This window comes from Lepisosteus oculatus, chromosome 3 (assembly GCF_040954835.1).
Source record: "Lepisosteus oculatus isolate fLepOcu1 chromosome 3, fLepOcu1.hap2, whole genome shotgun sequence".
Classification (NCBI taxonomy): domain Eukaryota; kingdom Metazoa; phylum Chordata; class Actinopteri; order Semionotiformes; family Lepisosteidae; genus Lepisosteus; species Lepisosteus oculatus.
In genome coordinates, this window is record NC_090698.1 from 72,654,257 (window position 1) to 72,942,614 (window position 288,358).

The 288,358-nt window shown below is 42.5% G+C and overlaps 6 protein-coding genes, 2 long non-coding RNA genes, 1 other non-coding gene and 1 pseudogene across 15 annotated transcripts in view; 4 read left to right on the top strand and 6 right to left on the bottom strand.

Moving 5' to 3' along the window:
- The window catches only part of cetn3 (centrin 3), a 6,954-nt gene extending 1,635 nt beyond the window's left edge, over nucleotides 1-5,319 (bottom strand). Inside the window, exons 1-4 of the mRNA XM_069187512.1 lie at nucleotides 5,185-5,319; nucleotides 4,101-4,236; nucleotides 3,428-3,542; nucleotides 2,846-3,037 (exon numbers count right to left, since the gene is read on the bottom strand). Coding sequence (XP_069043613.1) covers nucleotides 2,846-3,037; nucleotides 3,428-3,542; nucleotides 4,101-4,236; nucleotides 5,185-5,201 — 460 coding nt within the window. The 5' untranslated portion in view covers nucleotides 5,202-5,319. The remainder of the gene's footprint in view (nucleotides 1-2,845; nucleotides 3,038-3,427; nucleotides 3,543-4,100; nucleotides 4,237-5,184) is intronic.
- A 1,626-nt stretch (nucleotides 5,320-6,945) lies between these two features.
- On the bottom strand, nucleotides 6,946-7,017 carry trnav-aac (transfer RNA valine (anticodon AAC)). Its single transcript has one exon. It is a non-coding gene; the product is annotated as a tRNA-Val (tRNA).
- A 5,947-nt stretch (nucleotides 7,018-12,964) lies between these two features.
- mblac2 (metallo-beta-lactamase domain containing 2) lies at nucleotides 12,965-17,524 on the bottom strand. Its single transcript, XM_006626550.3, has 2 exons — nucleotides 16,723-17,524; nucleotides 12,965-13,461 (listed from the first exon to the last, which is right to left on the bottom strand). Exons 1-2 carry the CDS (start codon nucleotides 17,162-17,164, stop codon nucleotides 13,076-13,078), a joined length of 828 nt encoding a protein of 275 aa, XP_006626613.1. The 5' UTR covers nucleotides 17,165-17,524; the 3' UTR covers nucleotides 12,965-13,075.
- On the top strand, nucleotides 15,884-27,286 carry polr3g (polymerase (RNA) III (DNA directed) polypeptide G). Of its 2 annotated transcripts, none has more exons than XM_015360932.2 (8): nucleotides 15,884-16,606; nucleotides 21,602-21,728; nucleotides 23,042-23,171; nucleotides 23,675-23,731; nucleotides 24,467-24,523; nucleotides 25,568-25,632; nucleotides 25,726-25,848; nucleotides 26,520-27,286. In XM_015360932.2, the coding sequence occupies exons 2-8, from the start codon at nucleotides 21,609-21,611 to the stop codon at nucleotides 26,604-26,606; spliced, it is 639 nt and encodes a 212-aa protein (XP_015216418.2). In that variant the 5' UTR covers nucleotides 15,884-16,606; nucleotides 21,602-21,608; the 3' UTR covers nucleotides 26,607-27,286. The 2 variants fall into 2 exon arrangements, with proteins under 2 accessions (XP_015216418.2, XP_069043614.1); XM_069187513.1 differs by lacking the exon at nucleotides 15,884-16,606 and adding an exon at nucleotides 17,956-19,624.
- Nucleotides 27,287-28,754: 1,468 nt separating this feature from the next.
- On the bottom strand, nucleotides 28,755-33,508 carry lysmd3 (LysM, putative peptidoglycan-binding, domain containing 3). 3 transcript variants are annotated; one of them, XM_015359995.2, is made up of 3 exons: nucleotides 33,423-33,508; nucleotides 31,452-31,711; nucleotides 28,755-30,039 (listed from the first exon to the last, which is right to left on the bottom strand). In XM_015359995.2, exons 2-3 carry the CDS (start codon nucleotides 31,701-31,703, stop codon nucleotides 29,392-29,394), a joined length of 900 nt encoding a protein of 299 aa, XP_015215481.2. In that variant the 5' UTR covers nucleotides 31,704-31,711; nucleotides 33,423-33,508; the 3' UTR covers nucleotides 28,755-29,391. The 3 variants fall into 3 exon arrangements, with proteins under 3 accessions (XP_015215481.2, XP_006626611.3, XP_015215486.2); XM_006626548.3 differs by lacking the exon at nucleotides 33,423-33,508 and adding an exon at nucleotides 33,131-33,403; XM_015360000.2 differs by lacking the exon at nucleotides 33,423-33,508 and adding an exon at nucleotides 32,532-33,122.
- Nucleotides 33,509-39,440: 5,932 nt separating this feature from the next.
- Nucleotides 39,441-243,090, top strand: adgrv1 (adhesion G protein-coupled receptor V1). 2 transcript variants are annotated; one of them, XM_015360604.2, is made up of 91 exons: nucleotides 39,441-40,016; nucleotides 61,447-61,631; nucleotides 66,046-66,195; nucleotides 69,890-69,985; nucleotides 71,696-71,800; nucleotides 72,674-72,787; nucleotides 73,584-74,149; nucleotides 74,324-74,594; nucleotides 76,558-76,887; nucleotides 79,640-79,816; nucleotides 80,546-80,769; nucleotides 83,101-83,227; nucleotides 83,434-83,619; nucleotides 84,280-84,460; nucleotides 85,044-85,207; nucleotides 85,847-85,970; nucleotides 86,696-86,959; nucleotides 87,735-87,861; nucleotides 88,914-89,131; nucleotides 90,735-91,478; nucleotides 92,356-92,729; nucleotides 93,971-94,147; nucleotides 96,190-96,370; nucleotides 96,810-97,012; nucleotides 97,209-97,338; nucleotides 97,919-97,999; nucleotides 99,661-99,800; nucleotides 100,409-101,018; nucleotides 101,336-101,551; nucleotides 101,863-102,078; nucleotides 103,460-103,704; nucleotides 103,796-103,977; nucleotides 104,677-105,488; nucleotides 106,403-106,612; nucleotides 110,177-110,307; nucleotides 110,580-110,679; nucleotides 111,420-111,599; nucleotides 112,187-112,350; nucleotides 113,157-113,244; nucleotides 114,872-114,895; nucleotides 115,492-115,570; nucleotides 115,879-116,017; nucleotides 116,962-117,103; nucleotides 117,343-117,608; nucleotides 118,156-118,331; nucleotides 118,933-119,057; nucleotides 119,734-119,915; nucleotides 120,663-120,809; nucleotides 121,218-121,298; nucleotides 122,391-122,649; nucleotides 122,763-122,885; nucleotides 123,343-123,565; nucleotides 124,679-124,883; nucleotides 124,968-125,114; nucleotides 125,532-125,787; nucleotides 126,131-126,333; nucleotides 127,006-127,182; nucleotides 128,181-128,363; nucleotides 128,794-128,973; nucleotides 129,631-129,795; nucleotides 130,373-130,493; nucleotides 130,584-130,707; nucleotides 130,795-130,933; nucleotides 131,287-131,472; nucleotides 132,171-132,406; nucleotides 133,006-133,154; nucleotides 133,437-133,638; nucleotides 135,145-135,364; nucleotides 135,747-135,986; nucleotides 136,450-136,599; nucleotides 137,601-138,074; nucleotides 138,605-138,748; nucleotides 140,174-140,345; nucleotides 142,133-142,268; nucleotides 143,021-143,868; nucleotides 144,739-144,856; nucleotides 145,169-145,340; nucleotides 147,395-147,637; nucleotides 152,371-152,778; nucleotides 156,246-156,430; nucleotides 158,567-158,819; nucleotides 159,627-159,766; nucleotides 160,048-160,208; nucleotides 160,673-160,773; nucleotides 199,325-199,441; nucleotides 203,889-204,067; nucleotides 210,960-211,117; nucleotides 227,537-227,658; nucleotides 235,849-236,034; nucleotides 240,298-240,475; nucleotides 242,679-243,090. In XM_015360604.2, the coding sequence occupies exons 2-91, from the start codon at nucleotides 61,449-61,451 to the stop codon at nucleotides 242,795-242,797; spliced, it is 18,654 nt and encodes a 6,217-aa protein (XP_015216090.2). In that variant the 5' UTR covers nucleotides 39,441-40,016; nucleotides 61,447-61,448; the 3' UTR covers nucleotides 242,798-243,090. The 2 variants fall into 2 exon arrangements, with proteins under 2 accessions (XP_015216090.2, XP_015216095.2); XM_015360609.2 differs by lacking the exon at nucleotides 114,872-114,895.
- Nucleotides 183,185-183,285, top strand: LOC138237899 (U6 spliceosomal RNA; annotated as a pseudogene).
- Nucleotides 243,091-262,689: 19,599 nt separating the features above from the next.
- LOC107079040 (uncharacterized) lies at nucleotides 262,690-265,892 on the top strand. Its single transcript, XR_001480024.2, has 3 exons — nucleotides 262,690-262,843; nucleotides 263,662-263,742; nucleotides 265,455-265,892. It is a non-coding gene; the product is annotated as an uncharacterized lncRNA (long non-coding RNA).
- Nucleotides 265,893-268,772: 2,880 nt separating this feature from the next.
- LOC107078990 (uncharacterized) lies at nucleotides 268,773-272,946 on the bottom strand. Of its 3 annotated transcripts, XR_011189120.1 has the most exons (4): nucleotides 271,010-272,946; nucleotides 270,645-270,795; nucleotides 269,648-269,726; nucleotides 268,773-269,386 (listed from the first exon to the last, which is right to left on the bottom strand). It is a non-coding gene; the product is annotated as an uncharacterized lncRNA (long non-coding RNA). The 3 variants fall into 3 exon arrangements; XR_011189119.1 differs by having other exon boundaries at nucleotides 270,645-272,946; XR_011189121.1 differs by having other exon boundaries at nucleotides 269,648-269,772; nucleotides 270,645-272,946.
- A 429-nt stretch (nucleotides 272,947-273,375) lies between these two features.
- On the bottom strand, nucleotides 273,376-285,229 carry LOC102695959 (arrestin domain-containing protein 3). Its single transcript, XM_069187514.1, has 8 exons — nucleotides 284,647-285,229; nucleotides 281,276-281,357; nucleotides 280,321-280,468; nucleotides 279,321-279,423; nucleotides 277,655-277,911; nucleotides 276,854-277,016; nucleotides 276,201-276,355; nucleotides 273,376-275,872 (listed from the first exon to the last, which is right to left on the bottom strand). Exons 1-8 carry the CDS (start codon nucleotides 284,924-284,926, stop codon nucleotides 275,804-275,806), a joined length of 1,257 nt encoding a protein of 418 aa, XP_069043615.1. The 5' UTR covers nucleotides 284,927-285,229; the 3' UTR covers nucleotides 273,376-275,803.
- Nucleotides 285,230-288,358: the final 3,129 nt, after the last annotated feature.

Genomic DNA, 288,358 nt, shown 5'->3' on the forward strand with positions numbered 1-288,358 from the left:
GCCTTAAAGCCCTGCAGTTTGTTTCCACACTTGCTGGAGGACGTAACTGTGCAGTAGTCCATCATCATAACTGGTGAGGATCCACATAAACAGTGGTTAATAATAAGATTACATATAAGGCCATAAAGAGTGATAGAGTTTCAGGCAGTGGGATTTAGGGATATTTATGCATTCCTTAACCCAGTTACTTCTGCCAAGAAACATCTCTGTCTGTTTCATTGACAAATTTTCAAAACACAAGGAAATTGCTAAATCTTATGTGGTTTTTCTGTGTGAAGACTACCAAAATCCAGGATAATCACCACCTCAAACACTTTTATTCTGCACAGTGAAACACAGATCAGAAATAAAACACAGCAAAATATTTAAGCTCAATGATGATTTGATAAGATGCATACCGTTTTGTATAAGTGGTGTGGTGTGTTGTAGTCATACTTACAACTCTCCCTCATTTTTGAAGTGATATTGAGGATCAAAAATATCAGTATCCTAAGGATTCTTCCTTATAAACATAAGGTCTTTTATAGAATTAATTCAAAATGAGTACCACTGCGTTAATATTTATATTGTTTGCAAGCTTAAAAACGAAAAGTGCCTACTTGTCAATTCCTGAGTAATTTCCAATTCCGTAGATTTTTCAATCGCAACAGTAAAGATAGAAGATATCAACAATATTACTGTAGCTCTATGGGAACCTACCTAAAGGATTGCAAACATGTATGTTTTACAGATTCATACAAGTCTTAAGATTGCCTCCCAATTTAAACATAGTACATTAAAACCCCCAAAAAAGTGTTTTGCATGTTTATACGAGCAATAACGTATAATAATGCAATTACACAAACACCTCCAAAATTACTGGCACACTCGACAGAGATGAGCACAAAAGGCTGTATAAAACGAACACAGGTAATGAGCTGTATTATAATTTTCCAACATTGAATAGATTTGACATAATGATTCAATGGAATCAACCAAAACGATAAATTTCCCAAAATATAAGTGCACAATTATTGGCACCCCTGTTCAGTACGGTGTCCGACCGCTGTCTCACGGCGAGTACCTGCAGCACAGGAGGGCTGGCTGAAATCCAGAAGCGGGGCTTTGGGATTCTCCGAGGAGAGCCAAGGAAAATGAGTGCACGAATCAAGCAGGGCTGTCTGGGGTGTGCAGGCAGACCGGCTGCCAGGAGCAGGGCTGCTCTGGTATTCACATGGGCAGACTGCCGGCTTTATCTGCACATAGGCGGAGGTCTGCACTGATGAGGTCGGGCATGGAGCACCGGTGAAGCCATGATGCCGGCAGAGGAATCCTACTCCATTGGGCCCCTGAACAAGGCCCTTAACCCCAACTGCTCCAGGGGCGCTGTACAATAGCTGACCCTGCGCTCTGACCCCAGACTTCTCTCCCTGTCCGTGTGTCTCATGGAGAGCAAGCTGGGGTATGCGAAAATAATTCCTAATACAAGAAATTGTATATGGCCAATAAAGTGATGTTATGTTATGTTATACCGTGGTTAATGATTAAATAATTATTAATCGGACAGACAAGCAGCATGATCTTGTCACAGACTCAGCTGGAGGGAAGGCACTTATGAGAATCGTGGCAGCAATCTGCTTACAGCCTGGGTATAACACCCTCCCTATCCCAAAAAGAACAGCACTGAGCCTTTTTGATAATGGTTTATGAGACATAGGAACATATTTGGAGGGATCGTACTTCATTCCTCCATACAGGATCGTTCCAGATTCTTGATATCCTTCAGAGTATGCTGACGGACCACCCTCTTCAATTCAAACCACGGGTTTTCCCAATGGGTATCAAGTCTAGAGACTGAGATGGCTGCTACAAAATGTTGATTTTGAAGTATCCTTGGAGCTGATGTCTAGCTAGAAGATCCGCTCCAGGAAGACACTGGTTTTTGAGCAAAATGTCCTTGTACCTGGTCGAATTTGTGACCCCAATGACCTTAACAGGGCCACAAGGCCAGCAAAAGATCCATCACCATATTTTACAGTGGGTACAGGTGACAATTATTATTATTGGGACCACAGCCACAGGACAGAGACACTGTTCTGAAGAACCTTCCTTCGAAGAACACAACCCTCTTTGAACGCCACCCCCATGCTGGTGTGCGTGGCTAAACAACTCGATTTTCATCTCATAAGACCACAGCACTCCATCGGACTGGCATGGAGGTGGCGTCCAGTTGTAGATTTGAACACTTGTAACCCAAGTTCTTCAAATATGTGGAGGACCTTGAATTTTTCTTTGCCTCTCAAACCATCCTCCTCACTCTCTTTTAAGTTCTAAAGCAGTTCTACTTATTGTAAATGAATCCTACAGAACACCTACCTGGATATAGAGAAACACTCATAGGGCTACTGACATTGTAAATATGTTCACATTTTCAAAAACAGATCTATTTCAAGCATGACTGCTCCCTACCACCACTTCAAAAAAAATGCACCTCAAGTCATCACTGAGCTTAAATATCTGGCCTCTACATAAAACAAACAAAATCAGTCTCCTGCTGTGGGAAGCTCTGGTCAAGTTGATACAAAAAGATCCTATGTTCTTACAATGATGAGCAAGTAAACCGATCCCGTTTCTAAGAAAAAATATCAAGGTTCAGTGTAAGTCGAAGCTAAAATTATTTTAAGTTTAGAAGAGCTCAAAGCATTTCATTATAAATCTTCAATTGTTTTCAAAATGTTCTTTTTTAAAAAACAAATCTATCCTTCTGACTAGCATTAGTGTTAATATTTACAAAATACAGCCTATTACTACACTGCTTGGAAACAGGTGTGATAATTTAAAATCTTCTACCAAAGATCTGACTTACTTTCCCCATCCCCGTCTTTGTCAAATTCATCAATCATGGCCCGCAACTCCTCATCGGTCATATTCTCCCCAAGTTCTCTGGCCACACGGCGCAGGTTTCTGAGACTGATCTTCCCAGAATCGTCATCGTCAAAAAGCTTGAAGGCCTTCAGAATCTCTTCCTGGGGATCTCGATCCAGCATCCAGTCTGTTACTGAAAATAGTACAAATCTCCACATGTAATAACAAAACAGGTCCAGTATAGGTGTGGACATGTAATACTGGAAACCTACCCAGCCGTTCTCGCTTATACATTTACATTTTAACCCAGAACGTGACAGCATTTTTTTGTCTAAAGCCTTATTCTCTGACTCGCCCAAAACAACTCCCTGGCTTCAAATTTGCATCAGCCAGAAAGGTCTAAGTTGTGGTTCAATCTGAAACTTTGTTCATTTCACAACAGCTCTGTGTTCAACATTCACTTTTATTTTGTAAAAGAAAATTAAAGGATGTATTTAGTGTGTTTAAAGAATTAGAACTTTGTTTTTACAGCCACAATATTAAAGCAAAAAAACATATGGTATTTTAGAGACAGGTTTCTTACCCACTTCATTAAAATCTTCAAATGAAATCTTCCCAGTTCCTTCGCGGTCATAATCTTTGAGTATTTTTAAAACATCTGCTTTCTTCACATCAAAGCCTAAAGCTCTCATTGCAACCTTTAAAAAACAATGGGTGCTGCATTAGTGAGATTACCCTATAGTTGAGGATATCTTAATGATCTAGGGATTAATGCCAGAGGTGCACACCCTTTGCCTGTGTACCATAGATCCATTTAAGCTTCACTCAATTAAAAACAAAGGGGCGTCTAACTAGATATTCCCTTCTTTTTATCCAAAAGCTTTGTTTTTCTGAATGAGGATTAAAATCTATAGGAGCCCTTCAGTACAATTCACTTTTCAATTCAAGTTCTACCTCCATCCAAACATCTAGAAAGAAAAACATTTTCATACTTGTTACCCATGCACAACTGAACTCTGGGAACTTAAAAAAAACTGCATTAGGACAACTCCAAATATATTTCTAGTTTCTCTAGGATGATCATAATGCAAATTCCAGTCTACATCAGAATTTCATTCCAAAGTTGAAGAAACCCCACAACAATTTACAGTTATCATTTCCCTTTAACCAAAGCGAAGCCCCCAACAGTGCAGAAGACCGTTTCCATAAAGCCATGCCCATTTCCCTGTGAACATCTCTCATGGCTCCATACATACCTTCAATTCATGATAATCGATTTCTTTGTCTTTGTCAGTATCAAAGAGATCAAACGCCTCTTTTATTTCTTGTTTCTGCTCCTCTGTCAGCTCTCTCCTCTTCTTTTTTCTGTTTTTGTCAGCTGCAATCTCTGTCCTGAAAGGTGGAATTTGCAAAAAATCGCAGACATCTGGTGAGCCATGTGTTGGAGCTGCAGGAATCTTTAAATCCTGATTGAATTCACCCCATAATTGGGCTCAGAATTCCTTTGCCTGGAAAATCTTATCCATTTTAACGCATCATCGTGATTAGGGATAACAGATAGAAATTTCTCCTTTTCAGATGCAGATGGTTGTATGTGTAATGGCTTTTGTGTTGTTGTGTATAGACTGAAAAACGTTCAGAGTGTTCTATAAAATTAGCCCAGAGGCATAATTCTTATATTACATGTTGTTATACTACGAAACGAGATTCAATCCACCTAAAGACTTGACACCCATTTAAAAATGACAGATGGATGATAGATGATGGCTGTTATCTTTGTTGTTTTCTGTTAAAATGACAGTATACAACTAGGTAAACATATCTTTTGTCAAGTGAAATATAAAAGTAACTGATCGTCAATGTTAATATAGTTTTGTTTATAGTCTTTCAATGCCGAGCCATTCTCATATTTATACAAAAATAAAAAATAATCCATTTGTCGAACAGATTTGCCTGCTTGGGTAACATTAAATATTATACCAAATACAACAATGCACATTATCGTCATCTTTTTTTCCGCCTCATTACATATGGGTGGGTGAGATAATGGATAAATGATAATTTTTTCTCTGTCTTTGTTGACAACATAAAGGCGACCACAAAGTTTTATAAACACTACCGTAACTCCCTGGCAAGAGCCATGAAAATCAGTTTTGCTTTATCTCTACAATCCCTCACCCAAAACGTTTTAAATAACCGAAGACTGCAAAAACTATTCTGTTAATTAAAAACACATCTGACATTTATCTCCTCGAAGCCTTTAAGACATTTCCACTACCCAGCTAAATAAAGGAAGACACACTCAAACACTGAAAAGCTGAAAGGTTAACGTTTACATACCTCAACGACAAACTCATTGTTTATTTTTAAATGTCTCTAAAAGCCGAAATACACTTAAAAAAAAACAGATAACTCTCAACCAACTGTAATCTCTACCGCCAGATGTCGATTTCAATACAATACAAAGACCCAAACAAATCCTTCAACGGTCGCCCACAAACTGATTTGTTATTGGACGGAACTGTTGTGGGGGCGTGTCAAGGAAGACAACTAATATCATGATTGGTCCTTTACTTGTCAATCAAGACGCTTTGCTTGTCTGGTTTGGTTGTAAAGCAACGGTTTTACCCAGGAGCCTTTGGGAGGGACTGAAGTTTGAGTGACTGGAGTAGATGTTTGCTGGCAGTATTTTCTTAAACGTGCTGATTGATTAGTCGAGATTAGCGTCTCAACACGGTGTTTTTATATAAGAAATCTAGCAAGATACTCATAAAATGACACTTGAAATAAATTATGGAAATTAACGTTGTCATTTTTTTGCAATACGTTAGACTAATGAGTAAAACTGCTACAACATTATCACAAGATAATTAAGGTTAATCATGATCTTAATCATGAATTCAAGTTAAAAATTTTTTCTTTATCGTTGCTTTGCAACTTTTGCAAATACATCCACGCACTGCACAAGCAACACACTGCACTGATCATCCTGTATTGCAGTTTTCCCAGGCAGAAATCACCTGATATCTTCTCTGGCAATCATTTGATTTGCTGAGGCTCTCTCAGTTCACTTGTGGCTCTTGAGGTGACTGCAGCCCCCCATACAGAAGCTCAAAATGTTTCCCAGCCGGAGAGAAGCACTCCCTTTAGTAGTTCAAGTAGGGAGCTGCGTCAGCAGGCGCAGGCTGCAAAGGAACAGGTAAAGGTTTATTCCCTGCTGAAAAGAAACGCAACGTCTCGGCTTTCTTCAGGCATGTCTTCTTCCTATCCCCACAAAGCAAAGCCACCAGCCAGCAGCCATATCACCCTGCAACTCACAACTGGCAACCCACTGAAGCTAAGCAGGTGTGAGTTGCAGGGTGATATGGCTGATGGCTTTGCTTTGTGGTGACTCGTTCAATGACAAAGTTAAGTATGGCCAACATCGAAGCTAACCTGGATGGGAGACCTCCTGGGAAAAACTAAGGTTGCTGCTGGAAGAGGTGTTAGTGGGGCCAGCAGGGGGCGCTCACCCTGCGGTCCATGTGGGTCCTAATGCCCCAGTATAGTGATGGGGACACTATACTGTAAACAGGTGCCGTCCTTCGGATGAGACGTAAAACCGAGGTCCTGACATTAAAAATCCCAGGGCATTTCTCGAAAAGAGTAGGGGTGTTACCCCGGTGTCCTGGCCAAATTTCCCATTGGCCCTTACCAATCACGGCCTCCTAATAATCCCCATCTCTGAACTGGCTACATTACTCTGCTCTCCTCCTCACTGATAGCCGGTGTGTGGGGAGCATTCTGGCACACTATGGCTGCCGTAATGTAATGTAATGTTTCTTTATTAGCCCTATACAATTTCTTGCATTAGGAATTCGTCTTTTCGCATACCCCAGCTTTTCTCCAGGGAGACACAGACACAGAGACAGGGAGAGAAGCTTGGGGTCAGAGCGCAGGGTCTGCCATTGTATGGCGCCCCTGGAGCAGTTGGGGTTAAGGGCCTTGCTCAGGGGCCCAACGGAGTAGGATTCCTCTGCCAGCCACTGGATTTGAACCGGCAACCTTCCGGTCACAGGCGCAGATCCTTAGCCACAGAGCCACTGCTCCGCCCTAAGAGGCTGTTTCTGCCCGGTCTCGAACCGGGGACCTTTCGCGTGTTAGGCGAACGTGTGACCACTACACTACGGAAACCCAGGTGGATGCTGCACATTGGTGGTGGTGGAGGGGAGTCCAGTGGTGGTGGAGTGTCCAGAAAAGCGCTATATAAGTTTAAACAATTACTATTATTTCTTAAATTTACATTTCTGATGTACTATAGTTTGTGTAGTGACTTCATGAAGAAGGCAGTTTCTTGCTTCATTCGTTTTAATGTCCCTGTTCTGTGCTTTGGCAATTTCTCCCAAAGCCCTGGCACTACTGACTGAGGAGTCTGCAGAGACACTTCCCAGTCGCTGTAATTGACACGAAGTGATATCCGTTAAATATAACATCAGCGGCTCTCCTGCTGCGGCTTGAAGGCTGGCCTTGACAGACACTACCCTGGCCGCAAAGTGCTTCGCCGGGACAGTGCTTAACTGGGTGGGACAGATCGGAGGAAAATCGGGTTGCTCCTGGAAGTGGTGGTGGTTTGCCAGTAAGGAGCCACTCCTCCCTGAACCAAACAAGAAATTACTGCTCAAGAAGGTTGCACTGTGTTATGCTCCTAGTATGCTACTGTTATTTCATACCCCATTGCCATACTGACAAAAGAGGGTTTGACGTGCCTGGTGTCCTGGCTATATTTCACATCATTTTTTGTTTCTAGATTTCTCCTGTGTAGCTAAACTGGATCTGTCAGCAGACTGTCGCTTCTTCAGCTCGTCTGCCTTGCAACAGGTGCAAAACGAGCTGCCACCCATCAACACCAGGGGGCGCTACACTTCAATGTTTGCCCTCGGCTGCCCGCACGGCTCTCTGGGACTCCTCAACATTACAAGCGCTGTGCAAATCCAAGGTACTTCAACTAGGTACGTACAGTAGGCTTCAAAGGAACAAGCTGTATCAGAAAGAATGAAAGCATACCATTCCTGTTGCTTCTGGTAATTCCTGCTTCTCTGTCACTCTGAATATGAATGAATGCAGTTAACCTTGGTCCCTTTTCTACCCAATGCCCACAATATAATGGGATTATACTTTGGTAGCCACATAAAAAATAACAATGGAGGAACATTTTTCTTATCATCTTTTATTACAGTGGAATAAAAAGCAGTTCATTTCACAAGTTCAAAACATGGGAAATTTCACTCATATCATATGGTATAACCAAGAATCTCCCTATTCCAGAACACGTTTTAGGTTACTGGCTTTCTTTTAATTCACATTTCCCCAAACACATCACACAATTTACAATTCAAGGCCTAATATAATTAACATATTCATATTGTCTCTTCTTGCAATTGAAATGGAAGCACAATGCTTGTTCAGCAGATTATTTTCACAATCAATATTTCATTTAATGTGCAATTTCTATTGGACATAAAACACAATTCTTGTAAAGTTCACATTATCAGATTTCGGAGCATGTTCCATTGCAACATAGTGTTTAAAATACTTTGTCAACATTCAACTCTCTACCACACATTAGCTTCACTGAACTTTCTGCCATGGAAGAGTATGTGTTTTTTTGTATTGAGATTAATAAGTTATTACCTGAATTGAATGTTGGGGAGGTGACAAAGTGTGAACAAAACAAACCTTTATAGACTGCCAATCCTACGATTCAATTGGTTTTATTTTACTTGAATTGGAAATGATGGTCAGTAGTTAGGTAGTGTAGTTGGTAGGTTTTTGCTTTACATGTAGTGTAGGTAACACTTATACGTAAAGCAAAAAAAGAGATATTTCCAGAAGCTATGGCACATGAAATAGGTGATGATGTAATGCCAGCATTATTGTGGTACAAAGAACACAGCCCCGAAATATGTCTACCATTTCCTGATGCCATTTCCTTAAACAATGATCCTCTAACCAGACATTATAGTTGAGAACAGATTCTCATCTACGGGGATGACCTGGCCAAGAGTTTATTCCAATCAGCAAGGACAATCAATCGATAGAAAAATTACAAAAAGGAAAGAAGAGATGAGAACTGGCTAACAAGAGCAAGTGTGAAGACTGAGCAGCCAGTCGCATAGTCCAGGTCTGGAGTACGTGTCTGCATTTTCAGAACTGCCATATTTAGTGCCAAACCAAGTGTCTACTTGTTAAAGCTGGACTGCGAGTGAAGGAAAGGCTGAAACAAAGCCCAACCCAACCCAGGGGCAGAAAATGTCTTGGGTGTTGGGTTTCCTCGTCTCTCTGATGTCTGATAGGTTGTGGCAACACCTGACCACAGGAACCCATCAACGCTTGTACAAATTCCAAGCTTTCCGTGTTTTGTAAGGTTAAGTAATGGAAAATGTTAAATGCAGAGAGAAGGGAACATGGCCAAATGCCACTGAAGCTCAAGTGTGGTAGGAAAACCTCCGATTAAAGATGTAGGAGAAAGCAAAGCCGCTACTTGTCTTTGCAACTATTTGAGTTGCATTGAACTTTCGACCAGTAAAATGCCAATTCAGTATCAAGCCACAATCATGTTAAAATGTTAACATATTCTCAATACAATAACCTAAATAATACAATTTCATTCATTTAATGCCCACTTGCTATACATCTACCTTAACCAACCAGTTTTCAAATTTAAGAGCTTAATTTAAATAAGCATGGTTCTACTTATAACACCTGCTTGGTATCGGGCAATGACAATTAACAAATTACAATTTAAATAGCTGTTTCACATTACACAGAATGTTAAATGTTTGTTTTTAAGACAGGCTTTATAGCTCATAACCTCAGAAATTTTAGAGCACAAAACTAAGCCTGCGACATAAAAATATTTTAAAATACTATATATATATATTCATAAAACCATACAGGAGGCAGCTGTCTTTCAGACAGAGAAAGCATTGGTTTCTTTTAAGCAAGCTACAGTACATCACATTTGAAAGGATACTGTGCAAATTGATTTCTTCAATAAGAGAAACTTTCATTAGCAGACTCAGGCAAAAGTACAACAAAAGATTAGCTGGGAGAAAACCTCCCATTTCTTCCAAAAAGATACTGTAGAACTGGCTTCTGGCACCAGATTCCTCCCCCTCCCCAATTTTCCTGTTTTTTTCCAACATGTCACCTTGTCCTATTTTTGTTCTATTCTCCAATAATTTTCTCTGACCCATGTGTGGGGGAATAGCCCACACAATGAGAAGTTAGCTGTAAAATAGCCATAGTTGAAGGGGAAAATACTTTCCCGTCTTGTTTTTTTTTAAAATGTATATACTGATATTAGTTATGATCATGACATATAGTTTCACACAACACAGACATTGTTTTGTTGCTGGCTGCTCAGAAAGTGGCGGGTGATCATACAGTATGTGCAGAGCTGTGTTAACCGAGTCGTGTAATTGAAGATTACGCTGTTACTCTGCAGAATTCCTTCGTGCTGGGTTTATTCCAGCTGGGCTGCTCAGAGCATAGCATGGTTGAGCACTAAGGGCAAAACTGGGCTTATAGCCGGCCTTTGCTTCTTGTCTAAGCCATGAAAGTGTCACCAATTTACTGCTGCTCGTTCATAGCCCTCAAACTACAAAAAACGTCATCCCTGCTACAGCATGTACATCTGTGTTCCTGGAGACTGGTCAGGTGTGTGAACCAGTGTCCTGATACAAGAGAATGGGCAGGTTGCATGGTTTGAGAATCTGTTCCTCAACCTTGCTCAAGACAAGGTAAGAAGCTGTTAGCCCTTAATCCTCAATCATGTTCTATGAAACAAATACACTGAGTTAAAACCACTGCTGTTGTCATTTCCTGTTAATTATATTACACTGTGAACTGATGAATACTAAAGTCATTTTTTTAAAGTGATATGATGATGTTACTAACACTTGTAATGGTCCTCTTTTGAAAATAATACCCCAAAATAGACTGGACAAAACAACAGATTTGCATTACTTTAAAATCTCTTTTTTTTTCCATTTAGAATCTCAGATTATTTTTGTGATGCATTTGGAAAAGCCCACTGTGGGTTTATGGTGCGTCTGTCCACAATAACGAACCCCACCACCACACACGGGGGAGAGTGAGGAAAATTAGGCGGACTCCCCCACCCCACCCTCCATCCAGCTTTATATGATGTCACATACGACACTACTGCCTACTGGAGAATCAGTGTTGATTGGAGGTCGCCTACAGGACTGCATGTCTGTACGAACCCAGAAGGCCACATAGGTCGCCAAGAGCCAAAAGTGCCCTGGCCAAGTAGCCCCACCCTCCCCTTGGTGGTGCTCAGCAGAGCCAGTAGTGTGCCAAAACTCTGTCGGGCTTGAACCCGTGTTCAAAGAGCAGCACCTGCCCTAGGGCAAGAGCCTTTACCAGCTGAACCTCTCAACTGGCCACAATGCATGTAAGTATATTTAGAAGTCCGCATAAAAACTGGCTTTGGTCAAAGCTCAAGAAAGGTATTTTCGTAACACAAAGATGGTGACTCAGAAAGTTAAATTCAGACGATTGTTGAGAGAAGTGTCAGCACAAAAACAAGGTGGCCAGTAAGAATAAATGTGATTTTGCAACTAATGCTCACAAACATGCATGATCTTTGCATGTTACTGAATTCCAGATCTGAAAAAACAAATATTGCAATGCTCAAACTGTCCTCTGCTGTATAATTAAGTGTGTGACAGTGTTCTTGACACATCTCAGAAGCTAAGTGAGCCTGGGCCAGGTCAGTATGGGCATGCCCTCTAAAAGAAAAACAGCTGCTCTAAGAGATGTTAGAAGACCAGTAGGTGGTGCCGATTCCTCTGGACCTGAATTCTCAAACCGGTTCCTCAGTTTGCGGGGACACCGTGCTATAGGAGATGGTGTTTGAATTAAACAATTAAACTGACGTTCAGACTACACAGTCACTACAGATCCCATAGCTCTGCTTGAGAGAAGGAGTCCTTCCTAAACTCCACGCTGCGTTTACACAACATGTCCTCCTTAAGTCAATTCTCTCATTAGTAAAGTACTGTGGGATTCTTTGGAATGGTTAGAAATACTGTTTTAATGTTTTAAAGTCATCTACTAAAAATCAGTGCCTTCTTATGAGAAGAACTAAAAATTCCCTTTAACTAACCTACATTCAAAAACAAGAGGGGTGAAGCTCTACTTTAAGTGGAAAAAGGGCAAAAGTAAGCTCAGGGGTCAGGTGTCCAAGTGTCCAAGTTTACCCCCATCACAGCACAGGACAGGTTTTCTAGCAATTATGACCACCTGCCTTCTCGCGTCATCCAGGGAAACACAAGTTAAGTTGAAGTTAAACACTCAAAATTTGAAACTCAGCATCAAGATTGCACAGAGATACAAAACAGAAAGAATCTGAAAGAATCATTCTTAACTGAATAAAATTGGGTTGGTAAACCACCCTGAATTGCCACTAAGCCAGTCAAAAGCCTACAAGTGCTTTAAAAAAGTCCTTGTCTTTGCTTATGATACTGTGGTATGAGTGGCAGCATGCTGGAGCAGTGGACTGTGCCCTCACTTCACAGCTCCAAGGATCTGGGTTCAAATCTGGCTTTGTGTGAGTGAACAGTCCACCTGTGGGGCCTGTTGTCGTGTTCTCTGAACACTTTCCTCTCCACCCCAGTAAACATGCTGCCCAGGTAAATTATCATCTCTAAACTGCCCCATGTGTATGAACATGAGCCCAGAGGCACACCAGGGTCCTGTCCAGCGTCACGGAGCTCTGGACACACAGCGGCCACGGAGACCAGATGATGGACGCATCAGTGAGATCATTCCATCTTCCACAACAGCAAACCAGCATCAGCCAAAATAAAAACTTGCTTCTCCATGTCTCACGTGAAGACGAAATTCCCAGCAAATGATATGTGCTCCGCCACTCCTCGTTTCATGCTTTGGAAAGCTACAGAAAAAAATGCAAACGTGCTTCAAGTATGTTTCTTTGTACCTCGAGGCTTAAAGCTATACACTCATCCATGTGCAAACCCAAATCATTGCATTTGCAACACGCACACATTTAAGAATCAAAACTAGTGCAATAATTACCATTTCAAAGTCAAAATTAGTGCAACTGCAGTACTGGGCTAAATTTTACGAACACATTTCATCAATTGAGACAGTTAGCATAAACAAAATACTGTAAACGTATAAAGCAGCCGTTTGCCTTTCCCAGTCAACACCCGTGTCTAGAATTGCAGGCACGGAGAACGAGGCTTGCGACGGACTTCAGGGCACACATGGAAAACCGGTGGCACCCTCCCGCGCTGGCGATGTAGCTGGAGGCGATGCGGTACAGCCGCTCGGCCCCAAAGGTGTTGAAGTGGCCAGGCAGCACCTGCTCCACGTGGCCCCCGTCCGCCAGCTCGACCAGCCGCTCGCAGCTGGAGACGTAGTCGCTGACCCTGCTGTACGGCAGCCAGTCGATCATGGAGCCGTCGTACACCACGTCCCCGCTGAAGAGCATCTTGCGGTCCCTGTCGTGCAGGCAGATGCTGCCTCTGGAGTGGCCGGGCATGTGCAGCACCGACAGCTGCCTGTCGCCCAGGTTAATGACGTCTCCTGAGGAAACAGCAAGAGCACCTTCTTCAAGGAGAACTGCAGTCCCACTTTCTCAGACCTCTAGAACAACTCGGAGCCGTGGTAGCGCAGACGGCAAGGGCGTCTAGCTCCTGACCGGAAGGTCCCGGGTTCAATCCCAGGTAGGGTTAAGCGATGTAGCTTGCCCTAATTCCTTCCAGACGGCTCCCAGCTCCGCTCAACCTGCGAGTACCGGGGTTAATCCTTCCGGGGGAAATCGGTCAGCCGGAGCGTGATGCTGACCACATCACCTCCAGTGTCGGATGGTCAAGAAAAATGGTGGCCCTTGCCCCCCTATCCCCAATGGGCCTTTATGGCCTGTAAAAGGACCTACCTACCTGTAACAAACTAAATCAATCGACAGTACAGAAGAAAACTCACAAATTTCAAAGTAAGCACAAAACCGTGCATTCGGAGTCGCCGTGTTGTGGCAGACCCCTGGGAACTTATTCGAGTCCCCAAGAATTGCAACGTGAACCGGCCCTTCCTGCTCACTAGTTCCTGCCCTGACCAATGCAATGCGATGTACGAGCGAATAAGTACAGGTAGCGCAGCCGACATTTCACCGCAGAATTATTCCAGCGTGATCCCCATGCAGAGCTAACAAGCAGTATTTGTCTGCAAAACTGTCTCGAAGTTGAGACAATATTTCTATCGGATGAAAAGAGCTGTATGCACAAGCCGGCTTATTTACAACGTAATGGGGCCACATCATCTCACCACAAGTTTTGTTGCCTCGTTGTGAATGGCAGGACAGGGCACTGCACATACCTGGAAATTTCATGTATTTTGTGATGTCAATTGGAGGTTTTACCAGTTACTGTGTACATCAATGCTGACCCCGAAATATGAAAATAATGTTACAGTCCCCCTTTAATATTACTGGTGGGCTGTGAAACTTCTCACGGACACGCTGGAAGAAAATCCCTGGGAAAGTTTGAGTCATCTCAGGGAAAATGGAGGCTGCTTAAGGCTAGGAACTACGGATGGTTATTCTATGGATAATCAATATCCCTCAGTTTTCCCTATTAGTGTCAATAAAACATGATGTCACTTTTCCTTTCCATCTAAAGCAGGGATATTTTTTCCACATCTCAGGTTCCACAATCTAGTAGAGCAGCCGTAGGCTCTGTCTGTCTTTCTACAGGAGAAGCTATTCCGAGTGGGTCCCAGCCAAGTCACGTATTTCAGATGTGTTAGTTCATTAAGAGAAAAGACTTTTACAGCAACTGCTGCTTTGAAGATGTGCAATACTGATGTCACGGTATCACAGCTGGGCACTTTCCTCATTCACACTCTCTCATGTTGTGAATATAAGGTACAGGAAGAACAGCTTACTATCCACAGTAAAGGATTTCCATTTTACTAGTTGTTATTTTACCAGCTACTTGCATGCAAACTTAATTTTCACTTCCAGTTCATTTTCTTAAAATCCTAATTACTGCCTTCTTGTCCACTTTGATTTCGTTTTTGAGGATTTTTAAACACTGCATGTGAAATTAATGAATTAATGTATTTCTGAAGACAGTATGTGGGTTGCAAGGTAGTAGACATCTCAGATTGAACCCTGCTGAGAGTATTTTCAAAGTGTCCAAGTCTTTCACTAGTTTTCTGCTTATAATAGAAGGGCAGAATGGTCAAGGCATGAGAGACTGACCTCAAGTCTAACGTCTGAATATGTGTAAAGGTTAGTGCATTCTTTCGTGTATCTCCCAAAAGCTTTATAAAAATGCCACTTCTATACAAACCCATGGTCACATTGCAAACTGTACTGGTTTTGACAATGACTCTCGTCATTTTGTACGTTTCCCGTTGTAAGTGAAATAAACTCATGTAGGCTCCCCATATACCAGAAATAATTTCTGATATATATCAGAAATATCAGCGCTTGCAGATTTGTCTCTTTCAGCAGGAACGTCGGTGTCCTGCAGCTGGGTGTGAGAAGAGCTGTGCCGAATCGTACTGTGCCAACAGTGGGATCACTGAAGTATCAGTGAGAGGACAGAACAAAAGCGCTGCTGTGAAGGTCATGTGCGAAAATATCAGGCCAGAGTCTCCCAGGTCCAGTTACTCTGTTACCGGAACTGGCTGAAATCGATCCACAGCGGCCCGACATCGCCTGTCCCGGTCTGCCCGGACGAGGGACGCCACAGAACTTGCGCAGTCCCGCCGGGACACCCCCCAAAACACCCCACTGCCACGGCGCGATCACCTGTTCACTGCGCAATAACCAGCTCCTGGTTAGGAATAATAAAGGCAGACGTGCAGTTATTCCAGTAGTATCTCCCCGTAACCCCAGAGATATAGTTCTCTCAGAGAGTCTAGGATATTTAATTGGGAACGTGTTTTTTTCTGCACCGCCGTGCTTTGACAAACTTTTGGGCTACAGTGTTGCGCGGAACCAGCAGCAGAGCGAAGAGGCCGTTTCAACCCCCCGAGCGCTGCTAGTTGGAGATACAGTATTATTCCCTCTCTGGTGTCTTCAGGGGGGTGGAAGATTGTGACTATAGTGCAGGCAGTCTGTCATCCTTCTTGTAACGAATCAAGGAGGCGGATGAATCTGTAGAGATGCAGTTCATCGGATTTGGGACCGATTACGCTCCTTAACGCAATTTTCTCATTGCTCGTCTAGAATAGCAGTGTGTGGTACAGGAGTACTTCGACCCGGTACCAATGCTTTTATTTGCTTCATTGGCTATGAGCCCTAAACGTCCAAATCAATCGGAAAGGCACAGATCGCATAAATACACCGAGCGCAAGATTGTGTTCTGGATATCTTTTCCGTTTACAAAAAATACCCCCAAGCAACAACGTTAATGAAATAGTTTATTAGAGATATAACGCCGCACGTCTGTGGAAACCTATGTTTAGTTTTTGATAATACTCAAGCTCGTCTTCTCGATGCGACACCGGAAAAACGAGAGCGCAGCCTGCGCCCTCCCCCACCTTCCTCGCCGTATGGCGTCTTTAAAGCTCACTCCGTCGGGCCGAGAGACGCTGAACGTACCTCCAGCAGGGCGACAGATTAGCCCTGCTAATGCGAGACGGCCTCTGTGTAACTCTGCTGTTAATTAAGCAGATGCCACGGGTATTTTTCGCCACTTGTTGAAAACCGGTGTCCGGAACGGTAAGGCATTAGTTTACCTTATCATAACGCGCAATATGACCACGCACCGCACCGTCGCCGTCCCTTTCACGCACAAGCGGCTCTGGTGCATGCCTATATGTGCTAGAGATATTCACCTTCTTGCAGTACGCGAGTGGGTCGCACAGCCTGCACTCTGAACTCGCTGGCCCGCCAGCCGGGTGTCGGAGCCCGGGCGATCTCGCCGTCCGACAGCCAGGTCACCATCTCAAAGTTATCCCCCGTGGCGAGCGCGTCGGCCTCGGCTCTGTGAACCCCCACCTGGCGAAACTGGTGCAGCCCGCCCGAGTGGTCAAAGTGGACGTGGGTCCCGATCGCCAGCGGGGGGTTCTTCCGGCCGGACTCCTCGCCCAGCAGCCCCTTGGCGCGCAGGTAGTCCGGCAGGCTCCTGAGGCCCAGGCCGGCGTCGATCACCACGTCCTGGTGCGACCCGCGGACCAGCCAGATGTTCGCTCTGTTGCCCGACTCGTAGAACCTCTCCTGGATCCAAAACACGCCGTCGCCCAGGCACTTGTGAGCGTACCACTCCGTCGCAGACATCCCGACACCCGCCTCCCACCCACGCGTAATAAAATAAAGACACCGAGCTGTCAGGGACGTGGAGCCCCGAATCCAGACTCGGTCCGGTCCGGTGAGGAGGCGCAATGCAAACCAGGGTTGGCTTGTGCAGAACAGGAGGAGACCGCGACAGGCGCTCAGCCTGCAGGGAGAAAAAGCAGCTGAGTGGATAAACAAGGTCCGAGGGGCTCGTGATTGGCTCGGACCTGCGACTGCGCCCCTCCGACACGCTCCGGCCACACCCGGCGGCTTAAAGGCGCAGCCCTCTCCTGCTCGGTGCGGACTGCTGTCCCTGAACCAAAACCAGCCGGGATCCCGCCTCCTCGGTGTTGGCTTTGCGGAGGTTTCCTACTTTCAGGACCTCTGAAGCGCCTGACAGACGGGAATATAGTTGCGCTTTTGTTTCTAGTCGGTGTGAACGAGAAGCCCGATAATATCATTCTTTCCAGAAGACATGTAGTAGTAATACACAGCATATAATGGCATATGACCGATAAGGAGAATATATGTCCTGTAGTCAGAGGGCAATGAAAATGAAATGTTAATAAATTGAGTTATAGTGAAGACCCGCTCATTTCCTATCAAAGACCCTGTAAAAGCTGCTGATTGTATTTGAAAGGGAGGTGGGTCGCTCCAGAATACCGAATATAACGTAGAAAAAACAGGCTTCTGAGCTCCACGACACATTGTGAACCTGCTAAAAATATTATTATTATTATTATTATTATTATTATTATTATTATTATTATTATTATTACGGGGCCATGCTTAAAAACAATATTAAATTATGTTGCAGATGCATTGTATGGTTTCGCAATGTTTTAAGGCTATTTTCTTCACGTTCTTTAAACGCGTGGTTTATTATCTGAAGTGTTTATGTCACGCCGGTGTTTTTTTCCCCTTAGTTTCAAGTAGATTTCTAGGTGAAAAATGTTTTACCGTATTAATTATGACTAATTCGTTAGTTTTAGTTCACTAATCTGGGTAGGTTTTCATACAGAGAAGTGTTTATCACCCGTCTCCGAATTAACAAAAGTTAATCTCTTTAAATTCTGCCGAGCAAGGGAAACGCAGTACTAAGGAATCTCTTCACAAGGCACCTGTGGCCTCTCAGCTATGTGTTTCAATACACTGGCAAAATCTGACTTTTTTCATCCTCAGACTGGTAAAGTAACGTGCTAATTGCCCTTACTATGAATACAACTTACCTATGGGGCGTTTACGTGACACCCTGGTATTCACACTCTGTATACTGATTTAGGTCTACCGTTTTATTTCTTTGCCTGACTCCAGCATTGCTTGTCCAGCTTCTGCTACTGTAGCTGCACTGCCATGGTATTACATTTATTTACCTGCCCCGAGAGGCTATACGAAAGGATCCGTTTTAATCTTGAACAGAGAAACGTTCAAAGCAGGAGGCTATTCGACCCACCTAGTATTGAGAACTTGATTCCAGTATTCACAATTCCCCGATGCACTGACAAAGACGGGGACCATTGATCAAAATCAACAGCAAAACACCAGTGCAAATTAAGTGCGTCTATGGGAGGGGGATTTAAATCTAATTACAGGGGGGAATATTTACAGAAAGGGCTGTGGGGTCTGGAATAAGCCGCCCAGTCATGTTGCCAGAGCCGACAACCTGACTTCCTTCGCGAAAAGGGTGGACCTTTGTATCAATTACTTACGAGCAACCGAGCTTGTCATCAGAAAGGCCGAGTCGCCTCCTCCAGGCTGTAACCCGTCTTATTTTCTTACCTGCATGCTCCAGCACGAGTGCTCTCTGCACGTACACTTAAAAAATAAATTAGATGTATAGTTTAGGGCGTCGGGTAAATTATGCATTTGTTCATGATGACGAACGGCTCACTCCCGGGAAAGTCGCGGCAGACTGGAGCCATCCCGGCAGTTAAAGGACTCCGAGTGGCCATACAGTATATCCATCGTGCACCGGCGCACACAGACACTCGAGGACAACTGGGAGACGCAAATTAACCCTATCAGCATGTCCGCGGAAGGTGAGAGGAGGTCAGGTCCCCGGTGCAAACTCCACGCCAGACCAACAGCTGTCAGACAGCAGCGCCAGCTGCGAGAGCACTACCCTACCCTACTCCCTCGTACCAGTTTTTTGTGATCACAAGTAAAGAAAAAAAAAAGTCCGACTTTGATTTTAAATTTAAAAAATCATTTATAATCTTTGTGTGGTGCCGGGTCGCGTTCTCCACTGTAGCGCTTTCATGCTCGTGTTCGGTGAGCTACCACGCTACACTTCGCTGACGGGGCTGGAAATGTCCCAGGATTGTAGGAGCAGGTATCGATCGCTGTTTCAGAAGGCGTGCTGAGCCTGACTGGCAACTGGCTTCTCAGACCTCCTTTGAAAATGAATGAAGAATAACCGCTGCTGGCGAGCGGAAAAGACTAAATATCCCAATAATTACTTTGGTAGGTAGCGCCGCAGATCAGTGTTTTTACTCATTACGGTTAATGTCAGCTTTCATAGTATTTTGAATTAAATGCTTTTAATTTAACTGAACAGTTACGTACATGTTTGACTATTCGTACTGTATACGCCCATATCACAAAAAAAAATCATTGTTCATTAAATGAGAAGATTTCTAAGTCAGCCTCCACTCCACTTTGAAGATCGATTTTCTGGAATTTTCACGAAATGCTTTTGCTGTTATGAATATTATGAAAGGCTATTTTTTTAAGCGTAAATTTGGTTAAATTAACGAGCGCAGTCTGTCACTGCTGATAAACAGTTTAAGGATCTTACACCTGCTAACTGGAATTTAGGCACACCACACCTCTTGTAGCAATCTCTGTACAATCTGAGTTTGCGGCATATCAGTGATCTGAGCAATATTTCTCTTATATTAGTTGTAAACATACTGTATACCGTAGCCTGGACAGTGAAACAAACATTGATCTAATCTTAGAGGACACATTTTCAGCAGAAACAGCTTTCGCAGGTACTAGTTTTCCTTAAGTGCTCATATTAATTGGTTATTCCTAAAATGTGTCTATATTAAAGATCATGGTGGTCTCTATAATATGCTGAATCATGGTGTTATGTGAATTTGTGAGCTTTATGATCAGAGAAGGACCACTTTAAAATGTTACTTTGCATTTAGTTTAGTCAGATTAAAAGTGCTAGTAACTTTTTTGACGTTTTTTATAGACATAACTGTGAAACATAACTGTATGAAATGTAGTAGGAATTAAAGGGTATACAGGTTGTGGTTTATTTGGGTCATATTTTAGGCTTGCTCTGCTATATGAAATGAAAACTTAGATGTTAGCCTGTTGGCCATGGTCTGTTAAAATTTCATGATCGGGTTGGTCAGGACTTGTGGTGAAGTTTCTGTTCCAGGATCACCATGGGCCTCAGCATTCACCTTTAGAGACTTTTTGCAGTGAAACATTAAAGTATAACAAATAATATTGTAGTAAAGGTTTAGACATACAGTATAACATTAAGCATATCACCGTTTTTTTACATTTATCAGAAAAGCAGTGGGTCAAATGGAAAATCAAAATGACAGCTGAATTTGACTTGTTCTACAAGTTTCTGATTGGCTGCTGCATTTTTCTTACTTCCCTGTTACTGAGAAAGGGATCCTACATATCTTTCACATTTCAACCGTCTTTTTACAAATGGATATCGTTGAGGACTAATTCTATAGCTGTGTATCTCCATCGTACACATTTCACTGATTGAAACACTTGGTCTGTCTGGATTCAGCCATGTTGTAGCGATTTGCTTCGTGGCTGCAGCTTCAAGGGTTATTCTTGGTTGAACTGCACAGCCTTCCTTCTAACACAGAATCGTTGGGGTACAACCCAAGACCACACTGGGACACCAATAGCCGTCAGGAGTGACGGGTTTACGTCGGTCTTCCATGGGGCTCAGCTGGTTGAGATGCTTGCCCGTGCGCAGGCTGGGTTCTGTGATCACGGGTTCAAGCCTGGGTCGTGCAATAAGCTGCCTGAAACTTGAATTTCCTAAGCAGCAGCGTTGCGTTGGCCGTGATCAGTGTGGGCTTGTCTCTCAGGGCCCTCTGGTTTGCTGATAGAACTGCGTGCAGAGACGCACCTTTTCTCCGTCCAGCACTGACCCCCCCCTGCAGGGGGTAGTTTGTCTTTCAGAAACCCTGCCGTAACCGCAGGCCTGCAGAACGCCTGCAGTGGGAGGCTGTGTCAGTGTGGTGTTGTCTGCCAGGGAGGCAGGAGAGCTTCCGTCCACGCTGAAAAGCAGAACGAAGCGGCCGAGCCACCCTCAGTGCTCAGTGCTCCTCATCCAGTACAAGGACAGAGTTCGACACTCCGTGGGGGGAGAGGAAAATTGGGCAACTGGGCATGACGCCGGTATGTTCACGGGCGGAGACTCGTCCCAGCTAAGCGGCGCCTCTGTTGCAGGGTGAAGATGGCGGGAAGAGGCCGTGGACGGGGTCTGGCCGCCTTAACTTTCAATATCGAAGCCCTCGGCCTCACCCGAGGGGAAGCGCTACCAGAGACCTCGTTCAGGCCGAAGCCCCTGTTCCCGGTGAGTAGCACGTCCTGGAACCCGGGGCTGCGCTTCTCTCGAAAAACCTCGAGCGGTGAGCAGCATGTGCTTAGAGGAGCAGGTTATCATGGCCATGAACTGTGCTAACACATGCAAAAACCACCAGGCAAGACTGTGTCTGCTCTCCGTCAACACTTAACATGTGCAGTACTGAACACAGGGGGAATTACAAACGAGAGGCCATTTAGGCCATCTAACCTCTGTGGGTGCTAGGAGTGAATTGTTTGAGGATCTCATTCAGCAGTTTCTTGATAGAAGCCAGGATATCAATTTCAACAACATGGCTGGGTAGCGTGTTCCATACTCCTACAACCCTTTGGGTAAAGAGGTGTGTTCTTTTCTCAGATCTAATATCACTTCCCACTTGTGTCCTTAGATTAGTGTTTCGCTGTTGATTCAGAGGAAGCACATTAAGTTGACTCTGTCAGTGCCCTAGGGGATTTTGAATACTTGATTCAGGTCCCTTCTCATCTAATTAGTAATAATTAGTAATTATTATTGACATAAATGAGGAAGTGCAGTGGTCTTAATTCAGATCCATGTGGTACTAATATTGCTAATGAAATCAAATTAGAATTGACCTCTTACCTGTATCTTGTGGGTTATCGTCATATTGCGTGGTGAAGCGCTGTCCAATCAGTATGGAAACATTTTCTTCTACGCAATGTTTATGAAAACTCCAGATTTCATTCTAATGCTGCTGTGTTTAGTTACAGAGAAACTAAAGAAGAGCGAGCCAGTGGCATGCATGCCCAGGCCACGCTAACAGCCATCAAACCGGTCTTGTCACAGTCTCAAATGTAAATGACTTTATGTTCCCCATGGGATACTGGATGCATGTAGAACAGACTGCTGCAGCTCCAGCTTCAAGCCGAAGGGCTGATGATTGCACAGTTTCAACAGAAGCCATCAAGCTCTGTTTTACTTAAGTTCATTTGAGAATATACTCTTCTTCCCTCCGGACTCATGTTTGGAAGATGTCAAGGCTAATTTGGGGCATCCTTCTGCTTCCCTCGGCTTTGCTCCTGAATAATGCTGGGAGGTCATCAAAGCTGTAGGCATAGCTTACTGTGCAGTTTAGAGTGGTGCACCACCTCAGGCATGTGAAGTGTCCGATTACCATCTTGCGCAACAGAAACATCAGTCAGATAAAAGTACGTCAGTGAACATTGGTGTCTCTTCTTGGCACATGTGGTTTTGTGGAAGGGGATGCCGGTGACAAGGTCCGGATTTATTTTTTTTGCCCGTTGTGACCTTGACGGAAAATCCATTGAAACCGTTGCTGGTGACAGGATGTGGACTTCAAGCCAGTGCCCTTGAAAATGGGAGAAGACCAAGATTATATGCTGGCCCTGAAACAGGAGATGAGGGCTGCAGTGAAACTCCTGCCTTACAACATACCTTTGCCAGCTGAAAAGAAAGGTGAGAGAGAGGAGCTTCACTGAACAGAATGCACTTTTCACATCCTTCAGGTTTCTAATGCTTGTGATTGAAGATTTAACAATTGGAATAAAAAAAAATATGGTATATAAGAATCTGGTGCAAAACTTGAGACCTTTATAATAACTGTACTATAGGGAAAGAATGGAATGTACTATTACATTTGCCTTTAGAACAGATGTTCAGTTACTTTTATAGCCTCAAATTACTATACCCCTCCCCATTCACAAAACAAAAATCACATTAAATTGGACGCTAACATGCTTTCTGCACTTACTTAATGAGGTTAATCCATCCTCTTTTGTGGAAATGGGCCAGAGTATAATGAAATAAGGGAAAAGACATACAATGTACAGCGAGGAAGACCATCACAATGGCCCCTCTCTAATGTGTTTTGAAAAGTATTACACTTAACCTGAAGCACTTCCTGCAGTGCATGAAAAGGAGATCGACAAGAAATGCAGCACTGTTTTGTTTCGGTTTAGATGTGGAAAAATACACAAAGGAAAGAAACAGAGAAGGGGACAACACCTGGAAACCAGGTATGTGTGTGGACAAGTGGACTGCTGTGTGGAGCTCTGTCATTTGATTAAGTCTATCAGTCTCTCTGAATCTCAAAGCCAATTTAGCAACAGAGTTGTTGTTATTACAGAAAATGCACATTTTAGTTGAATGAATATTTTTGATGAGCTTTTAAATCTCTTAAACTTTCAAGTTGGTGCAGTTTAGCTGATGCTCAGCTCTTGGGTCAGAGTTTTACATTTCTGTAATCTCCTAAAGCCTACTCTGATCCTGTCATGGTGTTCTGCACTGAGCTGGATTATCTTTCTGGGCAATTTAAAGAGATTTAAAGAGGGAGTGTTTCATAGTTTTTGTTCAGCTGTGACAGGAGGCTGATTCCCATGTGGGTGACATAAGGGGGTTTTTAGAGGTTGATTCTGGGGAATTACCTGGGACGAATCTAATTCCTCTTGAGCGGCATTTGAGACTGTTACTATGATGGTATTTTTAGTTCCAAAAAAGGGAAGATTATGTCTGCTCTGACTTTTAAATTGACCTCTTCCATTAGCTGTTATTTACAGCCCTTTACTGCAACACCTTCCACCTTTTCTGCATTTATTTTCCTTTTATTTATTTTTTTGCTATTTTACAAGCCAGAACAAATCCTGAAGGAAAAAAGCCACTGGAGTGGTCCATTAGGAGGACTAGCAGAAAAACATGAACCTCCTGCATGCGGTTTTAGGTTACTGAAGAGTCTTGCTGGTTTGAATTTGCAGACTGGCGACGCCTTCCGAAAGAACTAATGCCACAGAGGAAGAAGCAAACAAAACCCAGTAAGTAAAGAGGGAGCTGGGAACGACTATTATTTTTTGAAAAGCTAAATTTAGGACAGGAAGTTAGTTTTGCTTTTTTTCCTCACCCCACACGTGAAACCGTCAGCTGCTTTTCAACCATCCAGCTCAAGTTTCTGAAAAGGCAGTGCAGTCAGTGTCATGTCGGCACACAGTGTTAGTTCAAGGTTACGACACTGTTTGGTATACCGCGTTACGGCACAAAGGAGTCTTGACAGCTCACAGGCTCTCTGTTACAGTTCTGTGAAATGCATAACAAATGGCAGATGTGTCCGTACAGTCTTCGCCTATTTTGTGATATAAGACACAGATCCCTGTCTTGTTTGGTCCACGCCTTGGTTTCACTCTTATACTTGTGCTAAACTGGCAACAGAAGGCATAAAACACACCCTGTTAAAATTGTAGTCCTAGCTTGTGGTCAATGGGATCCATCAGTTTAGAGCTCTGCATCCCTGGACCTGCAAATCTTATAGGAACATCAAGTAGTCAGTGAGGAGAGACCTGGAAAAGATGTTGCAATTTCTACTAATTGAAGGAAATAATTGGGTCCAATTAAGTTGGTTCTAGCTCATCTGGAATATAAACCAGAAGTCCAGGAACAGAGCTTCAGTCCTCTAACTGAATGTACTGTATAGTGCCTCGATGTCCTCCTTCCCCACCACAAACTCTCTGGCTCCCGAGTCGCCAGGAGAGTTCGGCCAGTCTAGCCTGTTCACTGTGGACGTCTGATAATAATGGCAATGGGATCCCAGTGAGGTGAACCACACAGAACACACCCTTTCACGGCATTCGTTAAGAAACAATCACGATAAAACACCACATGGGCCAGGATCATAGCAGTGTAGTATTAACATTGCTTGGAGGGAACAAAAATGAAAAACATAATCATCTGTATGAGTTCACCCTCTTGGTATCATGGTGGTGCCTTTTCAATTCCTCAAGTATATAAAGGGATTTTATTGGGATGTCCAGCGCTTAAATTTTAAGTATCTTATGCAGAAACTAATATTTATTTGGTATTCCCAGAGGCTAACAAGAAATCTAAGCCAAAAACAAGTGCAGGAAAAGAAGAAATTTTGAGTAAGTTAGAGGTAAGTGTATCTATCGCACACCACCCCAGAGAGATTTACTTCTTGATCGCAGCTCTGTAGGGTGATTACTCAAGAGAACTATCATTGGTGCAGGACCTGGAGAAGAAAGATGAAGAAAGGAAATCTGACGAAGAAGAGGCAGAGAAGAAGAAAGAAGAGGAAGAAGAAGAGGAAGGTGTACAGGGAGAGGAGTACGATGAGGAAGAGTTGGAGGAGGTAATGAATATGAAGTGAAAGTCATTTTAAATACTTAGAAATTGTGGTGTCGTGTAAAAAACGTGTTTCTGTTTTCTGGGTTAAAGCTTATTCTCTGGAATGTCTCTCTAGATCCCTGGTTTCATTATCAAAATTTAGTGAGAGTGTATGTACTGCTCAATGAATGAATTGGTTATTTCCACTAAAGTCATATCAAGGGAAGACACAAGATGGTGCTAGTTCCCAAGAATTGTAGTTGCTGCCAAGCTTCGGAAACAAACAAAAAATTCATTACATGAAATTTAATGCTAAATTGGCAGAATTTCTGTGTTCTCTTGCACTTTGTGAATGAGCAGCTTACAAACCAAAAACCAGATCTTAAAAATGGCATTTCTTTTTCTGACAGCACTGTATTTTGTGCTCGTTAGAAGTTGTAAACCATTTTTATCTTAGTGAAATAATAGTAAAACTAAATGACTGTATTAATCTTGCATTTGAGAAACGTTTTAAAATCTCACAGATTTAAACCCTGTTTAAAGGCAGAGTGAGCAAAAACAAACTCCGAAAATAGCCATGGTGAATGAGCAGGCTCACACACCTGCACTGAAATCAGTGCAAAATCTAAAAAAAACATTTTGTGTGGGCTCAATAATAATGCCATTGTTCGATGTCTGATTGTGATCTGTGCACAGGAGAATGACTACATCGCCTCCTACTTCGAAGATGGGGATGATTATGGTGCTGGCAGCGATGACAACATGGATGAAGCCACTTACTAACCTGCTCTTAAACTATGTGCCTGTGAAGCATCACACCTGTGTCATGTAAAGGACAGTGTCCTTAAAACTTCATGGGGCAAAGGTTTACATACAATCCTGTCAGATGCACTTTAAATTATAGTTTTGACTATCTACTTTTAGTTACATACAGTATTTATTATTATGGTGCAATAGGGTCCTGCTGTTATAGCTCAGTATTTATATCCAGATTAGTTTGTTTCAATTTTAGACAGGAAATGTGCCTTTAAAATAGAATTTTATAGAACTTAAATCTATTGCATTTAATGGCAATATAAAAACAGCTGACTGTACAATTGCAAGGTACAGTAGGTCACAGGAGTGTCTAAAAATAGGTGTTTTAGGGAGAGTTGGACGAGTCTTCATCTTTATGGCATCTAAAGATGTTCATTCATTACCAATTCAGATGATGTCAATTGTTTGAGGGGAGTAAGCTACATCCAACAGTCTTACGTTGCCTAAAATACATTTGCGCCTCCTGAAAGAACCAGGTTAGAAATAAGAATTCAAGAATAAAAAATGAATTTGTGGTTAAGCTTCATTTATACTTTTGCTTTTCACAAACTTTATGTTGCCTTCAATACTGAAGAGAAAACAATATTTTGCACTGTTCAAGGATATAAGCTTTACTTTCTGAGAAATAAAGTTCTGTGCGCATCTCAGTCTAGTGTTTTATTGCAGCCACAGCTTATTTCATTGAACCAAGTAGCCATTGTTCATATATATATAGTGTATCCAGACACCCTTAACAAACACAATCAAAACAATGAAACGACAGAGATTTCAGAATTTATTCTGCTGCTGCCATTCTAGTTTCTTCATCAGAGAAGACGGGTGAGCCAGTTCCAGAGGCGGTCAGGCACGGCCAGGCTGTGACATAGCCGCCACCATGATTCACAGACGAGGTGATGTTCTTTTGAGCACCTGCAGTTCCTGTCCCCCCAAAAAAAATTCTGCACATTTCAGAATTCAGTCTCCTTACAGTACAGTATGTAGGAGAAAAAAATTCCACATTGTATGTGTTGTGTGGCGTTTTGCCAGTGACCCAAACCGCACAGCCACTGCAATCACCGTGGTGTTCATCAGGAGAAAAGATGTGTAAAGTTTTAGATTGGCATAGTTGATATCTAGATTTAAATAGTTTCTCTAGCAAGCCTTAACTAATTTACTAACTATACCAGAATCCCCTTTCCCACCAAATGTGACTCTCCCTTCCTTAAGATTTAAGATTCAAGACTTCTTTATTTGCCAAATATAACAAGTGTATTGGAATGCTTTTCCCCATGCAGCTGTACCCACTAACATTAGAGAGAGAAAAACAGGCACAAATGGCAAACGGACATGGACAAAAAATTTGCTCTGTCGTATCGTAAAACGGCTGATCCAAGTCCAAAAAAGATGAAAAACAAACACGGAAAGGTAAAAGGGAGAAGTACATAAGTACGAGTTGACCACGAATCGTCGCCATCTCTGCCAGCGCCGATGTTCGCTTTTATGAGGAGAAGAATGTATTGGCGCTTCTGCCATGTCTTACTGAAGCAAGAAATAGTATACGAGTGGTGTACAGTGACAAGTGCAGGGTTGTTTCTGGGGAGAGTCCAAATGCAACATCTTTCAAAAATGTGATCACAACATTTTCATAATTAAACATTGCAAATCGGTCCACACCATGAGACAAAGCAAACACGGGATATTACGATTAAAGAAATACATTTTAGTCATGAGAAGCTTAAGAATGATTTGCTTAAATGTTTCACACAATCCTGTAAACCTGTAACACAAACCATAGTGCCTACAGAAATACAAAGAAGTGTTCAAACTCATTTCTTTCCCAATCCATTTTCTGTGTTTCTAAAACATTACCCTATGTAGTGAAGGATTCAGAAGTGGAACAGTCATCATGGAAAAGGGGGATACTCATTTTTTCTTCCAATTGATATCTAAATTACTTAACTTAACGTGCTGTTTCATAAATCATAAACTATTCAACCACTTGGACTTAAGAAAAAAACAGATTAACTGTGGGAGTTGTTTGATACAGGGTAAGAACAAGAAATGTGTTCTAAATAAAGAATCATGCTTTTTCGTGCTATACAGTGGCATCACTAAGAAACAACACTAAAGCACTGCTGCGTATCCAAAATATATTTATTATTTCTTTCAAATATTAACTTGAAATTTTTCCAAAAAGAGAAGGCACACAAGTATACTGTAGGTGACCTTGTTTTTATCCAATGGACAAGTTTACAGATAACAGGAAAAAAAAACTTAATGTAGGTTTAAAGTAACAATTCTGCATTATAAAAATGCATTATTATTATGCACTTATTGGACTAAAACCACTCTTAACAGAGAGAAGCCTAATAATGCTTCCATTTCCTGGAAAAACTCACAAACCCATGTGTTACGGACCTGAAGAAAAAGTTCAGTTATAATGCATTCTCCTCATTAAAACATGAAAAAAATACTGGTTTACACTTATAAATTACGAGGCATTCACCCAAAACGACTTACAGTACCAAAAATATTCCTTATCATATAATATAGTGGCAGTTTTGCAAAACACTTTAAAGAAAACAAGAAATCTGTAACACAAGGGGAATTTTCTCTCTCATAAAATAGCAGTATCTCTGACCATCGCGCGCTCTTCTTCGCTCTCCATGGTCTTTCCTCGCGGTCCGAAAAACCGCGATGCGCGGTCCTGTCGAGTACTCGAAAGATTGCACAGAATCTCGTGAGCGCGTTCCCCGCTCCAGGCGAGCCGGTCTCACCCGCGGGGGGAAAGGGCCGCGGCCCCCTTCTGCCCCAGTGCCTCTGGCTGGCCCCCTTGCTTCGCTGTCGGGGGCCCGTGCGGCGGGCTCTGAGCCGGCGTGGGGGCCGGGCCGGTGGCGCGCAGGGACTCCGTGGTGGAATGATGGCCGACACCGGCCTTCGCCAGCACCTCGTAGTACAGGAGGTAGAAGACAGGCGTCACGATGCCCACGACCAGCATGATCGCCACCGCCATCCACCACCTCATGCCCCAGTCGGCCCCGTAGTAGGGGTCCTTCCGGCCGGCCGGCTTGCGCCCAGCCTCGCCCGACCGCCGCGGGGACGCGCTCAGCGAGGACACCACCTCGCTCAGGCCGCCCCGCGAGCTGTCCGCCGACTTCACCAGCTGCTCGATGTCCTTGTCCACACCCTGAAGGAAGCTGCCGGCGCTCTCTGCCGCCGCCGATGAGGAGGAGGAGTCGGGCGCGGCCTCGGGGCTGGGGGCCTCCGAGCAGTGCCGTGGTCCAGGGGAGGCCAGCGGGGGCGCCGCCGAGCTGTGGGTCTCAGTCAGGACGCTGAACCGCTTCACGGGGATCCTGACGGACCTCAGGGCGAAAAAGTCCTGCTCGTTCAGGAGATTGTTGGCTCTCTTGAGGTCTGCGACCTGAAACACAGCAGGAATTGCGATCTTGCCGTTTCAATTCAGAATATTGAGGAACGAATTAGCTGAATTACGTCTGAAATCATGACATGCTCAGATCCTGTTCACAGGAACTGAAATCAGCAATAGAACTGCTCATGTTTAAACACGTTTGCAACCGAACACAGGTGGGGACTGGTTGCGTGCTTCGGCAATTTGGTAAAGGCAAGAGCTAATTAAGTTATGCAAATACACTTATCCAACCCACTTTTCAGGGCTTTCATTTCTAATTACTTGAGAGTACTTGAGATTTTTTTTTTTCATTTGGAGGTTGTGTGTTACAATGTGTAAATAAAAGTAAAATAAATTCTGATTTAATGCATCTTGATTTCAGGTTGTTAGGCCATAAAACGTGTTACTTTGGAAAGGGTGTGTAGACTTTCTAAAGGCACTGTATATGCAAACGAATCCATCTAAAGACGTACGGTTCAGGTATCACCTCTGTTCTGGGGAGGCAGCATAGAATTCAGGTAACAGCAGAGGTGTTTTACTGCTTTGTATTATGAAACACATCAGGAAGATACATCTGAAAGTGTATATCTTCTCAAGTATTCCAAAGTACATAACCAACACAGGACACAAACAACTCAGGCAAAAAATACCTCAGCGGGAGTGTTTTTTGCTGCCATTTATTCACTTATTTTTACTTTTCCCTCAAAGAGACACAGCTTCCCTGCTGAGTGTCTACAGCAAGCGCTGACATTAAACACCAATGCACTCAGGAACTGATACATTCTAGATACTGGTAACTGTTTCCTTCTTTAACAAGACCTGAGGTATGACTGCTGCAAAATTGAGATGCAATCAAGCAAAACTGGACTTTAATATAGGTGCCTATTAATGGCTACACCAGAGGTGGCCTAGTGTCTGCTGGATTCCAAGCAACAGTACAGATGCAGAAAAGAGTAGGACCCAGGATAGAACACTGTGTGACTTTCTTAGTACTGGAAGGCATGAAACATATCAATCAGATTTTAGACGCTGTAAGCGGTTTTGTAAATAATTATGAAAGCACACAAGTGGTTTATATCAAGACCAATACTGCAGCTTTTCTCAGAAGGATTGAGTAACCCAGATTCCTGAGCCTTAATTCATCATTCTTATAATAATCATAAATTTATAGACAAACACCCATGTGAGATGGTCAAGAGCCATTATTATGTTGGGAACTTCCAAGGCTGCTGAAAACTCATCCATGTCCAGCATGAAAACCTGTTGCAGAAGACGGGTGCTGTCTAAAGAAACAAAAGAGCTTGTTATTGCTTGCTTGTTATGGTTTGTAACGAGCTTAGAAACACAAGGCACAAAACGGATGTTGGTCCAGTAAATACACATGAACACACAACCCCCGAAAAGGGAAAACTGAGAAGACTCACCGAGCAGAAATACTGCAGAGCGATGGCGTTCAACGTGTCCCCCTCCTGGACGTCCCGGACCAGGTACACGATGTCGTCCATCCTGTCCCGGGACGTGCTCCTCCGCGTCCGCTCCCGGCCTCGGGCCCGCAGCTCGTAGCACTCGCCGTCTTCTTCAGAGACCTCGCTCTCGCCAGCCAGGTTGTTTCCCAACACGTACGCATGTCCACCATTCACAGGCTGGAAACCACACGGCTGGCTCCTTCCCGTCATGCTTCTTGCTGGTATCAGGGAAGAGGGAAAGAGAACGGCTGGTCAAGGACAAAGGCTGGGGACAGCAAGCTGAAGCGCTCCCATGCTTGATTACTGTACAGGTAAATTTATTACCACGGTCAAAAATCTAATTCAGTGTCTTAGAAATTAACTACAGCCTCATATTAAATGGTCAGTATCTCTTGCTTTCTAAGGAGCTGGCAAAACTCAATCCCTGCTCAGAAGAAAGCAGGACATTAACATTAACATCACTTTATTAGCCCTATACAATTTCTTGCATTAGGAATTCATCTTTTCCCATACCCCAGCTTGCGCTTTCCATAAGACACACCGACAGGGAGAGAAGCTGGGGTCAGAATGCAGGGTCAGCCATTTATACGGCGCCCCTGGAGCAGTTGGGGTTAAGGGCCTTGCTCAGGGGCCCAACGGAGTAGGATTCCTCTGCCGGCCACGGGATACGAACCGGCAACCTTCCAGCCACAGGCACAGATCCTTAGCCACAGAGCCACCACATCGTCTTTGCGGACGTCATATTGCGGACAAACACATTAGTGTTCTTATGATCCTCCTGTCAGCCAACAGTAATGATAAGACAGTATGACACTAAAAGGGTGCTCACCCTGGTAGTACAGACAATAAATTCTCCCTTTCATAGATAAGCCAGTGCTCCACTGATTCAGCAGGACTCCCACAGGACCAATCTGAGTGGAGAACCTTGCTCAAGAGTACAACACCAACTCAGCCTAACCACAACTCCGCACTCCCCGGGTATTTTAAGGCCAAGCTCCAATTTTCATCTATTGCTAAAGACCTGAAACCATTCATTACCTAAGCCCGTCTTCTGGCCATCGACACTTGTGCAGACTTGCCTCGCTGATTTCCAGAAGCAAAAACAATTTTCCCATCGTTCAACCAGAAGACGAATGCCCGTCCAAGACCTCAGCCAGCACCAGCCCTACAGACTGGACTGTATTCCCCCCGTGGACTCAGATCGGAACCGGGGTTAAAGCAGGGACACATCTGTGACCGTACAGTGCTCTGAGGCTTAAATGCAGACTCTCACTGAAGTCGAGAAAAATGATAATTGCATCAATGTCGCGGATTACTGTGCTTGTGTACCCCCAGCCTCAACCACCTGCATAATCCTCAGTTAAATAAAGCACATTTGCCTAACCCGCCGAGCCGCGGTTTTGCATATTTTCAGGATTTGAACCTTGGACTTGATCTAATCCAGCTCTCCGTGTCTTCTTACTCAACAATGCAGACCGGTTATACCGTTGCTCTAAGTATTTGGCTAACCTGCGGTAAAGCACATACTTTTTCGGATGTGGCGTTCAATAACGTTTTGAACCCAGAAGTGATGCTCGGTTGAACTTTAGCGAGAAAAAAAAAACTATCCTACAGAAGTGCAAGCAAGAAAACCAAACCTCTGGTCGTCTTCTGTACGACACCGGTGCTCCAAACGCTATATAACGCTTGTAAGGCCATTATGGACTAGCAAAGCCCAGAAAGGACAGCGCTCCCCATCTTTAAAGGGGTCAGAAAACGTTAAACCTCAGAGCAGGCTGGAGTTGACACGCCAGCAAGATCTCCATTCGCCTCCTCACTTCAGCCTTGCTGAGCCTCACAGTAAAGCGCCAAACCACACTTAACAGCCTCCGCCGAAGCACCCTCGCCTCCTGGAAGCACTCAATAAAAGCCGCGTTGTCAAATATTTACCTTATATTCAGAGGCACAGACTTAATTTCACTCCGCCATCCCCCTGCAGTCCTGAACTAGGCGATTGTTTAGCCACGTCACCGGCGCACACGACGCAATGACGCACGTTGGCGTCTGGCGGGCGTGGCTGAGTGGGGAAAGACCATCGATATTCTATCACTAGTGCATAGATCTCCCCACCTGTGCGAAAGCTGCCATTTTGATACGGTCAGCTAATCAGCGTCAGGACGGGAGCTGCCTCAGCATCCGTAGGCTGCGAAGGAACAGGTCAAGGGCCTTTCCATGTTGAAAGGTAAAGAAAAGAAACAACTTTTTGGCTGTGGAGCCTTCTTCAGGTGCGAGGGAGAGATAAACAATGCAAAGGAGAATAAGAGATGGAGTTGGTAAGAATGGTTGGGGAGTGGGGAGGAAAAGGGCATGAAGCGGGTGAGAATGAGTGTCCAAACTCAGGGGGGAGGAGAGGTGATGAGAGGTGAGGACAGACGAGATCTGCAAATGAATAAAGAGGATTTAGGTGGAGATGACCCTGTCAGCAAGAGAAGGGGGGAGGTGCGATTCACGTTTCAGGATAACTTTGTTAAAACGTATACTTTTCTTATGCAATCTATCATCAGCTTTAGCATGGCATTTATACAGTCCAGAAATTGTTTTGAAAATAAGTCTGCCTGGGGAACCCGTCTGCTTATTGCACTAGTAGTAGTGATAATGGTCCCACAAAGCTTTCTGTTTAAAGGTCAAAATTGTTCCTTAGCTTCCCCTTTAATAGGCCACACTGGAACCTACTTAGTCCTCTTAGTCCTGCATTTATATTCCTTTAAAATCGCACTTCAGAAAGGTCGGGAGAGGGGGAGTAATTTCACGGAACAAGGGTTAGACTAATGAAATCAAATGAATAATAAGAGCTGCAAAAACAATTGAAAACAATAGTAATAATTTGTACATTGAAAATGTGTGGTTAACATCTTGTGGGAATTCTGTATGAAATTATGTATGAAGCATCATGCATAAGGAAAAGTTTCTAATGCAACTTTAGTTATACAAAAGTTGCAGTGTTCACTTAGGCATGTGTTATCGTGTATTTTTTAAAGTCCGGATATTACACTTTGTTTAAATGAATAGAAAATAATTGTTTGCCTCAAAAACAAGGGTTCACGATTAAAAATCCTAGTAAAAGTTTCTTTTTCAGCACATACTGCATCTTCATTTCTATGAATCCTACCAAAAGAAAACATACTAGAGAAAAATCTTTCTCACTATTAGATCATATTACAAAATAGCCCACAAAATTCAGTTAATATTTTCACTTCTCAAGGGCAGAACAACTCCTTCTGTCTTTTGTCTGCAGATACAAAGAGGTGCTTTTGCCTTTGACATTAAATGTTTTCTAGTTCCCTACTGCCTCAATTGTGGGTTTCCTAGGCTACTGTGTGTAAGTTATTCACACATGGCATTCTCCACTGGTTACACTAAAAATGTCTCTTCCAGCGTATGTGAAAGCAAACACCTTTTATCCCAGAGACATCCCCTTGGTGGTGCAGGCTGGAGAGACGAAAAGTGCACAGAAATGTGTCCAGCTTTCACAAATCTCAAACCAACAGAAGGCTGCCTTGGAACTACCAATGTAGTAAAACCCAAATTGTGTGCTGAAGGGAAGCAATCACTTCAACTAATGAAGCAAAACAAAGAAGTTGAATTCATTCATTCTAAAACACATGTTAAAAAAACAATGCTTTATTAGGAGTCTGCTGCCATTTAATTAAATAGCTGCAACAAGGGAAGGAAGCTATTTCCATTTTTAGCCTCTAGAGGGGGTGTGAAACACTGGAGTGGATAGGAATTATAGCCTTCCAATCTGCATTCTATGCCACTACAGTTCTCCTCACCTTCTAACAAGTACTTTAATTGATCCCTAATTGCTTAATCAGGCCTGGTGCTGTAGTTAAGAATTTCCTGGGGCAAACATATGCCATTGAATAAAATGCATGTGCCTAGACTGAGTGACATTGGCCTGTAGTGTACTACAGCATTTCAGAAACACAACATACACAACATAGCCTTAATTGTTATTCTTGCAAGAATAACTGATTAACCTGTTGGAGTCAGATGTGTTGACAGGCTAGGATACATGCGTGAAGATGTTAGAGCTCATCTCTTTTTCCTGCTCCGTCTTCAGAACCACCTGATAAAAGTCACGGAGTGATGTGTGCGACAGATGTGTCAGTCTTGAATACATCATATGACTCAAATGGTCAAAAGTCACTGGGAGATTTCACAGCCAGCAGGTACAGAATTCTCCCCTCTTTTTCCCACCTTATCTTACTTTGATTGAGTCGCTGAAGAATGAGCCTTCAGGGCTCAGTGGTCTTCAGAATTTGGTCTCAAACAACCTCTTAGTTACTCAATTAAAACGGAGATCAAATCTCCTGTTTAACTGATCACAGTTGAATTGTATCAGCTCTTTAGAAATCAGTGGTTTAATGACTACAGGTCTGGCACCACACTCTGATTGCTAGTCTAGAAATGCTACTCTAGAGTATTCAGATTAACTCCTGGACTAAAGAAATGTTCAAACACAATATAAGCTTAAAAAATTAAAAATAGTTTTAGGCCAATCACACATTTCCTCCCCTATCTCTGCCTCCTGGATGTAGTTCCTTGATCAAAGTCAGGCCTCCTTTTCTCTTCCTGTTCTCCAGCCCTCTGCTCATGTGTCTCTCCATTCTGTTACAGTACCTCTCCCTATACCTGCGCCCTTCCTCTCCTCCTCTTCCCCCAGACCTTCAATTCCTTTAGCCTATGAGCCTACTTCAAGCCTGGGGATGCTACTCTTTTTTGGACCAGTTCTAGGCCAGAATTGGACACAATATTCCAAGTGTGGCCTTAATGATGCATTGTTACAATTTTAACACAATCTCCACTTGAATTAGTTTTATATATATATATTCTAACATGTTCTCTGCCTTTATTTTTGTGTGTTTGCCATGCATTGTCTATAGACGTTAAAAAATAGACAGTTTCTTTGTCTTTCTATCTCAAAGCAATTGTTTGGCATTTTGTAATCTACAGTACATTATATTACATATTCTGCTCTTGTCAACATTAAATGCCATCTCCCTTGTTGTGGCAGATCGAAGTCATTTTATTCTGGGACAGAGAAATTAGTTCTTTAAGAAACATAATTCTTGGATCATTACGTTAGTAAAACAAGATAACCTGGACAGCTTGCTCTGATTTGTAACCTTATTGTACATACATTCTCTCTGTAAAACATACGTTTAAAACTACTCACATTTAATTCTTAAAAGACAGTGGAGTTAGAACCTAGACATGTTGCACAAATCTAGATTAAAATGTATTTTCCTATGAAATTCAGTTTCTCTAATAACTGATGCTTTTATTAAATCTTGCATTAAGATCTTACATTTTGAAAGTTTACTGGAATTAGTTGAGGGTCAAAGTGTTCTGCTCCAATAACACCTCCCCAAATCCCCTCTTAATTAACTGTTAAGAGCATAAGATCAGGTTTAAGGATTCAATTGAGCCTGTGTTGACTGTGCCTTTTGCCTGTATCTTATGAAAACAAAAGTCTCCACATATCATGTTCTTAAGCATTGGTTAAAAATGTTGTTCTTTACTGCTGTGTCTTTTTATTTTCTTTCCAGATGAGCTCTTAATCATTTTGGTTAATTAATCTCTGCAATTCAACTGCTTGCATTAAAGGGACTTTTTTTAACCTATATCTGAACCCAGTCTTGAATTTCAGAAATACTCATTTGTAAGTGCATTGTGGCAAAGACATTTTGCAAACTCGACTTCATTCTTAATCTCCTCAACTTGCCTGTTAGATGTTTGTTGCCTAATTTCTGTCGAAGCATCTCTGAATAGGTGTCTGATTAATGATGTTTAGACACAGGTGGAAATGACACTTATGCTTGCATCTCCTAATTACTAGTCCCATTCACTTTCTTAAAAACTCACAAAATATACTTAATCAGCTAGTGATCAGTTAGCTTCAGTGATTAAGAGCTCAGTCAAAGCAAAGCCCAGAAGACACAGGAATCTCCCAGGAGCAGGACAGAGGACCACTATTCTAAATGTTCTCACAGTATTTGAATCCACAAACTGTCTTGGCTCTTTGCCAGACATACCCTAACCCTTAGCTCAGATAAAAGCTTTTTTGCTTTTGTTTTTCCTGAATCTACTTACACTTATCTGTCTGTGTCTTGACATCTGCAATGAATGTAATTGAAGACAATGGGCTTACAGTAGATGATAGTCTTTTCCTTTCACGACTTTTCACCACCTTGCTTAAAGTGTCACAATATACTGTACAGGCTTTCCCTGTCTAAGGGTTTCAATATTTCATTGTTTGTTTAGTTCTCATTAAAGCGCTCTTCTGTTGTTGAGCATTCGGGAATACTGGTATTTGGTACTTACTCAGTAATAACTGAATTGATAAGAACCAAGAATTTTCTTCTTCCAAAGTTGTCTTAATGTGTAAGATGTGTCTGGCAGTGATTCATTGCTCTGTCCCAACAATACACTGAAACGGACATGTAACATAGATGTGCTGCTATTTTATCGTGCACAACACTATACTTAAAATATAGATAATTGGTGCTCAGTACAGTACCACAAAGTTACTTCTAGCTCCCTAAAGAATCCTGTCTAGCCTGAGTTCTATATAAATCTCCACTCGTTTCAGTTTCATGCACTCCATACTGGTACTAATGGTTTCTGTGCAGTTGTTTCATAAGAAACCACTGGATTCAAAACAGAAACACTAGTGGTTCCAACTTACTGAGCATTAGAAATTTAAAGTTGCAAATTTGCTTGTCCTGCATCGAATCCCTTATTTTTAGGCTCCTTTGGAGGACATTGTGAAGAGCCACAGTCAGTACAATCCTCAGTCGCTCCATCCAGAGCCTGATAATTAAAAAAGCTGGAAGTTCTGCATAAACCAATAAGGCCCCATTTTTTAAGATGTACTCTTTGGAGCTGGGATATCCAATTCTGGTCCTGCAGTCCTACCGGTCAGCTGCTTCTAAAGACTGGGAACACCTGTAAATTACTGTATGAATGATGAATTAAGCAAGTAACGCATTTAATAAGGAGAACTCTGATCCTAAAAGGCAAAAGGTCACCAAGACTGGAGTATTTAATAACCTCTGAGTTGTTTAATTTAGCAAATCACCTGCTTACCGGATCACCACTGAATTGCCCCACGCCTTTTCGAAATTCATGGTTTAGTGGAGATTTACAAAGCCGGCTGGATTGAGGCTCCACTGCTTGAGAGAAGTCCTGATCCGGGTGGCTCAACTCCTGCCGGGGTTTTGGTCCCGCTTCCGGCGGCGCAATCAACCCCTTAATAGACTGTCGGACTATTTTCAGCGCTCCAACAGGTCTTAGTGTGCTTTCGTAATGTAATGTATTTCCCATAAGTTAAACACAATTTCAAAGTTCTGAGCCGAAAAAAAAACATATATTCCAGTCAAGCAACTTGTTAGTTCAATTTAGTCTTCAATTAATTAATTAATGTCGGCTAGAATGAAAACCAGTAAATGTTGGGATCTCCAGGAATAGACCTGGGAACCTCCTTTAGGGGGGGGGGTACTCTGCTTTAGAGTATAATTTTCTGTGTACTGCATATTTAATGTGGATCAAAAGTAGGGTAACTTTGAAATATGATGTTGTCGCGCGAAAAAACAAACTGAAAGCTACCGGGCAAACAAATTCATAAAAAAAAAAATCATTACACAATGTGAGAGTTGGAGTTGTCGAAAATTGCAGTAGTTGAAGGGAGTCAGACTTTCAAAAGTTGGAAAACAGTTCTCGGATCACTGCTGCTCACGAAAAGCAATGCTTGCTTTACATTAAACACGGACATTAATTAATACGAGCTTTCGAATGCTGCAGGGGCCGTCGTTTGTGCGGTCAGACCATGACGAATACGGGTGGCGCTATTTGCTTTGAACCAACACGTTATGGAAATGAATATATATATTTTTTTTTTATTGTGGTCTACCACAGGTCATTTTTAGAACGCTAATTTTGATCTGCTTTTCCCAAATAAACGGGTAAAGAAAACGGCTCGCTGGGTGGAGCTGTTCGCTCGGCACTGGGCGAATGAGCGGAGCACATCCCGTCTGTGTGCGGCGGAGAGCGCCGGGGGCTAGCGCATACAGTAGTTTTGTTTGGAGAGCATCAGGGCTGTGCAGGAGAACTCCCTCTCTCCGAAGGCATTTTATCATTCACTTGAACTGAACAAAAAGCCTAGGGTCACCGAGGCCAGACCTCGTTCATCCAGACAGAAGAAATACAGTTGCCAGTTATTTTATCCCGGCGTGTCCTGGGTGATGGTTTTTTTTTCCCTCCGTGCGTACAGGGAGATAAGCCGCAGTAGCACATAAGGCACCGGGTCCCGGGAATGCGAGAATTAAGACTGCGCTTCACAAGAGTGTGTTTGTCAACCGGCACAATGTTCTGACAGGAGGCTGCTGCAGTTAAATAATATTTCTGGAAACTGATCCTAGATGGTATCTTCGCGGAGCTCTCTGAATTTGTCGTGGGTTGGTAATCAGAGTTAGGCGTCAGGTAAGTAATTCTTTATAAAACATTATAAGCAGGTGCCCTAAGTGTTGTATTAATACAGAGTCATTATATTCATGTCTTTGCTTTAAAATGTTTTTCTTCTAAAATTTGAAGCTACTTTTTTCCCCCTGCGGATTGCGTTTGTTTAACTCGGGGCGCATGACGCAGATTTCAACGCGTTTTGTCTTCGTGGTTTTTGTTTTCATCAGTCAGTTTGTTTGTTTATGCTATTAAGCTGCCTCTGTTAGAAACTTCTTAAACTTTATCGCGAGTAATTTGGTCTGGACAGAATGGCAACGTTTGTCAACAGTCCTGAAATTCTAATTACGTTTCCAAAGCCGTGTGCCAAGATGCGCCCCCAAAGCGTTTTCAACCGGCGGGATAAGAGCGCCTTTTATTGTGCTGTTTAACAGATGCTCGACAGCTCGCACCGAGGACAGTATTTTCATGGTAAAAAAAAAAAGATTAAAAGCTTTGAGCGAGGGAAATAAAGCCCCTTTCGCAATATGCCAAATTTACCCCAGGAATAATAAATTTGAAAAGCTCAAATATTGATTCAGTGATGTGATTAAATGAATGGCTGAGGTACCCATTGACAAGTGGACAAATGCTTCCATGGTTACTTTTTCGATATTCACTGTGGACACTGCGCTTTGTGCTTCTCCTTTCTCCCATTGAAGCAGCATAACAATCCGTGGGGCATCGCCACACATGGTGCGCGTGAACTGGGACCAGCTTGAAAAGGGCATGCTGACGAGCTGTGCACTGGCTTGTTACCCTTTTAAATCCCACCGATTCACGCACCGGCTAGTTTAAGCTTCGGAAGAGCGGAAAAATGGATAAAATGCCGTCCAGATACTGATGGAAGGAACTTTATGTTCAGGAAAAAAAACAACAACAACCCCAACATAGTTTGCTGGTTTTTCCCCCCTCCACTTTTAAAGGGTTTAAACCGGCGAGTTTTGTAGTGGTTGTTTCTTATTCTTTACTGCCAGGCCATCGTGACTACCAATGAAACAGACACTGCAGTTATTATTAATGTTTGCAAATCTCTCAGAGTAAAAATCTACATCTAATTTGAGGAAAAAAAAACCCTACAGGTTAACAATCATACCCGCTGACGGCAGCAGTCTTTCTGCTCAGTTGTGAAGATTGTGTTATACCGTCTAACCTCTGTAGGAACTACTTTGAGTATTCTCAGCAACAGAATAATGGTTTAAAGCTTTTGTCAATAATAAAGGACCGTGGAATCAGTCTTGTTAGTTATTCGTTGAAAACACATTTTGGAATTACTTTGTGATTTGTCTACTAAAAATGTCTAATAGAATAAGGCCTCGACATTTTTGGCTAAATAAAAAATATATTAGAAGACATCAACATACAGTATGTAGTTTTAAACAAGTATTTATCTATTTTATTGTGGAAAAATTGGGATTTATTGACGGTCTTGATTTAAATACATTTTACAACCTGTTGATCAGGAAAGATTTTTCAGAAGACATTAAAGGATTTCTGAGTATCACAATTTATTTTAAATAATTTAAAAAACGCAGCTCTTACGAAACACCATTTGCTGTTTTAATACTGACAAATTCATATTTTAAATATTGCTTAAGGACATGAGAATGTTCAATATTAAATCTCCGTTTAGCAAATTTATACATTGTGTGCTTTACATATTTAAATTTTGTCTGAAGTTAAATAAATGCAACATTAGTGTGGATTTAAAATATGACTTATTTAATGTTTAATAAAATGCAGCCTTAAATCCATGATAAAGAGTTTTCCTTTGTGGCACAACCAATCTTCATCCTGCTTCATTAAAGACAAAGAAGAAAAAGTGCACCAGACGATCGCATGGTTTGGGTCTTAAGGACACAGACCTATTCTGTGTTCCTGAAGGGTGATTTTCTGATTGATTACAGCTTGATAGAGCAGCAGCAGACTGGGGAAAGCACAACAGAAAAACTTGGAGACGTGTGAGAATAGACAAAGAGAGGGAGCTGAAACATGTTAACATCTGTGGTCCACGAGCTGAGATTCAGCACAAGGAACCGGTAACATTTCAGAGGAAAGAGAAAAGCTCTAAAATTACTGAAGTGCTTTACAAATTTCAGTTTCGAGGAAGAAAAGGATAAACATCTTGTAAATTATCTGATGTCTGTTGCAGTAGAAATTATTCCCCTCTAATTTGATGTGCCAGCTTCAATGAATGTTTCCTTTTGTGCCTTGTTAAGTAGTGTCTGCAAAGTGTGTATACAACAAAATCATGCAGCTGCTGTTTTCACTGATACGTGAAAGACATTGATTTAATTATGTTTAAAGCAGATTGTTAAAATGATGGCTTTTTTTAATTCCCAGCTCTTTTACATGGATTTTAATGTATCACATAGGCTGCCTGCACACTGTTTATTTTTTGCACAGTGTAGCATTTAAAAACTCACAAAATTAAAGTCAGATTTTTGCATTTAATTAGAAACCACCTGGGGGAACCCTTTGGAATTTAGAGAGATATTCCCAGTTTGAGTATTGCCCAGATGAACAGATGATTAGGAACTATTTTTTAAATCCAGACATGTTGTGGTTAGATACTGAAACAAGATGCTTATGGTGTTGTGAGCTGTAGAAGATAGCTGCTGAGATTACTGAAGTACGGTAAATCATAGTTATTTATGTTCCTTGAGGACTGAGCTGATCTGCTGTTGGGTCACAGCTACAAGTATTAAATAATAAAGAAAGTCTTCTCGCTGTTTAGGGTCCGCGTCATGCCTCAGGCCTGCTGAACATGTTGAACGCAGCATGACAGTCCTGTGATTTTATTGCAAACAGGACATTTCTGTGGCTCTGACTTGACATAGTGCTTAACGTTGCTCTGTTCATTATTTTATTCTGGTCCTGAATTACATGAGCCTGTGCCTATTTGATATAAGGTCCGGTGGCTTCCCGTGTTGAAAAAGAAAGGCTGTGCACCCAGAGCATAAAAGTAAATCATTTAAAATCTCCATGTTGTGTCTTGACATGGCAGTGCATGTAAGTTACTGTGCACATTAGTTTTTGTTTTTTTGTGAATTTGGTGTGGAAGTGTGGGAAAAGAGCCATCAATGAAGATCCCCTATTTAGATTAGTTTCGGTCAGAGTTATGTTTCAGTACCTTTGAAAGAATAAATGGACAGGTTCTTCTCACTAGTAGCTCTGCTTGCTCCCCACATCGTGGAAGCTTCTAAGCAACAGTAAATAATAAGGGTAATAATTCAGCACATACCAGTGTATGGGCCCAGGGAGGGTGATCATGACACAGGGGGGCAGGTTTTAAAGGTTACTGCTGAGGCCCTTTCGCAGCTCAGGGGAGACTCTTTCCCCTCTCCTTTCTGTCGCTGGGTGTGATCTGTGTGGGCTACGCAATTAACTCAAAGTTGTGAATTAATGCACTAGAGCTGCAGCTGATGACAAAGATCTAGGGTTTCTTTTTGGCAGCATGAGTTGATGATTTTTTTTTTCTTTGAACATGTTGGAAATGATTATTTTAGGCTTTTTTCAAACAGATGAATTAAGTGGCTGAGCTGACTAACTGGGACAAAGCAGGCTGAAAAGTAAATGGAAAAAACGGGTCTCAGTTGTGAAGCCTTCTTTGTCACTCTGTAACTGTAATTCTGTGTGTTTTACTCTTTATTTTTACTTTTCAGTGTTAATTAAATAATCAGCCAATAAACTATTAACTTGGGGTAAAATGAGCTAAAGAGTCTTTATAATATATATTTCATAGCTCACAGTTGCATACTTACATAAAAGAAACCTGGAAGAACTTAAGAAAATTGATTTAACTGTCAAGGCTGTTGGGAACACATTGTAGTTGGGATTGTGTGTCTTTTCTATACTAATTTGTTGACCCATGAATATTTAACTGAGTGGTGGAACCATGTAAAATTATGGAATAGTCAAGGACTTTACCTTCATTAATATCTCAGGGATATAGCGAATGACAAAATAGAACTGGAATAGAGTAGATGGATTACTTCTAATATTTCTAAAAACCAAAATAAATGTCCTGCATATCTCCTGGGAAAGCACAACCATCTTTGGAAGCAAGATGCCTCTTAAACCGCTTGGACTTGTGCTGTTATCCTCACTTCTTAGCAAGTTTTGGGCCATGCCTGTGTTTAAAGGCATTTAATGCTGTGTTATACTGTACATTTAACAAAACAAAGAACTAAATAAAACAGCAACAAGAAAAGCAGTATTTTATAGCACTATTTTCTCATCACTTCTTGCAGTGCACTAAAAACATCTCTTTAAACAATTGTTGAAGTATATCTGAATTTCTTGTTCTGGCCAAAGAACGCCATTTTTATAAACAAGTTAGAATGTATATTGACCGTGCCTCATGCCTGATAACGCACCAAGCAGTGATAATATCCCTGATAACCCATGCCCTCTTTGCTCATTGCTCTTACCTCATTGCTTTAATAAAATATTAGAGGCAGTCCTGGAGGCCATGAATTAGTCAAGGCATTCCCATTGAAGTCACGAATTCTGACTCGGAGTGAGAGAAACGCTTCTTTACACTGGGCAAAATGATAAAATAATCCCTTCGGAATACAGATCCCCCCCTTTTTCAAACCTGCTGCCACAGAAGTGTGGTAAACATTTTGTTCTGTGTGGGTCAGCCAAAAAAAACCCTGGGTTTCCTAATGATCCAGAACTCTTCTGTATTTTCACGCACATATGTAGAGGTAGGTGGTAGCATCTCCATGCCTTGCAGCACATGCACAGTACCAAATGTGCCTTCTAGAACACTATAAGGAAAAGTCTTCTATAATCTAAACTCTTAATTACATGTGTGTGACCTAAATGGCAGACAGTTTTTTGTCATGCACTGTCAGGTCCTCACTAGACTAGCAATACAGTGATATTTGAAAAACAGTTGCATCAGTGCGTGAGCCACAGAGCAAGAAGCAGAGGTTCATTCCAGGAGAAAGAAAGCATTAGACAACTGTGAAGCCCTTTCATGCATAAGATAGTCATGTTATTTTACTTTCTCAATCCTTTATCATTGTTAATTATATATTTATTTGCAAACTGCAGTTCCAAACTGACATTCTGGAAGAAGAGAAGGCCTCTTTGTTTTACCCACCCTGTTGTCACACAAGTATAAATATGAGAGACTTTCATGTCCTGTGATCACTGCTCAGCAGCTCCACATCATCCCCGTTTCTTTAGAGAGGAGGATGATATTCATATATATAGTCAGGTGTTGTCTCTTTAATAAAGGTAGGTCAAGCCAAAGACATTTCAGATGCATTTACTTGAAATTAGGAAAGTCTGTAACTACTGAAGTGAGCATTTTATATCTGTAGTTGATATAAAGTGCTGCTAACTTACCAAGCAGTATGCAGTTTTCAAAGTTCTGTTTATTCTAATAAATTAGACAATATCCCATTAACAATATTCTAATATTAAACTCTCATTTGCACTATTCTTTATGTTTGTTAATTATCCTTTAGTGGATTATTATGTCATCCACAAAACCTAGATCTGCAAAAATGTTCTCACTTTATTTTTCAAGTTTTATTTGAGAAGTTGTGTGCATATGATTTATTCAGCTTAAAAATAGTATTCTGGCACCATGCTTATTAAAACAATTGCAGGTTGATTTTTTTTAAGTAAGAAAGGAAAAAAGGACAGGTTGAGGTGTTTAAAAACCCAAGAAAAGATATTAGTTTTGGCAAACAAAAATGTAACATTTGGAGAATGCTGCAGTAATTTCAAGATGTTCAGGAAACTCAGGTAATTACTGTTATGGGACTAGTACTGAAGTAATTTTGCAGTTGACCTTCAGCCAGCCCACACCGCCACAGTCCTGATACTTTCTCATGCATTCAGGTGTTAATTAAATATGAAATAAATTCAAAGACAAAATCTTAAAACATGAAAACCCAGCATAACATGCTCTAGTGAGTAGTACATTTTGGGAATTCATCCATTTAACCCTCAGTTCTGTTATTTTGATCAACCAAAGTGATATACGAGCAGCTAATTACTATTTGATCTGGTTTCGCAATGAAGAAAAAGTAGAGTCGGGGACTGCACGTGTTGAGAAAATTGATCTTATTACATAAGGCTTGAGGCAAAGCGATGAGACAAATGAAGTCACCCATTCCTGGCTTGCCTTTAATGTAATGACTGAGCGAAAAAGAGAGGGGTGTGGGGCCAGTTCAGACAAATTGGTACACCAAGGTGAGGGTCATCAAAGTGACGTCAGCTCCGAGCTTCTCCAGTGCTGATTAAAGCCAGAGATTCATTTCTGTTTTTTGAAGCAGTTTCCCTTGAAATGCCAGACCGATTCCCAGGATTAGTCGTGCGGCACTAACCAGCAACATGAGCCGATAAAAACAATCCTGTTTGGAATCTGGAACTCTTAGCACAGAACTTTCTTCTGTTTCAGCTTCTAGTTTTGTACAGTCTTTCCACGAGCTTGCCTTTAAGGTCATTGGCTTTATAAGGGGAATGTATGGTGTAATTGCTCATGAGGATTCTGCCATTGATCGTTTTTTAAAAGACAGAATATGTTTTTGGGGAGTTGGATATTCATGCTTTCATTTTCTAATCTGCTTTTCCAGTACGGGGTCACAGGGGAGCTGGAGTCTATCCCAGGAAGCACAAGGCAAGGCAAGGCAGAATACTCCCTGAATGAGACGACAGTCCATCACAGGGCAGACACACAGACACGCACACTCACGCCAGGGCCAGTTTTACAGAAACCAGTTAATCAACCAGTATGCCTTTGGACTGTGGGAGGAAACTGGTGTACCCAGAGAAAACCCTTGTGAACACAGGGAGAACATGCAGACTCCACACAGACAGCACCCCTGGAACTGAACCTAGGGCCCCAGCGCTGTGAGGCAGCAACGCTGACCACTGTGCCACTGTGGAGTTAGATATTTTCAACATAAAACCAGCTATCAAAGCAAATTAATTTCAAAGAAATAATGCTTACGTTTTTGGGAAATTCCTGTCAATCTAAATAACAAACTAAAAGGCTGCTACCAAGTACTCCTAACCCAGTTTATGCAACAGTCTGGTTTCTGATTTTCTAAACTGACAGCTTCCCTAAATGATGTTGATTACTTAAGGAGCCACTGAATCAGCCACGATCACATGCTCTCCTGTGTACCTAAGTCAGATTTAGAGGTGATAACACTTTAAACATGAATATCGCCATTCATTAATACCTCTTAACCCCTTAACACACCCAAAGCCACAGCCAAAACGTTGTGTTTCTTTTTCTTCTTTTGCAGCCTAGGCATTCTGGCACAGCTACCTACTTGAACTACATACTTTAACATGCCCACCTCTAATTTTAGTGTTGCTCAAAATGATATTTTACTCAATATTCTCAATATTGATATACATATATTCAGAAATAAAATGGAGGGTGTTTTGACCTTTTTTAAAGAGCCCCACAGCTCTGAATTTTGAGCAGCTCATTCCTGTCTTTCTTCTCTCCTAATCTCCAGAACAATGAACTTGACCTTTGACCCATGAGCCCTAATAGCTTCAGTTCACTGCTGGGTGAGAGCCTGTTGTGGCACCACTAGTAGGAGGGCTGTTTTCTTGTACAGCTGTATTGCAATCATTTTAACATTAAATATATATATATGTATAGTTAGGTACAAAGTATTATTTGGTCCATTTAAAGTTAATTAATTTGTAAGGAAAATCTGTTTTGATTCTATAAAAACTCATTTCATTCTCCCTTGGCAAATGAATAGGCACATTTCAGTTCTGCCTGTGAATTTTAATACAATGTCTTTAGTCCAAATGTCATTTATTTTATTTGTGTAAGACCAGCATAAATCTAACAAATTCCATAAAACGGACGTATGACTTTTTATCTCGATTCTTCTCTTCTAAAGTATTGGAAGCACACATGTGATAATGGGAGCTCCAGTATGCGACAGCTGTTCGCATTTGATTTCCAGACCTGTGGTTTCCCTCGCAGTGGACCTGCACAGAGACAGCCTCGTTCTGGCCGGGCAGGGTGAATGTTCTGCTCCTGTCTGGTTGTAAATCTTGGGTTCCTCTTTTGAAGTGGATTGGAAATGTCCGCCCGTGCAGCCTGTTGTGCCCCCCGCGCTTCTCTGTTGTGTGCCGATAGTCTGCGGAGGGAGGAGCGCTGCACGGCTACATGCTAGGGGTCACGGGGGGTGAAAGCCTGCTCACCACGTCTCTGCCTCCCCTCCCCCTGTTAGTCACCCCCGATCGGGGCCCTGGTCAGCGCTGGTGGCGGGCGGGATCTGTGAAAAGTGTTTTTCTTTTTACACTCAGATCACTCATATCACTACTATTAAGATGGGTAGTAGTGTTATTAATATTATTATTTTTTTCTGAAAAAGATTTTGGATTTTACAAAGTCAAATAGCCCTCGTTGTTACTTTCTAGTTCTATAGATTGATTACAGTAATAGGACTTATTGGGCTTAGAATTATCCTTGCTCCCCTAGTAAATTAGAAATGAATGAATTAATTAACACATGTGTATGTGATCACGAGTTTTTCCATAATGTGTTTCAGATTATTTCTACAAGAAATTAATGTTTATCTAACATAGCTTTCCACTGGAATGAAGTCCAGATTTAGAGCCCTCTGTGTAATGCTTTAGCCTAGTTAATTTAAAAGAGTCATTCATTCTACCTTTTCCTTTGACTGGGTACCTTAAACCATGCCATAAGTAATGTTTTAAAAGAGGAAAGGGAAAAAAACCCATAAGTACATACATTAAAATCTCATTAAAATAAACATGTCAAAATGTTCTATTTCAACAATGAAGGTTGTAGGTGACATTTTAAACCATTAAAATAAGTAAAGATTTATTCTATGCTGAAAAGAAAAGAGAAGAAACACAGCTTTTCGGCTGTGGAACCTTCTTGGTAAGGCTCCACAGCTGAAACGTTGTGTTTCTTTTCTGCTCTTTTCAGCAGGAATAAACCTTTACTTGTTCCTTTGCAGCCTACGCCTGCTGACGCAGCTCCCTACTTGAACTATTTAAAGTATTTCACTCAGTGTGTCCACCCGAATCAATGCTGTAGTGCCCGTTTCCTCTAAATCCGCCTCAACATCATCAATCTCTGAGTAAGCTATAAACGTGCTCTTATAAGTGAACTTCATGCACTATTTAATAAGGTACCACTCAGGCATAATAGTAACCAACACGTTGTTTTGTATTCCAGTTAAACCTGGAAAGAAGTGTTTCAGGCTTTACTAGTTCAGGTAGCTGTGTCAGCATGCGTAGGCTGCAGAAGGAACAAGTAATAGGTTTATCCCATGCTGAAAGGAGAAGAAAAGAGACACAATGTTTCAGCTGTGGAGCCTTCTTCAGGCTTTACTATCTGCGATGGGGGGCTGAGGGAAGGACTGCAGTGTCTACTGGCTGAGCACATGTGCAGTTGTTGATGGTACAACGGAGAGCAGTAGTGATGACTGAGGACCAGAACTCGGGAGGCTGCGTGGCTGTTCGGTGTAAATTTGTTAACAAAGCACAATCATCCACAACACTGGAACACAAGACAGGTTGCAAACGAAAGGGGGTTATTCAGACCATCTCGCCATATGGTAGTTAATAGATTAAAAGGTTGTTCCATTACCCCACAACTCTTTGATTAAAGATTAGATTTAAAAACCGTGCCTTGTAGTTCCAGTTTGCATCCTCTGGTCCCAGTTTAACTGTTGATCCTGACAAAGTCCACTGGGTTCAATGGTTCATTGACTTTCACAATGCCTTTGAGGACAGAATCCTTGAATAAGATACCCTCCTAGCCTTCTCTATTCAAGACTGAAACGGTCAGTGTAGGACAGTGCCTTGAGTCCCAGAATGTTTCTGTTTGCTCTACTCTGGACTGATTCCAGAGCAGCAGTGTCTTTTGTGTGATGTGTTGGACCAATATCGTACACAGCATTTTACCTAATAAAATGAAGACAGTATTTGTTCATGTTTTAAGTACTTAATTAAGCAGGGCGTAATGGTTCACACATGAACTCCTTCACACATAAGCTCTGCCTCAGCTCATCACTGGGTGGTATTTCATTCACTTCAAAGCCCCTGATATGCAGTGTATCTCCCAAGCATCTGTGAAATAAATTCAATTTATACGTGATGGGATGTTGAAGACTTCAAATCTTTCTGGGGTAGATTGCCTGAAACCATTATCTTTGCAGCCCTCGGGATATAGCCAATCAGTTCTTCTTGGTTTAATTTGTTTATGAAGTGAAAAGAGTAATGTACAGTGACTGCTGGAAAATAAACCCGTATCTCCTTCCTGTATAACCTGCTGTTGGTTATACTACACTTTCTCCCTGGGGTTAAGAAGAAAAAGGCTATCAAAGTATTTGCCCATTCTGCTATTTATTTAAAAAAGCTTGATACAGTTAGTTGCCTTCTAATCACCTGAAATACACCACTGCACATGACTGTGCTCAGTGCTGTGAGACTTTTGAGTCAGTACTGTACCTTATGAGGGATTTTCTCTGTCCTCAATCCAGCCATCTGTTGTCAGTCTGTCAAGGGCAGCAGATTGGAGAGGCTCAGGCAGAGCGCAACGAATTTTGCACATCTTTCTTTAAAGGCTGTGGGAAAAGACAATGTGTTTGATTTGGATGAGGGACTGGTGTGTGTGTGTGTTTGAGTGTATGTGTGTGTCGGGGTGTTCTGTATAAAAAAAAAAAAACAATGTCAAAACCAAAAAGAATAGAACAAAAAGTGCATTTTAGTCTGTGAATCACAAGATCCTCTTCTCTCCATCAGTTCTTTTGAAAGGCAATTAGCATTTCAGCTAGGCCCAATTGGTTACATGCAATGAAGTAATAAGGTTTATAATTTGCTTCTCTCGGCTTCGTGCTGTTGAAAAACAGCTCTTATATAATCCCTTGAAAGTACCTTTCTTTCCAGTGCAGCCATTGTCGCAACACTTGCTAATCAGCAAGGAAAACGGTCTGCACTTGAGTACTTGGAGCATCTGAAATTCAATGGGCCTTTCTTCCTTTTTTGAAAAACAAAATTGTTGTAGTTTTTTTTCTTATAAGGATGCGTTTGGCACAAGTTGAAAGCTGTGGAGAAGGGCATGGGAACAATGTCTTTGCAAGGTCTGGTTTTAGTTCCAGAATGAATTCTGCGGCAGAAGCAGACTTGATTGACGTTCAGTTGTTGGGGAGGTTAACCAGTTAGTTGAAATCAACATCTCAGATGGAGTGTGTGTGTATGCATACTTTCCAACAAAGTATGCATACATCTGGACTTACAGGCCATGTGCTTTCAGAACAACAATGTTGGGAAAAAAAAGATGTCAATAAAATGGCGAGAAAGCTTGTGAATAACTTGGAGAGAGTGCTTTTTTAAGCTCAGTGTCCAGCACTTTCAGTTATACAGCATTGAGATTGCTGAGGTTGCTCACAGTTCTTGACTGCAGTGTCATCACCTTGTACCTTAATCTTGTCGTCTCTGTGCCGACAAGCAAAGGTAGGCCTGGTCAGTACTGGGATGGGCCGTCCCCTGGGTTGGAGTAAGCTAAACATTTTCTAAATGAAACTTATTTTTTACACTGTCTTTTTCAGTTGCTTACACAAAACATTCACATCATGAAAGGTATCCTATAAATCACCTTGGAGACAGGTTTACATATTAGAGTTATGCAGCTAATGAAATAATTAGACCAACTATGTTACCAAGAATGTAGGTGAATTAACACCCAGAAGAAACTTATAAAGCTTTGGAAACATAATTTAAAGAATATTTAGAGAAATTATTTATGTTTTTTTCTCTTCTTAGTGTACTAGTATCTAGCATATTTTCACCCCTAGATGGTGAACTATCTCTGCTTTATCTAGGTCATAGGTATTGATAGGGAAATTGTCTTGTAAGTGTGGATACAGCCACATTTTTGCTGTTTTCAACAGGGAATAATACATTTGAGAAGGATGTTTGTATTTTGTGATCAAATGTTTTTCTTTTTTAGGCAGAAGTATAAGATATCTTACATTTTTACAGCATTTTTAAAACCTTTTCTAAAATGTGACGTTCTGTCCAATACACGTTCTTAGTTGCTGAATTGCTCCACTTTTCCTCTGGTCTGTAAGAGCATAAGCATACTATATCTGGAACAAATTGCATGTTTTAAGGCATCCAAAGTGATCTTGCTGCAGAAAATCCCAATTATATTTATGTGATATGCATATGTTTATATTTGTCCAAGATAAGCAGATGAAGGTAATTGAGAACAGAAGTCAGAACAAAAGCACCGTTAAACCCCTGAGTTTTAAGTACTTGTTTTAATTAGAAGAAAGTAGCTGTGAGTTCTAAGAAACCAGCATATTTAATGTGTGAAGAAGAAACACTGCGGACACCTTAACCAGACGTGTCAGGGATTATGTACACTCGCTCGAGTTGTACAGCTTTCATAGTAAAAGAAGAGCACGTTGGACTGCCATCACATTCAGGCGTCAATGTTGTATAGAATGATGGAGGAAACAGGTATCTGTCAGTTATCAGTTTGGGGAGGAAAAAAAACAGTGATTGGAAGAATTCTGGTTTCTCCAACTTCAGTGGTTGCTACAGTCGTACCACATGGATGCATTATTTCCAGTACATGTCTGTGACAGTATGCGACAATGTGCCCAACAACTCTCCCTGTAAGTCTGTTGAGCTGTCTGAATTGACACATCAGCCAGGTCCCCTGTTGCTTTCAGTGCACCGGACGCACAGGGCTCTTGTGAGGTCACTTCTATCACCCTTTATAGCCTTTTTCTCATTGCACAGCACACCGGGAGAAAGGTTTGCTGCTTTGTTTCTCAGGAATCAGGGGCTATACCACATGCTTTGTACCCTATTTTGAGCAGTTTACTCTAATGTGAAACACCATTATCTGATATTTTGTTAGGGCAGTGCTGTATGCATACACATCTGCTTTTTTTCTCTGTTATTGCGGACAAGAGTCCTGGCTCCCGTAATGCTTATTTGTCAATGTTTGCTATCTTTGTGTGGGGAAGAAGGACCACAAAGGCCTGGATAATGATGTACTGTGCATGAACAAACACATCCTCGAATGGTTCTTTTTCTAGTATACTGTATATTCTATCCAGTTTCTAAACCTGTCATTACTACAAACCTCTGACCTAACAATCTCTTGCCAAGACATTTAAGAGAAATTAATCTCTGCAGCCTTTGTGTAAAGTTTGGAAATCTGCGTGGATATGTCAAAACACTGAATACATTCGACACAAGTTCTCTGAAGTTCGCGGACAGACCAGAACCAGATTATACACGATTTCCTAAATTATAAATGTGGGCTCAGCCTTTTTCAAAACCAGAAAATGATAGCTGTTTGTAAGAAGATACTAAGCTTCTTTGCATTTACCATTTTATATGATATAATTTTCATTTTAGCCCTTCAAATTTGGCGTAACTAAATTACCGAGTGTATATGGATTCAGTGACCTTCAGTAGCATTGCAGTCTGGTCTTTCTTCTTTATTCAAGGAATTAGTCAGAATCTTGCTGTATTATTAGTATTGAATGACTCCTTAGGCAATGGAAAAGAGTTACCAGACCAGTCGATTAATGACATCTTACAGACAAAATCACCAAAAACCCTGGATAGTGTTTTCCTGATAGATATATAAATGAAGCAGATGAAAGCTGATAATATCAGTGTGCACCTCTGTGTGGCATTGTAGCTTTTTCTTTCCACATTGTATGCATGAGGTGCCCTTTCCTTGTGATCTATCAAGTATAAGTCTCACACTACTGCTTTCAACTTCATTGCGTCTTCTTTGACTGAGGTCCACTGCCAGCAGTGTAGATTTCTGCTCTTATGCTTGGACACGTGATCTGCAGACGTTGGTGCACTTGAACTGCTCACCTTAACTCACCCCCAGACACCACCTTAATACAACAGCAACAGCAACAGCAACAGCAACAGCAACAGCAACAGCAACAGCAACAGCAACAGCAACAGCAACAGCAACATAGTTTTTCACAGCAGGCAAAGTCTTGTAATTTGTTTACTTAGCCCTTAATACCACCGTAACCGATCTTGCTGGTCTGGGCTTTTTTTCTACATTCTACATTGACTCCTTGATTTAAAGACATAAAGTGTATTATTTCCAACAACTTCAGCCACAGAACTTCCAGGCTCTCATCAAATTACTAATTTGATGTAATTATAGTGAAATATTTTCTCAAATCCTTGTCAAGGCTGAGTCTAGGTGGAAAATGTAATATTTATGAAGCAGGGTCTATATTTTAGTTCATTCTAATAGTATTCTTCATTACAACGGGGATGGTTATCAACCTGTCACAATGTAAATTTGAATTGAATTTGTAAGAAAGAGGACACGCTATATGACATAGCACTGTCTCTCACAAAAATGTGATAATGTGTTAGGTGAAGAGAGTTCATTGAAAGCAACATCATTGTCACTTTCTTAATACTACACTTCTCAGTAATTCATTTTTTCTAAATGAAGATAAGGTTTAGATTTCAGTGCTTTCCCCACACTTTACCACTGAAAATGATTTTGATGGTAGTTTGAAAGTTTTTTCTCAGTTACGGCTGAGAACAGTGTAAACAGGGCTGCCGTGTCTCTCTGCAGTATGTCTGTGGGTACAGTAAAGTCAACTGGCATGAGTGTGGCCAACAGTGAAGGCATCACTGTGCGGCAATGATGTATCCCAATTAGAGGAAAGCTGGTCCGCAAAGTGTTAACAGATGATAGCGTGCAAAAATCTCCCTTGAGATGTCGTCTTTAATTATGTATGAGACATTTTATGGTTAGAAGCCCTATCGGCAGAGGACTCTTATTTTTTCTGTTTTATAATCCCCTACTCTACAGTTCTGTTACTACTGAAAAGCTGTCTTCAGACTCACAAAAAAAGTTCAACTCTAATACATTCCAAGTGCTTCAGAGACATTTTTATTTATGTGTAGACATTGATCTTTTGATTGGAAGGTTTCGGTTGCATTAAAAGATCGATAAAGCACCATGACATCGGTTGTTTGTTTCCCTTTGATTCACAATGGGTGACAAAGCTAGCTTAAGGGCATGCTATTCTTGAGAATGGTCTTCTATAAACTGAGGCGTTACTCATTTTATTTACTCCCTATTGGAAGTCCAATGAATCATACCTGCTACGCAGGCACAAACAGCTTCATTAGACTGACTGTGAATCCCTACATTCTGAATAATTGATGCCAAGATTATGAAACTGCCTCATTCCCAGCATAAGTAACTCTAGATCCTCAGAATGACCCACAGTTCATCCAGGTAACACTATACATGCTGTCACATTGGCAGGCGAGGATCAGATACAGCTTGGCAAGTCTCAGTTACTTGGCATTGCACTGCTGTGCAGAAGTCTTGCAGAGTCACGGCTGAGGTGAGAGGGTCAAGGAAGTGGGGAAGTTCGCTTTCGTGACGCCTTCTGTGCGAGAATATAATATTAAAACAGAAACACTTTCAGTCACACTCGCCTCACTGACTCTCTCATTTAAGCTTCTGTAACCCGGTGCTTGAATGCCATTCTCAATACAGTACAATACCCAACTCAGAGGTCTAAGGAACTTTCTTGGTGGGAAGTTGAAGTGGTTTTGCATGGAACAATAATTCCCAGCTGGTGAAAAGAGAAGCCTGAAGTGGGATTTGAAATGACAGCCAAGGGGTATTGTGACTGGAGACTTTGGATTTATCTGGTTGAAGTGTCAGAAGTGCCAGGTACAGAACTGGCCACTGAATCGCCACAGTGTGGGGCTAAACCCCGTGGGGCTGTACAGGTTTAGTAAAGAGGAGAAATCATTGTGACTTCCTAGGAAATATGTGGAAATCATCTGATACCAAAGGATTGCCTCTATTGCCAGCTATCAGTAGTGTATTGAAACGCGACTATTTGTGTTTCAACTATTCAATTCAATTTATTTTTATATAGCGCCTTTCACAACAAGGTTGCCCCGAGGCTCAGGAGAGAAACCAAAAAACCTCCAGGGGTCCAAGGTCAACTGGCTGCCCAACCCCTTTGGGCATGCTAACATTATACAATTAAAAAAAGGACATGGATGAGGGTATTAATCCATCCAGCTGCGGAAACCATGTAGATGTGGGTGTTGTGATCAATCCCAAACATTTTGACATGATGTCCCTCTTTGGGTTTTCACAAGACCATCCCCAGTTACGTTGGATAGAATTAAAGTTCCACAAATACATGAATTATTATTCATTTGCATTTTCATTTATTTTGGAATATAATGTATTTAATTATACTGTACGTCACAATATATTTCTGTAATGTCTGTATTATGTATTTGTAACAAAATTGTATCATTGCTCATGATCGTCTAACAACTAATTAATTATTTTAACCGTGTGACTGGTGCATAAATATCATGCATTGAAAAATCTGCATAAAGGTTTTAAAAATTAATTGTTATTTCTGAAAAGTTCCAATGAACAACAATAATGTCAGTATACATTTTAATTTACACCTAGCTGTATTATGCATGTAGTGTCCTAAGAATACTTCTATTTCAAACTTTTTCAAACTAAAACTTGACTAAACTGCAGAACACAAAATTATTTTTTGTGTGGGAAAAAAATGAAATTTAAGCAAGTAAAAGCAACTTGAATAAACCACTTGAATGAGAGAGATGAAACATTTTGGTGCTTGCTGTACTGGACATTCTGCAAAAGCGTTTTAGTTCCTTAGGAAATGAATTTTCACTTTTGATCATGTTTATATAATCAACCCTTTTAAAAATGGTTTCATTATCTCAAGTTATTTTAAAGTTTATGAGACAAGTTTTTTTTTCCACTAGAACTGTTGTGACAGCTGAATGTTTTGGATCCACTATAGCTTCAGTCACCCACATTAATCCAGTGTTTGGTGAACACACAGCTTTCTTTAATCCTTTCACAGGCATCTGCTCTAGAATTGCCACTGACAGTAATTGTGAGCAGAAGCTTTTTTAACCCCCCTTGGAGAACACCCCCATTTCTAAACAGACAACTGTACGATGTCTATGAGCGTGTTAATGACAAAGATACACAGCCGCTTCTGAGGAGCAATTGATTGATTCATCGTTTAGCTGTTGAATTTGCATTTGGAAAGCAAGAGATAAATGTGTTCCTTCAGCTACCTAATTAATACAACATGTGAAATATGCTATTGTGAACCGAGGTCTGGGTAATGGGTATTGTCCGATGTAGACTGTGATTTTCTTTATTGCTTACATAAATTGGGAAGATGGTGTGGGAGCCATGATAGTCTAAAGAAAGCAGTACCTTCTTCGTAAAAGAGAAGAAATTAATACTGCTTTCAATCACGTGGATTAGTAGTAGTCTAGGATTGCCTTACCCGCATTATGTTAATATTAATTTTAACAGCTTGATGTGTTGGGATCTTTCCAGTCCAGGTTACTGATCAGGATTTTCACTGAGACTTGTTTCTTTGCTGTGTGTTTTAGCTGAAAGACCTGGCTGGAGAAAGCAAAGACCTTTTCAGAAAGGGGCTAAGGTGGCTCTGTAATCTTCTCAACATTAGGCTTTTTGAGTGAAACAGAAGAGATTGTTGTTTGTTAACAGTATTGTTTCCTTCATGCTTGTAATCCTCAGCTTTCCCTCTCTGCGTGAGCCCTTTGGGTCAGTCCAAATCGAAGACGTAGTTTTTAACTATAAAAATGTTCAGAGTTCTAAAGCAATGCAGTTTCTAATTTGAAAGGCAGCTACAGTTTATCTGTGCCACAAAGGTGCTAAGTGAATAAAGGAATTCATAGGGAAAATGCATTATCTACAGAAAGGATCAGGGGTGTGGTATTGCTTTAAAGTTCAAACTTAGCAGGTGTGTCCCTTCAGCAGATGTCTGGAAGAATGTGTCCTTTCCTGCCTGGCCGTGGTGTGCACTCTGTTTTAAATGCAGTTGCCCTGCAGAGCGGAGGCGAACATTATATAATATTGATTAGATATAAGGGAGATGTGCGGTGGAACAGCACTGTCAGTTTGCCTTTATTCACTTTCTGCATTTAAAAACTCCTTGCAGGACGCTGTGCTCCTTCTTGAAGACAGCAACTGGTTCCATCTGTGTGCCAGGCCCTGGGCATGTATAGTGGGAAAAGCTGTACTTTTCATGTGCTGCTGATTAGAAGAAAGAATTCAGTTCAAGCATTGCTTTTTAAGACACTTAGTGTTACATACTTTTTTTTTAGGTTAAATGTCTTCTCAGTTAAGAAGATAAAAAATCCCAGGGTATATACTGCCTTGAGCTTATTTGCTTGCTGGGATTCTCTTCACTAGCTCCCCAATGACGCTCAATTTCATGAAGTGGTTAAGAAATGGATGGATGGAAGTTAAAAACAGAAAACTTGTGGCTACGCTTAGGGTCTTGTAACTACTCTACAAGTATTGTGGACATAGAGCCAGGTATCGAGCATCTAACAACACCTCTGTCAGAACTGTGTTTGATCAACAAATCAGTGCAGATATGAGCTATCTAGGCAAAAGTGTGATTTTTGTGTGGTTTTGGAAAGAAAAAATGTTCACACTGTAAAGTAAGAGACATACAATTCATTTCAAATGCTGTAATTGTGCTTATCCTTTGCTTATCCTTTGCGGCCTTCGCATGCTAATGCAGCTCCCCACCTGAATTAATTCAATGAATGTGTTTGTTCAACAAATTGGTTCCGAATTGAACTGTCTAGGCAAGAGTGTGATTTTTTTTTTGTAGTTTTGGAAAGAATGAATTCTGGTCAATAGAGTGATGGCACAAGATCCAAGATTGATTGAACAAATCAAGATGGAACAGTTTTTTTGCATGTATCACTCTCAGCATCTGAAATTTAAAGAAGTGATCAAATTTAAAATAATTTTGCAGGTGGTAGAAGGAGAGCTTGGTATTGTGTATAATGTGATTGAAAACATTGCAGAAAATGATTTCTCTTAAATTAATCTCCTCTGAGTTATACATGAGAACCTGTAAACATAAACTGTTAGCAACTTCAAACATCATCCAGACACAATTTTGAAAGCATCAGCATTGGTTTTACCTGGGCTAAAAAGACTGTATGTAAAGTAGTGTAAGTCAGCTACATATGCTCAATAAATGAATAACCCTTGATTAACCAGATATTAATATCTGATTGAAGTCAAACAGAAATAGTACAGTGTGTCTCATGATAGGCTTGACTGACAGGCAGCCTTATGCTGCTTGCTTTCTAGTAGAAGAGTCATAGGACAGGATTATGTTTCTTACGTTTTTCACTGCAGGTTTGTTAAAACAAAGTAAGTACCATACTATTTTTATATTACTGTATTTTTATTTTTATTAACATAACTGTGAGTTTTATTATCATGCACACAACTTATTGTTAATCAATTTGATTAAGTTTTCCTTGATAACATTATCAATGGGATATTCATTCTGCACACAAATGCTTTGAGAATCTAAATATTGGACAAAAGGTATTTTGTGCCTGCACCAAAACTATTTTTTAGGTCTCTAATCTATTTAATGAAATCAGGAAGTTCCCATAGACTCTGCTTGAAAAGCAACCCAAGAGTGTACAGCAGAAATAACAGGCTTTATTTTTCCATTGTGTCTCTCTTTCCTCACACAGTCAGCATCTCTTAATCCAGTTTTGATGATTTTCACAAGCTCGCCTCTGGATGCTGGTCAGATTCCTGGTTCCAGGGCAGGTCTCCAATCACTGTGATTTCAGCAGAGATAGGAGCTTTCTGTTTCTTATTTTCTAGTTTTAACTTTTATTGTTGTCTCTTAATTCTAGGAATAATGGTGCCCAAGCATTCAATGCATTCATTGAATATTTAGGTAGGGTGAGATTTGGCTTCTTCTGCTTGGCTTGACCTCCTGGGCAGAGGTCATGGAGACTGGAACCAGAGAGAGGAGTGAACTAGGGGCAGCTGCACAGGTGGGGATGGGTTGGAGGGATGCATGAGGCAGGAAGCGAAAAGAAGAGGAAGCAGAAGATAAGATCACTTTATTGGCCGTATACAATTTCTTGTATTAGGAATTTGTCTTCTCACATACCCCAGCTTGCTCTCCATGAGACACACAGACAGGGAGAGAAGCTGGGGGTCAGAGCGCAGGTCAGCTATTGTACAGCGCCCCTGGAGCAGTTGGGGTTAAGGGCCTTGCTCAGGGGCCCAACGGAGTAGGATTCCTCTGCCGGCCACAGGATTTGAACTGGCAACCTTCCAGCCACAGGCACGCACAGATCCTTAGTCACAGAGCCACTGCACTGTCCTGTGGAATTCACATATGATTTAATCTGTACATAGCGAGAAGAAATGACACCAGGAAAGATTATGATTTACAGCAGCCAAGGCATACTGGCAGCGTTTGTTGAGATGAAGACATGCTGATCACGTTGGTTGTAGAGTTGCACCCACATTAATTTGAGCTTGCAAAACATGCTATTAGTATTCAGACAGCCTATTCCCGAAATGATTGGAAAACAGCATACCCAACTCAAGTGCCGTGAAAGAGATTTCAGTTAGTGTCTGGACCTCAGCTTCTGTTTGCCCGCACAGCTAAACCCATTGTTTGAAAGTTCAGATTTCTAAATGTTCGGTTGATTGTCAGTTTCCTAACCATGGCAGTTGTCAAAACACAAACGAGTGTTACAGAGATTTCGGTCAAGGTGTCATTAATGTTGTTTTTGAAGGTATGCAAGTCTACGCTGCCCCTTTGGAATCATAGTTCAGACATAAATCACAGGGGATGTGGCTACAGCCAGAGTCTCTACAATACAATCTAACAGGAAACACTTGCTGTCGCATGAGGTTGATCGTGGCGCACGTCCTGAGGACTATGTGTCTTATTGTTCTTCCGACCTGAATTCACAGAGCTAATTGTGTATTTAATTAAAGAATTTAAACCTTTTCCCAGTGTAAAGCTTTTGGTAGTTTGAAGAATGGCATGAGATCCTCTCATTAGCAGCAGATTACGATGTGGCAACTCTGTGTTGAAAGCACAAAACACTCCTCTTCCACATATAAAAATTAATCATATTAAAGTTTTAATATGACTGATAAATAGTACGAAGGCAATGACAGGCTTTCTTAAATTGTCTATTTGTTTACTGTACGTGTCTAGGAAGCAAATTAACTAATATGATGGGTTGTAAAAAGATGTTTAAATAGATGCATTGATCATGAAATTAAACTAATGTTTTTTTTCATTCATATAGTATAATAATGTTATGTTACACGGATCCCAGGGCACTGTTCTGAATAGCAGAGGTGACCACGCAGTGTCCTGCATAAATTCCTCTTTGGGCAGGATCGGGTCCCTTCCAATATGCATAGTACTTTAGAATCCATCAGGAAAAAAAATTGGCCTATAAATGAAAAGAATGACTGAATCTCCTCTTTTGGTTGTTTCAGGAATGCCCACTGTCTTGACCCTAGCAGGGCTCCTCATAGCACTTTCCATCCCGTATGCGAGTGGACAGACAGAGCTGAGGTTTCTGGGACAGACGGATTTTGTGGTGAACGAAAGCAGCACAACCGTGGTCCGGCTCATCATCGAGAAGACTGGAGATCCCGTCAACATCACGGCGTTAATCCTGGTAGGACTCAGAGGGGGACTACACACTGGACCCTGAGATTGTGTCTGAACAGGGGAGAACAGGAACAACAGGCTCTGAAAGTGTGTTAAATCATAAACATAAATAAAATTACTTGAAGCTGTGGTCACTATGCTAGGAAGTACTCTCAATGAACTTTATACAGAAACATCTCTCAGCAGCACTACAGACACTTGAAAAATCATACAAATGCTACAATTAAATGCATTCAAAGTAGACTAGCAGTAGAATGATGTCACTATTCATATTACTGCAAATGACTGATTTTTCTTGCCTTTGATGTGGTGCCAACTACGAATTTTAATTCAATTTTAGACTAATGTTGTAGTGGCAGTCCAGTGTAATGTTCTTATTAATATAATCTTGTCCTATTATTTTGACTTTTCTGTCTTCCTGCTGTTTTCTACTTAAACAGATTTACTGTAAATTGTTAGAGACAATTGTTATTTCCTTACGTACTTACAGTATTTCCTTGCCATACTTATTACCTTCAATAATAATAATAATAATAATAATAATTTCTGGACACTCCACTCAAAGCGCTTTACAGGTAATGGGAACTCCCCTCCAACACCACCAATGTGCAGCATCCACCTGGATGATGCGACGGCAGCCATAGTGCGCCAGAACGCTCACCACACATCAGATATCGGTGGGGAGGAGAGCAGAGTAATGAAGCCAATTCATAGATGGGGATTATTAGGAGGCCATGATTGGTGAGGGCCAATGGGAAATTTGGCCAGGACACCGGGATTACACCCCTACTCTTTTCGAGAAACGCCCTGGGATTTTTAATGACCACAGAGAGTCAGGACCTCGGTTTTACGTCTCATCCGAAGGACGGCGCCTGTTTACGGTATAGTGTCCCAGTCACTATACTGGGGCATTAGGACCCACATGAGCCGCAGGGTGAGCGCCCCCTGCTGGCCCCACTAACACCTCTTCCAGCAGCAACCTTAGTTTTTCCCAGGAGGTCTCCCATCCAGATACTGACCAGGCTCACACCTGCTTAGCTTCAGTGGGCTGCCAGCTGGGAGCTGCAGGGTGATATGGCTGCTGGCAATAGTCTCTGGAGAGTGACTGTTTTATGGGGTCCTGCAGCAAAAGAAACTGGTAGAACTGCCTGAGTGTTGAAGATAGTTCTGTGTTGCTTATGGGCCCACCTGGGGTGCCTCATGTCCTTCTTCCCTCTCACCAGTTATAGTTTCCCGCTCCACCTTAGATAACACGCTTGGATTTCCTTGCCAGGGCAGAAGCTCAGTCCTTCATAGGATTCTTGTTTTGGTTTCCAGCTCCTTTGTTCGCTGTAAAAGTGCCTGAAGAGAGCTGTTGTTCTCTTGAATCCTGTGCTGATACTGAGCACGCAGGGTGTTTCTAAACATCTGGCCTTTGAAGATTTCAAAAATGTGGACCTGAATCTGTGAATCTGTCAGCAAGAACAGAATTCCTCTGCCTTGGCTCCTTCCTTCCTTATTTTTGTCAGTGCTTCCCCAGGGCCAGAATCATTCTTCCTTCTCCCCAAATAATGTGAAGCATCGCCCATGTTCTCCCAGATGTTTCTTGACCCGAGAAGCTCGGGTCCAACTCACAGTAGCAGCAGTGGGACGTATAGTATCTGTGGGGGAAAAAAACAAACCCAGACATCTGCTCATCTGCTGCTGTTGGCGCTGGAACCCACATCTGCTCGCAGTTTGGTTTTCTGGAGGGCTCCCAGCGCCCTAGCTGAGCGCTTGATCCTGACGTGCTCCTGCTCCCTCCTCTGAAGTCACGGCAGCGTCTTGTGCGCGGGCTGGATGGGAGCGATAATGGACCTTTTTGCTGTGGGCAGCTGTGGGTGGTAGGAAAGCCGAGAGTCTAATTGTCACCCACATGACTTCATTCCATGTGGCACATGTGACAAACAGCTCCACTGAGCCCTGGGTAAGATAGTAGTTCAGTGAGGGCTTCCAGTGGTTTCTGAGGGTTTGGCTCTGTGAGCCTCTTTACTTATGGGATGAATTATCAAAGCGCCTGTGAAGATTCATATTGCTAACGCTTCTTATTCAGCTGGTGTGCTGTGAGTATTGATGTGTATTCTATGTAAAGTAAAACAATGTATTTTTTTAACATAATATTGAGTTTAACATAATATTGTTCTTGTTCGTAATTAAACACTATACTGCACTCCGTTTTTATAGTATAGACTGTTTTTATCAGATTCAGATCTCCTCTGGAACTGGAGCCTGTCCCAGCAAGCAGTGGGCACAGGGTGGGGTACACCCTGGAAGGGGTGCCTGTCCATCGCAGGACACACACAGACACAAACAAATACCGGGGGACGTTTTCCCAGAAGCCAATAAACCTACCAGTTTGTTATTGGACTGTAATAAGATCAGAGATAAGATCACTTTATTGGCTGTATACAATTTCTTGCATTAGGAATTTGTCTTTTCACATACCCCAGCTTGCTCTCCATGAGACACACAGACAGGGAGAGAAGCTGGGGGTCAGAGCGCAGGGTCAGCCATTTAAACAGCATCCCTAGAGCAGCTGGGGTTAAGGGCCTTGCTCAGGGGCCCAACGGAGTAGGATTCCTCTGCCAGCCACAGGATACGAACCGGCAACCTTCCAGCCACAGGCACCGATCCTTAGCTACCGTGCCACTGCCCCACCCTGAAAGACTCTCAGCATCCCTGGGTGGGTTCGAACCACAAACCTTTCAGTTAACAGCCAAACGCACTAACCGATTGCACCGCAGAGACTCGGAGACTGTGGGAGAAAACTGGAGTGCTGGGAGGAATCCCACATGAACACAGGGAGAACATACAAACTCCAGGAATATATGCACGTCCACAATGGAACCCAGGGTTCCTGTGCTGGAAGGCAGCAATTATACTGTACTGAATTATACTATAATATCACAATAAAGGACAAGCCCTCTTGAGGGCTCTCACTACAAACAAGCCATGGGCGAATTAGGTGACTTCTTTTCTCAAGATTTCATTTTATGGATTTTTTACCTTAGCAATATTCAATTTCCTACAGTTCTGAAATTAACAGACAGAAAAGCAGAAGGTTAAAGCAGAAATGTACCAAAATTTTTGGTATCTTACATCCCTGGACATAAAGATTACAAATGAGAGGAGGTCATTCAGCCTCTCTTGCCCACTTGGTACTTAATAACAAATTGATCCCAGGATCTCATCCAGTTATTTCTTGATCGAAACCAGTGTATAAGCTTTAGCGACTTAGCTAGGCAGCTTGTTCCACACTCCCACAGCCATTTGTGTACACAAGTAAATAAATAATCCTAACACTTACTGTATGTACTGTAGAGCTTTTCTTCACACTCCACTCAAAGCACTTTACAGGTGATGGGGACTAGACCTCCACCAGCACCATTGTGTAGCCCCACCTGGATATTTCATTGAAATTCTATTCAATTCTGTTCCATCTTTAAATTGGCTTCATGACTCTGTTCTCCTCCCTACTGATAGCTGGTGTGTGGGGAGCGTTCTGGTGCACTATGGCTGCCGTCGCATCATCCAGGTGGGGCTGCACACTGGTGGTGGTGGAGGGGATCTCCATTACCTGTAAAACACTTTGAGTGGAGTGTCCAGAAAAGCGCTATATAAGTTTAAGCAATTATTATTATTATTATTATTATTATTATTATTATTATTATTTCAGAAAGCTTTATTCATCCCTGGAGGGCAATTTGAGATTAATTACAATTAAAATAAATACATTTTAGATTAATTAGGAGGGCAATTAATGATGTGATGGCAGCCAAAATGCACTAGTATGTTCACCTTTGTCAGTTATCAGTGGGGAAGAGAGCAGAGTGATGAAGCCAGTTCAGAGATGGGGATTATTAGGAGGCCATGGCTGGTAAAGGCCAGGGAGAAATGTGGCCAGGACTGGGGTAATACCCATTCTCTATTCAGATTTTTAATGAGCACAGAGAATGAGGACCTCAATATTACATCTCATCTGAAGGACCGTGCTTTTTATACAGTGCAGTGTCCCCATCACTATACTGGGGCATTAGGACCGACACAGACCACAGGGTGAGCGCCCCCTGCTGGCCCCACTAACACCTCTTCCCACAGCAACATTGGCTTTCCCAGGAGGTCTCCCATCCAGGTACTGACCAGGCTCATCCTGCTAAGCTTCAGTGGGCTGCCAGCTGTGAGCTGTGAGCTGCAGGGTGATATGGGTGATATGGCTAATGGCCTCCTGAAAGCAGTTCCTCCTGGTCTCAGTTTTAAATGCACCGCTGGTGCCACCTGGTTCATGTTTCACTGTTCATTCTGAACAAAGCGGGCAGTGAAATGTCAAAACGTTAAACTCTGCATCTTTATAGAAAGTGTCACACTCCTAAGCCAGTCTGGTGAAAATGGCATTTCTTCTTCAGCTTGAAGGAGATGATACTGGAGACTTCGAGGCCACCTCAGCTGCAGCTTTCCTGCTGTCCTCGGAAACTAACAGGACCGTATACATCGCAGTGAAGGACGATGAGCTGCCAGAAGCTGATGAGACTTTCGTCTTCTCCCTTAGGCTGCAGGTAAACCCCTGTCTCTAATACCTCCATGTGCTTGTTTATGACAGGATATGGGTAGACTGTATACTAATTCTGAATTTGTTTTCATTCTTGTCTTTTTAGGTGTCATAATTGCACTTTTAGTCCACATTTAATATTATTCCAAAAATTATTTGTTTTAGAATGTGTGAATGATTTCATGGGTTAATGTGTTTTATGAATAGATTAACAGATTGGTGCATTAGTCACACCTATTACCTGTTACAAATGCTTAAATCAAAATGTTTTAAATTTGTTGTACTGTAAATGTTTCACTTGTTCTAAAGGAGACAGAAGTTTACTTCACACAGTTGTAATAAACTGGTTTACAATTTAAAAAAGTAGCCAGGAGAGCACAGATCATTGCTGTGTGATGGTTCTATTCAGTTCTATTTTAAATTTTTGGGGGGATGTTTTAGTTTAGATTTTATATTGGTTTCATTGCATACAGATTTGTCTTAAGTGCACATAAAGGGTCTTTAGCACAGAGATCTTTGTTTCTTTGTGACGTCGTTTCCAGATTTTGTTTCTCAGCTCTGTCTCTGTTTTACAGACACCATGTCTCACAAAGTTCACTGTTGGCCCAATGTTTAAACATGCGCCTAAAAGAGAAGTATAGTCCACACATTTCTAGTTGCTTTTATAACTTTCCATTCATAAAGGTCTTTCAGATCTAGACGCATGGCTCTTTGATGTTCCCTGAAACTTTTCCCTCTGAAGCCTTACTGTTTCTGGAACAGCCAATGCTAAAAGACACCTTTGTAGGCAAGATCATGTAACACCAGCATCAGAAAAGGCTGACTGAACATTAAATTAAACTAAAATAATAAACAGAGACTTATGGAGGTCAAAGCTGTTTCTCAAAAAATGTTTTTCAGAAAGTCCACCACACACTTCTACAGAGAAGGAATAATCAATCATTTCATAATTAAAAATTCCCACCCTTGAAAACATCACATGGTGACAATCTTTTGATCGTCGCAGACATGAAACTGTATTCAAATTTTACTTAAATTACAATTTGCATAATTGTACTATTTCTATTCTGGCTCCAAAATGCTTAAGATGTAACTGCATGATTAATGAAAGAGTTTAATTGATCAACTTTAAAATACTTTAAAAGAAACATTGTGCTGTATATGTATGCTGTATAAGAAAACAATGAGGTTAGCTGTTTAATTGATAAGTTGGGTCGGGACTAAAACCAGAAGACACTCCAGAAAAGGAATTTGCCCCCGTTAGATTAAATAGACAGGAGCTGCCTCATCTCTGAAGCATGGCCTGGGCTTGTCCATTCTTGGGTGTTTCTAGCTGTGTTTTCTTATCCTCCTGTTTTTGTAACACCTTCAGGCTTGACGAGCATACTGACTGCACCAGAATCTACAAGAATAATAGTTGTGCAATGAAATAAGCTGTTTCCTTTCCTTATTTTTTCACGTGTGTTCTTTGGTGTTCAGGTAGGAACGTTTCCAGTATATTCCTCATCGGCATTTTACAGGTTGCAGGCTATAGGCTTTTAACTACGTGCACCAACGAAACCCAAAACTCATGTTTATCCCACTTCCCGAAAAGAGCAGCAACGTTTGGTTGTTGCCTCAGAGCTCGGAGACCTCAGCCTCACAGTCAAAGCAAGCTTTAGAAAACAGGTCTTAGTGGACTGACAGTGAAAGCCCTGTGATGAGCCGTGTGCTGGGGAGCAGCGGAGTCTCTCAGTGGGATGGGATGGGATGCTAGACTCTGTTCCAGAACACAGAGCCACCTCACAGCCTGGTGCAGTGTTGGCCGATTGGCAGGCGGACCCAGGAGAGGCCAAGCTGTGAATAGCTGGGGATGTTTACATCCGGATTGAGAATGCTCGCCGAGTCGCAAGGGGATTGTGAGAGCGTGTGTGTTTTGTGTCTGTGTGCCTGCAAGTACAAGGACCACCGATTGAAAGCAAGCTCTGTTAAAGCTGGGAAAAGCTGTCCCTGAATAGAGGTTGAATGAAGGGGTTTTAAGAAGAAGTATGCTCTCGGATGGACTGCTCCGTGATTGAAATTGTCGGAACATGTTTGACTTATTTCTGATTCTTTGCCGACAGCAGCCAAACATTTAAACAGATGTTGAAAACAAAAATTGATTAAGATAAAAAACACCTTTGACTCTTGAGCAATAAATACCATACTAAACTGTACTGCGATGTGATCTGCTATTATTTTGCTCATGTGGCAATATCTATATTTGCAGTAGCCTGTTACATTTACACTGAACATTCAAAAAGGAGGGGGGAATGATTGGATTGCAAATTTGGATTTTTACTGAATTGAATATTCAGAATGTAAATGTCAATTGGTGTTAAATCATCACAGCAGCACAAAATGGTTTAATCCCGTTTTAAAAAACAAAACAAATAAAAGGACTGAAAATGTATAATTTATTTAACACAATTTATAATTTATTGTTAAATGGGAAGAAATACATTGTCTGCTCTCAGGATTAAGATCCCTTTATTGGCCGTACACAATTTGATGTACTAGGAATTTGTCTTTTCGCATACCCCAACTTGCTCTCCATGAGCCACACAGACAGGGAGAGAAGCTTGGGGTCAGAGCGCAGGGTCAGTCATTTATACAGGACCCTAGGAGCAGTTGGGGTTAAGGGCCTTGCTCAAGGGCCCACCAGGGTAGGATTCCTCTTACCAACCAGCAGCCTTCCAGCCATAGGCGCAGATCCTTAGCCACAGAGCCACCACATCGCCCATTTATGTTTTGCGATTCACACCTGAAATATTTGTTGCAACCATCTATCCATTTTCAGTAACTTCCTCGTAGAGCACAGGGCTCTCCTTTCTTTGCATTTTCTTCATAAAGGTCATTTGCCTTTTTAAGAACCAGTCTAATTCCCATTCCAGGAATGTGTCGTGTTTTAACATATCAGTATCAAAGACAAACTGGTCGTCCTAACAGCGCTGTGAGTGTTTGTGGGAAATCCTCATTGGACTCTTACTCAAGAGCATAACAAAGGCTACAGAAGAGAGGAGGACATTCGACCTGTGGAGCCCGTTTGGTAGTTAGAAGCTAATTGATTCAGGAATCTAATGAAGACTTTTCTTGGGCACATGCCGCTTTGAGTGCAGAGGTACTGTCTGTTCTGTCCCCTCTGGCTCATGTTTCACTGTTGGTTCTAAAGGAGGTCTGCTGGTTTGGCTTTGACCTCAGTGCCTTTGAGGGTTCATATTATTGTGTCCCTCTCAGTCTTCTTTATTCACTTGCTCATGATGCTCTCCAGTGTTTAGACACAAAACCGCCATTTTAATTGCGGTGTCTGGCTGTAAGGGGGCAGTAAAAAGGGACCAGAGTGGAGCTGGCCAGCGTGTCGGGTGTCTCTGCAAACTTTTTGTCGTTTCCCCGTCTCTTGTCGTTGGTGGCTGTAAAAGCTGGACAAGAGGTACTTCGTTTCCAGCCCTCACGGGAGGCGTCTGCTGAGGTGCCTGCAGAGTGTGGAGCTGTGGGCGCTGAGCTTTACTGGCTGCTAGAAATCCCAATGGTGGGCTGATTTGTAGGTCATTAGGAGCTCTCAGGGTGGGTTACAGCCTGGTGGTTGCAGAGGAAACAGAAGTGATGAACGGGTAATAGGAGGCAGCAGAGGTTCAGGTTTAATTCAGCTGCACAAAGCTCCTTTATCGACTGTGTGCTTCCAGAGCGCTGCCCCCGGTGTGAGACTTGGACTCCCCAACACTGCCTCTGTGACCATCCTGTCCAACGACAATGCCTTTGGAATCATTTCCTTCAACACAGTAAGCCATCTCAGCGTGGTTTTTTTATCTCCTCTCTTGTTCATCTTTACTGTGAGGTTGATTTAAAAAAAATAAATAGTTTTCTCTATTTTATTAAGTGCATTGACTGTGTACAATGACTTGATTGAAAATATAAATGAGTGGAAACTTCAAAATGCGTTACAAACTAGCTACTGATGTAATAATATCCATCAAACCTTGTATTGGGGGTCACCAGCACTTTTTTGTGAAGGCAGGACTGATTTCTTCCTACAAAGATATTTTATAGATGATGTGTGATTTTTTAGACCATTTTTTTTTGTAAAAGCTGCAGCCATTTAAATGCCGTAAGGTTTAATCTATTTATAAACAAAGAATTTAAAAAGAGTTATGACAAGAATGCTTACATCAACGTGCAACGGTCTAAATGAAAAATGCCCCAGTACAATTAAAAAGATGTTTATAAATATGTTTGGAATCCTGTACAGAAGTTCTGCAGACACTGCAGCTGAGCACATTGTTATATTTGATAAAGTTTGTGCCAGGAGCATTATGTTGAGTTTTTTTTAATTTACTCCTGTTCTACTCCTAAAGGGTTTCTGTACTGTTCCTATACTGCTGTAATTTGCTTCTTGAATCAGTCTGAATTATATTACTCATTGTGACTCAAGGCTATCACCCTCCAAGGATGAATGCCTGTTGGGATATTATTCTTTCACCAATGTCAATGTCATTTACTTCCTTGTGTTTCAGTCAGGCACTGTTTGTAACCTCTTGTAAGTGTCTTTCACACACAAGTAAAATGGGACTAAACCCAGAGCAAATTTGGCATGGTAGCTCTTACATTTATCAGATCCACTGCAGGGAAGTTAGTTGTTAAAAGATGAAGCATGGAGTAATTTAGGTTGATTGAAGTCTCAGTGTAAGTTTATTATATTTGCCACGAAATCTAGTTTTATTATTCTCATATATTATTTCCCCATATAGTTTAATCAAATGTGTGCTGTTTTTTTTCCTGTGTGCACAAAATTATTTCAATTTCATTTTTCAAGGGTTGCTTGTTTCTTTGTTATTCTAAGCATCCCAACATTTAAAAAAAAGAACTCTACCATAAATGCTGGTAACAGCTTTCAAACAGTCTCCTGTTTGAAATATATTATATATAGTCCCACACATATGTACTGTACCGCTGTGCCACTAGTTCCTTTCTATGAAATGCAACTTGTGTTTTTCTTCTTTATTTTATTCTTGTAACACTAGTGCTACTCTATAGGGTTATTTTAATATTTCCACTGCTGTCGTACTCCACATGTAATTAAACCGCTCACATCGAATTACTGGAAAAGCCTTCTCTGTCGACAATAGCTTTCCTTGTTGTTTAGGGTGACTTTTAGAGTACTTGATTACCTTTCTGTTTCAACAGTGGGGAAAAAAAGGGGGCTTTGATTAAACTCCTTTTCCTGAATTCATGGGCCAAATACCTTTGTGTGGCGCAGCTGAAGGTTTAAAAACAAAAGAAGTACATGGTTGCTATAGGGACCGTAATACCTTCTCAGGACCAGTTTACAGAATGGATTAACTTGTTGGTGGGAGGTGGATGTTTCCATGGAAACAGCTTCTGTCATCTCAGCCCCTGCCCCTGCTCAGGCACGCCACACCCCCCCCACAGCCCACACCAGAGCTCAGATATGTGGAGATTAACCGCAAACCCCCCTCCCCTCTCTCTTGCAGTCTTCTCTAATCCCCGTGAATGAACCCAGAGGTGGGAGGCAGTATGTGCCTCTCAGCCTCATCAGGGAGATGGGGACTTACGGCACAGTGGGTGTGAACTTTGAGGTGAGTAGCGGTGCTTCAGCGGACTCTGCCTGGAGTGAGTGCAGACCGCTTTCTACCAGAGAGGGGAACAGGGGCCGAGACTGAAAGAGCACGTGCTGATTCTCTGGCGTGGAGGACTTAACCTTCTAAGGCATCAACCAGAAGATGTTTTTATCTTTTTTTTTTCCAAAGAGCTCATGCCATCTATTTTAATACTCATGTTTTTTAAAAAAATTCTGATAATAACAGCATGCATTTATATAGGGCTTTTAAATCCCCTAGGTTCCCAAGAGAGCTTGAGATATAGGGGGGGCCCGTGTGTTCGTTCATTTAGTTGTGGCACCTGCTGGGTGATGCACAGCAGCTGCACGACACACCTGACACGCCTGGAGAAGGCTCCCCAGCCGAAACGTGGTGTGCCTTTCCTTTTTCCTTCCAGCAGGGAATACACCTTTACCTGTTCCTTTGCAGCCTACGCACGCAGGATGCAGTCATTTACCTGAAAAAAAAACCTTTAAGGACATGCTAATACGATTTGTGCATTTGAAGGTTTTAATTAATTTATTAGGCAACAACACCACATACTGTACGAAAAAGGAATATTGTCCTGTACTGGCTAGTCATTATGAATTTTCTATAAATGTACTACTGTGGAGGTGTCCTTCATTCATAAACAGTTCCAAAGCGGCTCGGAGTGATCATTTCCTAATAATTTTGTACTTTCTCCCCAAAAAATTTTTCTCTCTTGCTCAGTTTCTTTAGATCCTTGCCAAAGCACCGTGTATAGCTTTAAGATTATTTTAGCACTTAATGGAGAGGGATTTATGATCAAGGATCGAGGGATCCAGGTCATTCCCAAATGTTCCCCTACATCCACTGTGTTTCTCTTGACAGATAAGCGATGGACCAAATGCAGCCAATGAGGATATCAGCCCCGAAAAGGGCAATATCACCTTTCCTCCTGGCACAGCTGTGATGGTATACAGCCTCTTGATACGTGATGACCAGGTACATCTTTTCGAGTTAAGAGCTGAAGTTCAGGGAGAAGGATAGTTTCTAATTTCACACACTTCTGCTCACCTACGTAAATGCACCCATGACTTCCCTTCGCGTGTCTCTCTGGCACCCCTCCTGCTACCCCATCTACACTCCCACAGCAGCTCCCTGGCTCATTCCTTGTAAAAGTGTAATATGGAGGCGGTTTGAGCAGCCTTATCCTTATGGCTAGTGTGCCATTCTCTCAGCTAGGCAAGTCACACCAAGCACTCTGTTGATACTGGAATTCATCAGTCTGTCGCATTTGTTAGATTCTAACCAAACTCCTCAAGTGATTTAGGCATTTTGGGACACATTTGCTGCAATCTTAATAGACACTGGATATTGTCTGTGAAAAACAAAGATGGTTATTAAAGTCTTTTCCACCTAGCTCTGAAGAATAAGCACATTTGCGCTGATAAAGGGAGATTATTTTTTATTTGTTCCACACTCTACCCAGGTGTAAACAATTTACAGCTTATACTTGAAATGCAGACATTTTATTTAAATGTTTTTTGAATGTATCACGGGAAAAAATCAGTTTTCTTTTTTCATATATAGTCATTATCAAGGCCCTGCATATGCAAGTCATTACCCTAATGGGTAATAATTATTTAACCCAACCCATTTACTTATATCCTGTCATGACTGAATTTTGTCTAAGAAACATTTTTAGGCAGAATGTTTATATTTCATGGGTCTGCTTTTCTACTACAAGAATGTGATTGTTTTGGCCTGTATTGCTGAGAAAAGCACCGATGTTTTTCAGATACCGGAAGACGATGAGCTGTTCACTGTGAAACTGACCAGTGTTGAAGGAGGGGCTTTTATTAACCCAAACCGCAGCAGCGTTCAAATCAGAATCAACAGGAATGACAGCCCCATAAAGTTTGCCCAGGCTCTACTGCTGGTGCCTGAGACTGCGGGCGTGGTCACGGTTGTAGTGACCCGAGGAAGGGACGAGGAGGACAAACTCATCGGCTCAGACGCTGCAGAGATCTCCATCGATTATACCATCGTCAGCGGCAACAGTACAGCCAGCGCCACGCTGAGATCCGACTTTGTCGACCTGCAGACCAACAGGACGATCGTGTTCCCCCCTCGGGTGTACGAAGTCCGACTGAGGTTCATGATCATAGACGACGCCGTCCCAGAAATAGCAGAGTCCTTCCAGGTGCTGTTAGTGGAGGACACGCTCAGGGGAGATGGGGTCCTGCTGAACCCCAGCGTTGTTCAGGTCACCATTGAGCCCAACGATAAACCCTATGGAGTGCTTTCAATCAGCAGTGGGCTTGTTGCTCAAACAGTGGTTATTAATGAAGATCTGACTCCCAGGTAGGCAGCTCCTTTTACAGTCGTATGACATTCTGTTTACATGTGAAGCTGTGCTGAAACTAACAATCCAAGACGTTTGCCGTTTCCTTTTTTTTATTTAAAGAGGACTCGCGGCGTCACATCACTCCTTCTCCTCTTTCACCTGTGGTGTCCGTGTGTTTTGCGCGCCGCCAGGTTCGACGGCATTTCCGTCGTGAGGATCGGTGGGACCCACGGCAATGTGTCGGTGGGGTGGGCCATCACGCGGAACAGCACCGACCCGTCCGCCGTGACCGCCGACTTGGCTCCGGCCGCGGGAACCCTGCGCTTCGCTGAGGGCCAGATGGCCGCGGCCCTGCAGGTCAGCATCACGCCCGATGACCTCCCCGAGGAAGCTGAGGCCTACCTCTTCAGACTCCTGCCCGGCACCGTTCAGGGGGGAGCAGAGGTGGATGAGCCAATGGAGGTCAGTAAACCAATACGGTGACGTGAGCAAACTCCTGTGTGCACCACAGCTGAACTAACCACTGTATTATAACAGCATTAACATGGCACTACTGATTATTCCTATTCCTATTCCTATTCCTATTCCAATTCCTCCATGCATTTCTGTCTAACATTTTATAATCACAAACAATCCTAAAGCAAGATTTAGAGGGAGACCCACCTCATCTGCCATTGACATTCCTCCTAGGTAATAAGAACCCGCCTGTAAAGCGAAGTACCGCTCATCTTTTCGAAAGACGCCAAGGGATCTTTAATGAACCAGGATTCAGGGTCTTGGAGAACTGACGGAGAAAGTGTTATTGCCGCTAGTGAGTTACTGGAGCTACGGGCTCCAAGGAGGATGAAGGGCATCTCAGCAGGTTGTTATTCCTCGGTGAGGACCACATGTTCTGTGCAGTGGGCACAGGGAGAACGAGAATCAGGAGTGAGCGTAGGGCTAGTTGGGAAGTGAACTGTTTTAGGTAACATGACTGAATTTAGTGCATATATTAGTGATTTCATTAGTATTTATTTTCTTTAAATCGGTCATTTTTTTCTATCTTGAAACCAGTGTTTCAGTGATGTCTTTGCCTTTACCTGTATTATGACTTTAAGTGCAACAAAGCAGAGGATTTCATAACATTACATTAATATTACGTCTTATTTCAACATGGGCCTTGCAGTATTGCACTGCCTGTATCACCAAGATGAGCTTCTAGCAATTCTGCAAGTCTCTGAACTCCTAAAGTAGTTTCCTCATTTATAAATCCCATTTGTTGTTTTGTTTCATAGTCTATCCTATGTTTTCCTACAAACCCTGAATTTTCTCCTTATGTCCCTGTTTAATCAAGTATACTAGAAACAATGTTGAGAAATATGCGTAAAACGTAATCAGGGTTCTTTGTTAACACAGTATACTGTATATGAATAGTGCCAGTTTTAACACTAATTGAGTGAAGAGTTGGGTCCAACACCGAACAGCATCCTTCTAAATGAAAACAGATCCTCCCTCACAGGGTGGAAGATATTTGTAAAATCAACACTTGCAAGAAGAGCATCTGGGGTGCAGGAGCTGCAGAGGATGTGGACAGGAAGGATACAGATGTGTAGCACTGGCCACAGGATGATAGTACTTGCTATATGCTTTGCTGTTGCCTGGATCGCATTTTGTGTGGTTGTATTAAAAATAATTACATGAAAAGTTTAGTGGTTTACCGAGCAGGCAGTGCTTTTCCACCCCCTCACCGTCTAATTATTCAGTGATGCAACACAGAGCAAAAATGATTTAAGCTCGATGGGAAATGATTATCATCATGGGCCTGGATGTGTGAAACCTGATGGGCTACAGGCATCAGTAGCACTTTTATTGAAACAACACTGTCTTCCCAACGGGAGGTAATGTTGGCAGGATGGGCTGTGCGTCACCACCCATTTTATGCCTTTCATATGTTCTTGTGCTCTGCACATTTCTCCCACTTCTGCAAGTCCCAGAAAACAGTATCTGTCGCATGGTAAATACATTACTATACAGTACAGTATATTGTCAACAACTTTCGTTTTGCAGTATGTGGTGCCCTACATGGTATAGCAGTCAAAGGCACTGTACCTTTCAGGTTGTAATCCTTTCAGTTTGCTGCTGAAGATGTGAAATTCGTTCATTAACATGCAGGGGTCTGAGGAATAAACTACTGATGATAAGCAAGGGGATTTGCTTTTATTTCCCACAGGAAAAAAACAAACAATTTCCTAAAACATAGCGTTTATTACATTAAGGTTAGTTCATACTAAACAATGAGAAATGCCTGGAAAGTTGTCTTTTTATATGTACTGGAGGACTTCTAAGGGAATAGCCTTTAGCAGTAGCAGTGCTTGTGGGCATTGTCCGATGTTGCCTTGTCGCTTGCCTGAGGCGGACCGGCTCAGCTATGCTTCCTGTTGCTCAGGTGGTGTTCTACATTCAAGACAGCGATGATGTCTACGGGCTGGTCACGTTCCACCCCTCCGAGCAGCAGAAGATCCAAAGCCACCCTTCCGGCCGCTTCCTCTCGCTCAGTTTCCTGCGACAGAAGGGCACGCTGGGAGACATTCAGCTGGACTACACCGCCCTGTACATCCCTGCTGGGCCGGTTGACCCAGCCCGGGCCAGAGACGGGGTTCTGAACACAACTAGGAGAAACAGCCTGACTTTCTCCGCAGGCCAGTCCCGAGCCCAGGTCACTCTGCCCATACGGAACGATGCCTTTCTCCAGAACGAAGCCCATTTCGTTGTCCAAGTGAGTTGTTTTTTTTTCTTTGCTCTGTGCTGTCATTAGCAGGCACAAGATCCAAACCTTTCTTGTTAATAACGGTTCGCAGAAATGCAATGTGCTCTGTGTGACACGGTAAACAGGCAGGTTAGCACTATGGCCTCACAGGCCCCTGAGTTCAATTCCAACCTAAGGTACCTGGCTGTGTTAAGGTTCCAGGTTCTCCCCATTTGTATGGGTTTCCTCCTGTTGTTCAGGTTTCTTCCCACCTCACAGAAATATATAAGTTAGATTTGATTGAATACTATGAAGTTTCCAATTTGGAAGGAGGGTATGGGGGAGAGCAAGGGGAATTAGTAATTTGGAGGGTTTGCTCCCAGTACAGTCAGTTCTGACTATAGAGAGACAGGGTTCAGATGGCCTATCCCGTCTGATGTCCTTCTGCGCCTGACAGGTTCTGCTGCTTGCTGGCCTTGTTTGTTGATTGTGCTGAGCAGAGTCCCCAGAGTTGCTTTTGGATGCACACACCCACCCAGCACAGAAACACTGACGTTTTGGTTCAATATTCTTGGTTTATCAAGAGGTTGTGACAAACCTGTCGGTTACAAAAATAATCAGGCGAGTTGGAATTTATGTACTTTGCTGCATACGTACTTTACATCTCTCAGCATGAATTGCTTGGCCTTTGAGAGTATCGGGAAAGTCAGGATTTTTTAAAGATGCAGCCTGAAATAAGAGCCTCCATGCGCCCTGCTGGCGAGCTGCCCCTGCTTTTGTTGAGGTATATAAACAAACAGCCTCTATCAGGCGACACTAACAAAGTAACAGAATATAAAAGCCCTCGTTAAGAACTAATTGGTCCTGCACTGATGTTAGCGGCCTAGAGAGGAATGTTTAAAAGGAGAGGGCTTTAAGAAAGGGAGATCTTTGAAGCGGAGTCATTTTTATGGAGGCCACTTTGTATGATATAAAATGCAAATAAAATGGAGTTAGGGAAAATGTTTTGGAATCAAGCACTAGTGGAGATTACGAAATTAATGTTGTGCTTGTCTAAGCTCATTAAGTTGATTTTAAGCATGTTTCCCTAGCTCGTTCCCCAAGCTCAATGTATTTTTCTTTGGTCAGCTTGCTAGTACTGTATGTGTTCATTAAGACGTTTAATAGGGAATTCATTTTTGAACTTTATATACTCACTAAAGTTAATCCACTAGCCTTTGTAAGATTTTAAACATATGTCTGCAAAGAGAGGAGCTGGCTGTCAGATTTTGCAACAATTACATTCCTGTCAAAAGGAACATAAAGTACTCTTCCCTTGGTCTTACCTTTCTTTAAAGGACAAATCAATCATGTCACCCAGACATTGGAAAGGAATAAAAGCGGAACTTATAACGCTTCCATTCATGCATTTTCCACCCACTTCATCGAGTACAGCGTGGCGGGTTAGCCAGAGCCTATCCCAGCAAGCACTGGGCACAAAGCAGGATACACCCCGGACAGGACGTCAGTCCACCACAGACAGGGCACTAACGTGCTCACGCTCACACCAGGGCCAATTGTACAGAAGCCAGTTAACCTACCAGTACGTCTTTGGACTGTGGGAAGAAACTAGAGCACCCAGAGGAAACCCACACAGACACAGGGCTTGAACCCAGGGTCCTGGTGCTGCAAGATAGCACTACTGCGCCAATGTGATATGATGGATGATTAATGTGAAACTCTATTTAAAAAGTTAAACTTTTTTTAATGATAATAGCTATAGGTGTGAAAATACCATCTCTGGATTTTTCACATTTGTTCTTTTCCCCAGTTCTCTCCTTTCTTTTTTTATGAAATATTTTTCCCTGTAAGTCTGGACCTCCAGAGGGAAAGTGGGCGTCTCTTCCATTTTCTCTCAGCCTGTGTCAGTAGCATTGAAAAGACAGCCCAGCAAATTTGCCTTTTGTACATTTGAATAAGTAACTTCTAAACCCACCTTCAAATAGCTGACTTATATAGAACATTGTCTCAAAATTGAGCCATCTCACTGATGGATTTCTTTAAAATAAATTAAAGCTTTTAAAATAGTTAATAGGCCACAAATTATTAGACTCCATTCATACCCTGGTTTAGGATACAAATGTTACCGTTTAACCTTCCACTACTCTTTTACACTGATGTTTTACACCGACCCTTGCTGATGCCAACTGTTAGACAGTTTAATACATTTCTGTGAAGTCTGATCAATAAAACATTTCTACAATTTTGGCAGAATCTGCCAAAAATCATTTTGGCAGAATTTAACTTTTTCTTTGAGTTTGTTGCAGTAATAAGTGGGTTTCTTTTCATGCTCAGTGTTTGTAGAAGCAAACCAATTGCAGACTGAAATTTACCCTGAGGTTTGATTTGAAATACTCCATCTGGACTCTTAGCTGTCCATCGGCATCAGAGAGCAGAGTCAGACCTGGGAGTGATTCTGGATATAATGGCTGCTTTTCTAAAAGAACCAAAGCTTTCTTTTAGACATGTCATCGATGCTTTGTTGTATTTGTCATCCTGACACTTTTTTAATTTAAAAAAATAGTCTTATTTTAACTTTAAACAATGAAACTGCAAATCAAAGTCCGTCCTGAATGTTGGGAATCTCACTTTTTAGCAGAAAGTGAGCAATTTTTGGTCTGTAATATATCACTCTTTTTTTCTTGCAATGAGCACAATATTCTCATCTCCATGGAAACGCTTGGTATTGCTGCAGTCCTAGATGTGTTTGGGCTTTAGCCACTGTCAAACATTGCTGTTTCAGCTGGACAGTGTGGAGCTGGTCAGTATCGTCCCTCCCATCCCCTCAGTGAGTCCCAGGCTGGGGGGGGACCTCAATATTTCTCTGCTAGTCAGCCCGGACATCGCCAATGGAGAGATTGGTTTCACCAGCAACCAAACCCTGGCTGTGTACGAGCCGGAGAACGTCAACAGGAGTCTGGTAAGGCTTTTCCCCAGGCTCTGACACTTCAGTTTACAGTACGTAAGCTCACCAACCAATTCTTTGTTTGTTAAACTGTATATGTGCAACTTAACTTTTTCCCTTACAATTAAAATATCAAGAGTATCAAAACATAAAAAATATCAAAAAAATATCAAAAACCGTGTATCAGTTGTGAAAAATCACAGTTACTCTGTCCATTTTCTAAGAAGGCCAGATATTTCTCTAGATTTCTGCTCAAGATGAGCTTTGGATGAAGATTTAATGTAGAAGCTGTTTTCCGGATGTGCTGGTTAATACAGAGTAAAGCAGTGTCAACCAGAATCAACCAGACATGAGACGGTAGGTTCATCTGTAACTGCTTGCAGGCTCAGAGCGAGCTCCCTAGACAGAGGTGATCTCCTCTGAGCAGGTCACCAGTGGGCCCAGGACCACACAGTGCCACTCAGCTGCAGATTCCACAGTGACCCATTATTGTTCCTCTGCCACGGGAGAATTCTGCACTGAGTTTATATCAGTAATGTTACGTCTGTAACATGCTCAGTGCCGCCGCGCCCTCTTACACATTACTGGACACTGAAATCCTGCCTTCTAATGAGGATGTAGCTTCCAAATCACACGCTCCAGTGAGGATTTGCATTAGAGCAGCGGTTGTCCACCTGTGGCCCTGAATGGCCCTTATCCGCCACACAGAGCAATGAGTCTTCTTGTCCTGATGTGCTACTGTAGATATCTCTTGCCCTGCGCCGTGATGGGACCGATGGCCAGGCGGTTGTGTTTTGGAGCCTCAAACCCACTGGTCTCAATCAGAGGGACGTGACCCCTGATGACATGGGACCTTTCAGTGGCTCTGTGACATTCCTGTCGGGACAGAGCGATTCCTCCATCAACATCACCATCAAAGCAGACAGCATTCCTGAACTTAACGAGACGGTCATCATTTCGTTAGACAGGTACAAACTGTGCTGTTTCTTAAATTACATTTTTTTTTATGTATTCAAAAGAAATGCTCATCTCATCTCACCTCTGTATGTCCGTTCACTGTTGTGCATACCCTTCATATTATTTGCATTTTTACACTACTTAATATTGATAAAGACTTGTTATGGTTAATAATTTTACTAGTGTGAGCCCGTGGTACAGTACATCCTAGTGTGTTACAGGGGCACAACATGGAGACTTTTAACTGTTGTCAGCCTGTGGGTTTTCAATAGACTACGACTCTGTACTGACTCAGTTGGCTATTAGCCAATATTAGAGGACCGTGCAGCCTTGTAGACTTTCCATCTGTGTTCGCTATGTTGTGAGTGAATGGGGCTCCACTAGGGAGCAGGTTTCTGGATATGGGACAGAATCACCAGCAACCGAAAGCAGTCTGGGGGGAAAACCACAGTTAGGCTAAGCCTCATCCCCTGTACGAATCAAAGTCAGAGGACAGAGATCTGCTTTGTTGTTTAAGTCTCGAACAGTCACAGAGACTTAGTCTCTTTCACTTCTTGTGAAATTTGTACCTTTCACGGGCCGTTAAAACACAGACTTTTTTACCCATTTACACCGGCAGTTATTAAGGCCTACATTGTAGGTTCCCCTGCTCTTGGTGCTGCTTATACAATGCTAATAGATTACTATGATGGAAAAAGACATCAAATCTGAACCAACAAGTAACTGTGTTTAAATACGCACTGCCTAAAATAGGATACTTCTTTTTTGTTTCTGAAATTTTTGCTGCCACACCGCTAATTAAGCAAGTTAAGCAATCCAGTTTGGCGTATTCCACATACTGTACTCCTGAACTGCGTTTGCTCAGCTGCTCCCTGAGAGTCCGGGGTGTGTGTGAGTGCGGCCCTTGACAGTCATCTCCATCACAGCCCAGGGCTGTGAATAGGCCTTGACAGACTGATTGGTCATGGGGTCACCTCTCACAAGTGGGAACGGGCGAACCTCCTGCTCGCGTTTGTCAACAGGACAGAACTCAGCCCCTGGGACCCCCATGAAGTGAGTGCCAGTAACGGTGGGGAGAGGAGGAGGGGAAAAAGAAGGGGGTCTGCCTTTCTTAGTCCTTCCTTTCTTCAAAGCTATTTTGTTATTCATGAACACTGAAGGGAATGGCGGTCTCATACCCTCCCACTCTGTGCCTGCAGGGTGGAAACGGCGAGGTTTGTAGTGTACTTTGGGTAAGTGGAGGAAGGCTGGCCTTTGTGTGCCGTGAATCAGTACTTTGTCTGAGAAGGGTCTGCTTTGAGGATGGTGGATTGGGGGTGGCGGTGGTGATGGGGGGCAGGGGTGTGTGTGTGGGGGGGTTATTTGTGTGTGTGAGTGTGCATGTAAAGATGGTGGGGGGGGGGGTGCTCTTTATGTCTTGCACCTAATTTAGTACCAGGCTTTATGCCTTTCTCTATAGGCGCTGCTGTTTGTATGCATGCAGCGAGTGTACTGAAAGCATGTTGTTTGCAATGATTTTCTCCATCTCGCGCTTTGTTTTTTCATTTACCAATTACGTGGAACTTTTTCCCTGTGTCCCAACCCCCCCTCCCGCTCACCCCTGGGCAGCTCCAGTCTCTACTGACTCCCTCTTTCCCCTGCCTGAAAAACTCAGCACAGCTGCCAGCCACCCAGGCTCTCCTGCTGCCTGGGCACTCTCCCTCACTGCCCGTCGCTCACGAGTCTTTGAAGATCACAGGGAACCTTTATAGTTTTTGTGTCTTTCATTTTTTTTTTTTACTTCAGGCCTACGTGCTTTGCAGTTTGCAGATGTAGATATTTACACAGCGATTTGCACTATCAGTAACCCACATATGTAGATTTATTGGACATGTTATAAGACGCGGTAGGAAGTGTTTTCCTTCTGGAACGCCGATAAAAGTCCCCGTTTAGATTTTTCTTTAATTAAAAAGTCTGCCACGGGACAAACTGAAACAGGGTCTCCAGGACTAGAGCAGAAACCAGGAGGGAGAGCATGTTTAGGACAGAAAGTGGGAAGTACATACAAAGTATTCTATTGGTCTGGGCCAAACTGATCAGTGATGCTGGTGAAACATACAGTATCTACAGTATCTTCAATAACTAGCTGCGCGAGATCCTTGATTCAGTAAACTGCTGGAAACCAAATGAGCAAGGCAGGCCAGATGAAATAGCTAATGTCGCCGTAGTAAAGTCAAGGTCGTGAAAACCTGAGTCTTTACAACAGGTAGACTACAGCCTCTTAAAGTGGAAAACCAGGACACAAAAGGGGAAGTTGTACATTTTTAATATTTGCTTTTATCTTCCTTTGAATTTTTTCATAGGACTAATGTGGAGAACCAGATTCTTAAACCAGGATTCACCAGCAGGGAGATTGTCATCATTGAAAATGACAGTCCGGGTGGAGTGTTCGAATTTTCCCCTCGTTCAAGAGGACCATGGTTTATTAGTGTAAGCCTATGCTTTTTTCAGTAAGAGCTTTTAATTAATAAATGTATGACGTGGATTTCTTTATCATTTGATATGCCTTTCCAGCTGTTTTCATTAACTGAAGAGTTAAGAGAATCTCAGATAGACTCAGACAGGAATCCTTCTCAGGCTGCCTGAACTCCAGCCAATAAGCAGAGTGGTTGATTAATTATGGATGTTTTTATTAGGAAGGAGAAGCAGTGGAGCTGAGAGTGATTCGAACCCAAGGCTTGCTGCTGAAACAGCTGATCCGTTATGAAGTGATGCCCAGCAACACCTATGAGTTCTATGGCGCCACAGGCATCTTAGAGTTCAATCCAGGAGAGAGAGAGGTCGTAGTGGCACTCCTGGCTAGACCAGACGGGATCCCAGAGGTACATCATTGACCACCTTCAGTTCCTACCGGTTCAGCTCAGTATAATAGCCTGCGCAAACCTATAAAGCCATGAAATTCTGATTTATTTGTATGCTTTGCAATGTATGTCTACAGTGTCGAATGGTGCTTTGCTACAATCTGAAAAACATCAATAATTTGTTGTTGTTTTTTATATTGATCCCTTCTTCCCTTCCAGCAGACATGCAGGTTTAACTGCAATGTATTGCCTTGACCAATACACAGCAGAATTTGACAGTGCTCTGCCAACACTTAGAAACGGTAGACAGCGTGATGCACATGACATGACCCATAAATGTTACTCAGACCGAGTGGCTTACAAACTCTCTGCTACAGGCTATTGTACTCAGTATGCAGAAGGACTAGATTTCATTGTACAAACAAGCATTTATTAAGCATCATCTCGACAGACATCTTGAGATGCAGGACAGTGGATTCGTTTTCTGCTCTGCAGTCTAGCCAGGGCAGCGTAACTGAGTGCCTGGTCAGCTGTTCAGGATCTGAATTCCTCGGCCCTCCAGGCCCAGCGGTCACACCGGCACAGCGGAGATGCTCACGAGTCCCGCGGGGCTCCCTCTTGCCGCCCAGGTGGGGCTCCTCCCCCCGCGCTCTCTCACACGTCCCATGAACTGGTTTTCAGCTGGACGAGACGTTTTCCGTGGTGCTCAGCAGCCACAGCACGCCCGTCATCCAGCTGGGTGCCGCCAGGGAGGTGAACGTCACCATCCGGAAAAACGACGATCCCTACGGGGTGATAGAGTTCCACCCGCCCGGGGCGCTGGGCGTCCTCAATGAAAGCAAGGGCTCCGAGATGTACTCTGGTGAGTGGGCAAAACTCGCCAGGGCCACCGCAGGGCACACCCAGTCCTTAACCTCAGTCTTGTTTTTATCCAGTTACTCTACTGATTGCATGAAGCTGTACGACAATAAAGCTGGATATGGACAGGATCAGCTGGCGAACACATTAATAAGAGATTCTAAACGGATATAAAAAGAGATGTTCCTTCTCTCAGTTTTTTTTTTCCCCCACCCTTGACAGGTACACGCTGACTTGATCTAAAGTTCTCCTCAGTTTGATTGGAGACACGGTTTCTTCTCACTTCTCTATCGGAGCGGCTGTGCAGTGGGGCTGCTGGTACACAATATCTTCCGTGCGTCACTAGTGTCTCCTACAGTATATTCAAAGCACTTGGAGGTCCTTTGGGGTGAAATGTGCTATATAATTAAGAAATCAAGAACTGAATTGATTGACTGATTTATTGAGTGCAATGCTGGACAAAGCTTAATATTTTAAATGTTTCCAATTCTACCTATTTTTTTTTGCTTGTTCATTGATTGTCTTATTACAGAGTGCTTTTTGGATGTGTTTGTTTCTGTGTGATTACGTTATCTCCGCTTTTACAGCGACTTACACGATCATGAGGAACAGGGGGACCTTTGGAGAGGTGTCTGTTTCTTGGACCTTAAACCCAGCCTTTACTGGAGATGTCTTTCCAGTACAAGGCACTGTCGTCTTCGCAGAGACTGAATTTTCCAAAAACCTCACGCTCACGTCCCTCCCAGATGAGGTAACATTATCACTGTCTATCACACTGCCTTAGTAAAGTGCATCTCAAGTTGAATGTGCTGTTGAGTGAACACAGCTCTTCATCGCATGCAACAGTTTCATATGGGTTTCAGTGAGCTTGGTATCACAGTGCTTATTGTAGGTTCATTGAAATGAAATGGATCAAGCTCCACTACCCATCTGGGTTTTCTAGTTAACTAGGTAGCTGTTGGTAGTTTGAGACAGGGTGTGATTTTCATGTTTTCAGGTCATATTCTTGGAAGTGTCAGAAAACTGGAGTCTGTAAATGTTTTGTTGTCCATAAAGTATGTGTGCCTGAAAGATGGTTAAAGGGTTCATACTGACACAGAATCAATGTAACTGAACCAGGTTACCATAATATATATGAAGGTAATAAGGTAGTACTATAATATATAAGGTAATAGTATCTTATATACAAGGAAAATAGTATCTTGATATACTGCAATAAAATATAAATCTTACAATAATGTCTAAGAAACTTTGAACTTTCTAGTTATAAACCGTTTAAAGCAAATGAAATTTTTTTGTGTGAAAAAAATTGTGTGACTGGCTAAACTTACCAATGAGCCTGAAGAGGTCACATCTTTGTGATTTTAAAAGTCTCTTATCTCCACAAAAGGTTCCGGAAGAGCTAGAAGATTTCACTGTCATGCTATTAAATGTCACAGGAGGTGCAAGATTAGGGAATGTACTGAATGTAACCCTGAAGATTAGAAAAAATGATGATCCTATTTACTTTGCAGGTAAGTTGTCTCAAGACTTTATCTCCACGTAAGGCTGCTCAGAGTATTGAATTTTATAATTCACCCTCCTCAAAAAGCCTTTTTCAAGAAATGCCTGTTAACCAGATTCTCTTGTCCTTAACTAACCTGTAAAGTGAGGCTAGATGGCTTTTGAATTGTTTAATGAAGAAGACCAGCTTTATTTCTGCCTTCAAGAGCAATGGACTTCAACAATAAAGTTGTCCTTGACGTGGTTTTGAAGTGGTTTTGCCGGTGCAAAATGAAGCTCAGTGAAAATACTTTAGCAGAAGAGCTTGAGCCCTGCATCACATAGCCTCAAATACTGAAAGGTTACAAAACTAATACTGTCAAAGCACCATCAATACATTTTTGCTTACTAAAGCCATACTAAATAGGACTTTTATTAAAATTTGATGGAATTCAAAGCTGCTTTTGAAATCATGTATAATCTGGCAGAACTATGTGTTCCAGTAAGGTAAATCCTAAATGTTATTCTTACATTTCTCTTTCCAAAAGACGGAGCAGCAGCACAACGTTCAGCTATGAGCTTTAGACAATGCACTTAAAGGGTTTAGAGTGACAAGACTGCTTGTGCTGACAGGCCATGCAAAATTAAAGAGTTTCCTGAGATTGTCATACCGTAGGTTCCCCCCCGAATTAAGACATCGAGCTCTGCAGGATGATGCTCATTCTGGAAATGGATGCATGATCATGTTTTCCCCCAGACCCTGTGGTTGTCAGGGTGCAGGAGGGACAGGCGGTCACCTTAACGGTTCTGAGGAACGGCTCAGCGGACTTCGTTGCCACGGTGATGTACCGGGAGGCTGGCGGCAACGCCTCTCCTGGTGACTTCTTGCTCAATGGCAGCAGCGGCGGCGTCCTGGTCTTTGGACTGGGGGAGTGGGCAAAGAACATCTCTGTGGCCATCCCTGATGATGACGAACCCGAAGCCGATGAACCTTTTCACATCGTTCTCTACAATGCCACAGGTGCGACTCAGTAGCTTTACAAAACCCTTTGTTTACAAATCATTCATCAGCTCTTGTACGACTTCAGACCAAATAGAAATAAGGATGACAGAGGCTTGGATCTCTTTCACTCATTATGCTGATATTCCTCAGCCGCATGTGAATTTGTCAAGACTTTTTTTACTTTAAGTTTGAGTTACATCTGGATCTTATGATGAAATGTTTTCAATTTCTAAGAATTCTGTAATTGCTAAATCTTATAACCTTTATTTTACTACCATTTCTTTTTTAGAAAGTATCAGAATGGAACTTAGGTTTCGTTTTGTTTCCATTATTAGGTTTTAAACTAATGCAACTTTAGCTGCTAACATATTTTTCCCTGTTTTTGTGAAAACAAGACGTGAGTCAACATTAAAAGTAGAATTTTGGACTCATTGGATCTCATGACTATGAAAAGCGGTTTCATAAAGCCTGGCATTGTATAATAGGAATGCAGATGAAAGCAGGCAGTTCTTAACTACATTTTAAGACCAGATTCCTCAGAGTATTTCCTAACACAAGAAACAAAACCTTTGAAACTGAAAACAATAAAAAACAAACCCATTCAAGGTTTAATTAAGTGTGCATGGCCAGGATATTTGAAATAACAAAAGTGGCTCACAAAAGGGGTTGCTAATTTCTGTAAAAAACATTCTGTAGATCAGTGCTTTATGGATGTAGGCAGAATCATGCAGATCACAGCAGTCGAATGGAATAATGGAGTTTTCCTTGACGCTACACTGATTTTCTGTTGCAGGTGATACTGTGGTCTATGGTACTGACACGGCCACAGTGGTGATTGAGGCCAGTGACGACGCCAATGGTATCTTCTCCTTGGAGCCTGTTGGGAAGATTGTGCAGGAGGGCCAATCAAATAACTTTAAGTAAGCGTTTTATGATCCTGTTAAATCTCATAATCGGATGCAGCTCTCTAGAGGGCAATGTGCTAAACTTTTTCTGAGAGCACAATTTGATTTAACTGTGAAAGTACATGCAAGAGATTACAAAGGAGGGCCAGATTACTTCATATATTTTTTTCCATTTCACATAGTTTTGGAATTTTTTATCCACTAGGAGAGACAAAATGTACCCCGAAGTTTGCTCTTAATTGCAACTCCTTTAATAACATAACAGATTTTGTTCCAGATTTGTTTTTCTATGAAATTGATTCCTGGTGGGGCATAGACAAAGCCCATTGTGTACTTACTACATAGACAAGTTGTGCAGCATCTGTCATAGATGTCTCAGGAGCTGTGAAATGTCTTCTCATTGGTTACATTACTGGTACATTTTGATGTTTAAACAAATACTGCGTATTTGTAATACCCATTGCCCCTATAGTATGTTTAATTGCAAGACATAACACAATACAAAATATATTTAACCTAACATGAGTCCATTAACAAATGAGAGACATACAGTATGTGTATGATGAGAATGAAAAAATATATAAATAAAATAAAACATAATCTAGTTCTTCAAATTAAGCAAGTTGATAGCTGTAGGGATAAAAGACAACATAATTCTATTGCAATTGAATCTGGGTAGTCTAAATCACAGCCCAGATGGAAGGAGTTTAAATTCACTGTGCATGGGTTGGTCATGACAGCCATTGATTATATTGGCCTTCTGCATTATTTGCTTAACATGGATATTGTGCACCAATAATTTTGCTGGCTGTCTTCACAATGCTGCTCAGTCTGTTTTTATTAGTGACCTGTATTAAGGTCACCAAACCAGGCTACTGCAGTTAATGTTGTGACAGATTCAATTAAATTCTAGATCCAAGAACAAAGTCAGTGTTGTAAGAGACACATTAAAAGCACAGAGTTTAGAAATGAACAATCGCTGGTGGCTCTTGTTTGTTTAATGGCATTTGTGTTTTCCTCAAAGGTTCGTTTGTAATTAACAATATGTTGGCAATTTCTTTCTTCAGTGTTTTGAGAGACAGGGGTCCATTTGGAATGGTCACTGTCTTCTGGCAGCTGTTTGTAAATGACACAGCCTTGGAGGCAGGGCAAGAGTTTTCTAACACCTCAGGGACTATTGTTTTCTCAACTGGAGACCGGACCAAGCCTATCACTCTGCAAGCTATTCCTGACCAAATCCCAGAGTTCAACGAGGTCTATAATCTGAGACTCATCAATGTTTCAGGTAACATTTTCATAGGACCAGCAGTGGTTTCTGGCATTGCTTTGTCAGGCATATTGTATGTGATAATGCAGGGTTATCTACTGTGTCACCCATGGTTTCATATTAACATTAAGGGTCATTGTAGGACGCCATCCGATAGTGTTGTGGAGAAGTACATATTTGGATCCTTGCACTTTAAAAGGGGGCCCTAGAAAACCATTGAGTTGTATTTTTAAGTGGTTAGAAAAAACATGTTTAGTAAATATAAGGCCTTATGGAAAATAGGTGGTTTAAAGGGAACTTCACTGCTGTAATTAAATCGATGTACAGGTATATGTACAGTAATTCATCCATCCATCCATCTTCTAGCTGCTTTATCTAGTACAGGGTCACAAGGCAGGGTACACCCTGGACGGGATGCCAATCCATCGCAGGACACTCACAGAGACGCAGAGACACGCAGAGACACGCAGAGACACGCAGAGACACGCAGAGACAGAGACACACCAGTTTTTGTCTTTGGACTGTGGGAGAAAACATGAACACCTTGAAGCAGCCCATAGGGAGCAAGTATAACTCCACAGAGTTCCTGGCACCCTAGGAACTGAGTTCAGGGCCCCAGCACTGTGTGGGCATGTCATCACATCGGTTTCTGGTTCTTTAACCAAACAGAGTTGCTCAATTACAGATATATTGCATAAAATTCTTAACATTCATGCTTTATTTACTTTATATTGCTGTTAGAACTTTTTTTTAATTCTTTGAACTTTTTTATATTTATAGTTGGATTCATGATTTCTTTATGCATTAAGTTATCTGCATTGAATAAATTATACAGATTCTATTTCTAGGGGAAATTCTGTACTGTAACGTAGACTCCAGGGACTAAATACAGCTCGTTCCATTAGAACGTAGGTTAGAGCCTATCAATTACATTGCAATACCATTAATTACTCTAGAGTAGTCACCTGCTGTTTATTGGTGTTGGCTTTGTATTCCGAAGAGACATTGTGAGTTTGTTTGCACTTTTAAAGATACATAAGAATTGAGAAACAAAGTAAAAGAATAAATATAATGGAAAGAGAAATTGTGCAGTAAATATCCATTCCACAGAACCTTTGCTTGAATTGAAGCTGATGAAGTTTACGGTTCCACATCTGCAGGAGAGATTACAGTATGTGTGTTAGCTTGTGTGGCACTTGCAGTTAGGCAGTGAGTTCTGTCTTGAAACCTTATTTCATTTTGGACATGAGCATGAATTCTTTCCTTCACAGCCATTGTATTTCAAATTGCCCAGCACTATCCCTGACTGTAGCATTAGCATTATAACCAGACAGCAGTTACAGTCATCTCAGGTAAACCTCTGGGTTTCATGTGCAATATTTCACTGAAATTATTTGCATTGAAAACATGAGGTATGTGATATTCCACTGCAGAGATTTAAATATGTTCCTTATTGCATTTGTGGTCCCCACAGATGGCACGTTATAACAAAACCCCATCTGTGGCCCATCTTTCTGTCGTGAAGTGTTTGATTTTCTAAAGTTGTTGCGATGCTGTTGGACATGTCTTCGGAATGAAGAACACTCCTTTTAATCTTGTTGTCTTATCCCCCCCCCTGTAGGTGGCGATCCCGGACAGGGCGGCAGGCTGGCCGACGTCAACCTGAGCGCGTCCGTTCTCATTCCGTTCAACGATGACCCATTCGGGGTGTTTGTGATCGACCCCCTCACCGCGGACCGGGAGGTGGCCGAAGACGTCCTCTCGGAGGATGACCTGTCCGATGTGACCAGCTTCACGGTCCTGCGGCAGCAGGGCACCTTCGGGGACGTCCGCGTGGGCTGGGAAATACTGTCGGACGCCTTCCGAGCCGGTCTGCCGCCAATGAGAGATTTGATTTTGACTGGGTCCTTCCCCAGTTCAGTGGAGCTCAGGCCGCACATGAGGCGGCACCACTCCGGAACCGACGCTCTGTATTTTTCGGGGTCCCCAGGTGCCTTTGGGAGTATCAACCCCAGTGAGCTGCTGAGCGTGAATGGAAGCCTGGCCAATTTCACCTTTTCGGCCTGGCTGATGCCCACCCGCAACACCGATGGCTTCGTCATTGCAAAGGAGAGTGGGAATGGCAGTGTGTACTACGGGGTGAAGACACAGACAAATGAGTCTCACGTTACCTTGTCACTTCACTACACACCCCTGGGATCCAGTGTGGCGCAAGTGGCCAGAGCAACAGCAGCCAGGTTTCTGGAGGAGAACACCTGGCTGCACGTCCTCGTCACCCTTGACGATGGTATAATTGAGTTCTACCTGGATGGAAGCCCAGTACCCGGGGGACTGCGAAGTCTGAAGGGGGAAGCCATCGCTGATGGTGGGTCTGTCGCAGAATTTGCTTTGTCACGGCTTTTTTGTCTCCATTTCAGGTTGCAAATCTCCATTGACCGTCTCGCGCTGTTAGGATCACACCAGAAGAAAGGGCATTTCAAACTGAATTCTGAGAAACTGGTCCATGTAGATCCCTGACCTTCCTGTCTTGTGTGCCATAAAGAATGTGTGTCACTGGGCCTAACAATAAGCGTGTCTTGCAAACATCCATTTCAGTTGAGTCACTGGAAGCACAGTGTTCCTTGTGGTCTGTAAAGCAGCAGGGGGAATTGTGCTTGGAACTCTTTCTCCTTTCAGCACGGTATGTCGATCGTAAACCTTTACAGGGCGTTCATTGTTATTAAAACCAAGGCAAAGCCCTTCCCATTGTTTAGCAATTCCCACAGAGGAAATGGGAGTAGGTGTTTGTGGTCTCTTTCTAGTGACCATCATTAATCATGTGTCAAAGTAAGCAGTTACGGGAATGTATTACAAAGCTTAATTTTTCCACTTTGGAATCTTCTTGAACTCACTTTACAATGAAATCATTTGTAATTGTTTATATGCTGCTGAACATGAGTCTTTTTTTAAAGATACCAGTCAACAGTATGATCATTTGTAGGGTTAGGCAGCTACAATGGTCAACAGGCAAATGGTCAAAGCAAAAGAATCGATGTCGCTGAAAATAATGTAGTGTCAGAAAAATGCAGGTGATGGAAATGACTTCTTTCACTCATTGCTAATGGCTGATCTCGATTTTCTGCTTTGCCATTTGTAAAGATGAGCCTGGTCCTGAGCTATAGAAGAAAGTGAGTAATGTGATGCCGGGTAGGGGTGTCTGCAGGGTGTTCCTGTCCCGCGCTGACGTGCCTGTTGTGCTGCAGGGGCGGCGCCGCTGTGGATCGGGGCGGGGGCAGGCGGTGAGGATCGGTACACGGGAGCCATGCAGGACGTGAGGCTGTACTCCAGCAGGCTGAGCCGCGCGGAGATCCACGAGCTGCACAGCCAGCCCGCCAAGGCCGATCTGCGCAACGTCTCGGGCTACCTGCAGTACCGCCAGGGAGAGAGCCGCAAGTCCTTCATTGTGGAGGTGCGGGATGACACGGAGGAGGAGGGGGAGGAGCTCTTCGCCCTGAGGCTGGTCTCTGTGCACGGAGGAGCGAGGCTGCCTGAGCAGAGCACCGCCGCCCAGCTGAGGATACAGAAGAGCGACAATGCCAATGGCCTGTTTGGCTTCACAGGAACATGCATCCCTGATGTAAGGCATACTTAGTGTACACCATTAAAGAGTTGCACGCTTTGCCCAATAATTACAGACCCCAGCCATTGACGACTAAATGGTCCTCTGAGTTTTTCTCCAACCTGAGTTCATTGTTTGTTGAACAGGTCAAACTGTACTACAATAAAGACTTTTCTTTTAAAGATCCTTTCCATTTAAAGGTGCACTTGATTCAGTCCTGAATCAGGCACAGCGCCTGCACTATATAGATGATGTCTTAGTTACGGTAGATAATTCCTGAATGTATCTAATAATCGGACAATTAAATCCATTAAGTAACTGAGGCCCTCAGTGAAACAAAAGCCTGCGGACATTGCAGCCTTTCAGGCCTTCAGTTTTGAGACATAGCAAATAATTCAAAAGTCATTTACAGTTTTCCATGTTGTTACTGTTCTTTTATAGATTTGCATAGATGTAATCTAACCTCCAAATTATAGTATCTGAGTCTCCATATATATTTAATTGGGTTTCATGCCTGGGTGCAGCAGGGGTGCTTTGTTCCATGGGATGAGATTGCATTCGTGGCATCTTTGCTGGCTTGAGTCTATTAGCACAACAGATGGCAGCCGGGCTCAGGACATTCCTCCAGAAAGTCGATGTTTAAATGTTAACGAAGGGGTGCTGTGGGGTGTGACCTGTATATTTTCTTCAAATCACTTCTTAATATGTACTAAATAATTCAGTATGCGGCTTAAAAATCAACTCAAGGGAAAATGAAAAGTTTTTAAAAAATGTGAATGCAATGATCATTTACCAAAAGAATATAAGTAGAGTGCTGCTAACACAAGATACTTAACATGTAAAAGTAGAGCATATCTGAGTAGTGCATGTCTGCATTTTGGTGTACTGTTTTTTTATCTCCTGTTGGTTAGAATGAAATTTTCCCTCATGGCAATTCATTTCATTTTCATAAACAAAAGGAAAACTTAAACCACTCCCTAATGCATAAGATATTTAAACTTAACACCTATTAAGTTACCCTTTAAGTTAAGTTTACTTAGTGCCCTTTTACATAGCCAGGTCTCCAAACTAATTACAATTATTTCTTGGTTTCATCTTAGTGTTGCTGTTATTTCACATACAGTACTGTATATGTGTGGAGCCGAAGCAGGCTCCACAATGAGCAGGAGGGGTTTGTCCCTGCTTGCTGTGGCCTGCTGAGACCTCAGGGCTGTGAATGCCTAGTGACTCCCCGGCCTTTCTCTTCCTCTTATCACCAGTCATCAGAGGAAGGATCGACCATCTCCTGTGTAGTGGAGCGTACCAGAGGAGCCCTGGACTACGTGTTTGTAAACTACACCGTCACACAGGCCGATGCCGGCGGCGCTTCTTTCAGCACCGCGGACTTTGCCAACTCCAGCGGCTCGATCACGTTCCTGCCTGGGCAGCGGTCGGAGGTACGCAGGAAAGACCTGCCTCTCATCAATCATGGATGAGCCTTTCGCAGCAGCTGTGTGGGATTCCTTCTCTTACTGAGGCACTACAACGCTCTGCAATTAGCCATTTTAGAAGGAAGCATGGGGGCAGCTTATACTGCCACGGGTCTAAGCTCTGAAAGGTGTACGGGGGAAGTACTGTGTGCAATCAGTAGGTTCCCTCCTCCATGCATTTGCAAGCACCTGTATATGCTGATTGGCGAGCAGGTACCAGCCCTTGAACTTGCACAGGTGTAGGATTTCATTCTGAAGTGAGTGTTGTGCTGCTTTCATCCAGTCATGAAAAATTCTGAAACAGTCCCACAAAAAAAATTTTTACAAGACTTTTCTTACCTTTGCACTCATTTAGGCAGCAGAATATTTTTCTGGGGAAATCTGAGTGAAAAACTTCTTCTCAAGAGTGCAATAGAGGCCCACCCAGTATTTGAAGGGTCTAAGCAGTACATGCTGGGTAGCAACTACAATAAATGCTAGTACTATTGTTGTTAGAAGACCAAAGTATCCATGTCTTGTCTTGACACACCTGAGGAGGGCTCCACATTGCTGCTTAATTAGTATCCTGACTAAATTCGAAAATCTAGACCCCAGGGTCTTGGCTAAATGCCACTCCGAATTTTATACAAGCTGTCCTTCCTAAATGTCCCCCTTCATTCAAATAGTAAAGCAATTTCCTACTTCCCCTGATCTGCTGGGCAGTCACCCAGGTGGGGGTGTGTCACCCAGGTGGGGGCTGCACTCCAGTACTGTAAAGTTATCTGACTGGGGAGCTGAGTCAGAGTGCAAAGGAACAAATTAAGGCTTATTCCACGCTGAAAAATGGGAAGGAAAAAGGCAAATATTTGGCTGTTGAGCCTTCTTTAGGTGTATTAACCTTTCCCTTTTCCTGTAATGTTATAGCCTATATCTGAAGCAATTAGACTTCCTTGGGGATTAAAAAGTGCTGTATAAATGTATGGACATTTTATTATTGTTAGACTAATAAAATATCCACGTCCTGCTTGTGTAATATAGGCTTAGCCTCCACTTGTTGTACACTGATGCAGCTCCCCACACAAACTTCTAAAGACAGCGCATGCTGAGAAATGTGATCATTAGGTCTGCCTTTTACATGAGAGAAAGCCTGAAGTGCTGTTACGGTAAAAAACAACCTCTGAAGATATATTGAATCTTACACTAGTCACACAGGCCTGTACGAATATTAATGGTCTGTGCAAAAAAAAAAGAGTTGAGCTTGTAAAGTCTGCCCCCGTGAGTTACAGTAATACAGAAATGAACTGACACTAGTGAAAACAAAGTACTCAGGTTTGAAACCTTCTTTTTATGGCCAGTACTTCATCATGCAGGTGTTATAACCCACCGTCTGCAGCGGTGAACCGACTGTCCCAGTACTTGTGCCTTTCTGTTTCAACGATAAATCTGTAGCCCTTGACTGATGGGATGAACAGATGACCCCCATCCAGCGACGAGTCTGAGAGCTGTGCTCCTGATCTACAGGGTCTATTCGATTAGCTGCAAGGTCAATTCGTTTAGCAGGTTTCAATAATGTGGCATCATGGTAGCCTTCATAATGGCGGACCTGACTTGAAGTTACTGTTTGCCTCAAGGACTTATTTTACTTATAAAAAGTATCGAAAACAGTAAATTTATTTACGAGTAATAAAGCACCAACATCTATTTCTATTACGTGCACGTTGCATGTTTTTTTATACAAAGTGCTTACTCTCTCAGAATACCTGTAAGAGTGAATTATTGATCTTTCATCTGTACTAGCTTCTGGCACCATCTGGTGGGTAAGACACACCCACCGTTCTGCCCAGTTAACTCCCTTAAAGCGCTCCGTCCTTCCTCAAAGCACTTTATCTGCAAATCGCGCAAATGCCAAGGGCCAGGGACCACATCGGCGTCATCATGGCTCATGGGAATGATGAAAGACTTTCATCGTGATTAGTTATTGCCTGACGGACATTACAAAAACAGCCACTGCTGTCCTCTTCTCTCTCCAGGTCCTCAACCTGCTTGCTCTGGACGATGACATTCCCGAGTTGGAGGAGCACTTCCGGGTCACTCTGGTGTCGGCGGAGTCCGGGGATGGAAAGAGAGGCTCTACCCCGACCAGCGGAGCCAGCATTGACCCCAGCAACGCTGCTACCAGGGTCGCCATCAAAGCCAGCGACCACCCCTACGGTAAGCAGCGCCAGCAGCTGGCGGCAGTTCATGATGACAATGGCAGACAGGAGCTCCGTGTTGGAGGGCGGAGGCTGGGCAGGTGTCTTTGTAGAATGTATATATAAGAAGGGAAAGGAACTTGCCAGGCATGTCACTGTGGCCAGCAGGCCTGTGCCATGCACTTTCGAGGTCACCAAAGTCCCAAGAGTATGCCGACACCCGTCTATGAAAGTGAAATGAAGACAAGTCATGAAGGAAGATCATGAAAGGAGTTATCGTTGCATTCTCCTGTTACATATTCAAGTGAAACATGTTTCCACTCTCCTTACCCAGAGATGTTGACCGCCGTGTGTGGTCTCAGGGCACTGGTCCTCTAGAGTGCTTTCGGCCCGGCGTGACGTTGTGCCGTTGCAGTGTCGGGGGAGCGCGCACGTCATCGGTTTGTGCTCCCGCGCAGGTGTGCTGCAGTTCTCGCTCGGGCCCCCGCCCGGCCCCGCCGACGGAGCGATCAGACCCGCGCTCGTGGGGCCGCGGCTCGCGGTGCGAGAGGAGGACGGGAAGGTCAGCTTGCTGGTGGTGCGGGCGCAGGGCCTGCTGGGAAGGGTCATGGCGGGCTACCGGACCGTCCCATTGACCGCTGTCAGTCCCGACGACTTTGAGGTAACCTCTCAGGCAATGCTTCTGTCTCCGAAGTTAAAAGCCTGCATACGGTAGCAATCAGTCATAATCATTTAATTAAGCAAAGCAGAAGAATAATATGTAATATTATTATATGTAATATCCAGTTTTTTTAACTGGAGACAATTGCAGCAATATAAATTAGATGAAAGTGTAAATTGTGTCATTTCATGTGCAGGAGACAGAAGGCGTGTTGGACTTCTTACCTGGAGAGAAGTTTAAATACATCCATGTGAACATCACAGATAACTCAGTGCCTGAACTGGAAAAGACTTTCAGAGTGGAGCTCTACAACCCTGATGGAGGAGGTAACACACAAAAGAGCGCTCTTTTAATCAACTTTTTGATCTCTTAGAACTGAAAGCACACAGAGTTGTAGAAAAGTGATGTGTAATTATCAGGAATTACAAAACAATACATACAGTCGTTTTTAGCAACTGCATCGACCAGCTTTTTCCAAAAATGTTTTCATTGAACTACACGAATACACATTTTGAAGGTGACCAGTTCCAAGAAAGATGGGCAGGCACATTTACATTTACATAACATTTACCGCTCAGTCTTTCATATTAAATCTTATTTTGACGGCATCTCCGGCAAGTTTAAGGATCTTCAGCTTCAAACAACATGTACTGTTGCTCCCTAAATAATAATGTGCAAATCAACTTGAAAAACACCAACATTTTAAACTTCAGGGATTTTTCTCTTTTTTTTTTGTATGTGAACATCGAAACGTTTGTGCTCTATCTGTGTTGTGGGACCAGTGACTTCCTCTGGGCACTGAGCTATGTTCTGAACAGCTGGGCTCCACAGCCGCCTCTTCTCTCCTGTTAACTGTGTCCGCTGTCTGTGTTTTATCAATGTGTGTGTCCCTGTGTGCTCCTGAAGTTGATGAACTCTTTAGGAGTGAGGGCAGTGGCAGTGGAGAAAGTGACGCTGACTTCTTCCTCCCAACTCGACACCATCGTGGTAAGAACCCCTGAGCAACACCACACACCCTCCCTGTCAAGAGCCACCCAGAGCCGTGGTTTCAAATAGGGAAGCCGAGCCGCCCTCTGCCTTGTACGGGATAGACAGGGATGAGCATCAGCCATCAGAATCCAGGGAAGCCTGTTATTTGTGGGAGAAATGATTGCCCATTCAGTGTAAATTGAAGGTGCAAATTCTTTGCCATAGTAAGTCCATGTTGTGGTTATACTCTCCTTGTGTATAGTATAAGAAGTTAGGCATATAAATCTAAAAACATCAAATGTTTACAAATGAGAGGAGGCCATTCAGTCCATCTGTCAATTTGGTAGTAAGTAACCAAGTGACCTGAGGATCTCAGCCAGGATACACCCTTTCACACCCTTGAAAGAAGTGGGTGTATTGCCCTCAGCAGCATGGCTGGGCAGTTTGTTCCACACTCCCACAACTCTGTTGGTAAAGAGCACCTCCTGTTTTCCATTTTAAATGTTCTTTCACATGGTTTCCACTTGTGTCCTCTGGTTCATGTTTCACTACCTAAACGCAATACTGTCTAACTGCTGTAGCACCTGGTCTGGACAGACAATGTGGACAAATGACGTTTTACGTTAGATCAATCAAAAAAAATTCAAAAAGTTAATTGTCAATAGACAGTTATGTATCATGAAAGATCTACCATTCACAAAGCAGTCCTTGCTGTTATCTGAAGCAGTGCATTTTCCTAAAGTGCTAAACAAGAAAGGAAAAATAAACATTTTTCTTGAATGAGGCTTAATTGTGTAAAACACATTCATAACTCCTTCACAAACTGCACAACATTGTAATACAGCATACACAATCTTTTACAACCATGTGCCCAAATGACATCTCAGCCACGTTGTTATTTGGAATGGCTCATCACAAGGCATACATTTCAGCAAATAAACAATGAAACGATCAAACAACTGACATAAAAGCCCCGCAGGACATTAAAGTTAATGTATAGTACAAAAGTATCTATTGTGACTCCAAGGAAAGCAATTACATACAGTAACAAATTTAAACATTTACCTGAAGGCTCTCTGTGTTCAGTGCAAAGAGCAGGCCTACAGTACCTTAGTTTTCTAGTTTTCTCCAGATGTACAGTATGCAGGAGAGCTGTTCATACAAACCAGCCCTCTACAGCAGGAAGACTGTTGTGGTGAGTCCAGTGAATAAGTGCCCAAAGACACAATTGTCCAAAGATGTGAAAGTAAAAAACAAAATGTCTGGTGTAAGTAAATGGTTAAAAAATGCTACAGGATACACTGTTTCTTGTTGCCTGTTGAACTTGGCATTTTTTTACTCCCATTGCTGAGCAAGCTTACTGTTCTGAGGGGATGGTTTACATTGATGTGGTTTAAATGACTTTTTTGGCTTACATATTGGGGAACAGACATACCACATAGTTTTTCCACATTCAGTTGTATTTGTTTAAACTACTCTTTGACAAGGATCTTTGTGGCATAAATTAGATATACAGTATCGTATAATTAGCATTTTATCCTACACATGATAAGCAGGGCAGACAAGTGACTTCCTGAGCTGCTTTTTGCTTTTGGCTCTGTCCTCCTCCTACTGCTCCCTGCAGTATCGTAATGGCATTGTTCCGGAAGAAGAAACTGAACCCAGGTCTTTGTCCACAGCCAGCCTTGGGATAGCATCTCACATCAACGTGACCATAGCTGCCTCCGACGATGCCCATGGTGTCTTCCAGTTCAGCACCAGCTCACTGAGAGTGAGTGGGACAGAGCCAGAGGGAGACCACAGCACCGTCATACTGCAGGTCTGATATTCATTGAGGCCCATTTGTAAATTTATCAATCTTAAAAGCTCTGTTTTTGTCAAGTGGAGCTATTACGTTCAGGTCATTCAGATGGCATTATTTGCTTTTAGTTTATGGTCGGAAATTCCCAATAATCATGGAAAGTAAGCAATGATTAAAAAAACAGAATATTCCAAGTTATTCCTTTGACATCGGGGGATATAGGAACAGCACGTTTGTTAATAATTTGTCATTTGCCACAGTGATTTTTTCAAATGTTATGGAAATATATCTTATCAGGGAATCATAACCTTGTTCTTAACCATTTGCTATGCAGACCTCACAGTGAGATGCATGCCTGCTCCATGCATCATCCCCATACTGAAACAAGCAGCAAGTTCAAGCTCCAAACTAAAATGGAGATACGTTTTAGCTGTAAAGGCTGAGTCGGCTTGGCTGTAGAGCTGTACTCCAAGAGTGAAAGACTGAGTATTTCACTCTTTTCCGTGTCCTCTTTTTATCCTCTTTTTTAGATTAATCTCCTTTTGTCCCTTTTGTAGCCAGCACGCGGAAGCGTCTCCTCACTCTAATCGCTGCCTCGTTGTCTGTCTTGCGATCTGTTGCGTCAGGTGGTTCGCACTGGTGGGGCCCTGTCCAGGGTGACTCTGTTTTGGGAGGCGGACCTGAGTGCAGAGGCAGACCTCGTTCGCAGAGCTGGCAATGTCACCTTTGAGGTTGGGCAGACGGAAGGGGATGTCGTGGTCCGGGTGGCCTCAGATGACATCCCTGAGCTGGACAAGAGCTTCGCCCTACTCCTTTCCAATGTGTCGCATGGACGCCTGGGAAACCTGACCAATGCCACGTTCACTATACTGGCAAGCGACGATCCCTACGGGCTGTTTGTGTTTTCGGAGGAAAGTCGGCCCATTCGTGTCCCAGAAGGGAACAGAGATGTGACACTTGTGATCGAGAGACAGAAGGGGCTGATGGGATCCGTGCAGGTCCAATACAGAAGCCTGAGAGACAGTGAAATGTCACCGGACATCCCACCTGGTGTTGCCAGGGCGAAGGAGGGGAGCGACTACATTGCCCTGCTGGACTCTGTGATCTTTTCAGCCAATCAGAGAGAAGCCCACATCAGCCTTCGTGTGCTGGATGACGAAGAACCCGAACAAGCAGAATCTGTCTTCATACAGCTGATCAGCGCTATTCTTATTAAAGGAGTTCAAGATAGACCTAGTAAGGGATTTCCTCTCGGTCTTTCAGAGCACTGTCTATCAATGTCTAAAGTGTGCTTTTGCTGTCACCCTACCAGTTCTATATAGAATATAAATACTTATGTTCTAGATGATCTTTTAATGTTTGTTTTTCAAACTATTAAACTAAATAAAGGATTTGTTCCTAAAAAAGAATAAGCAAAAGTAAACACTAGCGTTTAAGTGCAAATACTGTATCTTACGGTACTGTAAAAATTATTGGACCAGTGATGCACCTGGTTATTAATATTTTCTAGCTTTATTAAAATGATTGAATTTGTTTCTTTTTCTGCCTTGAAGTTCCTCTCTCCCCTCGTCTCGGCCTGAAGAACAGCACGGTGGCCCAGGTTGTAATTGAAGCCAGTGATGATGCCTTTGGGGTCTTGCAGTTGTCCTCTTCGGCGGTGAGTGTGGCAGAGTTCTATGTGGGGCCCATTGTCAACGTCACCCGGACTGGAGGAATCTTCGCTGACGTCTCAGTGAAATTCCGGGCAGTGCCGATGACTGCAAGAGTTGGTAAGCCAAGCTTGTAGTTTTCTGCCATCCAAGAGTGCCCCTTTTCAAAACTATGTCTGATGATGGTTTCTTACTGGGAGTTCCAGTTGTTTTGAGTTGGCGGGCATAACGGTAGTTGTTTTGATATTATATAGCAAGTTACAAAATAACATGATATCCAAATTGGCAGTATAAACCTGCAAAAAAATAATGCCTGGAATAAACACTCTTCACAGATGCATGCATTTCATTCAGTAAACCAATGAGGAAGTGCCGTAGTTTATTTCTGGCACTGTGCTGACTGAGTTAGTGTCATTTTTTCCATATGCCAGGGGAAGACTACAGTGTGGCCTCATCTGATGTCGTCCTGCTGGAGGGAGAGACTAGCAAGCCTGTGCCAATCTACGTCATCAATGACATCATCCCAGAACTGGAGGAGAAATTTCGCATTGAACTCCTCAACCAGACCACAGGGGGCGCTCTGCTTGGAGAACTCACCCAGAGTGTCATCACCATCGAACCCTCCGATGATCCCTTTGGGTCTTTTGGTTAGCTTTCATGTTTGCCTTTACTATGTCATGTTGCCTTAAAAATAAGAAAATCAGACTCATATTCTCCTTTATTTGTCAAGTACATTTCATACACGAGGAATTTACTCTTGCATACCTGGTGCTGCAAAAGACATTCTGCATTTACCATACACAAGCCCGAATAATAGACAGCTTTAAACAGTGCAGATCAGTGATGGTTCTATTTTAACAGATGAGTAGAGTCTTCCAGTCAGTTGTAGCCGCGGACTTTAATCTTGTCACCTGAATAATTAATCTGCATGTTTATAGTGTGAATGCAGAACAAAATGACAATAAAGAGAAATTATTCAGCCCTCCAGCAGCTTCCACAACTGTCTCTTAGCATCCCCTTTGCCTCATTCTCTAGTAGTTGTAAAGTCAGTCTTCCGGTGTCTGCCCCTCGGCTCTGAGCTTCAGCGGCTCAGACATTTGGCTCAGATGTTTTCTCCAGAGTTCCTGGTGCACAGTAATCTTCCTGTCCTTGGCTATATCGCCCTACTTTGTATGAAATCTGCAAACTGGGGCTCCTGCATAGCTCAACTGGTAAAGTCACTTGCCTGCTCTGAGGTTGGACTCCAGGAATCAGACATCGCAGGCTCGAGACTGGGCCATGTCAGTGGTCCACTGTGATCGGAATCCCCCTACCAGGGGAATGGTGGGTTTAGTCAACAGCAACCCCTGTGGCTTCCCAGGGTCCCGTAAGTGAAAGACACTAACTTCTCAGTCATCTCTGAACCTCCCCTGTGGGATGTCTCCACTGTTGCCAGTGGCACGTTGAAATCCGAGTTAGTGAAACAGTTTAAAGGCTCAGCTCTCTCCAGGTTAGGACTGCTCAAGGTGGCACCTTTTGTATTTATTTTTATCCCTAAGCACAGTAGGATCTATTTTGTTTTTATCCCTCAGCAATGCAGAATGTTATGCCTGAACTAATCAGTTTTCCACATTTTCTGTGGTTCCTGTGGTTTGTTTCTGCTGATTTTGTAAGTGCCCTAGAGTATTGTGAATACTTGATTCAGGTCCCCTTTAATCTGATTAGTGACAATACAAGATTGAAGATCATTGACATAAATTAGGAAGAGCAGTGGCCCTAATTCAGATTCTTGTGGTACTAATTATATCAAATCTGTTGGAGCATTGTTTCAGGTCATTGTCTGCATTGTACTGCATGGTGAAGCATATCCAATATCCTCTATTTGGTGCTATTGGAGGAGTCTGTCTACACTTCCATTCTCCCCCAGTGTGCGACTATGGGGTTTATCAAAGCAGTCATCTTAATTGGAAGTAATTCATTACATACGTTGCAATGTGGATCAATATACAATGATCATACGTTAAATGTTTACATGATTCTGTTTGGTAGTTTTTCAGGCTGCTTCCATCACAGTAGAGGAGCCCGATGTCAACTCCACCAAGATAAACTTTCCCATCATAAGGAATGCTGGAACGCTGGGTAATGTGACCGTTCGATGGGCAGCCACTGTTAGCGGGCAGCCTGCTATTGGGGACCTTCAGCCTGTCTCAGGCCAGATCATCTTTGCTCCTGGAGAAACCATGAAGACTCTGGCTGTCGAGGTGTTGGCAGATGATGTTCCAGAGAACGAAGAGGTAGGAAGGCATACTGTATATGCAGAGAACAACATGTTTGCTTGCTGTGTGTGCAGCAGAGAAAGAAAGTGACATCACATGTCTTTCCCAGATAATCCGCCTGGAGCTGATAGGAGCCTCAAATGGAGGCAGCATTGGGGCTGAGAGAATGGTGAACATCCTGGTTCCTCCCAATGATAATCCTTATGGGACAGTGTCCTTCAGGCAGTCGGTGTACCGCTTCCAAGAGCCTCTGGAGGGAGCCATGACAGTTAATATCACTGTCAGGAGAAGGTTTGTTGCTGGGCTGTTAAATTCACTACTGTTGCCAAGCATTTTAAACATTTCTGCATTTACCCTTATTACAGCAAGGCAACATGGGACTGCAGGCAACGACTTTCGGGCATAAGGATAACAGACAACCAAAACATCAGCTTTCGGTTATTTTATTCCTATCTTTTGATTGTTATTTACTATCTACTGGCTATCTGATACTTAAAAACAATGGAAGATCGAAGACTATCCGATAATCAGTAGATAGTAAATAATAATCAAAAGATAGGAATTGTTTGAAACAAGAGGAAAGCTAATTTCAACCGGTCTTGAATTTAAGAACAATTAAACTGGAGGTTAAAAATCCCAGGGCGTTTTCTCGAAAAGAGTAGGGGTACAACCCTGGCTTCCTGACCAAATTTCGCATTGTCCCTTACCAATCATGGCCTCCTTATAATCCCCATGTATGAATTGGCTTCATTACTCAACTCTCCTCCCCACTGAGAGCTGGTGTGGGGTGAGTGTTCTGGCGCACTATGGCTGCCGTCACATCATCCAGGTGGGGCTGCACACTGGTGGTGGTGGAGGGGATCCCCATTACCTGTAAAGCGCTTTGAGTGGAGTGTCCAGAAGAGCGCTATATAAGTGTAGGCTATTATTATTGTTATTAATCATCCTGTTGCACCTCCGTCTGTGTTTCTTCTTTTCATCTCCTTCCAGCGGGGGACTGTTTGGACGCCTGCAGATCTTGTACAGCACCGCGGAGACGGATGTCGTGGGCCGGGCTTTGAGAGAGGGGCAGGACGTTCTGGTTTACTATGACCCTCCGGTGCGGGCCGTGCCGAACAGCCCCCTCCGACAGCCGATCAACGTCTCTTCCCAAAGCGAGCCGCTGCCCGCCTGTGCCGCCGCCTGCCTGCGGGATCGCGCCTGCCTGGCGTTTTCCTTCTCTAACGTCTCCGGGGTCCCCAGGTGTGACTGGGTGGCGTCTGTTGGCATCGCGCTGACCAACAGCTCGGCGGTTCTCACCTTCGTCAAAAACACCACTGCGGCCTCCTCCTTGTTCAGCTCGCAAGCCGTCGCGGGAAGCGACTACGAGCCTGTGACCACCAAGGCAGCCTACGTGTTGGAAGGAGAGGGCACGGCCAACCTCACCGTGACCCTCCTGACGGACGCCTTCCCGGAAGTGGACGAGACGTTCTCCGTCCGCCTCCTGAAAGTCGATCTGGTGAACCTGACCGCCGCCCCCCGGAACAACCCCACCATAGGCCAGCCCGACACAGCCGCCGTCACGATCGCCATGAACGGGGATGCCTTTGGCGTCTTCCTGATCTACAGCGCGAGCCGCAACGCCACGGACAGCGGGCGGTACCTGGAGGTGAAGGAGGAGCCCAGGGCCTCCGTGCTGCTGGTGATCGAGAGAAGAGGAGGCAGCCTGGGGCAGGTGACTGTGGAGTGGAGCGTGGTGGGGGGCACTGCCGCACCTGGTGTCGATTTCAACGGGACTGGGGAGATCCTCACTTTTGCAGAAGGTGAGTCTGTTGTAATTCAACATTAGTTCAGTTCAGTTTATTTGCCATGTGCACAAGTGCAGTGAAATGCTAAGATGCATGTGTGCTCCCATACAAAGACTAAGGAATCCACAAAAACACATAAACACAGAACAGCGGCAGCAACATCAAGACAAGTTAAATAAGCTTTGAAAAAGCAAGTCAGACAAGCAGTGTGAGACGAGCAGTGCTTGTCTGACTTTGTTTTTAAGTTGCGTGTTATTTAGCTTGTTGTTGCTGCTGCTGTTTTGTTGATCTTTTTTAGTGGATTCCTTAATGTCTTTGTATGGGAGAATACATGCAAATCTAATTTCAAATCTAAAATCTACTCTACACCTACTATGTACAAATATGCAGTTGATTTGAGTTTCTGCTAATATTTAATCCGTGATATTTCCAAAACAGATTTTCTGCTGTTTTAGCTTGTTATATTAGTCTATAAATTCCAAAATAATTATATTTCTTTAATACAAAAATGACTGATATATGATAAGATCACTTTATTGGCCATATACAATTTTTTTGTATTAGGAATTTGTCTTTGCACATACCCCAGCTTGCTTTCCATGAGACACACAGACAGGGAGAGAAGCTGGGGGTCAGAGCACAGGGTCAGCAATTTATACAGCATCCCTAGAGCAGTTGGGGTTAAGGGCCTTGCTGAGGGGACAACAGAGTAGGATTCCACTGCCAATCGCGGGATTTGAACCGGCAACTTCCTAGCCACAGGCGCAGATCCTTAGCCCCAGAACCCCCGCTCCGACTGATATGTGTTGCAATTACACAGCAATGGCAGGGCAAAACAAGTAAAATATTAATCCTAAAAAAGCAACCGATTCTGCTTAGCGGTCACCCGTCCTGCTCCTGCAACGGTCATTTGTCTGTGTTGTCCGAAGGCGATGTGATGAAGACCGTCGAGCTGTCCATTGTGGACGACGCCGAGCCAGAGGACAACGAAACGATCGTGATCGGTCTGACGAACACGGAAGGAGGGAGCCGCATTCTCCCGAGCTCGGACACCGTCACCATTGTCATTCTGGCCAATGACTATGCGGCTGGGGTGGTGGGGTTCCACACCGCCTCCAGATCGGTCGTCGCTCAAGAAGGTGGGTCGCTGTGCCTGCTGACCGCGCTCCTGGTGTTCCTCATGAGCCCCCACACTAACGCTCTCTCTTTAGTCCCGACCCCACCACACCGACAGCTTCCTGCTGCTCCAAGAACGTAACTGCAGCGCTGCAAGTTTCTTTTTTAAACACATGTTAAAGAAGACACGTTCTGAATTTCTCATCCAGATGTTTGGCTTTATACGATAGTTGTGACTTACCTTTGCGGTTATGTCTTTTCTTGCCAAGCAGTAATGAGGACTATGGAAAGAACAGACCTTTTGGGGTTTTTTTTACTCTTTTTTTTTTACTTAATGAAACTACCTTCTTCCTGTCGGTCTTTTGAAAAGCATGTTTTTTTTTTGTTCACAGCACGCGATACAGTACAGATTTGAGTAAATAAGATACCCAAGGTGAAGACCTGTTTATTCTGATACTGAATGTACCAGTAGCACTGGAAAAATATGTTTGAGATTAATATTAATAATATTGATCTGCGATTCTGGTATTTGGGACTGATGGTCATTTCTGGTGTGGGAATATAACTCATAGCAAAGAATCAGCTTACTGCAACAGGTGTCTAGAGATTTTTTGAGAATAGCCTTTACTTGCTCAGTACACGAACAACCTGCAAGAGGGTCTTCTGCCTGATTCAATCAGTAGAGATCTTACTAAATAGGGTCTTTTTTTCTTTTTTTTGAAGCTGGTTCCCCCAGGTTACAGTCCTCTTGCAGGACAAAGATGTAATGAGGTAAAGAGAGTCACAGCTGCCTAATCATGAGACATAAACCCCACCAAACCTGTGCAGCCTGTACTCTGGCTATTCCTGCTAAAACATCCCAGTAAACCCTAAGGGACACCCCAAAAAAGACTGGCTTGTACTGTTCGTGAATTGCTGTCTGTCAAAACGTCTATCAGGAGTCCTTGAGAGACAAAGTGTGAACCTTACTCTTGTTTTACTGCCTGTGCGAGGAGAGTAAAGAGGTTTTCATTTCAAGTGGGGGTATCTCTGTTTACTTCTTTCTGCTCCCTGTATTACCACATTCCTGCTTGGCGCCACGTTTAAAAGCTCTGTCTTTGACACGTGCAGTACAGAAACAACTGTTTTTAGGTACCATTTCCAAGTATGCAGTGTACAAATACTAATAAAATACATATGTATACTGTAATTTAATACAGTGCAGCACAAAGTCCAATACTGTTGTTCAGTCCTGCGGGTGGGGTTGTGGTTTATGTGGATTTAGTGCCCGTGTGTGCTGCTTTCCTTCCATTCATGGCTCTCCTGGAGAAACATCAATCCGCCATCGTCAGTAACGCGCGAGAGCCATTAATGAGGCTGTAAATTCACATGAACCACGATCGACAGACCTGAGCGGCTGTCTTCATTGAGAATGTTAAATGAGTGCCTACCAGGCATTGGCTTAAAAATAAAAAATCATGAAATGCAAGTGAATCCTACATCTAATGACTCTAAATGGTGTCGGGTCCAAGTATAACGATTTAAAGCTCAGAATTGACAGGAGCAATTTATATAATTTAACAAGTTGTTGTTTTTTTCTTCGTTTATATAACAGAGCCATTCCTTTATTTCAGAAGGAGTTTCCACAATGTGACAGGAGATCTGTGAGGAATTGGCTCCCAGGGTGTAATTCATGATTTTTTAAAGCCATGTGGGAACGTCCTTTTTAAAGCCAATGTCATTATGCATGTACTGACCAGATGAAAAGTGCAGAAACCGGAAGATATAATTAATACTGTAACTGTTAAACAAAACACAAAGGATAAGAAATTAAAAATCTCCTACTCTTGAATGTTTTTTCAATATTTCATACCAGCAGTGATGACAAAAAACACACTCCTTAGCACTGCGATCCAGTGTGCTTTATGTACTGCATACCATGGTCCGGTGTTAGTAATGAACCGCCACAGTAATACAGCAGTGGTAACTAATGTGCTTTCTTTATTTCATCTCCTGATGGCTGAACAGTAACCCTTTATTCATTTCTAGGTGCCTCCCCAGGCACATGTACATGAAAAATAAACAAAAACTTATTGTGTGGATTGCTAGAACACACTTACCACACATTTAAAATATTCTGAGGTTCAGGTAAAATGAGAGAAGAATAAATATCTTTTTGAAGGTAATTGTGTTTTTCTCAGCATCTTTGATGTTCAGAAATAGAGCTCATCTATACTGTAATTAATACTCCTGCTCGTAATTGAGTCTCATAGTTTCTTCAGTGTTCGAATAAAGGTTGGCCTGTGAAATGAACAGTAGTGTTCTGTGCACGTGTCTAAAAAATGTAAGTCTAATCGTGCACTAAGAGCTTGGTTTCCACTTCCTGTACTTCCGGAACCTCAGCATGTGGGATTTGTCTGTGCATGACGGCCACTCCTGTCAGTGTCTTGATGATTTCTTGATGAAGCCGTGCATGAAATGTTGGCACATACTGACTTCTTTCATTAGTCTCTGTTTCTGTCATATGATTTATGTAAATATTTAATTAATATTATTATTTGGTATATTATTTAATATTTACATAACAAATTACAAGGACTAAAGGTAATTATTTGTATGCAGTGTTTATATTGTGCACATTCCTAGCTAATGCGAAAAAAAAAAGATATTTCTGCTTGCCTTGTATTTACATTAAAAGTCACATCCACTGCACAAGCTTTGCATTCTTATATTTTTGGTCCAGAACAGGTTTGAAAACAGCCAAACCCTTTTGTTCCTCAGATGAGGTTAAAGCTCTCAATCTTCCTTTGAATTAGGTACTAAGTAGCATGCATAATACCTTCATATAATTCATATAATGTCATAACATGCATAATCCTTTGTTCCGAAAGACATACAATATATATGTTTTAGGTTTACATTTGTTGGGGTTAGCATTAAGTGTTAGTATTGGCATTATTATGAAAATCGACAATATATTATAACCGGTCATGTCTTTTGGAAGAATTGTCATTCCGGCTTATAGATGTTGTTACAACATGCTATGTAGCGGCTAAGAAGGTTTCATAACAGTATTATTCAGGCTGCATAAAGTCTAATTCAAAGAAAGAATGACCAAAATCTACTTCTCTCTCACCCCGCTTGTCTTTCAAATCATCTAGATTTCAGTTACACATTATTTTACCTGATTGAATAAAGACAAAAATAATACATTCCTAAATAATATACAGTGCATTGCCTGTTGAGATTCAGAAATATATTTCATATACCAGGGAAAAAGATGAAAGTCTTGTGATTGCAGAACAAATTTTTGGGTCTTACGTTTCAAGCTGCAGGATCTTAAACTCTCCAAAATGTTTATTTTCCATTTCCATTTGAAAACGTGACCTTTTTTTTTTGCCCAATCAATCAAATAAAACACGTATAAGAAACTGAAGCTTTTAAAAGCTTCAGATGGAGCTGGTGTGCAATGGGACTTTCTCTTAGCCTCCCTCTGTTCAGTATAGCGGTGGGGTGTGTTTGCATGGATTGTCCTCTGTGTGGTTTGTTTTCTGGCGGCTGTTCCCGCGGCCGTCTCGCTGTAAGCGCTCTCGCTCTGTCTCTTGAAGGGGAGACGCTGCGACTGCTGGTGACGAGGACCCCTCCTGGTCTGGGCAACGTCACTGCGGCCTGGCGAGTCGAGGGGCCCCGCGTGGCGCAGAACTTCGCCAACGTCTCCGGAGTACTCGTCTTCCCCGAGGTGAAACAGACTAAAGATGGAAAATGTTCGCTGGAGAAGGATAGCAAAACCTTCTTCTTAGCTTCAGATGTGCTGTGCTTGTTGTGCCATATCAGTGTAGGGTAAAATGCGTAGGAAGTTTGCTCTCCACAGAATTTAAAACATTCATTCCTTATGCAAAGCAGCCATAGTACTCTTCTAGTACTCTTTCAATCAAGGCACAGCAATGCAAGGGCCAGTTTGACAAAGAAGAGCTCAGAACGCTTTGGTTTCTCTTGAACATCACCTTGCAGGGCTCCTTGAATGCGACTATAGTCCTGCGGCTGCTGGATGATGGAGTTCCCGAGGAGAAGGAAGAATACAGCGTTGTCCTGTCTAACATTCGTACCGAAGGTAACCTCGCTCTTGTCAACTACGGATTTTGTTTCGCATAATAACAGCTATTATCCATCCAGCAATGACTGGAACACAATCTGTCCAAAGAAAAAAGGAACCCACAAGTGACACCCTCATAAATGAACTCCAAAATCCCCAGTAAATGAACAAAAAGGAGCTTCCTGTTTCGTGTCACATTCTCAGCTAAGTCCGATCATCCAGGCAGGTTTCCTTCTGCCATGCTGAAGGAAGGACTCAGTGCCACCCTTAAGTTGTCTAGTGCATCCTCTTCAGGCTTGATGGCCCCAAACAATTTGTTCTATTACATTTACCCTATCTTGCTTTCTGCAACAAATACAGGGTAGGAGAAGGAAAAGGCCACTAAGTTATTCAGACTTACCATAAGGATCACAACTCCCTTCCCCAACCTCACTCCATCTATGAATCCATCGATCGGAAGGTAATTTGGTCTCAATGAATTATGGATATGAATATTAATAAGATCTCATCCAGTCAGAATGCCACAGGAGGAATAATTGTCATAAAAGTGTCTTTTGTTCTGCCTGTTTCCTCTTAGAAAGTCAAAGTTAGCAAAGTTAGTCCAGCTGACTCTCTACTTTTCTCTAGCAACAGAAGAGTCTCTCAGTCCAGGAGTCCAGGATAGGCTTTTCAGCTTTCAGTGATCTGTATCTCCATGTGGGAATTTTATAAAAGCAGTCAGCGAGTGAAGGGGTGATGTTGTGTGTATTCCTGTCCAGGGGTCCCTCCCACAGGACTAGCTGTGCTGGACAGACAGGGCTCTCAGGCTGTGGTGACGGTGGAGGCCAGCGACGAGCCGTACGGTGTGCTGAACTTCGCCCCCTCCTCACGAGTGGTCTCCACACAGGAGAAGAACACCACCATCCAGCTCTTCATCAACAGGGAGTTTGGATCCTTGGGTTAGTCTCAGTATCACCACTGTGATGATCATTCACATCTGATGACTGTCTACGCAGAAGGGAGGTTCATTTCAACCTGATGTCAGATGTCCTTTTGATTGTCTTCAAATCAAAAAGCAATACTATGCAAATTATGATTAAGCACTCAGTCTGTGGAGCCCTTGCCTTTTAGATCAATAAAGTTTTAAGGTACAATATTGTACCTCATTGGGAATGTCCTTATGGACTCCTTATGGTACTCCATTAGAATTAACAATACAGTATGTACCTGTAATGAGATTTCTCTGGTAGAATGAAGTATAATCTTAATCACAGCTGCAGATCTCTGTGCTACTAACGTATTTTGAAGTTAAAGTGTCAGGGCTGTATGTCACAGATGCAGCTGGAACTCATCTTCCTTACTTATAAAAAAATGTTGATTTTCAGTCCACAGACAGTATCCATCGAGGCCTCATTTATTCCCACTTCCGTTCATCTGAGCATTGTTACAGCTCGTTAACAAAAATCCTCTGCTCGTAAGCGCAGCGTGACGTAGCCGTGAAATCAGCCGCCATGATGCAGAGCGCTCTCTTCGACTTTGTTGCCAGGAGCCATCAACATCAGCTATGCAACAGCGCGGGGGTCGCTGCGAGACCCGAACGTGACAGAGGGCTCGCTGGCCGAGCCGGGCCTGGACTTCCTCCCCGCGGACGGGTCTGTGCTGCTGCGAGAGGGGCAAACCTCGGCCTCCATCAGCATCACCATCCTTGATGTAAGAGAGCAACCCTCCCGCTTGTGTTACGATGCGTAGTTTAGGACCCTGTGCAGACGGTAGAATCCGGAAGTGACTGGAAAACGCTACGGGGAAAACGCGGTTAGGAGGGAATGGAAGGGATGGCGAACAGGGGGCGTTGCCGACAGGGAATCCAGGTGCAGGGGGGGAGCCGCTGGCAAACAAGTCCAAGGAAGTCCGAAAGGGAAACCGGGGCGCAGTCCACAATCCAAAACCGGGAGGTCCATCCAAGACAAGGACGATTAAAATCCCCGGGATGGGGGAACTCGAACAGGAACGCGGAGGTTAGAAATGGAGTGACAAGGCCAGGCCTCTGGGTGTCCGTCTTCCAATGCAGAGCCCCGAGCTTCCGGAGCACCGGGTATAAATAAAGGACGGAACGGGGGGGCAGGCGAACATGATAATAAAAAGGGTGGGAGCGCCCTCTAGAGGAGGGATGGCGATCGTGACAGATTGACCGTTGGCAGCGTGCCGGCCTGTGGTTGAGCTGCAGGTGGTCAGGGCTGGGTGAAGGGCACCCACAGAAAACCTGAAGTGCTGAGTTAGGATGCTCATCAAATAATAACTGGTAAAAAATGGAGCTGACATCCATTGAAGGTGACAAAAACAGTCTGCAATGCGCTAAAACATCGTGATGCAAGAACAGAGGAAAAGGAAGGGGTGTCGCTGTGGGTCCAGCAGGGACATAAAGCGCTGTACCGGAAGGCCCAAAAGTCATAAGCAGCTCGTGCATCTCTGTCATCCCGATGGTGACGTTTCTGTGAGTTTCAAATACTGTGTTTCAGGACGACATCCCTGAATTGCAGGAGTTTTTTCTCGTGAACATCACGTCTGCAGTTCTCATCACAACCTCTCTCACGGCTTCCAAGTTTGGTAAGGGGCATTTTACCGACTGTGCAGTTTGAAGTGTGAATGTTGATCCTCTCTTTCAGACTTGTGTTACTTTGCTGTAGTTTAAAGGACATATTGGAAGAGTAATATCTCAGGCACCATTAACTTTTGTGGGCCTGACACCAAAATAATTAGTGGGCCTTTTTATTGTGGAACAATGGAAATCTGGAAAAGCTTACTAATAAAAAAAACATTCTGTAAATATCTGGAAAAGCTTACTAAGAAAAAAAAACATTGTGTAAATAATACATAAAACATTTTAACAGCAGACGGTTTCCAAAACATCCCCGACATCCTCTGAAAAAGCAGCAGTATAAAAACACACACTTTGCTCCACTTGAAACTTTGTCTTTTTTGTCTTTCTGCTCTTCACCATGTAATTGACTTCTGTCATTCTTTGTGGCTCCTTTTCTCTAGCTGTTTAAAGTTGTTTAAATACAAACATATATTTAGAAAAGCCCATCTTCCTCCGCTGATAGTTTAGAAGCTAAGGGAAGTTAAAACTTTACCCAGGCATTTCAGAGCCCAGAATTTGTTCTACACTAGTCTGGCTGGGAAGTCTGAGTTCCCCATATCTCTTTGTGTAAATCAGCATTTCTTTTTCTCTGTGGTGAATTAATTCCATGTTAGTTTCCTGTTTGGACCTGTATCCTTGTCTTAGGTTGACACCATTTATATTTCCTAGGATTTTATATGTTCCTTTCAGTCTTTTTTGTGCTAGACAGAAGAGACGCATCTCCTTTATCCTGTCTGTCCATGGCAAATCCCTGAGACCAGCATCAAAAGCATCAGTCTTGTTGCTTTTCTTCGATCATGGATTGTTTTACACTTTTGATAAAGTCCAGGCCAGTCCTTATTTTCAAACTTATTTTCTAACGAACTGTTGATATACTGTATGTCAAATAGAGCAACAAGTCTAAAATTAATCCCTGTAGCACGCCACTGTGTTAATTTAAAAAAATTAGGAATGTGTATAAACAAGCATTGAAAAAAACAATATTTTAAGTACTGCAAGGAAAGCAGAAGATGGGATGAAGCCATTGGAGGAGCCTGGAAAATGAGATGTTCTGCTTCAACAACCAGCAGGCCAGTCCATATAAACCAGCTCTGTGAGGGAGGTCCACATCCTGGAATGCAGAGGGTAAACACACTGCCCTGTGACAGGAAAGTCAGCCACACTTGATCCATTTGTATAATCGCTTTCCAACTGCGGTGGCTACTGCAGAAGACATTGAAGGACAAAAATGAGCTGCAGGACGGTAGCTCATTGTCTGCATGACATTCTAGATACAAGTGAGCTGATGCAAGTATTCACAATCCTCAAAGGCAGTGACAAAATCAACTCAGTGGATTTCTTCAGAACGAGCAGCAAAATAGTGCCTCCATCATGGACCACTGGAGATTTACATAATTTCAGGGCTTTCCATGATAGTCTTAGTGTGAACACAGGTGTTCAGAAAGTGAGTGCAATTTTCTTTAGAAGGTATTGTTCAGCAACATTAGATGAAAGACAAGTACTGTATGTGTCATTCTGTATAATTTTCTTTCCTGCGCTTTTTAAACGTTTCTTCTTTCTCTTCATCTGTGCTCCTGCCTCTGTCGCCTCAAGATGTGGTTCATTATACTCTTAAAGGTAACACTGAAACAGTCATGTTCTATAATATCTCAGACACTAAATTGGACTTCAACCCAGTCGCAATACATGGGACCCAATAGCTAATAGCAGAGATTCCAAAAAAATCTTTTCAGGATTTCACACCTACCAATATATACAAAATACAGATATGAAATTAGATTTTCTAAGAATGTCATGGCTTTTACTAATAATGATGACACATCACAATATTTCCTTTAACTATTGTTAAAGGAAAATATTACACCACTTGTGCTGGCAGAGACATCATAGAATATACAATAAGTATGAGGATATTTTCCAACTTTTACAAGGATATTTTACCCCTTGATTAGCTTGTACATTATTATGAGAAGTACAGTAGTTGTGAAAACAATGGCAAAAAACCTCTATGAACAGCTTTGTAGAGGAACAAAGTCAAATCACAGTCAGTTCTCAATGCACTAGAAGACAGTTCTGGGTCTCAGATGATACCTTAAAAGAATCTTAACCCATGCATAGCAGCATAAGGCTGTTGTAGCTGTGTGTTATAAAAGTTATTTTGGGAAAGTTAAATTGGGAAAAGTCCAAACTGAATACCAATTGCGTGTTTCTAGATGTCGGGGGTCTTGTGGCACAGGTCACAATCGAAGCCAATGATGGGATCAGAGGAATCATCGAATGGCAAAGTGTGAAGTAAGTGCCACCTTGATGTAATACTGTAACTGAACAACAGCTGTATACGCTAAAAATCCATTTTACCTGTTTTTATTTTTTATTGTGTTCAAATGATGTTTATTGGGTTTTATTTTTAAAAGTGGACAACGTTTGTCATGAGAGAGTCTGTTAGTCAAGTTCCTCTGGGACTTCAGGTGGGTCCTGCTTCACTTGACTAATTGACAAACGTTGCCCACTGCTGTAGAGAAGGTACAGAAGCCGGTGTACATTAAGGATGCTCCTGCTGCATGTCACTCTTGTACACTGCCTTTTTATTGTTCTTTCAGCTTTGAAATCAATGAAACAATAGGCAGCTTGACCCTAGTGGCCTACAGGAACAGAGGGACCTATGGGAATGTGTCTCTCTTCTTTTATGCTCAAAATCTCGAGGCGCAGCTGGGCCTTGATTACAACGCAACATCTTCGGTAAAGGCATCCGAACACAAGAGCACCTTTGTTTCTTCACCAATTGATATATAATAAGGGGGAAATAAGCATTCTTTCTGAAGGCTCAATTAAGAGATCTGATGATCCCACTTCAACAGTATTTCAAAACCTTGTAGGTCAGGGCTCTCCAGTCCAAGTCCTGAAGTTTTGTGGATCATGGTTAAACCAATTTCTAAGGAGATGGAGCAAACCCACTGTGATCAATGAAGCTTTAACTAATATAATATAATTAGAAATCATTTAGGACAAAAACTAAAGCACTCTGTAGGCCTCAAGGACCAGAGATCTCTTTATTCAAGCGATTACTTGTTTGGTTCGTCGGGAGCTCACAGATGTTGCTAAACTTTAAAAACAGGTGACCTATGAGTAACTGAATTGGGGCTCTCCAGGGCCAGGGCTGGAGACCCTGGTTATAGAACAAATACATATTGACAAGGAAGGCAATAATATTCCCCTTGCTATGGGCTCCTTCAGAGCAGATTGACACATACTGTAGCTGTTTATAACATCCAGATGTTTTAGTGATAGTTTTAGTTAGTGTAGTGCTGCCTACAATAAACCAGTGAGACTTCTTCCACCTACTTAAAGTTTCACATAATTGAAAGTAGCCTTCTAGCATTGTTGATCAGACTATAATGACAAATGTAGATTTGACATGACTATGAGCCAAATCTCTGTACAGTTATTCCCATCTTTTTTTACCATTGTATTAATTTATTTTAAATGATTTTTTATTTATTCCTAATAAATAATAAATAAATTAGATAATTCTATATTATATAATTTTATATAATATGTACTAATTTATTTATGGCTTATTTCTTTTTATTTTAATTGTAGTAATTCATTATGCATTTATTTTCCAATATCATAAGTCTTTATGATTTAGAAGTGATTTATTGTGAACATCCCATAAACTGCAGATCGTCCACTTCGCTAATGGTGAGAGATACAAATTCATCGACATCCAGATCTTTGATGATGACATACCTGAGGGTGATGAGAGGTTCCAGCTGGTTTTGGCCAATCCCTCTTTCGGGCTTGAGCTGGGAGACGGAACAACAGGTACAGAATACCCTGTGTACGGCACCTAACAGGAGAACTGGGCATTTGATTGTTTCCGATTTATGCCACTGGACAAATTAAACATTGAGGCAGAGAGACCGAGTGTTATATCAATCAACTATAATCTCAGTGATTATTTGTATGTCTCATATCTATCATTTGTAAACCTATTTAAATAAGCAGTGTGGAAACACAAAAAACAGGTGGAAAAACCTCTTTCATCCCTCTGTTTTGCGTAGCTACCGTGACTGTCCTTGCCAACGATGATGGTCATGGGGTCATCTCCTTCAACAACAGCCAGCACTTCTTCCTAAGAGAGCCCACTTCCCTGTCTGGCCTGTCGGAGAGCGTGGCCACTCTGTACATCGTCCGCGACCCTCCCCAGGGGACTTTTGGTACAGTCACTGTCCACTACCTCATCACCGACACCAACGGGACAGAAGCAATGGGGGACCTGGTTCCTTCGCAGGGCTTCGTCATCCTAGAAGATGGAGTAAGATTCAAGGTAGAGAGAACTGTGGGTAGATCTGTAACTTTAAGGGGTAAGGGCTCCTGTACCAGAAGGGACAATGTTAAGCATTTTCTGATTGCGGTCTTCTCTTAGGTTTTAAGACAGATGTGTGTTAGGACCCTGGGAAGAGGGGAAAATGCTGCAGAAGATGTGAAGGCTGAGGAAACTCCTTTGCTTTCAAGCGCACAATTGTGCAAGAATCTGTAACATCGCTGACCTTGTATTGTAGAAACCACTGAAACGCATTTCAGGTTATGAAGTTCAAAGAAAAGTTTTTTTTTCTCTACAATGCTATAGGATTTGTGGCCAAGAAATTAAAAAGAGAGAAATCAAACAATGAAGTGTTCATTTTAAAGAAAAAAATTGACAAGGATTCAATTTTCAGTTTATGTATAACTACAAAAATAAATTTACATTTTGCCATGACAACTTGTTCAACTTGCCCTCCTGTGAGTTGTGACATTTTAACTTTGGAAAAGAAAAGGCAAAGCTATGAGTTTTGCAGTGTGAGCGACGTGTCTGGTCCCCCTTGTCTCCTCAGACCCTGCAGATCTGGGCTGTGCTGGATGAGGAGCCAGAGGTGAACGAGACCTTCGCCATCACTCTGTCCAGCCCCACCGGAGGAGCCCGGCTGGGACAGAGCCTGCAGACCCTCATCACTGTGCTGCAGAACCAGGCTCCACTCGGGCTCTTCAGGCTGTTCCCCCTCAATAACAGGTCTGGAAAATGACTGCGAAGTGCTGCTATTCTGTACTTTAAAAGATGTAGAATAAACCAATAGCCAATTGCATCACACGGGGGACAAGAAGACTCCTCTACCCTGCCCACCATATGAATCATTAATTTAATATGTCCCAGGCTACACTGCCCATAATATAAATATGCTGTATTCTGTACTACACGCATGCTACTGCTCCATTCTTGCAAAAAAAATGAATTTTCCACGTTTATCAAAATCTTATCCACTGACTGAAGGTGATCAGTCAGTAAACCCAGCACAATTTTTGTAATTCCCCAAATCATTGTAAATGAATTAATGATTCGTACAATCATTTTTATGTGCCTGAAGCACATGAACCTACGTTTGGAAGTGCGTCTTCATGCCGGTGAGCAGTAATTAATGTGGAAGATGTAAAAGCTGCAATATGAAGATTGTGAAAATCCTTGGCATCTTGTGATTGACGGCCCGTGCAGTGTTTCAGGCATATCGGCCCATAACCAGTTATGTAGACCATTTTGTTTGGGATCTGACAGGCTGAGGTTGGCCGTTTTTAGAGTGCGCGACGAAGGCGGCAGTAAGGTTCTCTCCGCCCTGCAGGACAAGCTCGGTGACCGTTCAGGAAGGCAACGCGCCCGTGTACCTGACAGTGTCCCGCAGCAACGGCTTGGACACCGCCGTCAGCGTGGAGTGGGAATCGCAGTCGGACACCGCCCATGGCATGAGTAAGAGCACTGAGCGCTGTAGTCCCAGTCTGTACATTCTCCCCTGCTGTAGACCGACTCTGTACTCTACCGAGGAATCGGATATTTCATGGCAAACACAGCCATGATCTAAAGATCTGAAATGTGTCTCTCGGCTAATATCTGGAAATGCTTTGCCGTACCCTTTGGTATCCTGAGACAGACTTAAATGAAAACAGCTGTGTTTAAGCAGCTCCTTAATACTCTTAATATTCAATTAGATTAATCCTCAACTAATATTCATACTTAATGGATGGTGAAGTACTCTTATAACAGTGTCCCATCTTCATTCAGTACTGTACATGTAAAATAGGACAACTATCAAGAATAGTTGCCTGTATTTTTAATTGCATGATGTTCACATCCATTTATACCCCAGCAAGCTGTCTTTTATGAACCCTGTTATGGCTTTCATAACTTCAAAGAGGTGCTTTATGGTGCCTTTTAATAAATAAGAGTGATTACAAATGACAGGAAGCCATTATGCAGCAACAACATGGCTGGGTAGCTTAGTCTGTACTCCAACAAAGATTTGGGTAGTGACATTGTTAGGACATTGCTAACAGGGCTCTGTATCTGATTCTTGACTATATCATTGGCCTGTAAGCATTGTCTGGGAAGTGACAGAGATGTGACAGTGTGGGTCCTGTGTTTTCAGGAGGGGACTTCCCGGTGATGTCCGTGGTCCAGAGCTTTGCTGGACAGCCGTCCTCCGGCTGGTGTGCCCTGAGTCACGCAGACAACCTGCTGGCCCTGCAGCTTGGCAAGGATCGTCCTGGAGGTGCCGGGGAGGCCCTGTCCACGCTCTACAAGTGGCAGGGTGTATTTGCACCTCTCCAGGTAACCCCCCCTCGTGCTCACAGTCTTCCAGGTCCGCCTGCATGTCCTTCTAACACAGCCGTGGTTGTTCTCTCTGACCTTTCAATCCACCGAGTTACGCGGGGACTTTTGACCTCAAGGGTCCAGGTTTTCAGATGCGAAAGCCCAATGAATACCAGAACAGATACCAAAGAATCGGCACAGAGTGGAATTTCAGGATAAAAATGGATTCCCAACCTGACATTGGGGCAAGTGGGAAGGCTTTCCTGTTAGGACAGGTTGAGCTCTGTACGGTCAGGATTTCGAGCCCGGATCATGTCACTAGCCAACTGTGATGTGACCGGGATTATCCGAGCGGTGGCTCACAGTCGGCCGAGCACCGCCAAGGCTGGGACTGGATTAGTCGACCGGGACTCTCTCGGCTCTCAGTGGCACAGTGAATCCTGTGGCCTCCTGGTCACCCGAAAGCACGTGGGGCTCTTGGTGAGGGACACAGCTCTGCTCCAGCAGGGGCAGCGCTGCTTGTCAAGCGTCTCAAAGATGGGTGTGGTGGAGGAGTCTGACTACAGCTCCTCATTCTGTACCTGGGGGCCAAGACATAAATAACAGGCTGTTCTAAATCAAAGGAGTATAACAAAATAGTCGGTGATTTTAATTTTCTAAGAAAAATAAGCCATCATAGAAATCTAAATAATTAACCTTCGTGCTGTCATATTAGTATGATTCTGATGCATTACATGACTTCATTGTGTCATTTTATTTTTTTAGTTCTTGAAAATCCAAGATCCAAGACGGTGCATTGCTTTTGTCATGAATGGTTCCTCCTACGTTGCAGTCACCCATGGGGGACAGGAGGTGTCCAGAGCAGCAAATATTAGCCTCTTCAGACTGGGCCCTCATCTGAACTTGACCTTGGTGATTAACATAACTTGACTAACACATCTCTCCATAGTTTTTGAAATCTTTGACTTCCGTCTAGTTGTAAGAACTGCTTTTTGTATGTTTGTTTAGTTTTTTTTTCTATGGCTATGAAAAAATACTTCAATCTGGAACACACAAAACCATTTTTTACAAATTTGTAAACTGTGCATTCGTTGATAATAATGAAGTGTGATTTAACATCATGAGGAAATTCATTCGTATACAGTATGTTTACCACAGAAATGTTAAACCGCTATTTTCACACTATAGCCACAAAAGATAAAAAAAAACAATGATTTAATTAAAATATTGTTTCAATAAATCGGTGCTAATGTAATTCAAGTTTTCATGTCATCACTCTACTCTCTTTAACCACTTTTTATTTCTATTTTTTGTAAACAGGAACAATCCTTCAGTGTTGAAGCCTTTGATGTAAAACACTTTTCAGTGGAAAATAACAATTATTTAATAATATCCACCCAGGTAAGTGTTTCTATAAGGAGAAGTGTACAATGGGGAAACTGACTTTCATTGGGTTCAAAGATGTTCAAGCAGTGTTGACAACTCAGGGTTTCTTAGAAGAGACGTTTCGCTGCACTCTCCTGACCAATGTGAAATGAGTTTATTCTGATGATGACTTCTTCAGAATAAGCAGTGAAACACAAACCAGATGACATAAGTCGAAAGTCTGTGTGTGTACATTTAAAACCCAGAACAGGATGCACTTCTGTACATTATTAAGGCTGGCATCTTTCAAGAAACAGCTGGTTGGGATCCTTGGATCAGTTAGTGACTAACTACCCAATTGACTAGTTGAGCCAAAGGCTGGGTAGTTTGTTCCATACTCCCACAACCCTTTCTGTAAAGAAATACCTCCTGTTCCTGGTCTGCAATACTCTTCTACATTCCCACTTCTGTCCTTTGGTTCAACATTCAGCTAGTTACATTCATTTTAGAAGTATAATAGCATCTCTGCCCTTAAACATATAAAAGTTGTGTACGTAGGTATGTTTTTGAATTTTCAAAAAGGGGCTTTTACTAACAAGAATTTGTTAAAAAACATAGAGTATGATTCAACTTAAGAAAATTACATTTTTTGAAATACTCTTGTTGCTGGGTGACACGTGAAACTTTTTTGATTTTTTTATTTATTTAAACCCATACCACAACATCCTTAAAAGCTAACTGTGCAAGTACTCAGGATTCAGCGTACCTCTGCATCTATACTTCTGACACCCTACCACATATTCATTGTTCTGTTTGTTAATTATCTCTACATATGGGCAGTGTTTCTAATTTACTGTTTTGCGGTGTGCTGTCCACGTTGTGTGGTGTTACCTGCTATACTGCGTTGTCTGTTGCACTGAGAGAATGGCGTGAATAGGAATCCCAGTGTCCATGTACTGTACATATGACAAATAAACTCCTCTATCAGTCGACACCGACGTGATTTTTTTAACGGGCAGAATCTGATGAGAGCTTCAGAACTCAACACATTTTGCTGTTGTTGTTGTTGTTGTTGTTGTTGTTGTTGTTGTTGGCCACAAGTTCACACGTTAAAACCCGTCTCCACAGGTCTTCCGGCAGATGGGGGGCGCGTTTGTCTTCCATCAGGCACTGGACCTCCAGGAAGCCACCGGCGTGTCTCTGTTCCTCAGGGGAAGCTCCCTGTACCTGGCCGTCTCCCTCCGCAGCCCTGGGAACGGCTGCGTGCTCTACCGCTGGGCCGCCGGCCAGTTCCGGGACCCCCAGCCCCTCCCCACGGCCGCTCCGGCCACGCAGGTGGACACATTCCACCTGGGGGCCGACACCTACCTGCTCCTCGTCACTCCAGGTAGCGGAGGCTCTCGGAGACGGAGCCGGCCGTGCGAGCCGGGGAGCGCCACGCTTCCGGGGCCCGCGCGCGGCCGGCCTCCCCTGACGCGGCCGCCTGTGTCTGTCCCGCAGGGCCCGCCTCGGCGTGCGAGGTGTTCGTGTGGAGGCCGCGGCAGCCCTCCTTCCGGCCCTCGCAGTCCCTTCCCCTGGGGGAGCTGGCCTCCGCCCACAGCTTCACAGCCTCCTCGGGCATCCGTAAGCACCGGACAGCAGGCTCCCGGGACACCGGGCCCGGATTGCAGAACACCCCTCTGACATATTGCTTTGCAGTAATAAACTATAGTAATAGTTTAACATAGTCATTTTAAATAGTAATTAACAGTAATAAAAACAGTAATAAACGTTTTAATACAGAAGGTCATTTCACCTTTGAAATGCACCCTCAGAACGTACTGTTGCTTTAAAAGTGGAAGACAAAATAGTTTCATCCGGGGAAATATTTACTGGAATAACCACTTTATTAGATATTCTGCGTTCGGTTTTTTTGGAATTTGCCAGACCCAAAATGCATTTTTACATTCCAAAGAAATCTCCCATAACCATTACTTTTAACGGTGCTTTATCGTTTCAAGGCTTCTCCCATTGTTGTCTTAATGTAATGTTTTTCCCTCCCACTCTCCTGTTAAAACCTCTTGGCTTGTGTGTCTTTCAGAGCACATCATGCTGGCTGGCAGAAATAAGTCTTCTCTTTATTCCTGGAGTTTGGAACTGAACCTGTTTTCCCTGGTGCTGGAGTCTGCGCCAGCCCAACAGCTGCTCTCTGTCCAGCCCCTGGACCTCAACTCCACGAAGACATTCCTCATTGCTTCTGGAGACTCTGACTCCACAGTATATGAGCTGACATCCGTCTCAAACCAGTCTGATTTCATACCGAGGTGCGTTCTGATCCACACTGCCGTGCAAAAGTCTGATTCATGTCTGACACAATCAATACATACAGTACAATACTTGTGTGTTATGGTAATTAATTACTTATTCAAAGCATTCACGATTGCATTCTGCACTTGTTACAGCTTTGACTGTTAGCAATACTGTACTGTTTGGGTAGGAACAAGAATGTAGTAGCTAATCCATACTCACCAATCAGATGTAAGGACTCTTTGTCAGGAGGTCCTCATCATCATATAATTTGTTCCACTCACATCCCTAAACCTAAAACTTTACTTTTTCGACTACCAAGTAAATTATTCCATGATTGCATGTTTCCTGTCAAATAAGTAAGGGAACCACTGAGTGGAAAGAGTAAATTGATGCAAAACATCTCAGACTTTCGCACAGCTGTGTATGTAATGTTTTGTTTAATTATCCAAATCCAAACTATAGTTATGATTAGAGTATTTAGAATATGCCTTCCTTTAAGAGTACTTACTCTGTATTAGTCAGTGTTTGTCTTAGAGAGGGAAACTTGATAATTCTCAGTTACTTTGTTAATGGTAATGTAAGCGGAGCATTACAATGATATTATGAACTGATTGAGTAGCATTTTCGCAATATATAAACAGCACATAATATAAACAGCAGTATGATCAATTACTGTAAGGTAATTTGTATTAATGATTAGCGTTATTAAAAAAAAAACACACAATGTATGTTTACCTCGACAGGAAGTACGTACCATTTTTTATTGCCACTGAATTAATATTACTTTCTGAGATCTCTTCCACTTCTGAAATGAAAATAAACCTTTATTCTTCACAAGGTGTGTGGCTGGATGAAATCCTTGGTTCAGTTAACTGAGCAATCAGGCCCCACAGGCCACATGGCCCTTTCTCATTTGTAGCCATTCCTATGTTCTTCCGAACTGATGTATCATAAAAAACAGACGGTAATTAAAATTTCTTGATTATTCCCTTCTGGTTTTAAGAAAACCGATTGGTCAACATTGATTTTATTAACATTTTTAGTTCGTGTCTAGCGTTTAAAACAGTTCTTGGCAGAGCCAGGACTTCATAGGAGGCTTCCACCGGCCTGTGTTGTTTTGCTATCAGTTCAGGCGAGCTGTGGTTCGACCCTGGAGACAGGGAGCTGGTGATTGCGGTGAACGTCATTGACGACAACATCCCAGAGGAGGAGGAGACATTCAGCGTCCGTCTCAAGAACCCCAGAGGAGGAGCCGAGATCGGACCCAATGGTCAGGTGACCATAGTGATCCCGTCCAATGATGAAGCCCACGGCATTGTGGGATTTGCACAGGTACAGCCATCTTCAGCGGGGACTGTGGTTAGGAAAAAAACGGAAAGATGCTTTTTTTTTTAATAACATGCCTCTTTCTTCAAGAATTCACTGCGCAGGGACGTTGACGAGCTGGAAGAAGATAATCTTTTCACGCTGAATATCGAGCGATTGAGAGGGACCTTCGGGAAGATCACGGTACACTGGGTAGCCAACGGGAGTCTGAATGACATCTTCCCCAGCTCTGGAGTGGTGAGGATTTCCAATGCCATTGTGAAACCGATACCTTTAACTCAATGGTTAAGAAGCTTTTCGAGAAAGCACTTCTACATTTTAAGAACGGTTGTCCTACTTGTTCATTTACTGAGATATTCAGAGAAATGGTAGAATGTTGGACTTTTATTATTGCTATGTTATTAGTAATATATTCATGCCTTCATGAAAAGCAGTCAATAATAAAACATCTTAACCTTGTAGTAATCTTGCCAATTAAGCCTCACGTCACCCATGCTTTCATTCTCAGCTTAATTAATGTTCTCATTTGTTTTGGGGTTGTCATTTTTGTGTGGTCGATGCTTCGTAATGGTGATATCAAGAGGCGCTAAGAAAACTTAGGTGAGCTGAAAGAGTAGTGCAAGGAGACCTGATGTGTGTTGTTCCTTTTCCCAGGTGTCTTTTTCAGACAGTCAGGCGCTTGCTGCAATCTCACTGACAGTTCTGGCAGACCAGGTGCCTGAGCTTGCCGAGACGGTCACCATCACCCTCACTGGGGTCACCACTGTGGGGATTAAAGACCCCACACAGGGCGCAGTGATTGACCCACGCAGGAACAAGGCTCAGATCACCATCCTCACTAACGACTCTCCCTATGGGGTGATCAGCTGGCGTTCGGACTCCCTCTTTTCCACCACACAGGAGCCACAGTGTAAGTTTTCTGCTTTGTTAAACTTGATCTTAAGACCAGACAGGACAGCTTACCCTTTAAGCACCTTTTAAAGATCATTCCAACAGGGCTAGTTTGCGTGAAGAGCCTGGCTTAATTTTGAATTCCAATCACTACAATTACGTGACTTGAGTTTTGTATCAATCTTAATTGTACCACATTTATAAGTGGAAAAAATAAAACATTGGAGCTACACGTACATATCTGCAAGTGCAGCGCATTAAATGGCTTTAGTATAAAACTCTACCTATATTCTTTGTGACAAGAGTGATTGCATGAACACAGTCAGTCACAGATTTATTTTGGATATATGTTATTATTACAGATGGCCCGAGCAACATCACTTTAACCATTGTAAGAGAGCAGGGCTTTGTTGGGGATGTCGCAGTACATTTCAGAACAAAGCCTGCTTTGTCACAACTGCCGGCGAATCAGGCAACAGAAAACGAGGACTATGTTGCTAAAGAAGAGACCGTGATAATGAAGGAAAATGTGACTGCTGTCCATGTCTACATCACTATACTGCCTGTAAGTTGAGTCTCATTTCTTTTCTGACCGAAGTTGGTTGAGATATGTTTGATGGCTTTTCCTAGTAATGGGCCATTCTTTTCCCTGTGTGGTCAAACAGCCTGCCTAATTCATTGACTGGGGAGAAGGATGTTAGAAACTATTAAATTAACATCACTGGGTGAACTAGTATGAAAGGAATACAGCTGTTTTCATATTTTTTACATGCTGAATACTGGCCTGTTATTGTGTATAGTTTTTTTTAATGTATTGTAGGTATTTTAGGATGTTTCGGTATTATTTCTGTGATTTCTGTGCACCTTAGTACCAGTCCAATCAAATATTTTTTTCCATGTGTTTAACACAAACATAATCTTACAACTTTGTCAGCTCTTGCACGTGCGCACAAAGGTGAGATTACCACAGTATGTGTTTTTGGAAATAGAGGAGACTGTCCTCTTCTGCTTGGTCTCCCTTGCTTGAAAGAAATATTCCCTGCCGAATGGCAGGTGAGCAATTCAGTTTTAAGAACGAAAAAATGTAAAAGGGAGACAAGGCAGTTGATTCCGAGGAGGCCGAAACCATCACAATGATGGGGATGACAACGACAACGACGGGAGAGGTTAGCCTCCCTGTCGTTCTCACAGCTGTCCAAGTATGAACAGACGTCTCTCGTGTGTCCCTCTCCTCCAGGACGATGCTCCTGAACTAGCGGAAACCTTCTGGGTCAACATCACCGGAGTGGAGCTGCTGAGGGCAGTGGAAGGTGGAGGACAGCCCAGTGTCAGGAGGCCGGGAATGGAGACAGTGGAAATCACCATTCTGGAGAATGACGATCCCCGGGGAGTTGTACAGTTCAACGTTTCTAAGGTACAGAACGTGCTGATCGGATGATGAACGTGCAGGTGTGATAATATCTGCACATTTCGGCTGCTGCACTCGAGGCTTATTTGATGCCCCTAGCAGGTATACTTGTACCTCTCTGGCATGACAGGCGAAGACTAAGTCTGTTTAATTTATTGTGGCTAGCTACACTGTAGAGGAAATCTTATCGCCCCTGAAGGTTCAACAAAGCAGCAGTACTTAGGTTGTTCTGTAGGATAGTAGTCTTTCTTTTTGCAGTAAGAGGTGCAAACGGCTGTGGTCTCACAAAAAAGGATTTCTGTTTTTTTCTCTACTGTGGTAATGCTTACATGGTCATATATAAGAACACCTTGTCTCCTTTTTGATGATTGTTTCTGGATGTATATAGAGAGAGAAGCCAGCAAGTCCTGTACTTTAGCTGTCTCATCTGATCTAGCCAGCGCTCTGGTCTTGTGACTGAACTGTGCCGTTCCCCAGTCCCGAGGGGGTCACTGTTGTACCTTTTCACAAGGTCCTTCACTCAGATTTGCGATACTCAGCTGCCTCCACAAGCTTAAGTTGCTTTGACTTGAAGAGCCAGTCTAATTAAATAAAAAATATTTTTCTCCAAAGATACTAAACTTTAGAATTCCTCTGTATGTGGGCACCATGATTCAGCAGACAAGCTTTTCTAGGTAACAGCTAGAGGTTTCCTCATAGTTGGGTGTTTTACACATGGCCTCATGCCACTATGGTTTTGTGTAGTAAAAGTGGTTCTTGTTTAATCACCTTATTTGAATTCCTTTATATCTTTGTATTTCCAATACTTCCCACCAATGGTAAGTCGGGACTAGTTTACACATACTCTTAGTCATGTTGGAGGTTATTACCTGTTTGAAAAATGTACTTTCAGGCTCTTACGTGCTCATACAATTTTTTTGTGGATTCTTCATAATGAAGTTGTAAAAAGTGACTTTTTTTCTGGGTAGTCAATTGAAAGGGAGAATCGTCACTTCTGATTTCAGGATATGATTGGCAGAGTTGTGGCCTATGAAGTTGTTCCTCCAGGCAATCTCCTGCAGTTATCTGTCGTCCGATTGGCTGGCCAGACTGGCAGGGTGGTGGTGTACTGGGAAGCTCAGCCCATCTCTGCCAGCCTCGAAGACTTTAGTCCAGCTTCTGGAAATATCACACTTAATGATAGACAGGTATTTACAGTTCTGTCCTGTTTTTCAATACAGACTCCATGTTAAAAACAAACCAACATTCAAACACAAAAATTCATCATTTACACAGAAATAAAAATGATGTAATAATGTAAGTTTTGTCTGTTTGGTCTTTGATGTAATAGGCATTCTGTCATGCAATATATTACTTTCCCTTTGCATTTTAGCTACATTTGCTAACTACATTTAACAATAGTGTAATCAAAGTTACAAAACCATACAATCATATAGGCTAAATTATTACAAAAAGAAAAAGCCATGCGTACATAGCATGGTAATTAATTAATTTTACTTGTGTTCAACATTGCCTTCCGCTATTGCATGTAGTTTTTGCAGAAAGCCTCAGAAGTCATTGGAAATCACCAAACATTTCTTTTTTACATATATGCTTGGGCGTGAAATGTCTCAACAGGACAAGAGCTTTATTGAAATCGCCATATTGGATGACAACATTGTTGAATTCGCGGAGACTTTCAGTGTTGCTTTAACTGCTGTGGCTGGGGGGGCCAGACTGGGGAATGAATCCTCTCTGATTGTGACCATCCCTCCCAATGACTCGCCTGTGGGCATGTTTGGATTTGACCTGCGAGAGGTGAGAATCAGCTTTTTACTTTTATCAGGGGTCCCTCACTCTTGACTCCCGGGCAGATTTGGAACTGTGATATTCTGGCTTCAGTAACTAACAACTTGTCACGTTTATCAGCTCACAGAGTTAAAGCGCTCACCGAACCACAGGTGCTCTGTGTCACGTTTGAATTAGGAAAATGACTGTATAGGTTCCTCTCGATCAAGAGACTTCCTCAGCTGATAAATTGAAACGGTTATTTAAAACAAATTACGATCCTGCTAAAGCACAGCCAAAACAAATCCAGGGTGGATAAAAATCCTTTGTTATTATTAATACTTGGGCAAAGTTAGAAATCAGATATACCACCCAGTCTGTAATTTTTTCAAGCATTTCATAGGAGATTTACCATCACCACCACTACCACCATCATCGTTGTTATTGAATTCTTTATTGGTGTGTTACCAGCGGGTGCAGTGATATCCCTATGAGCCGCAGCAGTTGTGCTAAAAAGATGGCAGATGTTTCTTTTATAAAGCGTGGGCAGCACAACGGATTACTTGATGGCAGCAAAGAATGGCTTGATCCTACTAGATTTAGATAGATGGGCCCTCGTGTGCAGTGTAGGTGTAACGGGGCTGCCGGATGTGGACAGCTGCAGTGACGCAGCTTGCTGTGATGCAGGTGACGGTGCGGGAGCCTCAGTTTCCCGGTGACCCTGCTGCCATGGCAACACTGACAGTGGCGCGCAGCCCCGGTGGCTCAGGGTCGGTTCACCTTGTGTGGCTCGTGGAGGAAGCAGCCAGAGAGGACCTGACACCCCTCAACGGGACTCTGTTCTTCAATGAGGTACAGCTCACAGGCGGGCTCGCAGGACTCCGTGGGGTCTGCAGTAATGCAGCCGTGAAAGGGAAGTGGGATCATGGTACTCCGGCTTGCTAAAGGGGCTCAAGCAGGGAGCTGCATCAGCATGCGTAGGCTGCAAAGGAACAAGTGAAGGTTTATTGCAAGCCGAGTAGAGAAGAAAAGAAACACAACAATTAGGCTGTGGAGCCTTTTTCAAGTGTGAACCTGAAACCTGAAACCTGAAGAACGCTCCACAGCCGAAACATTCTGTCTCTGATCTCCACTCTTTCGAGAAAACAAGTCTACAGGAGCAAATTGCGTTGTTGGCTTTCTCCTGAAGTAAACGCAGGTTTGTTTATGTATGATACATGATAGCTACTTTAAACATTTACTTAACCTCCTTAACAAAGTCCCCATTTGATTTAGTTTTCAGCCATGTACTGTAAGGGCAGAAATGCCTGAAATATGCACTGTCAAGTATTGTGAAGCTGTTGATAAAGCTTCTGTAAATAAATAATGGGGTTAGATTATTAGTGGGTGAACATGCAGAAGCGACATGTAATTGGTCGTTTCTCTCTAGACCGAATCCAGGAAGACTCTGTTTGTGCGTGCTCTGCCAGATGCTGTGCTAGAGGGAGATGAGAGATTCACCATTCAGCTCCTGTCGGCCACAAGCGACGCCCTCATCAGCCCCATTGACGGTCAGTGCAACAGCAGGGCACTCAGTATGGAAGGGCATATGATGTTTGTTGAACATTTCTCAGCCTTGACAAGAACAACTTTTCTTCTAGGTTTTGCCTCTGTTGTTATTCTGGGAGACCAGGGAGCTCTTGGGACGGTGGAGATCGCCAAGTCCTCCCAAAACATTCTGATTGGAGAACCAGTGGGGACTTACAATGGGTCAGCCCTTGTCAGGTATCGTGTAGTCTTGTTTTATCTTTCCTCCGAGTTTGACTAGGTGTATTTTAATGTGGGCTTAATTGAGTTCTTCTTTTCTCCCAGCATTGTGCGTGGTCCTGGGATTTTTGGTGAGATCACCGTTTACTGGAACATAACTCCCCCCATTGCGAGCGAATTTGAGGAGACATCTGGGAAGGTGGTCATGAGGGACAGGCAGTCTGCTGCCACCATCAGAATACAGGCAAGGAGCTAACGAGGGTGCAGGTGGATTTTTCTTTGGGAGTTTAGGCAAATCCCATCAAAGCACCTTTTAGCAAAGATGACACCACTAATGCATGCATATCACGCACGTGTATCACTGCAGCCTGGCCTTAAACAGACACTTATTTTGTGACAGTAACAGATACTTCATTTATGAGGTTGCATGCCTTGTTCCATTAAACCTTCTCGCTGATCAGTTCCACTGCAGTGCACCTCAACACCCGATTACTGGAAATGTGAACAAGGGAGGTGCCCGGAAATGAGGTAAAAGTAATAATTTTGTGTCGTGTCCTATCTCCTTCGTTGGCCCGTTTGACCCCTGCTGCCATGCAGGCCCTGGACGATGACATTCCCGAGGAGAGGCGCTCGTACCAGCTGGTCCTGAGCTCGGTGAGCCAGGGCGCCGAGATCAACCAGTCCAGCAGGAGCGCCAACATCACCCTGGCCGCCAGTGACTTCCCTCACGGCTGCTTCTCCCTGGCGCGGGAGCTCCTGCAGACCTCGGAGGAGGAGAGAAGGGTGAGCTGTGGGCCGTGAGCCGCAGCAGTGCAGTGCATCCAAAAAATACTGCATGCTTTTGCTTTACTCCACACCACAGTTTGGAAGTACTGTATTGTGATCTATGTCTTTTTCTTACATATTTGAATTGTACATGATTACCAAATTCATTTTTAATTCATTTTCAACAGTATGGCATCCAGATCGGCACTTTTTTATGCATCTTCTCCTTCTGTTTCTTCTCCTGGAAAACGTTGCTCGTTTCTTGCGATGGCGGTCATTTACAGTAGTGCTGTGTTCAGGGGCGGAGCGGTGGCTCTGTGGCTAAGGATCTGCACCTGTGGCTGGAAGGTTGCCAGTTCAAATCCTGTGGCCAGCAGAAGAATCCTGCTCCGTTGGGCTCCTCAGTAGGGCCCTTAACCCCAGCTGCTCCAGGGGCGCTGACCCTGACAATGGCTGACCCTGCGCTCTGACCCCAAACTTCTCTCCCTATCTGTGTGTCTCATAAAGAGAGCTAGCCGGGGTATTTGAAAAGACAAATTCCTAATGCAAGAAATTGTATAGGGCTAATAAAGTGATCTTATCTTCATAGTGCTGTTGCCGGGAAGAGGAAATCTAATATAAACAGGACAGGGGCAGATGGCACTGGGTGTCCTGAACTTTGTTTTAAAACCTTTAGCATTTCCGATTCCGTGCTCCTTCCCTGTTTGCCTGTGTAGGTGAACATCACAGTGCTGCGGTCTCAGGGCCATATTGGGAGTGTGCTGGTTTGGTACCAGACCACCAGTGGCAGTGCGGAGAGCGACTCGGACTTCACCGCTGTGTCCGGGCAGCTGCTGTTCCTCCCGTCAGTCTCTGTCCACACCGTCCCCGTGGAAATCCTCAATGATGACCTGCCCGAGGGCCCGGAGCAGTTCTACCTCAATATCACCAGAGCAGAGCTTGTCAATGCCAGGTTGGTAGTGCCTTCTAGCAAGCCAATGATTTCACATTGAGCAAAAAATAAAACAAAAAACTTGCTATAATTTTTCTGGTTTATGATAGAGCTTCTCTCATTTTCCTGTTGTGGTACTTCTTACTTTTGTTTCCCGTTGAGAATTGAGTGTAGGGTCCTCTCCCCTGTACAATTAAGATGCTTGAACCTTGCCTCATGTTACTGTATAGTTTGAGTTCTCATGAGATCATTAATTTTGTTCTGGCCCAGTGGTACCAGCCACCATGCTGTTGATCTACAGAATTTGACCCCTTTCCAATGCTGGAATTCCAGACTTGTTTGAGCAGTAATCAGTTTTCAGAACAATTCACACTCAGCAAGGCTGCAGTTGACTGAAGAAGCGCTCACACTCTCATGCTTGACCATGATAGTGCTCAGTAAACCGTTTGGAAAAGGGTACAGTTAAAAAGCATGAAATGAAACAATGGTTATTGAGTGGGGAGCATCCAAGCAAAAATGAAAGGAAAGAATGGGAAAACCTATTGCCAGTGCACTTCTTTTTCCCTGTTTCACAATGAATTAAAACAGATACATTTCTCTGTGTGCTGTCTCAATTGAAGTGATTCTGACTTCACAATAAGAGAGCAAGGGCTTCAGCGAGACCAGCCTCCCGCAATAGGGAACATCTCGTCCACAAGGATCGTCATACAGAAGAACGACAATGCTGAGGGCATCATTGAGTTTGACCCCCAGTACAGAAGGATCACTGGTGAGCTTCAGACGCGCTCCATTCACAGAGCAATGTTCATTTTCTAATTGGCACAAGATAAAAAAATCAGTGGAGACACAATAAATATGAAATTCGTGCAGTAAATCTACAGTACATCTCTTTGCACCAGAGGGACTTGTAACAGAGTTTTGAAGTACAGTATGTGGTGGAAATAAATTAATGGTTTTTAATTGTGTGACTACACGTCCGTATTCAGGATGTTATGTGATACATTAAAAAGTTTTGATTTGCTTCTGACGTGGCTCTTGGTTGGCCTCCCAGTGGAAGAGGATGCTGGTACAGTTCTGATCCCGGTGCTAAGGAGACGAGGCTCGTTGGGAGTGGTGATGGCAGATTTCATCTCCCGCAGTGTGACGGCTCTTCCCAATGGGATAGACTTCAGCCTCCCCAACAGCTCTGTCACTTTCTACCACGGGCAGAACCTCACCCACATCAACGTGTCCATTGTTGACGATGCAGACAGGTGATAACTTTATTTCAGCCTTGATGAGTGAAACATTGTTACAACCATGTTGCACATATGTCAAAAAGCCTCTAATAAGGCAAAAGAAATGAGTTAAGCTAGTACTAAGAGGGAGGAGGACAGGGGAGAAGACGTTGCTGTGGTAAGAAGTTGATATAAGAAAGCCTACAATCAAGAGGATGACATTGAGCTCATATAGCCTGTTTAATAAATAGCAGGTGACCGATCCCAGGATCTCGTCCTTGAAGAAGCCAGGCTGCTGTCTGCCACAACATGGCTGAGTAGCTTGTCCCAGACACCTGCCACTCTTTCTGTAAACACTGGCCGCCTGTTCTCAGTTTTGCACCTCCACATAGTTTCCGCTGTGGGTCCTGTGGTTCATCTTTCACTGTTGATTCAGGACAAGTCCAGTGAGCTGCTGGTGTTAGTGCCTCCGAGGTGCCCTTGTCGTTATTCTCTGTTCAGGTCTCAAAGGGGACTCTTCCTTTACCCTGTCAGTACAGGACATTTTAATTCTGTATTCTAAGCAGAATATAATATGATTCCTTTTCTCTGAATTGATTTGACAAAACAGACTTTGATTTAAAGTCTACACTTTTAACTGTAATTGCTAACATTTTCCATGCCCTTTTTTAATTGCTTCTCCACGTTGTCTAGAATGCACCAAAGCAGATGCCGTAGTCATTCATTTACCAGATGGAAACTGCAGGAAGGTAGATAGAAAACAAGAGGCACTCTTTTACACAGAACTGCAGGAGTGTGGGACAAGGAACCCAGCCATGGTGTTGAATCCAGTACCCTGGCTTCGTTCAAGAAACGTCTGGAGGAATCAGTTTGTTTCCATCCACCAGAAGGGCCAAGAGGCTGGCTGTCATCGGGAACCTTACGTTCTGATGCGTTGTTTTCTTTTTTAGCTAAAACAAGATACTAAATAAAAATATGAAAATGAAACCTCCCCTTCGTCTTTGAGAATTAAAATCAGAATAGAGAAAACACATTAAAAATGGTTATTGTTGTATTACGTGGTGTATTTCAGTATCATTGATACACTGTATAAGCTAGTTTTTGGGGAAAGCTGTTTTAATTTAGTAAAGGATGCCACTGTGCATATCATTGTAAGCACTCAAATTGCAGACAGTATTGGTGCGACAATTAGGCCTGCTTCCTCTTAGCCGTTGGGTCCTGGGTTCAGTTCTGCACTGGGATAGCTGTCTGCGTCGAGTTTTAGCTTCTCCCCATAGTTACACGCGGTTTCTCTGGGCGCTCCGCTTTGGTGATTCCCATCCCATATGCAGTCTTGCCTGCACTCTGAGCTCCTGCGTTAGACTCTGGATTTCTGTCAGCGTTGTCATGGGTTGACCGTTGGCCCCTGATGAATAATTCAATGAAGCACAGCAATTTCTAAGCAGCAGCTCCTACAATCAGCGCACGTAGGCATCCGATATATTTGCATGGCTGTGTGGTTTGTGGCAGTGAATGGAAGACTGGAATATTTGGATTTTGCAGGGAATACGAAGAGCTGTTTGAGATCCAGCTAACAGGAGCCAGTGGGGGAGCCGTGCTGGGAACCCATTTGGTTTCTCAAATAGCCATTGCCAAAAGCGACTCTCCCAACGGGCTCATCCGGTTCCTTAACAAGAGCGAGCTCGTAATCCCCAACCCCAACAGCACCCAAGTGCTGACGCTGGTCCTGGAGAGGACAGGGGGGCTGACTGGAACAGCCACGGTGAGTTCCTGACAGCGGTGTGTTCACTCTGATTATCGGCTAGCTTGCACAGTGTGTAATTGTATGGGACGCACATGTACAGTTTCATTATACTGATTGGATTCTGCATTCTATTAAAAGTATGTATGATATAAATTTATTTTATTTAAGTTTATTAGATATATAATCAAAGTATTAGGAGAGGTCAATTTGGAGCAATGCCTATTATAATTTCAAAAGATTGATTTTAGATGTACTAATTTATTTTTTCTTAATTTGAAAGCAAGCTTTTATTATTATTTTTATTAATATTGATTGTTACCGTTTGTTTGCTGGTGTTATTAAATTATACCTGGAAGTTAACCATCACAATTAACTCTGAAATCTGATTACCTTCCCTCAGATAAAATGGAACATTCTAGGTCCCAATTCAAAAGAGGTTTTGCCTGCAATAAACACAGACATTGGTGAACCTGTGAATGGATCCTTCCATTTCAGAGATGGGGAGGGAGGAACCCGTGCCATTGACCTGATGGTCTTCCCCCATGGGGAGGTGGAAGTGCGGGAGACTTTCACTGTGTCGCTGAGCCTCCTGTCGGGGGAAGCCGACATTGACTCTAAGGCACACAGTGTGGCCCTCACGGTGAGTCACGGCACGCAGACGAGCTCCCGGCTGTCTTTTCATGCTGGCAGGGATGTTACCCTGTGTGAACAGGAGGTTCTGGCCGAAAGCCTGGAGTTCTGGACAGAGAAGCAGCCAAGTCCACCCAAGACCAGGGCCGTCCCACAGGCACTGTCACAATTCATGTACGCACCTTGGCACCGCTCGGCACGAAAGGGGTCCAGCTTAATCAGGTGCTACTATGAAGATGTCGATGGAAGTTGTAGATGAGATCCTCTGGACCGAAATATGCAGGCATAGTGGCCAAAGGAGGTTGCAGGGCAGTAGATTTGAGCTGTAGGCAGCATCCAATTCAAAGCCTTTGAGTCCAGCCGCCTTGTCCAGCTGTAAGTAGGACAGTGAGCCGGTTTGGAAATGACAGCATTGAAGCTGACTTTGGGTCTCATTCACACTGTTGTTGTTTTTTTTTTCTCTCCCGCTACAGATCGAGAAGTTTGGGGATCCCAATGGTATCGTGCAGTTCAGCCCGCAGGCCCTCATAGAGAGGAGCTACGTGGAGCCCAGCGAAATGGAGGGCCCTCTGAACATCTCCTTCCTCATCACTCGGAGGGAAGGGCTCATGGGGAATGTCACGGTCAGTGCCTTTCGCTGCAGAGACCGTGAAGAGAAGGAGCTGGTCTTCCTAGTGAACGACCCAAATAAATGTAGACAAAGCTGTCTTCAATAAAAGGCAGCTGCTGAAGTGGACTTAGACTGTTCCATGATTTATTCACGGAAACAATTTATTTTTTTAAATCCATCCATTTTAGCATCGGGATATCCTAAAAACAGATGGGTTTACAGAGTGTTTCTGTCTCTGTTAATCTTCTCTAAAAATGAGAGGAGAGCATCAGTCTGCCCATTTTTCTCTCATTTAGTAGAAAATCGGTTTCAGCAGCTGCTGGGTAACTTGTTCCAGACATTCACAGCCCTTTGCATATAACATTAATGGCAGATTAAACATATTTTCAAAGTGTCTTTCTGAAAAAATACTAATAATTTTGTTACTTTCTGTATTTTCTTAGAAGCCCTTTAAAAGTACACCATACAATACACATGTCACATGTACTTTGCCGTTAGTGATGTAGTGAGAGGTGGCTTTAAGGTAACCACCATCTTGGCTCAAATTTTTGTTGCATTGAGCAGAGACGGACACCTTCTAAGTGAGAGGCAGAATTAGACAAAGCTGGTTTGAGTGAGTCTCTGGTGCTGGGAGGGAGTTTCCTCCAAATGGAGGAAAGGACCTATCAGGATATTCCACATGGAATTAGCCACTCCTCTGGTCCAATTAAACATTCTGAGGATGTTAAGTCAAGATGGTGGCTTCTCTTGCAGACTGTAATCATTACACCATTACATGACACTCTTGCAATACAAGAATGAAATTGAAATTCCCAGGAATGATCATGCGCGTACAACAAGACCAGTACAAGCTGAGAGAGCAAAATAATAAAACCGTGATAACAGAATAATGGAAGGATAGAAATACAGTAAATGACAGAATGATTAAGAAAAAAAATAAAATTGTTAACCTGACAAAAGAATAACTTGTCAAACGGGGAAATGTGTCTCACCTGTACTCTCCTTCTCATGCAGGTGTCTTGGGAGCTGTCCAGTGGCTCTGACATTGCAGGTGACTTTGTCGCCCGTCGAGGGCAGGCTGTGATTCTAAATGGGCAGAGATCAGCCGAAATACTGGTCCACCTCTTGCCAGACAACATACCCGAGCTGGACGAGCTGTACACCATCAGACTGACCTCTGTGGAGGGAGGTGCGGACCTGGATGCCGATAAAAGCACCTCCAGGTTCTCAGTGAAAGCCAACGATGAGCCCCATGGCGTCTTCGCCATCTATCCTGGCCTGCAGTCTGTAACAGTGGGCAGGGACCTCGGCCGGGAAATTTCCCTCAATGTCTCCCGACATGCAGGAACATTTGGGAACGCCACGGTGGAGTACAAGATCACTGCCAACGGCCAAGGACAGAACTTCTTCATGGACACTGTTCTGGGAAACCTCTTGGTTAAAGATGGTGCCAGTTTCGGAAGCAGTGCAGTGCCAATCAGTAATCAGGTAGGTTTTCATTGGTGACATCGCGACCATGACGTCATTATCATCAGTGCCAGAGCAGAAGCCTCTCCAAACGTCCACCTCCTTCCCTTGTGAAGTTCTACATTGGCTATTTTTGGTCCCCCCAACATGCAATTGTTGGTTCTGAGCTACTGCACATTTAACCTGCTGCAGTTCACACTCTGGAGCAGGAGAGATGACGGCAGCAGTATGTGCATTCATTGCAATGGGGCATTGGTTTCTCCTGGCAAATTGCAATGGTGATGTCACATTTGGTCAATGAAGTAGTCTAGTTGTGTTCTGGCAGTGCTGGGGCTACAGGACCCACTCTGAACACACAGGCTTTTTGCTTCCCTTTGAAGCATCCCTGTTACCTAACCTGCCAGGGCCGAGTCAGAGTTCCAGGTCGACCTGCGGTTGTAACCTTGCCAGTACCATAACACCAGCACGTACAGGCACTGTGATTTGTTGCGTCCTGACTTCTTGAGTGGTTTTGCCCCCTGCCGTGTACTCCACTGTATCTTTCGTTGTAGGCTTTCTTTCCTACGGGTTTCAACTTCACCGTCGAGCTTTCCAACGTGACCCTGATAGGTGAGGTTTCTGGGAGCCCTCCTCGGGTCCTGCAGGAGGCGAAGATGGCTCTGGTGTCTGTCCCCGAAGCGGCTGCAAATTCAGAGGTGAGTCACAGAGTCCCTCCATCTTGCTTTCTTCTGCTCCCAAATGCTTATTGACTTGACTGGTTCTCCAGATGTAACATGTTTAATTATTATTGCTTGGTCCGATGTTTTGTAGCAGGAAAGGAAAATGCTAATTAGAAAATGAATCAGTGTTAAGCTGACTTGTAATTGATTCGTGTACTCCAGGAGACTCTGAGATGTTTCTTGTCTGAAACCCGTAATCAATACTGAAAGCAATATGGTGATGTGCTGTTTCTTTTTCCAGAGTTCATTCCTCATATATTTCATATATTCGTATATTTCTGGATGAAAATCAACAGCTGTGGGGTTATGTGTGGTTTTAAGCATTTATGCCATTTTCCATTGAGTTATCTTTTCAAAATATTCTTTCTAATCTGCCTGAAGGAACTTAACCAAATGACAGAGAAACCCTGGCGCCATGTCAGTGGCAGCAAAAATTATATTTTATTTACTTGTTATAAAATAATTAATGGGGACATAATAACTACATGTCAGGTGCAGTGGTGTGCTTTGCTGCCTTGCAGCACTGGGGCCCTGGGTTCGATTTCAGATGTGGGGTGCTACAGTATGTGTGTGGAGTATGTACAGTACGTTCTCCCCGTGTTCATGTGGGTTTCCTGCAGGTGCTCTGGTTTCCACCCAAAGACATACAGTAGCAGTTGGTTAATTGGCTTCTGTGAAATCTGAAGTACAATAGTTCAAGAAGGGAGCAAGTAAAGGTTTATTCCATGCTTGAAAAGAGAAGAAAAGAAACACAAGGTTTCAGCTGTGCAGCCCTTCTTCGTATGTTTTCTGTGAATACTGGCCCTGGTGTGAGTGTGTCTATCTTTGCGTTTGTCTGCCCCGTGACAGGCTGGCCCATCCAGGTTGTATCTCTGTTTTGCGCCTGTTGCTTACCGGGATAAGCTCTGGAGCCCTTTTAACCTTGTATTTGGATAAAGTGGTTAGAAATTACCAATAAACCTGCCTTCCCTTCCCTTCCTCTCTGTCTTTCTCCAGCACAACCTCACACCCCAACTCAATATGAGAGCGTTATATTGTTTACAAAGGAGACAAGGTGCTTTGACCCACCTAGCTCATTTCTTTAATTAGTAGTCTAGGATTTTGTTGATCCGAATATCCCATACGGCTGTTTCCTGAAAGAAGCCAGTATCAGCTTCAACACTATGGCTGGGTAGCTTGTTCCACCCTCCCACTATGCTTTGTGTGACAGTTTTAAATGCCCTTCTTTGCAGTTTCCACTTGTGTCCTCCGATTCGTGTTTCACTCTACGGTCGTGTGTCCACAATCGGATGTCCACAAGACGGAACTGAGTTCTAATAAGGTTCCCCTAGAGATCATCCAGACTTGAGTATACATCACAGCCACAGACTGTCTTCTTTCTCCCTGCTGTGTGTGCTGCAGGTGGGGTTTGAATCAGTCGCTCTCCAGGTCTCGAGCCTTGTGACCGGCAGCACTGAAGCGGTGATATCCAGGAGAGGGCTGTATGGACACCTGAGTGTAGACTGGAGTACCGGCTACCCCCCTGGTCAGGCACCTTCTGGCTACCAGCTTGGCCAAATCAGCCCCTCTTCAGGTGAGGCTCTGCATCCTGCCCAGCTTGTTTGGCTGTTCTGTGGGTGTCTAGAGCCGCTGACTTTAAATCTGAAACAGTGCAGAGAACAGCTGTCCTCTTTGGATAAAGGAGAAAGCAAATCACCAGTTTATTTGGTGACGCTTTTAATCCAAAGTGATTTACATTCACACCCATTAATACAGCTGGGAACTTTACTGGAGCAATTCAGGTGGGAACTTTACTGGAGCAATTCAGGTGAAGTACAGTACCTGGATCATGGGTACAACACTCACTGGGATTGTTTCCAGTTCCTCACTGGGATTTGAACCCACAACCTTCTGGTTACAAGGCCACAAACCACTACTTCACTTTCCAATCCTCTCCATGCTTACACTTTATTACACTTTGCTTTGCTTTACCATGGCATTGCACATGCCTCAGATCTGATCTCTTTTAAAGACAGGAGTCTTGTGCTCTAAGCTAGTCTTCATAGAATAATGATTCGTATGTAAGAATGTTCTAGTTCTAGTGAAGTGGACTGAAAGTTGCTCTGAGGACAAAAAGCACAGTGCATACTGGGATATTGCATATGTAATGGTTATAGTCTTGCTTTTTCAGAATGTTTTATTATGATCTCATGAGTCCGTCATCTGTTTTATTTCACCTCATTTTGATAAAACATTGCAATTCCATCTTATTTATATGGCACCTTGTAATGCCAAAGCATCTGAATGCACTCAGCTAAAAAAACAGTTTCTTAGCCCACAGGAAGCCCCAGGAATTCAGCGTCAATGGAAGTTCTTAATTTAATTTATTTATTGAAGAAAGGCAAGGTCTGCACAAACACATTCCATTGCCCGGGGCTGATTCAGAGAAGGTCCCTGTCCTGCAGAAAATAACAAATAAAGAGACCAAGACAATTAGCACAACAGATACAGGAGAAAGGAAGAAAGAAAGTGTTTCCAATTAAAACAAATTAAAAGACTGGGCACAGAACGCAGGAAAGAAGGACGGAGGGGGATTTTCTGCTGAACCTGTTCGCTTTTGCTCTGTTTCGGAGTGAGCGAGTGAGCCTGCCAGAATCACAACAGGTCCCAATCCTACTGGGAGAGGGAGGAGGGAACTCAGTTGAACTGACAGCCCAGTATGTGATCTCCTGTTACAGTCTGGGAAACAGTGAGTCTGTCTCCCAGTAATGCTCCATATGTCTTTATGTAAATATTTAATGAGGTGTCTTCATTGTAAATATCTGTAGATTTTTTTTTTGGGGGGGGTTGTTTTAAGTTAACTGTATTTGTTTTGCTTTGGCAACACTGATTGTACTCATCGGTCAAGTCAATAAAGCACCCTGAATTGAATTAGATAGATAGATACTTTATTGATCCCGTGAGGGAAATTGCAGTGCAACAGCAGCTTAACACACACAACACAGCCACAGTGTAACAAATTATATAATAATAGTACAATACATACAATACAATACAAGAGTTACTCACAGTCCGGACACACAAAGAACAAACTAGAACAGAACAGTACACAGAAAAATATGAATATAAATATAGATGTATTGCACAGGTCCCTGGCATATATTGCACAAAAAATGGTTGTAAACGGGAAAAAGAAAGAGAACAGATGTAGCAGTAGATGTGTAGATGCGTTTAGTCCAGAAACAGGTCACTGTCGATGTTGCCTCTGCCAAGACGCAAGATGGATGCGTTGTACAGTCTTATGACAAAAGGCATGAATGACCTCCTGTAGCGCTGAATTGAGTTGAACTGAGTGAGCTGCCATGTGTGCTATTTTTCCAGGGACAGTGCAGCTGGCTCATGGTGAGAAGAGCAGGGCGATAGCTCTCGCTGCCGTCTCGAACATCTCCAGCCCCGAGGCCTTCGCTGTGCATCTGACCGCAGTGCAGTCCGGCGTGCCCGGTGGGGCTCGGTTCAGGTACAGTCCCCGAGCCCGCAGACATGGACACATCAACGTGCTCTTTGTCAGCGTCTCTTTGGCCTCTCTTTCTGTAATTCGTGGAATCGTTGTAGTTTGCAGACGTATGAATCCCGACGATGGATGTGTACCATCAGTGGAATGAACGTGCAGCTCTGCCTATTCTAGATTGTTAAAGAAGCCAGCTCATTTTTAACGATGTGGGCATGCGCTTACAGCATTGGCAGTAGGTCTCCCTGTAGCTTTTAGTCTTAGTCCATATTGGCTTTTACTCGTATTCCTAGTGCCTTGTATTTCAAATGAAGAGAAGTAAAGAAATAATAATTCCTGCCATGTTTAATTTCAGACGTTTTCCGAACTCTGCTTTAGGCATGCCATTTTTTTCTTTTTGTATATTGTCATGCTTTATTTTCTATAACATTGTGCACAATCACTCAGAAATTGTATATGGCCAATAAAGTGATCTTATAGATTCCCCACCAGTGTGACAGCATTCACACAGGAACTGAATCCTTTCAAGTCTGGATCATTTTTTTTTTCCTCTGCTACCATTTTACCCCACAAGAGAGAAAAATATGCAGGATTAAGTGTGCAAACTTAACACATCCAGGTTAAAATCTAAAATTAAAATGTAATTACTCACTTTCAGTGTGACATTTATATATATATAATGAAGGATGCAGTTCTCATTCTGTTTGTGCTGAAGAGCAGTAACTGAAAGCAAACACTCAAGGCTGTTTATTTTCCACTAGGCCGGGATTCACTGTAGCTGAAATCGAGCCACTGGGAGTCTTTCAGTTTGCGCCAAACTCAAGACAGCTTGTAGTTGAAGAAGACGTGCAGACAATCACTTTATACGTTCAGAGGTGGTTCGGTTTCCGGAGCAACCAGACCAGGCTGACGTACCTGACGTCAGCAGGCAGTGCCAAACCCAACGAAGACTTTGCTGCTGTCCCGAACGGAGAGCTTGTTTTCGGGTCCCGCCAGACCACCGCCGCGATCGGGCTCTCCGTGTGGAACGACAACGTCACCGAAGAGGACGAGTCCTTCTTCGTCAACCTGACGAGCGCCGACGTTTTGCACGGCGGCCCCCCTGCCCCCGACGCGAGGCCGCGGCTCGTCCCGGAGCACAGCGTGGCCGCGGTGACGATTTTGTCCAACGACGCCGTCAAAGGCTTGCTGAGCATCGGGCCGACCTTGGCGCAGACCCTGGAGGACATGGACAACGCCACTCAGCGGAGCGTGGTGCTGCGCGTGCGCCGGTCCGCGGGGTTCGCTGGGGTTGTGAGGGTGAGGGCACAGACTTTCGGGGGCAGGCGTGTGGCGGCGGGCCTGCAGGGCACTCCTTTCGAGAACGCCCTGGCCAACGGGAGCTTCACCTGGGCCACCGAGGGAGAGGACTTCCAGCCACAGGCGGTGGTCCTCACGCTGCTGGAGGGACAGAGGGAGGCGGAGGTGGCACTCCGCATCCTGGACGACGACGTTCCAGAGGGCCAGGAGGTGTTCTTCGTCTACCTCACTGACCCCGAGGGAGGGGCGCAGGTTGTGGAAGGGCAGGACGAGCACGGATTCGCTGCTTTTGCAAAAATCATCATCTTGGGTAAACTTTCGCTTTCCTGGTGAAGATCCATGCTTTCTTTACTGAACAGGATACCGTATATAAGAAACTTATTTCTCTCATTATTTACCAGTTGGGCATACTGGTTTTCGATGCTTTTTCCCCTTTTTTCTTCTAACTAGCAGTTAGTGACAAAATGTTATGTTCTGAACACACTAATTTCCGAAACGACCAATATTTTAGAACTACTTAAACAGAATCCTCTCTCAGGGGCACCTGTGTAAAAAACACAATCTCATAACTTTTCTAGAAGTGCAAAATAGCCATCAGTAAAACTTTTATTTGCTATCTCACCCTTTAGAACAGATTTTTTGGCTTTACAGAGTTGTGTAAAAGTTAACAATGTAGTATAATAACAGCAGACCGTGTGGGCAAGTTATGTCAAAGACAACAATAACACAGGCTTATTTATCAGCAAGCATTGTTTCCTATAAACATATTATTCTCACCACTGCACTGCCCGTGGACCAGTGGACACTGTGATTAATCTGTCAGGGAAGCAGAGACCCCTGCTGGACTCCAGTTGAAATACAACTATATCGAAAGGAGCCAATTCTGGATCCTTTTGATCCACTTGTCATTGCTAGTCTTTCTTCCAGTTATTCCTTAAGTATTCAATGTGATCTAAAGCACTTGGGTTAATTCAGCTGCTGCTTCCTGAACAAAGATGCAAGTCAATGATAAATGCAGTGAAAATGTGTGAAATGAAACCTAGAAGACCTTCTCACCCACAAGGCCCAGATGTCAAGAGCACGGATCTGCGTTCACAGCTTTCTCATCGGTACAGACGCTCCCTCTCTCTGTGTAACAACGTCCCCTGAAAACAACCCTCCTGGCGTCTCTCTGTTGCAGGGAGCGATCTGCAGAACGGCATTGTGGGCTTCACTTGGGCCTCTCAGGCCGGGGCAGTGCTGGACGAGGACTCTGGGAACAGAACAGCTCTGCTGACTGTGCAGAGGCAGGAGAACAGGTAGGAAATGAGAATTTCAGAGGAAGATGTCATTGTGCCCAACATAACCTGACTGCAGGACAGTCCACTTCTCTCCTCTAGTCTTCACAGATGATCTGCAATTTTTTTATTCTTTATGTGCTTTTACTCTACAGTTCATTGGGAGGGCTGGTGCTAACCGCTTTTTATAATTAAAGTTAAGAGTGATTGAATTCAAACTCAATTGTCTGGGACAAGAGGTTACAGTGTAGTGCAGTTTTCTCAAATACAGTACAAATTGTTCCATCCAATTATATATAAATATTCCCTGACATTTCCTCTTCTGGATTTCAGAGCGTTTGAAGATGTTGCAGTGTTCTGGCGTGTAACGCTGAACCAGACCAGCCCCTCACTAGTGAGCCATGATGTGAATCTCACTAAGGAGTTGCTGTATACCTCAGGAACAGCCCTGTGCAGGAAAGGAGAAGTATTATGTTTCTTTAGTCTGGAAATCAGACCTGACAAGGTGAGTTTCTTAAATGGTTGATCTGTTATCTCCATCGGTAGAAAGGCTTCAGTGTTGGAAAAACAATATTTATATTGTCCCTGTTAAATACATTCACCTTCGGTATATGATCATTTTTTAAAATAATTTTATTTAGTTACCTAGACGCACTCAGTTTCAACAACAATAAAACTCTTAGTAAGCCTTTCATGGAGATATAATGACTTCTCTTGTTGTTAATCTTTTGTTATTATGGGCTTAGAGAAAACTGATTTTTTTTCCAGAAAGTTTTTAGAAATCCACTATTTCTGTATTTGTTACAGACAAATGAGGAGTCATATACAGTACATGCCAGATTTTATTTCATGTGTGGTTTTGTAACACGAGTAGCTTCTCTTTTGCTTTTATGCTAGGAAAATGTACAAATTTCTCCCTGGCACTACATAAAACATTTATGCTTTATATTACTTCTGCTGACCCCAAATTATTTTAAAAAACGGAAACATTTCATGTTATATTTCCTTTCATGGTTTGGACTGTGATTTCCCCTAAGCATTTTCAGGCTGCCTTGTACAAATGCCCAAGACTACAGTGACAACTCTCAGATTAAACGTTTCATTTTGCTGAAGCTCAATATATAGGCTAACAGTACATAAAAATACACCATGAAAACATATTTTAGTCACATACTGACTGTCCTCAGATCTTTCAAGTTAAAAAAAAACATTTTATCAGTGTTTATCTTTTTCAAAAGCAAACAAAAATCAGAAGGTCTTAGCACCGTGGCTAAGGATCTGTGCCTGTGGCTGGAAGGTTGCCGTTTCAAATCCCTCATGTTCATGTTAAACCACAACGTGTGACCAGAGTGGGCTCGGTTAGGTTTCTATACCTTAAGCAGGTGTTTTATAGATAACTTGATCACCAGTTATCTTACTTCAGATTTTATTTTTGAAGGTTGTGAGAATTTGTTTGAAAGCTCAAAACTGTGTACGTACTGTACCACATGGCTCCGAGACATGCACATATACAATTCTGACCATGAGCCACCAGGGGGCTCTCTTGTAAAACAGCTGAAAAGAGGTCGCCCTCCTGTCTGAGGCAAGCAGGTCTGAGGAGCCCCTCAAATTACAGATTACTTTCTAAAATATTCCTGCTAAACAAGACTTGAATGCCTTTGGAAAGCAAGCAATTTGAATGCCAAATCACAAATAAAACTATCTGTTCTCCGTGAGTTAGTTTTCCCCTTTTCATTTCTTTAGTGTTTGGTTCCCCAAAAATGCTTCACATATAGAAGGGAACCCACTTCATTGCTGAAGTGTCACCCCCACCTGGGAGACACATACAAGCCACTCTGCCGAATTGAAAGGGAACTGTGGGTACAGTAGTCCAGTCTGTACAAATCCGGTGAACCCAGAGGGGATATTAGCCAGGACGTCAGGATTAACACCTCTGCTCTTACGATCAGTGCCATGGGATGGGATGTGTAATGTTTTAAGATCTTACAGATGAAAGCCTTGTTTTAAATTGCACTGATGGTGTGGGGTGTTGTTTGTTATCATCCTTCATGTCTTCTCATTTGCGGTGAAGGTTTTCTGCTGCACCTGCTTTTACAAGTGGTTCTTGTTCCGTAAAGGACGGGACTCCTGTGGCTGCCCTGACATCTGACTTCACTCATGCCGCTCAAAAGTGGAAAGTTCCCCGGCTGCATGCTTGCATTGGCATTAGAAAATGTGCTTGGCGTATCAGTGCGTGTCAGGCCTTTCTTTTCAACCCCAAGTGCAAGATTTCAGCTATTCCTCCTGTTTACCACCTCGCTGATGAGAAGGGTTACAAATGTGAGGAGGGTTGTTTTGATAGTCAGCTGCTAAATCAATCCCAAAGTGTCATGCAGGTGTTTCTTGCAGAGAGTCCACCTCAACAGCCGTTGATACCCCTAATTGCGTTCTTTGAAATCAACTTTTCCTCCTTTAACTTTACTGCAAGACAAATAAAATGTATAGGACGTGGGAGTGAAGAGCGAAGAGCAGAGGAGGGTCTGTTTGAAAAGCTCTGCTCTCTTGTGCTCTGCTCGCCAGGTGCCAGAGTTTGAGTCGTGGTTTTGGGTGGAGATCTACCAGGTCGGCGCTGGGGCCGAGATCAACGACAGCGCCCGCTTTGCCAACATCACCGTGCCGGAGAGCGACAGCCCTCGAGGGCTCATCTACTTTGCGGTGGGCTCCCGCGTGCCCGCAGCCCACCAGAAGACCACCTTCCTCAGCCTGCAGGTGGCCAGAGAGGCCAGCAGCAGCTCCATCGTCTCTGTGCGCTACAGCATGCAGGTGAGGGCCTGGTCTCAGGTGTGTTTATTGCCGCACAAAATATTTCCCACTGTGTGCAAAAATGTCATTTTTGACTTGTCTGTTCAGAAAACATTCTTTCAGTAGCCTTGTGCATCATCCTGCTGCTCTTTGGCAAACATGAGACAGGCAATTATATTCTTTTCAGAGAGTAATAGTTTCTTCCTGGCTATCCTCCCATTAAAACCAGTCCTTTTTCAGATGGCTGAGGCATGAACACTGACATTAGCCAATGTGAGAGAGGCCTGCTGAATTGTTATTTTGTGGCTCTCCATGACTTTCTGGATGGTTTTCTGGTTTGGTTTTGGGTAAATCTTGACAGGACGACCAGTGCTGGGGAAAATACTTTCCATGTATTGATCATTTGTCTGTCAGCAAATGAATGGAGCCCAAATACTGTATTTCCGTCAGAAGAATGAGAATAGACCAAGTCAAAGTCTGGACCCAAACCTTAATGAAATGTTATGGCAGGAGCTGAATTGAGGAAACTGTCAAATGTCTCTGACTGTAAGCAATCCTGTAAGGAAGAATGAGCCACTGCAGGAGATGTATTGACAGTTCCAGGAAATGTCTAGTTGAACCCATTGCTGCTCAAGGAGGTGCCACCACTAACTGAACTAATACGTACATGTATTTGTGTAATACAGGATGTTTAATCAGGCTATTTTAACCTTTTATTGAGAATTTCACAAAGATCTAATTACGTTTTAAGTCTAAAATATATGAGAATGCCAACCAACCTAGGGTATTCACAAAAAATGTCTGAGAACTGTATACTATACTACTCAAATAAACATATGGATGTGCTCATACAAAATATATTCAGTATTGACTTGAAACTAACTGCAGCACACCACATTAAAATGTTTTAACTGGCAACTAAGAAAAAACAGTTGCGATAAACACTTCTAAGTTCACAAAAGTTTAAATAAGTGATTTCTTTAATCAGCTCTTTACATGGCTGAATGAACGTTTTTCAAACTGATGATGATTAAAGACCTCTAATTAAGAATGAAACCACCCCTGTGCTGAATGACCTCCTAGACCCGTTTCTCTCCCAATTCAATTCCTTCGCTCTGTAACTTGTTACAGTTCTCCAGCTCCCACTGCTCCACTCCACAATTTGTGTGGAATTGAATTCTTGGAAAATCCCAAGTGCAATTGGGTTTTTACTACAAGTTTATTTATACACCCATAGATATACAGGGATTTGCAGAGCAGGTGCACGGGTTCGAGCTGAGAAACATTTTTGTGATCTTTATAAATCAAACCTATTACCTGGGGAGGGATACTTGTCTCTTGTGAGATGGGGGCCCTGTTGACATAAAGGGTAGTGCATTGTTGAAATACAGAAACACGATTGATATTTGTAACATTCCTGTGTATTATAATATATTTAAATATAAGGAACAAGGCAATGTTTATTCCATGCTGAAAAGAGAAGACAAGGAACACAACATTTTAGCTGTGGAGCCTTCTTCGGGTGTGATTCTTCGGGTGTTCACAGGCTCCACAGCTAAAATGTTGTGTTTCCTTTTCTTCCCTTTTCCTCCTTTGCAGCAGGGAATAAACCTTTACCTGTTCCTTTGCAGCCTACGCATGTTGACACAGCTCCCTACTTGAACTATTCAAGTATTACTTTCCAATAACATAGCAGTATCATAATTCAACAGATTCCTTTAAGATTTAACACTAGCTCATTCATTTTAGTAACAGTAACAGATGCTTAAATTGTCTCAGAATGCTGTGGGTTATGTTGGCAGCAGACATTGAGCTGAGGAAGACTCTTCTTGACACCAAGTTACAAAATGCCTCTGAATTCCACGTTCAAGGGCACCCTTGGCTTTGTTAGCAAGGGCCAGTGTGACTAGCAAGAACTGTTTTTAAAGAGGATCAAACCACCAGTTTAATGAACTTGTTATCAGCCGTTACAGCTCGTTGGCTGCCTTGCTCTGACCGCTAGAAGCACTTCTGTGCTCGCGGTCTGTGTGGTCCGTGACTCAGGAGGAGGGAATGCGATTAGCTGTGTTAGACAGGTCAAAGACACCCGGGCTTTTTCATTTCTTCTTCAACCCCAGTTTCCTGCACTGAGAGGCAACTTTTTGGTTGAAATAAGCAGGGTAGCGTGCTTGGATCTCAGGATAAACGAATGTGCAGAGGATGCGACACTTCATATGCAGTATCACGCTGTTCTGCAGAACTGGGCCTACAGCGCCAGGCACGCAATGCTTTGAAGCATGTTGTAACGCAGCTTCTGGGAAAGGAACTGTTACATTAGGGTTTAGTGTGACAGAACCTGTATAGAAGCTCCTAGGACACCAGGAGTTCAACATTTCACAAATTTACTGATTATGAGGGAACCGGATTGGTTTAAGCAGGAGCTCCATTACACCAGGTGCTACTTTGAACCCAGCAGCTGATGATCTACATTGGCCAGGAAAACGTATCTTACCAACTTGTGAGGTGTGGATCACAAGCAGCCTTGGTTCCTCATGAAATCCACAAGATTCTGTTGTGGTCGTAGCTGTGATCACCGAGACATGGGCAGTTGGAGTAGTGAGGATAGAGTGTCTGTTGTAGGGGGAGGTGGGGACATGCATTGCTGGGAGGTGATACCTGTGCTGGACTGAATACCCCATGTATGTGCACCTCTAAATATCCCTCTAACTATGAACCAACAAAAAACCATTGAAAGTGCAACAGAAGCACTCCAGACCTGTGAAGAGATGTCCAGGGGTCTTCCCATCTCCCTGTGAAAGGAGACACTCAGTATCCGCGTGCAACACTGCGGTTAAGATGAGTGAAATGTGAAGACTACAGACCAGCGATCACTGACCGTGGGCTTTAGAGGCAGTTAGTCTGAACAGTGTTTTTTTCACTATGGGAGAAAATGGAACAGCAGCAGAAGAATCACATAAACATGAGGGAACATGCAAACTTCACACAAACGCACCCCAGGACAGAATCAAACACAGGACCCAGTAATGTGATACAACAGCTTTATCAACCTAATCACCATGCCTCTCCACTGCATTAACATCAACAATGAAACATGAAATGATGTTTCATTTAATACCATATTACAATAATCTTTTCAGTACCAAGAAATACATCTGCAGTTGACATATCCTGTCAAAGCCTGGCATTAGACAAGGGAAATATTTACTTTATGCAACACTGAGCTTTAAATTTCCTTTGCCCTTTTCCCAGATATGATCAGTCTAGAATGTTTTGTTTCACAAAGCCCCACTGGCTGCAGCTTTTGCATCATGAAGTGCTTCGAGAGGCTGGTCATTCCAAACACACTGGACCCGTACCAATTTGCCTGCTTGCCCAACAGATCCACAGATGACGCAATCTCCATTGCCACACACACTGCCCTAACCCATCTGGATAAAAAGAACACATACGCAACACTACTATTCATCGACTTCAGCTCAGCTTTTAACACTATCATTCCAGAGAAACTAGTCAAGAAACTCAGTGCACTTGGTCTCAACACCACCCTCTGCAACTGGATTCGGGACTTTCTGACAGGCAGACCTCAGGCTGTCAGGCTTGGAAACCACACCTTTGGCACACTAACTCTGAACACTGGGGTCCCCCAGGGGTGTGTGCTTAGTCCAATGCTCTACTCCCTCTACACCCACGACTGTAAGGACAAACACAACACCAACTCCATCATCAAGTTTGCCGATGACACCACAGTTGTAGGTTTGATCACAGACAATGATAAGAGGGCCTACAGGGAGGAGGTCAATCTCCTTACAACGTGGTGTGAAGACAACAACCTCACCCTCAATGTCAGCAACACCAAGGAGCTGATCGTTGATTTCAGAAAACTACAAAACGGTCATGCCCCTATCCACATCAACGGGACTGAAGTGGAAAGGGTCAGTAACTTCAAATTCCTTGGCGTCCATGTCACCGAGGACCTCACATGGTCTCTCAACGCCACCTGTCTGATCAAGAAAGCGCAACAGCGCCTGTACTTCCTAAGACAGTTGAAGAAGGCTAAGATATGTCCCCAGGTCCTCACTAACTTTTACAGATGCACTACAGAAAGCACACTGACAGGCTGCATCACAGTGTGGTATGACAACTGCAGTATTGCTGACCGCAAAGCCCTGCAGCAGGTGGTGAAATCTGCCCAGTCCATCACTGGGGTTGCCCTCCCATCCATACAGGACATTTATGACAGACGGTGCTAAGTATCATCAAAGACCCCACACACACCAGCTACAGACTGTATGACCCTCTACCATCTGGAAAACGGTACTGGAGCATTCGGGCCCAGACTACCAGACTCAGAGACAGTTTTTACCCTCGTACTATCAAACTGTTAAACTCCCAGCCTGTCTCGCCTACGATCTGAACCTCACGGTGCCTTCTTTCTTACCAAAAACTCAAACACACATTGAAATCTACCTCTACCTCACATGTCAAGAAGCTCACTCCCCATAATTTTCTATCCTTTATTTCATTCTGTTGATGCATGTTTTTGCACATCTCTTGTTGTTTTGCACATTACCTGTTGTCTCTGTCTTTCTTTTATTATACAGTTGTATTGTTGTTGTTGTTTTTTGTACTACTTATCGTCCGAGAGCTAGTTAAATAGCATTTCGTTATACCATATAACTGTATATGAGTATAATGACAATAAACTTGAACTTAATATATACAGTAATATATATATTGCTTTTATTGTGCTTCAGGAACTGAAGAAAGCTGAGCCAGCGGTACCCACATCAATCTGGCCGGCAGTAGCTGGGATGGATTTTGTGAAATCGGAGGGGCTGTTGACTTTTGAAGCTGGGCAAAGAAGCACAGTACTGGACATCTCCCTCACCCCTGACCGGGCCTCTTCCAACCCCCTGCCCAAAAGGTTCCAGGTGGTGCTCTCTGAGCCCACAGGGGGCGCCAAAGTGCACCCAGAGTTTAGTGTTGCCAATGTGACCATTGTGTCCGACCCAGAGACACAGGCTGTGTGGGCTCTGGTGGAGCAGCTGCAGCAGCCTCTGGAAGAGAGCATCATCAACCGCGTCCTGCAGAACCTGGCCAGCAAGGTCGTGGCAGAGGTCACCAAGGAGCAGCTGACAGCTGTCACCACTGCTCTAGCGAAGGTGAGAAGCAGCATCACTGCTCTTTTTTTTTTTAGATCACTTTATATACAATTTCTTGTATTGGGAATTTGTCTTTTCGCATACCCCAGCTTGCTCTCCATGAGACACACAGACAGGGAGAGAAGCTGGGGGTCAGAGCGCAGGGTCAGCCATTTATACGGCACCCCTAGAGCAGTTGGGGTAAAGGGCCTTGCTCAGGGGCCCAACAGAGTAGGATTCCTCTGCCGGGGGCCACGGGATATGAACCGGCAAACTTCCAGCCACAGGCGCAGATCCTTAGCCACAGAGACACTGCACCGATTCTTCATAGCAAAGCCATGTTCAATTCAACTGTCTGTATCGCCAAGGACTCTTAGCCTCAGACTCTGCAGAAAATGTCCAGTTTGGAGTTCACATCATTCAGAATGTATTTCCCATGTTCTGTGCAGATCAGTGCAAATTCAACATTTAAAACTTCAGTCTCACCTTAGGGCTTCCTTCCATCCATATAAAGGCATTTTTATTGGAAGTTCAAGGAAAACTCCTAGAACTTAAAAGTTGGGTTCTATGAATTATGTTAATTAGACCATTTATCATTAATATGGTGTAACTAGAAAAGGCCTTTTTGAAGTTGATGTTTTGAAGTATCATTTATAATATTATACATTATGTTCTGCTTCATCTGTTATTATGCTAAGCTGTAAGAAAAACCTGTTTGCAGCTTTCCAGTCTCCAGGTTTAAACTATGCAGCTTGCTAGCTCTCTAGCCTGGTAGCCCTTGATAAATGAAGGATAAATGATTTGGTAATTCGATGCACCACACTTGAGGACAGGAGCTCCCGATCCTGGTTCTGGGCACTCACACACCTGCTGCTTTTCATTCCAGCTGAGCTCTTTACTTAACTGGGTCCTTAACTGAACTAACAAGCGGCTGGATCGGAACTTTTGCAAGCGTTCTTTTCTTTCTGCTCAACATTTTTATTACGTTCCTGATTAAAAGACCGACTCTTATCATGATCAGGAACTGAAAACAATCGCCGTGTTCAGATCGATCAAAGTATTAGATTAATTAAGGATTCGATTATGTAACTGACAGCTCAACTGGATTCAAAACATGTTTTGTAATAATACCATCTGTGAAGTAGTATGTTACTGAAACATTATTGACCTCTTGTAATCACTCAAAGCTATCAGCAGAAGTATCAGTATCAGTTTCTCTTCTCAGACTTTTCTCTTTCAAGTCTTATGACGTGCAGAAATGTAAAAAATCTTAATGTATTTATCTCTGCCGTACTGCTGCCTGAGAGACCTCCAGATAAGCGCAGCATGTTCTCCTGCTGATCTTATAAATGGGATTAGTAAACCAGTACTAAACCAGTAGGTGGCGATCTTCCATCCAGATCAGAACCTCCATTGCAATGTCCCATAAAGGCACCAACCTTTTGTTCTGACAGCTCTCAGATGGAAGTGCCAGCTCTCAGATGGGGCTTTAAACTGAGGTCATTAAAGATCCCTTATCACTGTTCGTCAGCTCATAACACCGAGCTCAACACTTCAGTGTCCTTCGGTGTCCTAGCTAAATTCCCCCCCTGGGTTGTACAATCTGGCCTCCCCGAAGTTCCTCCTTAATAGATCCACTGTGCAGTCCGACTGCTGGTGCAGAATAGCTGCCGTGTGGCACTTGGGTGTGTGCTGCTGTTCAGTAGCCAATGAAATGCTGAAGGCAGGATAGGGACAGTAGACTTAACCTTAAGAGTTTTTTTGAAACTCAAAAGTTAGCTATTCCTAAAGTGCTGAACCACACTTTATCTGGCGACTAAAAGTGCCTGTACAACTGCAGAGGGGCAACAGACACTGTGTACCTTTGTGCTGGGGCACTCGGGGAACCCTAGCAACCATGAGTGGGAACCGGCAATGAAGGAAACACATCTGGTCCTACAGTAGCTCACTCCAAAACAAAGTTTGCTCTTTGTTGCCAAGTTTCAGTTTTTTGTTTTATTCTTCCTTTATTCATCTGTTAGTTCAAGTGCAGGGGAAGATTAATATGGCAGAGGAAACAGCTGTCCCTGAGGGCTTGGTAAAAATAAATTAAAGATATATATGTTAGCTCCAGTCTTCTTCCAGGTTGTCAACAATAGGCAATGTAGGCCTGGTGTTATAGTGTGTCTGCATTCCTATTGCTTTCAAGGCAGTATAATTTAATCTCTCCTTTTTTTGTACAAAACAATTTCATTCTGCCACATTTCAGTCGTCAAGCATAAGCATTAATATAACTGACCTTCACTGTGGTTACGAAAGATTGAACAATAACGGCACATACAGTAGAATCCATTCACCTGTTCAGGTGTAAATACCCAAACAGAGAAAATGTCAACAACGACCAAAGGAAACCTGTTTCCCTTCTAAATGCAAAGTATGTGTGAAGTGGCTCTAATCATACTGTGATAACTGTATAACAACTAGTTGTTGTTGATTATTAGCTCTTACATTATTCATCTCTTACTGAAAAAACCTTTTCAGCCCATTTTGTGTAATATTTCATGCAATCAGCATGAGGAAGAGTACCATTATAACTTTGTACATCTTAAAGCAGAAGTATCCTGTTGAGAATTGATTGTTAAACTCATTTTAAGAGCTCTGGGCCGGGGTCTGGTACAATAAGTATGGGATCATAATAAAATATATCATTCTGAATTCTCTGACATTCACAGTGTGCCAGAACTCCATTTGTAGATGGTACACAAGGTGGAGATTTGCCAGAAATAAGACTGATGGAACTTTGGCTTGTCATGTCCCCATAAGAACATTATAGAAACTATTGAAAACCTACTCAAAAAAGGTTTCAAAACCTCGCTTTTCCTCAGGCACTTATCATTTCTCACATAGACAAGTAGCATTTGAAAGGTAAAGAAGAAAGTTAAATCTCATTGATGGTGCCTACCCAGCACCAATGAGGTTATTAGTACTGAAATTTCTCCTGGAATTTCAACATCTGTGACATTAATCTGAATCCATTGAGGATATTTTTTCTAACACTTGACTGAGAAATATCAGAATTGTCAATTTCGGTGCTTCTGCTAATCCCAGCCTTAAAAAAGGGCTCTTTGGTTGGCACTTACAGTAAATAAATTAAATTAACACCACAGATCTGCATGTGTAATTTCTGGACTTGTGCAGAATATTAAACGCCGAAGGATCTTAGTATGGTATCGCCTGACATGCACATATTTTCAGAAGCCCTGGCAAAACAAGATAAACTGTGCTAAGGTACATCTGAGACTGCAGGAGATTAAAGATAACGAAGCTGTTCAGCTCTTTAACTAAAGCATCTTAAAATGATCATTCTTTTTCATTCTGCATTCTTTATACAATACTGTTCACGATGAGACATTGGGCAGTGAACCGCTCTTGTGCAGCTGGCCTGTATTCCAGGAGTCCTCTGATTTCGTTTCATCCTGACTAACCTCATGTGCTTGGGTGTGTCCTAGGTGCTGATGGAGGGCGAGCAGAGCTCTCTGGCGGACAGCAGTAGGAGCTTGACCTATGACCTCCTGTGTGCTATGGCCAACCCCACCCGCAAAGACACACGAGGCCTCAGCCAGCTGTCTGAGGTCACAGAGCGGTTCGCTCTCTCCCTCCTCACTGACACAGCCTGTGGCTCCCAGGGAATCAGGTAACGCCATTGCATGATGGCCTGTCCGACACTTGCTTTGCTTATTCTGAGTAGAGTCCACGGCTGCCTGAGAGTTTAGATGGACTGTTGACAATGTTAATGTAAGAAGACCTGTAGTTTTCACTCATCCAAATACAGCTTCTGTTCATACAATCCACATTTGTCATGCTGCAGGAGTATTTTTAGAAACAGCGATTACCTGGTGGGCTTAATCATCTGTATTGCGCAAACGATTTCCTCGGGCTTCCTCAGGAAATGGCAGTATGAGGTTCTCAGATCAATACGCTGCTAACAACCAAACAAACAAGACGGGCAAAACGACCTTTCCCCCTTGTAATTTTTCATCTAGTGATCTGTTATTGTTATAAAAGGCTGAGAAAGGACCGATACTAAGCAAAAGAACACAAAAGCTTAACCAGCATTTTTTTTATTATGGTTTCTATTGCAATCGGGGCTCATAAACAGCCAATTATCAACTTTCCCTCACTTCCCTGAGAAAAACAACAACAATCCATCCCCTGCAGATATTCTTAGTTAAACCGTATTAGTCTTTCCATGCACTGAACCAAAGTAAACAGTAAGACTGAACAAAGAAGGAGCCAGGGCACTTTCACTGTAAAACCCTGCCAGTCCCCCCAGTGAGTGAACCCATTTGGTGGCTCAGACTCCACTGAGGTTGGCTGGCAGTATCTTTCCGTGGAAGCTTTGCTTTACAAGCTACTGCGGAGCTCCTCATATCAATACGTTTTTGAAACAAGACAAGCAGATAAAAAGCGACAACACAGACTGGACGGCAATCCATTTCATTCGTCCGCAGTCGGCCACGCGGCACATTTTCAGAGTACAGGATGCTTCAGTGCTCTTATCTTCTCTTTTCTGTCTGAGCTACTCTGAACACTTGTAGATTCAGAATAATGCACCGCTGTGACCCGTGGCATTTTATAGACGTGAACTTTTAGATCACAGAATAGCCCCTGCTGTTTTGCTGACATCTGTAAAACACAATACTTTACGGTCCTTTTGTGCAGCAGTTGAGTAACAGGGCCATTTGGCCTCCCAGCAGCCTGCCAACAGCTAGCCTAGCCCATTCCAGGACGGGGGCTGACTTCCTTTATCTCGCCTGGAAGAAGCAGCCCCTCGGTGCGGTCCTGCGTCGGTCCCAGCGCAGCGGGCGGCGCAGGCAGAGCGGGGGAGCGCGGCGTGACGCGAGCCGCGGGCCGGCCTGCGTCACGGAGGAGAGGGGCAGGAGGAGTGTTTACAGAGCAGGGCGCTGCAGGGCAGCACCCAGGAGAGCCAGCACAGGCTTGCTTAGAGCACTCATCATAGACAAAGGGGCTTTTTTTTTTTTTATTCGTGCCATTAAGTAAGAACATTGGAGATAAAAAAAAGGGAAACAAGATAAGGGTGATTGATTTCAGTGTCTGTTAATGGGCTGTTTATGTAAGAAGCTTGGAACCGGGCTCATGAGACTTCACTGAGGGCCCCCTGCCAATCTCTGCGCTTACGCTTGGACAGGGCTCACTGTGGGAGCCTGGAAGGACACGGAGTGCCTACAGCGAAGTATGCCTCCCATCGGCCAGAGATTTTTATTTTTGGATCCAAATTAAAGTTCAGCGTTTCATTCCGCGAAACAGCAAACACCCTACTGCCAAGTTTCCTTTCGGTATTTTATCTCTGGCTGACGTGAGCCTCTTGCGGATTGCCCGTATCGCTCTCAGAGCTCCTTAATCTTCGGCGGTTACGGTACAATCAGCATTCTGGGATAAAATGCTGAGCCCTGCGTTAGAACGGGTTCATTCTACCCTTTGTAAGTAACACCGATTCACACTCTGATCCGTTTACAGTGTTGCTTCAGTGCCCTGCTCTTGCAGAAGTGCTCCCAGACTGAAAGGCAAAGAAAAAGCCTTTTAACCAATTCAGGTGTAATGAGTGTCATTTTGAGACATATATGAGAGAGACCCCTTTCAGCATTGTTTATGGCATTAAAAAGCATCCCAGTCAATTAAGGACTTGCCCAATAATTGAATTACTCTGATATTTAATTAATTTACCAAAAAAGAGAGAGTTTTGCTTGATCCCTTCTCGTCTTTTCCTGATGCAGTCTGACTGTCCTCATTGTCTTGCCTTGCCTTCCAGGGGTAAGACCATACTAGACACCTGCCCATACATTTCTATTGGGGCCTTCCACTGGTACCCTCAGCAGATCAATGGGCACGCCTTTGAAGGGAAGGACGGGGACTCAATCCAGGTCCCAGAAGCCCTGCTGGAGGTACCAGCTCTGCCTCCTGACCGCGTCCCCACGGCCGCCTGCGAGAAAGTGCAATTCACAGAGTACAGCAGCCAGCAGTGGTTTCTCACTGACAGCAAGCCCACGGCGCTCAACAACAAGGCAAGCTCATTACACAGGGGGAACCAATACAGAGGCAGACTTTTTTTCTGTGCTCCTGCTCGTTTTTCACAGCATGGCTTCTTTTCAGTGTGCAATCTGTTGATCTTTTCAACAGCAGATATCAGGAAGATGCTGAAGGTTTCATAAATGTGTGCAAGTGCACCGTGCTTTTCATTCCATAGTCTGGATTATAGCTGTTGTGTTAATCAACCGAAGTGTATTTATCTGAAAAATGCTCAGCTTTATGTTTATTGCCCTCTTTTTAGTGTGCTTTAAATCTCAGTCTATCAAAAAAGGAAGTTTTTTATCTTGACATTTTACTTAGACTGCTGTACACCTACAGTAAGCATCATGTTGCCACAGATTTTTTTTAAATAATGTAAACCAGGAAGTGTAATGTTAGACAGACAAGAGTGAGCCTCATTTCCAGTGCAAATACAAAATATACAGTGATAACCAACATAATGCAATAGAGTTGTATTTTTTAAAGTATTTACTTAAAATTACATTATAAAATAATCCACTATACCAGTATTTCTCATTTACTCAACATTTGCCACCATAATTCTCTCCCAGTCCAATCCCTTTCCTTGGGCTAAATGCCTGTACAGGATGAGAAAATACTAACTTTACTACCTTACTTTGATGATGTTGAGGATTTTAAAATACCTAAACCGAGTCTGCACTGGAAGTTGCTGCAGTGGGGAAGATGTTCTGTTGGGTTAAAATTTTAAGGAGTTTACGTTTTAAGAAGCTGATGCCAATTGTACCAGTCCTGCGTTTTTAAGTGCTCTTGTTGTCTCCTAGATCTTTTCTCTGAGTCTCAAAGGCCGTGGATCCCAGCCCCTCTCAAGTAATAATGAGGTCAAGTATCGCATTCACACTCCCGCTGGGCGCCTCAAGCCAGGCCAGTCCCTGTGCCTCCTGTGGAACCAGGCTTCTGAAAGGTACTGTCCTACTCAGAGTGCGACGCCCCAGAGCACAGACACTAGATGGGCCGGGTGGCTGGTTCCAGATTCCCACTCATTCCAGGGAAAGATCCGTTACATTGGTTGTGTTGATGTTGATACGACAGATCTTTTCTAAATCTTGAGATCTAATAGCATACAGTACTCACCCCCCACCATTACACACACAAAGCGTACAGGAGACTGCATCCCAAAGGGAACATTGTCCTGGATCTCCAGGGCTGTTTTTCCATTTCTGCTGTTGCTTCTTTCCTCTACAGCTGGCTGTCAGACAGTCAGTATTGCCGGGTGGTGGACGACACAGCGAACTTCGTGGAGTGTGCCTGCTCCCACTTCTCCATCTACACAGCGTATGCACAGACCGATAGCCTGCCTTCCTACAATGAGGCCTTCTACACTGCGGGCTTCATCTGTATCTCAGGTAGGGCTTAGAGGTGCTCTTCGCTTCACAGAAACGTCTCCTTACAATCTTTCATACAAATTGGTTCTGGGTTTCCTTTGGTCATGAGGTCATGGGTTTCTAAAACTTGTACCCAAACAGCACAGACTGATCTAGGCCACTTGTACCTTTTGAAAATGGTGTGGCACCATTATTTTCATAAATAAGAAAAAAATGTGCTTATGTGTTTATCGAGTTATGATCAAAACATTTCAGGAAATGATCAACTGTAAGGTTTAATCAAGTGACAGCTCTGTAATCTAGTCTTACTGAGGTAAAATGTTACTTTTCAGCGATATAAGTAAGTATATATTCAATATACTTTTTTCATGACAAGGTGAGTTGGCCAAGTACAGTATGTCATCAGGAATCATTTACCAATCAACATAGACTAAAATCAGGAAAGATTTAGAATGTTTTAAATAATACTTTCTTCTTCTCCATAGGATTCTGCTTGGCCATCCTGTCCCATGTGTTCTGCTCCAGATTCTCAATGTTTGCTGCCAAACTGCTCACACACATGATGATGGCGTGTTTGGGAACTCAGGTGGGCCTCTCAGGTTCTGTAAATTTTTACAGCTTTGCTTACTGTTTATTAGAACAAGCATGCAGTTAGCTCTGATATGGCAGCTATCCTGTTTTTCTGAGTGCTTGGTTTCTGAGATATTCTCTGTATTTGCTGGGAGGAATACTACAGTGTCATGACTGTTGGTTTTGGTGTGGAAATTTCATATAAATTCAGTGATGCATTAAAGCAAAACATTTCTGTTTTAGTTAACATGGATGTAAATAATAGTGGTTTACTTCACTTGGTATGATAGTTCTGTAGCAGAAAACATCAAAACTTGAAAAAATATGTTTTTTACACATCTGCATTTTTACACAAATATGTCTTAATTATTACTTTAATACTACCATATATATTTTATAAGGAAACTAAGATTCTTTATGGCAGACTGAACTAATGATTATTTTAACACTTTTTTTATAAATCTCATTTTAAAAGTGTCTTAACATACTGTCTTATCTGTTGGTTTGGTAGTATCAGTACTTCAAGCTACATTGTGGAGCATGTGACTTTTCCTCTTCAGGGTCAGTTTACACTCCTCCAATTTGGGGGACACCTCTGTGTTCCAAGGTGTTAGAATAGGATCATCTCTATCATTTTTCCTTAAATGAGTGCATTTTCACTTAAATAATTGTCCATAAAATAGTTAGTTTTTTTCCCTGACATTTTAATCCCTGACCTCTTTGTGGGTGATAGTTATTTTTCGTTGTATTATGTTAGACTGGCAGCAGGGATGGTCAAGCACACGAGAACTAAGCACAGAGCACGTGATTTTCCAGATGAAGGAGAACTGGGGGAAAGTTGTGAAAAGACAAAATCTGTTAAACCTGGCGAGGTGCTAAATCTTCACAGTTCACTTAATTTGCATGACATGTGACAGGTTTGCGCTCTGTAAATGACTATAAAAGTGTGGTGCGAGTTACAGTACCACAAGAAATATCCCATTTGTTAACGTGTCCGTGCTCAGTGGTGCAAAGAGATGTGTTGTTCAGTGCTGTACCGTGGTTGTTGTGTTTCTTTGTGTATGAGAGGAGACTGTGCTCTTGGCCAGGCTGGGAGAACCTTCTCCTGGGTTTCTATAGACGCCACACCCAAGACACACTAACTGTTGTGGCTCCGATGGTATAAAACAACACTGCATCCCTAGAATTCAGCAGCTACACAATCTGTAACAGCTGGAATCACTGTAAGGAACGCTGATTGGTAGTTACAGTATTTGTTTTGTTCATTGTATTGTTTCATGCTATGAAGTCCCAATGAAACACAAGTATGGAACAGAGAATGTGGAAAGATGAAATAATTGCTGTGCTTTAGTTTCTCACATCAGTAGAAAAATTCAATGCAAGAACATGTAAGCAAGAAAAGACATTGTTGCATATTTTCACCTCCTTGTCCTGATAAATCAGTCTTTTTTATTTTTCTTCTTACTGTGCTCTCTCTTCTTTTTCTCATGGTTAATGCACCAGATGGAATCTTCTCCTAATACTGATACACCTGAGTCCCAGTAGATGGGAATAAAGTGTTGTTTTCAGTGTTTGTTCTAATTGTGAGCAAGAAAAAAGCAAAATGAACAACATGTTTTGGGTAATGCAACCTAGGGAGACCGGAGACCTCCCTGACAACAGAATCATTTTTAGCCTCCCCTTTTCCTATAAAACACAGGGAGGGATGTGAGTGTTAAACTGGTGAAAGAAAAATGTGACTAGTTAGATGATGTGACTGAAAGCTCATCTGGTGTGGCCCTATGAATTTTAATGGGGTCGATTCTCGTACCTGGAAATTTCCACTGACATTACTCATCGTGAGCAGACAGGGCAAGCAAGCTTCACTCTTCTCCTGATGGCAACTCAGTAGTTCCGTTCTTTTTATTGCAGAATTTAACCATTGCTGGAAAAAGAGGCATTAGGTTGTGAGTGGAAAATTCCCATCTTTTTAATACACCTGCAGGACAGAAGACACTGACTGATGCAGTGGTCATTTTTCTCCTTAGAATATGGCCTTACTGGGGTCACAGTTTGTCTACTGCAATTCTGGTTACACTGCTGTTTTTCAGGGCTAATTCAAACAAGACTAGTTTTAAACCAATGCATAATTGTGAATAAAAAACTAATAATTTTGAATAAAATTCTGCTTAAGTTGACATGCAGAGACAGATATCTAATGCATAAAACCTTGACTTCTATTGTTTTTAATTTATATTTTTTAATTTAAGCAACTCTTCAGATTCATTTATGGTGTTCCTTTCACATCTTCCAGATATCCGACAGTTTTGTCTGAAAGTTTTTATGCTACTGACTAGAAACTCAGTGTAAGCTATGAGAATAATAAACATCCACCCATAGCACTCCAGATATTGAACCCAGGGTCCCAGCCCTGCAAGGGGGCAATATTAACCACTGCACTGCTGTGCTGCTTAGATGATGAACAGTTTAATGTAAATATATTTTGTACTATAAATATGATGGTAATGCATATCTGTGTTTGTCTGGAAACAGATCAATACAAGCATTACAAGTTGAGATTACAAATTGCAATTTTTGGAAAGTTTAAAATATCCTTGTCCCTAATGCAAGCTTGTGATTACATGAACATCTTTGAATGCTGAATTGCATCAGGTTTTTATTATTATGATCTTCTGAAAAATCATCAATAATATTTAAAAAAACATGAAGAATATAATTGCAGGATATATTATTTGCTTTTTTCTAAATGGAAAACCAAGTTGTTCAGTTTAATTAAATTAACTCTTGAATTTAACATAAAATTAAAAGTGATGTTGTGTATTAAGAAACCCTAACTATCTCGTTCTGTCCAGCAATTCAGATAACTCCAGTCCCAGACTGGCAGAGAGGCAATAAAAATAAAAATAATCAGCTACCAAATATAGTCGTATGCATAACAGTATAATGAGAATAAGACTCTTGACTGTTCTTGAAAGTTACCACTTGACCTGTCATTGTGGGTCCTATTGTTCCAGCCCTATTCAAGCATTCTGGGCTGTTTCCACAAGGTGAATGAAAGGCATTTCTTTATAGGTGAAGCCTGCCAACACAAGCCTCCTTGAAGTTTTTTTTTATGTTGTGCCCCTTTTAGTCGTTCCCTAGGGAAAAACAAAAAGTTAAAACCAAGGAATTTATTTGGGAATCACCATAAAGAAAACGCTCGAACGAAACCCAAATCTTAAGAATGGAGCAAAACGATTCTATCTAGATTCTTTGTTTAAAATACTGAAAGGTATCCTCAATCATGCAAACACTGGAGGGCACAAATGAAAAGTAAGCACAGGCACACTCAGGACTGAAAACAGGAAGCACTTTTTTACACAGAGACTGGAATCTGTTAGTGTTCTTAAGGCTGTTTTTTTAAGGAAAAGTGTGATTGGTTTCTCATGAGTTTCTGATGGGGTGCTGCGGTGGCTCTGTGGCTCAGGATCTGCGCCTGTGGCTGGAAGGTTGCCGGTTCAAATCCTGCAGCCGGCAGAGGAATCCTACTCCGGAGGGCCCCTGAGTAAGGCCCTTAGCCCCAACTGCTTGTAAATGGCTGAGCCTGCGCTCTGACCCCCAGCTTCTCTCCCTGTCTGCGTGTCTCATGGAGAGCAAGCTGGGGTATGTGAGAAGACAAATTCCTCATACAAGAAATTGTATATGGCCAATAAAGTGATTTTATCTTATTAAAAGTATCCAAAATGTAAAAAGTCAGACAAGCACTATATAATTCATTAGGCTACTTTATCAGCTTTATGGTTAGAATGACAGTTCGCCTCCAAAGAAATAGAAAATCACCTATAAACCCATTTGACACTAGAAAAAGACAAGATAAAATAGGGCTACAGAATGGCCTAAATGACCTCCTATCATTTTTAAAGAGATATAAGTATCATTATATATAAGACTTATAAGTATCATTATTGTTGAGATTTGTACGAATTATTACAAATAGGACATAAGCTTCAGTTCAGTCCTACAATGACATGTGAATATGTAGACATAATTAGTTATGACATAATTATACCAGCTGCAAGAATGACTTCCAAACTAGTTCAATTGAAATGTTAGCTCTGCAAATACCTACTTTTACAAATTCCCAATATTACAGGATTATGGCCTGTAATGATTTAAAAATGAAACCTTAATATTTACTTTTAGTTACATTACCATATATTACTGAATAATAGGAATGCAGTGAACTCTTTGTGAATGAATGGATTAATTTTGTTAGGAGAGGATATACAGTATTATGCAAGTGAATGCGTTGGAAAAGAATATGTGATTATACTTTCAAATCATTAGCAGCTCAATATAGATTTTAAATGTACATTTTAAAATTGTGGATGTTCTTTCATCTCTCCTTACCTTTAGCATTTTGATGTTAATTCCTCTTCAGGTGGACTGCTGTCTTTATTTTTCAAGCTTCTAAGAATGAACAAAAGGAACAGGACTACTAGTTTCCTGGCAACCTCACACTCAGACTACTCTTCTCCCTTAGCTGGTCACAGAACTTGAGTGAAGAAACAGCAATGATATACAAATAAATGAATAATACTGAATAACAAAAATAAATAAAAATTAGTAATTACAAGTGAAAATGATGCTCCCTTATATTTGTCTAGACGCTACAGGTAACTATTCCATGCTTTGTCCTGAGAATGATATTACAGGCAAATGAGAATTATATTATATTACACAGTAACATACAGTATACAGATGATAATGAATTAGGCTGAATCAGAAGGATTGTTTACTGCCTTCAGCTTCCCCCTGTCTGACATTGTACTCCTTTTGGGCTGTTGACATTTTTGCTTTAGAAAAATAAGGGCCTCTCTTTGTTTAGCCATCTCTGGAAACTTGTCTTAAAACTGTTTCAAACGCTGGTCTTGCACTGTTCTAAAAAAATACAAAAAAAAACGAACGAGCTTGACAGCCCAGGTATTGTGGATCCTTCATGATTTATTTCTGTTGTTGGAAACTGGAATGATTTGCTGAGTCAGTGCACAAAGTAAACCGCAGAAATTTGTTTCCTACATATTGGCAGGAGTCTCTGTGTGGAACCACACTCTCTTTCAATTTATTACCTGGGCTTGCTTCGTCATAGCTGTCTTGCCATAGCAACGTCATCTGTGCATATATTGCCTTGCATGGTAAAGATTAAAAAGTCATCATTTCTAGGAAATTGAATGACTTGGAAGCTGGTATTCATTGCATCTAATTTCCTTCTGCTTTTCTGCAAAATTACGGAATTTCTTCAGCCTGCAATATGTAGTATCGCCAACAGGCGGTGCTGTAAGATGTATCTGTAGGTTTTCTTTATTGCTGGTTTGATCTGATAAGATTTTCTACTCGGGTGTAAACGCAGTAAATTGTTGTTGTGGAACAGCATCTTCTTTCATCTTCCACCCCAAGAAATAAATGATTAAACATTACAAGCAGGCAGCTAAAGTACTATAAGGGTTGCAAATATAATTTGATGTTTTTAATGAATTTTTTCATGTTTTTTGGCGTGCTCTTTAGCATTTTATTTCGCAAAGAGAAAGCAGTCGCAGGGTTTGTCAAATAAGGCAACTAAAACTCCTTACAGTGGAAATTTCCCATGACAGAACCCCTGCCTCCATTGTGTGTATGTACCACATCAGTGTTCGTCATACAGGCAGCAATAAAGCACATTACTAGGTGCAATCACCAAGTGGCAGCAATAAAAGGTGAGCTGAGAAGTCCACAGTTTAGCCATGTTACATTAATGCTACATGAATGTAGCATTAAGGTAACTTAAAGCCAAAGCAAGAACGGTTTCCACAGCAAAAACGTTTCCACGTCTGTCATCTTAAATACAGAAAGATGTCTGATAACAGGCACAAAACTGGCGAGCAAAACATGATGTAAATGGACATATAGTATGATTTATTAGGGGTGTAACCCCGGTGTCCTGGCCAAATTTCCCATTGGCCCTTACCAATCATGGCCTCCTAATAATCCCAATCTGTGAATTGGCTACATTACTCGGCTCTCCTCCCCACTGATAGTTGATGTGTGGTGAGAGTTCTGGCGCACTATGGCTGCCGTCGCATCATCCAGGTGGATGCTGCACATTGGTGGTGGTGGAGGGGAGTCCCCATTACCTGTAAAGCGCTTTGAGTGGAGTGTCCAGAAAAGCGCTATATAAGTGTAAGCAATTAATATAATTATTAATTATTATCCTTATTGTTCTTCACTCTGACAAAGGGCTCATAAGTATGATGGCTTCCAAGACAGGCACCAGATCTCTGAGCAGACAGCTGCCTGTTTATAGAACAGTAAGACTTAAGCCGACTATAGTTCTTGTGAAGCCAGTGGTTTTAGTGAAATTAAAGCAGCAGTATTAGATGCCTTTTCCTGTGCAACACACCCTTATCTTTCTAGCTGATTACCAGATAGGTCTTGTTATGTCTTGACTGGGAATTACTTCAGATCCGAGTCTCCTCAGTGAAGTCATGAGGTCTTCAGAACTGTGTTCTTCTTCTACGGTCCAGATCCGTATAAGACAATAAGCCCCTACAGGTAGAACAGAACGTGCTCCTGTTCTTTCTGAACTTCACCCAGGGCACTAGACTCTCTTTCTAGAGAAAATCAAATGGTTTTCAAACCAGTGTGATACGCTAGTGCATAGGACTAAACCATGTGGGTCTCTGCCTGGATCCGTTTCAGTATATTTTCCTGGAAAGTGTTTTTCCTCTATGTGTATAAGTATGATCAGGCTGCTCTCTTGGAAGTGTTAACATACTGTAATGCCTTTTATAAAGATCTAGCCTTTGGCCTCCATGTGTCCAGTACTAAAGGGACACACTGTATGAATTTGCAGTGAGCAAACCTGCCAAACGTTCCCGAGATTAAAAATAGGACTGTTTGTTCTAACAGTTTGCATTGTTAGAGGTCTGAATTTTTTGTTTAAATGATTGAATTCAGTTTAGGTATGTTCTTTGTTAAGAAAGTTAGTATTTACAAGGGTAAGTGTCTTGCCTTAGAATATGTGTTTGTTGAGTTAAACAAAATAATAATATTAATGATTGAATTATGATTAATGATTAAATACAGCTTGTGTTTAGAGGTTTATTAAAGGTTTTTTTTCTCTTAATCACAAGTGAACCCCACCCCTTTATATTCTAAAAAGAGTTATGGTGGGAGAAGAAGAACATAAAATAACAATATATACAGTACAGACGTGATGTGATTTTGTATCTGACAGATATAAATCAGTCAGTTCCAGGAGTTCCAACAGTATCCTGATCCCAAGATATTAAACAGTATGTTTGACAGTGGGTCAGACAGCAATACAAGATATTATACCGTATCTAAGTTTAAGTTTAGATGGGATCAAAATAAACATTAAATATCTTGGTGTTACAATTCCACAAAATTTATCAGACTTCTATAGATATAATTAAGATTAAGGTACTGGTAAATAAACTTAAAGAGGATTTAAATAGGTGGAATTTGTTAACAATCACAGGAAGAGCTGAAACCACGAAAATGAATGTTCTTCCAAGATTTGTGTCCTCTTTTCAGACTTTACCAGGTAAATATACCTCCAGAGGTTTTTAAACAGTTAGATTTATATGAAGGGGGAGGAAACCATGGGCTCAGGCTTGCCTGCTGCTTTCTGGGGCTCCGCAAGCAGCCAGATCCCGGAGGATTCCAGATCCTGCTGCAGGATTCCAGATCCTGCTGCAGGATTCCAGGGCCTCTTGGTTAGTGCCCAGGACACTGCTCTTCCTGTGGACGACCTTCATTCAGACACTCGCCTTAGAACACCTGGGGCACGTTTGTCTCCAACTGAAGAAAGGCCTTTGCGTCAAGTGGCAGCAGATAGGCTTTTCTAACAGAAAATACAGTAGCTTCGTCACCATACTATGGACCCTTAACAAATTGAATGAGCCATAGCCCCTCTATGCAGGACTATTGAACACTGGGTCATTCCTCACTCTTCGTCGATGGAGCTGGGAGCGGAGCAGAGCTTTCCTTGACCCGTCTTGAGAACGGGCTCGGGCTGCAGGAGGGCTTGTGCAGGGGCTGTGTGAGAAAGTGGCGAGAGGAAGACACCCTGGTACAGGAGAGGTTGAATCACTTCCCCTCCCAACGTCTGCACAGCCGCCAAGAGACTCCCCCAACGGCGGTCACACCCTCTGGGGGCAGGCGGCGAAGGAAGAGGCATTAACCCTTAAAACCACAACTGCCATTAATTGCCCCATACTCTTCATTCTACTAATAATGAATTTTATCTTATATAGTGCCTTTAAAACTGGCTTCTCAAAGCACTTCACAGGTCAAAGAACAAATGTGTTCAGGCGAGCGTCGACTCTAAACCGAATAGGAAGCCAGTGCCAGGACTCCAGGACAGGAGTGATGTGATCACTTGCACAAGACCTGGCCAGGAATCTGCATACTGAAAACATACTGATGTATGTAAACATATAATCGGTGTGGATTATACTGTAGATCCTCTAATTCAGAACCTAGACTGAACATTTCATCGGAATGGCAGCACAGCACATGTCAATTACAAGTGTGCCCCAACGCAATACAGGAATGCACAAGCACATCATTGAAAAAGAATACAATGTAATCCAATGCATTCTACCTAATTACATAGAGTAACTTAAAATCGGGCCATGAGTTGCAATACAGTTCTGAACTCCTAGAGGTCCATGTAGACATTCATCCATTCATCAGTCCATTTTCTAACTGCTTTATCCAATACAGGGTTGCAGGGGAGCTGGAGGCTATCCCAGCATGCAGTGGGGTGCAAGGCAGGGTACAGCCTGTGTATTCCAGCGAGTTGTACTTTGTTTGTACTGATCCTATTGTCTGCCTCTACAGAACAGTGTGTTCTTGGTGGCTTTTTATCGGAAGGAAAACTAACTCAGGCACTCAGCCGATTTGTTTCTGTCTCTGTGCGTCAGATTCTGCACTGGGATTGGGGGTTTGTGGTCAATTATAAAGGGGAGAATGAACTTTGGAATTTGATTTTTGAAAGAATTTGACAGAAATGCAAGAAAAGCTGTTTCCAATTTATCATAGACAGCTGATAGATATTTGTCTAGTGATACCAGTTCTGTGGATGCAGAAATAAGTGTTTCTAAACATCAACAGAATTTTAAATATTTGTAACACAAAGTTAATTTGTGGGGGAAAAAAAGCCTTATCAGCTGTCAATGCATGAATTCAGGAAGTCTTTTTCTTAAATTATATTAATAATTCCATTATTGTCATAAAAATGCAGCTCATAGTAAGAGTCTGTCAGATTCCCTGATTGATTTTTTAAATCTTTTCTGTTTGGAGCTCAGTTCCAAAAATAGGGCATATGCTAAAAATGTTTCCCATAATGAAAGATTAATAATGATACATATCTATGCCTAAATTCAGTTATAAAAGAATCATAAGATTTTACTGAGTGACAGCAGATTAATAAACGAATAATATATAAATTATCAATAACTAATCAGACAAACTGAAATAAATACAAATACCCACAAATTTCTGCTTACCACCATGTTATTCACAAGGGTGCAAAGGTTAAGTTATAGTGTACAGACCTCTACAGCTCAGTTTGCTAATTACATACTTTATACTGTAGAAGCGGGGGGAGAAATTGAAATAATTAAAGTAACACAATGTAATGTTGTTGAGTAATGATGATGATGCTAGGCCGTAATTGTTTGGTTGCAATGTAGCTCTTTAATTTGTTACTGACCTTTTAGCATATCGGTCATCACAGTTGGTGTTGAAGCAAGAACATTGGAGTGTGGCGCATGTGGTGTTAAATATGTTGTCATAAAGCATGAAAGAAATCAAAACAAATCTTTGCATTCACAAATAAAACATTACCCCTATAGGAAGGTTAAAGTTATTATATTTTGTAAACATCCAATTTTTTTTTTACAATTTGATGTCAGTATGATGTCGTAAAAACTTTCAAGATGAAAGCTTGCCTTCTTACAGAAAGTAAATGAATTGTACAATCCCTGTACAGTACCTGTCTTTGTTACAGTTTGCCTTAACGTAACACAGTGGTGCTCATCCCCAGTCATGGTACCTGCAGGTTTTTGTACCTCTTTGGCTTTAAATAACCTAAATCAGCTAATAGTTACTTACACTAAATTAACCAGTTTAAACGCTTCTCAAAGGTTTTTTATTTTGCTGTTTTTGGATTAAAGAGACCTAGAAAACTTGCTGGATCCTGGCTTTAGAGAACTACAGCTAGAACTAGCATGTATGAACTGCAGCAGCCAGACTTCAGTCCTTTCTGTCAGAGCTCCTGACCCCGCCAGCAGAATCATTCTGTCTGTCTCTCTGGCACTGAAACATTTTATTCCTTTCTTTACTGTTGGACTGTGTGCTGAAGAGCACTGCATTTCCATTCTTCACAAGCAGGATATGACAGTCTTTCTAAGTAAGTCAAGAATGATGTGGAAATGTTGGGGCAGGCCATTTAAAAATTGTGACGTAATGCAGAGCTCATGTACTGTAGATGAGCTCTATTTTTACTTTTATGGCTGTTTAAGGTTGCAACCACAAGGGTGTTGAGCACTAATGAAAGATAAGTGGTTCATATCCAGGCCCAAGACTGTTTGGTGTTGATTCCCTTGGCGACCAAACACTCAGGGACACCCGTACTTAAAAAGAATCCCTTTGCATTTGTACAGCACTTTTCACCCCTGCTTCCACCCCACTACGCAGCATCTTCTCACCAGCCGAATCAAGAGGGGGCATTTAGGGAGGCCAGGGCACAATGTGGCCGGGACTTGGCGGTTAGCACCCCTGTCTTAACAGGTTGCACAAACGGGAACTTTGAAGACCGGGCTGGGAGCAGCTCGTGTCCCGCCGAAGCCGAGGTCGACCCGCGCGCCAGCGAATTGAGAGGCGGCCCGATCCACCAGCCCCGTGTGGACGAGATCGGGCCGCCTAACAATCTAATAATAATAATAATAATGTTTCTTTATTAGCCCTATACAATTTCTTGCATTAGGAATGCGTCTTTTCACATCCCCCAGCTTTTTTCTCCAGGGAGACACAGAGACAGGGAGAGAAGCTTGGGGTCAGAGCGCAGGGTCTGCCATTGCACGGCGCCCCTGGAGCAGTTGGGGTTAAGGGCCTTGCTCAGGGGCCCAACGGAGTAGGATTCCTCTGCCGGCCGCGGGAATCTGACCAACCTCCTGTCTCATCGGGCCATCAGTCCACCAGTCAGCCATCTAAGTGAGCAGGCTAGATCAGTGCTGCGACATTGAGTTTTTATAGATGTAAGGCCACTTCTCTACTCGCTTCTGAACGATGGCCTTTTCCCCGTCGCATTTCGCTAGCACCGATCCAGCGGAGACTCGCCTCTCCACTGGAGATCTCTCACCAGCACTTCTGGGAACCCCACCTCTCTGACCCAGCTGCCGCAGACAGCTGGCCCCGCTGTCTGTGTCTCCCGAGAGGACTTTCTCCAGCCACCCTGCTGCCTGCTCTTCCAGGCAGCTCCTCTCCTGCTGGTCTCTTCAGACAGTCCTCAATCAGCGACAGCGTGGTTATCTCTCACTCCCTTCCTTCCTGCCTGCCTGCACATTTCTCTCTCTGCTCCCTGTCCCAGCTCTCCAGGATCTCCCAAAGATCCCCGAAGTCTTGCTCTTGATTCTCAACCTGTTGTCTCACTGCAGCACTGCTCAGCAGTGGCTGCAGCACAACACCGAATAGTCAGGCCCTCATAGTCAGGTTGAATATCCCACCAAGCAGACAGCACCTCATGCAGTGCACTGCCCCTGGCCACCATCCTGCTGTATAGAAGTTTGGATATTCTAGTCCCAGTGGATGAGGACCAGCTACCGGTCCACCATCTTACAGCGCAGTTTTGGATCTAACTGGAGATCAAACACATCACAGTGCACACTGCGCCTCATTGTTACGCATTTCCAAGCCATCATTGTCTTCTGTTTCGGCTGATTTACACTTAGGAATTTATTTTACACCAGATCTTTAGCCCGCTATCCTAGATTAGACGTTGCAGTGTAAATACTGCATATATACAGTAAAAAACCTTTATTATAACCAGAAAAAAAATTGCTTCACCAGGAATTCTTACGTACAAGGAAGAGCTAGAGATCTTTTAATACAGCTGGGCCTTTACTGCAGCTCTGTGGGAGAGCTGCCTCGCTCTCGGGAGCAACAGCAATGTGAGGAAGAGGTCTCCTGCGTGAGAAACGATAGCACTGCACTGATATTCCTGCAGTGCACTGTGGGTAGGGGCGTCTCTGACCTTGACCGCTCTGTCAAGGCAAAACTAGATGGGGGAGCTTCAGGGAACTGGAGTCAGCCGGTGCGGGGCTCCTGTGAAACACTGGACGACAGCGGTGTCCTCTTACTCCTGCTCTTTCTTGTGTCGGAGCTCTGACACAGGGAGGAGTGTGAGAAAGGAAGGAAGCATTGAGAATGAAGTACATCCTACACGGGCTCCCAGGGGGCAGGTGGAAGTACTATTCATCTTGCAGAAAAGCGAACGTACAATTCTCTTTCGGAAGGCTGCCCTTGTTTTGTTTATCCATAGAGAACACGTATAAGAATACATACAGTATATTATCTTCTTTTCTCCTACAAAAAAAATATCCTCATTGCTTCACCTTGGCGCTGCTCAGAATAGTGAAAATCCAGCAACAGTGCATCAATTAATTTAATTTATTCATTCATTCAAGTGAAGCAAATATGTCTGGTAATGCAGTTCATGGGTTCTGTACCTTTTTACTCCACAGGCAAGAGAAAAGGTTATGCTGGTTCAACACCAGTTCAGTTTCTCTGCATTTCTGCTCCACGGCTCGGGAATAACTCCAGGGATTTAAAGCCATTGTTTGGGAGCTCATTTTAATAGACTTGTCCACAGCTACAGTATGTGTATTCGTAGCCTTAGTTATAGTCCAGAATGTGAAAATGTCAGTTTTTTTTTCTAAAGTGAAAAAGTGGTTATGATTATTAGATTATGGGCTCTTTACAAGGATACTGTATTTTATTAAAAATACACAGATTAGTAACCTTTACATCCTACTGACTATTCTTATAGTGTTCATTTGCTGTATTAGATATACTGCAGGTTTCCTTGAGGATCTGGAATGTTGTTGGTTTTTTTTTCTGCACAGCCTCCGTAGTCAATGGTAAATATGACAAAATATTTCTGTTAAAACGTACTGTATTAAACCTCACACGCCTTTTAAAATTACATCAAATTTGGTGGGAAGCATTTCAGGATGTTGAATCTGAATGCACAAGAACATTGTCATGATATTCTTTTTTTTTCTTAATGGACCCTTATCTCTGGTTTGAAAGTCTTTATGAACGATAACAACTTCTTTACCCAAAGGGTTGTGGGAGTGTGGAACAAGCTACCCAGTCATGTTGATGACTCCTTTCTAGAAACAGTTGGATGAGATCTTCTGATCTATTATCTACTAACTACCAAAGTGGTTAAGCTAGGTGTACTGGATGCCTTTCTATCGATTCTGTTTTTATGCTCTTCCCTTTCTGACATTCTTCCTTCATCCAATGCAGGAAAGATATTCCATGTTACTAAAGTGCAGTCAAATTAGTTAAACTCCCCTGTGGCATTTAGCCGTCTGTGCAATACTTCATCATGCTGAATTTTTTATGTGAACAGACAGAAAAGAGATTAAAAAGGCTGGCTTGCACTGGCTCCTCTGTATAATGAGTTCAGCCGAACTGCAGATAAGCACTGCAGCGACCAGTGCTGTATCCACTGAGGTACCATATTCATGTTTCATGTTTCTGTCAGTGTAATTTGAACAAGCGTCTGTTTAATGTCGGACACCTTTCTGACCCCAGGTACCCCTTCACCTGCTGTGTAGAACTGAGTGCAAAGCATGCAGTGGGATCTTGCATTAACGGTACCGTATCTTTGTCATCACGCTGAGGGAGGGGCTGTGGCGGCATGCAGGTGGTAAAGGGCCAAACAGAGGTCAATTCCACTGTGAAAGCTAAAAATGTAAGGAGCAAAAAACACAAAAGATGCTGTGGCCAAGGTGTGTGTAAAAGAGTGGGGGAAACGAGGGAAACATAAAGTGAGTATCAGTGTTCTGGCATTGTGTCTCCCATCTCTAATTCCAATAGAACATAGAACTTGCATTGGGCAGCAGATCTTGCATCTGCACAGCACCCTTACTGCACAGCCAGTAACCTCTAAATTAATTGTATTTTCTTTCCAATTACCCATACAGTTCTCTATGGCATGACATGGTAGTATCTTGTAAGCAATTTTACTCATGAAAGTCTCCCTGTGATTTCAGGCAGGAGCATGATTTCGAGGGGAACGTCTGTTGGGGCCCCCATCAGTGAACTTGTAAAAAAAATCCATTTTAAAAAAAGACATCTCTCTGAACATCTACTTGCTCTGAAAACCCCAGAGTTCGGGGCCTGAGGGAAATAGCGGTGAAAGGCAAACATTCTCCTTTTGTAGCTGTCAGGGGTTTTGAGTTCATGACTGAGGCCAGACTAATGGGCCCTCACACACAGAACACGCTGGAAGAAAACCTGGAGCCCTTCCAGTGCAAACACTACACCTAACTCGAAGTTAAACTGCTCCACAGTTCAAAAAACTCATGTCCTTCAGCGTGTGGGTTCAGCATGCCACATTTGTTTAATGACACTGGCATAGTTACCGTGTTTTCTTTTCAGACCAAGGCCATGTGGATCAAATGCCTTGTCAAGTGTTCTCCCTCTAAAACCAATAGAGCAACAAAGTGAGCCAAACAATCCCAGAATACATTATTGTCAGACTCCTTTCTCTTCCCTTGAAGACGACTGGTCTGGAACAACTGCTGTAAGTCACTGAAGCCATCTTGGCTTCGTTCAAGAAAAGGCTGAGATTCTTGAAGCTGTAACCTACTAACTACCCAATGGGTTAGAGGGGCCGAATGACCTCCTCTCATTTATGACCTTTCTTTTCTTCTGAGGTTAGAAGATAGGCATCTTTTGTGAAATTTGATTAGCTGCACAAACAGTAGCCCCGCAGGTTGCCTGAGGCTCTCAGGCTGAGCAGTGTTAGAGATGCTTAACAGACAATCACAAACTCTACATGAACGCTGAAGAATTAAGGACAGCTTTTGATCCTGCCTGACTTTTCTGTCTGTTCACTCCATGCAAGTCTGCCTGCCAGTCAGAGCTCCCCTGAAGCACAGATGCTCACTGTGCGAGCGGTATAAACAGTTTTAAGATGCACTTCCTCTGTATTTAATAGTGATTCCTGCTTCTATTCAGTTAAAATGAAAGGCTATGTGACTTTATAGGTTAAAAGAGAGCAGAAGACATATTTTAATGGGTTCTTTGCAAGTTGGGCTGTTTTTCTTTTTTTTCATTTTGCCCATTTGTTTGCAGCTCAGCTGGAGTGTTGTTAATGGAGCTTTTTCCTCTGGATTCATGTCTGTTCTTTGGCTTCCAGAATAACCCTAAAGGCCCCTTTTAAGAAATGTATGTCATCTCATTTTGGCATTGGTATCAGTTTGTTCTTGGTTTTGTTGTAAACGTATATAAATATACTGTGCATAAACATTCCTGTAATAAATATTTCCTTGGCTTACAATTACTTAAGGGAGGTTTCAGTGTGCGCTGTACAGGAACAGTGACGAGGTATTGCAGTCATGGGCAGGAAATCATCTGAGGTTTTTAGTTTTTACTCTTTTCTGTGAGCAAGAAATGTCTATGGCAAAATGAATCCAGCACAGCTGGATTTCCTTTAGGATCAGTGCAAAAGCGTGTTTAAAAAGGAAAGATGTGTGACCACAAGCATGTGTTTGTTTACAAACATTGGATTGAACTTTGATTTCCTGGCCCACAAACAGAGCTGTGTCAACATTTGTTCATTTCGAGACCCAAAAATGGAAGCCAGCTGACTGAAACCTGAACACTCATTAACTTCCCAGCAGTCAGTAGCTGGAGGTCTCTTAAAAGAACTGACTAAGTCAGATAAACATCCCTACACGTGTAGCAGGGCATCCTTTGACCTTAATCGCACTGTTACATCATTATTTACTTTCCTTGACTTTGCCTTTTTTTAATTAATAGTTTCAGTTCTTCAAAAAATGTCCCTACTACAATTAGATTTTGAGGAGGGTGCCCTGTGACCTAGAGTACCTGTCTGTGCTTTGGGGTGTTGTGTGCTCCTGTGGAAGATTTTAATGAACTAATAATTCACATTCATCTACAGCACCTGTCCTTACAGAAGGAAACACAGCCAAGCTACACTGTGCTAGTGCACCTTTTCTTCTCAATTGTTTTTTTGCTGTAGATAGATACTTTATTGATCCCGTGAGGGAAATTGCAGAATTTGTATTTGTGTCATTTAATGTTTGCTGCCTTCAAAATGAGTAAAAAAGGTTCTGAAAGTTGTATTTTGTAATACAATAGGTTCTGAAAACCCAGCAGTTAGCAAAAGGAACCTTGATTCAGAACCACTGCATGGGTCCTATCTGGTTAACATTAAACTGTATCTTCTGTGTATCCTTGCCATTATGAGTGAAAACTTTAACAGATTTATGGACTCTCTAAAAAAAAAATCCTCACATGTGAAGTTTATGGTTGACACTCAGAATGAGCTTTCTGGTGTAGATTTCTCTAATCCTAGATAAACGATTAACTTGAGTTTGGAGGAAAAAGTACTGTACCGAAACATTTATTTCATATGGCGCTTTTAAAGTGTTTTGCATTATGAAAGAATGACACAATGAGAGAAGACAGCAGAATTACACAGGTACATTAAGGGTTTGCAATAAAGTACTGTAGGAAAGGGGCACAGACCCTGATCCAGTCTGCCCCAGTTAAATACAGGACAAAGACACATATCCGGACACAGTTAAATAAAAGCCCTTCAAACAAAGAAGGTTTTGAGTCTGGATTTGAGAGTGCTCCTGGAAGGTGACTCTGTTATCCTTAGGGATAGAATTCCAGAGAATTCCAGGAGAAGGTTCTGTCAGTATGCAGAAGGGCTTGGGGGACAGACAGGAGTCCAGTCAGACTAACAAAGGTTGAGTTGGGGAATAGGACGATAGTAAGTCAGAAGGTACTGAGGTGACAAGCCGTCTAGAGTCTCATAGGTGAGCATGAGGAAGTCACTTTTGCAATTGCAATAGCAAAGACTCCAGGACAGGATTCGGGCTGCTGAATTCTGGATATACTGATGTTTGTCCGGTGTGGATTTACAGTTGATACCCCAGAGAGTAGGGTGTTGCATTTATCAATTCAAGAGAAGAAAGTATTGACCAGCTTTCAGCTACAGTTGTCAAAAACATAGGACATAGTCTGGCAATATTTCTGAGGTGGTAGAATGATGTTTTCACAATATATTGCACATGTGTGTCAAACATGAAGCCTGGATGAAATATCACCCCCAAGTTCTTCAATTTGAAGACCTGATTTATTTGTAATTATATACATTGGAATCATGAGCCTTGTGCATACCACCTTAATTAATTTTATTAAATCATTTTCTCATGTTGCAGAAATGGACAGATGAATGCCTTCTCACATCTGGTCCATTTTAATTAATTTTGTAGCTATACAGTAATTGTGGAGCTCGAGTATGCTAAATCCAAAAAGTATTGAATAAGTTTGACTTGGAAACTAGTTTTCTTCATAAGGACATTCCCTCTGTAACCATGAAATGAATAAATATATTTAATCACTATAAAATTAGAATGACAGTACTTTCCGAAACTAAAGGAATGATGGGCCTAGTTAAAATATATCGACCGTGTTTACACCGCACTGCTTCTGATCACACAAAGCGTCAAATGTCACGCGTATATACTGCATGGAATTGCATAACAGTGAAAATAAATTGTTTGTTTCGAAATAAGGAAAGAGGCAGGAACGTCAACACTTCCCGCAAACTACTGTACCACGCTTCCCGGATTCCCCCCCGAAAAAGAGAAAGGAAATGGGCAGACTATAATTACTGCCCGTGTTTATTTTCAGGCTCTTTGTCCATGTCATCCTGTTGTGTGAGGTTTTTTTTACATCCAGCTTTTGTCTGGGCGTGCCGGCCAGACTGGTAGGGCACTGGGGAGAGAATACTGATGATCTCAATTGGAGCAGTAGCACCTACAGAAATGTATATGTAGCAGAAAAATAGGATCAGTCGTTTTTTTTTATGTGTACTGCAAAAAAGGGTCAAAACAGTTTTCGTTTTGTGTGATTTCGGGCGTTGCCACAGAAAACGAGCTGTAAAACCTAACGACGTTCAACCTTAATTTACTTTCCAGGTACATAATGTACGGTACACCTGACTGGGTTAACTGCTCTTCCATCCCGCTAATTATTTTAGATCGTATCTTCCTCGTCCCGACATCTTAAAACCTGTAAACGCGTGGAAACGTATAAAAAAGAACAAAAGGATAAATATACCTTTCAGTTTCTTCTTTCCTATTAGTTACTTTTATATATTAAACTACAGGGTTTACAGAAACTAAATGAGCGCCATTAAGCTAGAAGTTCGTCCTAGATATAATAATAATAATAATAATAATTGCTTACACTTATATAGCGCTTTTCTGGACACTCCAATCAAAGCGCTTTACAGGTAATGGGGACTCCCCACCACCACCACCAATGTGCAGCATCCACCTGGATGATGCGACGGCAGCCATAGTGCGCCAGAACTCTCACCACACATCAGCTATCAGTGGGGAGGAGAGCAGAGTAATGTAGCCAATTCATAGAGGGGGATTATTAGGAGGCCATGATTAGTAAGGGCCAATTGGAAATTTGGCCAGGACACTGGGGTTACACCCCTACTCTTTTCGAGAAGCGCCCTGGGATTTTTAATGACCACAGAGAGTCAGGACCTCGGTTTTACGTCTCATCCGAAGGACGGCACCTGTTTACAGTATAGTGTCCCCGTCACTATACTGGGGCATTAGGACCCACATGGACCGCAGGGTGAGCACCCCCTGCTGGCCCCACTAACACCTCTTCCAGCAGCAACCTTAGTTTTTCCCAGGAGGTCTCCCATCCAGGTACTGACCAGGCTCACACCTGCTTAGCTTCAGTGGGTTGCCAGTTGTGCACAGTTAAAGTGAATGTGTTCATTTTCATTTTGATCTGACTGTGCTGCTTATGGTGTCTGGGTTATCCGGGATTTTTAAGCCTAAATTAAGCGTAAAATCAAGTCTTAAGTGAAACATGCGCTCAGGGTACCCTCAATAGTCCAGGCAGTCCTGCTCAGCTCTTGGGGTGTCCTGGACTAACTTTTTAAAAAGTAATACTCGATTTGTCCAGCTGGTGTCGCCCTCCTCTCACACACACACACACACCGCGCTGGGTCGCCGAGCCTCTCCAGGGCCCTAAGGCAAGCGAACAGTAACGCCACACCGATCGATATTTACCCAAAACACCCAGCATCCACATGTGTTACTTAATATGGATTCACATTATTCAGCACTTTCAGAGCCATTCATAAATTACGCAGGCATAGTAACACGCGGTGAGAAATGAGTTCACATTTGCTGTGCCGGATGATGAATGAAACATAACGTTGCACCTTTTAAAGATACTGTTCCCCCGAAAAGGTCTTTAATCCTGGACTCACTTTTATGAGGCCATGGCTCACCTATTTCTAAATTCATAGTAACACCAATCTTCTAGTTTTGTGTTTTTATTTATTTTATTTTTTTTAGGATTCAATATGAAGTGATAGCGATTTAAAAAATTCAACTGTGTGTTTTAGTGGATCTTGCAACTGTTATACAGTAGAAAGAATGCTGCTGTTCAATTACTGTCAGTTAATCTGTGATGATATTCTTTCCTGCTCCTGGGACTCTGGAGTCATGTGAAAACCATCATACAGACTGTGAAATGCTACTGTGGGTTTGGATAGTAATGTTTTAGAATTCAGTCAGTTCTTTTTTTTAAATAAATCATTCTGATTTTCACAATTATATGAGCACATACTACAGTAATAGAAACAGGTTCAGCTTCATGCTAGACCAATATCGGCATAGGGCCAATGCCTCAATAGTTGTGACCAGTCCTGCTTTGCAAGGCAAAATAATAAACAAGACCAAAAGCTGAAGACCTTAATCACTGATGCATGCTGCAGTGTGTACATCAGAGCTGTAGGGTGCAGTAGTGCTTAAGGCTCAGGATCTGTCCCAGATCTGTTTCAGAGGGGGAACTCCAATTGCATCCTTAAGAAACATCCTTCACTTAAATGGTACAAGTGAAACAATCAGCTGTATAAATACGTACAAATATAAGTTGCTTTGGGAAAAATATCAGTTGAATACATTAAGCAATGTAGAAATTGACATAATGAAGTTTGTTTTCTTTGCATTGACTTAAAATGGGCATACAGTGTCTGCAGCCCCAGGGAAACAAGTGTTTGACTCCTGCTCAGTCTCAGGAAGTGCTAGTCCTACAGCAGCTGGTCTTTGCTCAGACCGATTTATACTGGCCTGTGTTTCCCTCCTGCAGAAACACAAACAGGGTAGAGCACACCAGTGGTGCCAGTCTCTAGGTATTATCTAAACACGAATAAGTAGCACATTCCTTTAATGCTGAGTCAGCTCGTTAACATACTATAGAAGTGTGCAACAGTGTCTGATGGTACCAAAAGCATTTATTGTAAAACAGGTGGCCATCAGGAGAAACAACATTTTATTGCCTTGTGCCAGTAGGCACTGACTCGACAAGCAGTCCTCAGTAATCTATAAATTACCAGCTGGACATCATAAAGGAGCTAACTGCTGAGAAGCAGAATATTGCTTTTGTAATATAATATTATACGGGATTGACTGATGTCTACAATTAATCAGGACTAAAGTGACGGCTATTAAATTTGATTGATAAATGTATTGTTTCCTGACGCATTGTTTCCCAACAGAACTCATTGCATAACTTGCAAAGGAACAAGTAAAGGTTTATTCCATGCTGAAAAGAGAAGAAGGGAAACACAACGTTTCAGCTGTGGAGCCTTTTTCGGGTGTGTCTTTTCAGCGTGGAATAAACCTTTACCTGTTCCTTTGCAGTCTACACATGCTGACACAGCTCCCTACTTGAACTAATTGCCGAACTTTATTAGTGAGCAGTTTTGCTCGGCTGTTGGAAGGTTTGTACCTCAGATTAGTACAATTAGTCTTGAAACAGACGTAGATTCCTCTACCTGCTGAGCAGGGAAGGGTATTTTGTGACATTTATGACAGCATGAAAGAGGTATAATGGTGCTGGTACTTGAAGTGTATGGGTGGTAAGGCTTTAGCCATCGGGAGGCGCCGCAGCAGATGAACTGTAGAGTCTGTCCAGAATGACTCCGTTTATTCACATGGGTCCAACAGTCCTTTACATAGCAGGCAGGACCTACAGTTTTATCCCATGTACCTGTGAAAGGGAGTAGAGCCTGCTCTACATTTTACTTACTTTTATCGTCCTAGATGGGGAATTTGCTCTGCGGGCAGTTAAAAGACAAACCACTATACACAGGACACTTAACACACCATGAACCCATTAATAAATAAGAGACACATATGTGGGATGAGAAAGAAAAAGGAATAAAGCATGGAGTCACCAGCTCCACAAACGACCACCACTCCCGTTGAATCAATCTGCCAAGACCTGCAGCACAGCCTGGCATTGTGGAGGTATGAAGCTTAATCGATGCACAGTACTTGACACTTCAGGTGACACTTCAACTAAAAGTGGATTAAATCAAATAGGATTAGAAATATAAATCTTATAAATTTTATGCGTTAATTAAACATCACTTTTCTGTGCGTTAGAAATAGGCCTTATGAATTTGACCTTTTAAAACCAGTAGGGTTATAGTGCAAATAGCCAGGTTCTGTTGCATAGTGTGTAAGTCATCTGGGCCCAGAGCTTTTACTCTCCATTTAAGAAAGGCTTTGAAATCAGGTTACACAGGGGCTTACTGTGTGACCATTAGGACACTTGTGCTGTTATTCTCTGAAAAGGCGCTCAAAGACTAAAGTAAATTAAATCTAATTTGATTGGTGATAATAATCATTTCACTTAAGTGCACCAAAAGAAAGTCAAATATAAGAATAGACATGTTGCACATATTTAAGAATAGCATGTACTGATTTTTTTTGTGTGTGAAGACCTCATACGTTGCATTGTTGCAGGATTCCCAGAATGTCATGATACTGTAGGTGTGTTTCTTAAAATGTGGACTGTGTTCGGATTCTTGCTACTGTGTGATTCATGGTTATGTAAATTAAATCAGAGAAGTTTTTTTTAACGAGCCTGTGTTGGTGACAACAGCGTCCAGTTCAAAATGTGCTGGAATTTATAGTGCTTTGCAGAAGTATTCCGACTCATGCACATTTGACACTTTGATGTATATGCATAACCTACTATTCTTGGAATCTTGCAATAATGTGCTTGCTTCGGCAGCACATATACTAAAATTGGAACGTTATAGAGAACATTAGCATGGCCCCTGCGCAAGGATGACACGCAAATTCATGAAGCATTTTTTGGGGGGCGGAGCAGTGGCTCTGTGACTGAGGATCTGCACCTGTGGCTGGAAGGTTGTCAGTTCAAATCCCACGGCTGGTAGAGAAATCCTACTCCGTTGGGCCCCTGAGCAAGGCCCTTAACCCCAACTGCTCCAGGGGGGCTGTACAATGGCTGACCCTGCGCTCTGACCCCAGGCTCTCTCCCTGTCTGTGTGTCTCATGGAGAGCAAGCTGGGGTTTGCGAAAAGATGAATTCCTAATGCAAGAAATTGTATAGGGCTTATAAAGTGATCTTATCTTACTCCACACATTCTAAGCAAAAATCAAAAATAGAAAAAAATAGGTAATATGAGAGAATAATGGAATAAATATGATTGCATAGGTATTCAAACCTTTTTTCTGTGATAAACCTACAGTAGGTGTACCTTAACTAAAACAATTAGGTGAGTAGCCTCTGTATGTGTACAGTAATGGTGGTTCATATGATTTCAGATGAACAACTCCTACCTCTGTGAGGTGCTCAAGTCAGGCAGTGAATTCAAAGCGAAGAATCAACTACGAAGACTTTCAAATACAAATATAAAGTTGAGATAAATGGCACAAATCATTGTATAAAAACATTTCTAAGACCTTTAATATCTCTGTGAACATGGTGAAATCAATCGTTGAGAAGTGGAAGCCAACCAGACACTGAATAGATCGGGTTGTCCCTCCAAGCTGAGCAGCTGGGCAAGGAGAGAAACTGGCTACGAAGGCAGCTGTTAGGCCACTGAATACTTTGAGAAAGTTCTATGACTGAGGTGGGACAAAATGTCCAGGAGCCAAACATATCCCAGTTATTCCTCATGGCCTGTGTGGCAGAGGGGCAAACCCATCTCAGTTTCTGTGTGGAGCAATTAAGCATTTAGGCGAAACTGCAAACATGGCAAAAGGTTTTGTAGTCAGTTTTCTTCTGTGGGTCCTGGGTACTTTTGCAGGACCCCGTAGTGTAAATCCCCATAAAAAGCTGTGGATTTAAGAATGGGAGTATTTTGAATCAGAGCCTGGTGCTATTTGAACTTCATGGATGTAGGAAGGAGGAAAAACGCCCATCCCTTAACACTTCTCTCACCATTGCGTACTGAATTTAAGAATTGAAACTGTGCAGGCTGTGTTTCATACAGCTCAAAACCATCTGCCTCCTACAAGCTGACCTTTGTAATTCAGTCTACAGTACCTGTAATCGTCCTCCCCCATAGCAACCCACACAGCAGCGTTTCACTGTGGTGTACAGTAAGACTTCTATCAAGCACAACTGAAGAAATATGCTCAAGAGACAAGCAGCTGAGCTCGTACATTTGTCTTTTATTGAAACGTCAGGACAGAAGTTAATGGTGCCTCAGCTATCACCAGTGTTCTGTTCTTTGTCATGACATACTAACAGTACAAACTCCAGAATGTACTGTAGGTACTGTTTGTGAAGGAACTGTAGAGGCTGCGGTGTTTATATGATAACAATATGAGATGAGAGAGCACAAAGAGGATTGTTGCCGGAAACAAAACTGAAATTTACTGACGTGCTGCGGCCTTTATACCAAAACATCGTACTATTTATGATACAACACTTTAAAATACAAATATGTGTTGTTAAGCAATGTGCCTGTGTTATGTAACATAGTATAAATCTGACCAGTACTTGTGAGGGATATTTACCCCATTGCACATCTTGATTGCAAACGTGTTTTAATTTTTGCATCTCACTATTAAGCCGGTGTCCTGGCTAAATTCCACTCTGGGCTTGCAGAATCTGGCTTTCCTAAACTTACCCCTTAATTCAGCATGTGCAGCAGATTCTCTGAGACCATCCAGTGTGTTATAATAATAAAAAAATATTGCTTACACTTATGTAGCGCTTTTCTAGACACTCCACTCAAAGCGCTTTACAGGTAATGGGGATCCCCTCCACCACCACCAGTGTGCAGCATCCACCTGGATGATGCGACAGCAGCCATAGAGCACCAGAACGCTCCCCACACACCAGCTCTCACTGGGGAGGAGATTAGAGTAATGAAGCCAATTCATTGATGGGGATTATATTAGGAGGCCTTGATTGGTAAGGGCCAATGGGAAATTTGGCCAGGACGCCGGGGTTACACCCCTACTCTTTTTGAGAAACGCCCTGGGATTTTTAATGACCACAGAGAGTCAGGATCTCGGTTGCTGGTATAGAAAGACCTCTGCATGATACTCATGTACTGAAGGGGTGAGTAGAGGGACATCTGCGTCCTATTCTCTAGTGAAGGGCTTTGGGATCCTACCGAGTAAAAAGTGTGCTACAGTATAAATGCAAAGAATTGTTCTTATTATCTCACCCTCTTCAGCTGTTCAAGGATTAATATGGTTACATCAAAGTATGAGACGATAATTTCTTCTAGGTCAAGAGGCTTTGTAGTTATTAATAGTTGCTCTAACCTTGTCAAGACGGCTTGAAAAAGCACCAATCTCAGGTATTAGGCAGAGTTAGTGTAGTTAGTAGCCATACAGGACAGGCATGTTCCACGGTAAATTGGAACAAATTTGACATTTAGTCGGCTTTCCATACTTGCTTTCGTGTGAGCAGTGTTGGCCTTCGGGAAACCTCAAGGAAAACTGGCACCATGACAAATCAGTTCCTCTGGGCTTATACCCGGAATGTGATTTGAAAGATTTAATTTGTCTTAAATCAACAGATATTTGCAAATCTAATTGCAAATCAGAGCTGTGTACTTTTTGTTATAGCCATTATTCTACATCTCAGACTGCCTCTATATTCAGAAATATTTTATGTGAAGAAAGTAGGACAATTAAACATTTGAACAAACTTGAAGCAGTTAAATGTAAAATACAATAATAAAAGCATGTTAATATTAAGGAACAATTAGGAAACTATATATTTTCTGCTTCTCCTTTTGAGGAACTTTATAATATAGTAACAGGCCATGACAATATTATCTACTGCATTATCTTCATCATGGCATGAAGACAGTGGGTATTAATTAAAGAAACGTTAATCAAACTATTAAATAATGTCCTACAGACAGGCTGTCATTCAAACAAAAGCTTTTCTCATTACAAAATCATATACAGTTTGTATGTGGAAATAATAGCCTTTTCACAAGAAAAATGAAATCCTGATATCTTACAATTTATGTAATTGCAAATTTAATATTGTTTTCAGGTTTTCAATAGATGAAGTTTAATTATAGGGTATGATTTGTGAAAGATGAAAGTCGGTAATAGGTAGCTAGTGCTGAGATACCTCTGGCCTAATCTTTTCTGGATTTCTGTATTTTCTTGTGGGTTTAGAGACAAGAAAATCAAATAACTTAAAAATGGATGATATACAGTACCTTGTAAAAGTATTAACACCCTTAAATGTTGCTGGATTACAAATGATACACATCTTTTTCCAATCAGTATTTTTATTGCAAACTCACTAGCGTATACAGAAACCTATTAAAGACAAAATGAGTTATTTGTCAGAAGATATCTTAAAGAACTTAAAAAACTGAAATATGCTGTTATCGCTACTATTCAACACGCATTCCAGCTGTGTTGTAAAGGAAGCTCATAAATTTGTGTTTGTGAAATCGCTTGAAGTAAATCATCATACTTCATAGTTTAATTTTCTTATATTTTCTTTATTTCTTTTTTACATTCAAAATATTTTAGCAGTGGGGGGTGTCTATTTAATTACTTATTCAAATTAATAGCGATTTATTTTTTTAAGAGCAATAAACCTGTTATTGTTGTCAAGCCCTGCTTGGGTACAGTAGGGGTGGCCTTCCTGTGACCTCTTCCACTGTGCACAACAGAGCCTGAGTCAGACTCCCTTCTCATTTTCTGTGAGCTCGATGTGTAATTAAGGAGATTTCATTAGGCAGCTCGCAGAGGATGGAGTGATTTAAATTTTTTCAACAGTGAGGTATTCTGAAGTTAAATAAAACAAAAAAAAAACAGAATCTAGTGGAAAAGATGTCCAGGATCTGCTTGGAATTATGAACACGATCCAGACACCCTTGGAAAAGCATCTCCCCCATTTGTGTAAGTTGTTAAATTGTGGAGTTCTACAGTATGCCATAGGCTTGCTTTTGCCTGTATATGGTGAATTAACTGCACCTGTGAGTATGTACATTAAAGGAGCTTTATCTGCCTCTGCACCAGGTTACTGACCACATCCTGGGTGTGAGGACATTAAGCAGACTCTGTGCTGCCAGAATCTGTAGGGAGATGCAGCTCTTGCTCTTTCTGAACAAAAGCAGCTGAAACGATCTCAGTGCTGCTGAGGCTGGAACTATCTAGTTCAGACCGGTAGCTGTTAGCAGAGGAAGAAAGGGGGAGGGTGGAGAGGGGGGGTAGATAAGCATTTCTGATCGTGATCCGGCTCATTTAAAATAACACAACAGTGAAATGCTAGGCGAAAGCTTAGAACCATGATGCTGTTTTTGCTGTTTGCTGCTATTGTTATTATTTAGATATTTGATTGTAACTCAAGGCAATGAAGTAAGTCACAGCTAAAAAGGGTTCTCAGTTTGCACAAACTCAAAACCATACTCAAAACATACATACTGTATAAACATTTGCATACTCAAAACCTACATTTTTGTTGTATTTTCTTTTAAGGAGTTTGTTAATGTAACAGATAAAATGAGAAACATGTTTTTGCCTTCTTCAGCTTTTTATGCTACCTGTCTATCTGTAATCTCTAATTTGCCAACACTGCGCTCTAGAGCAGCAGCTTTAATCCATACAAATACAGAACAAAACATGAAACCATGCATCCTCCTGTATAAATGTGTTGCCATATATTGGCCATAGATTTCAAGCACATTATATAGAAATAAACAAAAGCAAATGAGAATACAGACAAGCAGTCAGGATGCTGCAGTTCTGTTGACTGAAAAAGCAGCATCAGATTGTCCAGTCCTCAGATGTGAGAGTAAAAGAAGAGCTGTGATTGGGTGACTTATTAATTATCAGTCCAATGGGAAGAAAGTAACCTCTAACTCGGCTGTATGACATCACATTGTACAAGGGACCCTAGGACTCAGACCAAGCAAGGTCCTGGCACTTAATCTAAAATCTCCAAAAACCAAAAGGCTCAAAGGCATAGCAGCCTTGAAATGGCTTTCTTGCAGAACTGTGTATACTGCATCTGCATAGATGTGTTATGTCAAATTGTAGCCTGGATTAGGGATTTTTTAAACATAAAATGACAATACTAAATGACAAAAATGTGCTTAATTATTTAAATATCAACAATAACAAGTACTTGTAACACGAGACACATATTATTTACTAAATCTACTGTTCACAGGTTTCAATTATATTTAATAAAAACGTGATTAAGCAAACAAAAGGAGGCCATTCAGCCCAACTGCTTGCTTATAGCTAATATGTCCAAACATCTAATCCAGAAATGTCTTGAAAGAAGCCAGGGTAACACAATTAGATTGTTCTAGATTCCCACTACTTCTTGTATAGAGTGCCTTCCATTGGGCTCAGGTGTAAATGCACTTTAATGTGGTTCCACTTGTATCCTTGGGTTCGTATTTCAGCTATTGATTCCAAAGAAGTCCAAAGAGTGATCTTCATGTCTTTGACAATTGTCCCTCAACAGTATGATAAAAGTTTAGCCCATTGAGCCTGTCAGTGTGAGATGTTCGTTGGAGCACAGGAATGTCTCCAGTCTCTCTAGTCTGGAGTGATTCCATAACAGAAATATATTTTCTTACGATGTGATAGCCAAGATGGCATTGCACAGTTTTTAATGCTATACTTTAACCTATATCTTAGCATTCTGTTTCTTTTTTATTGCTTCCCTGTATTGTCTTAAAGATGAAAATTATATTTCAACATGAACACCTAGGTCTTTTCTTATAGGTGGCTTCTTCAAGCATTTCCCATCTCATATATAAAGTTTATGTTTTAGCCACCTGCTTGCAGCAGAGTGCAGATCAAAATGTCATCTGCCAGGTGTTTTGCTAGCCTTGACTTCATGTGTAATGTCTTTGAGGTTTCTTTGCAAGCTCCTCCTGTTTTGGTGTCATCTGCAATCTTTCTAACTATACCAAAATCTAGATAAAATAGACATAAATTAGTAAAAGCAGTGGACCCAGTACAGATCCCTGTGGTACTCCACTAATTACATCGTTGATATAAATCAATACGAGTAGTGGTCCTAGTACAGACTCTCCACTAATTACATTTTAGCTTTCGACGGTAATATTGTTTTCTCTCACTTGGTGTTTCTAATGTCCCTTTGCCTCTGCCTGTACCTTTAATTTAATTTTACACCATTTCTGTAAAAAAAAAACAATATCATTCTTAGAATTATAAAAGAGTGCAGTATTATAAAACACCAATGCCAAACAGGGACCATGAAAGATTTCTGTCCTGATAAAGCAACATCAGCCCCTGATTGAAGGAAGTAGCACAAGCAGATTGTGAGCTTCACAATACTGTAAACACTGTGCTTTACATATTAAAATTTCTGTGCCTTCAGTGTGCCTGCTATCTTTGTTCGGACTTTAGCATTAACAATTTAATCCAAACTGGTTCCTGAAGTCTCCTAATGAAAATCAATCTCCATTGCAGATATAAAATTACCAGTAACGAAATGGTGTAGTTTGTGTTTTCTCTAAGTTGTGACACACTGGTAAAACACTTCTATGATTTTTAGATGTGATTGTACTGTATGTTACACTTTGTTTAAAATTATACAGTATAATTATCACAAGCAATATCCTGCATAGCAGGGACTTTCCCTCCCGTTAGAACGTCTTTTATCTGATTGTACATCTCTTGAGGAACAGAAACCTTGACTCCTACACAGAAGGGCTTTAGAAAAAAAGGGAAGTTTGTTTGCACAGAAGGCAGCCTCTGCACCTGCCCCTGCCAAGCACAGTATAGATTCTAGCAGGGCAATAGCTGTAACCATGTTTACTGTGTGACATGTCTGTGCTTTCAGAAGGTATTCCCTTGCCTTTCCTGCTCCATAATCCATTATGTGACAGTAAGTAAACCAGTGTCTGTGTTGAAGAAAAGCTCAAAGACTCTCAGAATATTCCTGTTGTAATGTGGAATCAAGCTTGCCACACAGCGTGAACGGTTCTCCTTGTTTGTTGTCTTACGTGAGGCTTGCAAGTGTCATAAAAACATATACGTTTACATTTCGTTAACTGCTTTAAACACACCAGACTAAAATAAATGGTATTGAAACCTTTTCTTATTATAAGGTTACCATTATATTATGGTGTATTTATGGGGCCAGACACCCACATTTGTGGCTTTCAGTAGCTGAAGTGAAAGAGAGTGTCTTTTAAAATTACATGGGGATATGTTTTATGTACTATAAGTATGTAGGATATACAATTACACCATTGTGTACTATTTTAAGAAAGCTTTGCTTTGTGAGGATCATGGGCTGAGCTATAGCCCCACTTGAATTAGGTGGTAGATTAATTGAATTTATGTTTTACATTTAAAAATGTTACATTTTTTCAGTTTGTTCTAAGGGAAGGGCCTATATACACTATCATAAGTCTAGATAGGCTCAGAATATTTGGTTCCAGAAATATGCACAAAAAACATGGTGAATCTGTAGGTCTGCTGCTTTTCTGGATTGTACAGTATTTGTATAAGTATATCCGTTATGGATATTTTTTTTGACAATTGCTTTGTTGTTTTGCAAAAAAGGCAGAAACACTAGAAAATTTGCAAAAGAGAGCAGGACATTCAGCCTTCTTGGTAGTTAATAATTGATCTGAGGATCTCATCCAGCTGTTCCTTGAGAGAAGGTGGGTCTGCTTGAAGGGCATACCTGGGTCGCTTGTTCCACACTCCCACAACCCTTTGGGTAAAGAAGTGCCTCCAGTTCTCACTTCCAAATGCACTTCCACATAGTAACTGTCTTAGTAGTTAGCCATCATCACTGCCTTGTTTCCTATAACTCTGCAGATTGCGTTCTGATCAGTTAGATATAATAAGTGAGCAGCTCAGTTAAAATGAAAGGCCTTGTACTGGGGACTGTCTTAGTCCTGTTGTCCTTCACAGGACTTTGTCATTTTCAGTGCTCTGAGTTCAATAGCTTAGAACATATAGATTATGACTAACCTCTGGCCAGATTCACTGCCATGTGCTTCCAGTTTTTTTCCTGCTCCATTTTGTTTTCCGTTTCTTTCAGACCTTTAATCTTTTGCTTGGATCACAAAGGTTTCTCAAAAGGTTCCCAGTGGCTGGGATCCTGACTTCATCTTTCCCTTTTGTCTTCTCAAAGGCTGCTGCCCCTTCCCCCAATTTTAACTTTTGCTTTCGTATTGAATCAGATTATTTTATTTTCTGTGCTGTGAGGTGGTTTGTCATGAAAGGAGCAAATCAAAATAAAAATGATGATGATGACGGTGACGATGATTGATAAATTTATATTTCAAGGGACGAGTAGGGCATGAAACGTTTGAATCATGCAATATTTAATGAGCTGGAAAAGCAACACATATGGAAGTTATGTGTCCTGTGTTTTAATTATCATGATATTCAACATTAAATTAAATTCTCTCTATTCATTGCAGGTTTCATTTCACACCTCTCTTCACCTGTCCTGACTTCACACCACCTGATTGGCCTCTCTGTCTGTCCCCTGCTCCCACCTCCGGCTCCTCCTCTCTCCCAGCTCTTGTTCTCCTGCTACATTACCTTTGCTTACTGCCCTGTCTTTCTCACACCTGAAGAAGGCTCCATGGCCGAAACGTTGTGTTTTTTCTTCTCTTTTCAGTATGGAATAACTATTAACTAATAAACCTATTAATAATAATAATAATAATTGCTTACACTTATATAGCGCTTTTCTGGACACTCCACTCAAAGCGCTTTACAGGTAATGGGGACTCCCCTCCACCACCACCAATGTGCAGCATCCACCTGGATGATGCGACGGCAGCCATAGTGCGCCAGAACGCTCACCACACATCAGCTATCAGTGGGGAGGAGAGCAGAGTAATATAGCCAATTCATAGAGGGGGATTATTAGGAGGCCATGATTGGTAAAGGCCAGGGGGGGAAATTTGGCCAGGACACCGGGGTTACACCCCTACTTACTTTTTCCTGTGCAACATTAAATGTAGATGAGTATGTCTTGTAATACCTTGTAAAAGATGTCAAGGCAGTATGAATTAATAAATGAGATTAAGACACTTAGTTCTCAGTCACTCTCACAGTTGCGTTATCTTCAATAACGCTACCAGGTAGCTTATTGCTTTTACATCCAATGTATGAAAAATTCATTTCAACGGGTTCTTTTACCTCTCGCCTTAAGAATAGTCAAATTTGTGGATGGAAGCACCCGGACATTTTATGACACTCCAGTAACCTTTTTTTCTTTTTCTGGACAAAATAGCATTATGAGCATTATTACTGTACGTCACACAGCCAGCAGGTGAAAATAAAATAGATACTCGTGTCAGCTCCCATTGTGTCAGAGGGTAACTGGGGAAGCTAAAGTCCTGATTCGTCATACATGTCCCTCTATCCACATCACATGTATCACATGTCCTGATGGACTCATTAACTGGCACAAATCCTGTCAATAATATTGACAAATGTTTATATTTGTTTAACAGTTAATGATCAGTGTCAATAATCCTTGGCCTTGTTACAGGCTATTAATTATTGAGCTCATTTTTATACCAGCCTGGGGAAAAAGAATCTAGGATTTTCTCCTTTTAACACCAGGACTGGTCAATTTTCATAAGCTCTCTTTATCAGTCACGTCAATCATGGTAAAAGATTATGCACTTTAAACACGGGATAATTGTTAAATAAAGAGGTTGCTCAACCCCAACTCCTATAAAATAAAATAGGCTGAACCCTGCAGGTTCATGAACTTTCACTAACAAAGCACCATTTTTCTTTTTTTTATAAATAGCAATAACTATTAACTGTAAGTTCACACAATACACTAAATGAGGGATGTTACACTTTGTGATTCAATGTTTTGAAACATTTATACGATGAATATTGGTGGATATTCCAAAAAACGATAAAGAAAAAAGATGAAGAGCTGTTTCTGATGCAAGGTGATGTTATTAATATGTTATGGTGGTGGACGTGTTTAGACAAAGTCTTGTGAGAAACCCAACAGAAAAACAGCAGGGCTGTTTTTCTTCCAGCAGTAACCTTAGCTTTCCCAGGAGTCTCCCATCCAGGTACTGACCAGGCTCACAGCTGCTGAGCTTCAGTGGGCTGCCAGCTGGGAGCTGCAGGGTGATCTGGCTGCTGGCTGCTGGCTAATGCTGTGCATTATTGAGACAGTCTATCAGCAGTAGTAAAAAGTTACCAGTTCATTAATCCAGAGCCTGCCTCTTTTTAATTAGGGAAATTTCATCAGACAAGCATGCTTCACTTTCCAGGTTCTGAAGAGTATTTGTCAGTCCAGTATTCTGAAGATCATGACATCAAAGTTATGACTTTGAATCCAAACATAGCCAAAATCGAACAGATTCTCCAGCAACACGTGATTTAGATTTCATTTAGTTTTTTTAAAGTGGCTCTTCATCTCTGGGTCATTTAACAATGATGGATTCAATGTCATGTGATCTTGGACTGGAAATTCCTTTTGCCGTTGCTGGTGTGGAAGATTTCTAATCTGTGGCTGATCTTCCTGATTATCCCATATATTATCCAAAGCAAATTACAGTTGCACCAATTTATACAGCTGGGTAATTTACTGGAGCTATCTGTGTGAAGTACTTTGCTCAAGGGCACCACAGCATTGTCTCACCTCGGATTTGAACCTGAAAACCTTCCAGTTACAAGCCCAGAACCCCAACCACTGCTCTTCCTATATTAAGTTCAGGGACTGCCGATTTTTCCCTCACATCCTTTGATAAGCAACGATAAGTTGCAGTCACATGATGAGTGTAGTGCAGGAACTATTTTTATCTTAAGATGTTTAAGTATCTTTTGTAGACCACTATTTGTATGGTATGAGAGGGAGGTGTACTACACTTTGCTAACCACAGACCTTATGCTGTATTTCCTATTTGTGGGCTGATTTAAAGATCTCTAAGGAGGAAGCTGAGCTGATATTTAAACTGACCTTGGACTTTCAATTGCCAAGCTCCTCCTTGCAATTAGTTTGATGGAAAGAAGAAAAGAAGCTTTTGTAGAAGAAGTTACAGAATTCCTCCCAAAGCTTTTCAATCAATCAACTGACTGATCATTTAATCAATGAACCAACTATTCAGTGGCCCAGTGAATCAGTTCCCTACAGTTAAGGGAAAAAAATAACTCCCCAGATCACAAAACTGCAACAGCACAAACTCAGCCTTCCAGGCATGCCACCAACATGATAAAATAATCTCCCACAGAAAATGATTGTATCCCACAGTGTTTAATCACTTGTTGATAGAAAGGTTTTCCAAGTTAAAATCTGATGCTCATTCAGGTGGATTACTGAAGCTAAAGGAGACAGGAAGGAGCTTCTGTATTGCATCTTAAAAGGCTCAGCATCAGAACTAAAAATACATGCAATAGAAACAAGCAACAGATTGAATTAAAACCTGCTGTAGTAGGTAGAGAGCCAAACTAATTAGAAGAGAGGGATAAATAAGAGTAATGCTTTTTTTCCCAAAATGAGATTTGAAAGAGTCCAAGTGTCTCAAGAACATGAGCTTTGAAATCCAGGTGTGGTAAGCCAGCGTTTTAGAATGACTTGATCATAAAATTACACAGAACATTGAGTCTTTTCATTTACCCTTTTTGAAACTACCCTGTGAGAATGACATTGGAGCGTAAAATAAGCAGAAATGTCATTGGGAGTGTTAAAACTACTGTAAATCTTAAGCAGGACTTATTTGGATATATCCGTCAGTTTTTATACTCAGTTCCTTGCTGCAAAAACTCCAGGGCAGTTTCACTCTGATGGTGACCTCTTATGAGCTTGTTCCACGATATTTCTTTAAAGTTAATGAAATTGTAAATAGTTTCACTGGTCATAATCAGAATCATCCTGGTGCTTTTTCAGCAGGGAACTGAAAATACAGTATGGTACCTTACCAAATGAAACATGGGTATTCTCTCCATTCTTGTAATTTTCTGTCAGGTCAGTGTCTGAGCTGACATTTACCTCAGGCCTCTCTTTTGCAAAACAGATCAATAGTTCTGCTGGCACTGATTCAAGGTGACATTGTTACTAAAATGGACTGGGAAGCCGTTAAATTTAGGTCAGGACTTCGATATTCCAGGGCTTGTGTTTGTATAGCTCAGCAGGATAGCCTGTCACCCAAGAGCTGAGCAGTTCACCAGGTGATAGTAAAAGTCACTGCAGGCAGCATGCACAAGGTTCAGAGCGCCTTTGATATTAATTTTTGATTCACGCTTTGCTTAAGCCGTATCAGCACCTTTTAATCATTTTTCAAGTGTTTACTTTGTTGTTTTTGTTCCCTTATTTCACGCATATGTGTTATCATTGCAAAGAATAAACAAAGTCGCCATCTACAGACAGGAAGCTTTTATTATGAGGCTTGCAATTATATTTTGGAGTTAACATGTGCCATTTCTTCCCTCTATAAGCTGTAAAAAGAAAGTGGGAACAAACAAATGGAACACTTCTTCCCCCAAAGGGTTGTAAGAGCATGGAATACACTACAGAGCTGTGCTGCTGAAGCCGATGCTTCAGTTTCTGTCAGGAAAAGACCTGACAAGATCCTCGGATTAATTCACTACTAACTACCAAACCGGCTAGATGGTGCAAATGGATTCCTTTCATTTGTAACGTTTCTTATGTTCTTATCCCTTTCCTAACCACTTTATCCCATTCTGGGTCACGGTGGTCTTGAGCCTGTCCCAGCAAGCAATGGACATTAACCAGGCTACACCCTGAGTGGGACTCTAGTCCTCTGCCTAGCAGACACACAGACACACACTCACACAATGCCAGTTTTCCCAGAAGCCAGTGAACATACCAGCCTGCCTGTGCACTGTGGGAGGAAACCAGAGAACCCCACGTGAAGCAGAGAAACTCGTGTGAACACGTGGAGAACATGCAATCTCCACGCAGACAGGATTGGGAACGAGTAATAGGTTTATTCCATGCTGAAAAGAGAAGAAAGAAAACTGCCAAAAAGTTTTGTTTTCTTTCTTCTTTTCCATCATGGAATAAACCTATTACTTGTTCCTTTGCAGCTACCCACCTGAACTATAGAAAGGAACAGTTACTAATACTAATAATACCCTAACCACTGCTCCACATTTTTGCCTACTGCAAACGGACAAATTTATCTGTGTCTGTATAGTGCAATTTAAAATGAGTATTGTCTGAGAGATTCGTTTTCTCTGTATATTTCATCTACCACAGTCTTTAATAAAAAGAAAAATCCTGGTTTAACACCAATCTCAACAATCATGTCTGTTGTGTTATTACACTGTTCCTGTATCTAGAAAACAATTAAAGTAAGCGCCTTGAATTTTGACTTAGAAATGTAGAGGAAGTTAACAGACTATTTTGATTTTTACAGAAATAGCCATTCCATGGTTTCTTGAAATCAGAGTGTAAAAGGATACAGATCCTGATTGTGTACTTAGCTTCTTCTTTTCACTTTAAAATGAAGGTTTGACACTATTCAGCTGTGGTTTGAAGTGGGTAGACATGGTGCAGTGCATTGAAGCCATTGTTAGTTTTAGCTGTTTCTAATGCTCCTTACCTTGCACAGGGCTCCAAGTCAACATTGCAAGAAATGACTGGGGCACACATTGGATTCATAGGCCAAAATGGAAAACTCCCATGCAGTCACCTTACCATCACTGCAACATGACTAGACATTCTGGAACAAAAGCAGCTGTATATTGTTGTGTGAAAACGGTAACCAAAACAAATATATGAAGCAGATAGATTTTAGAAAAACAGCAGAGCTCTGCTGTAGAATGCAATGCGAAAAGGTGTATTTTTCTTGGTAAGGAGTGCTTGTGTATCATGGCCTTCAGTCATCTGTTAAGAGGAGTCTTTTTGTTATCCTCCCTGTGACTGTAAACAAGTCTGTTTTGGAGACGGTATCGTTAATATCTGTCACTGCAGCCCTGCATGTCTCTCAGCATCAGACTGTGTCCTTCATGCCCTAAATGATAAGAACTACGTGGACCACAAGGAAAAGACGTCTTCAGCCTAAATGTAGTACAGACCTTAGGTTGGAACTACTTAATAGTAGTTTACCCATTTGTTGCTCTGAGTTGTCTTTTTTACAATGCTGTGCTCTTATAATGTTTATCAAAATGTTTATAAAACCTCCTTCTGTGCTAAAATTTGAGTATCCTTGATGCAGCACCCTATCTTCACTAGCTACACAGTCAGTTACATTTTTAACTAACTCTATGGTTTAACCTTTAAACTTACTGGGCCCAGTGGTGCCAGTTTTGAATGTGTTAAATATATATAACATGCTAAACGTAAACAGTACTGTATAATACAACATGCTATATAATACAGCAGGACATGCCAGGGTGAATGGTAAAGATGATTTTAAAATATCATTTGCTCATTTCTAACATCCATTAATTATTATTCAGCCACCACTGCCGGTGATTCTGTTGCACAGTGCGAGTTCAGTGTCGTGATGGCTTGATCTTCGGATGTCATGCTGAAATAGGGTGGTGTTCTAGGTTTCTCCTCCAGTCCTGGGGTATAGATAGTTTCACAGGGAACAAAAAGGTGGACACTCTATCTTTACCCATTCCCCACATTGCACCCTATAGCTATTTGTGTCTTTATTTAAGAAAGAAATGAAATTGTGCGCTAGCATTCAATTTTCCTAAATGAATTCAAATGGAAAGAAATTTTGGCAAACTGAAACTGCTTTTACTGAAAGACATCGAAAGCTAAACACGAAATGCTGGCTGCATGGGTGCACTAGAGTTTGTTTGTAAAGGTCACCTTATTTTTTGGCTCCTTTTTTAGAAGACATGGCCAGATAACGACCTGCTGATTTTCAAAATGGTCTGATCTGAAACCGAAAGCCGGTTATACCCAGATGGGTTGAGGCAGCAACAAGTAAATGCTAGCCCTGTGGCGACATCACTCGCTCTTCATATAATGCGCTTGCTGATGTCTAGGAGGCAGTGCAGTCTTTGGGCTCTGACCTGAGGCTCACTGAGAGACGCCCACTGCTCATTTGAAAGGCAAAACAGTTGCTCTCAAGAGACACTACTTTCTCTCTCAATCAGGCTGCTCTGGATAGCCGCACTCCCATTTCTTTTGTTGTTCAAAAGGACTCGTGTCTGTCTGGCCCAATGCAGTCGTGCAATTAAAAAGACCTCTGTTCCCACTTGTTTCGCATTTGCATGTATCTGATGCATGTTCTGTATCTGTACCTTTTTCCCAGGGGCTGGTTAATTTGTTGGTTCTAAGAGCTCCGATCCAGGCAGTACTTACTTATCCTGTGTTTTCAGGAATATGCTGCTTCCCTTTTCATCTTCTGTTGTGTCCTCGTTTGTCCAGCACAGAGTTGGACAGAATTTTACACTTTGTGACAGTTTAAAATAGTGTAGTTTCATTCAACCGACATGGGGTCAAATAGATATAGTCTTAATTTTGTTTTGTCTTTGTTTTTCCTTGTACATCTCTGGCATATCCTGAAAAGCAATATTTAACAAACAGTTTACATACATCCAATTAGGTCAGTCTTCAGACATGACAGTGAATGTAGCTTTTAAAACAGCAACTGGCTGAAGGGCTTCCATCAGAGATATATGCTTTTTATTGGTGTGATTGGTTGGTTCATTGATTAACTGATTGATTGGTAGGTTTATCGATTGTTCATTTGGTTGGTTGGAACGTTTCAGGTGACAATTCAACCTCTTTCAGCTAGTTTAACATCAAGATTATTATGTTCCACATTCTGAATTTGGGATTTAAAAAGTAGAATTTATCTTCCAATGCCTTCCCTCAAAGCTATAACATATTTCTTCAAGCCTTTTCTGAGGTGAATAAACAGCCACCTCACCAGTGTCTAGTTCTTTCTTGATTGACATCTCTATCTCTGTGTTTTTCAGATCGCTTTCCTGGTCTCAGCTTACAGAGGACGCCAGCTGTCAGAAGAAAGCTGTTCTGCTCTTGGCTTGTTCACCCACTATTTCCACCTCAGCCAGTTCAGCTGGATGCTCATTCAAGTAAGTGTCTATGATCCCCTGAGACAATATCGTTTACACCAATTACCTAATTGATTAATTTTAACTGCGTTCATAAATCTTAGCGATGCAATCACTACAAGGTACGGTTTCAAGCAGTCGGTCAATCACATTTTGATTCATAATTCACTCTACCATGGGCACCACCACTTGTAAGGGCTTTAAAAGGAATTAGAGATGCACTAGATAAGAAATCAAATCTGAGGAGTACAGAAAGCGCGGCTTGCTTGTCGCGTTTCAGAACTAAAACCTCTTAAAGAACAGATTATAGACTCATTCAGAAGGAGGCGCTTACTGTTTAACAAGAAGGGAAATAACATAGGCGAGGTATAAAAAAAACAGAAACACTAAACACTGGAACAATTAACTTATTTAAATCAAATAACATCATAGATGTAAGAATGATATCTGGGAACACATTTATCTTCAGGTAGAGGGATTTATCCACGGTATGTGTAGCTTTTCAAGTGGCTTAGAGTAAAGTAACCAGACACTAGATGAAGGAAGGTCCACTGTGTGTAACTGCCTTTCCTTGCCTACCTTCTAGTTTCAAACAGTCACGTCCGGAAGCAGCAGGGCCACACAAGTCACTGAGGGCCGAATTATCATTATACTGCAAGCTCCTACCTCCTACGTGTGCTTCAGCCTCGCACTGTGTGGAGCAGAAACAAAAGCAGTCTGGTTAAAATGGGAAGCTTGGTAGTGTGCATTACAGGATAAAGATAAACTGTATTGCTCCCTAGGGGAACATTTTTATGGACACGTGTCTCTTCTGCACTTTTGAGTGAATCGCAAAACATTATATATCACATCTGTTGCACATGCATAACTCATTACAAAAAAAGTCACGACATATTGCCCATGCACTGTTACGGCATAGACAGTTTATATTGACCCAATTTCATTTACCCTGGCCATTACAAATTAACAAGAAATTAATATTTGTGTCTATTTGATTTCTTTTTGGGGACCTTAAAACATTTTTGCAGAGGGAGAAAGCTGATATTCAAGAATTAATAATAAGAAAAGGATAAGATATAATTGTTTCCACCTGTCTAATCATGGATTGTTGAAAGATTGTCTGCAAGGAGGAGTGCTGCTTCGCTCCCATACAGTACATCAGGTGTTTTTTACCTTTTCATAACAATGTTGATATTAATTTCTAGTTTAAAACTTTAACAATTAATTGGTTCGTTGACCCCTTTACTCAAAGTGACTACAGAAACAACATAATGCATTGTGCACAGAAGGACAAGAGTATAAATCACAGAAAGCAGGCTACATTGTGTAACTGCACTGTAACCCTTTATTCAATGCAAGAAGCAATGAAGAAACACAAACACAAAGTGCCTCAGAAATCTACAGTGCAATGTGTGTGTGTAGTGTGCAATGGGATGGTTCAAAGTCAGGTCAAGACTTTGTGAGATCTAGGGGGATTGAACAAGGTGATGGCAGCAATGTGAGAATCGTCGCAGTCCTGTTGTTTTGAGTTTAGTTAGGTTTCTTTATAGCCAAGACAAATTACATAACTGAAAAAATGAGAGAGAGATATACTGTATACTGTATATCAGTTCCTTCTTGTTTTTGTAATATCAATTGATCATTATCTTTTCCTTTTTATAAAAGGAAGTGTTTGAAAGGTATTGTTGTTGATCCTTAATTCCCAGGCAGTAGGATTATTTTAAAAAATAAGCGTTGTCATGTCGTAAAGATTGCTATCGCCCCATAATATTATATCCAAAAGGATTACAAGTGTACGGTAAATTTGTAACACTTTCTTGATACTTTGGAATTGTAATTATATACAGTACATCTCACAGGGAGGGATCAGAAATGAATGTTTTGTGGTTTTTTCCTACAAGTGTAGTGACTTTTGGAACACAAGACAGCTTTAACAATGGGGTGACATTTGGCCTATGTAGCCCTCTGTGGCTAGAGGGGTGCTGAATTTTCTTCCTAAAAATATTTAGTCCTTAATACAAATGCAACAGAGCAGAGAGTGGAGCAGGCTGTTTTTGGTGTTGAAAGATCAGGGTCCCCAGGTCCCTGTATTTTTTCATCTTTTTTGGGGGCCTTTTGAAGGCTTTACATTTGCCATTACATCAGACCTGTGTGCGACCTGAGGGCAGTGACAAAGCTGTGTGCTACTCCTATTCCTCAACACGATGGGGATGGATGGGGTAGCGTGCAGCTTGGGTCGGACCCCTGTTCCTCAACACGATGGGGGTGGGGGACCGCGCAGCTCGGGTCGGACCCCTGCTGCCTTACAGATCCAGAGACCCTGTCTCTGCTTCTGCTCAAGAAACGCGCTGCCGAGCAGAGGGCAATGAACGACCTCTTTCTGATGTGACCCCAGAGCAACAGCCAGCGGTCTGCGTCGGAAGCACAGGAAGGTTATGACTGACGGTGGTGTGATAAAAGAGGCCAAACGTTTTCTCACATATGTCTTCTGGTATGCCGACAAAATTTCCAACAGATGTTGAAGTTTCAGTTTAAATGTTTGTATTACTTTCTGGTTTTTGTCTAGCTCTTTAAGAAAAGATGCAGACAGTAAAAAGTGATTGTATATATTGAGCAAATGTGTGAGCGGTTAGCTTTTCACGAAGTTCGTAGTAGCACAAAGGTGCACTTGGAGTCAAAGAGCTCCAAACAGAGCAATTAGAATAAATCCATGTTTCATGCCTTAATGGTAGGATTGATCAAGAAAGCCATGTGTAAGTAGAACTGAGCTTCAATAAAAGGTGTCATAAATTTATAACACATTTATTCAAACTAAATGCTCTGCGTTCGCTTTGGGGCCACGGAGCCAATAACCAGTTGGGGCCAGTTCGGCCGATTGTGTCTCTGTGTAAACAGAGTTATTCTTTGTTAATAAACCATAACCCTGGAAACACACATGGTAGCAATTGAGTAATGTTTCCATTCAGACAGGTAGAAAGACACTGTGATTCACTTTGGAAAGTATTTATCCAGAAAAAACGCGCACCAGATGTGTGATAGTAGTCTTTGGGAGACAAACCAGGTTTTTATTCACTTTTGGGCTCAATGGGCTTTTGCAGCAATACCACAGATTAGGTTTAAAAACTAATCAGCCTGCTTATTAGCAAGTTTCATCACTGGTTTGACTGACGAAGCCATTAAAACTCCCATTAAAAGTGTGATATTTGGATTGTGTGAGCTTAAAGTTTCCTGGACTTAATTCCTTAAACCATATTTGACCTGCCCAAGCTGTGATTTATAAAGAAGCCAAATAGGGCATATAACAGCTTTAGTTTCCATTGCGTATGATGTGTACAAGATGTATTTTTCCCTGGACTGACCCTTAAAATTAAATGCTTAATAATGGACAACAACAATAATGTGTCTGTCAGTTACCAGTTGATTTTTTTTTCATTAGATTAGTTTGGTCATAATGGGAATGGTTGTGCAGATTCTTTGTTCTGTACTGTTTTACTTTGCGATGTTAAAGTACACTAACACCTCTTGAGTAATCTCCTGCATGCCTCTGGGTATCATTAGAACTGTTTCTGAAGTTCCCGTTTCCCTCCAAAGAAACAGAACACGAAAACCTGCTGGAACATGCATCTTATTGGCTGTTACCCTCCCTTCACAGTTACAGCTGCTTGAAGAAATGATTGTTAATGATGCTACACTAAAATCACAGTGATGAATTTACTTAGTTCAATAAAATATCTTATTTTTACAGCTAGTCAATTTTTACTAATTGTCCCTAATGCCTTAGGGCTAATGTTCTAGTACGTTTCTTAAAGAAAACTGGACAAATTAATTATTCTAAACCTCTGCTAACCAATTATGGTTTAGTGTAACGTAAAGAATATTTTTTAGCAAAATATTTATTGGTCATAGGGGTCAGCTTATAACCTCTGTATAGAAAGCTGATACAACTTCTGTATAACTTGTTTTCTATATATATTGTATAAATATGATTAATTACAGACGATGTGCTGCATGTAAAATTGTATTCAGCAGGTTTTGTGTCCTGAATTGTGAAGAACAGCAGACTAAGCTGTTTTCTGGCAATAAAACTTAATTTTAATTTGAATTTAAATCTTAGATTGCTTCAGATACTTTGAAAACAGTCATGTCATACCTAAGGAAAACATTAAAGAAGAGCACAGAAGTGGAATGCATGAAACACAGCCTTCTTCACTTAGAGGAAGTGTCAAATACAGATGTTTTTTTCCATGATAAAGGGAGATAACATCTGTGATCAACCACAAACGTAAACACCTGATTTAATTTTGTGTTTCAAGGCACTTTGAAATAAATACACAGCATATGTCACATCTGCACTGCTCCAATACTGTAATTATCACAGTTGTACCAATAAAGTGCAAAAAAAAACCCTTCTTGAAGTATTTTGGGATTTCTGCTAGTTACCCAGTGCATTTTTTTTGTGTTTGCCAAGGCAGTGAATTTCTGGCAGGTGTTGGTGATGAACGACGAGCACACGGAGCGCCGCTACCTGCTGTACTTCCTGCTGAGCTGGGGGCTCCCCGCCCTCGTCATCGCACTGCTGGTCATCATCCTCCTGGGGGCCTACAACTGGAACATCCACAGCGTCTATGGCCTCGTGCACGGGGACGTGTGAGTACGCCGAGCAGGGCTGACTGGCACGGGGAGGGCCTTCAGCCCTTCCCGCCCTCGTGCCAGACGCAAGGCAGTATCCCTGCCAGCCACTGTCTTGAAAGAAGCCAGGATAGCTGCTGGGTGGCTCGTTCAGGCTCCCATAACCCTTTGCACAGCAGAAGCGCCTCCCGTTCCCAGTTTCAACTGCAGTTCCGTGTAGTTCCCCCTTGTGTCCTCTTGTGTCCACTTGTGTCCTCTTGTTCGTGTTTCTCTGCTCTGCCTACAGGCGGTCACTGCTTTCCCTCATTGGACATCAGGGCGCTTGCACTTCTCTCCTGTTAGGGCGGGTCATGCCACTCAAGAGTGCATGGCCATTAGGGCCAATAACACAAGCACAAAACACGTGCAGTGGAAAAGCTCCAACTGCCTCAAGATGGACCTAAGATTCTGACCGCACCCCATCTGGTTTTGACGAGGGTTTACGTATATGTCTCTATGTCATATTCTGTAAATGGCTCTACAGAAGATGATCACTGACCACTGACCAGCCTTCAGTCACACTTATTGGAAAAATTCCAGTTTAAGAGACGCCATGGCTAATTATTTCACACTGGTTCATATGTCAGTGCGCAGGAGCAAACATGACAAGCAGCTATGAGACAAGGAGCAAGTTTCATAGAAGGAAAAGATGGAAGGGAGTAAAAAAAGGCATCTGACGTCAGACTTAAATATAGTCGATTGTCCGTGTTCCTTACGGAGGGCAACAACTTGCTTTTCCGTTGCCTACAGAAACTTGGCAGTGTAGGACGGGCAGCACGTCAGTCTCCCTGGATATCTTGGAGCCACTGACAGTACGGAATTAATGATATCAGCCATTATGGTTTTGACTCATCCTTTCAGGTCTGTTTTTTTGTAATGCCGTTGTTGACATCAACAAATGCTTCCGTCCATTTTCTAACTGCGTACCGCCAGCAAGCAACGGGCACAAGGCGGGATACGCCCTGGGTGGGACGCCAGTGCATTGCAGGGCAGACACACAATGACACAGAGACACACTCACACCAGGGCCAGGTTTCCCAGAAGCCAGTTAACCTAGCAGCTTGTCTCTAGAGTGCGGGAGAAAACTGAAGCACCTGGAGGAAACCCACGTGAACAGGGGGCGAACATACATACTTACATACATACATACATGCACCCCAATAACTGAACTTAAGGCTCCACTACTGTGAGGCAGCCATGCTAACCACTGCGCCGACGTGCCGTCCTGGCATTAACCCAGCGCACCACAGTGAAGCTCATCGAGATGCGGATGACAGCAGCAGTGCTACTATGTCTTGTCCGAAGCTCAGAAGCTCACCAGGGCTGGGCCTGGTCAGTTATGGAATAGGAGACCTCTAAAGAAGTAGGCAGGTAAATGGCAGTCCTCCCTCTGGGCCAGACTTTCCAATCCAACGTCCCAATTTGGTAACCAGGGACCCTGCCCTGCAGGGGTAACTGGCTTCTCGGTAAGGCATTCATAATCAAGGTCCTAAGCAGCTGGTCATCACAATCCTCCCAGCATTATATTTAAGACACTGGACTGGAATAGACACTGGAAACCCCAGTGTCCTGGCTAAATCCTCCGGGATTGTACAGTACTGTACAGTCTGGCCTCCCCAGAGCTCCACCTTAACCCGACCGATGAAGCAGTTGCTCTCAAAATATTTAGAAAAATGGAACATCCGCAACATTCTGTCTGTCAATCTAGTGGAAAAGGTTTTTGAGTAAAGATGAAATGTTTAGCTAAAGAAAAAAATTAAATAGATTCAATTAAAGTGAAAGAAAAACTTTAAAATTGTCAGTTTGAAATAGTGTTTATGTGCAAAATTTCATTTACAGCCATTAAAGTGTAAATGTAAGAGGAGCCATTACTTTTTCCACTCACAATAAACGCCTGGAGCAAGTTATTTTTATCTTCCAGTTTTAAAGCAGCTCAGTGGTTATGAGGTAATATGTTCTTTCCAAGTACACAGTACATGCTGTTTATGCTGGAAGTCTTGTAGCGTACAGTTGAAAAAAAAGACTTCCTACAGGTCCTGACGTAATTAAAAAGTCCTAAATTAGTCTTAATTTCTGTAGTTTATTTCATATACTGTACGATAGTATTTTGGCAGTTGTGTGGTTTCATGTTAAGTGGGCCTCATGTTCTAATTTTTTTTTATCTATCCAGTATCCATTAATACCATCATAAGAATATTGAAACATTATTAAATTATTAATTACTAAAAAGATGATCAAGATCAATAAAATAATAAATATAAAAGTAATAGGTATGTAACCAAATACTCAATTTTCATGTCTTCATCACACTTTGTAAAGACCCATGAGTACTAGACATTTCACACTGATTATGTTCTTGCCTAGACTTGGGACTACAGTTTTGTTTTTAATTGAAATGCTCAGAAAACTCATGTTATGGTATATGGTATAGGTATTCAAGAATTAAAACCACCAAATTCCAAACATTCCTAAAGTATACACGCAGCTGCGTATTAACATTGCAGTTATTCAGAAGTGCGTGATTTTACTCGTTTTGTCTACTTGGAAAAGACAAAAAAGAAATGGTTTAAGGGCACATACAGTAGTATTACAACAGACAACACTACACTGGAATAGAGGGTGATTTATTTGCTAATAGTGGTTGTATAGAGTGTAAACACTGAGGATGTCTTTTCACTTGTTGAAGACACTAATGACCTGACGGACCTCTTTATTGACTCTGGCATTTGTTAGCGTTTTGAACTCGGCAGTGATTCCGCCTGTGAAGAAGCTGGGCTTGACTGAGCCCTGTGGCTCTGCTGTGTTTTTTATTACACATCGGCCAAGCTAAATTGTATGTCAGCAACCACTGATTATTATTTTTGTCCCGACAGCTCACATACATTCTGTAAGATTACCGATTACAAGAACTCTGGCCTTTTAGTCTCTTTTGGCTTACAACGTGCACAATGCACCAAGAGGGAGGTGAAAGTACAACATAAACCATATGTTCAGAGCAAAGGATTTTTTTATTTATCTAATCAATCAACCTCAGAAACAATTATACTTATATAATAATAAGAGGACGTTTTCCTGAACAAATAGATAATACTTTATTAATCCCATAGGGAAACTGATGAAATGTGAGATTCTGCAGCTTTCTTTAAAAAAAAAATCAAAGAGAACAGAGAGAATAAGAAAAAAAGGGATTCAAAACAAAGTAGAAATAATTTAAGATCTTCAGAAAAAGACACAGGAAATTTGTATACAGTATGTTCCAAATATGCAAGCATGAAATCCTTTCACTTGAAAACTGCAGGTTACACTAAAGGTTTTTTAAAGACCTGGAGATGTTGATGATCCAAAAGGACCTCAAAAACATGCAGTATTCTGGCTTTCCAGGACTATAAACAGACCAGATATATTGTAAACGTCTCATTAGTAAATGGCATGTGTTATACGTTATTCAGCTGCTCTCTGAAAACTTATGAAAAGGCACCTGGCAGAAGGGCACAGTAAAAGCCGTGGAACTTGAGTTAGCAGGGAGCTGCGGGGTGTGAGACCTGTGGTTTGAGCGTAGAGCCTGTAACAGGTGCTGAGCTCACTGGTCAAGCCCATCCGGAGAGCTGTCTGCAAACGAGGCCTCCCTCTCCCTCCCCGTGAGCTCACACTTCTGGGCCCACAGTGCCGGCCCCTCCCTTCTACACTTGGACGGCTCTATTTCTGCCTCCTTACATCACAGGACTGGTCTGCCTGCACAGCCAGGTGCTCTTCATTTCCCCCTGCTCTGCTTATTTTTGCCTACGTTCAGTTGCTGAAGTTGGCGAGCTTTCTCTCAGAGCTGCTGTTCAAAGCTAAATTCAAACATTTCCTTGGTTGCAGTGGATAGCCATAACGCCTTTCTGTGCCTTGTTATGCACTTCACTTTCCACAGAGTATTGCAACAGTATAGTGTCCCATGACACTATACTGGGGCATTAGAACCCACACAGACCATAGGGTGAGCACCCCCTACTGGCCCCACTAACACCTCTACTAGCAACAACCTTAGTTTTTCCCAGGAGGTCTCTTATCCAGGTACTGACCAGGCTCACACCTGCTGAGCTTCAGTGGGCTGCCAGCTGTGAGCTGCAGGGAGATATGCCTGCTGGCTGAATGAGGGGTACAGTATGGTGGTAAGGCAGCAATGCCATCACTGGGGCCCAGGCCTCAGGTTCTGGACCTGGGGAGCAAACTGTGTGGAGTTTGCTAGTTCTCCCTGTGTTCAAATGCGTTTCCTCCCACAGTACAAAGCCATACTGGTATGTGAATTGGCTTCTAGGAAAACTGGCCCTGTTGTGAGTGTGTGTGCGGGTCTGTGTCTGTGTGTGCCCTGCAGGGACAGGCGTCCCGTCCAGGGTGTACCCTGCCTGGCACCTGTTGCTTGCTGGGACAGACTCCAGTTCCCCCACGACCCTAACTTGGATCGATTACGAAATGGATGAATGGACATACGAAGCTAATACTGTATATGAGAATAAGGAAATACAGAAATGCAATAGAAATGCAAGATCATCAGCGATAGTACAGTATCTTTATATTGGGACATAAATAGTATGTTGCATAGACATAATTATTATTAGAGCCTCATACAACATGCAGAGCATTTACATGCTTATGTCCCCATTTTTACTTACAGTTTAAAAAAGAAAACTTCATTATTTCTGTAAATAATCTGCACTCTTTGGTACTCAATTCACATATGCAAGCATACAACAAGGCAACTAGATTGGGCATGTTGAACATTTTCTGTCGTTCTAATTTGGAAGGATCCTTTATGTTGTGCTGTTTGGACAAGTGCTTGGGGTGGATAAGAGTTTTTTGATTTGGCTGTAAGTCCTTGCTCAATCAAGTGCTCACAAAACCTGTGTCAAACTTGTGCCATGGTTCATTAAATCAAATTAGATCTGCAAAACAGACATGCTGTGTAAAATTACCGTATGTGAGGGATTATGGGAGTCCTGGACAAGCTGCCCAGTCTGTTTGCTGAAGCTGATCCCTGGCTTCCTTCAGTAAATTCCTGGATGAAATCCTTCGATCAGTATCACCTGAAAAAAACAAGCAAACAAACTAAGTGTTCCGAACAACCTCTTCTCATTTATTACCATTCTTATATTCTTATATAGGTGGGTTTTATGCCATTTGCAGTAGGAAACTGTTCTGGTTATTTTTCTTTTTTTCTAGACTGATGTGGAGGGAGTTACCCTGTGAATCACGATTTGTCTTGATTATTTAGATATCCTATCACGCAGCACCAGAATATCCGAACGGGTTTTAATGAAGTTCCCATAGCCAAATATGAGAATTTACTGTCCTTAGCCACAGAGCCAGAGAATAACAGGAACATCCTGTTGACGAAAATGAATTCCTTAGATAAAGCCCAGCCATTTACCGTGAGTTTCAGTGCCTCAGAAGCAAAGGCAGTGCCTGAGAATTCTTGTCTTACAAAAAAAAAAAGATTTTGTCACTATTGCACACAATACTACAGGCATCCCTTGCATTGCTTCCAGTTCTATTCCATTTTTTTCCTTTCCAAGCTGACTGCATGAGATTCTTAAATAATGAAACTGACGTTCTCAGATCGATAAGTTACCTGCGCTCCTCCCAGTGCTCACCACCTGCACTGACACTCACGCTGGGCTCATCAATTCTGAAACGAGCCAACGCACAAAGGTTTTGCACTGGTTTCCCCCAAAACGTTTGGAGACCGGGTGCAAAATAACAGACATCACGAACAGGCAAGAACAGGCAAGTCTTGAACAGGCAAGATGGGCCGCCTGACTTTTATCAGACTTTTCCAACATTTTTGTGTTGATATTCTAAAAGGGGTGTGTGTTCCTCTGCAAGGACACATCATTTCTCCAGGGATGTATCCCATTCAGGGCTGCTTCATGTAGACCAATCTCGAATACTAAACTGGTTTAAGCAGCAATTACCACTGCCCATATATAAAAAAACAACAACTTAGGTTTGTACTAGATGATTAATTTAAATTACTATAGTGCAGCAAATGCCCATACATGAACAAACAGGAAAGAAATGGAGCAAACAGGAAAAGGTAAATACACAGTAAGGATAGATTGTTTATTTGTCCATGTTGACATTGATACTATTTCACTAGTATCAACATTATTTCTTCCTTCTAAAAAAAAAACTGTAATGAGCTCATGGAAACTTGTGAACTGTTACCCTTAACATGTGTCAGTGCCAATGTGGTCGGCATTGTTACCCTGTGTAAACAGAATAACCGTATGTAGACTGCAGAGGTTTTCTCTCTGCATAAGAGTGTTAGAAAGATTACAAATCACCCACCCAGCTCCTTTGGAAGTATTCTTTGTCAACTACTGTCCACACATGGATGCACTTAATCGGATTGTTTTCATGACAACACATACAGTAGTAAACTGTGTCTAAATAACCGCCATTCTGTCCAGAGTTGTAGTCAGATGTATACTAGATGTAAATGCATGTGCTGGTTAAATACTGCATATGCTGCTCAACGAATTAGACATTTTAATGTTGTAACATACAGTAACTGGGGTTAGTATTCTAGCTAAAATCAAAATAGTATCCCCCAGCTAAATACATCTCACATCGAGTGCCAAATGATTGGGATTTCAGATGAACAGACAAATTCTAAGGGACAGCTCACAGTGACAGATTAGGCTTGTGTGACTCTGACAACAAGAGTGCTTTGGATTATTTGAAGTCAGTTCAGGTGGGGAGGCCGCCAAGGAACCAGTAAAGGTTTGTCCCCTGCTGAAAGGAGAAGAAGGGAAACGCAGTGTCTCGGTGGTGGGGATCGTGCCGGTGAGGCCCTCTCATTCCCCGCTCTGTGCCGTTGCTCTCGCAGGTGTTTCATACCCAACGTGTACGCTGCCCTGTGCACTGCGGCCCTGGTGCCCTTGGCCTGCCTCGTGGGAGTCTTCGTGGTGGTCGTCCACGCCTACCAGGTCACCCAGCAGTGGAAGGCCTACGACGACGTCTTCAGAGGGAGAGCGAACAGCACAGGTATCTTTCCACCTTAAGGGCCAAGCCCAGAACCTCCTTCATTGAGGACTACTGTCTTTTTTAATACCGACATCCTCCTTTATTTGACACATCAGCTTCAGCACATGCTACAGTAAGCACAGCCTAGTTTAACACAGACAAGTATGCCGTACTCCATCAGTTTTATTAAAGGATAAGCTGATTCATGCTGTTCCAACTCAAGACTTGCATTTCTTGAATACGGCTCCTTCTTCTTTAGATTTTTCGAAAGGAAACTATTTTTGAGCTACTTCAATTTAAACAGCTGAAGTCTGAAGTGAGTTCAAGTCTGAAGTGAGTTCACGGCACGACTGACAAGCTTTCACACAATGGTAGACAGGACTGTGGTACAGCAGAAACCCAATGACTCTCGCCTCTCTGAGAGCTGATCGTGTGTGTTGTACCCATGTAATTCCTCAGAATGGGCTGATCTGAGTGATATATAATTACTGAAACACGTTTATGTTCGAAATGAGCAGTAGACACCCTTGCGTGTGAGAGCATGTGGGGGCACAACAAGTGGCAGTCAGAATTGAGTGTCAGGTGCCAAATTCAGGATTTTAATTGTTGCTCAAGTGAACTGAAACATTTTTGACGTAATATTTTCTTTGTCCGTGCCTTTTGGTAGATGTGCTGTTAACATATTTTTCTGCAGTTACAATGTTTGAAGCTCTGTGATAAGGCACTTTCTGATCATATTTCAGTAAAGCCTGTCTTTTTTAAACCAGACATTGGTCCATTTCCATCTGTATTTATAGTAACAGAGGTCAGCGTTACCGTGGTTTTGTACTGCATCAGGAAAACACTTCTATAACTCAGACCACAGTTAAATACCACGCTGATGGCCGTGGGTTTGTTTAATAACAGGGCTAAAAGTGCAAGAGTTAGAATGGCAAAACGTTCTGTTTTCCTGTTCGATTCCCTCACTTGGCATTTTGCATTGGACATGCCGGATGCCCCTGCTGCGATGGCGCAGGCTGCTAGTGTGTCTCCGCAAGGTGAGACAGCAGAGGGAACCAGGGAAACAGCGCACACTCGGGGAGGCCGAGCGGGCAGTGGCGTGGGGCTGCAGCAGGCTGGGAGAAACAGACAGGGTGCGGCGCAGGCAAACACAGTCCGGAGTTCGTGGTCAGAAACTAGCTGGGCTCCAAGCCAGGAAAACACTGTGAGGGATGCCCGGGAGACAAGTTCAGGAACATCCGAGGCAGGGAGCTAGAGACCGCAGGAGCATGCAAGGAGACTCCCAGCGGACACTGTCATTAAATCTCCTGCACCACCTGATACGGGGCAGGCATGGAAATCGCTCCCAGGTCATGAAGATTTCCTGGGAAGAGTGCGTTTCCCTGGTAACTGGCACCGAGTGATGGGTGACTGGCCGGATACCATGGCCAACAGCTTTGCCAGGGGGCCACCCCTGACAGAAGAAGGTTATAAAAGTGAATAGTAAACATATGAATATATCCGAATTCCAGGCCTTGGTAGCTATCTCTTCTTGTCTGTTCACGTTGTTTTGTGCTTTCGAAATCAGTCTCAGTTGTGGTTGACACCGTCTCAGAGATTGACAAATCCATAGATATGCTGTTTGCACTCTTAACCTGATCTGTGACACCACTTTTATTTTGAATACTGTAAATTCATAGCATATTCTTCAACAAACTGTTTTCCTTTTTAAATTACATTTCTAACATTTGTGGAGTAAGCGTTTCGTGTTATGAATGGCTAATTGTGTCATTGTGTCATAATATGGAAGAAATGCAACTTCCAATATTTTGTTCTGAGGATTCATTCCTCAACCTTATGGGACAGACTGAGAAAGGCAAAGCTTTCTACAGAACCTATCCATTCAGTATCTAAGGAGTACATGAGTAATATTGGTCATTATGTTGTAATTATAATTATATGCTGGTTATGATGTATAACAAAGGCATTCACAGTCATATCAGAAAGTTTAAAAATGTAAATCTGCATAACCTCTGAAACCATTGGAAAGCTCACCACAAATGTAAATCACATACCAGAAGAGGCAATATGAGGTACTTTGAAAAATGAGAACAGGAAACACTTCTTTACAGTTTACAGTTCTTGAGGGTTCTGGCAGTGTGGAACAAGCAATTGAGCTATATGTTATATGTTATGTTATAAGAATAACCTTTATTTTATATAGCACCTTCCCAAAATGCTTTACAGTACAGGTGTAAGAAAGTAAGAATGTTTTGCAGTGCTGTGCAAAATTCAAGCAGTGGCAGTATTTGAGTTCAGTGTGAAAACAAGGGGGTTTAAGTGGGGTGGGTGGATTTAAGAGGTGGAGTTGAGGAGTTTTATGGCTGTGGGGTAGAAGCCTTCTTTGAACCTAAAGGTCCAGGCTTTTGTATTCCTAAATCCCCCGCCAGAAGGAAGAGAGAGAAAAGTGCAATTTCAGGGTGGTTTTGATCCTTGGTTATAATACTTGCTGTCCTGAGGCAGCGCGTGGTAAACATGGTGTTAACGGAAGGGAGTTCTGTACCAGTGATGGCCTCAGTTCTGTCCGCCACCTTCTGTAGTATTTTCAGGCATGAGCTGAGCAATTGCCACACCAGACTGTGCTGTACCCAGTGAGAATACTTTCTGTAGCGCTTTTGTAGAAATTTGAGAGTGTCTGTGAAGACATACCAAATCTCCTGAGGAAGTAGAGGCGCTGGTGTGCTCTCGAGATTACTTCGTCTATGTGATGGGAGCAGGTCAGACTGTTGGTGATGTTTAAAAGAGCCCAGGAACTTCTCCACAGCAGCCCCACTGGTGTAGACAGTGGCATTTGATCCATACGGTATGTGGAAAAAACGTCCGACTGGATGGCAGGATCAGGTGAGTTTGGAGCGAGCCCTGTCTCTCTGAAACAAAGTACTCAGTGGTCCCTCACTTCCAGTTGATCAGTCAGCCTTGCTCTGAGTTTGTTTAGTTAATTTTCCAGAGACCGGACGTTCGCCAGACGAGCGCTGGGAAGTGAAAGTCGAAAGCCTCTGTGTTTGAGTTTTACCTGGAGGCCTCCGTGTCTGCCTTGCTTCCACGTCGTTCGGTTTGTGTTTGGTGCTTTTGCCTTGAAGTGTCAGGGGTATCGGGTGGGCAGGAGACCAAGGAAGGTAGTCCAGATAGATGTTCTAGGGCCAAAATACTCAAACTTGCATCCAAAACTCCTCATCTAATGTTTAAAAGAGCATGTTGGCCATACAAGATTTACAAATAGTTTGTACATATGAAGTTAACAATAATAACACATAACACGACATAGAGCCATGGTAAAGAGCCAAATAGAGTACTATCTTTGAGAAGCTGCACGCAAGATTTCACCTCTGTCCATCACCGTTTTGTGGAATGAAAGAAGAAGAGGATGAGTCTTGATTTGAAAGTTTTTGGAGATGGTAACTCTGTGAAATCCAGAGGGATAGGATTCCAAAGCTGTGGGGTGCAGCAGGAGAAAGCCCTGTTACCTATAGAGTGTAGACAGGCTTGGGGGACAGACAAGAGACCAGAGTTAGAAGAGAGAGGGATGCAAGGTGGGGAGTAGGACTATAATAAGTCAGACGGGAACCGGGGTGCCTTGTTGTCATGTTGAGCCTTATAGCTGAGTATGAGGATTTTGAAGTTGACATGAAACCTGATAGTGTAAGGACTTCAGGATAATGCCACTCCACTAATCACACCACAGATATCTTGGATTTTTCAAAGAAATGGCTAGATAAGATCTTTGGATCAAGTGACTGCTAACTACAAAACAGGCTAGATGGTCTCCTCTTGTTTGAATCCATTCTTGTGTCCTTAAAGTATTGTTTTCATGACACATACTGCTAAAACTAAAGTGTGGAATTAACATATATAAAACCTCAAACACTCTTCTGATTGGACTAACCTGACAGCTGTCCTGAAAGAGTTAAACAGTAAGCATAATGACATAACTTCTGCACTGAAGTTCCCATATCAGCAGATTTCCCAAAGGGATTATCCCTTAATAAAGATAGCTGACTACAACAGAAAGACAAATGCTCCCTTATTTGATAACCATATTACCAGCAAGTCAATCAAGAAAGCTCTTGCACATAGTTGCTCATTAAGCAAACATTTGGACCTTTTTCTTCATTGAACTTCTGAACTTAAAGACATTAAGAAGGAAATAAAAACAAAGATGAGGCCACTTAGTTCCTTTAGCTGTTGCTACTATCTGATTGATCTGATAATCATATCCAGCTGTTTCTTGAAAGAAGCGGTGATATCAGCTTGAACCATATGGCTGGGAAGATTGTATCGTAATCCAGATGTTTAAAACCCTTCTCTTCTCACTTCTGAAAGCACTTGCCCATTGTTTTCACTTTGTTCTCTGCATCCTGTTTCACTGTTCATTCCGAAAGCACTGGGTTGACTTTGTATCAGCTCCTCTTGAGTCTACTTTGTTCAAGGCAAAAAAGCTTCAGTTCCTTCAGCCTGTCAGAGTGGGACATTCGTTTAAGACTGGAAATGTATCTGGTTATCCTTCTCTGGACTGATTCACCTACTGGATCAAAGGCACGCTGTCACTAAATACTGGTTTTTATATGGATCCGTTTTTTTTATCAATCGGTACAACAAAGTGCAATTTACGGGTACCTAAGTATCCTCCTATCCTTATCAATTAGATTTCTGGTTGTAGTTTAACCTAAGAGCAAAACATGTTGTGTCTGAAGATTGACCGTGGAACCATCATCAAGTGGGAAAAGTCTAAGGCACAGCACAGCAGCCCAGTTTGGTGTTATGGAAAAAAATGTTTTCCTTTGAAATCTCTGGTTGCGGCTGTTTATCAGGTAGCAAAGGGGACACTCACTGTTCAAACTGGAACAGTTTGTGCTGAGCATAGTAAGCTGTACATTCACGTGAATCAGCTTTGAAGTACAGTTTTAACTGGGTCAAAATGCCTGAGTCATCACTTTAATTAAAAGGTGATATGCAGCCCAGATATTGTTTATTTATATACTTCCTGCAGGCACAAAAACAAAGCAATAGTGAGACTTCTTTGTTCACAGTGGGCTGCCACCTTAATAACACTGGTTTTGTTTTCTGAACATAAAAACTTCTCTCTTAACTTTTGTGTATGTATTTATAGAAAAATTAATTGTGCTGACTATATATATATATTGATAAACATTTATGACTGAGCATGATACACCCAAGTGATTTGGGCTGTTGTTTTAGCGTAAAATCACCTCATTAGTGAGGGAGTTGATTGGACACAAGTAATGAGTTGATTTTTTCCTCTTTAATGTGAAACCTTAGGAAAGTCAAGAGAAAAAACCTAGAGAAGAACCCATGATGAATACATTTCTAGTTTGGCAAGACATTACAAACAGATTTTTGACAGCGGAAGGCTACAATCTGGGAGACAATAAGTTCTGATATTCCACCCATATTAACACATCGCCGTCCTCCGTTTTCAGGATTGTTTTTTGTAATGCCAGCTCTATTGTACCTGAAACACTGGGTCACAACAACCCACACATCAGCAGGTCAAGTGTGATGAGGCAGCTAAGCAGGCATGTATTGCAGGCCAGATGGCCAAACTGGGCTCTCAGGTATCCCACTCTTCAGTGATGAGTCAGCGTTTTGTGGACACCACCCTGATGGAAGTCGGTGAGTGTGGTGCAGACGTGCATAACGATGCACGAATTGCTGGGTGGAACAGACCCATCAATAGGGAGGCCCAAGTGTGATGGTCTGGGCGGGAGTGTCTATTCAGTGCTGAGTCTTACTCGTATTATTTGATGACAATGTGATGATGACGTCCAGAGAACTGAATTACTGGCACCCTGAAGTGCCAGTATTCCCGCAGGACAGCACACGTCCTCATGTGGTTCGTATGACAACGACTTCCTTGTGATCAAAGCCCTCCTCACTGACTTCAGCCCCATCTAGGGGAAGCGATGGCTCAGAGACCAGTGAACATGCTTGTCCAGGCTGTATGAGAGGACAGAATGGGACAGAATCCCACAAGATGGCATCTGCCATCTGTGGAAAGCATACAGATATACAGCTTGTGCTGCTCCTAGTAGTGGTCACAGTGGTGATCGCACATTTTACTCACTTGTAACCTTCACAGGTAGCCCCCTTGTTGATAAGTCCTGCTGATGTCAGAAGCTAATCACAGCATGGAGAACTTACCTAGGTTATGCCTGTCAAATAAAATGTTAATGCCTGTTCTGCAAAAGTAACAGATCACAAGTCCGTCATTTTCCTGGAAAAAAACTGGGCGGATGTATTGTATGTACAAGTGCTACGTTTCTTTTCATGCTTAGAATATTCGTTTTTGTAAAGATCATATTTGCTATTTTGTTCTTTTCGTTCTTCTTTGGAAAACTTGCCAGGCTCTGATAAGCCTGTTTTGTTTTGTGCAGAACACTGCTGCCTTTCTGTTAACTTAATGTCTGCTGCTAAAAATGGAAAGCTGGTACCTGATAGTGTGGAGGTAAACTGAAGAGTCCTGGCCAATGCACAGCCCATGCAGCTGGCTGTGTAAACATGTTTTCAACAGCCTCTCAAGTCCTTTTATTTATGGGCCAGAGGAGAGAGAGGGAGAATCTATTAAAAGCTGCTTGATGGCTAACAAATGAAGCAATGCGTGCCAGGACAGCGAAGGCACAGTCATATGTTAACGAAACCGACAAGCACAGCCACAATTAAAATGAGGTCTCTTAGTGAACTGAGAAATGGCTGGTAGATATATTGGGCCTCTGAGAACACGGGACAAAAAAAATATCCAGAGTGTGCCTGCGATTTAAAAAAAACAGGAAGGTTTATATTAAAATATTTTCTTAAAGTGTTACTGGCTGAAGCATAATTTCTAAGAGTGCGTTAGAGATGGTCAGAGGTGTCGTATTAGGAATAAAACACATTTCCTTACGGTAATTCTTTAAATTTACAGTGCTGGTAAGGAAAGAACATATAAACAGTATCTCAGATCTATAAATAAGAAAGACTCGGTCAATAAGGAAATTAAGGCTCCCTTGACCTTAAGCGGTTTCCCATAACTTCTAAAGAATAACAGTCAAGCTGTGTCATTACATCAAGAAAGTTTCCTCCATGCTAGATGTGCTCTTACTTCCTTTTTCCTGAGGTAGTTGTCAGTGTGCAGTACTCTTCTTTCTGTAAGGGAGGCATCATGATTAATGAATCACCGCCTGGTGCTCTGAGGAGGACATAGGAGGCAGGTGAGAGCTAAGTCCTTGGTGAATCCTGTGGCTTCCAGACAATTTGCATCAATCCAAGGAACTGTTTGGCCTCTTTTGTGATAGCTGCTTTTGAAAGGTTATGTATGACAAAGTGTCCTCTTATGACACATTCAGAATAAGGGCGGTTTTTCAAAGCAATACTAATGAACTGGCAATTAAGCATCCAGATACCAGGTTAAAACTATAATTTGTTTCTTCTTGAACGGAAAAAAAAAATATGACAGGGCGAGATCACTTTCATGATCTTTATCACTTTATCTCATTCAAAGATGTCTATTTCACGGAGGAATGACAACATCCAAGGTTCAGATGCTTGGTGAATGTTTATCGAGTATTTAAGTGTAAGTTCTGCCTTAACCCACTTGGTTAAGAGGTAGCCTCCTGGCCAGAGGATGAGGAGGGTCCTCTCTGGGCGCCGATGAGATGGTATCAGGGGCCAAAAGTTAGGAACCCGGGGCCGAAGGCACCAAAAGTGTTGGGCCTTGTCGGACACCGGGGACAGTGGCAGAACAAAAATGCAGACATTGTTAGAGAAGGAGAGATTAAAAGCTGTGGGACGCCTGCTGACTGAGCCAGAGGTAGGATGCCAGACAGATTAGGCGCCTAAGAGAAGTCACCAGGAGCTGCATGGGCAGAGAGAGAGGAACCCAAGTTGTCTCCGGCCAAGTTGGATGCCGGAGAATGCAGCAGGAGAAAAGGCGGCTTTAAGGCTGTAGGACGCCTGCTGACTGAGCCAGTGGTAGGACAAACCTGACAAACCTGTGGCCACAGAGGTGGCATCAGGAGCGGGAGGGGCTCTCATACAGCTGGCCTGAACTGGACACCAGGAATAGAAGCAGAAGGAAAAGCCAGAATTCAGCTGCAGTGTTTAGACAAAGTGTATTTATTTTCAAAAGGCAGGAGTTTCCTCCAGTTAGGAGTAGGTTTGCAGTATTCAGTTTGTGTCAGTGAAATCTTGTCTTTTTGGCAATGAAATTACTACTTAACTCTGTCATATTAGATTATACAGACTTCGTCATCTCATGCATTGAGACATCTTTAAATACCACATAATGCAAATTAAGATTTCTTTGCCAGATTGCAGGACACCAAATGTTTGAAATATCATATTCATGCCCTAACAGTGTAATTTAGGAGCTATTGTCAGCCCTTTCACTGGCCATTTGTATGGCTATTTAAAATGTCATGATGTCTTCTCTCTTTTCCAATAAGAAAAGTCAGTTCCATGTGGTACAGCACCATGTTTAGGAGCACTGTCATGTTAGTAAGAGGAGGTCATGAAAGCTAAGCGTTACACGTTTGTTACAAAACTGATCCTACAGGATGGCTGATGAGATGATTCTCTGTAAGAACTAAAGAGCTGGTGTCCATTAAGGCTGTGTAAAGCAAAATAAAGGGGCTTTGAGATTAAAAATGAAAAACCTGTTTGAGTCTAGGAAGTGTTGGTTTTGGTGTGTGAAGGGAAATGTCTTTAACTCTTCTAGAGGAGTCAGTGTGACTGGACCTGTGATGTCCTACCAACAGAAACCCTCTCTGGCCTGGAGGCTACCTCTTAACCAAGCAGGTTAAGCCATAACTTATTATACTTAAATACTCAATAGGCATTCACAAAGCATCTGATCCGTGGATGTTGTTATTCCTTTATGAAACAAAATATATTTCATATTACTTACATTATTTAAACAATGTTTCAATATTGGTTTCAAGAATGTGCCTGAGAACTGCAAAATTAAACTACTAAAAAGGAACTTTGTTTTGTTCTTGTGAATACAATCTAATAATTAACATCCTAATATGATCCACAGATGTCAGCTAAGTGGTACCCATAGCTAAGAGTATTAAAATTAAGAAATAAAAGAAAAGGAGAAATGCCTTTGTAGGATCTGTGATAAAAACAGTACTCTGACACCAGGTGTGCAGTGTGTGTGAAGTCATGTTTTCTTTTCAAGCATTTACTGTCCACTAACAGATTTACAGATGTTAGATGTTACCTTGATTATGAGCACAGAATCAGTAGTGTAGAGTAGTGGTTTGAGCTCTGGACTCAACCAGATGTTTGTGGCTGTTGTATGACACTGTTGTTACTTTACACTGCTTCAGTCTAAATACCCATCTGCATAAATGGGTACACACATTATGCAGGTTGAATATGTCAACCAATTTATTTCTTAAAAATATATTAAAATGCTGAATTTTATTTTCATGCTTTCAGAAAAGTGTTCAAGTCTTTCACAGTCACCATTTCACTCACCAGACTGCACAGGCAGCACATACTGTACCATGAAACAGTTTCTCTGATCGGAGGCGTTAGCCACCAGTCATGATGCACATGACAGGTGTCTTGGTTAAGGATTGACGTAGAAATCACACTGAGGTTTATATGACAGGAAGTTGACAGGTGTGCAGAGCTGCTTTGTTTTCTTTAACTATGGAACTGAAACTCAGAAAGCTGTTTTGATCGCGAGACAAGATGTTCTTTCGATAAATCATATTTCCTTTGATGCTAAACGCAAAAGTAACTTCAACAGGTTTTCTTTTCTTATTAATTACTGCTTTGATTCCTGCGCCTCTCATGCCTAAACAGCTGTACTTTTGGAACTGAGGGATAGATGTGTATGCAGCACAGGGTGTAGATGACTGTTTTGAATAAGAAAACAAATGAAAATGTATCAGTGAGTTTAGCCACAGCAGCTAAGAAGCTAACACAGATATGGGATGTAGATAGCATTCGCACTTTGGCTGCTGGGATTTATTACTTTTCTAAATGATTTCTATACCCCAGTTGTCCGTTACTGTACAGAGGTGGTAGACACCCCTGTGCTCTTCTTCGGGCTTGGGTGATGAAAGAGATTTCTGGAGGAGACCTTGGCAGGGGATCTACCAAGGAGAGATGGCCTGAGAAGGGCTGGGGGGAGTTTGAAATGTGCCTCCAAGCTATGTTGCTGAAGCCGAGACCCTGGCTTCTTTCAAGGAACAAACAAACTACCAAACAGGCCGGAAGGGCAGAATGGCCTCTTCTCCTCTGTCACCTTTCTTATGTTTGGGGCCTCCTCTCATTTTAAGTTTTTCTTATAGTACCTTTGCCTCCCAATGCGAAGCATTAAAATTAAAATCTTAGTTCTGTTATTTTTTAAAATAAATCAATGTGAATGTGAAAGAACACTGGGCTTGTGTGCATTTTCCTTTATCTGCCAAAGCCAGCACTGCCAACAGCTCCATTTTAGCTATATACTGTATCTCCAGGCAGTGAGTATTTAGGCTGTACAGGCACAGGTGAGACATTTACGTATTTTGCCTTTCAGTCACACATCTCTTACATATGTCTTTCTCTGGAGTTCATAAAGTTATAAAAATGTCAAAAACAGGGTTTAAATGACCAGCTAAAATAACACTGGATGCAGACATATATTAAATGAGAAACTGTGCATAGACATATGCAAACTTCAAATTGATAGTAAAGAATGAAGTTGACTGACCTTCATCAGATCGAAATATCAGCTATTCTTTCTACAGCAGATGTGAATACTGCATGTACAGGTAGCAGTGGGCAGGAGTTTCTCCCTCCTTTATGTATCAACCAGTTTACCTATGTGCCTGTAGGAAAGTCACAGTGTATGGGTTTTTTTTTTATTTTGCTGTACAGACAGATGTTAACATAAATAGATTACATGGAATACTACAGTATGTAATTTTGTGGTAAAAGATAAAGTATGCATCTTATGGTTTAATTTTAATGTTTGAAGTTATTGTTGATGAAGCTGTTGTAAGTACAACAGCTGTACTAAGCTGTGCTGTGATGTCCTTTGATTTACGAACAGAAGTAGATTTATATCTTCAGTGTTCACAGCCAGGGAAGTGCAGCAGAAACTGCCAGTCCTCGCTTCATCCAGCAAAGAATCTGTCCTCACTAGGCTGTTTGCTGTAAGCTGTGGCCTATCTGTAAGATTCTCAGCCTCACCTGGATTTTGGAAGTATCTTATTTAGGCTCTGTGTCCTGTGATCTTTTTTCCTGTGTTCTGTGAACTGCGACCGTGTCTGGAGATCAAAGCCTTCACTAGCCTTCTCTGAGGCCAAGTGCAGTGCTGATGGAAGCAGTGCTTTGAAGCAAAAAGGCCAAACTGAAAACTGCACAGAAAAGCATTCATCCATCCAAGTCTAATGGTACACTCTCACGGGTGTTTACTTTGCTTTCCAATTCATGAGGTCCTATTTCAATAATAACATACCCGATTTCTAAGAATTCTATATGTGTTCCATATGCGGGCCTGTGGTTGAGCTGTTTGGAATTGAGAGATTCCATGCAAGTGGAAAGTTTGTGCTTTTCATCATAAAATGTTGGGTTCATTGCCCAAGAGTCCTTCTAAAAAGTGAATGTTTTAACTCATTTCCTGAATTTTCATTGTTTCTTCTCCAATAGCACGACTTACATTGCCTTACAAAAGGAAAGATCTTCAGATTCCTGTTATTCAGCATGCTTTCAGATTAGCACAGGGAAAGTGACATAACATTTTCCACTGGATGAATAATCCTAGACTTCTCATCTAAGTACATCTGGTTGTATTCTGTTTCAGCAGCTAAAAGCAGTTATGCTCCAGCCCTGGCTGGCAGCCACAGTTTAACAAGCTACGTGCAACAGTACTTAGCTGGCCAGAGTGACTGCCGTGAGAAACAGATGAAGTCAGGTATTGGAAGTGCCAAAAAAGCAGCTATCTGTAAGAAAAATCTCAGCACGAGGGTCCTGACTGATGTTCATTGAGCACGTAATGAAAAAAAAAGACTTCACAAGGAGGAGAGAAGGGCTGCGATAAGATTATTGAATTAAGACTCGAGATCTGTACCAAATCTCCATTTTTTACAAAACAAAGCATCTCTGTTGTGTTTTGTTACACTGCTGTGATTCGATAAGAGAATAGTCCCACATGTCTGTGTGCTTAGGGTACTTCTTTTACAGATTGCAAGAGGTGAAAGAGTACAGAAGTCCAAGCATTTAGATTCCTTGATTCCTGCACATGCCTTTGGATATTGAATTTTGTGTTTATATATTTTGCAAGTGTATAGCTTATTTGGAAAGGCAGACTTGTTGTACAAGTGTAGTTGCATCTCGGGATCAGTTTGTTTTTTATCAAATGCTCCTGTCTTGGAAGGAGCTGTGTAGTTAATTATATTCTGCAGCATTCACTAATGCCAAGTTGACTTTACATTGAAGTCACCTGCAGTGTCCTTTTTTTTGTATCTGAGTGAATATTTGTTAGTACTGTGAGGGTATCTTTAGAACTTGGTGTCTTTCTCCTGAATGTTTCCTCAAGCAAACTTATTTCATGCAAAAAATGGAATTTGGCCCAACCAGCTGTTTTTCATCTCTTTGAAGGCTCACATTCTACAACAGACTCTATTCTTAAGCTGTGCCCTTTTTTTCACTGGCTATATATAACAGGCATAGAGAGGCATGTTTGTGTAACATGCATGTACTGTTTTCTTTCGTTCAAAGCCACATGAAAGTGCTCATTTTCTGTGGATGAATTAGTCTATAGGATGAAGGCTGGCTCTGAGGGGAACCTGCTGCTACTGGATTGCATCCCAAACCACAGATGGAATGCGCTTAGACTCACGGAAAAATAGCCACAGAAAGAGGAAGTGATAACCATGTGCTGAACCTGCCCTAAAATAAACTGGAAGGGCTCAGCACTTCTCTAACATGTGTGATTTTGTCTGCCTCTCTCTCCTGCTCACACCTCAACACATTGCTCTGGAGGCACAGCTCAAAACCCTTTTAAGCTTGATCGTTGCTATTGATCATGGTGGATCCTCTTGCGTTTCTAGATTGAAACCATCAGTCATGAAATGCTTCTGACGTTATAAGAGTGAACCACCCCTACAGCAATCCACGACATGCACCCTGTTTGTGGACTAGTTCCTGGATGAAGAAAGGCCAGAGTGGTCAAACCTGGTCTTGGAGAAGCTCCAGGCCTTCAGATTTTCCTTTCAATTGAGGTTGAATATTCCTGTAGTTCAACCATGTAATTTATTTGATTTTGTCACCAGTTGAACCAACTCAGTGTTTGGCTTCAGAAGTACTCTGCTGCAAGCATATACTTTATATGTGAAGTAGCTGCTGACGGCTGAACAGCTCTTAATGTGGCCTGTGATAATGAAGAGACCTCAGGAAGAAATTCAATTCAGCTCTTTACAATAGGTTATCATAGTGCATTTTCACAGTTACATAGACTATAAAACTGGATTGTACAATACCCAGAGACGACACTGTTTTTTTAAATGACCAGCATTACCATGCTTGTAGGGTTTCTGTAGTGTGAGGTTGAAGATACTTTTCCAGTCTTATGATTTATCTTAGCCTCTTTCTCATTCCCAGATAAAGTCCCTAGATCTTTCAGGTTATACTGACATGGTCATAATAACAGTATAAAATGATATGCTCCCTGAAATTATAATAACAGGATTTGGAAAGTTTATAACCAAGCCAAATAAAGCTAGTTCCAAAGCATAAATCTGACTGTCTAACATGGGACTTTTGTGAACTTAAAGTGACAAAACAAGGGCAAACAAGTGGTGCAGAATGGAACATGTAAGCCTTTTGAGCCAAGAGATTCAGTTCATACTGTTGGGTGTGTTTATGCATTTTTTAAAAACCCAATCTTAGCTGTGTCCAAATAACCAAATTTAATGCCCTTGATTATCTACATGAGGACTGAGTCCAAACAGACTGGAAACTGAATACTTCATGATGCAAAACATCAATACAACACAACATAATCATAGAAAATATCGTTTTTTCCTCCAAGGTCAAATCAAAATAGTTATCAAATAATCAAAATAATGTTCTATCTCTGTTGATCCTTTTCTAAAAATCTATTAGGCATGTTAGATTCTAACTGGTTTGTGCCGCTGTGACCCGGTATAAAATTGGAATTCTGTAAACCAAGCAAATTTGCAAGAATTACCTAATTCGAAATGACTTAATTACCTATTAAGTAATTCTGAATAATCATTGTGCTTAATCATGTGTCTCCTATGGAACTCAGATACTGCTGGTATGCTTTGCACCAGCAGCTTATTTCCTCTCTGGAATAAAGTCCACAATTAATCCTTTTTGAATACCTCCTTCTATCTTTAGAGAATGAGACATTGGCCAGAACTTGTCAGTAATCTCAGCAGCAGTGAGAACCTTGGACCTTCGGATGTTACAGCCTGCAGACGTGCAGTCTGTCATGTTTGGTTTTCCTAATTTGTAGTGGGAACACTTCATTTCTTTCTTTGGCTGCTATATCAGATTTATACTTGAACTTGTGCAAATAGCAGCTGCTGTACATTGAAATTAATGCAGGATGAAATGCCTCTTTCCCTCATCAGTATTTTGCTGGATCCAATAAACCTGAAGGTATTTGGACCCTTTAAAAAGCAATATGCAATACTATAAAAATGACCATGTAAACTAATTGTGATTTTTTTTCTTAAAGTCAACTGCACATTTAATTTGTTCTTTAGAGTACTCTCTGCTCAGACTGCCACCACAAAAAACGTATTCCAGACAGTCTATAAAGAGGGCAAAGATAAAGTGTAATCAAGGGTGTTTTTTTCAGTCTGACCCTGTAATGGCATTCCTAATGTACTTGTCTGACATTTTATTCCAAAGCAACTACACTTTTTACTCATTAGTACAGCTGGGTATTTTACTGGAATACTTTGGGTGAAGTACGTTGCTCAAATGTGCGACATGAATTTGAACTCCCAGACCTCTAGTTACGAGTTAAACTGGTAGTTACTGCTCCACGCTGCTTTTTTATCAGGCACGTGACTGATGTGTAGCTGCAAACTAAAACTGGTTTGTTCCTTTATTAATCTTAGTTATAGCTGTGAGATAAGGTTCTCAGGGCTAAGGAAACGAGTGTGCCTGAGTGTGCCATAATCTTCTGACTGATAACAGGGAGAACAGACTGCTCCTGTTTATAAACCTTTTCTCTAGAGATAATAGACCTATATGTCATTATATATCTGCTCACATGTGTGTGATGCACTTTAAAATTTACTTAAGTACTTGTAAAGCAGTAAAGGATAGCCAGGTTTCCAAAACTCTGTTCTCTTCGCAATCCACTGACATCTACTGTAGCAGGTGCTAACAATTTGCTCCAGTCCAGACGGGTTGTCAGCCCTATTTCTTCCATTGCTGTATGCCAGGATGCCTCAGTACTTTTTTTCCCAGGAATTGGGATCAGTTCCACTACAAACCTGTGAAGAACCCCTTCCTACAGTTACTGGAAAGTTTGTGATGAATTTGCACTTTGCTGCCTCCTCCGAGTTTGCCTGAGCAGGAGCAATAAAACTGTTGGGTTACATAAGTTCCCTCTGGAGCCTGGAAAAAATGAGTCGTTCTGTCTGCTAGAAATGGAAACAGAGCTTTGGAGAAATTAGAGGCCCAGGAGTTCCACATTTCCATGTCTTGTTTGCTTGTTGATCATCTGTTCTGTGGAAAATCATTTTTGTAAACTCTCAAACAATATAAACAAAACAAAAGGCCTCCAGTTTATTTAGAAAGTTCTCTGTGAATTATTTTCATATCTGGACTTCAGTGCTGTATAGATTTGTTTTTGTACAATTCCAGTATTATATTTATTTCCCTAGAATTATTTGGAAATCAACAATTCCAAACCACGATGAATGTTATGTTCTCAATAAAAGTTATTTTATTATTTTAAAAGTTTCTTCCCCAGTGCTGAAGTTTTGAAAAACTCCTAATATGTTTCCATACAACTGTGTGAGCAGACACCCAAATTATCTGCATCCGAAGGCGCTACAGAAGAGCTGCACTAATGTTTCACAGTCTTAGGTTGAGCTGGGTGACCCTTAATGTAAAATACACAGGAATAGATCTTGAGCCACTCACTGAAATGTATATCATGCCTTGCTGATGTAACCAGGTCTTGGCATATTGTCTGGGCCAGCAAGGACAGCAAGGGACACTGTCCATGCTCTTCCTAAAGCTTGGCTGTGCAGTGCCATTTTGGAAGAGACAATGGAGGTGCTCTTTCCCAGGAGAGCCAGGCTTTGTGGCCTGTGCTCTGTGATGTTAATTTGGCATTCGGGGGCAGGATTACCGTCAGTCAGAATATCCACTGGTGAGCCGTTATTGGCGTAACGAAGATCATTTCTTGTTTCACAGAGGTCCCGCTGGTGCTGTACCTGTTTGCACTTGTTTCTCTGGTCTGGCTGTGGGGAGGCCTGCACATGGCCTACAGACACCTGTGGATGCTGGTGCTGTTTGTCATCTTCAACAGTTTGCTGGTAAGAAGTCTGATTATTTATGCCTCATATACTGTACATTCTGTGTTAAGGCCTTCTGTTTCCTCTTGATTCATACTGCACCACCAAAATCATAAGTCACTAATGTGTTAGAATTCCCTCATCACTCTTTCTCTCTGCGTATGTCCTTTATGGCCTTGCTGTGATGCTACCTGTGGTGAACAGGCATTCTGGCTGCAGGAGTGGTTTGGGCTGCACTCGTAACTGGAGGGCAGTAGGTTTCAATCCTGGGTGGTTTCCTGCTGTTGTTGCACCCCTGCTCAAGGAGACTCATCATGACTCCAGTAAAATACCTAGCTCTATAAATGGGTATAAATGGGAATTGCTTTTGATAAAAGAGTCATCTAAACAAATGAATAATAATAACATACAAGGAATGCTTTCAGTTCTGCTAAACACTGTTCATTGCCTAAAACTATGTTCTCTGTCTTAGCCTGCAGGACAGCTCAAAAAAACATATTAAACTAAAACTGATTAATACAGAAATCTCAGGAGTTTTCATCGAACGACATATTGTCAATATAGCCTATGCCCCAGAGCCATACCTCAAATATGCAGACAGCTAAAACAATCAAAACTCACGGTGGGCTGGAATGCAGACACAGACTCACTTTTAGGATTTAATTTTCAATGTCAGAAAAATTATAAAATAATCCCGATGCCACCCCCTCCGTCACAGTTTAAGATGCTAAGAATAAGGACATTGCCATTGATGATGTTTTGTGAATTTGCTAGATCCTCACATTGCAAAGTAATTAAACTGTAAAGAAGGTAAAAAGACTTCACGGGAATTATTAAACTGCAGTGTTTTGTCCAAAGGGTCACTGATTGAAATTTCCACTATGAATGGTGGTAATTTATAGTTCCATGCTAGAGGATATAATTAAATGTAGCATTTTTGAGTTCATGTACTTTTTATAGTTTTTCCACTGAGTAGGAATGAGCCTTCGGAGGCTCTTCAGTTTCTTTATGTACAGTAGCTTAGGTCTTCTTTGTGGTGTTTAAGTTTCAGAAATGTCTTCAGCAGCTCTTGGAAAGTCGTTGGGTTTTTATTTCATGAGCATGTGAGAGGCGCTGTTGTTCTGAAAACTGCGTCACTCCTGTCAGTAGTGATATGTGACGCCACTGTGTAAAAAGCGTCATATCGGATATTGGATATCCAATGTTAAGACAGATTGTTCATGAGGTAAAATCCATGTCATTCAGTAGGATGCAAGAAAAGGCTAAATGTAGTCATTGGGCTTGCATTTTCTCTACATTGCACCATTTTCTGCAAGGCAATCATGGGGTTGACGTTTGGCCAATATGGTAAACTGCTCTCCAAGGGATGATGACAGTAATGATTTGTTTGCGTTCGCAAAGTGATTTTCCTCTACCATTGGCCATTCTGCACCAGCGGTCCACACAGTACAATTCTGCGCAGTAGAGTGGGAAGGGAAATGAGGAATCGCTTCACAAATGGAATTAAGGGGAGGCTGGGTTTTAAGAACTCACAGTGGAATTTAGCCAGTACAGTGCTGTGTGACTTTTAACGCACCAGTAGTCGGGACCTTGGTTAACTGTCTCATCTGAAAGATAGCAACTCCTAAAGCACAGCGTCCCCACTCACCATTCTGAGGAACTGGTTTGGAATTTCTAGTCCAGAGGGAAGAGCACCACCTACTGATTCCCCAGCATTGCTCACAGCAGGAATTTGGATTTCTCTGGAGGGCTCCCACAGCAGTACTGAATGGGCCCAGCCTTGCTCAGCTTCCAACATCTGGCCAAGGGAGACTGTAAGGTGGCAATACCAGTGTTACCCTTTCCCTGAAAGAAGGGCAAACTGTTTTTACAGATCTCACAAGAATGAAGGCTGTGATTTTCAAAACCACAATACAAAGGCAAAAATGTCCTTAAACTGATTTTGCGTGTCCCTTCCAGTAATTAAGCTGAGCCAGATACAGTATGATCTCTACCCCGGGAAAGTAACTTTTTTTCCTTGTTCATCTGCTACAGAAGTGGATCATGTACAATAGAATCTGTTCCTCAGCCTTAGATATCTTGTGCAAATAAGACCAGACCAATTCATTTACTAAAAGAATACCAAGACTGACATAACCCTGATATACTCATTTATATTTCAGGTAATCACATCTTAAAGGATACAGTGTGCAAGACTATTGATTAGGTACAAATAAACATGTTTGACCTAGATTTTAGTCATTTGTCCAGGCGACAGAGTTTGCCACATCTGTCCATTCTGATCGTATTGGCAAGTAGATGCTGTTCGTATTAGTATAAGCCCATTAGCGAGTCAGCATTTGAAAAGCCTTTGATCTCCTACTGTGCTTTAAATCACTAGAAAGCTACACATATTTAGATGCAAATGTTTTTGTTTCTTTATGTTTAAAATATTTTATTTTCCCCTCCACATGGTGACATAAAAACATTTTTATATGTAAAGATACATTTAAAACCAAAACTGAAAGCCTCTGTACAGTTGGCTAACTTTTATTATTGACCTATCTTTACACTTTTGTAAAGGCAGATCATTTCAGTAGTTTGCTGAAATATTTAGTCCCTCAAAAGTTAGCTATTTCAAACAAGCTTTGCATGTTAAAGTCCAGGAGGAAAATAGTACTGTGTCATTTTAAATATAATGTGTCATTCCAAAAGTGAGCAATGATAGTGGTTTAAATAAAATGGCTTGAAAAATTGCTTTTACATAGAGATACATTGTACTGAGTAAACATATTAACATAGAGTACTGCGTAAACAGTGTATACATACTTTAGCTTCAGAACTCCATCTAGATGTACTGGATAATATATAAGATGAGGAGGCTGGTGGAACATGCAGGTCAGCCTTAACCAATCTCGTCATGATCTTGTCAATGGTGTTGGTAGACCAGTTGGTGGCACTTAACCCTCTGGGCAAGAATGCCCAAAGCAATACCCCAGCTGGGTGACCCAGGACACTGTGCTTTGACCTTCAGGTGAGATGTTAAACCAAGGTTCTGACTGCCTGTGGTCAGTAAAGGTTGTTAATTATGTGGTTCAGATATTAAATTTGATCAGGAAAAGTGCAATACATTTCTCTATCCTCTCATCTGTCTTCCTTCTGATGAGGCAGCTGTAGAGGAGCCTACATCCCATATCTCTATTCTATATGTCCCTATTCTATCTCCCTGTTTGAGTTATCAAAAAAAACAAAAGATCCTACACTTAGGGCGAACTCATTCTGTATGCTAAGGTGCTGTTGTTCCAGCCAAAGCCCTCTATGACCAGATGTGTTCATCATGATCAGACAGGTTCACTGTGTAAGTCTCCTCATTATATAACCAGCTTCACACAGGAGGAAACTTCCTCCTGTTTCTTCATTGGACACTCAGAAGGATTAGAATCTCCTTGAGTTGGAAAAGAACATAAGTTACAAATGAGAAAACTGGACAGAGTGGTAGTAAGCAGTTAATTGACCCTGAATCTCATCCAGCCGTTTCTTGCAAGAAACCAAGATATCAACTTCAACATGATGGCTGAGTAGGTGATGAATGACTCTTGTCGATAAGAGATCATACGGACTTGTCAACAGGTTTAATCAATCTGTTAAAATTGTATAAACCAGTCTTCCAGAATTGTGTTTAATTATTCCGGTGTTCAATCGGGGTGTCAAATGAATTGCTCCAGGTTTGCATTACTGGCACAGAGTTTTGACAAGGCAAAAACAGGCTATCCTCTAGAAAAGCAATTTAAATAATTTAGTTTTGAGATGTAACCTCCCTTAGATGTGATCACAGTAAACAAATTTAATAACATTTTTTAACTTGGAAAGATGGATACCTTTCGCAATTTCTCTTGAAATGTTTTTTTTTTTCGATTAAAAAAATGAATGTGCTCCCTCCCTTGTTATGTATCGGAAATACAATATGTAATAGTAGGACTCCTAAATTCATACAGAAAGGCACATGCGTACGTACCCAATTCTCCTAACTGACATATTTTAACATTCATGTCTTCTTATTTGTTCTGTTATCTGTCTGTTTGCTTTAAACCCCGGCACTCCTGTATCTTGGCATCCCCTTGAAGAAAATTTAACTTCATCATACTGTATAGTCTTAGAGATTTCGTGTATGCTGGTGATTCCCCTTAGACACTGTAGATTACGTGCTGGTGCTGTAATCGCATAATTACAACATAAACATGGCACTTAGTAAAAGGACTCGTGAAATATCAGAGGATGTAGCATTCCCCCACTTCTGTTTTCCATAATAATATGTTTACAGATTATTCTCCTTTCTCGTCAAGACATTAGAGAAATGAAGGGATGCATATTTTCGCAGTCACTTTAATGAGAATAGACTACCCGAAGGAGCAAGTGTGAGCCTCTCTCATCTTGAAGACGCCACTGTCTGCTCTGTCGCTCCTAGGCTGTGGGATGATCTCCCAGCTCAGGTCTGATCTTGCCTCTCAGTCGCCACTTTCAAATCCTGAGAACCTCTTCGGGGGGAAGTGGCAAACCCAGACAGTGCAGGAAGTGAACAGCAACGACGTGGACTGCACGAACTTCAAGGGATTCATTTAGGGTGGAGGAAATGAGACTCTCACAGAAACACACAGAAAGTTGTGGGCATCTGGAAGAGCTTTCCCAGCCACACGCTTGAGGCCCAACCTTTGGGCCCTTTAAAGGCACGTCAACGGGGCAAACCTTTAGTTTCAATCAGCTGCTCAGCTATCAAACGAGCTCGTCTGCGTCAGGTCTTACATTGTTCTGTTCCAGAGCACCTTGAGATGCTGTTTCTTAAATGGTGCTATTTAAACTGAACTATTATTAGACTATATAGAAAATATCATCATTGTCATGATAAATAGTAGATAGTAGATATTATTTGGAAAGTCCTTTTGTGGACACAAAATTGAGGAGTGGGGGAAATATTGTATTGTCTTACCAAATGAGTATATCTCCTTTATGTTATTGAAATATAATTCATAAAATGCTTTTAAAACCAACATATATTTTTGCAGTGAAGTACAGAACTTAATTACAGATGAGGTGCTTGACATTTCACATTGTTGTGAAAGTGGAATCCAAACCACATGTAGATATAAGAAACGAGATGTTGAATTTTTTTTGGCAACATAAGAAAGCACTGTGAAATGTACAGTATCTACCATGATCATGATCTGAGCCCTAGTAACTGATATATAACTAGCTAACGTGTTTCACTGGAAATACACAGGCATTTTCAAAGGTTTTTCCAATTTTAAAAAGGAGAGTATTCATTTGTGCAGCAACATCAAAGTCAACAGGTTAACTGTTGTTAACCAGGCTCTTGCTGTTGGGCCACTAGCCCACAGAATCAGGTTATTGCTCACAAAAGGCAGAGTACCACCGTCACCATCATGTACTGTCAAATCCATTCATAACATTGGCCCTGCTCTTCAAGAACTGCCATCTTAGCATTCACTGTACAGCAGTCCCCGTTCTTATAGATCAGCAGGAAGGGCGCTTACGTAACTTGCTGTGTGGCCTACTTCGAAAGGTACAAGTGGTGTGCACATTCCGCATATGGATTAGCCCGGTGTATGAGTCAGGACTGTTCTCTATGGTTACAGAATTCAGCACTTGGCTTTGAAGTGCGTCTCCAAGGGAGCAGAATATAAGCACACTGTCCACTTCCCCTAGGCCTGAGCAACACTGGTCTCGAAAAAAGGCTGCTAGTGAAGACGATTTAGGTGTTTACTGTACATTGACACCTTCAACGTGGGGAAGCAACTAAAAATGCGAACTGAATGTTAGAAGCCTTGATTAAATTTGGAGATAAGTCACTATTTTACTATTACCTGTCACATATTACCTGTTCATTGATTTCTCTGGTATGCTAAAATGTTACAGTGCATCGTAAGACCACATATAGAACATGGATTACGGTGTTAGTCACCAAGTTGCAAGCAAGGTATTAATGCTGTGTAATTAGGGCTTCGGGACAGGAACCAGTACAGAGCAGAACAAAAGAGTGATAAAGAGACACATTCCTGGGATTGAAGGAGACACTGCCAGGCTGAAAAAGCTGAGTCACAGATAAATGGGTTGTAAAAGTAGCAAAATGGGCTGCAAAACAGCAGCTACAAAAATTTCAAAAGAAATTCAGCGAAAAAGAAGACATTTGGGTTTCTGTGTCCTCTAACAAATCAGCACCTCGTTAAACCTCCAACTTTAATATTGAAATTAGTGTAAATGAGGACTGAAGGGTGGGATTTGGAAGGATACACTGCAGCACAGACATGAAAATGAGATGTTAGGATTTTGCTTTCTGCTTTGGGAAGGTGCAAAACTTTTGCATTGCAAAACCCAGTGATCAAGAGCTGTAATAAAGCACCCACCTTCCGAGACTGTCATTTGTCTCTACATGCATAGCAGCTATTGTGTATCACACGCTTATCTTTATTATTTTGCTATAACATATGCTGGTTAGATTTGAATTCCATCTTCCACTCTTTCCACAAGACATATGCTATATTGTGTTTGATGCTGTTATCTCTGCCCTTAGGTCTCTCAGCACATCAGTTTTGCATTTCCTTTTCTTGTGTCTTGATAACTTTGCTGCTCTTCCTCTGACTTCTGCAGTCAGTCCATTTTACTCTTCACGCAGTTCCACTTGCATGTCCTCCAGCCTCACCTCACCTCTGGGCCTTGAAAGAGGATCAGATGTCCATTACCAGTCAATCAGTCTTTTATCGCTATAGCTCTTTACAGACTTCACAATATTGCACAGCAGCTGCTGACCATGGGGGCACAGAGGAGAGGAAAACACACACTCCCAGTGGGAAGAAAGAAACCTCTGGGGGTCTCAGACCTGAGGGTCACCCCATCTTTGCAACCATACTAATACATATGATCACATCCACTGTTCCTAGACTGTGAATGTTACATAATGTGTGTAGCTATTAAGATGACTTAGGGCTCTTGCAAAGACATTGCCTCATCACAAGAAAATTTAGATTTCATGTACTGTATTATTTTGACCTGCACCTGTCTTGGCATAATGTTAAATTCCTAGCTGTGGTGTGATATTTCCCATCTGATGTTCAGAAATAAATCTCCCCAATCCTTTAGCGATGAAGAAATCATGATTAGGACATTACCACTATACTGACAGTAATCACCACATACACCAGGAATCACTCTCACTTTTTAGCCGCTGTCACTGTGACAGATTGCAGCATCACAGCCTCAGAGAAGCCCAGCTCAATGGCCCAATCAGTCTCCTTTCTGCGTCATCTCCTGCATGGCAGGTTTCTGTGACACTTTGAGCACTTCCAACTTGATCTGCCCTCTGCTAGATTGGTGCTCAGAGCTCCCCTCTACTATGACCTTGGCCTTAAAAGAACTACAGGACGCTGCTTGGAAACTAATATTTTGTCATCCTTTTACTTCCTTTGTTCCTTACTTTGCACTTTGTTCCATCACACAACTCCTAACGCTAAGCTTGCACTACTGAACAACAAGAACACAAGAACAGTTACAGATGTGGCCCATCTAGCCTGTTTGGTAGTTAGTAACTAATTGATCCAAATTGAGCTAATTAGCAAAAGCTCTCATCCAGCTGTTTCTTGAAAAAAGCCAGGACACTGACTTGTTCTGGCTGCGTAGTTTGCTTCTTAGTTTCTTTTAAACGTACTTCCTCTGGTTCGTGTTTCATGGTTCACTCTGAAGAGGCCCATTGTTTATTTGTGCCATAGTTTTTACATCCTTCCATTGCTTCACTGAGTTTTATCTGATGCTGTGGAAGAATGTGAAATCTGAGATTACGAGTGGTTTAACCTTAATGGTCTTACAGACTGGGTGTGTAATAATCAGAGTGAATAATCAGTAGTCCATTGCACCTGTTGCTGTTTATTTAAAACAAACCCTTAATAACATCATACACATTCTGTGCAATATGATACACTTTGAGAGACCACACTGCGAGGAATAAATACGGAAAAGCTCTTGCTGACATGGTTCTGGTGACTTAATTTCTCGGATAAGCAGCAGATCAGATTTTAAACCCTTGCTTAAGAGCCCAAGTCACCAGCCACAAGAGGAATTTTAAACCAGGAAATGACAGTACAAATTCAGCTGTTTTCTGGACTATTCCCTCCCCGCTTCCCCGCCTCTCCCGTGACTGACTGCCGTGTGCGTTTGGTCTCCCAGGGGTTCTACGTCTTTGCCGTGTATTTCATCATGCACAACCAGCTGTGCTGGCCCGTGAAGGCCAGTTACACCGTGGAGATGAACGGGCACGGCGGCCCCGGCTCCGGGTTCCAGGGCAGCGGCGCTCCAGCCGTGGGCGGGGAGATCAGCAAGTCCACGCAGAACCTCATCAGCGCCATGGAGGAGGTGAGCCCGCCCGCGAGGACTGCCCCGAACGGCACGCGGGGAGCAGCCGTCCGTGGGGCCTTTCCAGGCACCCTGTTGCCGATGAGGCTTGAATTCCGTTGCGTCCCCTCGGTCTCTGTTGGCCGGTCTGCGGAACCTCCCGCGAACGCAAAGGGAAAGGCTGTGTGCAACCCGGTCAATCCTCCTGCTCTCTGTATCTGTGACTCTCTGTGACTTGTGTTTCGGACCAGGATCAGCTGAGGGCTCCCAAGAGCTTGGCTGTCCCAGATTAGGAACAGGTAAAAGGTTTATCCCCTGCTGGAAGGAGAAGAAAAGAGGCACAAAGTTTCAGCTGTGGAGCCTTCTCCAGGTGTGGGAGAGAGAGGGAGAAACCCGCCGTTGATGAAGCATGGGAGAACAAAAGACAGGGCAGTTGAGGGGAGGCGGGGAGCAGGGGAGAGGGAGAATCAGCACTCAGGGGGAACTGCAAGAGGGGTGCGGAGTCAAAACCTGCAGATGAATAGAGAGGATTAGAAGGAGACGAGTCTGTCATTGAGAAAAGGGGGAAGCTGTGATCCTAGTTCCAGGATAATTTAAGGATTATTTTTTTTAATTGAAGGATTTCAGGATAATTATAATTCAGGATAATGACATGTTTCAGATGTCTTTCTGCAATAGGGGTTACGAAATCCCTCTGTGAGGACGCGAACGGAGAGATCAATGTGATCATGGCTGTTAGAGGTCAAATGGGAAACTTTGGGTTTGGAGAGATCCTTGATCCTCACAGCTCTGACATGTTCCCTGAAATGTTCTCCCAGTCTCCTTCCTGTCTCACCGAAGTTCCCGATTAGTTCCAAGATCAGTCCCCAGTGGACAGACATTAGCATCATAAATCCATAAGACCATTTACTCGTATGGAAGTGCATGTAAAACCGAGAACAGGAAGGCACTTCTTTGCCCCAAGGGTTGTGGGAATCCCAAACAAGCTTTCTAGCCACGTTGTTGAAACTGATACAATGGTTTCTTTCAAGAAATGGCAGAATTAGACCCTTTACCGAACATTTTTCAAATATTCTTTTTTGCAAAACTATGGAAAACTCCGCTTTTGGTGGGTTGGTAATTTGCGCCGCTGCCTCACAGCTATGTGATCCTGGGTTTGATTATGAACTGGGACACCTTCTGAGTTTTGCATGTTCCCCCCAAGTCTGTGTGGGCTTTTTCTAGGTGCAACAGTCTTCCATGTCTTTGGTCCAAAGGCATGCTGTCCACGTAGATTGGCGTCTCTAAAATTCACTCGTGTGAGGGAATGCATGAGGGTGTGTACAGTGTGAAGTACGGGCGTCCAGTCCGAGGTGTGGTCCTGTTTTGCACCCTGTACTTGCTAGGTTGGGTGTCAGTTTACTGCAATCCTCTAATGATAAAGCAGTTACAGAAAAAAATTAAATGGGAGCATTTAGAGTAATAGGTATCCATGCGCAAAATGTTTTAACAGGTAAAAACCTAAACCCCCCACCATCGTTATTTAATATATTTATTTTACTTCACATATCCTGACTGTATAAAACATATTTTTTCACCTGAGCCTTTCAGGCTGTTATCTGTTCAGAGGAGTGGATGTTGTGCACCAGACATAGTGCAAGAGGTCTGATTTTTTGCCTTGGCACAGACCCGGTTCACAGTAAAATCCAGTAATCCTGTTTTATTCATGAGAGCACATCTTAGGATTTAGAACTCAGACCTTTGGATCAGAAGTCTATTAGTGACGAAAAAAACCTTTTCAGCTCCAAACTGAGACGTGACAAATACGCGAGAGCAGCTCTGTGCTTGCTTCACAAATTGAACACTCTGTGCCAGTACCTGCTGAGATATCCAATTAGTTTAAATTTTGACATTGGGCAGCCCAATCACACACCTGCCTTTCTGGAGACTAGGGGATTTGGTCAATTACGAAAAGCTGATATTACACCTTTCAACTTCAGTAGGTGCAATCATGGTGCTTTATAACTGCAAATATAAAATCAGTAACCTATACTCTTCAGTGTTCTTAAACGTACATATTTAGATTTTAAGTGTGCTTTAAAAGTAAAACATTTAAATCCAAAATGACTAAATGTATACATTTAGTAAAACTGAAAAATAAAGTTTCAAGGCAAATTGTATATCTAAATAGCTAATACACCACTTATCATTTGTATGTTCATGTATTTGTGCCAATATATGTACACAAACATATTTATACACCCTCCCCATGTTTTTTACACTTCCTGTCCTTATCACAAACACAAAAATCATAAATTGCGATTTTGTACATTTACAGTACAAAGCCGTTCGATTATGTATATTTTATTATCGTAATTAATAGATATTCAGTGTGAACTATGGCTTTTGACCACAGAGTTTAGTGGTTTAGTATGTTCTGGTCAGCAAGTCAGCAAGTGCAAACTCATGCAGTAAATCTAAACTGGTTGGAGAGATTTGAAAGAACCCATTAGAATATTTCTGTTGTAATATAACCATAACAGGTTTTTGATAATGAGGTGATACTGTTCCTTGTCTTGTTTTCTCATTAAATGTCTAACGAAGTGTTTATATGCAACATGTAGATCTTCCATGAATTAAATGACGTGTGAAAGAGTGAGTGACAGTGTACTGTGATGAGCATGTGGCTGAGACTATGACATGAGGGACTCTGGCTTTGATTAAGCGGACTCATCCTGCGATGAACGTTTGATCTGGATTACTAGTCTAGCTGTGTGGCATCTGTCTCTCCAGAAGGCCACAACCTCCTTTTAGTAGCGGTTAACGTGAAAAAAATAACTGCAGGTATAATTGTGTTTCGATATAATTGTACATTTACCTGCCCCAGCAGTGCGTCCATTAGCCATGGATTTGTACAATGAAACACCACATGTTTCTCAGTGTGATTCAGAGTTCTTCCTCTTGTGAGGTGACTGGCAACTGTCATAGAAAAAGTGATTTCATTTAGTTGTGTTTCATTCACCTTTAATCATTTGATGCAGATTGAGATTCACAGTTTAGCCATGGTCAATTTGTATGTGTCTTTCTCTTTGTGCGTAATGCAGTGATGTCAAATTTATTTTTATTCCAAACCAAAATTCCTAACCAAGAAGACTCAAGATACAAAAACATAAACTGTCCAAAACGCCTATAATCCAGCAACTAGTAGTATGCACTTTGCTTTGCTTTGAATCTGTCTAAAGAAATGAATTTAATTATAACGTTTCAGATGTTTTTTATAATGTAGGCTCTACCCCAAGGACATTCATAGATTGAACTTTCATTCTACTAAATCAGCCACGGGAATCAACTGCAAGAAAATAATTTTAGAGAGAAATTACTTGCCAAGTGTCCAAACTCAAGGAGGAGAAAAAGGCCATCTGTTGGTACCACCCGCATGTGGGTATGAACAATTAGTACAGAGATTTATAACCAAAAGTCTGGCCTGAGTTCTCCACAAAGACTAGGGAAACTACACAAAAGTTCAAGAGTATGCCGACCACAAGGAACCCATCAGCCTCCAACTGAAAGAGTAGAGCGACAAACAGGAAGGTTCTGGAAGAAAAACTCCGCCAGGCACGTGTTGTATCCCATGTGAATATTGTGCATGTCAGTTTTGAAAGGGAAACTACTTAAGCTCCTTAAAAAAAGGCCTTAAACCCTTGTGTGTTCCCTCTGCTAAACACAACTACTGTAACCCCGGACAACCCACAGAAGCATGAAAAACGTATGCGCAGGCTGACAAGGGGAATCCAGGAAAGAAACGAAAAGCTGCAGTGTCATCAAAAAGCTGAAGAAAACAGAAAAGCAGATGGCCAGACAGGAAGGTGAACAATGGATAATCATCGGGTTAAGAAAATACTGGACTGCACCCCAAGAACTTTAACTCCTAAGCAAAGAACAATGTTCTCTGAAGCATCCTGGTGTTGCTGTCGCTAAGCATTTAAGGGTTTTTTAAGAAATGTCTGTGTTTTTGTTTTCTTCCTTAAAGTTGAACATGTCAATACAGGGCTGCTCTCTGGCCAGGCTAGTTGATTTATCCCCTTCACTCTTGGTAATTAGTCCATCATCCATTGTCCTGTTTGCCACAGTTCTCCTGGCAAGACAGCTCAGTTTAAGGGTCAGCATGGTCCCTGAGTGCTCCTTCAGTACGGTGCCGACAAGCACAGGGCTGTGAAGTGCTGAATGTACTGTCGTGGTTGGCGGACCCAGTCTTCACGGGCGAGGCGATGGCAGTGCGATAAAGTCCGTCGTTTGTGTGTCCAGGTGCCAGCGGACTGGGAGCGAACTTCACTGAGGCCTAGCAGCCAGGCCAGCAGCGCGTTCAAGCCGGGTCCACAGAACGGGAACGCCTGCAGTCCACAGGGGGGCTTCACCAACACCTCGCTGGTGGCCGATGAGGAATCGCAAGAATTCGATGACCTAATATTTGCCTTAAAGACCGGTAAGTGAGGGGCATGTTTCTGATCAATCCCTGTGAAAGTTCTCCAGGAGTATCCATCTACAGCATCCACACATCCCCAGCCTGAGCTCCAATCCTAAGGAGGATTATAACTCTTACCTATTAAAATTGCAAGTCTAAGCATATCCATATCCTTTAAGCTTCATCCAAAACCGTTAAAAAACCTTTATTCCATAGGATCTGTAGAAACCACAGAAAATCATTATTTTCCAGTATTTTCCATTATTCTCTAGTTATTCCTAGAGAATCTAAGGACAAGCGAATCCCTACATTAATAATAATAATTCCTCACACTTCTATAGTGCTTTGTTGGACACTCCACTCAAAGCGCTTTACAGGTAATGGGGATCCCCTCCACCACCACCAGTGTGCAGCCCCACCTGGATGATGCGACTGCAGCCAGAGTGCACCAGTACTCTCACCACACATCAGCACTCAGTGGGGAGGAGAGCAGAGTAATTAAGCCAGTTCAGAGATGGGGATTATTAGGAGGCCATGACTGGTAAAGGCCAATGAGCAACACCCCTACTCTTTTTCGGAGATTTTTAATGACCACAGAGAGTCTGGATCTCGTTAGGACATTAGTTATGTGGTGCTGTGGAGCCTTTATTACTCTCATGGTGTGCTGCATGGTGCTGAGAAATGTCTTTAAATAAAGACAAGATATGAAAAAACATAAATACAGACCATGGGATCTCTAGAATTCAGACACAGCTTTAAGAGATTCTAATTATTTTCTATACAGAACACCTATATGTTGCCCCTCAAACCAGATTGTTTCTAACAGCATTATCTTCAGTTTACCTTAACCCATTGCTTACCAAAATTCATATAGCAGGATTAAAAGCTCATGACTTGACGCGCTGTTTCTAAGTGGGCAAAATAAATAAGGAGTCAATTCTTATCTCTATAGCTGTATATAGTTATTGTACACTGGATTTCTGCTGCACTATCAGTATGTGGAGTTTTGATGATAAGTGTGGAAACACCACTGGAAGCATTGAACCAATTGCTTTGACTTCATTGTTGTGCTCTGCAGAAACACCAGCGGTTGATTCACTAACGTACTCAGTGCTGGGGCTGAGGGGTTAAGCGTGGTAGAATCCAATCATCAGTTTTATTCAAGAGCTGCTCATCTGGCAGCTGTAAGCACATTCTGCTGTGTAAGCAGTCTTTCCCCCCAGGTGTTGCAAACACAGTTTCTCTATATGGCTAGTTATTGTTATATCGAACTGCAACCCCAACTTTAACCACAGCCCAACAACAAGTGGCATTCTAAACACTGACACTGCACTAGTAGTTAACTCAAGGTCTGCTGCCATATATAAATACTACAAAAGACAGCAGACAAAATACTGTTCTGGTTATAGTATCATGAATGATTCTAGAAACATACACTGTAGGCCCAGTGCACCGCTATCTGTATGCTAACCCACACAGTAGCAGACTCAGGCACAGGTTCAGTCTATAATTATCTATCGGCTTGGCACACTCCCACCAATCTTTGATTTTCACTAATCCAACCCGGGAACTTACATTCATGATTCTAAAGCACAATCCTGTTTATTAATCCAGTGTAATGCATATCCAAAGCCCAAACGTGAGGTTAACCTTCTTCTCAGTACCTTTAATGCTGTCGGAAAGTGAATACTTCACGCTGTCAGATTAGCGGAGGGCAGGAGAGTGTCTTGGAATTGGCTATGCCCACACGTGCGTGCACGCACATCTTTGTCCCGGTCTGGCCCCCCATTAGATTCAGAATTAATGATCACTTGCATAGATCTCCACCGCCAGCTTAAACAGACTGTCAGCCGGGATGCCAGCCCTGGCACGAGAGCAGAGCCGGGTTGTGCCCTTGCAAAAGAGTGGGTTTTGACTACCTTCCAGGTGTGTGTTCATGTATGATGGTATCGGGGAAATACAGAGAGTCAGACCCTGGTCCTGGGAGAGAGCAAGTCCCTGCAAATGCACAGAAGCAAAGCATCCTATTTTTATAGGAATGAATGCTGAGCTAATACAGTTAAATTAAATATGTAAAAGTCTTGTTCTGCACCGCCAGTGAAATCCAGCAGCCTGCAACAAAGGCTGTGGCAGTGTTTTTAATGAGGCTTTAAGTGGTCGAGGAGATGGCACTGACGATTGCAGAGCCGGCGGCTCACAGACGGACTCGGTGTGTTGGTTGCAGGTTCCGGCCTCAACGCCAGTGACAACGAGTCGTGTCACGGGAGTCAGGATGGCGGCAGTGTGGCAAACTCCCAGATCGTAGAGCTGAGAAGGATCCCCATTGCCGACACGCATCTTTAACCCTCTTCTGATGAAAAACACAAATCAGTATTTTTATACTTGTACCGCTTCTGCACTAAACCATTGTTATCAGATAGTTCGCTATTAATTTTGTTTTCATTAGAGGTTTGATACCACATTGGTGACTTTTGTAACTAAATTAAATTGTGACAGTTCTTGAGGAAGACCGTTTTGAAAATGACTTACTTTAACTGGATGTAAATATTGTGTAGTATTTCTAGATCTTAGGCAAGTTTTCTTTAATACCACTGTTAAGTTTGTGTAACATTGTTAATAAATAATACATGAACTGTTTTGCATAGAACGTTTTCATTTGACTTCATTCTGCAGTCAGTACTTTGGAGGATTAAAGCAAAAGTTCAATCCTGCTTAATATGATACTACAGATTTCAGCGATAATCACAGCAGAGTATCATATCAAAATGCAGTGTGGTTTAGAAAAATTCCAATAGGGTTTTAAAGACTTCATTTTAATTTGTAATGATATTTTAGTTCAGTATATTTGTTGGTTGCTATTGTATTTTTTATCAACTTATTGAAATTAATCAGAGTATTCAGGAACAGAAAAGTACTCAACAGTTATCATCTGGGAAAATACTGTATCTTTGTTTAGTAATAATAATAATAAAAATAATAATAATAATAATTATTATTATTATTATTATTATTATTATTATTGCTTATATAGCGCTTTTCTGGACACTCCACTCAAAGCGCTTTACAGGTAATGGGGATCCCCTCCACCACCACCAGTAATAATGCTCAAGGTAAGTTTTCTAGTGCTTAACCATTTACTTAAACCATTTGATGTTAATTTAATTCACCTTGTTTTTAATTTTAAACTTGTAGTTTTATTTGCACGTGCACTACTGTGGTTAAATTGATCCTAGCAGTTTGCTTCACAGGCTGTTAAAAGAAATTACAAAATACATAATACAGTTAACACAACATCAACAAATAAAAAATATACATTTACAAACAAGTCAGAAGCTTTAAAAAATCCTCACAGCCACAGGGATGGCTTTAGGCCAGTGAAGGTTAGCAGTACACCTTGACTACTGACACAGTGAATAAAACAGAAAAGGGAAGAAGCCTTCTTCACAACAGGCACTCCAACAGAGGTGAATGGTGACAGTTGGGGTTTTCTTCTGGTAGGAACAGAGAGCTGAAACACTTTTCAGACAAAGTTTATTTGTTCTCTTACAGAACAGCCCTCACCTTACTGAGTTGACTATACAGTACAGTATATCAGCACCCAGCCTCAGTATTTCTCAGTCCCCAGTCCCCAGGAATTGAACCACAGTTTTCCCGTTTTAAAAAAAATCCTAGCATCTTTCTGAATCTTTGATGTGCAGTAGTACTCTCCATCTCAACGCAGCTGATGGCGAACTGCGATTTTCTTGTGGTTTGTTTCACAGAACATCGCTCTGTGCTACGAGCAGTTTGGTTCTGAGAGAGAAAACAGCTGTGTGACATTCTCCCACATGAAGTGAAACACTAGGGTCAGTTTATGAGTCAGCACACAGTTTAGCGTGAGGACTCAACCAGGACCAAGGTTAGCGATGGGCTGAATGATATATCTAGAATGGGTAATGTAACTAGGGTTAGCTTTAGAATTAGAAATGGGATGGCGTCTATAAGCAGAGCACAGATTGACGTGACAGTAACAGGTCAGGTTACGGGTTGAATTAAGAATAGATTTTGTTTTGTTTTTTTCAGAACAGGGAAAAAAAAGAGCTTAAGGATCCCATAACAGATTTTCAGAAGGCTGCATTCAGCGCTTGGGATTTTGATTTTTTTAACATTTTAACTGCCCATTGGATCAATAAAAACTAAACTTCTCCTTTTATTTCTCACTCAAGAGTAATGACATCATGACAGGCATTCTTTCAAATGAGTATCACCAAGAAATGACTCGCCCCCTGGTCTGTGGCTCATGGACACTGGGTTTGGAGACCCCAGGATTAAGAGATCAATGGTCAAAGCCTTCTCTCTAACAGGACGGGAACGATCCCAAGGTTTTTCCATGGCGATTCATGAAGAAAACGCTGTTCCCACTGCTAAGAGCTCCGCTCTGTTTTTGAAAAAGTTTCTAAAAGCAGGCTCATATTTGTATAAACTCTGTTTGGGATATCTGGTTTAACATTGTTTCTACATAAAGAGAAGCAATGGTGCCAATCTAAGGGCTGACCCACCAAGGAACATTGACAGCAATAGCTGTCTGCATGAATGGAGGTCTATCGAGACTTTGAGATACAGGTTAAAATATGTAAAACCTGCTGTAAAAAATGAAGCTTCCCCTTTAAATCTTCTCAGGTCATCTCATCTGAAAAACACTGTTTCAGCATGTGGGAGTTTCACTTTTTAGAGGGTATTCTATTGACTTACATGGAGAATAAAATGATTGTGAGGAAGGTGGTGAAATGGTGCTTTGTGGTTTTAAAAACCTATTTCCCTTTAACTCGTAAAAGCTGTAAAGAGCAGAGGGATTTGGATATTAAGGGAAAACAGTGGATGTCTGAAATGTGCTCCCAGATATTTATTTTCAACAAGGTGGGTAAACAAGAACTTTATCACCAGTAAGGTGAGACAAAGAATGAGAGACAGACAGGATATTGCTGTTTTTCAGTTACAGCTCAGTATGTGACCCCTTCTTTCTTCAGTTTCCTTTACACCAGTGATAACAGTTGGGCACAAGTGCAGTGTTCATGGAAACAATATTGCTTTTTTTTTTTGCAAATCTGCACTGGCTAACTAAAGCAAAAGGTCTTGGAAAAGCACAGTTTTCAGGAATGTTGGTGTTATAGGTGTCATGTGCTGACCAGATGGTCAGATTGAGCCCTGTTCAGCAAACAGAAACCAATTACCTTAACCAGCAACAGGGTGTACGCCACAGCAGCCCAATCCTGGCCAAAGCCCATGCTGTGTCCATATGTTTGGGCAGTGAATTAGGCTTAATAGGACTCAGTAATTTAAAAGTATTGTCTGCTGCCAGAATGTGATCTCCATGGGGTAAGGTCTCATTATTAACTTCCCTGGAAAACAATCGTGTTGTGAACATCTTCCAAGTGCGCTGCGCAAATTCCCCCCAAAACATCTGATGTCAGACTAGAGTCTCAGCTAAACCAAGTAATTCTCATGACAAGCAGAAAACTATATTATGTGGAGAAGGCAAATCCTCATAATGATACCTATTGCATTTGCAATGATATCTTTGTCATTTTCATTTTCTGGACATTTTGGAGAGTGCAGAACAGGTGCAGAAGAACTTATAAGGAATGAAAAGGCTTGGGCTCAGGCCTCATCCTCCTTCAGCCTATGACTTGCTGTGGTATTGTGTATTAAGGAGCCTTCCCATATTTCACCCTATTACTCCCGTGTAAGAGTGTTTTTTTTTAAAGAGTGCTTCCATTCCTAATTAAACATTTCACACGAGGGCTCACAGTATATAATAAGAATCAGCTGTACTTTGTAATTTTAATTTGACATTAATAGTTTCATAAACTAAAAATTAAGAATGTAATTTGTTGTTGAGTATGTCGCTGGGGCCCTGTCCTTCATCCTTTCGGTATTCATGTGGGGCAATTCTGTTTTTAAAGTTTTCCTTCATTGCTGGCATGTTCTCAGAGAGAGAGAGATTCTGCCACGAATCTGCCGTCTGTAAAGAATGGGACGTGTGAGTAATACCAAGCTGGATGATCACAATTTAAATGACAGGGGAAGGATTTGCGTAAGTGTTAGGAAATGTCAGGCTGCCTGCGTCAGTTGGAGAGTAAGCTGGCACTCTTCTCATTTTGTGGCACCAAAGGTCAGGATTAGTTGCAATTTTTGCTTCTGCTCTGGTATACAAAACAGGCGCAATGTTGCACAAGTTTTTCCCTTATACTGAGTGACACACTTTAATCAAAGGACACAATGACAAGGCACAAATATAGGGAAAACAGCTGCATGTCTGTTCATTTGCAGTGGAATTCATGAGCCGCATTGCTGTTCAACATTTTCAAAATTTGTTGCAAGTACAATATCAGACTGGGAGGAGCTTGTTTCTCAACTCCATAGACAGAGATGCTTCAGTATTTAAGGGATATTTTCCTGTGCAGTTTATGCACTTATAAATTTTTCCTTTGGTCTATAGACCCTTTCTACAAAAGAGATATTAATTTAAGATGTAAAACACTTGAAGGAAGTATAATTGAAAATGTACACTTTCTTCCACTTAATCTGAGTTGGGTCAGACAACATGGGTTTAACTATGGACTTTAAACAGCCATGATCTATTTCACCAGCCTCTCCGGTTGTCCAGCAGGGACCACAATATAATTAGTGTGCAGCTTCTAAATGCCATGTTTTTGTGAGCAAAAAAACAGGAGAAGAAAGAAGACCCAGAGCAAAACAAGGACCCAGGGACACAAGTGAAAATGAATATATGTGCACTGAGGACTGGCCACGAGATGCACTTTATTATATAAAGGCTTCTGGATGGGAACAAGCTACCCAGCTCTGTTATCGAGGCAGATACCCTTCAAGAGATGCAAGCTGGATTATCAATACGTTACTTCAGCAACTAGACAAGTAAAAGATGGACCTGCTGGAATAGCCACCCCTTGCAGCAATTCCCCTGATCAATTACTCTTCTCAGTCTGGCCACTATAAACCTCCGTGACACCAGAAGGAGGCTCGACAGCCAAAACGCCGTGTTTTTTTTTCCCTGTCTGCTGTTCAGTGTGGAATTAACCTCTACGTGTTCGTCTGCATTGGGAATGCTGAAAGCGATCAGTAGCTACTGGCTTCATGTGGGTTCTTGCAGATCACGCAGGCCTGCACTCTACAGCCTCTGGGTGCCTTCCAGAGAGGAGAAAACCACAGGAGGCCAGCTGTCATCGAGTACTTAGCCGTGAGTTATTATGGCTCCGCAACTTATAAATAGATCGGTGAACTGTTGTATTTTGATAAGCCATATGGAATCCTAGATATGTACCATATTCATTTGGGCAGGAACCAAAACAATATAATTGTTTCTTTTGCCTCCATTGCAGATTGTACTTTATGTTTTCTTGGCCTCTGCCACCCTACCAAACAGCTCCACCTCAACTGAACGCTTTACATGTGATTCACAAAACCCATACCCCCCTCATGGCTGCTAAGAGAATCTCTAGTCTTAGTGGAGAAGAAACAACATTTTCAAAATGATACCAAAACATTCCTACCTTCCTCTTAAAGCAGGCCTATTCTGATGTATTTCACAGTGCCAAAGTTTCAGTTTTAATACTTTACATCTGAATTTTAAGCATTTCTATAATTCCTGTCCGACTACTATAATCTCTTCTGATCATCACTTCTAAACGCATATGCACAAAGAAGAAAGATTATTATTATTATTATTATTATTATTATTATTATTATTATTATTATTATTACACCCCACCTGGGTGACACTCAGCAGCAACTGTGCTCTGGGAGCCTGACTAAACAGCAGATCAAGTAGAGAAGTGAGAAAGTTTACACCATTTATATTTCAGAAGGAGCCTTAGATCGGCGTAGAAGCCCTGAGTGGAATTTAGCCAGGACAGCGAGTTAACACCCTTACACCACTCACCAACACTGCTATGGGACCTTTAGTGACCGAGCAGTCGCGACCTTGATCGAATCTTTCATCTGAAGGACAGCACCTCCTACAACACAGTGCCCCCAGTCGTCACACTAGAGCAGTGGGGTGACATGTCAAGCCCACACCAGGGAGAAGCGCCCCCTACTGGAACACCAGCACTACTTACAGCAGCATCTGGGTGTCCCTGGAAGTCTCCCACCCTGCTGCTTGACCAACCCCGCTGAGCTTCTTGAGATCAGCCAGCCTTGGCTACCAGGTGGTAAAGCTACTGTCAACTGGAGGACAAAACTACTTTGAGGTCTTATGAATTTAAGGCTCAGAGCCAAATACTGTAACCCCCCCTTGTTGAACTTAACAATTCAAATTCTACTGCTCTCTCTCACTCAATTTTGTCATTTAACGTAATGTTTGGACGGGTCTGTTTATGCGCAGACATTCTTCTGGAAGGCGGAGAGGCAGGTGCCAGGTGCTGAGGGACCGAGTGACTCTACGTCTGCGAGACAGTGCGGATGTTCACCTGTCAAACCCTGGCTCACTGTACTAACCCCCAGGGCATTACGGAGCAGGAATAAGAACTTCTTCCCCGTTTATGGCCAGCCAGATAAGAAGGCCTGGGAGACTTCTGGCCAGTGCTGTGTATGTACTCTGCAAGTGATCTTCCTGTCAGACGCACTAACTTCCTGTCAGATTTTGTATCGACTTCACCTATAAGGCTCTGCATGGCCTGGCACCTCAGTACTTGTCTGAGCTGCTATCATCCTACTCCCCACCTTGCAACCTTCGCTCTTCTAACTCTGGTCTCCTGTCTGTCCTTCAAGCCCATCTACACTCTAGGGGTGACAGGGCCTTCTCCTGTTCTGCTCCCAAGCTCAGGAACTCTCTCCCCAAGGATGTCAGAGAGTCACCTTCTCAAACCTCCTTCAAATCTAGACTCAAATTCCTCTTCTTCAGAAGAGCCTTTACTTCACTGGTTCCATTATTTACCCCTCTGCTCCTACTGTATTCAGTACCTCCATCTACTGTCTCCTCTCGTTGTGTATTTTCTTTGTGTATATCTTGTGAATTGTTTTGGGTTTGTTGTCATTCTGTAAAGTGCTTTGAGAAGCTATTATTATTATCAACATCATCATCATCATTATGAAATTCACCTCACAGGTTTGAAGCTCCGTCCTGCAATTTCTTTTTGTTTTTTTTAAGTCCCAGCCCAACTCTATCCCCGGGACCTTCGCTCTCAAGCAGTCAGATCCACAAAAGTTAAATCCATGAATGATGAATCCTTGCTATGATGAAACCAAGTTGGTCGAATTAAGGAGCCTTAATTCAGAGTTGATACAAATTCGCAAATAGCTTGTTGCAGAACGTGGCTTAAAAATAGCATAAGCAACACCAGTGAACTTTAATGAATGTAAGACAGTTAAACCCACTTAATGCAGTGAAACTGTACACATGCACGAGGTAATACAGGCGGAAGCAAGGATGTGACTTTCAAACAGCAGATAGGTGGTACTGAACTAGAAGATGCAATATATAAGAAAGGTCTAGGAGGTCTCATCACTTTCCTTGACTAGACAGTGAGCTGAAGCGAAGAGAGAAGAGGCCAAGGAAGGCTTGAATATATTTCACGGGTGCAGAATTTAAATCCAGGGAGGTCATATTTCAATTATAAAATGTATCGGTTGGACTTCACTGTATTGGTTCAGTTTCGGTCACTGTGCTGCAAGAAATATTTTGCTGCTCTGGAGGCAGTATAAAGGAGAGCAATGTATTCCTGACCGGAGAGGGCTGTAAGACTAACGGCAGAGTCAGGGAACTGAATCTCTTTAGCCTGAAAGAGTGGAGGTTACAGTGCATGGAAATACTAGGTATTGAGAATCTTGACAGCAACAGTAAACCCGTACTGTAAAAGGTTATGGAGCACAGTGAAAAACACCCTTTGGCAATGGAGCAACATCAGGAAGTCTCAAAGCAGAGCAGACAACGCATCATTAAAAAATAAATACAAAGAGTGGTAACTGGGAAGAAAAGATGGAAAACAAAATAAATGGGATACTCGCCATCCTTTTGGACATGCAAAGGCCCAAATCACGCAGTGTCATTAATATAAAACAGCTGACTGACCCAGTTTCATAACCTTTTGGCACTCCTCGCTAGTCGTCAAAGGTTACAGGAATCAAATCCAGATGACTCATAGCTCAGATGGCATGTTTTGGACACACAGTCTGCAGCAGCAGTCTTGGACAGTCATGAAACCCAAGCCAGTCTCGGATGTCTGAATATAGCAAACGTCATTGGGATATATTATGTGCAAACGCCTGTCCAGCTAATTTTGCCCCTCGTTACAGGAATGGTACCAGCTTGTAAGAAAACATTTGTTTCTCCGAATACCGGCAGAAGAAGCAGACAGCCAAAGCCACAGAAGGGAAATTCAAAGAAAGATTCAGATACACATAAGCGGACTCTGTATGTATTTGCAAGCCATGCAAAAACCTTTTGAGAGCTGTGCGATGTTCACCTCCATTTTTCCCCTGAGCTCAGCCACGGAGAAAATTCTATCAGGGCACAGGGGTAATACTGCAAAGTGCTAATGACAAGTAAGAGTCTGACAAAACATCCCAGCCCTCTCTGCTATCTCTGCTATGGAGTACACAGCTATAGAGCTGTTCCTACTGGGCTGTAGCACCTAATCCAGTCCAAGCCAGTTTTGTTTATCATTTGGTCCATTTAGACTTAACGCAGACAAAATCTGAGATGGGATGACTATAATTAGCCTGAAGGGCTCACATCCTCGACACCTGAGGATGCTTCAATGCGACCATTTATTAGAGCACTGGAAATAACAGTTAACGAATGAGGCATTAATGTTCACTTAAAAAAAGTCAGAGGAATGCCTGGCAATTACAATCAAGTCTCACTAGCAACTGTGCGTCATACATTGACATAGCAGGAAAGACATGTACAGAAAAACAGTTGTTCTTATTAGAGATGGTCTAAGTCACAATATGCTGTGTTATTCTCTATATTGGAAGGGACGTTTCAGTTCAACAATCGTTGCAATATAAGCCTTCTTCATTAAAAACAACAGTGCCGGAACATGTGTTCTCAGACTAATTACAGGAATTACATCATTAAAAAGATATCGATGAGGTGATTTAAAATATAAGATTTTAGTCTGGACATTAGGAATGTTTTTCAAAAGTAAGTTGAAAAATATAAGCATTGGGACTTTGAAGTGAAATTAGTAATTTTTGCCATGCATTAATGAAATTTGTATTTCACATGCAAAAATACCCAGATACTATATATATATACAGATATACAGTACAGACAGGTTAATATAAGGTAAAAGTATAACCTCCAGCTTTTGTTTCTGGATAATGGTTAGCAAAAATGTTTAGCCATGTCAGAACAATGTTATTCACTGTGCTCAATCCCACCAGTTCAGGTGAGCGTAGGTAGTGGGAGAAATAACTGACAGGTGTTTGTTAATGCAACATGGAACACCTTGACAGTAACTGCAACAACACAAAAAGACCTGTGAATGTATATCCCTGCATCCAGCCTTTAGAGTCGACTTTTTGGGTCTGCCTCTTACGTTAGGAGGCATAAACCAAGATCAAGAAGCCTGAAGATGAAGAAGACTCACACCTGAAGAAGGATCCATGGCTGAAACGTTGTGTTTTCTTTCTTTTTTTTTTCAGCATGGAATAAACCTCTTACTTGTTCCTAAATCAAGATGAAGACTAGAGAGCTGTCTAGGATGGAAAAGCAAGCAATTGTGAAGATGAGATGAAAGAAAATTCCAATCAGAACAAAGGCAGAGAGGCTGAGCACCGCAAAACCAGGTTGTCCAAGGAACGTGACAGCCGTTGATGACAAACAAAATATTAGAGCCACGAAGAAAAACTCAACCTAATTGAAAAAATAACAACCTTATTGATTGCAGACAAATTCCAGAGAGCAGGAGTGAAAGTATCTCAATTGTGTGAATTGGGCTCCACTGCAAAACACAAAGCTTGGGTTAACAACAAGAGCAGAAGGGCCAGAGCAGAATTTGAGGGGAAGTACAAAGATGATCTGGAACAAAGTTCTATGGACACGGTAGATAAAGATAAAAGGGTGAAGAAACAGAGGCTCTGCAGATGATCCTAAGCACACCGCCTCATTTGTGAAGCACAGCAGGGGAGGTGTCATACACACATACTCAAACCAAAATGTAGTCGCCTCATGACGTCCACAAGACAAACACAACTGTTGAATCTTCGAGCTGACATTGAGACACCTGACCTTCACAACCTCAAAATTTGTTAAAAAAGGAAAAAAAAGCTGGTGCTTATTCAGACTAAACCATACAGATCTACACCTTTGGTCAGACAAGTCCAACACCTATATGTGTGTGAGCAAGCCAAGTGCACAAAATGCCAAAGTGACATGTTCTATTAGCATACAGACAGTCAATGGCTGTCTCTCACACAGCAGAGTGAGCTACAGTATGTACACATAGCATTTCAAGACATCTGTGAAAAGCTACTGTTTCTTACAGGGACACATTCTTCTTTTCCTAACACATCTAGGCTCTATGTATCGCAAGAGGACAATCATCAGGTGTAAATTAAACAGTGAGAGACACCACATGACTTTATAGACAACTAAGAATAAACGAAGATTATATATTTGATCTTGCTGCTAAAAACAGGCTTGCATTGGACTTAAAAATACTTGTAAGTACAAAAATGGAAAGTTAAAAACGTAAAAACAATCAGTGGTGGAATTCACAAACCATTTTACTTCCTAAATCTATTGGGGATCATTTTCCTTAAAAGATGAATGTACAGTATTAAGTCAGTTTGAGACTACAAATGCGCTATTTTACTGCAAAACAGGTGAAGCAAACTCAGGACAACTTGGCAGTACCGATGTCTGTTTATTCACAGCTTTGTACCACTACTTTGTAACCAGCAATGTAGGTTGTGAGTTTAATATGTAGTTCAGCAATGACGTCCTGGCGTCCGTGAGAAAATGTGCAACTTCCTCATTGAAAGCTTCTCTCTATACGTGGAGTGCAGAGATGAATTGCCTGTTATTTACATTAACCTCTGAAGCAAACATTTCCGCATGAACAGATCCCGGACTTTGCAAAACCTCGCGTGTTCTCTCAGTACCATTAGGACCACTTCTTCAAGCGTATTGGCACTCCACTGCTAATAGGCTATTTCTGTTTGCATTTACGATCTGTTAGTTGCAAAGCAAAGGCAGCACGGACTGCCAAACGGCTTCTTCCAAGGGTCTCATCCAGACGATTCTTGAAAGTAGCAAAAGCACCAGCTCCAGCCACATAGCTGGGCAGTGTTGTACACACCCCCAATCCTTTGACCAAAGAATGGCCCCGTGTTCTCTTTTTAAATGTACTGCCATGTCTGTCTTTTAGTTTGAGGTCCAGCCTGCTGTTTTTATGACCCAAGATTTCTGTGCCTTCAATCTCTTGCACCAGGACATTCTTTCAAGCTTTTTCTATGGATCGGTTGGAAAGAAGCAGTGTGTTGTTTTTTTGAGGTGGTTACCAAAACTGATGAGGTCTTGCTATTATAGTGTACAGTGTATTATACAGTTTTAGCACAAAAAGAAAAAGAAACGATAGCTGATAGAAACATGCGTACTGACACGAGGTCGATGTGGGGGAAATGTGCGTAGTGCCCTCATGAGAGTCATGAGACAGTATGTCAACTTTTACAGTATGTCAAATACATTCTTACAAATACTGCACATGGGGATATTATAATGTGCCAGCTGTTCCACTCCTATCAGACAGCTATGCTCTAATCACATGCTCAAGTCTTTCATTTTACTTGTTGCAGTGAAGAATTGCCATTAATTAATTGCGTGTTCTGCACAGGAATAAATCCCATGTTCTATCTGTGTTAGATGTATTTGTACTGCACCTGGTAGGTGTCCAGAGTAGAATATCAAAAACGTACCAAGTGAAACTAACAAATAACTCTGGATGTTTACACAACCTTATACTAATTATGTTCCTGATGTGCAAAGTTGATTTTTCATGCACGTGAGGCAACAACAATAGTGCCAAGAGTACTTAATTCCTGAAAGTGTTTTATTTTAATTTGCATTGCAAATGAGCACACCGAGACTGAGGTCACTTCACTGACCTGGAGTTCTTACCCAGAAGGATGACTCGTTCGCTCAATGACCTTTCACATGCTAACATGGCTACATAAGCAGCATTATTTGTTTTTAAGTTAAATTGGAGAATACCATTGTTTCAGGCGATTTTTTAATTTTTTTTTGTGGAATCGTTTTAAATAATATACAACACAAATATGTTTTTGACCAATTAAATGTCAAATTTAAACATAAAATAAAAATATGCATTTTAATATATTTATATATTTTATACACAGTATAAATTCAAATGTATTATAATTCCAATAATTAGCAAAAAAATGATGGTTTTATATACAGTATGAATTGATCATTCATACTGTACGTATTGTATGCACTCATTCAAAAAAGTCTTTCCATGGCAGAAAATAATATTTGTCAATCAATGGTTTACAAGGGCTCGATATCTTGAAAATGCTGGTTCTGTTTCGCTGCATAAGGCTGCTGTTGACATATCATGACAAAAATGTATGTACATGAGCTGGATCCAAATTATTTTTACTCATTTAAGCAGGCCACTCATTGAAAAGTTGGGACTGATCAATATCAGACCTCTTCTGTTTGTTAAGACAGCCTGACATGAAGTGCTCTCCTACTGAATACAATATGAATTAAAGTTTCGGATTGTTAGTTTGAGGCCTAAGGAATAGGGCCCACTGTAGCCAGATTTAAATTAAAACCAGAAAAGAGCGATCCCATCACGTTAATTGGATTAGGCCATTCTGAAAGTTCAAATTGGAAAAATGAAGGTGTCCTTATGTGCCTCTCACTATTTATGAGTTCTTCACCTATTATACTCTGTCAGTGCTTCCTCTAGGATTGGATTTTAAAGTAAAATATTAATCAGAAATGTATATTATTTCCAGATTAAGAATGGTGGGAATTCGTTTTTATTTATACATCGTTCCCTTTGAAGCTTGCTTTCAAATAATTAATAGCTAATGTTACAAGCTTAAATCCTGATCCAAGTAAACCATCATTTATTTATGGACTTTCCAGCGGATTTAATTTTGGCATCACTGTCTCTAAAGGGCATTTTGAAATGTTCTTTGATCATCATAAGCATAAAGCCTAAATCAAAGCCATTCCAAAAGCATCCACAAATATATACAGTTTATAGACCTGTATGAAAATACATACAGTACCATGCCTAAAGAAAGTTTACACACCCTTTTCAAAGTAACACAGCCTAAAATCGAGACACTAAATCAGAATATATTTGACCTTTATTAACACATCGTTACACACAACCTCCAAGTGAAAAATAGAATTCAATTCAATTCAGTTTATTTTTCTATAGCGCCTTTCACAACAAGGCTGCCCCAAGGCGCTTAACAAAGCAAGTGACCATACATGTTGTGAATACAGAACAGAAAAGACCAGAAAACAACGGAGGAGAGGAATCAAAAACTCCTTAGTAAAGAGAACAAAAACCTCTTGGGGTCCAATGTCAACTGGCTGCCCAACCCCTTTGGGCATGCTAAAATACAATTAAAAATGGAATAAATGAATGAGGGTATTAATCCATCCACCATGTCTTCTGTATGTCAGTACTCCATGCAGATCTCTGTAGACGAGCAAAATCCTCCTAAACGAAAAGCTACAGTATATCCACGATGTCCCTCTTGGATTCATGGCAGTGATGCATCATACAACTCACATCCGGACATGTGGGGAGGAGAATAGGATAGTCTGGTCAGAACAGATGTATCACAGAGACACACAATGGCATGTACAGCAGCACCAGCAGCCATGGTTGCAGCAGGCTCTGATGTAAGGTGTGAGTAGGCTAAGCTGAAGTAATAGGTCTTCAGTCTGGATTTGAATACTGAGATTGACTCGGCATCCCGAACATGGGGTGATAGACTGTTCCATAAGCTAAAAATAACAGCTCAAACATTCTGAAAAGTAATTACAAATGAAAACCGAGGCCACCTGGGCTGTTAGGCCACAAAACGTTTTACCTTGAAAAGGGTGTGTAGACTTTCCATTGGCAAATTGTATTTATTGAGACAGAACAAATGAAGGCTTTTCTTAATGGCTCCCTGTTTTTTAAAAAATCTGTTCAATGTTTTTTTTAATTGTGAATAATAACTACATATTTTAAATCCAGCTCCAATGTTAGCTGCAGAGGTCATAAGCTGAACATTTCACAATTCATTGATTTATCAGGCATCTTGTGCCTCACTCGGTCACCTGATGCTTCGCTGATTTGAACTCGCTTGAGAAGCACAGTGCTGACTGTATTAACTAAAGCCACTGAAATGACATTTTCAGCAATATAAACGGATGAGTAAGGTCCACGACAATGCTAAACAAACAAGAGCCAGAAAAATCTGAGCCCATCTAAACAAGTCATTATTTATAAAGCTGCCGTCGAAGGGTTTACATACTGTTCCAGTAACAAATTGAGGAGTGTTTGTGCCAGTAAGTAGGAGATTTTGGGAAACAAACACACTGCCGTTCCAAGAAATCACAAAAACATTGTCCACTGCATCAAACAACCTACAGTAAGATAACCGCGAGCCCATAGTTTCAGTTCATGGGTTTAATTTTTGGAGCTGGCGTCCAGACACCTGCAAAGGTGTAGAAAAAGGATCCACAGTCGGATCATTGTGTGCTTTGCTCCTTTGTTTCACAAAGTGTTAAAGCAGAATTATCCTGTATCCTGTGCAGACACAGATCCGCACGCTTGTCGGTACAGTATGAGTTACCCGTGCAGTTCTCACTGCGCTCGAGCTGGTGTGTCGGCAGTTTCAGCAAGACACACGCTACAGCTGCCTGGTCACGTACTCTGTGGCAGCCTGATACAACACTCCCGATGGCAGCATTCCAGACAGCCAACGATCCACTGAATCAGTAGTGAGGAACCTCAAGGGAAGTCGTGTATTTCATTCTGCCAGAGGTTTTCCTTGGTAATACTACTCAGAAGTAGAAGTAGAAGTCAATAATGCAGCTTGTGAAATAAGGTGATTGCAATAGTAGTAATAATAATCCTAATTAGTAGTCATTTTAGTAGTAGCACCAGCAGCAGTAGTAGAAATAGCTGAGGAAAATAACATATCATTTATTTTAGGTTTGCGTGGAAGTGGAGAGCTCTGTCGCCTTTCGAATCGCCCAGGCAGAGATGAAGGGCCCGCTCCCTGAGCCGGCCTCAGTTAGGCTGGGCGACAAGTAGGGCAGCCTTCACACTCGGCCAGCAGCCATGACAAAGGCTTTCAAAACGATCCCCGTCAGGCTCCAGCGGTGCTCGATTACGCGTGACTAACGAGCACTCCCCCTGACCTCCGGAGTGTCTTGAAATCTGGCCGAGGAGCAGCCGGGGAGGAGCGCCGCAGGTGTGGCCAGGGTGCTCCCAGGCCATTGGCTGCTTTGGCTCAGCTGAAGGCCTGGGAATCCCACTACCAGAGACCTCACGAGTCAGTGCTGACTCATCGCTCTGAGCTCCGTGACGGGCTGGAGACGAGTCGCTGTACAGACACTGCCGGGCTAACTCTGACAGCCCAGAACTTTCCAGAGCTAATCCTCCCTCCAGCCTGCCTCACTCCCTCACTTTCCTGCTGAACGGTTTTTACACCCAGGGCTGAGGACAGCTGCCTGTTCCTTCCCTGCAAAGGGGGGAGTTTAGGAGATAAATTAGAGGGATTATTTTAGATTTCCTCCATTCTGTGTTAATATTTCATGTAGCCATTACCTTTTCTTTGTAGGGGGGGGCGTAGACACCATTCATGACAGGACAATGTGGAGGATTCTGGCAGATACGCTGTTGCCGTTGAGCCAAAAGCACATGGAACTTGAAAATGAAAAACAAAGGGAAATAGAGCTAAATGTTTAACTGCTCAAAAGACATTGTTCCCAGTACAGCACCTTCAGGTCTGTGTGGCAAAAAAAAGCTGACGTGCACAATAATCAATTTGTTGAAGCTGCTTACTAAGGGGGTACAAACTGAAGCAGGGAACAAAATGAAAGCTGAGACATGATGGGCATGTTAATCACTTGCAAGACATCAAATTAGAAAGGTCTAATGGGACTACTATATTGAGATTTTTATATATAAAAGTTAGGGACACCGTACTTAATAATAGGTGCCAGATATGATTATAAAAGTAGACAAGTCATTTTGAAAGTATGGAGTCACTAAGACTTTCCCTGACTAAAATTGACTCTGGGGTTCTGTAAAAAGTAAAAAGAGGTAGTCAAAACTCAAGGAAAAAAGATCATTATTTTCAGTGTCATAAAACGTTAGAACCCACAACTTGTCACCTATTAAAGGCCAGAGATTTTCCCACTGTGCTCTGCTGCTCCAAGTAAAATGGTTCATCTAAAATCTATTAGTCATGTAAATACTATCAATAATAAAACCTTAATTGAGCCTGAAGTTGAAAAATGTTTTTTCTAATTTGGGGCTTGTTACCTGGTTACAATGTTTATTGAAGCCTATGGTACAATTGTTCAGTTGTTCTTATTGTGATTACACTTATATCCTTTACTTGTAAACCCTTTAAAAAAAGTGCTGACTGGCTCTAATATATTAGGTCATGCCTGGCTGGAAATGGAAGTTCTTATTGTTAATAAAGACTTTTCTTACATAATTAGTATAAGAAATACTGGATCCAGCCCTTTCTTAACACATATTTCTGTTGTATAAGAAGGTTTTTTTTTCATAGAATTTCACAACGGAACAGAACACCACCACTAAGTATCACAAATGCATAAAAAAATGTGAGCTCAGACATTAATGACTGCAGGGAAAGAGGAAGAAAAGCACAAGCACGCTGCTGTGTCGTCTCTGTCTTTCCACTGGCAAAGTGTATTCTAGCTGTATGTCTTTTCAATCTAACCAAGAGTTTAAAACAAAAGTTCAGGAGAAGGTCAAACTCTAATCTTGCCCACCGCACCTGCCTTCATATGAATGTGCCTCTTCGTGCACACTATTCGCTTGTGTTTCATTTTCGCATTCCTCCCTCCACCCCCATCTTCTTAGGGTATATTCAAACTACTGAACCCCAAAGTTAGTGGTAAAAACACATCATGGCTTAAGATTGACAGGAGTAACGTAGGAGTAATGAGTCACTGAGAAGGAGTGTTAGAGACGCACACCCAGGTAGTCACCCGACTTTCTGGGTACAGGGCCTCCATCCCTCTGTTCCACTTCAATCCACTTGCGTTTGCGAGTGTTGTAGTGGTCGACAGCGCCTGATGTATTTTGGATGTTGATTATTAGATTATTTGAAGGGGGGTGTGGCAACTGATGATGCCACCTCACAGCTCACGGGTCTTGAGTTTGATTCTGGCCTTTGAATCCTTCAGTGCAGCGTCTGCGTGTTCCCCCATGGGTGTGTGAGGTTTTCTCCAGGCGTTCTCCACTTCGTCTATAGTCCAAAGGATGCTGGGTAGTTCATGTAACATCTAAATTGTCTCCCATTGGTATGTGCATTTGTGTAATCTCGTCCAGTGCATGTCCTGCTTTGTGCCAATCATCTTCAAACTCAGTATTAATAATAATTCCTTTTATAGGGCTTTTCTGGACACTACACTCAAAGCGCTTTACAGGTCATGGGGATCCCCTCCACCACCACCAGAGTGCAGCCCCACCTGGATGATGCGCCAGTCCGCTCCCCCACACACACCAGGTCTCAGTGGGGAGGACAGCAGAGTGATGAAGCCAGTTCAGAGATGGGGATTATTAGGAGGCCATGAATGGTAAAGGCCAGGGGGAAATTTTGGCCAGGAAGCTGAGGTTCTTTTCGAGAAACGCCCTGGGATTTTTAACGACCACAGAGAATCAGGACCTCGGTTTACATCTCATCCGAAGGACGGCACCTTTTTACCCATCGGCCCTATATTGGACCAAGTGGTGATAGGAAATGAATAAACATTTTTTGAAATTCTGCATTCGGCACAATTTTCCACACTGTGATACAGTATATGGTAATAAAACCACATCGACCCAAACTCAGACAAAATTAATTCTCTCTTCCCCGCACTCAGTGTGGTGTTGTTGCAAACCACAGTATACCTGTGAATACTGTACTTTGTTTCTCCCAGTGGACTGTAAACAATTTCCTCCTCTAATTGAACATCTTCAAAACCGGAGTTTTAAAATTCCTCACTTGAAAAGTTACAAAGACCATCACAGGTTAAGAACACATAATTTCATTAGATTGCTTCTTGTCCCCACAGATATTTTCTCCCGTGGCACGCAAAACCCTGGAAATGACTGTATCAAAACACAGGTCATGGATCATTCGCATGCATGTTTCTCAAGAAGATTAAAATCACAAACATTATAAAAGATGAGTTATGAACTAACCATTGTTACAGAGTAATAAAGCCTCTTTAGTGTGGAAGCACTATTCCACTGACAGCAAAGAATTGTACAAGGTTAATTGGACACAGTCTAATGACTTCTTGCTGTTTTATTCATTAGCTTGCAGATGAAGGTGGGAATAATTCTGTTTTAGAAATACTTAATTCATAACATACAGTTCTTCCTGGGCTTTTCTGGAAGTGATCCAAAGGGTACGTCTCTGTACGCAATTTGTTAGTCATCTAAGAAACTGAATGAGAAAAATGTCAGAAGCTCAGAGTGACTTCTTCATTTTTTTATTTCATGTGCTGCAGCTCTTGAGGAAAACCAGGCTGGTGCGGCAATGGTAACGGTGGACCAGCAGGCGGCGCTCCTCTCCCTGCGCCAGAGGTATCAAGCAGGGGCTCTGTTGTGTGGAGTGCTGTCCTTCAGGTGAGACATTAAACCAAGTTTCTGACAAAGAACATAAAAACATTAGAAAAATTACAAATGGGAGGAGACCACCTGACCCATCTGTCGTACTTGGTGGTTAATTAGTAGTTAAGTGTTCCCTGGGATCTCACCCAGACATATTACACCTCTTTTTGAGCTTTTCACCTTGTGTTTTTGAAATATAACCATCCTTCTTGTCTGATTCCAAGTCCTGGAAGCTCAGTGGTATTGTGTGGATGGATTGAAAAAAGTGTAATTAATAACTTACACTTATACAGCACTTATCTAGACACTCCACTCAAAATGCTTCACAGGTAATGGGGATCCCCTCCAGCACCACCAGTGTGCAGCCCCACCTTCAGGGGCACTGATACAGTCCACCCAGGAGATTTCTTCAGAATGAACAGTGAAACACAAACCAGAGGGCGAGAGTACGGAGAGTATGTTGAAGAGCCACAAACCAAAAACGAGAGGCACTTTTTTTCACAAAGCGCTGTGGGAGTCCTGGAACAAGCTACCCAGCCATGTTGTTGAAGCTAAGACCCTGGCCTCTTCAAAGAAACATCTTGAGATCCATGGATATATTACCAAACTACCAAAGGTGTCCTGTCCCATGTAATCTTCTGTATGATCTCATTCTTGCGCTGGTTTTCAGCATCCTGGCTGGTTGTGTCAGGAGGGAGGCCATACCTTACCTTAACCCAGAGGTTATGAGGGAAAGTATTATTAAGGAGGGGGGAAAAATCATTGGAGATGCAAAAATCACTATAGCAGTGGAAAAAGGTCTGTACAGACGTATAAATAGAGTTTTCCGTAAAATCGTGAGAACAATGTTTTAGGCAGAGGAATGAATGCGAACAGGCATTTCTTAATAAATCACACACACCTCAGTGTTTAAATTGGAAACAACTTCAATTGTTATCAGGAAATTTCAAGTATTTTGATTAATCCACATTAATGTTTATTTTAGCAAACATCTATATGCTAATGTGGAGGCTCAAATATACAGCATATTTCCGAGAAAAGGAGAGGACAAAAGGGTTTCGGAAAACCAAGGACAAGCTATCTTTTCCACAGAAAACACACCCACTGAGGAGTTAGCTCTGAGGGAAGATCTTGGCCAGAATATTTCTCCTTAATGCTGAAATGCACTGCAAGGTGTCTGAGACTGGCTCTGGCTCCAACTGAAAGTGAAACACCTACCTACTCTACTAATCAAACCCACTCTCTGCTGTTCAAGTCACTAGGATCTGAATTTCACAATCCTTCTGGGGGATTCCAGCACTGAATCTGCTTCAGTTCACACCCACAGCTAAGAAATGTCTTTTTTTATTTTCTTTAGCTCCTGCTCCAGAGAATGTACACATTTCTACAGGTGGGTGGACGAGAAAGTGGGAAGGATAGAGCAGACAGGATTTGTGTTGGTCCTCACTGGTGATTCAAATGCTCTACAGTGCTCCTCAGAAAGTTCACAACTCTGCCCTACAGGACTTTTTTAAATCTTCACTTTCACACATACCTGGTAAGTTAATAATGTCCCTTTATAATATTTACACTATTTAGTGTGAAGGCAAGAAATGAGTGATTATCAGCAGATTGAACACTAATAGTGTTTTCCAGAAGTTAACTTGGAGGAACTGAATTTATATAATAATAAAATCCAAATGAAGCAGTGAAACCATCTTCAACACGGACAGAATCATATATTTCTTCTGCTGAATTACTTACTGCGGGCCTCAATGCCTCAGGAAAACAACGTCCTTTAGTGGAAATGCCCTCTCTCTTCAACACAACTACTCGGAAATGAAAATAGATTTTACTAATAATTTTAGATCAAGCTCCTTCTTTTATATGCAGGGATTCATAGAATATGTAGAGATGTAGAAAATCTTGTCTCAAAACTGTGATTAGGAACTATAGCCTGACCATGAGAACCATCAGAGAGCTTTTAACACTAAGTAACAAAGTGGGATTGTTATAGATCAAGGGATAATTTGTGTTGTTATTTTATCATTGCCCATATATCAAATTTCATATCCCTTTTAGTACCTACATGCAATGTTGCAACGTGTCAGTCCCAAATCTTGGACAGTTTTCTGTCTGATATCAATCAGTCCAATTTAACTGACCAAATTCATTTACTGGTGTTGCTTGTGATCCCAGTCTCTTTCCCAGAATCCCACATCCTTTCACACCAGTGAATTTATTTTTAACACCTCTCAACAGCCTCCATGTGACAATAGAGCTGTAAATGAAATAAACTATGTCAAGACAGGAAATGAGCTACCACGCCCTTAACAAATACTCTCTGGAACATGAACATTCATCCTTTTCTTTCAGCAAGATCTAAATCAGAATCAGAATTGCCTGTATTTTTGTCCACATTACGCAATGCTGAGATCCTACACCTGTTGCTGGAAGGTAAGTAATTTATGCAGATTTGCACTCATTTGATAATTTAGAATCACATTATTAGAAATGCCAAAAGTTTAACCAAAGTTAAAGGGAACAATTGTATTGATTTTATCTCACTCGGTTTATAACTCCCACATTCTACATGATGTACTCAAAGACTTCATTGCCTTACTGCTACAACAGTCTCTTGTCACTAAAATGACTAAATTAGAAACCGATTTTCCTTTTCCAGAGCATGCTCAACAACTGAACTTTAATGGCAGTAGACCAATCTGTTTATTATTTATGATCATTTATTGATTTTAATCTGTACATCAATGAAAGCTTTGCTACTTTTCCCATAAAAGAGGTATTACTGCTAGCTCCTACATACAAACTCCACATTTTTATTTGCTGATTTTAAATTAAAAGGTTCAGACATTTGATTGCATGATTTGTTTGGGACTATTGTATGAGGTTTCTCCCATCTCTTAATGTACCCCGTTTTTCACCAGAGGGGTTAGCTGTACTAGAGTACTAATATTCTTCTTGAATATATATCCTCTTGCTGTCTTGTTGAAAATGACTAAATTATCTTCATAGTCATTTATCCATTGTAAGAATGAGTGTGCTTTCTCACTTGATTTTTTTTAATTTATGCAATTTCATATTTCTTCTATTAGGATTGACTGCATCCTAGAACTTCTAGATACAACAAAAAGGAAACAGACAGGGGAATTAAATTCTACATCCTGCACTGTGAAATATTTGCAGGAAGCCTACAGTAGCTCTGCTTTTCTTCTCCTTTGTTCTGCAATCAATGGCTGTATCTTGGCTGACAAATTTTTATCTCTGCATAGATTATACTTGTAGTGATTAACATGCTTTGGTCCAGTAATTACATCTTTGATTGCAACTTGGTGTTTCATAGAAAGATTTGTGAAATTTAAGACAACATGACTTAATCATAAGATCCTAGTGTGTAATTCGCATTTCTCTTCAACACTGGAGAAATTAAGATTTCTGTTGTTTTTTTTCATTTCAGAGAATGTTTGCTTGTAAATAATATAAACATTTGTTGAGCCATATAAATTTAGGATTAATTTTGCTTGGTGTCTTATCTGCAGAAATCTGTCTTTTTCCAAACCCCAGCAGAATACTGGAAACGGGTTGTGTTGGCGGTGTAGTATTTTATTATATCATTATATTTCGCTTAACTGCAACTGTAGGTTTCCTCAGTCTACACTATGAAAGAGCATGAAAATATTGCCATATTCTTCTATATCACATCAATATCCTGGAATTGCATATTGAGCTCTGCTATCAAATCAGGGGCACATACACTATTTGTCTATGGATCGAGCAGTACTTTCAGTTAGAAAAATATGGATCGTTTCTTTGAGGCACAGGAAGTGTACAGTATTGAGTTCTCTGATTTCTTCTCTCAGAAAGACAAAGTTTCACAACAAATGCTTTCATCATTGAGTGCAGTTGTGGCACGATCGCATGTTTCCCTTGTAAATGTGTATTGAGAAGATTCTGCTGTGTGATGAAGTCAGCTAGAAAGGCAAGATCAACCAAGCAAACAGGGTCACTGAGCTCATTGAGTGGGTTTTGGTTCTCTCTCAGAAATTAAATAAACTCAACTGCAAAGTTTCAATACTGAATCGCAGCACATTTCAGTGGTAAATAATGCCCCCATATTGTGCTTCAGTCTCAAAGAACTGCCTGTATTTCAGAGCGCAAGACCTAATCATGTGACACGGCTTCTGAGACATCACAGCTTCTCATCGGTCCACAAGTGCTTCCTTCAAAATAAACCCATCAGCAGCAGCACCTGGCGACACAGAAGATAAGATGTTCGGTATCGTTTGTGTCAGCGATCTTGTCACAAGAAATGGAATAAAAATCAAAAGGCAATATGGTTGGTACGACCTGCCACTTCAAGTTCTTCAGAAATACAGTTCTTCGGAATACTGTATTTTGAATAAGACACACATGCTCCTCAACAACATTAGCCTCCCCAAATGGTTTTCCATAATGTGCTATTGTATAAGCTGACACCCTCATGACTTGCCCTGGTAGCTCTCTCCCTGTGTTTTGCTTGCCTGAAAAAATAAGCCTTGCAGTAGAGATAAACTTGCCTTGATCTGCTTTGCTTTTTGTGATCTTTCTGTCTCTGGTTACAAATTAAAGGATTCACATTTTTTTGGGGAGCGTCATCTCCAATTGGATTGTTTTATTATCATCTCTGTTTCCTGAGAAATTTAATGCAACGAGGACGTACGTTTTGCATGCTTTTGTGGAATAGATATTTTTACTGACGTTATCTGTATTTATAGTCTGCCTCTCTGGTAAGCCAAATTACAGCTACTGTGACTATTTGTGACTCTTCAAGTCCAAACACAATTAGATAAATCTCAATAAGAATAAAGGACATTGCTGGAATTCGTGGCCATATGCTCTAGACACAGCTTATGTGTGTACAATGTATTGTAAAGGAATTGCTTTTACACCCACGGATTGTAGAACTTGAACTGTGAGGTCCATTCTTTGCTGCCCATAATTATATTCTGCAGCTGACTGTACCATACATATGCATGTTACATGATCAAGACAGGGATAAAAAAACGAGGATTAACTGTTCTTTTTTAAAGCGTCTCTTGTTTCATATTCAGGTCATTTTGCGTGAAACAGCTTTCACAGCAGCCAAATAAAACCTCAATTCATACCAAACAGAACAGGAAAATAAGGGCACTTTTGTTTTTAAGGAGCGAAACATACTGTACAGTTCTAAGAATAATTGTCAGTTGACTCATTTGTTTTCTGCACATTCATTGGATGAATGTGATTGTGCAGCACAAAACAGATGTAATTTAAAAATCAAGAGGGAGCACTAGTGTTGAAACATAACAAATATTGTTTTACTACAAAAAATGAAAAGACCTAAGTAAGTGTCCAAATTTTCCTCGAATCCCATGTTAACAAATCTTCACGTTGATATTAAAAACCAGGTTTCTCAGTTTGTGAAAGAGGGTATATTTCAGCAGACACTCCTCCCTCGCCTCCCTTGCCTCTTCCTTCCCCTTCATTTTCTGTTTAAAACAAAGTAATTTGTTTTTAAAATTTACCCTCTATGAATTGGCTTAATTACTTTGCTCTCGTCCCCACTGAGAGCTGGTGTGTGGTGAGCGCTCTGGCGCACTATGGCTGCCGTCGCATCATCCAAGTGGGGCTGCACACTGGTGGTGGTGGAGGGGATCCCCATTACCTGTAAAGCGCTTTGAGTGGAGTGTCCAGAAAAGCGCTATATAAGTGTAAGCAATTATTATTATTATTAATTAATGTAAAATATATATTGTGTTGTACAGGATTAACATTTACTGACCATAACTTTAGCAGTCTGTCTTGGTTTGAGTTAAAGAAAAATAGAATTATACCATACCTTACAAGTAAGAGTTAAATGAAATTAAGGTGTAAAGTGTAAAGTCAACTAGACAATGAGATTTTTTTAAAATAGTCCATATACAGTAAAATACCAGTTTAGCAATTCAATATTTTGTTGCAATAGCAATTAAACATATTTTGAGTTTTAATCTGGAATACGTCACTATTTCTGCTACACAGGGTCTTGCAGAATCCTGAGCACTTGAGAGGTGACCATATTATCAACATTGATTCCTTTCAGTCAGGGCCAATATTATACAACTGTCCTGACAAAAGGTATCTGAACAACACAGTGAATTTGATTTCTCTTTATAGCACAATAAAGGCTGTGCTATACACACATGAAACAGTGAAATGCATTTCTTAGTAAAACACTACAAGCATTTGCCAGGATGCTCTGGGCACACACATGCGTGCACGACAGTTTAAAAACTGTCGTCCTTAAAACGACAGTTTTTTTTTAATAGATGGCGTGCAAACGTCATAAAACCATAAGAAAAGTTACAAATGGGAGGAACCCTTTTTGGTAATTAGTAATTAATTGATCCAGGGCTAGGTAGTTTTTTCCACAATCCCACCACTCTTTTTGTAAAGTAATGCTTCTGTTCTTGATTTTAAAAGCAGAACAACAATAACAATAATTGCTTACACTTATATAGCGCTTTCGGTGGACACTCCACTCAAAGTGCTTTACAGGTAATGGGGATCCCCTCCACCTCCACCGGTGTGCGCCAGAACGCTCCCCACACGCCAGCTGTCGGTGGTATAAAGGTTTGCTCACAGGTTTGCTTGGCAGGCAAAGCAAATTTAAGAGACTAAACAGCCCTTTTTCCTGGAATGTAGTACTTTTTGTATTAAACCACCTATTCATGTTCCTTTGAATCATCCAGGAAAGGGTAAACATGATACAGCTTTTCCTGATCAAAATCCAATTTAACTTTCCCTTTCAGGATCACAGATTTTCTTTCGCCCCGGGAATATCAAACCGCTATTTCATTATTTCCAACATTTTATTCCTTCCTCATACTGTATGTCATTCTGTGTACTGTATGTGTTTAAAAAATGATTCCCCTCCACACACGGATATTTTCTTTCAGTGGTGTTTTTAAGGTTGGTATCAGCGGCATACAGTAACAAGAGCAAAAACCAAACACACAGACGCATGACGGAAGCATGATCACTCTCGTGCTACCAGAAAAGACTCTTCCTTTCTGTTTCACAGCACATGCTTAATGAGAAGGCAAAGGCGTACAATACCCTGTGAAGGATTAAATTCTAACCCTCCCTGGAGTGAGCTGACTTGTGCCCCTTCTGCTCAAGTAGGAGACCTCAATCTTGGACGCGGTCCCTTTCTGATGGACACTATGGGCTGGATCTGCCCCCTCCCACCGCCAGACTCCTGGGGGCAGCCCACACCCCTCGGCGCTCTCAGGATCTGGACTGGAGGAAAAGGAAAAATGACTCCGTCTTCTCTCCCAGCGAGGAGGAAGGAGAGCATGGCGTTGGGGACAGCTGGACCCCTCTACCCCTTTCCTTGAAACAGACTCCGTGAAGACTTCTGCTGCCGCCACCCTGATGAAGGCTCATTCAGAGGATGGCTGGCAGGAAATTGGCAAGAAGAAAAATGAAGAAGAAGGTAACAGATGAGACAGATGAGAAATGTGTTTTGTAAAGACTGGTTTCACTTTCTTACATATAATGGCTCTGAACATAGTTTCTCTTAACACCAGAGGTATCAACGACAGCGTTAAATGCCAGCCTGTCTTTGATGACCTCCAGCAGAGAGAGGGAGATGTGTTGATGTTGCAGGAGTGTGCTTTAGCCTACCTAGAGAGGTACTGTATAAAGGCTTTCTGCACTGCTTCCCAACAGAACCTATATCTCCCACATCGAGACTGGGCCTGTGCCCAGGCCACGGATCAGGGCAGCTGGCGCCACGTGGACTGGGTTAGTGCCTGCCGGGACGGACATCACCAACGTATTGACACATCTCGAGGAATAACGAGCCCAGATTTCAGCCGATGGTCTGGAGGCGAAGACAGGTTTGCGCACGCTGTAACTTGGAACAAGTAAAGGTGTATTCCATGCCGAAAAAAGAAGGAGCCCTCTTCGGGTGTGAGAAAGAGAGGAAAAGCGGCAGCTGATACAGCACAGGAGAACAAGAGCCGGGAGTGGAGAGGAGGCGGGAGCAGGAGTGGGCACTCGGGGGGCGTGAAGTCGAAACCTGCAAAAGAAAAGAGAGTCCGCTGTTGAGAGAAGGGTGAAAGTGTGATCCTCATAACATACTGGGACGTGCTAGTTATGTGCTTAAACTTAACAAAAGTATAACACTGATATTAGATATACCATATTTTAAGGAAAATGACAGAAACATTCAAATAAAAAAGTACAAATGCATGTCCATAATTGCTTCTGATTTTCTTCTCCTTTAGTAATAATGAATTTCCATCAGCAGTTAGAGTAGCAAGGTGTTCTGGTTTCTTACCAAAGCTGTCCAGTTTGGTTCAGGTCAAGTCATTCTGGCAACACCTCCAAACCTTCAGTCTAGTTCTTCTCTAGAGGAGCTGTTTTAGAACAAAAATATCTCCTTTCATCGTCAGAGCTCCTACCCTAGAAGATGAAGATACCGCACATACAGTATATACAGAATAATTCATATCACTCTTTTCATCAATAAAAAAAGGAATCATTTCTAGCTGGTAAAATCGTAGTCTACACTACCTAATTTTTTGTTAAAGGGAAAGAAAAGTACATTAGATGTGGCAACGTGGTATTATTGTGTTTTATCTGTATTTCCTATAAGCAATTAAATAAAACAAGCAGTTGTATGCCTGTTAGAAAGGGAGATCTTGCAATAGCCTGTTGAATGTAATTGATTGTGCTGCTGAGCTCTGTTACTCAGTGCGCACAGCCCACAGTTTCCTGTATTGCAGACACTGGAGTGTAGGGTTAGTCAGAGAGGAAGAGAACTGTACATCACCAGCAGGATTTAATCAGCAGAAGTATACTTTCATTACAAAGCCCCCTTTTCTGTACATCCCACCCAAAGCTGCAGTTGCCAAAACCTGTTTATCTTAATGGCAAGGGATGGACAGGCTTTTAGAAAGGACACTGAGTCAGCCAGAGTAGCGTGGAATTTGCTGAGTCATCAGAATACTGATACTCCCAGGCTTTGTAACCCTCTTCTGACATGGATGTGGATCTGGTTTCAGGACAGCCCAGAGAAACCTGTCTGATCCCCAAGACCTGGAATGAACCTCCATGATTTTATTTTAATTGCTTGGCACTAATTTGAAGAAATAAGAAGGCAAAAAAATATTCTACAACAATATTGCACGTTAGGAGTGCAATGTCTTTGCAGTGTAGAGCAGAGTGGTGCCCAGTGAGGGTTAAACAACATGCAGGTGAGGAAGCAGTGACTACAGCACCAGATCAATCCCAGATTCACTGCACAGGGCGGCTGGAGTGTGGAACAAGCATACCCATCCCTGCTGTTGAAGCCGATACCCTGGTGCCCTTCAAGAAACAGCTGGATGGGATCCTGGGATCAAGTAAACACTCCCTTCTGGACAGGCCTGTTGGACGGAATGGCCTCCTTTGCATTTGTAATCTGTGTCTCGTTCTTCGAAATCACTGAAACAAGAACGCAGCTCCGAAACACAATGCAAATTACATAAACATGTGGTGGAAGACGTTCTCCAATACAATGCTCTGTAAAACCGCAGAGGGGCCGCACGGGGAGAGACTGCTGGGTTTGAAGGCAGTAGGGGCTGAAGGTAAATATGCAGTTTCACTTGTGCAGCAGAAACCGTAATATGAAACTGTTTGCAGTGTGATAAGCACTTACCGTATTTCTGTAACTCCTGTCACCAGCGTGTGGGAAGACAAACATACTTGCCTACGCGTCACGTATTTCGGGATTACCGAAGGAACGCTGCCATGTGGCTGCCAAAGTCAAAAAACAGGATTTCAGCCTACGTGCAGACTTTTTTTTTCTTGAATTCAGGAAAAACAGGTCACTGGTTAGAACTACAGTAAATGGAAAAAAAAAAACTCTACCACACCTGAGGCTTTGGTGTCCTGGGTATTAAAATATCCTGCCAGTTGACTTTTATGTTGATTTCACAAAACATAACTTAGGTGAAGTTCTTAAAACCATTAAAAGGAATCATAAAGGTACTGCTAGAAATCCAGACTAGGACATCTGAAGATGTATACAGCATTGAAATGCATAATGTACAGGTGCAATGACAGGCTGCTGTGAATTGTACAGGGCAGCAATCCAAGCTACGTCTGCGATGCATGTTTTGCACCAGGTTACAGACATTGGCTATTCTTGCATACCCTGCTCTTGCCTGTGTCTCTTCACTGGTGTCCGAGACCTACAGCAGATACCTCACACCGTCCCTGCTCGTCACACACGCAACAAGCAGGAGAGTAAGGGATCCAGGGCCGTGAGCGGTCTCGTCTCGCTAGAAGGCTGTTGTTTTCCGGTCTTGTGTTCTCCACCTGGAATCATGACCCCTCAACTTTACCAGTGACCCAAAGGCCATTGTTCCTTTCTGCCTTCGTTTACTTTCTCCAGGCTTAATATTCAACAGGTTAACACCTCATCTCCGCTGCACCATCGGCTCGTTCACCGATGAAACCCTTTTGCTGTTTATACAGCTAAGTCACTTGAGTGTTCCAGATAGTCACAGATGATCAATTAAAATAATGCCAAAGACATTTACTCAATATCCAAATTCTGCATAGTTTTCTCATAACATCCATGCGTAGGTTCGAGTTTCTTCTGATGCTGAGCCTACTGCCCATGTATGCTTTTTCCAAGACTTACCCATATTCGAATCTTTACCACCATAGCCTGCGTAGAACAATACAGAAAGATATGTTGCAATGCTCCAGGGAAAGTCCAGGGGGCGATCTTGACATACAAGTGCCATTCAGCTAAGTGCAGAAACAGCCCCTTTGCTCATATCTGAATATTTTGAGTCGTTAAACACCTGAATTTCAGATATTTCATACAGCTCATCAGCCCATCTTTCTGTAAATGGATAAACAAGGTGAAATGCACACAAATACCAAGAGGGTGGTACAGGAGAACTTCATTGCTTAGAACCAGGGCATCCTGGCTATATTTCCAGTATGCGTATGTACAGTACAGGTATCGGAACTTAGCTCTGCTAGTGAAAAAATGAATTGTTTAAAAAAAATACATCTCCTTAGGGCTTGAAATATAGGAAGGCACCTACATCAAATACCCAAACTAGTCTCCACAGCCGAATTGTTTTCTTTTCATCTCTTCTCAGCATGGAATAAACCTTTACTTGTTCCATCAAACCTCCTGACTGACACGGGAGCCGTTCTGTGCCAGTAGCCCCACTGCACAGTGCACACCCTGAGAACACACCAGGAGGAAAGCTGCAGGAAACCAGCTCAAATTATTTCACGATGGAGTTTGAACACCATTCAAGCACAGTCAGCATGGAGCATGTGAAATAATACAGATCTGACCCACTGCACTAATCGCACATCCACACTAACAAAGAGAAAAGTCATTTGGACGAGACCTGCTCTGTAAGGGAAAACCCATGTCCCCCGTTTGATGTGTCATTCTATTCCCTTTGGGAACAGTCTAGGCAAGAACCAGGCAAGGTGACCGACTCCAGTGCCAAGGAACAGGCTTTAGGGCAGCGAACTCGGGTTTGGATATAACGGAAATAAAAGATTTAGCTACCAGTTGGGAAAGTGGGTTCCTTACCTCCATTACCACCTCACGCTTGCTTTCGTATTGGCGATTAGGACAGTGAATCCTCAAGCATGTCAGTCATGTCAGGCATGTTACGACCAAAGTACAGAACAGTTTACTTAAAGTAACATGGACAACAATCGGGCCAGGGTTCGAAAGTTCGCATGTGGCCACGTTCTTTCCCTCCTGTACGAGCCTGATTTCCACACTACGTCTGGACTTTGTCTGCATACTTTGAACAAGGGAAACACGCTTCAGAGACGTTCGCCCAGATAAAGAGAAATTTTGGAAATTTCCTAAAGTACTTATTCTATAGCTGGTGGATGTAACTAATAACGAGTTTAGTTCACCGAAGTTGTAAGAATCTGGACAAACAGCTTTCAAGACTGAATCGTAGAAACCAGACCAGCCAGCCTACCTGCAAGACCGTTAGTGAACAAAGAAAAAAAGACACATGGCAACCCTTTAACAAAAAGCCTTGTTTATTTTACACAAGGAAGAACTAGACGAAAAAAAAATCATTCAGAACAAGTATTCATCTCTCATAACAGAATCTACAATTGACAGCACCAAACTAAAAAAAAAATGAAAACAAAATATAAAAAAGTGAGAAACTGTACAAACAGCCACAAAATAAATTCTATCAAACAAAAACATGTAATATTGCACTTTTTTTTTCTAACATTTTGGATCCTGCACCCCACCGTCTCAGACATTTTAGTTCCCAATATAGACATCGGGAATTAGCTTAACCACTGGAACAGAATGGAAACCCCACCTTAAACATTCTGGGATTGACCAACGAGAAATGGAAAGTAAAAAAAAGGAACATGATTAAAAGTATTTGCAGGGTTTTTAAATTTTTTAGTTAGCTTTACGTCCACATGTCAAAACTCCCTCGTCAACATAAATGTACAAAAACCGCAAAGAGCCGGCGGCACTCAGCGAGCACCTGACAGGAACAGTCAGTCCCACTTTGACCGGATCTTTCCACCCTTGAAGACGCTGCACCAACACAGCACTTGTTCCCTAAGTCTTGAAAAACAAAAATGATGGGGTTGTTTCACTGGAATACAAACACCAAATGCCTGAAGTCGCCAACTACCCCAGTTCTTTTTTAAAAAAAGCTTCTTTGGGGACCATCAGACATCTCTTTTCTTCCCGCTTTCAAGGACTCATGTTTCCCCTTTTTGTCCCAGTCAGTGATTAAGGTCTTAAATGAACATTCAGCAACAACATTAATAACAAGCTTGGTTCCAAATGATATTACTTGTTTTCTGACAAGGAATAGTTTTAAGTCAGTTCTTTGTCAAGGCCACGCAAATAAGATCACTTTTTAAAGTCCATTTACAATTCTCTGCCGGTTCTCAGCTAATAAAATTGGTATTAAGGTTTGTAAACTTTTTTTTAAAAAAAATCACCACTTCCAACACTTGTGCATCACTGAGAACTTCTACAGTTGTTCTTTTCACGAGTAACCAAACTTTGTTTTTGCCGTTGTCCGCCTTCATTATTTTAAAAAAAGCATTCTAAGTTAAGGCTCTACTGAACACGCCAAGACACATTTCCCCTTTCTCCGTTTGGATCGTTTTTTTTTTTAATGTAATTTTAAGTTTCAAAAACGCTTTTATCCGCATCTGTCCAGTTGGCTCTCCTGACTGATGAGCGGTTCAGAAGCATCCGCTCCACATACTGCTAACTGGACCCTTCGAGCGTCCCTGCCAGTGTCCCCGCCTGCCATCTTTCACTTTTTGGCTACACTGGACTAGGGCTACACTAAGCCAAGCAAATGCAGCAGGACAAAAAAGGGAATGTGAGAAGTCTTAAAAAGCTGCCCTGCCTCTCTCCACTTTTATTTTTCTCCCCTTTGACACCAAGCGGCTTGAAACGACACACAACCGCACTCCTAACCCGTTTGGCAAGTGAGACGATCACCTGAGATCGAGCGTCTTAGGCAGTATGTAACAACACCGCTCCGATGATGATAGTAGAAAGGCAACAAAAGTAAAAACGTCCGACCCTTTCGATCGCAGGCACCCTGCAGTCTCCCGTTTTTATCCTTGATCTGCGGCTGTTCTACTATGGAGGCTACGAAACCAGCACAAATATTGGCTTAAAGGCATTTGATGTTTGAAATGAGAAGAAAAAAAAAACGACGCCACCACTGGATACAGGCTGAAGAGGCCAGGCAGAGTCGAGCCTGAGGAACAGGAGTGCCAAGGTACAGCTCAGACTACATCTTTTCAAGGAAACACAAACGAAACAGAACAACTTAACAAGGTCAGTGCATTTTTTTTCCTCCCTCCCCCGTTCAGTTCGTCTTCAGTTTTTGTACTCTCGGGTTGCGTTGTTCGTAGTTGTGCGGATAAAGGAAATGTCTGGGGGGCAAAGCCTGCAGGGTTTCCCAGTCCAGCACACTTGAGCGTCGGGAGGGAAACAAAAATTAGTGATTTGAAATAGAACCACGCAACACAAAGCAAAGAGCAACATGTGCAAAATTCTGAATGAGGCAAGAGGACATAACTTCTCTCCTCTGAAGCTGAACGCTGCTTAATGCCACAGACAGCGTGTTATGATGGTTTGTTTGTCTACATGGTCTGCTCAACATAGTCACGTTGTGTGCCACCATTACAGAAAGCACAGTTTTCTAGGCAGGCAGACAAGTCTTGCGTCTTTAGGCTGTAGACTTCAATACACGGATGACATGTTGGATAAAATTCGTCCGACACAAGGCAGGAAGGGTCGTCCCGACAGTTTCTTCTGCGTGTCAGCGGAACTCATCTCCTTTTCCTCTGTCCACCACAGAGCTAGGATGCCACTTTTTTTTCTTTTAAAAAAAAACAAAACCAAAACTACGACCCAAACGCAGTGGGGCTGGCGGGCCAGTCGCCTTCAGCGAGATGGGCACATGTCTGGCCTCCCCAGTTCATTGCTATCGACTTCATCAGGATTGGGATCGATCTGAGAAAAGCAACACAGGAGGAAAAAAAAAAAGAGTGAAATCACTGGATACCTGAAGAGTTTAAGAGCAACTCAACTTTATGAAATAATTGTAGAAAAATTAGCAGTCCCTCATCATTTCCTTTAGGAGCTTTACAACTACTTGGTGAGGAGCTACTTGTATTTAAACTGAGATGATACGCCTGCAGTTAAAAAACCCCACCCATCAGGCTTCAACGTGCCGTGCTGCGTTTCAGTGGCTCTTATCCTTCGTGCTACCACTGACGCAGCGTGCGCAAGGTCGCGGGGCCGAGCCCTGCCTGCGTGAGGCTGCGTGAGCCTGTCTCACCTCACAGTACAGCGGCGGCGGCTGGAACCGGAACTCCTGGATGTACGCCAGCAGCGGCCCTTCAAGGGCTCGTTCGAACTCATCCCGCGGCGCGGCCACCTCCATGCTGCTCTGCCGCTGCTCCTCGGTCACGATTTCTGCATAGCTTGGGGGGGCTTGACAGGGACACAAATAACACTCCTCAGCACCCAGACGTCACCCCTAACAGCGACATGCCAGCCTACTCTTTCCTCGCTGTCCTGCCCAACGCTTTTGCGAAACGTTTGATCGCTCCCCAAAACTCCAGGCCATTCCAACTTCATTGCTTAAACAAGGGGCTCTGTGTTCCTGAAAGACAGGGACGTCCCCTACGCTCTGCCCTGCAGAGGGATAATTGCACCAGCGAGCACTTCTGAGCGAGAATCCCGCGCTCCCATCAGTGACCTGCTTTTTCTCCCCTTCCTGCGTGCTTATGTGTGGGCGCTGGTTGTAATGAACCCCGGTCACAGAAAAACATGAGCTGGGCTCCACTATTATCCCTGCACTGCTTCACTGCAGCTGTACTGTGCAGCACTGCAGACCCGTGTGGGACTGAGTGTCTCCACGGGCCCAGGCACTGACCCCATCACTCGTGTCCTGTTTGCTCTGGCGCCCTCCCCCCTCCGCCCCCATACCTTCAGGCCGCTCAGGAAGCGCCATGCCCAGCCAGTTCATGTTCATGCTGCACTGGCTGCTGACGCTGGACGTCCGGCTGCCGAAGGGGTGCAGGGGGATGGTGCCGATGACCAGCGGCAGATTCAGGAACAGGTTCATGGCCCCGGGAATATCCACGTACACCTGCAGGCGAGGCAGAACACAGGTAATGCCCAGAGCGACGCACTGCAAAAAAACTTGCTTGCGTGCCCCTTTTAGAGTAACCGCTCGATGCGCAGCTGAATTAATTCACGCACCGCTAAATCGGCCCACACGCCTAACATCTGTGCAATGTGGAAACTGGACACCGCAAAGACGGCTCAATAACTCCCCGAGGGCTAACGTCTATCACTGGTTTTATGGCCTGAATTCCTTCGGCTGTGTCTAAGGCTCGTCCTCTGAGCCGTCTCGCTGGAGAGCATCTCGGGGGCTGATCGCACCGCTTTCTGCTCCAGTCTCACCCGTTAGGTCTCATGTTGGGGCGGAAAACAAAAATCGGGGGTCTCCCTTGGAAATGAAAGGTCTATTATTTGCACAAGGAGAGAGGGCCGGCTGCGTTGCTTACAGCTAAATGACAGCAACTCGATACGCAAGCTGGTAAGGGCAGGACCACATTCTTCACCCTCCTCGGCGCATCTGATCCTTGCTCGGCTACAACCTCGCGCGGAAATTGGCGCACTGAGCTACAACCTCGCGCGGAAAGTGGCGCACTGAGCTACAACCTCGCGCGGAAAGTGGCGCACTGACTATTCCAGACATGCCGGCTGGGCGGGGAAGCTCACCATCAGCGAGTACTCCACTCGGATGATGCTGCAGTCCAGGATCGAGGGGGAGACGGGCGGAATTTTCAGCATTTTCCCATTCCACGTCTCCGTCTTGCCCGAGGACAGGGACTCCCCTCGGAGGTTGGCGACCAGCTGCTTGACCTCCTTCATCTTCCCTTTGGCATAGAAGGTCTGGGTTTGGTAAACGGCTGCCTTTGGCACCACCATGCGGGAAGAGCAGTTCTCGATCTCGGCGAAGATCTGAATCGATTCTCCTGCAGAGGGAGGGCAAGACGTCAGCACTGGTTTTTTTTTTTTTTTACCTTTCCTTTTTCCCCCAATTACACTTCTCGCCTGCATCAGGCAGCAAACCCCACACTAAAAGGGGAACTGCAGGCCCGATTTCTCAGACCGATTATCGGACCTTGCTAACAAAATAAATTAACCGACGGTATCGCAGAAGTCTACGAGTTCGTTTAGCGTAAAACCGCGAACTTTGAGAGAGCGCTGTCTGGTCGTCATGTTGTCACAGGCAGACGAGAAACCGCTGGTCTCGCCGCGGCGAGGGTGAGAATTTGAGCTAACTGTGATGTGAAAGTGGGCCCTTCCTGCTCACTAGTCGCTGTAAGCACACAAGATATGCGGTCTCTGAACAGCATTAATTACCATTTCAGGTGGTTGGTAGGTTGGTTTTTTTGTCAATAATTAAAAAGCATCTGAAAAACATGTTATCATCTTGTACGTGTCAGTGTCATGAAAATATTTATTATTAATATAGTAGCAAAATACGCTTCATCTAAAGCATGTTGACAATGTAATAAGGCTGCTTTCGCATCACCGCGTGTTTTGTTGCCTGGTTCTGAATCACAACGGTGGCAATATGGCGCTATGCACAAATTGCAACTTCATCTCTTTAGTGTTGAGAATTGGAGGATGTCCCACGCAGTTCGTAGTTCCATTGTGGTTTGAAAAGCACTTCTTGTTACTGATTCATTATAACCCCTAAACATAAAAATAGCGCTGCAGTTCCCCCGTAATCAGAGCATACATTATCTTAAAGTTACACTAAAACACCACCACCACCCTCTATACAAGAATCCCACATTGATGACCATACTGTATACTGGAATTAAATTTGACGGTCTTGGCAGGTAAGAAAAATGAATCATGAAAGACGGACAGATTTGTAAGGAAATCTCATTTTGGGGCGGAAAAACAAAAATCGGGGGTCTCCCTTGGAGATGAAAGGTCTAGTATTTGCACAAGGAGAGAGGTCCGGCTGTGCTCTTGAAGCCGTGGTTACAACTGAATGACAAGCTCATTTCTGCTTCACGTTAAGACATATATAGTTAAATCAGCAAATAAAACTTAAAACTGAAAGTTAAATGAGGGGAGAGCTGGAACCCAGTACTTGGCAGAGGGTTCTGGTCCAGGCCTAAGCTTGTGCTGTTGTTCAAACAGCTGAAACAGTTTTAAAACTGCCAGCAAACGGATCAGCTTAATAACAGGAGCTAGAAGACAAAACCACAACTGCGAAACTCTGAGCCACGGCGTTTAAAATATCACCGGTGCAAAGCCTGGCTTCTCTTATCCGTCACGATCTGGCACAAATAAAGGACACGCAGGGTGACAATGACATTCTTCAGAGTGGGCTTGGTGCTGCGTGCCGAGCTGGAGTCCTCACCTGGGGTGTAGCCCTTCCGTTCAATTTTGGCACTTAAGGAAATGGGGCCTGAGGTACAGAACCAGCAACACAGAGTCTTGTCTTTCGTGCCAGCCTGCGGTGACTGTAGAGAGACCAACAGGACAGAGAAGAGACATGCACGTTAACCCGGGGGAGGGCTGTGTCAGGGGACAAGCTACAAAGGCAGGAGCTTGGAAGTATTTTTCCAGCAGGGAAACTGACAAGAAAAAAAACACCTTTCAGGCTGCCGAGCTTTCCTCAGGTGGAAGGGAGGGAGTCCTGCCTCCTTCAAATTCTTTCTGCCCCTCCCACTTTAAAAAGGCTCGACCGCTGAAATGAGTCTTTTTCTCCTACTGTTCTGTGTAGAAGTAGCCTCTACTTGTTCCACTACACATTAAGCACGCAAAAGTTAAATTTTACCATCATCCAAAATAAAACCCAAGACACACACATGTTTTGGCCCCATGTCTGCCTTTCTAAGCCCCTCCATGGTAAAAAAAACAAACAGAAGCCCATGAATTGTGAAGCCAATTCGGAATTTAAAAAAAACCTTTTTTGAAATACCCCACAACACCCCGTTAATAGGAATTCGAGCACATTCTTAGCCACGTCTCGTCACCTGGAAAGGCAACAATGGCTCGAAAAAGTCAGCACTGAGAGCCTGGGCACTGTGCTCACAACTCCATACCAGCGAGCGAAACCGAAGCAGAATGGTGCTTCCTCATCAACAGGTTTCCCCCGGAGACCCACGTGGAATATAACATTAAATAGGAACAAGCAGAGGTTTATTGATCCGTTGCGTTTCCTTTCTTCTCTTTTCAGCCTGGAATAAACCTTCACCTGTCCCTTTGCAGCTCCCTACGGTAACGACTATAACATGAAATATCCTCATCGCCCCCTTCTGGACGCCCTGGATTGCTGGCGGGCTCGCGCCCCGCTGCGCCCACCCCACCCCCAGCCCCCCCCCCGAGCACGGGTCCGGCGCGCGAGCCGCCCTCACCAGCAGAGAAGGAGTGTTGATGTCGATGTGCTCGAAGACAGTGAACTCCTTCTTCACTTTCATGGGCAGCAGCCACGGCCTGTGCAGCTCGGCTTTCACCCAGTAGCGCACGCTGCCGTGCTTGCCCTCAAAGGAGGTAGCCAGAGGTCTGCGGGGGAAAGCAGGAGGCCGAGATTCAACATTCCTGCACGGGCGAGACCACACCTGGACAGACGAAACACCGCGTGCACAGTTCCTGCCTCCTCTCTACTGCTACTCCGCCATCTGCTCAGAGAAAAGCAACCTGGGACTTCTGGGCCTTAAGGGCCACATCCCACATTGACAGGCCAGAGGGAACGGAGTCTCTTTAGTCTGAGGGCAGTGTTCCACATTGACAGGCCAGAGGGAACCGAGTCTCTTTAGTCCGAAGGGAGTGTCCCACACTGACAGGCCAGAGGGAACCGAGTCTCTTTAGTCCGAAGGGAGTGTCCCACACTGACAGGCCAGAGGGAACCGAGTCTCTTTAGTCCGAAGGGAGTGTCCCACACTGACAGGCCGGAGGAACTGAGTCTCTTTAGTCTGAAGGGAGTGTCCAAAACTGACAGGCCGGAGGAACTGAGTCTCTTTAGTCTGAAGGGAGTGTCCAAAACTGACAGGCCGGAGGAACTGAGTCTCTTTAGTCTGAAGGGAGTGTCCAAAACTGACAGGCCGGAGGAACTGAGTCTCTTTAGTCTGAAGGATTCTTTCAGGAAACAGATGGATGAGACCCCTGGACTGATTAAACAGTTAACCACATTGCTCTCATAGGCCACATGACCTCCTCTCATCTGAAACGGTTTTATATTCTTACTGGGAAGTTTCAGAGTTGCATTAGGTGGCTAACTTTGTTTTTATTTTATTCCAGAAGACAAAGACTGACAGCTTCAAAATCTATGAAGTCTGGGAGAGCAAATAAACATCTTTCAAGTAGACTCACGTTTGTGGAAGCTCAAGGCTGAATGCATACTCGTGTCTTCCTGAATGGATAGTGGTGAGACTTTCTTCAGAGTTGTCCTCATCTGAAACAAAGGAAAACAAAATTCCAAATACACGTATACCATACCTGTGAAACAGATATGAGGGTCGCTGTATGGAAATTAAAAAAAAATAAAAAACAGTTCAAAACACATTTCTAGGTAAGGAAAAATACCAGAATTGAAACATTTTAAAACATCACTGCAAAAAAACAGAAACAAAAGACGGATAAAAATTACACAGGTCACAATTAATTCTGGAAACCGGATATGTTAAACATTTATAAATGTAGATAAAAAAAACAGGAAGTCAAGTCTCATAAAAAAGGTTCGATGTGTATTTGCATTGAAACCAGTTTCCTAGAACAAAGGTAATGAATCTCTATTAGTCTCCAATAAACACCCTCATAGGCAGAGCAGCTCCACTCCCGCGCCCATGAGCATGAAGAAAAGGCGATAGGGGGCTAGTCATGGCAAACAAATTCCCCCTTATTCTCCTCCTGAAAAACATCAGCATTCCCTCTCCCCGTCAGTGCTCACACACCACTTTCAAACGACCCCCCAACACACACTCCTGAGGCGCTACAAAGGACCCATCGCAGTGCTCTCCCCACCAGAGCGCCCGCTCATTCGGACACGGCCTGGGAAAGAGGTGGGGGGGTTGTGGCATTTGTAACAAACTCCCTTCCTTGAAGGAGACCCACTGCCCTTCTTCCATTTCAGAGGATTGCGCGAAAACAAGAGACAGACTAGTTTTTGCTTTCGTCTCATTTTTGCGTTTGGCACAGTTTGACAACTCCCAACAATTGCTTTATCGGGTTTTTTTTTTAAATTGCGTTTTAAAACGCACGCATGCACAGCTTGTGAGAGACACACACACACACACCGGGCGCCTCTCCCCCAAAGTTACAATTCTGCCAGCTCAGCGCCAGCGCTCTGCCCCTGCCTCAGCAGCAGCAGCTCGGTCCTGGTAAACAAGTGCTGAGCTGTCAATCACAGACAGACTCGAGCAGGAGAGGACCGGCCTAAACCGGCGCGAGCAGCTCCCCCGCACGCACGCACTGCAGAAACCGAAGCTGCTCGCTCCCTCGCGGCGCCCCCTGCCGAGCCGCCCCGCGCACTGCAGCCGCCCCAGCGCCCGGCCGGCCTCCGTAACAGACCCCTCCAGGTGAGAAAATCAAGAGACCTCCCCCCCCCCACACACACACCACACCACAGAGAAAATGCACAATAGCAAATAAAGACGCAGGAGGCGGAACAAGTTAGAATTCATCTCGCTTTTATTTTGTTAGCGGCGGGTTTGTTTGTTTTTTTTACACAAGGGGGGGGGAGACAGCTTTTTTCTTCCCCTAAAGCAGCAGAAAGGTATAAATATACAAAAAAACAACCAACCAAGGTTCACATTGAGATCATACAGATGAGATACATGCCAGGAAGGGGCACCACTGCGGTGCTGCTCCCACAACATAAGCGTTTCGCGTCTTACATCAGTGTACAAAACACACAATAAGTACAGTCACATCCCAAAAGAAAGAGCTGGAACAGGCTTGTCCGGTGCCTGTCCTCCGGACTGAAGCGCATTACAGTTTAGAAAAGGGTGAGAAAAGCGACCAGACCCGGCTGTAGAAGAGTCTGGTCGGAACAAGCATGGAAATCACGTGTCAGTCCGCCGCGCAGCTGATAACTTCTAGTCCAATCAGGCTCCAGCACTGCCTTGGCAACAGGACTAACAAACCCGGCTCGGCCAATGGGCGCCCGGCGGGGGCGGGGCCAGCCCAGCCGGCCCGAGCGCACCAACCCCAAGTGTCCAAACCTGCCGAAAACTTTCTGAGCTTTCTGCGCACCGCGACGGCGGTGTAAACACAGCAAAATAAATAAAATAAACATACAAAAATCAAAGTGTGTACGCGCGGCGGTTCGCCAACCGCTACAGCTGCCCTTCCAGAGGAAATAGCCAAAGTGTCGTGTGTTTAATTTGTGTGTTTTAGAAATGGAGACGGCGCTTAAGGGAGTTTAGTTTTTGTCGCCCATGCCGCTGCGGATTAAAACGACACAGACCACCGGACCGCCAGGAGCCTGGCTCCAACTCCGGGGGTCTGCGTGCTCGCAAGTTCCCAGAAACTGCGATTCAACGACTGGCACTGCCTGCGCCCCTTAAACTGCCGATGGGGAAATCTCCGTCCCCCGGCCCCCCTTCCGCCTCCGGCATACAAGAGAGCGCAAACCGGGGGTCGACTCCTGGGGCAGCCGTGGAGGAACCGGGGGTTGGGGAATGGGAGCTGAACCCAGACGTGCGCCAGGAAAAGACAGGTGGGGATGCGCTCGCTCAGCCCTGCAAAGGCATGAGGTCATCGCCGCACACGTGACCGCGCCCAGCCAATCGGGGGGCGAGAACGGCAGAGCCCGCTGCCCCCCCCCTCCTCCCCAGCAACCAGTTTCTGAACAGGATTGAACCGCTTTTAACAAAGGGTGGAAACTTAAGGAAATCATCTTTTTTGGGGGAAAAAAAGCCAAATGTAACAAAGATTTAAAACCCAAAGAGCCCGGGCATAACCCCGGGTTCCCGCATACGTCCAAGGACGCGGCGCCGTGAGCCGTTTCTAATTTCTTTTTACCAAATTTCACGTTTACCGCATTGACTCCTGCTGTCCCGAGAGTCGACACGAGTTCTGGTCTAAAATGAACTACTTTTAAAAAAAAAAAATCTATATATACACACACAGTACATTAAAAAAAAACAACGACAAGTAAGCAGTTAATTGTCTTTCGTGGTGTGTGAAGTACTCGCAACCTCTCACTGTCCGAAAGATGAACGGGCATCTTCTTCCAACTACACATCCCAGCCTGAAATTCCTTCAGATATTTCCTGTCAGTATTAACAGCGACTGCATTTTAAAAACCGGACCCCGACTGGCAAAACTACCTAGTGTATTCAGAGCTCCGTGGAGGCGATTCGGTTTCTCTTTTCACTCACACTGCCTTGCCTGACCTAACCTGCAGCCCACTCGAGAAGTTCGCTAACCCACTCGAGAGGTCCAGGACCTCCAACGCTCACTTGAGGGAGAGGGGAGACGCTCATTTTACACACAATATTCGACGAAGGAGGACGTGCAAATCGATCTTGCACTCCTGGGGCCGGAATGAATGAACTACTGGGATATGGGGGGCATTCAGCCGAGCGTCTCTCTCTAGCCAAGGGCAGAATTTCGGTGCAACTACCATGACAGCCCCGGGATCACGGTCTTCAGAGGACAGGGCAGCTCACGGAAACGTGACATTTCCACCCCCCAGAGTCCTTAAAAAGAAAAGGCAGAAGCGGCGCGTTCCCCCTTACCTCTCTCGTGTCCGATCAGGATGTCCCTGTGGTTCAAGTACTCCACTTCCTCGGTGTAGTTCTGCGTGTACGCCGTGTTGGACCCGGCGTTCCTCGACTCGGTCCAGCGAACTTTTGCAAATCCTTTCGCGTGGATTTTCAGGGACTTGACCCGGATCTCCCCGGTGACTTCAATGACGACTCTCCCCGAGACCGAGTCCCCGCTGGAGAACACGGCCACGGCGCTGTCATTCAGGCAGTCGTAGCTGACTGTGAAACTCTTCACCTTGCCTAGCACCATGGTTTCGGGTTTTTTTTTTTGTTTTGTTTTTTTTGTTAAGAACACATAAAAAAAATAAGGTCTGAGCAGACAGCCACGACCAAATTAAAAAAAAAAGTGATCGTAGCAAAGCACGCACACACACACACAAACAAACAAACACACTGATCGACGCCTTTGCCGTGCAAGAGCTGCAGGCAGGATCAGTGCTTCCCTCGCCAGCCGTTCATTGAGATGCTGGTAGGCTAAATAACAGCACTCGATGCTGTTATCGCGCACCTCCTCCTCTCCGTGGTCTCTGTACAAAGACGAGCTGCTGCTCCGGTTCCCCTCACTTAAAAGCGAGGATTTGGTGAAAAACAACCCCACCGCGCATGCGCCGCGCTCCCCCTCCCATCCCTCCTTCCCAGCTCCTTCCGCCTCCCGCGAGCGAGGGGGCGTGGCTCCGCTGACACCTGGCCCCGCGCCAGCTGACTGGAACAGCTGATCGCGAGCCGCCCGGCCAGCCCGCGTGCGCGCCCCGCGCCGGCGGCTCGCGCCTGGCCGAGCCCTGGTTTTTAGACATGCAACACCCGGTTAAACACACAAACAAACAAACAAACAACAGCAACACCGCGATCAGCCCTTTCGCAGAGCTGCCTGTCTGTTTAGCTGTGTGGCGTGAACGCTGCGAGTTCGCAGCGGAGCGGCGATGCGTGACCTATTGCAGCATTGTTTGGATGCACAGTTTGGAGCAAACTAATGGAGTTTAAAACATCAGATCGTTTTTTTTTCTTAAGCGTATTAAATCGTCCGCTCCACATAAATACAACATCTCTGACTTTCATACTTTTTAAATCCACTGCAGCTTTCTCCCGATCAGCAGTTTCTGCCGCCGCACTGTGAGGGAAAACTACACGGCGCTGCTCGCCGGTTCGTCAGGAAGCAGCAGCAGGGAAAGCGCTATGCAGCGCCACCTTGTGGCAAATAAAAGTGCGCAAAGCACTTGTGCCTGTTGTGTACCTGTTGCACGCAAAGCTGTTATAGAAACGTTCACAGAGCTGCAGTGTTGAGCAGTTGCATCACAGATGACGGTTTTTAGTTACTGTAGTTAGTGTTTGATTGCGAAGCCTAAGTATTGTAATGCCATTTTGTTGTTAAAATCAATTTGGTACATTTCGAAGCAGTGGATACTAGCCTGTCTCAGGTCTAACAATATTTCGGAACAGATACTGGTTCGGTTCTTGCTGAAAGGGAAAGCAAAACGAAGGAACACGGCTAAAACGTTGTGCTTCTTTTCTTTAGCTTTCAGCAGGGAACAGACCTTTACCTGTGTCCCTTTGCAGCCTACGCATGGTGACGCAGCCACGTTCTCAAAAGAATAGTTGTTTTTCCCCTTTTATGCTCCACAGACAGGATCCACGTCCCCCAGCAGTGAAGTGCAGCGCCACCTAGTGTTGGATGCAAGCGGAGAAAGGACATCGCCAGGTGAATTAATGAGAATTTCAAGGAGGGCACATAGTACAAACCCGGAGTCGGAATTTAGCTCTGCTCCTACAGACAAGGACAAGTTCACGGACAAGGGGTCTTTAGCGAGCAAATAGGACCTTCGTCTAACGCCTCCTGTGAAGGAGAACACCTACACGTGGCACACTGTCCTGGGGATTTTACTCGTTTGCAGAGCTGGATTAAGAAAGAACCTTGTAGATGCTGGGCACTTCTCTTTCACAGTCCCTGGATTAGGTGGAGGAGTATTTATAGGAGTTCTGATGTCTCAGATTAGATACGTGATCAAAATTATGTTGAATGATTTGTTTCAGATGGCCCATCGTCGCTGTGTATGGGATATATTCAAAAATATCTATGTTACAGTTTATATTATAGAAATATCTTAAAATGTGGACATCGATTTTATCCTAGGCTCGTTATCGTTATATTTCATATCGTGATCGTTAAATTATCATAGGCCCTATGCACAGTGCATGCTAGGTAATATGGCGCTGCTAGTTGGTCCATTAGCTCTGCGATGCATATCTGAGTCTTGTTATAACAATTTATTTCAAAATGCTTGTACTTGTTCTAGTAGGTCTTCTATGGAATTCTTCGGGATACGGCTTTGTTGAATGGGTTCTGTTAAATCACACCGGTAAACCAGCAGAAGGAAACTCAGTGTGGGTCAGTGTAGTTTGCTACGGTGAGAGTACGACATCTAGTGTTCATCTGGGGTCATAATTCCATTCCGAGTAAATACTTCAAAAGAGTACTCATTCTTAGCGATAAAGTATCGCGTTGAATACCTTATGTTTCAAACATATAATCTCAAAGTTTGGCTTTATCTTTATTGAATCTCATACATTATGGAGAAAATTTTATGGGTTTAATTTGATATATTTGCAGAGCTGTAGATCAGGTTACAGGCAGCAAAAACACAGATGATCAGAAGGGGGTTTTCTGGTGAATTACTCCGGTGAATTATAATAAAGGATAACATTGTGCGCACAGAAACACAGAATATCAAAACCAGAGGAAACCAAGGAAGATAGGAAAGAAACAGTGAGAAAAAAACATCTCCCTTCTCTTCCTTGAAGCCTGTCTCATGTGAGAGGACCTTGTCCTGGCCAGCCTTGGAGACCGAGTCCTGTAATGTGAACCTTGTTTTAATGAGACTGCTGTCCCATTTATTTAAAATGATTCTAGCTGTCCTGTAGCCTGTAGCAGGCAGCTATATCACCCTGCTACTCACAACTGGCCGCCCATGTGCGTCAAATTATACCTGCTGCTCGAGTTTATTCATTTTCATCATTTTAATTTCCACTTTGTGAGAAAGTCCAGAAACCCCTGCTATGGAGGTGCAGTCCTTGGTGTGATAAAGTACAGACCTTTATCACACCAAGGATTCTATTGAGGCTTTTATAAGAGTTCCTGCGCGTTTAATATTGAAGCATCATTACTGCTGAGCCATCATTAATTGTTTTAGTGCAGACGAAGGTCCCTCTCTCTCATGAGATAGGATTGAGTTAGAAATGCATTCGGCTCATTCCAGCTCACCCCAGACAATAATAAAGTATAAACATTCTGCACACAGATACACAGTGTAAGAAAACAGGTGGGAACTGAAGGAAAACAAAATCCCATCTCCTCTTCCTTAACACCTCCAGCTTGCCCTGGTCCTGTAATTGAATGGTTTGTCCATCCCCAGTTGGCCAAGTGTGCAAGACATTGTCCAGGGGCATCTGTGGGTTTGACTTTGTTCGGACTGTCTCTCTCGCTGCAGCCATGTCGTGTCATATTTTTCTTCAATGTTGTACTTCTGGAACAAGTCTGAGAAACTAAGAAAAGTGTAATTTTCCAAAAATGAAAATAAAGATGTCTTGAATGGCAGGGCTGTGTGCTAGTGGGGTTCACCTCGGGATCACTGGGGGTTCCCCCTTTAGCATCTAACTGTGAGGACACCCCAAAGGCTCTGACACGCAG

Bases quoted from the DNA above. Each gene is read 5' to 3' on its own strand.
- lysmd3 (XM_006626548.3), bottom strand. From the start codon at position 33,191: ATGGCCTTACAAGCGTTATATAGCGTTTGGAGCACCGGTGTCGTACAG. The intron at 31,712-33,130 runs GTTTGGTTTTCT...CCCTGATACCAG, and splicing joins CGTACAGAAGACGACCAGAG to CAAGAAGCATGACGGGAAGG. The intron at 30,040-31,451 runs GTGAGTCTTCTC...GCTGTGTTTCAG, and splicing joins CTCTGCAGTATTTCTGCTCG to GTCGCAGACCTCAAGAGAGC.
- adgrv1 (XM_015360604.2), top strand. From the start codon at position 61,449: ATGCCCACTGTCTTGACCCTAGCAGGGCTCCTCATAGCACTTTCCATC. The intron at 130,708-130,794 runs GTATCGTGTAGT...CTTTTCTCCCAG, and splicing joins AATGGGTCAGCCCTTGTCAG to CATTGTGCGTGGTCCTGGGA. The intron at 145,341-147,394 runs GTGAGTTTCTTA...TCTGCTCGCCAG, and splicing joins TGGAAATCAGACCTGACAAG to GTGCCAGAGTTTGAGTCGTG.
- polr3g (XM_015360932.2), top strand. From the start codon at position 21,609: ATGGCGGGAAGAGGCCGTGGACGGGGTCTGGCCGCCTTAACTTTCAAT. The intron at 23,172-23,674 runs GTGAGAGAGAGG...GTTTCGGTTTAG, and splicing joins TTTGCCAGCTGAAAAGAAAG to ATGTGGAAAAATACACAAAG. The intron at 23,732-24,466 runs GTATGTGTGTGG...TTGAATTTGCAG, and splicing joins GGACAACACCTGGAAACCAG to ACTGGCGACGCCTTCCGAAA.
- LOC102695959 (XM_069187514.1), bottom strand. From the start codon at position 284,926: ATGGTGCTAGGCAAGGTGAAGAGTTTCACAGTCAGCTACGACTGCCTG. The intron at 277,017-277,654 runs GTGAGCTTCCCC...CCTCGCCTGCAG, and splicing joins GAGTGGAGTACTCGCTGATG to GTGTACGTGGATATTCCCGG. The intron at 276,356-276,853 runs GTATGGGGGCGG...GTCCCTGTCAAG, and splicing joins GCTTCCTGAGCGGCCTGAAG to CCCCCCCAAGCTATGCAGAA.
- mblac2 (XM_006626550.3), bottom strand. From the start codon at position 17,164: ATGTCTGCGACGGAGTGGTACGCTCACAAGTGCCTGGGCGACGGCGTG. The intron at 13,462-16,722 runs GTGAATATCTCT...CTGTTTCCTCAG, and splicing joins CACTCGCGTACTGCAAGAAG to GAGACGTCATTAACCTGGGC.